This window comes from Salvelinus alpinus, chromosome 6 (assembly GCF_045679555.1).
Source record: "Salvelinus alpinus chromosome 6, SLU_Salpinus.1, whole genome shotgun sequence".
In the NCBI taxonomy this organism is placed as follows: Eukaryota; Metazoa; Chordata; class Actinopteri; order Salmoniformes; family Salmonidae; genus Salvelinus; species Salvelinus alpinus.
The window spans coordinates 61,942,718-62,219,828 of NC_092091.1; the positions used below are offsets into that span (position 1 = coordinate 61,942,718).

General features: G+C 42.5%; 15 protein-coding genes and 3 long non-coding RNA genes across 28 annotated transcripts; 6 read left to right on the top strand and 12 right to left on the bottom strand.

The window, feature by feature from the left end:
• Window positions 1-363: 363 nt before the first annotated feature.
• Window positions 364-13,125, bottom strand: LOC139577643 (uncharacterized). The gene is made up of 7 exons (XM_071404786.1): window positions 12,265-13,125; window positions 5,363-5,493; window positions 5,010-5,186; window positions 3,040-3,192; window positions 2,689-2,800; window positions 2,409-2,536; window positions 364-1,982 (listed from the first exon to the last, which is right to left on the bottom strand). Exons 1-7 carry the CDS (start codon window positions 12,545-12,547, stop codon window positions 1,110-1,112), a joined length of 1,857 nt encoding a protein of 618 aa, XP_071260887.1. The 5' UTR covers window positions 12,548-13,125; the 3' UTR covers window positions 364-1,109.
• Window positions 13,126-27,112: 13,987 nt separating this feature from the next.
• Window positions 27,113-29,886, bottom strand: LOC139577651 (uncharacterized). The gene is made up of 3 exons (XM_071404800.1): window positions 29,380-29,886; window positions 28,879-29,009; window positions 27,113-28,675 (listed from the first exon to the last, which is right to left on the bottom strand). The coding sequence occupies exons 1-3, from the start codon at window positions 29,660-29,662 to the stop codon at window positions 27,428-27,430; spliced, it is 1,662 nt and encodes a 553-aa protein (XP_071260901.1). The 5' UTR covers window positions 29,663-29,886; the 3' UTR covers window positions 27,113-27,427.
• A 7,098-nt stretch (window positions 29,887-36,984) lies between these two features.
• LOC139577652 (zinc finger protein 263-like) lies at window positions 36,985-60,351 on the bottom strand. 2 transcript variants are annotated; one of them, XM_071404802.1, is made up of 6 exons: window positions 59,854-60,351; window positions 59,350-59,480; window positions 49,028-49,192; window positions 47,812-47,923; window positions 47,465-47,583; window positions 36,985-38,044 (listed from the first exon to the last, which is right to left on the bottom strand). In XM_071404802.1, the coding sequence occupies exons 1-6, from the start codon at window positions 60,116-60,118 to the stop codon at window positions 37,271-37,273; spliced, it is 1,566 nt and encodes a 521-aa protein (XP_071260903.1). In that variant the 5' UTR covers window positions 60,119-60,351; the 3' UTR covers window positions 36,985-37,270. The 2 variants fall into 2 exon arrangements, with proteins under 2 accessions (XP_071260903.1, XP_071260902.1); XM_071404801.1 differs by lacking the exon at window positions 36,985-38,044 and having other exon boundaries at window positions 46,363-47,583; window positions 59,854-60,342.
• Window positions 60,352-73,142: 12,791 nt separating this feature from the next.
• Window positions 73,143-79,586, bottom strand: LOC139577647 (uncharacterized). Of its 2 annotated transcripts, none has more exons than XM_071404792.1 (3): window positions 79,124-79,586; window positions 78,636-78,766; window positions 73,143-78,454 (listed from the first exon to the last, which is right to left on the bottom strand). In XM_071404792.1, exons 1-3 carry the CDS (start codon window positions 79,368-79,370, stop codon window positions 77,126-77,128), a joined length of 1,707 nt encoding a protein of 568 aa, XP_071260893.1. In that variant the 5' UTR covers window positions 79,371-79,586; the 3' UTR covers window positions 73,143-77,125. The 2 variants fall into 2 exon arrangements, with proteins under 2 accessions (XP_071260893.1, XP_071260892.1); XM_071404791.1 differs by having other exon boundaries at window positions 79,112-79,586.
• Window positions 79,587-93,052: 13,466 nt separating this feature from the next.
• Window positions 93,053-104,789, bottom strand: LOC139577646 (uncharacterized). The gene is made up of 6 exons (XM_071404790.1): window positions 104,504-104,789; window positions 103,966-104,096; window positions 103,606-103,770; window positions 95,283-95,396; window positions 94,832-94,943; window positions 93,053-94,589 (listed from the first exon to the last, which is right to left on the bottom strand). Exons 1-6 carry the CDS (start codon window positions 104,787-104,789, stop codon window positions 93,628-93,630), a joined length of 1,770 nt encoding a protein of 589 aa, XP_071260891.1. The 3' UTR covers window positions 93,053-93,627.
• LOC139577662 (uncharacterized) lies at window positions 104,522-107,951 on the top strand. The gene is made up of 2 exons (XR_011675354.1): window positions 104,522-104,872; window positions 107,748-107,951. It is a non-coding gene; the product is annotated as an uncharacterized lncRNA (long non-coding RNA).
• A 1,474-nt stretch (window positions 107,952-109,425) lies between these two features.
• Window positions 109,426-110,137, bottom strand: LOC139577659 (gastrula zinc finger protein XlCGF49.1-like). Its single transcript, XM_071404815.1, has one exon. It carries the CDS (start codon window positions 110,048-110,050, stop codon window positions 109,562-109,564), a length of 489 nt encoding a protein of 162 aa, XP_071260916.1. The 5' UTR covers window positions 110,051-110,137; the 3' UTR covers window positions 109,426-109,561.
• An 8,399-nt stretch (window positions 110,138-118,536) lies between these two features.
• On the bottom strand, window positions 118,537-132,222 carry LOC139577642 (uncharacterized). 2 transcript variants are annotated; one of them, XM_071404785.1, is made up of 8 exons: window positions 131,903-132,222; window positions 130,244-130,362; window positions 127,801-127,931; window positions 127,450-127,623; window positions 126,018-126,176; window positions 125,522-125,633; window positions 125,186-125,310; window positions 118,537-119,675 (listed from the first exon to the last, which is right to left on the bottom strand). In XM_071404785.1, exons 3-8 carry the CDS (start codon window positions 127,807-127,809, stop codon window positions 118,776-118,778), a joined length of 1,479 nt encoding a protein of 492 aa, XP_071260886.1. In that variant the 5' UTR covers window positions 127,810-127,931; window positions 130,244-130,362; window positions 131,903-132,222; the 3' UTR covers window positions 118,537-118,775. The 2 variants fall into 2 exon arrangements, with proteins under 2 accessions (XP_071260886.1, XP_071260884.1); XM_071404783.1 differs by lacking the exons at window positions 130,244-130,362; window positions 131,903-132,222 and adding an exon at window positions 128,303-129,021.
• On the top strand, window positions 119,675-122,800 carry LOC139577660 (uncharacterized). The gene is made up of 2 exons (XR_011675352.1): window positions 119,675-121,783; window positions 122,291-122,800. It is a non-coding gene; the product is annotated as an uncharacterized lncRNA (long non-coding RNA).
• A 6,882-nt stretch (window positions 132,223-139,104) lies between the features above and the next one.
• Window positions 139,105-158,134, bottom strand: LOC139577657 (uncharacterized). 2 transcript variants are annotated; one of them, XM_071404812.1, is made up of 4 exons: window positions 157,664-158,134; window positions 154,244-154,374; window positions 153,731-153,874; window positions 139,105-146,675 (listed from the first exon to the last, which is right to left on the bottom strand). In XM_071404812.1, exons 1-4 carry the CDS (start codon window positions 157,914-157,916, stop codon window positions 146,619-146,621), a joined length of 585 nt encoding a protein of 194 aa, XP_071260913.1. In that variant the 5' UTR covers window positions 157,917-158,134; the 3' UTR covers window positions 139,105-146,618. The 2 variants fall into 2 exon arrangements, with proteins under 2 accessions (XP_071260913.1, XP_071260912.1); XM_071404811.1 differs by lacking the exon at window positions 139,105-146,675 and having other exon boundaries at window positions 151,552-153,874.
• Window positions 158,135-159,950: 1,816 nt separating this feature from the next.
• Window positions 159,951-168,004, bottom strand: LOC139579739 (oocyte zinc finger protein XlCOF20-like). The gene is made up of 4 exons (XM_071408561.1): window positions 167,999-168,004; window positions 166,986-166,997; window positions 166,435-166,546; window positions 159,951-161,108 (listed from the first exon to the last, which is right to left on the bottom strand). The coding sequence occupies exons 1-4, from the start codon at window positions 168,002-168,004 to the stop codon at window positions 160,843-160,845; spliced, it is 396 nt and encodes a 131-aa protein (XP_071264662.1). The 3' UTR covers window positions 159,951-160,842.
• Window positions 167,390-170,591, bottom strand: LOC139577650 (uncharacterized). The gene is made up of 3 exons (XM_071404799.1): window positions 170,108-170,591; window positions 169,577-169,707; window positions 167,390-169,394 (listed from the first exon to the last, which is right to left on the bottom strand). Exons 1-3 carry the CDS (start codon window positions 170,364-170,366, stop codon window positions 168,123-168,125), a joined length of 1,662 nt encoding a protein of 553 aa, XP_071260900.1. The 5' UTR covers window positions 170,367-170,591; the 3' UTR covers window positions 167,390-168,122.
• Window positions 170,592-173,527: 2,936 nt separating this feature from the next.
• Window positions 173,528-195,107, bottom strand: LOC139577644 (uncharacterized). The gene is made up of 6 exons (XM_071404787.1): window positions 194,523-195,107; window positions 192,222-192,352; window positions 191,867-192,025; window positions 185,762-185,926; window positions 176,815-176,926; window positions 173,528-176,603 (listed from the first exon to the last, which is right to left on the bottom strand). The coding sequence occupies exons 1-6, from the start codon at window positions 194,803-194,805 to the stop codon at window positions 175,642-175,644; spliced, it is 1,812 nt and encodes a 603-aa protein (XP_071260888.1). The 5' UTR covers window positions 194,806-195,107; the 3' UTR covers window positions 173,528-175,641.
• LOC139577663 (uncharacterized) lies at window positions 176,511-177,999 on the top strand. The gene is made up of 2 exons (XR_011675355.1): window positions 176,511-176,615; window positions 176,834-177,999. It is a non-coding gene; the product is annotated as an uncharacterized lncRNA (long non-coding RNA).
• An 18,318-nt stretch (window positions 195,108-213,425) lies between the features above and the next one.
• On the bottom strand, window positions 213,426-237,721 carry LOC139577645 (uncharacterized). Of its 2 annotated transcripts, XM_071404788.1 has the most exons (7): window positions 237,433-237,721; window positions 236,897-237,027; window positions 236,587-236,751; window positions 234,363-234,527; window positions 217,483-217,594; window positions 216,614-216,735; window positions 213,426-215,089 (listed from the first exon to the last, which is right to left on the bottom strand). In XM_071404788.1, exons 1-7 carry the CDS (start codon window positions 237,719-237,721, stop codon window positions 214,274-214,276), a joined length of 1,800 nt encoding a protein of 599 aa, XP_071260889.1. In that variant the 3' UTR covers window positions 213,426-214,273. The 2 variants fall into 2 exon arrangements, with proteins under 2 accessions (XP_071260889.1, XP_071260890.1); XM_071404789.1 differs by lacking the exon at window positions 213,426-215,089 and having other exon boundaries at window positions 215,340-216,735.
• Window positions 237,664-250,143, top strand: LOC139577654 (uncharacterized). 3 transcript variants are annotated; one of them, XM_071404803.1, is made up of 6 exons: window positions 237,664-237,801; window positions 241,427-241,529; window positions 243,320-243,661; window positions 243,792-245,259; window positions 245,892-246,022; window positions 246,193-250,143. In XM_071404803.1, exons 4-6 carry the CDS (start codon window positions 244,971-244,973, stop codon window positions 247,375-247,377), a joined length of 1,605 nt encoding a protein of 534 aa, XP_071260904.1. In that variant the 5' UTR covers window positions 237,664-237,801; window positions 241,427-241,529; window positions 243,320-243,661; window positions 243,792-244,970; the 3' UTR covers window positions 247,378-250,143. The 3 variants fall into 3 exon arrangements, with proteins under 3 accessions (XP_071260904.1, XP_071260905.1, XP_071260906.1); XM_071404804.1 differs by having other exon boundaries at window positions 243,320-243,447; XM_071404805.1 differs by lacking the exon at window positions 243,320-243,661.
• A 771-nt stretch (window positions 250,144-250,914) lies between these two features.
• Window positions 250,915-252,784, top strand: LOC139579740 (uncharacterized). Its single transcript, XM_071408562.1, is given in 4 exon segments — window positions 250,915-250,950; window positions 251,112-251,199; window positions 251,461-251,831; window positions 251,833-252,784. Coding segments are annotated over 4 exon segments (1,086 nt in total). The 3' UTR covers window positions 252,424-252,784.
• A 2,466-nt stretch (window positions 252,785-255,250) lies between these two features.
• On the top strand, window positions 255,251-265,409 carry LOC139577648 (uncharacterized). 4 transcript variants are annotated; one of them, XM_071404795.1, is made up of 3 exons: window positions 255,251-256,167; window positions 257,177-257,307; window positions 263,824-265,409. In XM_071404795.1, the coding sequence occupies exons 1-3, from the start codon at window positions 256,128-256,130 to the stop codon at window positions 265,117-265,119; spliced, it is 1,467 nt and encodes a 488-aa protein (XP_071260896.1). In that variant the 5' UTR covers window positions 255,251-256,127; the 3' UTR covers window positions 265,120-265,409. The 4 variants fall into 4 exon arrangements, with proteins under 4 accessions (XP_071260896.1, XP_071260895.1, XP_071260897.1 ...); XM_071404794.1 differs by having other exon boundaries at window positions 255,251-256,063; XM_071404796.1 differs by having other exon boundaries at window positions 256,019-256,152.
• Window positions 265,410-277,111: the final 11,702 nt, after the last annotated feature.

The window sequence follows — 277,111 nt, forward strand, 5'->3', positions numbered from 1 at the left end:
TCCAAGACCCTTATGTGGTTAACAAATCTAAAGTCACACATGCACACAGGGGAACGGGGCGACAGGCACTGCAGCCTCGGTCTTCTGCAAAATGTACCTTTTGCCATTCCTCTGTATCGGTCGAGGATCTTGACAGTACTGGGACGACTGGCGGGGCCGCGCTATCGTGCCACCTTCAGTTCCAGTAGCTGTAGTTTCCTCCGCAATGCCCTGTTTTCTTTCTGGCTTTGAGTTACAGTGCCTTCGGAAAGTATTTTTCCACATTTTGTTACATTACAGCCTTATTCTAAAATGTGTTAAATAGTTTTTTTTCCTTCATCAATCCACACACACAATACCCCATAATAACAAAGCAAAAACAGGTTTTTAGAAATTATTGCTAATTTATTAAAAATATAAAACTGAAATATCACATTTACACAAGTATTCAGAGCCTTTACTCAGTACTTTGTTAAAGCACCTTTGGAAGCGATTACAGCCTTGAGTCTTCTTGGGTATAACACTACAAGCTTGGCACACCTGTATTTGGGGAGTTTCTCCCATTCATCTCTGCAGATCCTCTCAAGCTCTGTCAGGTTGCACAGCTATTTTCAGGTCTCCAGAAATGTTTGATCGGGTTCAAGTCCGGGCTCTGGCTGGGCCACTCAAGAACATTCAGACTTGTCCCAAAGCCACTCCTGCGTTGTCTTGGCTGTGTGCTTAGGGTCATTGTCCTGTTGGAAGATGAACCTTCACCCCACTCTGAGGTCCTGAGTGCTCTGGAGCAGGTTTTCATCAAGGATCTCTCTGTACTTTGCTCTGTTCATCTTTGCCTCGATCCTGACTAGTCTCCCAGTCCCTGCCAGGTGTCCTCCAGACGTGACGCTTGGCATTCAGGCCAGAGTTCAATCTTGGTTTCATCAGACCAGAGAATATTAAACTATACTTGTTCTAGCCTAGGTTTACTATCTCTCTAAAAACAGGTATTAACGCAAGCCTGTTTCAAATTAAAAGTTAAAGGGGTTAATGAGGGGTATGTGGTTAATTACCCTCTTATCCCTAGACACTTCACAAGATAACTATAATATGTCAGATAAAGACATCCCCTGTGTACATCTTAAGCCACACTGCTACGATTTCTCCCCATTGTGGACACTCCTATGTCTGATAAGGCTACTCAGGAAGGAGAAGCTCTTGTGACATAATTTGCACTTGAAGCTGTCTTTGGTGTGAACAGTCTGGTGCTGCTTCACATACCTTGCCTCAGCAAAGCGCTTCCCACACGTGGGGCAGGCATATGGCTTGTCGGCGTCCGTCCTAATGCTCGGCCTCCCACATTGTAACCCAATGACACCAGAGGAGGTAGAAGCAAGAGTTTTTGAGCTCCCTCCTTGACCTCTAGTCATTGTTTGGGTGTTGTTGGGATTGTGTGCTGTGTTATAGGCTAGGTACCTCTTATGGTGAACGCCCATCCTGACCCTGTCTGTATTGGTGGGGTAACCTTGAGGTAGCTGAGGAAGGCTAGACCCAGGTCCAGACCTTCTATGAACCCAGTCACCAGGCATTGGACGAGGCCCTGAAGGAGAAGACCGACTTGCTGATAGACTACCACCAGGTGGGGCTCCCGTCACTCTCTGTGAAGGCTGAAGCCCAGGGTGACCTGATCTGTTCATCATGGATACTGTGGTGTTTGTATCATAGGAACAGGAGGGTCTATCTCTATCAGCCCCAGACTGCAGACTGGATCCCTGACTGGAGCCTCTGTCTCTCTGATGACCACTAGGACTGAGGTTGTTCAGTCCTCCTGTCCACTGGTTGTGTTTTGTGTGGTGGTGGAGTCTCTGTCCCTCACGGTTGGGTCCTAGTTCCGACTCGGGAAGGAAGAGTGATGGCTCCAGATCCAGGGTTTTGATCCGGGGCCAGGGTTTGTGACCACCCACCTCAGAGGTCCAGTCTCTCCCGTCAGCAACACCAGATATCAGCAGGTCCTCATGGACTGCAGACTGTAAACACAAATTTAACAGAAAAGCATACAAGTTTATATAAGAAACTGCTGTACACACAGAAACATGATATTATAAAATGTTAACCACAGTCAAGTACCTAACAATATGGAGCCATTGGAGTTTATTATGAAACAATGTCCATGTGTGTTGAATCAAGAATGAAATATGTTTTGGTTCAACTGAGATAAGGGAAACTCAGTCTCTGCAATAATACAAAAATAACCAAGTCAGTCTGCACAGCTACACATTCTCTCCCCCCCGCATACGGACATCTCCCTGTTCCTGCAGACCAAATCTACACATCACCCTGCTGTCATAGAGACTAGGTTCGGTTGTTGTTTTGTGTTCGACTGTATTTTTCTGGTTGTGATTAACAGTGTTGTTCCCCAGCCCAGAGTTGAGAACGCTGTCCCATCCACTGACCTCCACTATGTCGCCTCTGGTCCTGGCCTGCTCAGTAATGTTGTCCCCTGGGCCCTTGGCTGCACCCGTCTGGGTCTGGAAATCCAAGATGGCCACCCAGTCTCTTCTGTTAGCCTCCAGCCAACCACCTGCAGAAGGAGGTATAGATATAGACTTTACAAACGTGGCAGAGAAAACACTACATATGGATTTTTGGGGGGTCAATTACCTGGTCAAGTTAAGATGTGTGTTTTTGTATGCAAATATAAGTTGCTCTATGCTGTAATTATTTCCCCCTTACCTTGCTCCCCCATCTTTAGTCCACTCAGCAGGTCAATGCTCTCTGGTTCATCTTCTATTGTCTCCTCTTTGACCAGCAGCAGATCAGGCTTCCAATCCTCCATGTCTACTGACTGTAAGAGATACAGAGTGAGAGGATGTTGGATCAAGAAATCTTATATGAGCACGCTGCTATGAAGCATCTTCTGATTGGGCAATGAGGGATTGCTATGAATAATATGCAAACATGTTAGTTTTTGATTACTTTACACACTTTCATGGTTTGATAAGACAACAGCACTTCGACTCTGAGAGGCTTTGTGGATACGAGCTGACCTAATACCATTCAGACAGTAGTTCACAGTGGGCTCACCTCAGTGAAACTGTGTGTGGTCCTGTGCTGCTCAGCTGGTTCCTCTGTGGGTTCAGGAGGAGGTGTAGTCTGGTTGTCCTCCATGACTATGGTCCCCTCAGGGTTACCCAGACCCTCCTCCTTCACCAGCAGCACCTCTGGACTCTCCTCCTCCTAGAAGAGACAGGTGGTACAGATTACAGACATACACTCCCTCAGGTACGTACACACACAGATAAACACACTTTCAACATGGAGTGTTTACCCATCCCCACTACGTTTGAGTCCTATACTGTAGTTACAGAATGACTTCATTGTTGTTAAACCCATCATGGTGGACATAAATATGATGTTGGTAAATATGAGTCAGATAAGTCAAAAGTCATCATCAGACAAACTTGACTAACCTATTCTGAATTGTACAGTAAGTGTAACTCTTTTGTTCGTGTGTAAGTATATTCATATTTAAGTGTATATTGATTATAAAGCGCTGGTGGGTGTATGCAGAATAGGGTGAGATCAGATGTGATGTATACTAAAGGGAGTCTCAATGAAAGTCTTAGAATAAAAAGTCCCATTTTGTGTTTATTAAACAAACAAGTTTTAAGTACACCATATGAAAACCACATGTACACATCTCAACAACAAAATTGATAACTTGCATACATTTTCTCATTAAAAATGTATTGGAAAAACATTTTGTAGTTTAATAGAAGTAATGAAATAGACATTTGTGAACATCATATAGCCTACACAGTACAAACACAATATGTAACATACTTTTTAGGCCTATATATGCCTTTATATATATCACACAATGTCTGGATGCAATATTCTACCCAGGAATGTTCAACACTGAAATATGTTACTCTTGTTATTCCAAATGTATCTGTGGATCTTTTCTGCTGACAATCGTGAGAATGTACATTTGTCTTTAATGCAGGGTTTGATGTAAACGTCAGAAGCTATTGAGTGGAATGTTTTTTCTGCTGGTGTATCCTGAGGTAGCTCCTCTCTGAAAACCTCTTCCCGCAGTGCGTACAGGCAAACGGCCTCTCTCGCGTATGGACCATATGGTGCCTCTTCAGCTGGTCCTGGCGGGAGAACCGCTTCTCACACTGGGGGCAGCTGTAGGGTTTTTCCCCTGAGTGGACCCTCTGGTGCCTTTTCAGGTCACCAGCCTGGGCGAAGCACACATGACACTGGGTACAGCTGTAGGGTTTCTCTCCAGTGTGGACCCTCTTGTGGATCTCCACCTTCTGCGGGCAGCTGAAGCCTTTGTTACAGAACATGCAGAGGAACCGTTTCTCTTTACTATTGCCTGATGTGGCTCCCCCTCCCTGAGCCTGGACTTTAGCACTGTCGTTTGTGTTCAATACCTGATCGAAAAGGATGTGGCTGTGTGAATCGGAAAGTGCCGTTGACGTGGACACTGGGTCGTGATACTTGAACGTGTGTACAAGGGAGTGGGTGGCGACATTTGGATTCGTCTCTAAGCTTTCCCTGTAATCTAAGAAATCTCTGCCCTGCGAGTGCCTGTCTCCTAGGTGACCTTTCCATGTGGAAGGACTGTCGCCCTCCAATTTCACAGTCACCTCATCTACGACTGAACCCTCACCTTTCTTATCTAGGCACCCTTCAGAGTATACACTACTACTGTACCGGTTCCATTCCCCTCTAGACAGATCAGTCTGTGTCTCTAAACCCAAGGATATGTTGCCAGGGTCCATCTCTGTAGTGTAAGAACAAGACAGATCATCACCACCAGTGTCTAACGTGTCACCATCTCCACGGGAATGACCCATCCTCTGTCTCTGGTGAAATACCGGTAGGTACTCTGAGCCAGGAGCAGGAGGACAGCCCAGTCTCCACAGCCCCAGTCTCTCTGGGTCTGATCTGTGGTCAGATCCTGTGTGTAAAAGCCTGTGTGTTACAGTTAAAGTCTCGGTGTCTGTCTCTGACTTGAGGACGGCGTTCGGCGTTCCACTGACCTCCGTGATGCTGCGTATGGTCCTGGCCTGGGGCACGGCGGTGAGGTCCTCCGTGGCTATAGGGGGCGCCACTCCAGCCGCTGCCTCAGTCTGGATGTCTCTGCTGTGCCGTGGGTCCTTCTCTCCTTTAGTCCTCTCCTGCTTGACCCCAGGACCTGCAGCCTCTGCATCCGGAGACTGACAAGAAGAGAGGAGGTTATTATCAGTACATGAGTTGAATTGGATAACAATGTGGTACTGAAGTATCAAAGTCCCCTATGGCAAATAAATGAATAGCTGAGGGCAGCCTTTCTGAAATTAAAATGGGCCACATTTGATGAACTGTAATGTTGATGTAATACTATTACACAAACCTCTATCACGATAACATGCTGGGTTGAGGTTCCACTCCCTTCATCAACAGTGATTGGTTGGTCATCTCGCCATGTGTTGTGTCCCGCTGGCTTCACAAAGTTCCTGTGGCCTCCAGTGAGATGTCCTTCACCTGAGAGGGTGATTGGGGGAAAAGAGGTGGTTAGGTTAGGTACTGTCAATGCTCAATGCTATATTGTGCACATGACAATGTCTACAAGTGGCAAGGATGTCCCTTCTTATAACTTCTTGATATACTATTTATTGATTGATTGTGTTCCATGCATCACATAATTTTTTATTGAGTATGACAATAGTAAATTCATTAACTCAATAATCTGGTTAGAATATGATTTTGTGTCTTTGTGTTAGAATAATGTATTCTTAATTGACCTGCCTAGTAAATATTTTTTTTTGCAAGATAGCTAAGTAATCAAGGGAACTATTACATCAGGCCCGGCCCCAGGCATAAGTGACATAAGCAGTTGCTTAGGCGGCCATCCACTAGTGCCGCCCCCCCAAAAAAAGTATAGAGTGCCGTGAGAAAGTATTGACACCCCTTGACTTTTCCCACATTAATTTGTGTTACAGCCTGAATTTAAAATTGACTAAATGTGGATCACTGGCCTACAAACAATACCCCATAATGTCAAAGTGGAATTATGTTTTTGTTTTTTTAAATAAAGAATACAAATTAAATAAAAAGTAATAGGTGTTCAAGCATAAATCAGTTCAGGAGTAAACATTTTCTTAACAAATCACAATACATTGCATGAACTCACTCTGTGTGCAATAATAGTGTTTAACATGATTTTTGAATGACTACCTCATCTCTGTACCCCACACATACAGATAATTGTAAAGTCTCAGTCGAGCAGTGAATTTAAAACACAGATTCAACCACAAAGACCAAGGAGGTTTTCCAATACCAATATACAAAAAATGACATTGAATATCCCTTTGAGCACGGCGAAGTTATTAATTACACTTTGAATGGTGTATCAATACACCCAGTCACTACAAAGAGACAGGTGTCCTTCCTAACTCAGTTGCCAGAGAGGAAGGAAACCGCTTATGCATTTCACCATGATTCCAACTGTGACTTTAAAACAGTTACAGAGTTTAATGGCTGTGATAGGAGAAAACTGAGGATGGATCAACAACATTGTAGTTACTCCACAATACTAATATAAATGACAAGAGTGAAAAGAAGGAAGCTTGTACAGAAACAAAAACAAACTCTAAAACATGTTTTCATTTTGTCATTATGTGGTAGTGTGTAGATTGGTGAGAAACAATTATAATTAAATCTATTTTGAATTCATGCTGTAACACAACAAAATGTGGAATAAGCCAAGGGGTAGGAATACATTCTGAAGGCACTCACCGGCCAGGTTATGAGGTATACCACAAAATGTGACAACGGAAAGGCAGGCTTCATCAGCGCCGCACACACCACTTTAAAATCTGGAGTAGAGGTCGACCGATTAATCGGAATGGCCGATTTCAAGTTTTCATAACAATCGGAAATGTTTTTTTGTTTTTTTTACACCTTTATTTAACTAGGCAAGTCAGTTAAGAACACGTTCTTATTTTCAATGACGGCCTAGGAACGGTGGCTTAACTGCCTTGTTCAGGGGACAGATTTTTACCTTGTCAGCTCGGGGATTCAATCTTGCAACCTTACAGTTAACTAGTCCAACACTCTAACCACCTGCCTCTCATTGCACTCCACGAGGAGCCTGCCTGTTACGCGAATGCAGTAAGAAGCCAAGGTAAGTTGCTAGCTAGCATTAAACTTATCTTATAAAAAACAATCAATCAATCATAATCACTAGTTAACTACACATGGTTGATGATATTACTAGTTTATCTAGCGTGTCCTGCGTTGCATATAATCGATGCGGTGCGCATTCGCGGAAAAAGGACTGCCGTTGCTCCAACGTGTACCTAACCATAAACATCAATGCCTTTCTTAAAATCAATACACAGAAGTATATATTTTTAAACCTGCATATTTAGCTAAAAGAAATCCAGGTTAGCAGGCATTAACCAGGTGAAATTGTGTCACTTCTCTTGCGTTCATTGCACGCAGAGTCAGGGTATATGCGATAATAATAAACGTTTAGTTTTTTCCGAAATGATAGTTTCCGTATTCGACCATATTAATGACCAAAGGCTCGTATTTCTGTGTGTTATAATTAAGTCTATGATTTGATAGAGCAGTCTGACTGAGCGATGGTAGGCAGCAGCAGGCTCGTAAGCATTCATTCAAACAGCACTTTCGTGCGTTTTGCCAGCAGCTCTTCACTGTGTTTCAAGCATTGCGCTGTTTATGACTTCAAGCCTATCAACTCCTGAGATTAGGCTGGTGTAACCGATGTGAAATGGCTAGCTAGTTAGCGGGGTGCACGCTAATAGCGTTTCAAACGTCACTCGCTCTGAGACTTGGAGTAGTTGTTCCCCTTGCTCTGCATGGGTAACGCTGCTTCGAGGGTGGCTGTTGTCGATGTGTTCCTGGTTCGAACCCAGGTAGGAGCGAGGAGATGGACGGAAGCTATACTGTTACACTGGCAATACTAAAGTGCCTATAAGAACATCCAATAGTCAAAGGTATATGGAATACAAATGGTAGAGAGAGAAATAGTTCTATAAATACTATAATAACTACAACCTAAAACCTCTTACCTTGGAATATTGAAGTCTCATGTTAAAAGGAACCACCAGCTTTCATATGCTCTCATGTTCTGAGCAAGGAACTTAAACCTTTTTTACATGGCACATGTTGCACTTTTACTTTCTTCTCCAACACTTTGTTTTTGCATTATTTAAACCAAATTGAACATGTTTCATTATTTATTTGAGGCTAAATTGTTTATTGATGTATTATATTAAGTTAAAATAAGTGTTAATTCAGTATTGTTGTAATTGTCATTATTACAAATAAAAATCGTCCGATTAATCGGTATCGGCTTTTTTTGGTCCTCCAATAATCGGCATCGGCGTTGAAAAGTCATAAATCGGTCGACCTCTAATCTGGAGGCAGTGCGCATTTTGAAAACATTTTCTATGTACCCCATGGCAAAATGTGTAAAATTGCAAGATATTAACTCTAAAATATTCTCGGGCCTTAACTTTTGCATAGGGCCTCCAAAAGGCTATGGCCAGCCCGACCTGCCGGAAAACGTGTGGCGAGACAGCATTTGCCCCAGTACTTTTGAACACCTTCCAAGCAGCAGCAGCAACAAATGCGTTTACCAGACATATTCATTAGTTAATGTCATGGAAAAATGTTTTTTAACTGAAAAGAAAGCAGACGTTTCTTATTGGACAAGCTTACATAGTACCTCCCCCAATTTCAGCCTATTTTCCTCCGTTTGTCTAGTGATGTGGTAGCCCGCATACTTGCTGTGACAGGTGGATTCACTTGTCAGTCACAGTGGTCTCCTAGCTACAGCCTACAGGGCATCATCAACCACGCCTCTCAACAACTAGTTTGGTTGCACCAGCACCTCGTCAAAGACAGTACAGTATGAAAATAGGCAGAAACTGTTTCTCCAATAGAAATCCCTGATCACGCTTGTAGGCGATGTCATTGCAACGTTGGCTAGCTTTACTCATACACAGAAACATGTCATCGGTTCTAACGGTGGTCTCGCGCCGTCAAATCAAAGACACTACTGTTAGGATTTATGTTTAAGCATAATAGCCTGTTAGCATATTGGTTGAAGAGGAATATTGTTTTGTTACACACATACACAAACTATACAGAGGGGTGTGGGTGTGTAGGTGTAAGGACTGACCAACACAGGCCATAAAAGTTGTGGACAGTCTGGAGAGGGGAGGGGTGCATCTCTCTAGACCAACCAGGAGGTTAGAATACTGGACAATACCATATTAGGAACTGTTTTAGTGTAGAATCGACAGACCCAATCTACCCAGCAACCAGATGTGAACAAAGGAACGCGCCAAGGGGCTTGGACAAAGGGCCGGCAAAGGGGGGCAAAGTCTAAACCAAGCCCAGTCTCTACTGTGATAGGCTAACAGACGCGTTGAAACTACGTCATCACGGTATAAGAACAGCTGTTTACGTACTTCTTGCCAGTTCTCTGTTCATCCTGCGCGGTGATACAGCGAACCCGTATATACGAAAATTGCATTTGCCATTCATTGTTTGCGGTAATTAAACATAATTAAAGAAAGTTAGTAGACCTTGCTTTTTATTTATCCTGACACCGGATGTGTTACACGCAGCGTTCACACTACTTTGATCTAAAGTTGTTTTTGTTCTCTAATCGACTTCTCAAACCCCGGCCTGGTCTGTTTGGTCTGCTTCGCAAGGGTTACCGGAAGTCTCGCAATGTTGCGTCTCGGTTTAGAAACTGTGACCTCGTTGTTTGGCTGTCCTTGCTATCATGGATCATTGGAACGGCCCTACCCCAATTGAAGTTGAAAGTTAAAATGGTTAGGACTTAAGGGTAGGGATGTCCCAATGATTTCGGATAGCACTAACCATTGTTTGACTCGCAATTTGCCTCGGTCTTCGCTCACGTCCTGTGGGACCAGACTTTGTGGCTGTGTTATCTAGTGTACACAGTATTCTCCTGCCTGCCTCAAGAGAGAGCGAACACACATTTTCATGGAAAACAGAGTATGTGGTAATAAAAGCCGTTATAAAAGCAGTTTAGTCGTTGTCCAAAACTAGGTAGAACGATCCAATCTATAGCTATAGTAGACTAGCTAGATAACATTAGCTAGATATGTTTATGCAGCCAGCAGCTAACGTTAATATTGATTTTTAGAAGTGGGGGGGACGCACTTTTTTTTTATCCAGTCAGATACACTCCAAATCAAATTGCGCCGAATACAACAGGTGTAGACCTTACAGTGAAATGTTTACTTCCAAGCCCTTAACCAACAATAAAAATAACTGTTAAGTAAAACTATATACGTGGGGGTGTTTTTTAATCTAAAAAAATAAATAGTTAAATAACAGTAGCGAGGCTATATACGGGGTACCGGTACAGAGTCAATGTGCGGGGGCACAGGTTAGTCGAGGTAACAGGTTAGTCGAGGTAACGTGTACATGTAGGTAGAGTTAAAGTGACTATGCATAGTCAATAAACAGAGAGTAGCAGCAGCATAACAGAGGGGAGGAGGAGGAGGGGGGGGGGTGACAACAATGCAAATAGTCTGGGTAGCCATTTGATTAGCTGTTCAGGAGTCTTATGGCTTGGGGGTAGAAGCTGTTAAGAAGCCTTTTGGACCTAGACTTGGCGCTCCAGTACCGCATGGTATAGTGGTCCTGGATGGCAGGAAGCTTGGCCCCAGTGATGTACTGGGCCGTACGTACTACCCTCTGTAGTGCCTTGCGGTCGGAGGCTGAGCAGTTGCCATACCAGGCAGTGATGCAACCAGTCAGGATGCTCTCGATGGTGCAGCTGTAGAACTTTTTGAGGATCTGAGGACCCATGCCAAATCTTTTCAGTCTCCTGAGGGGGAATAGGCTTTGTTCCAGAAGCATCCTACTCGACCGCTTGGAGGCGTCCGCATGGTCCTAAAGCACACCGTTGCCTTGTTTTGTATCACATTCCAATGATAAAACTGGGGGGGGCAAAAATGCAATTTCAGAATGTGGAGGGGACATATCCCCCCATCCCCTGTGAAAGTTGCGCCCCTGATTTAGACTCACTGAATACATGTGTTTGGCACAGGTAAAGAAGATGAAACAATCTACTGCTGCTACCCAAGGCTTAGGGATACTCACGTTCCTGAAAGGGTTAGTCAGCCAGTTTATTAGTCCAGAAAACTTTGTTGGCATATTGTTTTATTTATTATTATGTTTCTGGAGCAAGTTTCCCTGTCTTAAAAGTAAAATACAAATTCCACCACAGAGCAGTCTACACAGACAATATGAACACATTTGTCCAACCATAACAGATGGATAGCTAATGCAGATAGAGAGAATTTATGGATTCTAGCACCACCATAACTTTCTTAAATACAGAGACAGGCAGCCATCAGGGCATCAGTCTTTTTCGACTAGCTAGTCACGTGCATCGTGACCAAGGGTTGAACCCGAAGTAATTTAGAACCATTATTTTTTTTGTTCTGTTCCGACCAGCAAAATAAATTCCTGAACTGGTTCAAACCTAAGAAAAGTACCCGATTATATAGTTCCTTTCTGTTCCTTTTTAAACCTATGAAATATAATTTTGTTATTTTCCGGTTTTCTGTTCTGTTCCCTGAACCGGTTCCAACTTACTGATATGAACTGGTAATGCAGGTTTGGTTAGAATAGAGTGCAATAGAATGAGTAATAGTCAATAAAATATACTTAATGAAAAGGGGGGTATTATTTTCAATGAAACTTTAGGAAATAGTTGATTTAATGATTGAATATATGGATTTTACAGGCAATCAATTCCTACAGTGAGCGCCAGGAAACCAACTTCTGGTGGGATGGATGGAGACCAAGATAACACAGAGTTACTGGTTTTATGACTTACAAAAATTGTTACAAAGTCTGTGTATAGTGTTAAATGAAACCATGCCTTACATAAAGATAACATAATGAATAATTTCTGAAGAGCACTGTAATCAGACGAAGAAATAGGTTTTAAAACATTAAATTAAGACTTTCAAACCTGTCCTGAGTGTTTCCAATTCACATGACCTGACAAAATTCAAGCCCTATAGTCATAACATAGATGAAATGGGAAGCTATCTATAACAATCTTTTGTCATAGCCTACGAAGAGGACACAGAGTTTTACCTGACCAGGAAAAACTCTAAAACAACCAAAGCGTATATTGCATACTATCCAAAACTGACCAAGTCACAATTCTGTTTAACATCTGAACACATGCGCAGAGGGGAACGGGACAACTTATGCAAAATGTACCTTTTGCCATTCCTCTGTATCGGTCGAGGATCTTGACACTACTGGGACGACTGGCAAGGACCCGCTCTCTAATGGTCCTCTCTGCGCGCTCCCGTGACACCTTCAGTTCCAGTAGGTGTAGTTTCCTCCGCAATCCCCTGTTTTCTTTCTGGCTTTGAGACATTTCCAAACGAAACACTGCATAGTCGTCGTCTACGAGTTTACATATCTCTGCCACGGCTGCATTCGCTAGCACCTCCATGACGGAGGCTATTTGAGTGTGAAAACCCATACAGTTATCCATTAGCGGCTACCTAGCTAGCATTACCTAGCTAAATAACATCTATCAACCAAGTCCTGTCTCCAACGCGAGTTAAAGACTACCTGGGGTAAGTATGTAATGCTGTGCAGTTAACTTAGTAATATGTTGAGTTCCAAGATGTTAATAAACGTCTAAATAACAATACAACCGCTAACGTGGAAATGGTTATTGGTCACTGTTTACTTCCGTTTACTACTACTTCTTCTTCGATGACGTTTAAGGGCAGTTGGCATCCAATAAATGTTGCATTACTGCCACCTACTAGATAACTCCCTTATACTTTGCTTGAAAAAATGGTTTAATAATAATAATACAACAAATACACTACACTCACAAAAAAAACTCCACTATTTAAATCTATTTAGTCCTATGTCAGGCCAACAGCCTGAAAGGATGGGACACCACCACTCAACACACCCTGTAACTCTTCTGATGTCAAGTCTCGCACACCCAAATACCTCTCTGCAGCTGCCACCACAACCTCAATTTTCTGCAACTTACGTTCCACCCCTGCAGTACAGTTGATAACCATTGCTATAAATGCCAAAAATCCAATCTTATTGAAACACATCACTTATTGGTTTATTCCTCTGTACTGGTACAGATCTACTACTCACACCACTCCTCTCAGGATCCCTCCCCCTTGACCCATCTTCCTCTACTTTCTTCACTGCCTCAGCATATGTGACTCCCCACTTGGATTCGGTCTTATGTAGCAAAATTTGAACTTCAGTTTTTTACATTGGATAAAAGTAGCGACTCAGAGCTACAAAATGGTATATCATACACAGCATTTTTGAGTAACAATGGGAAAGTTGATACACTTGTAAACTCACCTTTGAGAAAACAGACTTTGAATGTTTTGGTACCAACTAGAGCTCTCCTTTGTCTACACCCATGCAGCATACACCCATTCAGCACCCTCTTAAGCCAGCCCCACCCATCTCTTTAAGAATTCACATGAGGTCATGTGCTAAAGACTGAAAGTGGTAGTAGCCTACAATAAGGAAACATTCCAGGTAAACAGAAAGTGTCCAGATCAACATATTTTATAAATATTAGATGAGGCTTAACCAGACACACTTGTTTAACAGTCTGATGGCCTTGAGATAGAAGCTGTTTTTCAGTCTCTCGGTCCCAGCTTTGATGCACCTGTACTGACCTCGCCTTCTGTATGATAGCGGGGTGAACAGGCAGTGACTCGGGTGGTGTAGGTGTCCTGGAGGGCAGGTAGTTTGCCCCCGGTGATGCGTTGTGCAGACCGCACTACCCATTTGTATTTAGTGAGTCTGCCAGATCAGAGGCAGTATGGATGGCCAGGGATATTCACTTGATAAGTGTTTGAATTGGACAATTTTCCTGTCAAAATGTAACAAGTACTTTTGGGTGTCAAGGAAAATGGAGTAAAAGTACATCCTTTTTTATTTATTTTTACAAATGTAGTGAAGTAACGTTGCCAAACATAAATAGTAAAGTCATGTACAGATACCATAAACTACTTAAGTAGTACTTTAAAGTATTTTTACATCACTGCCCAAATGCCTTCACACCAGCACATTAGCATACGTTATATACAGTCACACATGCACTTAACTTATGTATGGAATACTATGTGATAAGGCCATGCAACCTGAGTTGAAACCTGAGTGAGGTGCACATGTACAGTACATAAACAGATGCATGCGCCATATATTTATGTGGTGGACACTTGATACGGTCACATGATATTGTTGTGGTAGGTCACAAAATCATGTTACGACCACACATATCAATATTCATTTTATATATATCAATATTTTGCTAAGTGGTGATGGTCTCTACAGAAGGTGTAAACGGTACAGCCAAATGGTTACTTGCATAGCAGCAATATCAGAAATAGATAAATGTCAATATAAATAAAATACACAGTATGTACAAGAACAATATCAGTGATAGACGAGGTAGTTATATGCATACAAATCAGGGGTAAAGTGGCTCAGCAGCAGGATAAAAAAGATCAGATCTACTACTTACACTCCTTCTTGACCCATGTTCCTCTACTTTCTTCACTGCCTCAGCATATGCCAAATTCTGCACTACTCTAACCCTGGAAACCGCAACCTGCCTCTCTCGCACGGGACATTTCTGATCCCCAGCCCCATGGGCACCCCTACAATTGACACATACCACTACTTTCCCAATGCTACACATTCCTTTGTCTCATGCCCTTCTGCACACCTTGGACCCTCCCGCCTACACACTGCTGCCACATGCCCATGAGCTTGACACCTGTAATAACGGAATGTATTCGGCACAAAAGCTTGTACAGGATAACTTATATATCCTAACATCACTTTGTTGGGCAAAGACTCAACATCAACTCAAAAGAATAGACAATGACTTCTATTTAACCACTCTCGCCACCCTGTCTGCGTCGCACTTGTAAAGCAGCTGCTTCGTCTTGATATTCTTCTTTATCAAAAGCTACCGCGACGCTTTTCCATAAAAAAAAAACCGCGCCCCTCTTTGTCCCGGATTCACTCAGACGCTGTGCCCCCCCTCCTCCCCTCATGCGCGCTCGCTTTGACCCACATTCAAGTCTACTTCCGTTTACACTGAAAATAAATTATCTTATTTGTTGGCGTCAAAGCTCAAGGGGTGTGGTTAAATAAAAAAGGCAGGCGCGCTGTTCTTTGAATTACGGTACTGCTATACGGTGTGTTCGTAAATTCACTCTAGCTATCTACTCCGATTTTAGAGCACTTTCGTCTGAGTGTACCAGAACGCAGAATAACTGATGAATTTACTAACTAATTTACAAACCAATGAGGATTCGGAACTTAAAAGCCAATTATCTCATTATCATCTTTTTGCAGATAGAACCTTATAGTCCCAAGCTCTTACACATCAAATCTGTATATTTCAAGCTAAGAGCAAACTTGTTTAGACACAACAGTGTGTTGGCAAGAATAGTGCCGAAAAGTATATTATTTTATTCCATCTACTCAGTAAGGTAAATATTAGTGTCCTTGTTCTAGCCTAGGCTTACTGTCTCTAAAACAAGTATTTACACAAGCCTGTTTCAAATAAGTTAACAGAGGGTTAATAAGGAGTATGTGGTTAATTAGCCTCATAAACAGAAGTTAAAGGCCCATTGGCATCAAAAACATGACTTTCTGCGTTTTATATATATTTCCACACTGAGGTTGGAATAATACTGTGTAATTGTGAAAATTATGTTAATGCCCTTTTAGTGTAAGAGCTGTTTGAAAATACCGCCTGAAATCTCTGCCTGTTTTGGTGGGATGGAGTTTTGGCCTTCCATGGTGACATCACCATGCTGTAAATGAATTAATATATTGTTTAATAGAGGCGTTACTACAGACCCCCGTTCATTCCTGGGCTAGCTAAGCAAGCAACATTTATCTTGTTCATCAGTGATTAGGTTTTTGGAAAGAGCTTGACATCGGCAAGTCCTCATCCTGGTAAAGTTGTCAGTTGGACTACTGTCATCACCACTATAGATGGCACGCAACTCAAACAATATCTGGTTATAGCCATCTAGTTTAACACCTGAAAGTTTGTTTGTTAACCAGCCATATTGACGTGATGTTATTAGCTAGCTCTCCAATTTAATGTGGCCCATCAATCAATGTAGCCTATATCATGTCTGTCAGCAGCAATCGTGATTAAACACTCCTATAAACAATGTTGAAAAGGGGATCATGTTAGCTAACTTCCCTAGGTAGGCCTACATTGCTTGGGTCTACTTATATGTTTAGCCAACTGTACAAAGTTTTACATGGAATAATCAGAAATGTGTAGGTCTGACTATTCTCTTCAAGAGGTAATGATATTATGACCAAATAGTTAACATTTATTTAACAATCCCTTGAAAACGGCACAGTTGTAAATGGTTTTAGCAGAGCGGTGTCTCTCCTTGCCCCCCAGCAGGCAAATTGAAAGCTCTATACTTTTTTTCATTGAAAACGACCTAGAAACCAAGAAAGAGTTCCAAACCTCTGCCGATAACAGCTCATTTTCAGTTTTCCTCTACCCACTTAGACCACTGACAGTTCTAGCAAAATTCTTGAGAAATTGTTCTTTGTTTTTAAATTAAAACTGTCAAAAAGAAGCAATCACAGTAAGGTACCTAATTGTTACCCAGAAATTATTTGATATTTAGATAAAAATGGCAGCATTGGACCTTTAAAAGAATGTGACAAGTAATTTTGGAATATCAAGTAGAGGTGCAAATGCATTCATTTTTTATATTTTACCCCAGTTCTCACAAGACCTGAAGCCTTCATGCCATTTACTGCAAACAGCTTGAGGTCAAGGACTGTTTGTAAAGATCTCAAACCACAAATTAAAGATTTAGATAACTGAGTTCACAAGCTTTTCTTTTTTAAATAACAAACGGTTAAGAGGGACTTGACTTGAGCATGTTTTGGTCGTTGTTCCAGGTAGCCTAGCGGTTAAGAGCGTTGGACCAGTAACCTAAAAGAATCCCCAAGCAGACTAGGAGAAAAAATCTGTCGATGTGCCCTTGAGCAAGGCACTTGACCCTAATTTCTCCTGTAAGTCGCTCTTCCTAAGAGCGTCTGCTGAATCAGTGGTTCCTAAACTGTGGGGCTCAGTCTGTCTGGCTTTCAACATACTTTTGAAAGTTGTAATAGTAGAATGCACAAGGTGAAATCTCTAAATTGTTTAGTGCATCATCAGTATTCCTCTTGTCATGTTAGTCACTGCATACCTTAGACAGCTATTTAGAACTTGTCAGAAATGTCCAGATCAAGTAAGCCATGTCAGCTAACAATTTTTAGCCCATAGATTTTGTAGTAATGTTCGAGTCAATCAAATATCACAAATACATACATATTAGACATGGCAAAATATATAGAATTGCAAGAAACTTAGCTTTAAAGAGGCAAAATGTTCTCTCCGCCAACAAGAGGGGTGTGAACAGTCTGTCATGAACAGTGCTTGTACCCATAGAAATAGATGTGGTAGGTGCGGGATGTTCCCCAATGCTGGGTGGTGGGTGTGGGGGGGGCGGAGTGAAAAAGTTTGGGAACCCCTGTGCTAAATGACTTAAATATAAAAATGTAATGAACAAAGTGACATGGTGATGTAATTCAGTATAAATACAGCCAACTTTGAGTGTGTGAGTTGTGTGGCTGAGTGAGTCAATTGTTGAGTGGCAATGTTTGCAACAATTGGCATAGTTTGCCTTGGAAAAGCGCTTCCCACACGTGGGGCAGGTGTACGTCATAACGATCAGCCTCCCACATTGTGACCCAATGACACTCGAGGAGGTAGAAGCAGGAACCACCATCCTAGTCTTTGAGCTCCCTCCTCAAGCCATTGTTTGGGTGTTGTTGGGATTGTGTTATGTTATGGGCTAGGTTCTCCTTATATGTTCTCATGGTGAATGCCAATTCTGACCCTGTCTGTATTTGTGGGGTAACCTCTCGTGGACAGATTCATGTCTAAACGGCGAGAATCTGTCAATACTTGTGTAGAATGATGTGATTACGAGCAGCAGTAGTTCCTGGTTTGTGGTATTCATTGAATAAAAAATAAATCAACATTGGAAATTTGAGAAAATCGATGCTGCTGTAACCATAAGGGTTTGAAACCTAGAAGAAGACAGAGACGGGAGTGGCGAGAAGAATGTCATGTTGTCCTGCAAAGCATGGTAAGCGTCAAGATAGCTAAAATACAGACAATTGCTAGCTAGCTGTGTTTTACAGCTGTCAGTTTTACACGTAGCTAGATGGATAATGAACTAAACTGCAATTATCGTAAACCATTATTATCTAGCTACCTACGGTAGCTACCGTTGCAAGAAAAAGTATGTGAACCCTTTGGAATTACCTGGATATCTGCATAAATTGGTCAAAAAAATTTCTGATCTTCCTTTAAGTCACAACAATAAACAGTGTGCTTAAACTAATAACACACAAAATATTGTATTTTTCTTGACTATATTGAATACATAATTTAAACATTCACAGTGTAGGTTGGAAAAAGTATGTGAACCCCTAGGGTAATGACTTCTCCAAAAGATAACTGGAGTCAGGAGTCAGCTAACATGGAGTCTAATCAATGAGATGAGATTGGAGATGTTGGTTAGAGCTGCCCTGCAATATAAAACTCACAAAATGTGAGTTTGCTATTCACATGAAGCTTTGCCTGATGTGAACCATGCTTTGAACAAAAGAGATCTCAGAAGACCTAAGATAAAGAATTGTTGACTTGCATAAAGCTGGAAAGGGTTACAAAAGTATCTCTAAAATCCTTGATGTTCATCAGTCCACAGTAAGACAAAATGTCTATAAATGGAGAAGGTTCAGCACTGTTGCTACTTTCCCTAGGAGTGGCTTTCCTGCAAAGATGACTGCAAGAGCACATCGCATAATGCTCAATGAGGTTAAGAAGAATCCAAGAGTGTCAGCTAAAAGACTTACAGAAATCCCTGGAACATCCTAACATCTCTGTTGACGAGTCTGCAATACGTAAAACACTAAACAAGAATGGTGTTTATGGGAGGACACCACGGAAGAAGCCACTGCTGTCCAAAAAAAACATTGCTGCACATCTGAAGTTCGCAAAAGAGCACCTGGATGTTCCACAATGCTACTGGCAAAATATTCTGTGGACAGATTAAACTACATTTGAGTTGTTTGGAAGGAACACACAACACTATGTGTTGAGAAAAAAAGGCACAGCACACCAACATCAAAACCTCATCCCAACTAAAGTATGATGGAGGGAGCATCATGGTCTGGGCTGCTTTGCTGCCTCAGGGCCTGGACAGCTTGCTATCATCAACGGAAAAATTTATTCCCATGTTTATCAATACATTTTGTAGGAGAATGTTAGGCTATCTGTCCACCAATTGAAGCTCAACAGAAGTTGGGTGATGCAACAGGACAACGACCCAAAACACAGTAGTAAATCAATAACAGAATGGCTTCAACAGAAGAAAATACGCCTTCTGAAGTGGCCCAGTCAGAGTCCTGACCTCAACCCGATTGAGATGCGGTGGCATGACCTCGAACAGTTCACACCAGACATCCCAAGAATATTGCTGAACTGAAACAGTTTTGTAAAGAGGAATGGTCCAAAATTCCTCCTGACCGTTGTGCAGGTCTGATCCGCAACTACAGAAAACGTTTGGTTGAGGTTATTGCTGCCAAAGGAGGGTCAACCAGTTATTAAATCCAAGGGTTCACATACTTTTCCCACCCTGCACTGTGAATGTTTACATGGTGTGTTCAATAAAGACATGAAAACGTATAATCGTTTGTATGTTGTTAGACTAAGCAGACTGTTTGTCTATTGTTGTGACTTAGATAAAGATCAGATCAAATTATGACCAATTTATGCAGAAATCCAGGTTCTGTGAGAAGCCTTGGACCAGATGACGGCAGGCCTTGACTGCTGTGTCAACTCTGAGATGGCCAGGTTCAAATTATGGGCAAAGCACCTAAGCCACAGATCTGGGAACTCTTCAAAAGCCTTGATCATGTTTGTTGCATTGTCTGTGGTTATGCAGACCAGGTCTTTCTTGTTGATCCCCCAATCTTCCAGTCTATTCTCAAAAAACTCCCTGATGTTGTGAGCTGAGTGATCTTCTGGGAAGAACTGTGTTTCCAGGCAGTTTGATTCCAGTTGCCAGTCTGGAGTGAGGTAATGGATAGTGAAGCTGATGTAGGGTTGAGAGCACCCCCGCTTTCACTGGTCCAGAGGTCAGTAGTTGCAGCAAACCATGTGCCTTGAGCCAAACTTTTTCCAACATCAGCTTGAAACCTGGTTGTACAGGCTTATGTTTTCAGTTTTGGAAAATAATGTTTGTGATGGCACTCCGTAGGTAGGCACGGCAACCTTCATCGGCCTCAGAAAGCCAGGCCTCGCAACAATTTGAAATGGCATCATGTCCTTTGCAATGTAATATGAAAGGGCAGCAGTGAGGTTTTGAGCATTTTGATGTGGGTGCATCAGCAGCCTGCCTTATAAATGCTTGCTCGAGTGTGTGTCACAACTGGAGATGAGGGACCAGTAGCATCACTGGGTTTGCCTGCTGCACGCCCACTCTGTAAACTAGGGAATAGCAAATTTATTATTATTACTAGGGATGCACGATATAGTCGGTGAACATATCGGAATCGGACGATATTAGCTAAAAATGCCAACATCAGTATCAGCCCGATGTATAGTTTAACGCTGATGTGAAAAACCGATGTCAAAGCTGACGTGCACACCTATATAACATACACTACTGTTCAAAAGTTTGGGGTCACTTAGAAATGTCCTTGTTTTTGGAAGGAAAGCACATTTCTTTGTCCATTAAAATAACAAAATTGATCAGAAATACAATGTAGACATTGTTAATGTTGTAAATGACTATTGTAGCTGGAAACTGCTAATTTTTAATGGAATATCTACATAGGCGAACAGAGGCCCATTATCAGCAACCATCACTCCTGTGTTCCAATGGCACGTTGTGTTAGCTAATCCAAGTTTATCATTTTAAAAGGCTGATTGATCATTAGAAAACCCTTTTGCAATTACGTTAGCACAGCTGAAAACTGTTTTGATTAAAGAAGCAATAAAATTGGCCATCTTTAGACTAGTTGAGTATCTGGAGCATCAGCATTTGTGGGTTCGATTACAGGCTCAAAATGGCCAGAAACAAAGAACATTCTTCTGAAACTCGTCAGTCTATTCTTGTTCTGGGAAATTATGGCTATTCCATGCAAGAAATTGCCAAGAAACAATGCTGTGTACTACTCCCTTCACAGAACAGCGCAAACTGGCTCTAACCAGAATAGAAAGAGGAGAAGGAGGCCCTGGTGCACAACTGAGCAAGAGGACAAGCACATTAGACTGTCTGAAACGGATTTTGTTTTGACATTTTTTTGCTTCCATGAGCTAGCTAGAGGCGCGCGGGACAACTTTACCAGCATAATAGCATACGTATCGATGAATCGTTCTGACATATGAAATACGAGTGATAGTGTAATCAATGTGTAATAACTACGTAAAAATGAATTAAAGCGTTAAATTATTTTGTGACATGCAGTCATGTTCAGGTCCTGATTGGTCAACAAGCTTATTTGACGTGTATCTTTTTTGACATGCCAAGACCCCAACGGCGTTCCATAGAAATCCTGGTTGAGAATGAAACGACTGAACAAATGAACAACGAAACAGCACAGCAAGGTAGTGAAAGAAATAGGTTTTGATTATGTTTTACTGTTAATGGGGACATACGTAAATACCAACAAAATAACTCTTTGGTCAGTGTGATGTGTGTGTAACCTTTAACTGGGCAAGTCAGTTAAGAACAAATTATTATTTACAATGATGGCCTACCCCGGACGACGCTGGGCCAATTGTGCGGCGCCCTATGGGACTCCCAATCACGGCCGGATGTGATACAGCCTGGATTCAAACCAGGGACTGTAGTGACACCTCTTGCACTAAGATGCAGTGCCTTAGAACGCTGCGTCCATATGTGTGTAACTATTTAACTGTAATAGAATGCTTAAAAGGCCGCAAATGTTTTTTATATCGGTTATCGATATCGTTTTTTTGGCAAGGAAAATATCAATATCGCTGCATCACTAGTTGTTACATTATAATTATTATTCACTCACACAGTCTATCATCTTCTGTGTTGCATGAGTATATGCAATGACCCCCATGCACAATTTACATAAATACAAATGAGTCTTAAGAAGACAGTGACAGTAATTGCAATGAGCCCAACAATTGACAAATACAGGAGCCTTGTATAGGAGTCTATAGTCTTTCTCTTGTTGGAACACTTTCACAACCAAGTCGACGACTGCCGGATTTTAACTTCACAAAATATGTTGGTTGGGTAACTAAACTACATAACGTGTTATCGTGTGCAATGGGCGAATAGTCTGCAGACACACGAAGTGTTTTTAAAAGAGTAGGTAACACTGAAAGCTTCAGTTTACATTATTGACAAGCTATTAGCAAGTTAGACAGACAAACCATGACATTTTCCCCCATTCTGAAGTCACCACATCCATGCATTGAGCTAAAAGTTAACTTAGCTTGCATTTGCTATAAATTAGCACGAAGAAGGTGGTCACGAAGATGACTCAAGAGATTTGAAGTGTTGATTTGAAGTTTTTTTGTTTTTGCATGTGCTGCAGATAGGGTGACCATCTTCGATTAAGTTTCCCTCAGCACTCTTGTTAAACCCAAAATACGACCACACTTCAGATTTGGTCCTCTTAGAAGGCTGAAAAATCTCTTGAGCGCTGTCACTGACTCCCACCATGTTTTCACACAAAACAAAACCCACGTTGCTGCGCCTGCGTCAGACTGTTGATAACTTTGGTTGATGCTGGACAGTATTTACCGTGAGTTTTTCAAACCACGGTAATCAAACATGGTTTTAATGATGATTATAATTTGAAACAGTAATACTAACCGTTGGGAATTTTACCATGGTTTATCGTGAAACGGGTAACCGTTTCATCCCTACAAGGTAGCATATTAATGAGATCAGACGTGGTGCTATAATATATACTGTTAAGTTCTAAATCAGGCATGGGAAATTCCACTCCTCGTGGGCCTGATTGGTGTCACACTTTTCCCCCATCCCTAGCAAACAAAAGTGTGACACCAATCAGGCCCCCGAGGACTGGAGTTGCCCAGGCCTGTTCTAAATGAACCGAGTAAAAACTCACAGATGATTATTGAAGCTCAAACCAAGTTTATTCACCCAATGGGTCAGACAGCTGAACAGACAAAGACATGTTCCCACCAGAACAAATATATATACCCCAATTAAGTCTCCTCCTTCCCTCTAGACGTAACATTATTGCTAGGCAGGAAGTTAAGTGATGTGGGTAATAAACGGTTCCTTCTCCCTTAATGTGACCTGACCTGTCCCGGCCCCCATTCATCACTAAACCACATCTCTCCCCCCTTATCAGTGCCCGCAACCATGTGATTGCCTTTCCCTTACTCAGTAACATTCCAAGCCCTGGCTCATATTCATCCTTAATTGACTCCACCATATACAGTGGGGAGAACAAGTATTTGATACACTGCCGATTTTGCAGGTTTTCCTACTTACAAAGCATGTAGAGGTCTGTCATTTTTATCATAGGTACACTTCAACTGTGAGAGACGGAATCTAAAACAAAAATCCAGAAAATCACATTGTATGATTTTTAAGTAATTCATTTGCATTTTATTGCATGACATAAGTATTTGATCACCTACCAACCAGTAAGAATTCCGGCTCTCACAGACCTGTTAGTTTTTCTTTAAGAAGCCCTCCTGTTCTCCACTCATTACCTGTATTAACTGCACCTGTTTGAACTCGTTACCTGTATAAAAGACACCTGTCCACACACTCAATCAAACAGACTCCAACCTCTCCACAATGGCCAAGACCAGAGAGCTGTGTAAGGACATCAGGGATAAAATTGTAGACCTGCACAAGGCTGGGATGGGCTACAGGACAATAGGCAAGCAGCTTGGTGAGAAGGCAACAACTGTTGGCGCAATTATTAGAAAATAGAAGAAAATAGAAGAAGTTCAAGATGATGGTCAATCACCCTCGGTCTGGGGCTCCATGCAAGATCTCACCTCGTGGGGCATCAATGATCATGAGGAAGGTGAGGGATCAGCCCAGAACTACACGGCAGGACCTGGTCAATGACCTGAAGAGAGCTGGGATCACAGTCTCAAAGAAAACCATTAGTAACACACTACGCCGTCATGGATTAAAATCCTGCAGCGCACACAAGGTCCCCCTGCTCAAGCAGGCACATGTCCAGGCCTGTCTGAAGTTTGCCAATGACCATCTGGATGATCCAGAGGAGGAATGGGAGAAGGTCATGTGGTCTGATGATTCAAAAATAGAGCTTTTTGGTCTAAACTCCACTCGCCGTGTTTGGAGGAAGAAGAAGGATGAGTACAACCCCAAGAACACCATCCCAACCGTGAAGCATGGAGGTGGAAACATCATTCTTTGGGGATGCTTTTCTGCAAAGGGGACAGGACGACTGCACCGTATTGAGGGGAGGATGGATGGGGCCATGTATTGCGAGATCTTAGCCAACAACCTCCTTCCCTCAGTAAGAGCATTGATGATGGGTCGTGGCTGGGTCTTCCAGCATGACAACGACCCGAAACACACAGTCAGGGCAACTAAGGAGTGGCTCCGTAAGAAGTATCTCAAGGTCCTGGAGTGGCCTAGCCAGTCTCCAGACCTGAACCCAATAGAAAATCTTTGGAGGGAGCTGAAAGTCCGTATTGCCCAGCGACAGCCCCGAAACCTGAAGGATCTGGAGAAGGTCTGTATGGAGGAGTGGGCCAAAATCCCTGCTGCAGTGTGTGCAAACCTGGTCAAGAACTACAGGAAACGTATGATCTCTGTAATTGCAAACAAAGGATTCTGTACCAAATATTAAGTTCTGCTTTTCTGATGTATCAAATACTTATGTCATGCAATAAAATGCTAATTAATTACTTAAAAATCATACAATGTGATTTTTGGGATTTTTGTTTTAGATTCCGTCTCTCACAGTTGAAGTGTACCTATGATAAAAATTACAGACCTCTACATGCTTTGTAAGTAGGAAAATCGGCAAAATCGGCAGTGTATCAAATACTTGTTCTCCCCACTGTACATTCCTCCTACAGATAACCATTAACTTCTCCATTCCATAGGATACCTGATGATTAACAATATTTCAAGTTTAGAAGTCAGAAGCCATCAATACCGAACAAAAATATAAAAACGAATCATGCAGCAATTTCAAAGATGTTACTCAGTTACAGTTCATATAAGGAAATCAGTCAATTGAAATAAATTCATTAGACCCTAATCTATGGATTTCACATGACTGTGAATACAGATATGCATCTGTTGGTCACAGATACCTTAAAAAAAGGTAGGGGAGTGTGTCAGAACCAGTCAGTATCTGGTGTGACCACCATTTGCCTCATGCAGCACAACAATACATCTTCTTCGCATAGAGTTGATCAGGCTGTTGATTGTGGCCTGTGGAATGTTGTCCTACTCCTCGTCAATGGCTGTGCGAAGTTGCTGGATATTGACGGGAACTGGAACACTCTGTTGTACACGTCGATGCAGAGCATCCCAAACATGATCAATGGGTGACATGTAGTGAGTATGCAGGCCATGGAAGAACTGAGACATTTTCAGCTTCCAGGCATTGTGTCCAGATCCTTGCGATGAATGTCACGACAATGGGCCTCAGGATCTCGTCACGGTATCTCTGTGCATTCAAATTGCTCATCGATAAAATGCAATTGTATTCGTTGTCTGTTGCTTATGCCTGCCTATACCACAACCCCACCATGGGGGACTCTGTTCACAACGTTGACATCAGCAAACGGCTCACCCACACTAAGCCATACACGCTTGTCTGTCATCTGCCCGTTTGAAACTAGGATTCATCCATGAAGACCACACTTCTCCAGCGTGCCAGTGGCCATTGAAGGTGAGCATTTGCACACTGAAGTTAGTTACTATGCCGAACTGCAGTCAGGTCAAGACCCTGGTGAGGATGACAAGCACGCAGATGCGCTTCCCTGAGATGGTTTCTGACAGTTGGTGTAAAATAAATTCTTCAGTTGTGTAAACCCACAGTTTCATCAGATGGTGCTCTTCCTCCTGGGGAAGGCCTGCCCGCTCCATCACGGTTGAACACTACACGGTGTCCCTCTCCCACAGTGCAAAGAGCCTTGGCGTGACCCTGGACAACACTATGTCATTCTCTGCAAACATCAAAGCAGTGACTCGCTCCTGCAGGTTCATGCTCTACAACATCCGTAAAGTACGACCCTTCGGCGCAGGTCCTAGGAACTTGTCATCTCCCGTCTAGACTACTTCAACTCACTGTTGGCTGGGCTCCCTGCTTGTGCTAACAAACCCCTGCAACTTATCCAGAACGCTGCAACCCGCCTGGTGTTCAACCCTTCCAAGGTCTCCCATGTCGCACCGCTACTCTGCACACTCAGCTGGCTCCCAGTCGAAGCTCACATCCACTACAAGACCATGGTGCTTGCCTTCAGAGCAGCAAGGGGTGCTGACCCTCTCTCCCTTCATGCTATGCTCAAACCATACACCCCTACCCAAGCACTCAGTGCTACCACCACTGGTATCTTGGCCCTCCCACCCTTCCCACTCAGCCCAGACCAAGCTGTTCCCTGTCCTTGCACCGCAATGGTGGAACCAGCTTCCTTCCCCCTGAGTCCCTGCCCATTTTCTGAAAAAATCTGAAGCCTGACCTTTTCAAAGAGTATCTTAAATGAATCTCACGCTGCCTCCTACCCACCAATACAACAGGCAACAAAAAAAGCACCGACTCTGCTGATAACTATTTTGTGGGAAAATGTACTTGCTACGACTGTGTTATGTGGTTGTCTCACCCAGCTTTCTTAATGCAGTAATTGTAAGACGGTCTGGATAAGAGCGCCTGCTAAATGACAAAAATGTCAATGTAAAATCTCAACTAAAAATCTGCATCAACAGCATTCATTTTCTCATAAAAAATGTATTGGGGAAAATAATGTAGTTCAATGGAAGCATGGAAAGAGGCATTTGTGAACATCATATAGCTTAAACAGAACAAACATTATGTAAGAGCCATTTTAGGCTTATATATGCCTTATATCAAACAATGTCTGTATGCAATATTCTACCCAGGAATATTCAACACAGATCTGTTACTCTCATTATTCCAAATGCATCTGGGGATCTTTAATGCAGACAATGAAAATTAATCTGTCTTTTATGCAGGGTTTGATCGAAAAGTCAGAAGCTATCGAGTGGAATGGGTACTTTCTATGTTATAAAGTGGAATGGTTTTTCTGCTGGTGTATCCGGAGGTAGCTCCTCTCTGAGAACCTCTTCCCGCAGTGCGTACAGGCAAACGGCCTCTCTCCCATGTGGACCGTCAGGTGCATCTTCAGCTGGTTCTGGTGGGTGAAGCTCTTCTCACACTGAGGGCAGCTGTAGGATTTGTCCCCTGTGTGGACCCTTTGGTGCCTTTTCAGGCTGAAAGAGTGGGAGAAACACATATGACACTGGGTACAGCTGAAGGGTTTCTCTCCTGTGTGGACCCTCTGGTGCCTCTTCAGGCTGCCAGCCTCAGCGAAGCGCATGTGACACTGGGTACAGCTGAATGGTTTCACCCCTGTGTGGACCCTCTGGTGGATCTCCACCTTCTGGGGGCAACTGAAGCCTTTGTTACAGAACATGCAGAGGAACCGCTTCTCTTTACTATTGCCTGATGTGGCTCCCTGTCCCTGAGCCTGGGCTCTAGCCCTGTCGTTTGAGTTCAATACCTGATCGAAAAGGACCCGGCTGTGTGAATCGGAAGGCCCCATTGACGTGGACACTGGGTTGCGATCCCTGAAAGCATGTGGAGGGGAGTGGGTCGTGACATTTTGATTTGTCTCTAAGTTCTCCGTGTAATCTAAGAAATCTCTGCCTTGTGAGTGTCCTAAGTGAGTCTCATCTGCACTCCATGTCAGAGGAGCGTTGCCCTCCACTTTCACCTCATCTACCACTATAACCTCCCCTTTCTTATCTAGGCACCCTTCAGAGTATACACTACTACTGTACCGATTCCAGTCTCCTCTAGATAGATCAGTCTGTGTCTCTAAACCCAAGGGCATGTTGCCAGGGTCCATCTCTGTAGCGTAAGAACAAGATGAATCACCACCAGTGTCTAATGTGTCACCATCATCATCTCCATGGGAATTAACCGTCCTCTCGCTCTGGTGAAATACCGGTAAATACTCTGAGCCAGGAGCAGGAGGACACCCCAGTCGCTCAAGCCCCACTGGGTCTGATCTGTGGTCAGATCCTGTGTGTAAGAGCCTGTGAGGTACAGTTAAAGTCTCTGTGTCTGTCTCTGACTTGAGGACGGCGTTCGGCGTTCCACTGACCTCCGTGATGCTGCTTCGGATCCTGGGCGGCGCTGGAGCGATGGTAGGGTCTCCAGTCTGGATGTCTCTGCTGTGCCGTTGGTCCTCCTCTCCTTCAGACGTCTCCTGCTTGACCCCAGGACCTGCAGCGTCTGCATCTGCAGACTGACACAAGAAGAGAGGAGGTTATTACCGGTACATGAGTTGAATTGGATAACAATGTCATAGGGAAGTCTCACAAGCTCCCCTATGGCAGACAAATTAGTCCATGTAAGCAAGTGAATAGCTGAGGCGAGCCCTTCTGAAATAAATGCTGCACATTTGATTTACAAACAATCTCCTTTTTAATGCAACACAATTACACTAACCTCTATCATGATAACGTGCCTGGTTGAGGTTCCACTCCCCTCATCTATAGCTATGGGTTGGTCATCTCTCCATGTATTGTGTCCCGCTGGCTTCACAAAGCGCCTATGGCCTCCAGTGAGATGTCCTTCACCTGAGAGTGATTGGGGGAAAAGAGGTGGTTAGGTTAGGTACTGTTACTGCTCAACAGTATATATTGTACACTATTGACACTGTATAGAATTGGAAAGGATGTTAGGTAACACTTCGTATAACTTCTTTATATACTATTTGTTTTCAATAAGTAAATAGAAAATGCAGTAAATCAAAAATCTGGTTAGAATATGAAAGTGTCTTTGTGCTAGATCGATAGTTAGGTAGGTAGATAGTAATAAGGGCAATTAATGTATAGTGTCCAAAAACTGACCAAGAAAATAAAAAACTGACAAATTCTGGTTAACCATATGTGTGTAACAAATCTAGTGACACATGCACAAAGTGGAACGGCCTTCTGCTAATTGTACCTCTTGCCATTCCTCTGTGTCCGTCGAGAATATTGACACTACTGGGAGGACTGGTGAGGACGCGCTCTCGCCTTGTCCTCTCTGCGCGCTCCCGTGCCACCTTCAGTTCCAGTAGCTGAAGTTTCCTCCGTAATGCCCTGTTTTCTTTCTGGCTTTGAGAAATTTCCAAACGAAACACTACATAGTCGTCGTCTACGAGTTTACAGATCTCTGCCACGGCGGCATTCGCTAGCACCTCCATAATGGAGGCTATTTGAGTGTGAAAAACCACACAGTTAGCCATTGTTAGCTAACGTTAACTGCTATATAGCTTAGTTACCTAGATAACATCTATCAACCAAGTCCTGTCTCCAACACGAATTAATGACTACCCGGAGCATGTATGTGATGCTGTCCAGTTAAATTAGTAATTTTGAGTTCTGTGGTGTTAATATCTAAATAAAAACGCTATCGTGGAAATTGTTCTTGGTCATGTTCACTTCCATTTATTTCTTCTTTACATTTCTATTGGCGAATCGCAACCAACTGAAAGGTGCATAGACCGCCACCTACTGTAGTGGAGTGTGAGGACGGTCACGGTCTCCCTACTACTATTCTATAACTAACCTTGAATTTCTAATAAAATAAAATAAATTCCCTACAAACCTCACTGCCTCCCTCCAAAAAAATACCACCCAATCCCCATCTCAGATATACCTCTCTAACCCTATCAAATAAACTCTCCCTTTCTACATAATTTCAAATAATAATACATGTTAAACCGTTCTCTACCATACACCCATTCCAGTACCATGTTTCCCTATTAATTTCAAAGAAGGATTCAATCCCGTATGCCCCAATCTCATTCTGCACAACATAACTTCCTCCCTTATGTTCCAATTACAAGACACTATCTTCTTGTCTCAGACCAACTCTCGTTATCGCTCTCTGAACAATCTTCTTGACCCTAACCAGTCAGGCTTCTAGACAGATCACTCAACCGAGACTGCTCTCCTCTGTGTCACGGAGGCTCTCCTCACTGCTCTCCTCTGTTCTCATCCTACTATATCTATCCTCTGCGTTCGACACTGTGAACCATCAGATCCTCCTCTCCACCCTCTAAGGGCTGGGCGTCTCAGTCTCTGTATACTCTTGGAATGCATCCTACCTGGCAGGCCACTCTTGCCAGGTGACGTGGAGAGGATCTGTGTCTGCACCATATACTCTCATTACTGATGTACCCCACTGCTCGGTTCTAGGCCCTCTTTATACACCAAATCACTCGTCTCCGTCATATTCTCACATGGTCTCTCCTATCATTGCTATGCGGATAACACTAAACTACTTTTCTCCTTCCCCCCCTTCTGACACCCAGGTGGCAGCACGCATCTCTGCTTGCCTAGCAGAAATCTCCGCTTGGATGTTGGCCCACCTCAAGCTCAACAAGACAGAGCTGTTCTTCCTCCCGGGGAAGGCCTGCCCTCTTCAAGTTCTCTCCATCATGGTTGACAACTCCACATTGTCTCCTTCCCAGAGTGCAAAGAACCCTTTCGTTCTCTGCAAACATTAAAAGCAGTGACTCGCTCCTGCAGGTTCATGCTCTGCAACATCTGTAGAGTATGACCCTACCTCACACAGGAAGCGGCGCAGGTCCTAATCCAGGCACCTCCTGTCTGGACTACTGCAACTCGCCGTTGGCTTGGCTCCACGCTTGTGACTTCAAATCACTGCAATTTAGCCAGAACGCAGCAACTCGCTCCTCAGCACACTCCACTGGCTTCCAGTCGAAGCTCGCATCCACTACAAGACCGTGGTACTTGACTATGGAGCAGGAAGATGAACTGCCATTCCCTACCTTTAAGCTATGCTCAAACCCTACACCCCAACCTATGGGGAAATTAATGTGTTATTTTTTTTGTAGGGGTTTTGGATAAACGCCAAACCGAGGGGTCGTTCCATTTGATTTCAATCACTCTTTGACCGCACATTTGATTTGATTGAAATGACTCCCACCCTGTATTCAAGAGCATGCTGTGTCTCAATCGATGGCAGGCACAAACACCTCAGATTATGTAAAATAGGGTCTAAACAACAACATATGCAAAACAAATGATAATAATCTGAGTTTGCCAAGCCAGTTGAAGCTTTTAAATTATAATATAATTTAAAAGTGATATTAACCCGGACTTTATCAAATATGGTTTTACATACAGTACCAGTCAAAAGTTTGGACACACCTACCCATTCAAGGGTTTTTCTTTATTTTTTACTATTTTCTACATTGTAGAATAATAGTGAAGACATCAAAACTATGAAATAACACAATCATGTAGTAACCAAAAAAGTGTTAAACAAACATTTTAGATTCTTCAAAATAGCCACCCTTTGCCTTGATGACAGCTTTGCACACTCTTGGCATTCTCTCAACCAGCTTCACCTGGAATGCTTTTCCAACAGTCTTGAAGGAGTTCCCACATATGCTGAGCACTTGTTGGCTGCTTTTCCTTCACTCTGCGGTCCAACTCATCCCAAACCATCTCAATTGGGTTGAGGTCAGGTCATCTGATGCAACACTCCATTACTCTCCTTCTTGGTCAAATAGCCCTTACACAGCCTGGAGGTGTGTTGGGTCATTGTCCTATTGAAAAACAAATGATAGTCCCACTAAGCGCAAACCAGATTGGATAGCGTATTGCTGCAGAATTCTGTGGTAGCCATGCTGGTTAAGTGTGCCTTGAATTCTAAATAAATCAGACCAAAGGACAGATTTCCACAGGTCTAATGTCCATTGCTCATGTTTCTTGGCCCAAGCAAGTCTCTTCTTCTTATTGGTCTTTTACCAAATAGGGATATCTTCTGTATACCACCCCTACCTTGTCACAACACAACTGATTTGCTCAAACGCATTAAGAAGGAAAGAAATTCCACAAATTAACTTTTAACAAGTCACACCTGTTAATTGAAATGCGTTCCAGGTGACTACATCATGTGGCTACTTTAAAGAATCTCAAATACATTTTGATTTATTGAACACTTTTTTGGTTACTACATGATTCCATATGTGTTATTTCATAGTTGTGTTGTCTTCACTATTATTCTGTAGAAAATAGTAAAAATAAAGAAAAACCCTGGAATGAGTAGGTTTGTCCAAACTTTTGACTGGTACTGTATAGAGAAGTCAGGCAGGGTGAGTGTAGACCGCTGTGTGTCCTATGCAATGAGCTGTTAGCTCATGAGAGCATGAAACCCTCCGAAATGAAAAGGCATCTGGATACCAAGCATCCAAGCCATAAAGACAAGACAGCTGACTTTTAAAAAAGACAATGTCAATATCTGGAGGCCTCACAAGATTCATTAAAGAACGTATGAATGGTACAAGAAAAGGCACTTTGCACATCATAGCAATGCGCTGGGCCACAAGGTAAGTGCAAAAAAGCCCACACCAGCAAAGAGGATCTCATACACCCAGCTGCGAATGATATGTGCACTGAAATCTTGGGAGAGTCAGCCACCAACAAACTTAAAACCATACCCCTATCCAATGACACCGTGAGGAGGAGAATCCAGGACATGTCAGACATCAGAGCGCATCAGTGCAAATGGCCATTACGCACTGCAGCTTGATGAATCCACAGATGTGGCTAACCATGCAATTCTAATGGTCTATGTCAGACACGTCTGGGATAATAACTTTGAGGAACAGTTCCTTTTTAGTGCTGATTTGCCCATCACCACCACAGAGGCTGTCTTTAACACAATGGATATGTACCTGGGCTCTGTGGGACTGGCCTGGGATGGGTGCGTCAGTGTGACCACTGATGGGGAAGCTGCCATGAAGGGAAAGCACTCCGGAGAAGTAAAGCGGATACTGGAGAGAGCACTGAGTGTGACGTGGAACCACTGTTTCCTACACAGGGAGGCATTGGCAGCGAAGGACATGGTGCATGAGCTCCACGCCACTCTCCAGGATGTGATCAAGTGTGTCAATTATATCAAAAAGAGTTCCACAAAAAGCTGGTGTTTCCAGGCCTTCTGTAGGGATATGAGGAGCGAGCACCAGCAGGTGCTTTATCATGCAGAGGTCCGCTGGCTTTCCAAGGGTAAAGTGTTGGGTCACTTTTATGAGCTTCAAGCAGAGATTGCTGTTAAACTGTTAAACATCTTGTTAAGCTGCAGGGAAAATTGAGACTACTTCCCGGAGGAGAACAGGAGACAAAACGACTGGGTACAGGACTCTTTTCGAGTGGAGATGTGAAGAGTCAAGCTGCCAAGCAACAAAGAGGATCAGCTGGTGGAGCTGTCATTTGACCGCGGACTGAGCATGCGCTTCCCGGAAATGACACTGCCATAGTTCTGGTGCAGCGTAGTCGGAGAGCATCCTGCTCTCGCTTGTCATGCAATCAGAAGCATGCTACCGTCCAGCAGTACCTATCTGTGTGAAAGTGTCTTCTCTGCTATGGCCGTGCTGAAAACTAAAAGTAGAAACAAACTGGAAGGCTAGCATGACTTCTGAATTGCCCTGTCAACCATCATCTCAGAGTTCGATAAACGTATAAAACTGAAAAAACACCCCCAGTTTTCCCACTGATAGGCCACACACAATAAATAAACAGGTTTAATGAGTTATTGTTCAGTAGGTTAATTAATTCTGACATTTTATTGAACTGGTTATAAACATACACATTTAAAAACATTTTTCAAGGTTGTGAAACTATTCACATGGTAATTGGTGATTATGAAATCCTAATGATTGTTGTTTTCTCTATTTTAAAAGCTGGTATGTGTTACTATTCATTAACATTATTGGACTGGTTTTAATGTCATGTTCTGAGTCTGATAATGTATTACACCCCACTCCTATTACACACCACTCCTGATGGGAGAGGTGGGGCTCAAAACAGCTCTGCCTCACCTGCCATGAACGACGGGTCACCACTGTGTAGTTACCCTTTTTTAACATCATTTTTAACATTATACAAAGCTGCAAAAATTGTTTGAGGGGACAAAGTTAAATCTCCTTAATTTTGTCAGAGTCAAATACTTTCTATAGAACAAACTTCACGTCAGGATAGGCAACCGAAATAAATATATGTGTGTTATATTAAACATAGAGGGAGTAAAATGTAGGCAAGCAATAAACATTTCAGAACAACTACTTGTCGAATAAGACATGGGAGAGATGACGAATTATGGCAAAGAGATTTATTTATGAACTAATACACTTGAAACAAATAGCCAAACCGAAAACTGCAGACATTACTAGTGCCTCCCCCGCGATCAAACCTCCATAATTTTTTTTTTTTTTAAATGCAGTCTAACGTGATCACTGACAGCTGCCTTGACGAACACAAATAAAAAATATTTTTGCTACCTAGATCAGTGAACTGTAGGCTAAACTGACAACGGAGTGAAGAGCAGAAATCTCAAATAGCAAGCAAGTCGCATCAATGAAGAATTGAGTGTGGGTAGGGGGGGTTCTGTCAGGGGGGGATTTTCGGCACAACACCTGGACGCTAATCTAAATAACATTAAAAACACTAACTAGAAAATTGTTCTTGGTCATGTTTATTTCTGTTTACAATGAAAATAAAGGATCTTATTGGTTGAAGTCATAGCTCAAAGGGTGTGTAGCTGTTCTTTTGAAATATGTGCTGCTTATTGCATTACACATAAAATCTCCTAAAATCAGTATCTTTCAAGCTGAGAACAGACTTGTTAATTGTCTGATTTAATTAGGCTGTACTACACCATGCAATTGGTATATACAGCCTGAAACTAATGTAACATTGTGCAAATATTCCTTACAAGCAAGAATATTGAATACAATTACATTTGAACTTACTCTACACCGGTGATCTGTGCGGTTTGACCTTCAATTGCTCGAAATTCGAGACAAATTATCCAAAGGAAATGATTGTTTACCCGAATTTTTAGAGCACCATTACTGCCGTTTTAAATGATGATCACCTGGCACGTGCACAAAACCATGTAAACGCCTGCAAACTTCAGTTTCATGAAAACGTCGCGTGTGCACATACTTCCGTCTTGTGCACGGGCAAAATAATCTTGATTGCCACACACAAAGATCAGTGTTTTGAAGTCGGGTTAATAACACTGTCCTGTTGATATTTTGTCTAAAATGTATACCAACAGAAGGACGAACACCACAGATAATCGGCAGAGTAAATTCAAATTAAGTTTATTAAATATTCTGACTTGCAAAGGGACGGTTTGTCATTATTGAATGTAACGTAAACTCGTACATCGCCTTGGTCCGTACAAATGCCCTTATTTTAGCGCCCCAAAAACGTAATACTTCCAGATCAACTGTAATGTCAATACCATTGTAAAGCACAATTTCTCCCCTTTCCAACAGAATCAATTACATGACCTAAACGCAGCCCGTTTCTGCATAATTCAAGCAGGCAATGAGCCCGTCTGGTCTTTTTAAAAATGGCAGGTGGGGAAGCAAAACTAATGCGTGATAGTGAGAAGGAGAGATGTTGTGTGGGAAAATTACTTTTTTTCCACTCGATCTGTCCAACTTATCACCTTTAAAATGTAAATAAAACACTATAAAGAGTTTATATAATGTGTCATTACATACCTATTTGAAGGTTTGTGTTGAATTGAATTTGAATCAGGTTTTTAGGGCGGTGCTAAAGTGATCTTAGAAGTAAACAGCGGCTTTGAGAATGATGATCGCATGCTATGATGACGCAAAAAATGACTAGGTATCCCCCTTACCCCTGTCACTGTCCATTTCTTGTTTTTAAACGATGAGAGAAGTGCTACACCTGGTGGAGAGATATTGGAAGACAGAAATAGTTGCTTTATGCGTGCTGTACGTTACGACATGACACGTCACGATGTAACGGAGGGTCCGTTTTTTCAACTTTTCTCCAATACTATAGAGCCATTACCATGTCGATCAACGCTTGAATAGAAACCTAGTTCACACCCCCAATTTTGAAGTCAACACAGTCGCTACAGTCCCATTAGTTTTCTTTGTGGCCTCGTTTGAATGTTGCGGTTGCGCACATTTGTACGGAATGTGGTGAGTTTACGTTATATGTGCGTGGCGTTTACATAATTTGAAAGCCTCGCCACGTCTTGTGACTAACTTGTTTACAAAGGGAAAGGGGGATACCTACTCAGTTGTACAACTGAATGCCTTTAACTGAAATGTGTCTGAATCAGAGAGGTGCTGGGGCCTGCCTTAATCGACATCCACGTCTTCGGTGCTCAGGGAACAGTGGGTTAACTGCCTTGCTCAGTGGCAACTGGCTCAACGCTCTAAAGAACAGTGTGTTCGTAAGAATTGAGCAGAAGAGAAAATAATGATAATCAGCTTCTTGATATGCCACACTGGACAGGTGGATAGATTATCTTGGCAAAGTAGAAATGCTCACTAACAGGGATGTAAACAAATTTGTGGACAACATGTTAGAGAAATAAGATTTTTGTGCATATGGAACATCTTTTTCAGCTCATGAAATATGGGACCAACACTTTACATGTTGCATTCATATTTTTGTTCAGTGTACATTACACAAAATCTCCTATTATTGCTATCTTTCGAACTGAGTGCAGACTCTTTTAGAAAGAACAGTGTGTTAGCAAGAATAGAGAAGAGAAAATAATTACTTTATTCCATCTACATCACCTCAGTAAGGTAAATATTCAACTATCATTGTTGTATCATGATATTCAACTATCATTGTAACCTAGCCTAGGTTAACTGTCTCTCTAAAAACAGATTTACTCAAGCCTGTTTCAAATGACAAGTTAACAAAGGGTTAATGAGGGGTATGTGGTTACTCTCTTACCCAAAGACACTTCACATGATAACTATAATATGTCAGATAAAGAAAAGTTCTCATATCCCCTGTGTACATCTCAAGCCACACTGCTACAATTTCTCCCCATTGTGGACACTCCTATGTCTGATAAGGTTACTCAGGAAGGAGAAGCTCTTGTAACATAGTTTGCACTTGAAGGGCCTCTCCTTGGTGTGAACGGTCTGGTGCTTCTTCACATAGCTCGCCTCAGCGAAGCGCTTCCCACACGTGGGGCAGGCGTACGGCTTGTCGGCGTCCGACCTAATCCGTCCCATCCTGACCCTGTCTGTATTCATGGGGTAACCATGAGGTAGCTGAGGAAGGCTGGACCCAGGCTTGCTATGAACCCAGTCACCAGGCATTAGACAAGATCCTGAAGGAGAAGACAGACTTGCTGATAGACTACCACCAGGGGCATCTCCCACCACTCTCTGTGAAGGCTGAAGCCCAAGGTGACCTGCTCTGTTCATCATGGATACTGTGGTGTTTGTATCATAGGAACAGGAGGGTCTATCTCTATCAGCCCCAGGCCCTGCTTCATCTCTGCACTGAGACTGTGAAGAGAAGGGTCTGGGCTGCAGACTGGATCCCTGACCAGAGCCTCTGTCTCTCTGATGACCACCAGGACTGTTGTTCAGTCCACCTGTCCACTGGTTGTGTTCGGTGTGGTGGTGGTGGAGTCTCGGGCCTTGGTGGTTGGGTCCTAGTCCTGACTCGGGAAGGAAGAGCAACGGCTCCTCATCCAGGGTTCTGATCCGGGGCCAGGGTTTGTGACCAGGTGCTTCAGAGGTCCAGTCTCTCCCGTCAGCAACACTGGACATCAGCAGGTCCTCATGGACCGCAGACTGTAAACACAAATTGTACAGAAGAGCATATAAAAGGTTTATATAAGAAACTCTTGCTGTAAACACAGAAACATGTAAAAAGTATATAACATGCCCCCTCATGCCTTATTGCTATTATCAACTGGTTACAATGTAATTAGAACAGTAAAAATAAGTGATTTGTCATCCTCGTGGTATACTGTCTGATATAACATGGTGTTCAGCCAATCAGCATTCAGGGCTCGAACCACCCAGTTTTATAATAAAATGTAAACCACAGTCAAGCCCATCTCTAACACTGTGATTCAAGTATCAATATGGAGCCACTGGAGTTTATTATTAAAGAAAATCAGCAGACCACGTGTAACCACGCCAGCCCAGGACCTACACATCTGGCTTCTTCAGCTGTGGGATCATCTGAGACCAGCCACCCGGACAGCTGATGAAACTGTGGGTTGGCACAACCAAAGAATTTCTGCACAAACTGTCAGAAACCGTCTGAGGGAAGCTCATCTGCATGCTCGTCGTCCACACCAGGGTCTCAACCTGACTTCAGTGGGCAAATGCTCACCTTCGATGGCCACTGGCATGCTAGAGAAGTATGCTCTTCACGAATTAATCGCTGTTTCATCTGTACTGGGCAGATGGCACACCAGATAGTGACTGGTTTTCTGATCCACGCCCCTACTTTTTTTAAGGTATCTGTGACCAACAGATGCATATCTGTATTCCTAGCAGTGTTGTAGTACCCGAGACCAGTCTCGAGACCACATTGAGTGGTTTTCTTGTCTCGGTGTCGGATACATTTGTACTCAGTCTTGACTCTGTCTCAGACAGTGAAGCCTTGTAATTTCCAGAGACCAGCAGAGTACAAAATTCATAATTATCAGCTTCCATTCAGTAAGTGCATAAAACAGGTTTGTTTCTGTATGATATGTTAGATTAAAGACAGACACAAATGTCAAGTTCAATAGCCATGTTCAAGCATTGTACAAGTCCCTACATACGGGGTCCGAGGAACAGCCCAGCTAGTCGATTACCTATCAACTAGACTCCGTAACATTATTGTTTCAATAGAAAGTGCAAACATAACAGCACACCATTAAATTCTTAACAGTCAAGTCATAACAAATGAAAATGCATTACATTTCTTTTTTACTTCAGTTGTCCTCTTCCTGTTTAAAAAAAATATATATATAACAGAGGACGAGTTAACACAGTCCCTTGCCTGTTCGGTGGCTTACACAGCCGACCAACCCGGAAGTAAGTATGGGCTCTGACAGGGGTAGAGTTAGGGCCACAAGCTGGAGAGCTTGGTGGAGTAGATGCCTCACCCTCAGTTGGCTCATGTCTCAATTCTGCTCCCCTTTCCCTTCGGCCTGGACTATGATCCAGTTCATCTAGGTGAGTGTATGGTGTGTTCTGGTTTGTTGTCTGCTTTCCTACATGCAGATCGACCCGATTACGACGATGGAGGGACCCACCGACATCCACCAGGTAAGAACGTGGTGCAACTCTCTGTAGACATGTGCCCAGCCTCAAGTCATATATGGTCTCCCGGCAGCGGTTTCATCCTTATTGTTTCCCCCACCTCCAGCTCTGGTAGGTCTCGAGCAGTCCGGTCGTAGAAGCAGTTAGCGAGCTGCTTTCTGTGTTGCAGTTTGTCTGTGATGCCAACCATAACACAGGGCTCAAGTAGCTTGTTAGCTACAGGGATGGTAGTCTTCAGACAACTGGACAGAAGGCGTTGCGCTGGGCTGCTGTCCATGTTTTCAGTGTGTGTGTTCCTCCACTTTAAGATGGCTTTCCAGTGTTCATTGCTGTCACGCAAGGCCTTGCGTAACAGGTTTTTTGCAATCTTGACAGCTGACCCTGCCTTGCCATTGGGTGCCTAGGAGCGGTCACGTGTGGTCAGACTCCCATTGAGGTGAAACGCTTGAACTGTGCAGTGAATTGTGGGCCATTGTCCGTGATGACTTTGTCAGGCTGGCCTTGCAGCGCTTTATGGCCGTCTCTGCAGACAAGTCAGGGAGCAGTTACATTTCCCAAAAGTCAGAGTAGTGATCAACGATGATAGTCCATTTGTCTGTGGCTGAATAAATCCATGCTGACGATTTACCAGGCCCTTGAGGGCAGTTCGTGCGACATCATGGTTTCCTTTTGCTGTTCATGAGCATACTCGTTGCATGTGGTACAGCTGCTGAGTCTTTAATTTCTACTTTCATGTTTGGCCAGTATAATGTTTTGCGTGCCTGGCGGTAGCATGCGTCAACTCCAACATAACTGGAGTGTATGCGGGTAAGCATCTCTGGATGTAGCGATTTGGGGATAATGGCCTTCTGACCTCCAAACAAGATGCCATTTTGCACACTGATCTCAATTCGAAATGCGTCTCCTCTTTCAGGTACGGCCAACCTGTGAGAACCATGGACTTCAGTGACTGTAGGTGTTCGTCCTTGTCAGTGTGTTGCCTGATCTGAGCTAGGCGGTGATCTGTGACGTTTAAGTAGTCTGCCTGATTGATCTGTTGAACATCAATGCCTGTACATTGTGCTGTTGCCCTGCTCAGGGTGTTACTGATGTACATCTCTGGTCCTGGCTTGTAGACAACCTTCAGGCTGTAGTTTTGCAGAGTCAGGAGCATGCTTTGAAGCCTATTAGGCGCGTTGAGAGGTTTACTGAATATGGCAATGAGTGGTTTGTGGTCAGTTTCAGAGGTGACCAGCTCTTGACCATATAAGTAGTGATGGAAGCGCTGGCAGGAGAAGACGATGCTGAGGCACACTCTCAATTTGTGCATAGTTTTGTTTGTGGAGTGAGCACTCTCGAGGCAAACGCAACAGGATGGCCTGCATAAGGCAGCATCCAAGTCCACTTTGGCTGGAGTCACTCTGGATTGTGACATGCTTCGTAACGTCGTAGTAGTGCAACACTGACATGGATGAAGACAGAAATTATCTCCTGCCCTGCAGCCTTGTTTTTGGGTAGCCAGTGCCATGGTGTGTCTTTGTCCAGCAGCCGGTGCAGATGCTCACAGACTGCTGATAGGTGTGACATGAACTTTGCAAAACCGATGAGACGCTGCACTCCTTTTGCATCAGACGGGTTTGGCATGTCGAGGATCGCTCTGACTTTGTCTGGATCCGGCTTCAGGGCTTTGGCCAACAGAATGTGGCCATGGAAGTGGACGTCTTTCTCCTTGAACTGCAGCTTCTTAAGGCCAAGGCGCAGCTTAACTGATCGGCAGCGCTCCATCAGTGCCAGGAACTAAACATTGTGATCGCATTCTGCTTCTTCGTCTGTGTCACCACAGTCTACAACCAGGACATCATCAGCGATGGGTTCAATGCCCTTGAGCACAGCCAGTAACTCGTGCTGCTTGCGTTGATATACCTCAGGCGCCATGGAGACACCAAACGGGAGCTTGAGCCAGCGTTTCTGACCCTAGGGGGTCCAGAAGGTAGTCATGAAGCTGCCATCTTCGTCCAGCTTGCATTGCAGGAATGCATCTTGGGTGTCCACAAAGGTGAACATTCCGGCCTTGGGAGGCTTGTAGAGGCCATCCTCCAGTGTCGGCATGATGTAGTGGGAGCGTTTCAGTGCTTGGTTCAGATGCTTTGGGTCGATGCAGACCCTCAGCTTCTCTGGCTTTTTCACTATGACCATATTGCTGATCCAGTCAGTTGGTTCAGTCACAGATGTCATTTGGCCATCGACCTCATACTTGTCCAGCTGTGCCTTCACATCCAGTTTCATTGCAATGGGCACATTGCGAGGAGCACACTGGACTAGAGTGACGCTCTCATCCAATTCAAAGTGTACTTCCCCAGGTACTGATTCAACGAGCCCGTTGAATACATTGTCATATCTGCTGAGTAGTTGAGGGGTCCTTGCTGGACAAGCTCCGTGATGTGCAGGTCATTTGGTACGGTGAACTGCATCCATCCCGGGCGTTCGCATGTAGAGCGTGAGAGGAGAGGATGTTGACTGGTTTTCACGATCTCAAACTCCAGCTATGGGTCTCAAAGATGCCCACAGAGCTCATTAGCTCTCCTGAGTACAGCTTTAGTCTAATATCGCTGGGCAAGAGATGTGTGTCAGATGCCAGGTTGATTTTTGTCTTTGTAGCTCATTACGTTGCACGTAGCACCGGAATCCAGTTGACATTGTTGCAGCTTGTTGTGTAATCGTAGTGCCACAAACCATTTCTTCCCTCTTGAGTGTACAGCCCCAATGGATTCATGCATGTCAATGTCACTTTCACTGTTCTGAACACTGAGTGACAACACAGTGAATCTTGCCCTCACTCACTCTTCTTTTGCTTTTGAGACACACTTTTGCAAAGCGATTATTAGTTCCACAAGCTCTGCATGGTTTTCCATAGGCAGGGCAGTGCTCTTTGTCTCTTGCGTGTGCATTTCCACAGTATTTGCATGCTATGGGCTGTCTGTGTTCACGGTTTGTGGTGAATTACTCGGCCTCGATTGGTTTTGTCTGAATGTTTGCCTGGCAACAGCGTGAACAGTATCAACGTCGGTGCGTTGGGTTTCGATTTCCATTGCTCTCATTCTCATGTCAGTGACTTCGGCAGTGCGGCACATTTCAATGGCAGTTACTAATGTTAAGCCTCTCTCTCTTAGTAGACGCCGGCGCATGTCCTCATTTGCAATTCCCAGTACTATTTTTGTCACAAATCAGTTAATCTTTCAATCCCCGTATTCACAAGTAGCGGCTCTTTCTCTCAAATGGTTTACAAAGTTGTTTACTGACTCACCCTCTTCCTGTTTGCAGCTTCCGAAAACGAACTGCTCCTAAATGACGTCCCTGGCGGGTTTGAAGTAATTATCCAATGCATCCAGTATGGCCTTTTCCATCACCCTGTTGTTGTGCTGTGTGGGGGAGATTGTGCAGGTAGATGTGCCTGGAATCGCTGCCCATTAAACTCCTCAGAGTTGCCGCTTGGACCTCGTTGGGTTTTTCATGTAGACCGGTCGCCAGCGAATAGTCCTCGAATTCATCCCTGAAGTTGTCCCAATTAGTATTCCAGTCCCCTGTGAGAACCATGGGTTTTGGTGGCAGAATGTTCACTGCCATAGCGATGGAATAGATCTCTTTGCCTTCAGCCACCGAGGTAGGTAGTGATGCTAACTAGCCAGCTAACAGCGAGTTGATCGGTGGTGTGACGAACATTAGCAGTAGGAAATGGCGTGTGTTCGCATATGGAACGTAACTGCGCCTATACTGTACTTAGCTACAAAAATAACAAACGTGTGGTTTTTCGAGACACTTCTGATATCATACAGAAACATGGTATGTTAGATTAAAGAATAAAGACAGACACAAATGTCAAGTTCAATAGCCATGTTCAAGCATTGTACAAGTCCCTACATACGGGGTCCGGGGAACAGCCAAGCTAGTCGATTACCTATCAACTAGACGCTGTAACACGCTTTGCAAGGCCAAATATATACCCTCCTTTCTTGAAACATTAATACCTGCAGTCTTTATATCTATTATAGACATGTTTGTGCAGTGGCGAACCTAGTGGACCTAGGCCTTTAGTGGCGAACCTATTGGACCTTCAGTGTGTGACAGGTTTGTGATGCTGAAATGATAGCAATGGTAATACCAGCGCACTCATGTAGGAGTGCACTTTTGGGCATTTCGTATACTCTCTTCTTAATCCCCACTGATGCCTATTAAAGTAATGTAGTGGAAGTATACGACTTATCAGTTATGTAGTACAATAGAGAGATCATGCACAAAGTAGCCTACACAATCGCAAAGCATGTGAAATATATTCACAAGCGCGCCGCACAGCCTAGTTTCAGCAGGCAGCAAGAGCGTATATCTCTCAACTGGTTTTGGCATGGAGCAGATCGCATAAGAATAACATCGGTAGCCTGTAGGGTAGGTAGGAAAGACGTTTCAACTTATGATCTACAAGTTAATGGGTATGCAAACCAGGTATTCAAAAAAGTATTGGTTAGTAGGCTATTTCTGATGCACAATTCAGTCATGCCCACCCAATCAGATTGAGCAAAAAAAGAATACATTATTACTATTATTAAAAATACTCCTCACCTCATACTTTTTTGCGATTTTTCCCAGACCTCAAAATGGTCTCAGGATGTGGTTTAAGCATTGTTGTGGACTAAGAACATACATTTTTTGTTGTTTTTCTGTTTAAAAAAAACTGTGATTGAGAGTGCAAATCTGAAAAATATATAGGAATACTAATTAAAAACCATAGGAAAACATAGGGTGCCTTGCCTCCGCTGGGCAGGCCGTTTGGGAAAATTTGAGTATACCCACTTCTCCAAGCATCACTACTTAGGGCCGATGGAAAGACAGCAGTCACACACAGCATGATGTTAAAGATAAGCAGTCCATTCACACTGACATAATAAGCCAGTAGTTCCCAATCATAAGAGTACAAAAAAATAACCATTAGGCAAAGCATTTCCTCATCGAAATGTACAACTACTACTTCCCATTGCAAATAACATTTCACATTTAACACAAAGTAACCGATAAACTAAAGTTTAAATGCAACAATGTTTCACACACAAGTTATTTCCTAAGAAAAGCAAGTGAGCTCCAATAAAAAACAGTTCCACTCACCAGATGATGATCATTTGAAACTTAACTTCTTGTTGAAAGTTATTCTTGAAAAGTGAGAAGCTAACAAATTAGCAACATCTTCAATAACAATGCTGCAGCCACTGCAAACTAGACTACAACAAAAGATAGCTGGCTAGACCGTGAGAACTACTGCTCCCTATTCCGCAGTGACCTGCTGGCCTTTGAGAAGGCAGACGTTTTCCATACGTTTTTTTGTAAAAACAGTCCCACCCATTACAATTCAAAATGTGATTGGTTGATTCCACTGTCACGCAAAAATGTAGTTGAATGGCAGATCCTTTCTGTCTAGCTTCTGGTGGCCTAGCCAATGGCTTATTTAGCTAGCTAGATTTATCTCCCCAGAGACCACCAAAGAAAAATCCTGATTGGATCTTTTTTTCTCTTCAGTGTTAACCGTTTCCTTTCCAACAAAAATTTAATAGATTATATCAATATCATTGAAAAGAATGTAATTAGAATTATTATTATCATTATAAATATGTTCTAAATACTCGGGGGCTCCCGAGAGGCGCAGCAGTCTAAGGCACTGCAGCTCAGTGCTTGAGGCGTCACTACAGACACCCTGGTTCAATTCCAGGCTGTATCACAACCGGCCGTGATTGGGAGTCCTATAGGGCGGTGCACAATTGGCCCAGTGTCATCCGGGTTTGGCCATAATTGTAAATAAGACATACGTTCTTGGGGGCCTCCCGGGTGGCGCAGTGGTCTAGGGCACTGCATCGCAGTGCTAGCTGCGCCACCAGAGTCTCTGGGTTCGCGCCCAGGCTCTGTCGCAGCCGGCTGCGACCGGGAGGTCCGTGGGGCGACGCACAATTGGGCTAGCGTCGTCCGGGTTAGGGAGGGTTTGGCCGGTAGGGATATCCTTGTCTCATCGCGCTCCAGCGACTCCTGTGGCGGACCGGGCGCAGTGCGCGCTAACCAAGGGGGCCAGGTGCACGGTGTTTCCTCCGACACATTGGTGCGGCTGGCTTCCGGGTTGGAGGCGCGCTGTGTTAAGAAGCAGTGCGGCTTGGTTGGGTTGTGCTTCGGAGGACGCGTGGCTTTCGACCTTCGTCTCTCCCGAGCCCGTACGGGAGTTGTAGCGATGAGACAAGATAGTAATTACTAGCGATTGGATACCACGAAAATTGGGGAGAAAAGGGGATAAAATTTATTTAAAAATAAAATAAAAAAAGAGATACGTTCTTAAATGACTTGCCTAGTTAAATAAAGGTTCAATTTTAAAAATCCTTAGGCGTAGAAGGTCCTCATTGTTTGGGTTAGTAATAATTTGTAGAGTGGCTCTATTTTCCCTCAGCATGCATTTTTTTCACCTTTTCTGAATGTCTAAAGAATCCACATGTTCTTCTGAAATATGAACACAGAAATACTGGACATTTTGAACTCTTACAATGGTGGAGATTTGACAAAATTACAATCATGGTGTTGAATTGGACTCCAAATTTTCTGGTCTTGATTCGGACTCGATTTTCTACGGTCTTTCTCCGGTCTCGCTTTAGGTGGTCTAGAACACAACACTGATTCCTAGTCATGTGAAATCCTCAGATTAGGGACTAACACATTTATTTATATTAACTGATTTCCTTATATAAACTTTAATTCAGTAAAATCTTGTTGCGTTTATTTTTATTCAGTGTAGAATAACTTCTGTAAATCTGGTAACCTCACTTTGATAAAATAAATGTTGGAAAAGGTTCAACATTACACATTACTACTTTATTTAATGTAAACATGAATTAAGGCACTATCATTTCCTTATTATAAAACACCAGCATCAACCTGAAAGGGACAAAGTTTGTCACTCTTCATCAGTGAAGCATTTGTACAGACACCATCACCATATCATGTACTCTGCCTCATCATACTCATTCTTTCCTCAGTTCACCTCATCCAGTTCCCTACTACATCCTAAACCAACAGAATGAACTACAAACTAACTAGTACTACATTACATGTCACTATACTCTATACATGGGCTGTGTGCATTTTCTGCTGGTGTATCCTGAGAGAGCTCCTCTCTGAGAACCTCTTCCCGCAGTGCGTACAGGCGAACGGCCTTTCTCCCGTGTGGACCTTCAGGTGCCTCTTCAGCTGGGGCTGGCGGGAGAAGCTCTTCTCACACTGGGGGCAGCTGTAGGGTTTCTCCCCTGTGTGGACTCTCTGGTGCCTCTTCAGGTGGCCAGCCTGGGCAAAGCGCATGTGACACTGGCTACAACTGAACGGTTTCTCTCCCGTGTGCATCCTCTGGTGGATCTCCACGTGTTTGGGGAAACTGAAGGCTTTCCCACAGAATGAACACGGGAAGCGCTTCTCTTTGCCACCGGATCTACTAATAGCGTTACTACTACTTGTCAATGGGCTTGTGTAGCTATTTAGTGTTGAGACACTGGTATTGTCTGAGGTCTGGTTTAACATTAGGAGAGTGTGAGGAGGATGAAGGCCAGGGAGTGTCTGTGTTGTCACAGGGTCCATGTTCCAGTTGATAGATCCTATATAAGGCAGGCTGAAGGCAGCACCTGTTAGAGGGTTAAGCTGAGGCACCATCAGTCTCTGTGAATCACAACTATAGGAGCAGGACGGAGCATCGCTAGCCGAGTCTGTGTCTGTTCTCTTTCGCTGCATACGGACACCTCCCCGTCCCCGCAGACCAAATCTACACCTCGCCCTGGTCTCAGCCAGTCTGTTGTCATGGAGACTAAATTCAGTTGGTGTTTTGTGTTCGACTGTCTGTTTCTGGTTGTAGTTAACAGTGTTGTTCCCCAGCCCAGAGTTGAGGACGCTGTCCCATCCACTGACCTCGCCTCTGGTCCTGGCCTGCTCAGTGATGTCATCCCCTCGGCCCTTGGCTGCACCAGTCTGGGTTTGGGAATCGAAGATGGCCGCACGGTCTCCTCTTTTAGCCTCCATCCAATCACCTGCAGGAAGAGGTTCGAAAAGAGACTTTACAAATATGGAAGAGAACGCTACATATGGATTTGTTTGTTGTCAATTACCTGGTCAAGTTCATACATGATGTGTTTTTGTATGTAAACATAAGTTGTATTGATTTCATTTTTTGAATTAAGAAAAATAATAGCCAGGCGCATCACTATTCCCATTGAAGATCTATTACTGTATGTAGGCTATATGTATTTCTCCCTTACCTTGCTCCCCCATCTTTAGTCCACTCAGCAGATCAATGCTCTCTGGTCCGTCTTCTATTGTCTCCTCTTTGACTAGCAGCAGATCAGGCTTCCCATCCTCCATGTCTATTGACTGTAAGAGATACAGTGTGAGAGGATGTTGGATCAAGAAATCTAGGTAACACTTTACTTGACACCTAGCATCATAACACGGTCATAACCGTGTCATGTTATAACAGCTGACATGACAAGTTATGGTCATAACACTGTCATAGCACATACTTAGACCTCTTGTGACATATTGCATTATTTTATGGCTGGTTATGGCACCTAAATAAGAGTATCAAAACACACAAATCCTACCTAGAACATTTTCTGAAATTGACCAAATTAAATTATTATTGTAATTGCGCACACATTGATGTCAGACATGCACCTTCCCCAATGTGCTGTTGCTGATGACTGGGATGAATACAGGAGCAGATTTTAGGAGCAGGACAAGACACCCTCTTTTTGACTGATGACTGACATAAGGGCATGTACGTGATAGGCCTATCTGGCTTATTTGATGGTCATAAAGCTTCTTGTCATTGTATTTTCTTAGTCCAAGTAAAGTGACACACGATGGTCATAATGCCTCATGACAGTGTCAGTGTATTTTCTACAAGTTTCTTAAAACAAAAACATGACAAAGGATGTACGAAAACGTTCAAAAAGAAACTTGGCAAACCTGGCAAAAAACACAGTTGAATAAATGTGGGGTTTTACATTTATGTGCCATACAATCATGTAATATGTCAGGTGTAAATATGTGTCATGACAGTGTTATGGCCATATGACAAGTTATGTCAGCTGTTATGACATATTACATAGATATGACCATGTCATAACATTACGATGCTAGGTGTCAAGTAAAGTGTAACCAAAACATTATATATTTGCATCCTGCTATTGAGTATCTTCTGATTTCGCAATGAGGGATTGCTATGCAAACATGTTAGTTGATTGGTTTACTTGACACTCTTTAATGGTTTGATAATAGACAAAATGAATCAATACCTGAGACCGTATCTACAGAGTATCTCAGAGTAGAAGTGCTGATTGACTTGTCGACATAATGAATAAAACTATGATCTAAAAGGCAAAACTGATCCTAGATCAGCACTCCTACTCTGAGAGGCTTTGTGGATACAGGCCCTGAACTAATACCATTCAGACAGTAGTTTAGTGGGCTCACCTCAATGAGACTGTGTGTGGTCCTGTGCTGCTCAGCTGGTTCCTCTGTGGATTCAGGAGGAGGTGTAGTCTGGTTGTCCTCCATGACCATGGTCCCCTCAGGGTTCCCCAGACCCTCCTCATACCCCTCCTCCTTCACCAGCAGCACCTCTGGACCCTCCTCCTCCTGGAAGAGACAGGTGATACAGATTACACTCCCTCAGGTACATACACACAGATAATAAACATGGAGTGTTTACCCATCCCCACTACGTTTGAGTCCTATATGGTAGTTACAGAATTACTTTGTTGTTAAATACATCATGGTGGACATAAATGATGTGGGTAAAGATAAGTTAGCTGTGATAAGTAAATCAACCAAATTGGACAACTGTTTTGACTTGTACAGTAGGTGTTTGCTAGTGTGTAGGTATATTTAGTAAGTCTATAATGGATATAAAGCGCTGTCAGGTGTATGCAGAATAGGGTGAGATCAGATATGATGTATACTAAAGATGTGGACACCAAGGAACTTGAAGCTCTCAACCTGCTCCACTACAGTCCCGTCGATGAGAATTGGGGCATGCTCGGCCCTCTTTTTCCTGTAGTCCACGATCATCTCCTTTGTCTTGATCACGTTGAGGGAGAGGTTGTTGTCTCTGACCTCCTCCCTGTAGGCTGTCTCATCATTGTCGGTGATCAGACCTACCACTGTTGTCGTCAGCAAACTTAATGATGGTGTTGGAGTCGTGCTTGACCATGCAGTCATGGGTGAACAGGGAGTACAGCACGCACCCCTGAGGGTCCCCCGTGTTGAGGATCAGTGTGGCAAATATGTTGTTACCTACCCTTACCACCTGGGGGCGGCCCGTCTGGAAGTCCAGGATCCAGTTGCAGAGGGAGGTGTTTAGTCCCAGAGTCCTTAGCTTAGTGATGAGCTTTGAGGGCTCTATGGTGTTGAATGCTAAGCTGTAGTCAATGAATAGCATTCTCACGTATGTGTTCCTATTGTCCAGGTGGGAAAGGGCAGTGTGGAGTGTATTAGAGATTGCCTCATCTGTGGATCTGTTGGTGCGGTATGCAAATTGGAGTGGGTCTAGGGTTTCTGGGATAATGGTGTTGATGTGAGCCATGACCAGCCTTTCAAAGCACTTCATGGCTACAGACGTGAGTGCTATGGGTCGGTAGTCATTTAGGCAGGTTACCTTGGTGTTCTTGGGCACAGGGACTATGGTGATCTGCTTGAAACATGTTGGTATTACAGAATCTGTCAGGGACAGGTTGAAAATGTCAGTGAAGACTTGCCAGTTGGTCAGCGCATCCTCGGAGTACATGTCTTGGTAATCCGTCTGGCTCTGCGGCCTTGTGAATGTTGACCTGTTTAAAGGTCTTATTCATATTGGCTTCGGAGTGTGTGATCACACAGTCGTCTGGAACAGCTGGTGCTCTCATGCTTGCCTCCAAGCGTGCAAAGAAGTAATTTAGCTCGTCTGGTAGGCTCGTGTCACTGGACGGCTCGTGGCTGTGCTTCCATTTGTTGTCCGTAAGAGTTTGCAAGCTCTGACGAGCGTCGGAGCCGGTATAGTAGGATTCAATCTTAGTCCTTCCTGTATTGACGCTTTGCCTGTTTGATGGTTCGTCGGAGGACATAGCAGAATTTCTTATAAGTGTCTGGGTTAGAGTCCCAATCCTTGAAAGCAGCAGATCTACTACTTAGCTCAGAGGATGTTGCCTGTAATCCATGGCTTCTGGTTGGGGTATGTACGTACGGTCACTGTGGGGACGAAGTCAGATGTACTTATTGATGAAGCCAGTGACTGATGTGGTGTACTCCTCAATGCCGGAAGAATCCCTGAACATATTCAAGTCTGAGCTAGGAAAACAGTCCTGTAGCTTAAGCATCTGCATCGTCTGACCACTTCCATATTGAGCGAGTCACTGGTTCTTCCTTCTTTTGTTTTTGCTTGCAAACAGCAATCAGGAGGATAGAATTATGGTCAGATTTGTCAAGTGGAGGGTGAGGGAGAGCTTTGTACACGTCTCTGTGTGTGGAGTATAGGTGGTCTAGAGTTTTTATTTTTTACATTTCTTTCTCTGGTTGCACATGTAACACGCTCTTAGAAATTAGGTAAAACAGATTTAAGGTTCCCTGCATTAAAGTCCCCGGCCACAAGGACTGCCGCCTCTGGATGAGCATTTTCTTGTTTGCTTATGGCCATATACAACTTGTTGAGTGTGGTCTTAGTGCCAGCATCGGTTTGTGGCGGTAAATAGACAGCTACGAAAAATATAGATAGACTCTCTTGGTAAATAGTGCTTATCATGATACTCTACCTCAGGCGAGCAAAACCTCAAGACTTCCTTAATATTATATTTTGTGCACCAGCAATTATTGACAAATAGACAGACACCCCGTGTCTTTACCGGAGGCAGCTTTTCTATCTTGCCAATGCCCGGAAAACCCAGTCGTTCAACCATGACTCGGTGAAACATAAGATATATTACAGTTATTGTCCCTTGGGTAGAATAGTCTTGATCGGAGCTCATCTAGTTAATTATCCAATGATTGCACGTTGGCTAATAGGACTGATGGTAGGCGGGGGATTACTCACTCGCTGTCAGATTCTTACAAGGAACCCTGACCTACGTCCCCTATATCTCCATCTCTTCTTCATGCGAATGATGGGGATTTGGGCCATGTTCGGTGTCTGAAGTAAGTCCTTTGCATCTGGCATGTTAAAGAAAAAATATTTGTCCAGTACCAGGTGAGTAATCGCTGTTATGATATCCAGAAGCTCCTTTTGGTCATAAGAGACGGTGGCAGAAACATTATGTACAAAATAACTTGCAAAAAACACACACAATAGCACAATTGGTTAGGAGCCTGTAAAACTGCTGCCACCTCCTCTGGCACCATGTGTGCTGAGGTTTTTTGATATTTTAAATCCATTTTAGAATAAGGCTGTAACGAAACAAAATGTGGAAAAAGTCAAGGTGTCTGAATATTTTCCCAAGGCACTGTGTATGCCTTATCACACAATGTCTGGATGCAATATTCTACCCAGGAATATTCAACACTGTAATACATCTGAAATACATCTGTGGACAACAATGAAAATGTATCTTTGTCTTTAATGCAGGATTTGATCTAAACAATCTACTTTTTATGTTGTAGAGTGGAATAGCTCCTCTCTGAGAACCTCTTCCCGCAGTGTGTCCAGGCGAACATCCTCTCTCCCGTGGGGACCTTCTGGTGCATCTTGAGCTGGTGCATGTGGGGAAGAACCTCTTCTCACACTGGGGGCAGACAAACGATTTTACAGCTGTGCGAACCATCTGGTGGATTACCACCTTCTGGGGGAAGCTGAAGCCTTTGTTACAGAACATGCAGAGGAACCGTTCCACTTTATTATTGCCTGTTGTGGCTCTCCCTCCCGAGACTGGGCTTTAGCTCTGTTGTTTGAGTTCAATACCTGATCGAAAAGGACGTTCCCGGTTGAATCAGAAGGCCCCATCGACATGGACACTGGGTCGTAATGCCTGAGTGAGTAAGTGGGTCGCAACTTCTGGATTTGTCTAAGCTTTCACTGTAATCGAAGAAATCTCTGCCCTTGATTTGTGGTGCAACAGTAAAAAATATTATAACAAATGCGCTTTCTCCCACGTTGGATAGCGGTTGCTGTCTGCGGTTCTGAAACATCCATGCGCTGTTGAATTGGCTCCTTTTCCTAGACCATGTTGCTGCAGTTCTAGTCAGAAGTTTACATACACTTAGGTTGGAGTCATTAAAACTTGTTTTTCAACCACTCCACAAATTTCATGTTAACAAATTATAGTTTTGGCACGTCGGTGAGGACATCTACTTTGTGCATGACACAAGTAATTTTTCCAACAATTGTTTACAGCAGATTATTTCACTTATAATTCACTATCACAATTCCAGTGGATCAGAAGTTTACATACACTAAGTGGACTGTGCCTTTAAACAGCTTAGAAAATTCCAGAAAATGATGTCATGGCTTTAGAAGCTTCTGATAGGCTAATTGACATCGTTTGAGTCAATTGGAGGTGTAACTGTGAATGTAATTCAAGGCCTACCTTCAAACTCAGTGCCTCTTTGCTTGACATCATGGGAAAATCAAAAGAAATCAGCCAAGACCTCAGAAAAAAAAATTGTAGTCTGGTTCATCCATGGGAGCAATTTCCAAACGCCTGAAGGTACCACGTTCATCTGTACAAACAATAGTACGTAAGTATAAACACCATGGGACCACGTAGCCGTCATACCGCTCAGGAAGGAGACACGTTCCGTCTCCTAGAGATGAACGTACTTTGGAGCGAAAAGTGCAACTCAATCCCAGAACAGCAAAGGACCTTGTGAAAAGGCTGGTGGAAACAGGTACAAAATTATCTATATCCACAGTAAAATGAGTCCAATATCAACATAACCTGAAAGGCTGCTCAGCAAGGAAGAAGCCACTGCTCTAAAACCGCCATAAAGAAGCCAGACTACGGTTTGCAACTGCACATAGGGACAAAGAATATACTTTTTGGAGAAATGTCCTCTGGTATGATGTAACAAAAATAGAACTGTTTGGCCATAATGACCATCGTTATGTTTGGAGGAAAAAGGGGAACACCATCCCAATCGTGAAGCACGGGGGTGGCAGCATCATGTTGTGGGGGTGCTTTGCTGCAGGAGGGACGGGTGCACTTCACAAAATAGATGGCATCATGAGGGAGGAAAATTATGTGGATATATTAAAGCAACATCTCAAGACATCAGTCAGGAAGTTAAAGCTTGGTCGCAAATGGGTCTTCCAAATGGACAATGAACCCAAGCATACTTCCAAAGTTGTGGCAAAATGGCTTAAGGACAACAAAGTCAAGGTATTGGAGTGGCCTTCACAAAGCCCTGACCTCAATCCCATAGAACATTTGTGGGCAGGACTGAAAAAGCATGTGTGAGCAAGGAGGCCTACAAACCTGACTCAGTTACACCAGCTCTGTCATGAGGAATGGGCCAGAATGCACCCAATTTATTGTGGGAAGCTTGTGGAAGGGTACCTGAAACGTTTGACCAAAGTTAAACAATTTAAAGGCAATGCTACCAAATACTAATTGAGTGTATGTAAACTTCTGACACACTGGGAATGTGATGAAAGAAATAAAAGCTGAAATAAATCATTCTCTGTGCTATTATTCTGACATTTCACATTCTTAAAATAAAGTGGTGATCCTAACTGACCTAAGACAGGGAATTTTTACTCGGATTAAATGTCAGGAATTGTGAAAAACTGAGTTTAAATGTATTTGGCTGAGGTGTATGTAAACTTCCGACTTCAACTGTATGTGCATAATAGCTCAATTAACCAGCATATTGGTGTTGAGAACAATGCAGTGGAGGCAGCAGCAGAGATAGGAGATGAGAAAAAAGCCCTTAACTTAATCGTCTAAGAAATGTGAGGAGAGAGGAAACCAACTTAATTAGGTCTATAATCAACAGCCTAACTGTTAAATGTGCCTGGCTTTATGAATCATCCATATACAGTACCAGTCATAAGTTTGGACACACCTACTCATTCAAGAGTTTTTCTTTGTTTTTACTATTTTCTACAATGTAGAATAATAGTGAATGCATCAAAACTATGAAATAACACACATGGAATCACCAAAAAAGTGTTAAACAAATCAAAATATTATTTTGTATTTTATATTCTTCAAAGTAGCTACCCTTCGCCTTGACAGCTTTGCAAATTCTTGGCATTCTCTCAAACAGCTTAACCTGGAATGCTTCCACATATGCTGAGCACTTGTTGGCTGCTTTTCCTTCACTCTGCGGTCCAACTCATCCCAAACCATCTCAATTGGGTTGAGGTCGGATGAGTGTGGAGGCCAGGTCATCTGATGCAGCACTCCATCACTCTCCGTCTTGGTCAAATAGCCCTTACACAGCCTGAAGGTGTGTTGGGTCATTGTCCTGTTGAAAAACAAATGATAGTCCCACTAAGCGCAAACCAGATGGGATGGCGTATTGCTGCAGAATGCTGTGGTATCCATGCTGGTTAAGTGTGCCTTGAATTCTAAATAAATCACAGACAGTGTCACCAGCAAAGCACCCCCACACCATCACACCTCCTCCTCCATGCTTCACGGTGGGAACCACACATGCGGATATCATCCGTTCACCTACTCTGCGTCTCACAAAGAGACGCCGTTTGGAATCAAAAATCTCAAATTTGGACTCCAGACCAAAGGAGAGATTTCCACCGGTCTAATGTCCATTGCTTAATTGAAATGGATTCCAGGTGACTACCTCATGAAGCTGGTTGAGAGACTGCCAATAGTGTGCAAAGATGTCATCAAGGCAAAGGGTGGCTATTTGAAGAATCTCATATGCTGATTTGTTTAACACTTTTTTGGTTACTACATGATTCCATATGTGTTATTTCATAGTTTTGATGTCTTCAGTATTATTGTACAATGTCAAATAATAAAAATAATGAAAAAAACTTGAGTAGGTGTGTCCAAACTTTTGACTGGTACTGTCTTTCTACAGAAATAAGACAGATCCTGCTTCTGTTTCCTGTTTGAGTGTTTGTGTAATAGTCTACTCATTCCGTGAGCACCAAGTCTCACGCAACAATTTTACAAATTTGGCTGTTTTATAATCTTTGCTATGCTGTAATAAAAGCTTCACACTTTTTTGTTTGTTATAACAGCCTCTCTGGTATTATATTTATATATATATTTTTTTACACTGTTCTAAATGGTCAGAAATGGTGTATAATAATAATAATAGCCCTCCTTTTTCCTTGATCTCTTTGTTAGGCGGCCCAATCAAATCAATATCGGTCGGACTCCCGCGGGCACTGCGGGTTATGAGTCAACCCGCACATCACTAGCCTACATTATATTCACTGTGTTTATGCACGTTTTTTGGGTAATAAAATTCTATGTGATCTTTTTACTAGTTTGCATCATATTTGGGATCTAGCTAATGATTAGCTCAATTGGGTAAATGCAGATAATATTTTATTAGGATCCTCATTAGCTGCAGCTACTCTTGCTGCTTGTCTACTACACACATGTAAAATAAAAACAACACAACCAAAAAATCTAGACATTTCTAAAAGGCACTGTATATCTCATTTACATAACTATTCACACCACTGAGTCAATACATGTTAGAATCTCTTTTGGAAGCGTTTACAGCTGTGAGTCTTTCTAGGTAAGTCTCTAACATGCTGACCAGACCGGACACGTCGCGTGCGTGAGCGTCGCAAAATACATTTAGAAATCCATGTTATTCAATTATAGCACCCACACTGCTCGCGCACGTCTACGACGCCAAGGGCTAAAATAGAAGTCTTTCCTATTTCTGACACAGATCGCGCTGCAAGTCCTGCCTCTCCCATCTCCTCATTGGTTTATAGAAGCAGGTACCCACGTGCCATCTCCTCATTGGTTATACCCACGTGGGTGATTGAAAGGCTAACTGTTTTGCCGGTAGTCGTGGTAATACAATGAAAGTTTAGATGCGATCACCATATAAGTTAAACAATGAAAAAGCTTGGAAGGAGGAGAGATGACTAGAAACAATTCGGTTGGCCCTTTTATGTGTGGATTAATTGTCGGAGTAGAGGTCCTTGTGCATTTCAGGTAAAATAACAACTCAATGTTTATATCCCAGGACAAATTAGCTAGCAACAGCAAGCTAGCTAAATAGGACAAATTAACGTTAGCTAGCAAGTGCAAGCTAACTAGCTAAATTGCCATACATGTTTAATGCTTTTCGACCTGTCCCCAAATTAATGTCATTGGATCAGAGTTTGTTTTGATATTTTAACCTGCGTGTCGTGATCGCGTTTGGTGTGGGGGGGGCAAAATAAATGTATGCACGATAGCGCACGCGCGCAGCCGGTTTGGGTTCCGTGTGAGAGCCTTGCACACCTGCAATGTACAATATTTGCACATTATTACTTTTAAAAGCTCTGTCAAGTTGGTTGTTGATCATTGCTAGACAACCATTTAAGTCATACCATAGATTTACAAGCAGATTTAAGTAAAAACTGTAACTCTGCCACTCAGGAACATTCAGTCTTCTTGGTAAGCAACTCCAGTGTAGTTTTGGCCTTGTGTTTAAGGTTATTGTCCTGCTGAAAGGTGAATTCATCTCCCAGTGTCTGGTGGAAAGCAGACTGAACCAGGTTTTCCTCTAGGATTTTGACTGTGCATAGCTCCATTCCTTTTATTTTTATCCTGAAAAACTCCCCAGTCCTTAACGATTATAAGCGTACCTATAACTGAGGATTTGTGGGCCCATACCAAACCTTTTCAACTTCCTGAGGGGAAAGAGGCACCATCACGTCTTCTTCACGACTATGCGCGTGAGTGGACTACTTTAAGTCCTTAGTGATTTGACACCGAGGAACTTGAAGCTCTCGGCCCCGTTGACGTGGATGGGGGCGTGCTCTCCCCCCCCCCCCCCCCCGTAGTCCACGATCAGCTCCTTGGCCTTACTGACGTTGATGGTGAGGTTGTTGTCCTGGCACCACACGTCACTGCCCTCCTCCCTGTAGGCTGTCTCATCGTCGCTGGTGATCAGGCTTATCACCGTCATGTCGCCAGCAAACTTGATGATGGTGTTGGGAGATGTGCGTGGCTACTCAGTCGTGGGTAACAGGGAGTACAGGAGGGGACTAAGCACGCACACCCCTATGGGGCCCCTCTGTTGAGGGTCAGCGTGGCGTAGGTGATGTTGCCTACCCTCACCACCTGAGGTCGGCCTGTCAAGAAGTCTAGGATCCAGTTGCAGAGGGAGGTATTCAGTCCCAGGGTCCTAAGCTTGGTGACGAGCTTGAAGGGGACAATGGTGTTGAACACTGGGCTGTAGTCAATGAACAGCATTCTCACATAGGAGGAACACCTATCTAGGTGGGTGAGGGCAGTGTGGAGTGCAATTTGAGATTGTGTCGTCTATGGATCTGTTGGGGCGGTATGCAAATTGGAGTGGGCCTGGGATAGTGGAGTTGATGTGTGCCATAACCAGCCTTTCAAATCACTTCATGATTTCAGATGTGAGTTCTACATGGTGGTAGTCATTGTGGCATGAAGCTTTAGTGTTCTTGGGAACAGGAATGATTGTAGTCATTGTAATATGTGGGGATTACAGACTGGGACATGGAGAGGTTGAAAATTACAGTGAATATGCCTGCTAGCTGATTTGTGCATACAATGCTGTGCATTGCCTTGAATTAGTTCTGGATTTGGGGACTGAAGAGACCCCTGGTGGCATGTCTGGTGGGGTATGTCCTGTATGTCTGTCAGAGTTATATGTAAGTTCGATTATACAGACAATTTGGAATTTTAAACAATATTTCTCAAAAACATGAATTGATGCAGTCAGTCTCCCCTGTACTTTGAGCCAAAAGAGACTGACATGCATACTGTTGACATTAGCCCTCTGTGTACATTGAAGAGCAACACTTGCTGCTCTGTTCTGGGCCAGCTGCAGCTTTTCTAGGTCCTTCTTTGCAGCACTTCACCATATCACCGGGGCAATACGGTCAAGATTAGATAAAACTAGAGCCTGCAGGACTTGTTTGGTTGACTGTGATGTTAAAAATGCTGAGCATCTCTTTATCACAGACAGACCTCTCCGCACCTTTACAACAATTTAATCAATATGCCTCGACTATGACAATTTACATTCTAAGGCAGGGCTCTCCAACCCTGTTCCTGGACAGCTACCATCCTGTTGGTGTTTGTACAACAGTACTATAGCACACCTGAGTCTAATAATTAGCTGGTTGATAAACTGAATGAGGTTAATTACAATTAGGTTTGGAGCGAAAACCTACAGGAGGGTAGCTCTCCAGGAACAGGGTTGGAAAGCCCTGGTATATAGAAGGTAGCCCTATTTAGTAAAATACCAAGTCCATACGTGGAGAGGCACACAGCAGAGAACCAAAAAACGGAATTAACTACCATCGTTGCTGAGTGGGTGGGGGACAGCAGTGAGGTGAGCGCTGTCTGGTAGCCATGACTGCGGTATACTGAACTGCATTGCCCCCTAGTGGTCATATGCAGGACCATATCTGCATTGTACATTACAAGATTGTTTTCTTGTTTAAATTAGTTTTGAAAAAATGGCTGTCACAAACCTATTACCGGTACATGAGTTGAATTGGATAACAATGTCGTAGGGAAGTCTCCAAACTCCCCTATGGCAGATAAATAAGGATGTACATGTAAGCAAGTGAATAGCTGCGGGGAGCCTTTCTGAAATAAACTGTCCACATTTGATGTACTGTAATTTTGATGTAATATTATTACACTAACCTCTATCATGATAACGTGCTGGGTTGAGGTTCCAGTCCCCTCATCAACAGTGATTGGTTGGTCATCTCTCCATGTATTGTGTCCCGCTGGCTTCACAAAGCTCCTGTGGCCTCCAATGAGATGTCCTTCACCTGAGAGAGTGATTGGGTAGAAGAGGTGGTTGGGTTAACTACTGTCAATGCTCAACGGTATATTGTACACTATTGACACTGTCTAGAATTGGCCAGGATGTAAGGTAACACTTCCTATAACTTCTTGATATACTATGTATTGATCACTGTATTATGTTCCATGCATCACATTATTTTCATTGAGTAAATAATAGGAAATGCATTAAATGAAGAATCTGGTTAGAATATGATATTGTGTGTTTGTGAAAGATAGCTTAGTAATCAAGGGATTTATTGCATACTATCCCGAAACTGACCAAGACCCAATTCTGGTTAACCATATCTGTGGTAAACACATCTGAAGTCGAACATGCGCAGAGGGGAACGGGCCTACCTTTTGCCATTCCCCTGTATCGGTCAAGTATCTTGACATTTCTGGGACGACTGGAGAGAACACGCTCCCGTGACACCTTCAGTTCCTGAAGCTGTAGTTTCCTCCGCAATACCCGGTTTTCTTTCTGGCTTTGAGTTATTTCCAAACGAAACACTGCATAATCGTCGTCTACGAGTTTGCAGATATCTTCCACGGCTGCATTTGCTAGCACCTCTATGATGGAGGCTATTTGAGTGTGAAAAACCATAAATTTAACGTTAGCCATTGTTCGCTAGCTAGCGTTACCTAGATAACATCTATCAACCAAGTCCTGTCTCCAACGTGAATTAAACACTACCTGGGGTTAAGTATGTGAAGTTGTGCAGTTGAATGAGTCATATTTTAAGTTACAGGGTGTTAATAAACGTCTAAATAACAACAATAAAAACGCTATTGTGGAAATTGTTCTAAGTCACTGTTCACTTCCGTTTACACAGAAGAGAAAGGATGTTATTGGTTGGCGTCGTAGCTGAAAGGGTGTGGTTAAATGAAAAGGTATGCGGGCTGTTCTTTGAATTACGGTACTGCCAGGGGCGAAAATCTGATATCAACCTTGGAGGGGACAATTACATTACATTTTCTCAAGAGCAATTCCTGAGGGGGACACCAAAAGTAGTGCTGTAACACACAGCCTATGTTGTAATATGTTAAATGTATATTGAGGAACCATAATTCCTACAACTGAATAATTGATATGTACAGTAGTTAACTGAAGGGTTTTCCCAACTTGTTCAAATGTTTAAATCATTATAATACTACTAATAATAATAGTTATAGCAGTGCTCCTTACCAGTCCAGTATGTATGCAGGTATTCGTACTTACAACCAGCAATATCAAGAAAGGCCAGTAGGTGACAATGGTACTGTACACTGTATGGGTGCAGTTTTCATAAATACAATGAACATGGTGTGATCTCATCTAAAATAATCTCCATTGAGAACCATCACAAAGTTAGTCTCCGTATTGAATTGACCTTTTAATTTGACTTTTTCTGATACATTTATATAGTCATTAAATGTGCCACTGGCCTGAGTCTACTACAATATCTTTACAAGAACAAAAAGCTTAAAATAAGTACAGTTCTAAAAGCAAAATAACTACTTCAATGAAAAACCCAAATAAATCAAACAAAATATCCTTCAGTCAGTGTCTCAACTCTTCAAACAGCAGCTATGGACAAGTATGTCGCACAAAGTATGCAATTTTAAATAAAATAACATGAAATAAATAATTTGTAAGTGTACTGTCATGTACTAAAAACTACTCTCCTCTAGGCTGCTTAGTACCCGCTCATACTGCCCTAGCACAGCTCTAATAGCAGTATTCCGCACAGTCCACCTTGTTGGACATAGGGGTTTCCGGGTGGGCAGATGTGTTTCTTTGGACGTGGCAATTGATTCAAACATGCTCTTAAACTTTCCTGACTGGCCATAGAGGACACCTAACTGATGGACCCAAGAAAGGGAATCCCGGATCAGTGGGGAGGCTGAGCAGCCAGCCTGTGTAATCAGATTTACACAGTGTGCTCCACAATGGACATAGAGGGCTAATGGCTGCTGCCTTCTCACAATTGCCTGTGCACCTGTGTATTTTCCTGCCATGTTTGAGGCACCATAGTAACTCTGCCCACGTAAGCCAGACATGGGCAAATTGAGCCTCAACAACACTTCAGTTGCCACTTTCGCAATGCCCTCGTCTGTTGTCTCCGACACCCTGTATAGCCCAATAAACTCCTCGTGAGGGACAAGGTCATGGTCAACATAATGCAAAAAGACACTCTCCTGTTCAGCACCAGAGACATCTTGAGTACCATCAACAATTAATGAAAATTGTACAATCGGAAGAGACCTAATCTCAGCTGCAATGCCTCGAATGATTGTATTGGCCATGATGTTCAGAATTTCATTCTGTGCTTTGGGGCGTCTTGAAACGTCAACACTCTGTTGGCAAGAGTTTGCGGTTCAAAAATTGTGGGTGTGGCTGATATGGTTTTGTGCCATCACTGAGGTAACTGGACAATGCTGTGCCACTGTCCCCTATACTGGTGCTGCTGGCAACAAGGGTGACACCTGGTCCTGCCGTGGCTGTGACATTGTTCTCTGAAGTCTCTCTCCCTGGCTCTTTCCCTTTCACCACCCTCACTGACTCTCAGTCTGTCTCCTAGAAAAGAAATAAGGTGTTTGCCGTACTCCTAACTACCGGTACCCAAAACTACACAATTAATCACAACAGCAATACCATTGCCATAAACAAATCTTAGTTTAGTCATCAGTTTAAGTTGAGAGCGGGGGTATCCATGGCATTTTCCAATTATGTCCCTATTTTACAAGTAAAAAAAATTGAGAACCTTTCATAATGTTGCCAAACAAAGACTCAACAAACTTACCTGAGACTCCCTGTCCCTGCCTATCTGTCCCCAGCTCTGCTGTCTGTGTGCCATCTGTTGCCTGCTCTGCCTAATGACATCATTGTGAAACATTCCATTAGCATTTCACTTCTTTCTTATGAACATTTTATCAACTCGTCTTTGAGATATTAGGCTACTAGAGTTCTTACTTTGCGTTTTGGTGTACTGAAAAATACTCTGATGTCCGTCTTTTTACCTTTTTCTGCCATTTTTCTACCTGGCTGGCTGGCTGGCCGGTCTAGCTGCACACACACACATTTACACAACATATGCTACCTTTTCTAATTTTAATATAGTTTGTTTCATATTGGCTGGCTTCCAACAATAGCTGAATTTGTAAAGCTAGCGAGCACCAATTCCGTTTCTGTGGTGTTTGCTATAATCTTTTAAAAAAAAAGGTGAAATAAAATAAATTTAAAAAAGTTCACTAGCGACAATTTAGCTTTTGCAACGAGACCATTAAATATATTTAAGACAATGGTATAAGAGAGTGTAGTTCTGTTCAGTTTGGACTTCAGTTTATCGCTAACCTTATCACAGGGACTTCGAAGCACTACAGCTGCATGCTGATCTTGGAATAAACTGACGATAGTAAAGATTCCATCTTTGACGACGCCACATTAATGGAATAGGTACTAGCTAGCTTGCTAGTTAATGTTTGCTTTAGTTTGCGCGCTAGCTCTGCAAATTCAGCTAGTGTGTGAACCCTGCCAACATAAAAACTTTAACATTGCTATGGCGCGATTGACTGGATTAACCTCACGTCAGTTACGTACATGTGCCTTTCGGACAGTAGATACGAACCCTCTATTACCTTGCCAGCTAAAGAACTGGCAGTGGATCAAACCATTGTGAGGCAAAAGGGCGGGGTGGTCGCAATCTTTTGAAACTTAAAAAGGCGCTATTAAGTGTCTATAATCAGCACAACTGCTTTCATTGCGTATTATTAATATTATTGAAATTACATAGTTATGTTTACAGTGATAGATTGGGGGGGACAAATCATATTTTTCCCAGGATGGGGGGGTCGTGTCCCCCCCGTCCCCCCTGGGATTTCCGCCTATGGGTACTGCTAATTACATTACAAATCAAATGTACTATGATCAGTATATTTCAAGCTCATCACAGACTTCTTTAAAAATAACTATTAACAAGAATAGTGTAGAAAGTAATGACTTTATTCCATTTACATCACCTCAGTACAGTAAATATTAAACTATCCTTGTTCTAGCCTAGGTTTACTGCCTCTCTAAAAACAGGTATTTACACAAGCCTGTTTCAAGTAACAAGCTAATGAGGGGTGTGAATTTAATTACCCTCTCACAAAAAAGACACTTCACATGATATCTATAATATGTCAGCCAAAAATTGGTTCCCAGATATCCCCTGCGTGAAACTCAACGTTGAGCTCCCTCCTTGACCTCTCGCCATTGTTTGGGTGTTGTTGAGATTATGTGCGGTGTTATAGGCTAGGTACCACTTGTGGTAAACACCCATGCTGACCCTGTCTGTATTGGTGGGGTAACCATGAGGTAGCTGAAGAAGGCTAGACTCTGGTCCAGACCCAGGCCTTCTATTAACCCATTCACCAGGCATTAGATGAGATCCTGAAGGAGACGACAGACTTGCTGATAGACTACCACCAGGGGGGTCTCCCACCACTCTCTGTGAAGGCTGAATCCCATGGTGACCTGCTCTGTTCATCATGGATACTATGGTGTTTGTATCATAGGAACAGGAGGGTCTATCTCTATCAGCCCCAGGCCATGCTTCATCCCTGCTCTGAGACTGTGAAGAGAAGGGTCTGGGCTGCAGACTGGATCCCTGACTGGAGCCTCTGTCTCTCTGATGACCACCAGGACTGAGGTTGTTCAGTCCACCTGTCCACTGCGTGTGTTCTGTGTGTTGGTGGAGTCTCTGTCCCTCGTGATTGGGTCCTGGTTCCAACTCGGGAAAGAAGCTCAATGGCTCCTGATCCAGGGTTCTGATCCGGGGCCATGTTTTGTGACCATCCGCTTCAGAGGTCCAGTCTCTCCCGCCATCAACACTGGATATCAGCAGGTCCTCATTGACTGCAGACTGTAAAAGTTTATATAAGAAACTCTTTGCTGTACACACAGAAACATTCCATGATATTATAAAATCTTAACCACAATCTAATCTCCTAACACTGATTCAAGTACCTAACAATATGGAGCCATTGGAGTTCATTATAAAAATAAATAAAAAGTATATATTTGTTGATTCAAGAATTAAGTATGATGTTTTGGTTCTACTGAGATGAGAAATTCTTCAAAAATAACCAAGTCAGTCAGCATAAAGTCAATTTTGTATTTAATTTAAACAAAATGGTCATACACTCACATAACGTGAAGTACAGTACTTTTATTGCACAAAACGATACGTGACAAGTAGAATAACTTTTCTCACTATGGTAACACTTGACCTTTTCTGTAAATCTTGTACCCTCGCTTTGATAAAATTAATTGTAGAATACTTTGGAAAAGGTTAAACATTACATTACACACATCTTCACTATTTCATGTCAAGTAAACATGAGGTAGGCGGGTAGCCTAGCGGTTAAGAGTGTTTGGCAACTAAGCGAAAGGTTGTTAGGTAAAAAATATATATATATATTTCGATGTGCCCTTGAGCACCTAACCCTAATTGCTCCAGGGTCACCGTCAATAATGGCTGATCCCTGGCCTTGACTCCAGGCTCAGGGGGAGTTGGGAAATGCACAAAACACATTTCACACTTGTACAGGTTACCTACTTGTACATGCAGTGAAACAGGACAACTATAGAAAATCATGTAATGGCTTTAGAAGCTTCTGATAGGCTAATTGACATAATTTGAGTCAGTTGGAGGTGTACCTGTGGATGTATTCAAGGCCTACCTTCAAACTCAGTGCCTCTTTGCTTGACATCATGGAAAAATCAAAGAAATCAGCAAAGACCTCAGAAAAATAATTATAGACCTCCACAAGTCTGGTTCATCCTTGGGAGCAATATCCAAATGCCTGAAGGTACCACGTTCATCTGTACAAACAATAGTACGCAAGTATAAACACCATGGGACCACGCAGCCGTCATACCGCTCAGGAAGGAGACGCGTTCTGTCTCCTAGAGATGAACGTACTTTGGTGTGAAAAGTGCAACTCAATCCCTGAACAACAGCAAAGGACCTTGTGAAGATGTTGGAGGAAACAGGTACAAAAGTATCTATATCCACAGTAAAACGAGTCCTATATCGACATAACCTGAAAGGCCGCTCAGCAAGGAAGAAGCCACTGCTCCAAAACCAACATAAAAAAGCCAGACTACGGTTTGCAACTGCACATGGGGACAAACATTGTACTTTTTGGAGAAATGTCCTCTGGTCTGATGAAACGAAAATAGAACTGTTTTGCCATAATGACCGTTGTTATGTTTGGAGGAAAAAGGGGAGGCTTGCAAGCCGAAGAACACCATCCTAACCGTGAAGCATGGGGGTGGCAGCATCATGTTGTGGAGGTGCTTTGCTGCAGGAGGGACTGGTGCACTTCACAAAATAGAATGCATCATGAGGTAGGAAAAGTATGTGGATATATTGAAGCAACATCTCAAGGAAGTTAAAGCTTGGTCACAAATGGGTCTTCCAAATGGACAATGACCCCAAGCAAATGGACAATGACCCCAAATGGACAATGACCCCAAGCAATGACCCAAAGTTGTGGCAAAATGGCTTTAGGACAACAAAGTCAAGGTATTGGAGTGGCCATCACAAAGCCCTGACCTCAATCCCATAGAAAATTTGTGGGCAGAACTGAAAAAGCGTGTGCGAGCAAGGAGGCCTACAAACCTGACTCCGTTACACTAGCTCTATCAGGAGGAACTGGCCAAAATTCTTATTGTGGGAAGCTTGTGGAAGGCTTGACCCAAGTTAAACAATTTAAAGGCAATACACTCAATTAGTATTTGGTATTATGTAAACTTCTGACCCACTTGGAATGTGATGAAAGAAATAAAAGCTGAAATAAATCATTCTCTCTTCTATTATTCTGACATTTCACATTCTTAAAATAAAGTGGTGATCCTAACTGACCTTAAACAGGGAATTTTTACTAGGATTAAATGTCAGGAATTGTGAAGACTGAGTTTAAATGTATTTGGCTAAGGTGTATGTAAATGTCCGGCTTCTACTGTATATGCTTGTCATAGGCAAGGACTAGGGAGTTTTTTTTAAAGATAAAAATAAACGGAATAGAGCTTAGCACAGGCAAAATCCTAGAGGAAAACCTGTTTCAGTCTGCTTTCCTACAGACACTGGAAGAAAAATTCACCTTTCAGCAGCAACAATAACCTAATACATAAGGCCAAATATACACTGGAGTTGCTTACCAAGAAGACATTGAATGTTCCTGGGTTCTAACATGTATTGACTCAGGGGTGTGAATACTTATGTAAATTAGATATTTCTGTATAGAATTTTAAATACATTTGCAAAAATTTCAAAAAACATGTTTTCACTTTGTCATTATGGGATATTGTGTGAAAACAAAAAATAGATTTAATCCATTTTGAATCCAGGCTGTAACACAACAAAATGTGGAATAAGTCAAGAGCTATGAATATTTTCTGAAGGCACTATATACAGTGCATTCGGAAAGTGAAAGCCTTATTCTAAAATGAATTAAATAGTTTTTCCCCCTCATCAATCTACACACAATACCCCATCATGACAAAAACAGGTTTTTAGAAATGTTTGCTAATGTATAAAAACAAAAAAAATGAAATATCATGTTTACTCAATACTTTGTTGAAGCACCTTTGGCATCGATTACAGCCTCGAGTCTACATGGGTATGACGCTACAAGCGTGGCACACCTGTATTTGGGAAGTTTCTCCCATTCTTCTCTTCAGATCCTCTCAACGTCTGTCAGGTTGGATGGGGAGCGTTGCTGTACAGCTATTTTCAGGTCTCTCCAGCGAGTTTTGATCGGGTTCAAGTCCAGGCTCTGGCTGGGCCACTCAATGACATTCAGAAACTTGTCCCAAAGCCACTCCTGCGTTGTCTTGGCTTTGTGCTTAGGGTCTTTGTCCTGTTGGAAAGTGAACCTTCGCCCCAGTCTGAGGTCCTGAGCGCTCTGGAGCACATTTTCATCAAGGATCTCTCTGTACTTTTCATCTTTCCCTCGATCCTGACTAGTCTCCCAGTCCCTACTGCTGTAAAACATCCCCACAGCATGGTGCTACCACCACCATGCATCACTGTAGGAATGGTGCCAGGTTTCCTCCAGAAACCCCATCTCCCCCAGGAATAGGAATGGTACAGTAGCAGTGTATATTCAGAATCATATACCTTTTAAGAGGAGGGATGACCTTAATGTATGTCAAATAGAGGCACTATGGGCTCAAGTACATCTGCCTCACCAGGCACCCATATTGGTAGGATGTGTGTATAGACCTCCTAGCTCTAAGGTGTCCTATCTGGATGACTTATGTACTGGGTTTGACCAGGCCACAGATAGCAACAGAGATGTATGAGATATGCCAAGAACTGTGGTTTGAAACAAATGGTTAATGATACTACTAGATCTTCAATTAAGTTGGGTCATCGTTCAGACACATGCATTGATCTGATTTTCTGTAAAATGCCATTGCAATGTTTAAAAGCCAGATCAATGCCAGTGGGCTGGACAGACCATAATATTGTGACCATAACCATGAACACCAAGGTTCCAAAGAAACCCCCTAGGATTGTGGTCAAAATAAATTTTAAAACATTTAATCATGAGCTATTTCTAAATGATTTGGCTGCTGTACCCTGGGACCTGTTTTTTTAGAGGATGATTTAAATCACGCTACAGAATGTTTTATTGATTTGCTCACTGAGGTAATGAACCATCATGCCCCAGTAAGAAAGAGTACAGTTGGTGCCGTCCATCTCCATGGATTGATGATGAACTGGGTGAGGCTTTTTCTCAAAGAAATATGGCAAAAGTCTTAGCAGCCAAATCAGAACTAGAAATTGATGAACAGAATTATAGAACATTAAGTAATTATGCAGTTAAATTGAATCGAAAGAAAAAAAGTTATTCTACAACAATGCTTTTATTGATTGTAAAAATGATTCTAAAAAGGTATGGAACACAGTTAAGGGCTTACTTGGTACATCTATCTCATCATGCCCATCTAGTGTGGAGGTTGACAGGAGAATAATAACAAAAACAGTTGATATTGCCAATCATTTTGCAGATTTTTTTACAAAGACAATTAAATTACTAAGCAACAATGTAAACATACATTCTTCCAAACAAGCTATTGTCCAGTGGATTGATGATCATATTATGAGCAACAAGATCTGCTCTTTTAGTCTGCAAATGGTGTCAGTGGAGGAGGTGTTAAACCTATTGAAGTCATTACCTGATGGTAAATCTACAGGTTATGGCCTTATGGACAATTTTTTGCTTCGCTGTGCTGCTCCCCAGATTGCAGTTCCACTGAGATACATATTTAATTGGTCACTGGAAAAGGGGATGTTTGCAAATGTATGGAAGCATGCGAAACTGTGTCCTATTCCGAAAGACTGCAAAGAACCCATTACTCCTGCCAATAGTCAACCAATTAGTCTACTCCCTTCACTCAGTAAGATATTGGAGGGTATTGTGAGTAGACAAATATGGAAGTACATGGAAAAGCATGATCTGATTACAGCCAATCAGCATGCTTATCACAAAAACATTCCACTACCACTGCATGGTTGACATGACTGACCAGTGGCTCAATGCTGTGGATAATGGCAGGTTTGTGGGTGTACTATTTTTAGATTTCAGTGCAGCATTTGATTTAGTGGATCATGAAATAATTTTGACAAAATTAATGCATTATGGTTTTAAGGAGGTAGCATTGAATTGGGTACAGTCATATCTAACTGACAGGAAACAGTCCACCTCTATCAATGGTTCATTTTCTTCGCCTCATGCTTTAAACTGTGGAATACCGCAGGGCAGCTGCCTTGGGCCACTTCTTTATTTAATATATACCAACGACCTTCCCTATGCCTTAGTTGAAACTCAAGCTACTATATTTGCAGATGATACTACAATTTATGCAGCAAGACAATCGGTTCAACAGGTACAGCAGGCTTTACAAGAAAATTTGGAGAATATCAGGGAGTGGGTCTGCCAAAACAAACTTGTTTTAAACACCAAGAAAACCAAAGTTATGTTGGTCTGTTCAACTAGGAAAAGGCCAAAACAGCATGGGATACAATTAAGTATGGGAGGAGTACAAATTGAAGAAGTGGCAGAAACCAAACTATTGGGAGTGCAGCTAGACAACTGCTTATCATGGTCGTCTCAAATAACTAATCTATGTAAAAAAAAATATTAAAACAGCTTGCATTATCAGAAGGATAGCTAAATATTTACCAGGAAAAATTATTCAGCAAATAACACAAGCATTAATTGAGAGTCAGGTGAACTACTGTTCTGTGGTCTGGGGAAATGCATCATCAAGTGAAGTTAGGAGCCTGCAGAATGCACAGAACAAAGCAGCAAGGATTGTTTTAAGGTGGAGATATGGTTCTTCTGTTGCAGTCATGCGCAGTGTTCTTGGTTGGTCATCAATCGACAAGATAATTGAAAAAAACATGCTTATTTTATTTCATAATATACATAATTTAAAACGGCCAAGTTCTATTCACAACGGTATTCAGTTGGTAAGAGACAGACATTCTGTAAATACTAGGAATAGATTGTCCACCATCTATGCGTTATCCAGACAGAAAAGAGAAATAGGCAAAAGAACATTTCGATTTAGAGCAATAAAGAAATGGAATAAATTAACTGAGCAAACTAGAAACCTTTCAATATATACATTTAAACATTATTTTAAAACGATTTAAATATAATACATAGAAATGTTGTGGGACTATAATAGATGAAGAATCTATATTTTTTAGATTGAGTATTTGTTGGGTCATTATGTTAGTATATTATGTATGTTTGTAATAGTGTGTTATATGTGAAAATGTGTTCGTATTATAAATTGTATTTTAATGTTTAAGGACTATTGGAAGATTAGTCCAAATGGGGACTAAAAGAGATCAAAATAAAATAAAATAAAAATCTCCACAGAGAAACTCTGGAGCTCTTTCAGAGTGACCACCTCCCTGACCAAAGCCCTTCTCCCCCAATTGCTCAGTTTGGCCAGGCAGCCAGCTCTAGGAAGAGTCTTGATGCTTACAAATTTCTTCCATATAAGAATTATGGAGGCCACTGTGTTATTTGGGACCTTCAATGCTGCAGACATTTTGTGGTACCCTTCCCCAGATCTGTGCCTTGACACAATCCTGTCTCGGAGCTCTATGGACAATTCCTTCGACCTCATGGCTTGGTTTTTGCTCTGACATGCACTGTCAACTGTGGGACCTTATATAGACAGATGTGTGCCTTTCCAAATCATGTCCAATCAATTGAATTTACCACAGGTGGACTCTAATCAAGTTGTAGAAACATCTCAAGGATTATAAATGGAAACAGGGTGCTCCTGCGCTCAATTTCGAGTCTCAGAGCAAAGGGTCTGAATACTTATGTAAATTAAATATTTCAGTTTTTTATTTGTAAAAAATTTGATAACATCTCTAAAATGTTTTTGCTTTGTCATTAGGGGGTATTGTGTGTAAATTGATGAGGGGAAGAAAAAAAAATGACATTTTAGAATCAGGCTGTAAAGTAACAAAATATGGGAAAAGTCAAGGGGTCTGAATACTTTCCGAAGTCTAAAGTTTGGACACACCTACTCATTCAAGGGTTTTTCTTTACTTTTACTATGTTCTACATTGTAGAATAATAGTGAAGACATCAAAACTATGAAATAACACCTATGGAATCATGTGGTAAACAAACAATTGTTAAACAAATCAAAATATATTTTATAGAGGGCCTCCCGGGTGGCGCAGTGGTCTAAGGCACTGCATCGCAGTGCTAGCTGTGCCACCAGAGACTCTGGGTTCGAGCCCAGGCTCCATGGGGCGACGCACAATTGGCCTAGCGTCGTCCGGGTTTGGCCGGTAGGGATATCCTTGTCTCATCGCGCACTAGCGACTCCTGTGGCGGGCCGGGCGCAGTGCACGCTGACCAGGTCGCTAGGTGTACGGTGTTTCCTCCGACACATTGGTGCGGCTGGCTTCCGGGTTGGATGCGTGCTGTGCGGCTTGGTTGGGTTGTGTTTCGGAGGACGCATGGCTCTCGACCTTCGTCTCTCCCGAGCCCGTACGGGAGTTATAGCGATGAGACAAGACAGTAACTACTAACAATTGGATACCACGAAATTGGGGAGAAAAAGGGGGTAAAATAAAATAAAAATATATATATAATTCATAAAATATATATTTGAGATTTGAGATTCTTCAAAGTAGCCACCTTGAGGTGGCCTTGATGACAGCTTTGCACACTCTTGGCATTCTCTCAACCAGCTTCACCTGGAATGCTTTTCTAACAGTCTTGAAGGAGTTCCCACATATGCTGAGCACTTGTTGGCTGCTTTTCCTTCACTCACTCACCTACAACTCATCCCAAACCATCTCTATTGGTTTGTTGTCGGGTGATTGTGGAGGCCAGGTCATCTGATGCATCTGATCATCACTCTCCATCTTGGTCAAATAGCCCTTAGATTGTCCTGTTGAAAAACAAATGATAGTCCCACAAAGCGCAAAGCAGATTGGATGGAGTATCGCTGCAGAATGCTGTGGTAGCCATGCTGGTTAAGTGTGCCTTGAATTCTAAATAAATCACAGACAGTGTCACCAGCAAAGCACCATCACACCTCCTCCATGCTTCATGGTGGGAACCACACAGGCGGAGATCATCTGTTCACCTACTCTGTGTCTCACAAAGACATGGCGGTTGGAACCAAAAATCTCAAATTTGGACTCATCAGACAGATTTCCACTGGTCTAATGTCCATTGCTTGTGTTTCTTGGCCCAAGCAAGTCTCTTCTTATTATTGGTGTCCTTTAGTAGTGGTTTCTTAGCCGCAATTCCACCATGAAGGCCTGATTTCATGCAGTCTCCTCTGAACAGTTGATATTGAGATGTGTCTGTTACTTGAACTCTGAAGCATTTATTTGGGCTGCAATTTCTGAGGCTGGTAACTGTCATGAACTTATCCTCTGCAGCAGAGGTAACTCTGCGTCTTCTTTTCCTGTAGTGGTCCTCATGAGAGCCAGTTTCATCATAGCGCTTGATGATTTTTGCGACTGCACTTGAAGAAACTTTCGAAGTTCTTGAAATTTTCCGGTTTGACTGACCTTCATGTCTTGAAGTAATGATGGACTGTCCTTTCTCTTTGCTTATTTGAGCTGTTCTTGCCATAATATGGACTTGGTCTTTTACCAAACGCATTAAGAAGGAAAGAAAGTCCACAAATTAACTTTTAACAAGGCACACCTGTTATTTGAAATGCATTCCAGGTGGCTACCTCATGAAGCTGGTTGAGAGAATGCCAAGAGTGTGCAAAAATGTCATCAAGACTTTGAAGAATCTAAAATATATTTATTTGTTTAACACTTTTTTGGTTACTACATGATTGCATATGTGTTATTTCATAGTTTTGATGTCTTCAATATCATTCTACAATGTAGAAAATAGTAAAAATAAAGAAAAACCCTTGAATGAGTAGGTGTGTCCAAACTTTTGACTGGTACTGTATATATACAGAAAAAACCCTGTCATCAGACAAACACGACTAAACTATAGTTGACGTGTACAGTAGGTGCTTGTTAGTGTGTGTATGCAGAATAGGGTGAGATCAGATGTGATGTGTATTAAAGGGAGTCTCAATGAAAGTCTTGGAATGAAAAGTCCCATTTTGTGTTTATTAAACAAACAAGTTTTAAATACACCATGTGAAAACCACACACGTCTCAACAAAAAAATCTGCATAAACTTGATAAACTGCATTTACTCATTAAAAGTGTCATGGGGAAAAAATTAAGTAGTTGAATGGAAGTAATGAAATAGGCATTTTCTGAACATCATATACAGTGCCTTCAGAAAGTATTCATACCCCTTGACTTATTCCACATTTGTTGTGTTACAGCCTGAATTGAAAATTGATTATGTATTTTTTCTACACACAATAACCCATAAAGACAAAGTGAAAACATGTTTAGATATTTTAACAATTGTATTGAAAATTAAATACAGAAATATCTAATTTACATAAGTATTCACACCCTTTTGCTATGACACTAAACATTTAGCTCAGGTGCATCCAATTTCCTTTGATCATCCTTGAGACGTCACTACAACTTGATTGGAGTCCACATGTGGCCAATTCAATTGTTGGGAATGATTTAGAAAGAAACACACGTGTCTATATCATGTCCCACAGTTGACAGTGCATGTCAGGATAACCGGTTTTATTTGTTTTTCAGGATATATACAGATGCTTCAAAGGAAAATAATCCAGTCAGCGGTAAGGTGGGGGCAGGGGTGTACAGTGCATTTGGAAAGTATTCAGACCCCTTCACTTTTTTTCACATTTTGTTACGTTACAGCCTTATTCTAAAATGTATTAAATTAATTATTTTCTTCATCAATCAACACACAATACTCCATATTGACAAAGCAAACATTTTTGCAAATGAAATATCACATTTACATAAGTATTCAGACCCTTTACTCCATACTTTGTTGAAGCACCTTAGGCTGCGATTACAGCCTTGAGTCTCTCCATATTTTAAAATAAGGCTGTAACGTAACAAATTGTGGAAAAAGCGAAGGGGTCTGAAGGGTCTGAATACTTTCCGATTAACATTGAAATTTGGGATATACAGTGCAGAGTATGTAAGCGGTTAACTGATTGTGTCAGTGTATGCGGCCGAGTTGATGTCCATGATTATAGGTTTGAGATGGGTGGAGGAGTTGCAACCACTCAGTGGGGATCTGCTCTGATTCGGCTGCAGTGTTGAGTAGTCGGATAGAGTAGTCCAGGTGAGATAGGGGAGACTTGTTTGTGGAGATGATGGTGCTGTTATTGGGATTGGAGAGAATTGGAGTGGTGGTAAGCTTTTACTGGGTTCCTGCCTATGTGGATGTGGAGGGTAATGAAAAGGCTGATGTGGTAGCTAAGAGGGTAGTGAGGAGAGAGGGGGTAGATATTCAGGTCCTGCTGAGCCGCAGGGAAGTCAAGTCCTTGATCTGGGCAAAAGGGCTCAATCTTTGGCAAAGGAAGTGGGATGCTAGTAGTAAGGGGAGGCAATTGTATTGCATGCATCGGCCAGTAAAGGAAGAGGTGGGGAGTACGGGATGTAGGACAGAGTTATTTGTGTGGAGTAGACTACGGTTTGGGCGCACAGGTTTGAATGTCACGTTGTGGATGATAGGGAGACATGAAACAGGTCTGTGTGATGAGTGTTTAGTGGAGGAAACGGTGGGGCATGTGTTGATATTTTGTGAACTGTATGACGTAGATAGCGAGAGATTGTGGGAAAGGGTTAGAGAGGCTGGACGGGGTTGGGGTTTGGTTCGTGTAGTGGTGGGTTGAAAGGGGAGAGGAGTGGTGTCTATGGCTCTGTCACTTTCTTAGAGGAAAAGGACTAATGAAGATAATTGAATGGAGGTAGGCCGTGACTGACCTCACACTCCAGTACGGTGGCGGAGTATGCACCTTTAAAAGTTGGATGCAATCCACCAAACCAATTTCAAAGAAGAAGTGCATGTCAGAGCAGAAACTATAGCATGAAGTCCAACGAACTGTCCGTAGAGCTCCGAGTTAGAATTGTAATGAGGCATATATCTGGAGAAGGGTATAACATAATTTCTAGAATGTTGAAAGTTTCCAAGAGCATGATCTCCATCAGTGGGAAATTGAAAGATTACGAAACAATCCAGACTCTGCCTAGAGCTGGCCGTCCGATCAAACTGGCAAGAAGGACCTTGGTCAACGAGGTCCTTGGCTGAGACGGGAGAACCTGCCAGAAGGACAACAATCTCTACAGCACTTAACCAATCTGGGCTTTTTGGGAGAGTGGCCAGACAGAAGCCACTCCTGAGAAAAAGGCACATGACAAACAGCACGCCTGGCGCTACCGGTCTACATGCAAGTTATGATTTTCATATGAACATATCCATGGATAATAACATATTAAAATCATTGTCATGTGGTTAATCTAAATTCTATCGAAATGAAAATGATACAGATCTAAAAGTTCAAATGAATCTAATGCAAGAGCGCCTGTCTCTGCGTAATGGACACATTGTATGATACACCTTGAACCATTGGCAGCTAAAGAACGTATACCAATGCAAGTAACTATTAATGACAACTAGTTAAAAATAGCCTACATAAAGCCAACAAATAAAAACATTGCAGGTAGAAAATATCCTGATTAAAAAATAAATATTCTATAAATCACATTGGCTACGCATAGCAGTTTGTTCATGTTCTTTCAATTCCATTTAACTCTCTACTCCGCCTGTCTGCAAAGAACTTGAAACATTGTATCAACTATCAACTGGGTCCGGCCCGAAGCTCCAGCTTGCAAACTTGCATCAACTATTCTGGGTCCTCAGAGTTTCTCACGCCAGTGAGTTCCGGACAGAGTCAGCTTTTTCGCAAGGGATAAGAAGTAATCAGGTATTTGCCATTTTCACTGGATCAGAGCATTACATTGTTCCCTGTCACGCCTAGGCTCGGTGGTTTTCGAAAGGGAGAGAGCTGGAAAGATTTTAAATACATTCGCTAGGTTTCCATCCAATTGGCGACAGATTTTCATGTGAATATTCTAAAATCTGTATAAAAACAAAATGCACATTTTCCCATCAGAGGGGTGTGTCCAGTTTAACGTACACACAGTAAAAAGCCTTTCTTGTTGCAGATAACAAGCTGTATGTGATGAGGTAGTGCACATAAAAATGACTTTTGCGGTTAAATTCCCATGTGCCGATAAATTGGTTTCCATCTGATTTTCAACTCTACTGTTGACTCTAGCCAACACCACGCAGATACAGTGAGGGCATATAGTCTACGTGATAATATTATTATGGACAAAAGAGCAAGATAATTTTTCTGTTAAACGGCAGCCAAACATCAATCATTATGTCACCAGAATAAGACCCTCAATATTTATTGGAAGGGAGCATCAAGCTCATCACCGTGAACTTTCACCACCCTGTTCATCCTAACTTATTTCATCTGTAGTCTAATAAACTGCATGCTTTCCCGAGTCGTAGTGGGAGGACCACACAACATATCATTGCGTGCCTCCAAGTTTACTTCGATATGATGAATATTATATCAATATTTGCGCATAAAAGCGTTTCCACCGCCATTTCTCGCATTATTAATTTTACCGACACAAAGATCCCACGTTGTTTAGTGTATTTTGATTTGTCGAAATCTGGAAAGTTGACCGACAAACTTGCTGTTTCCATCAGGCCTGTAGTGAATATCTTGATCTGACATGTACTTTACTTATATAAAAGGGTTGGATGGAAATCTGGTTATTGAGGAACTACTGTCATTCTCAATGGATGTAAAAACAGACTTTGTTTAGGCTACTTGCTGTTTGAGGAGAAGAAAAAAATTACTTTGAGAAGCTCCCCAGCTCATTAGTGGTGGTGAGTTAAGACAATCCGAAATACTATCAGACATCCCCAAATAGGCACATTTATACATTTGCGTGCAGGCCAGGTAGCCTAGGCCTACTTCTATGTGTAATCAGGTGAGCGTCCATACTCAACATTGACAGGAGCGCTCCAAACAAAACACAATGAATAAATAGCTATTTATGGAAAACCAATGCAATTTCGAAACAAATGCAAGTTCACTGATTTACTCCATTTTATCAAATTGCTTGGCATGCCTTATGTTACCAATGTCTGGTCTATGTCTATGGTCTATGTGGAATGGTTTTTCTGCTGGTGTATCCTGAGGAGGCTCCATTCTGAGAACCTCTTGCGTACAAAACTGCCTTTCTCCCATGTGGACCTTCAGGTGCATCTTCAGCTGGTGCTGGTGGGAAAACCTCTTCTCACACTGGGGGCAACTGTAGGATTTCTCCCCTGTGTGGACCGTCTGGTGCCTTTTCAGGCTTGATGAGTGGGAGAAGCGCATGTGACACTGGGTACAGCTGAAGGGTTTCACCCCTGTGTGTACCCTCTGGTGCCTCTTCAGGTTGCAAGCCTGGGCGAAGCGCATGTGACACTGGGTACAGCTAAAGGGTTTCACCCCTGTGTGGACCCTCTGGTGGATCTCCACCTTCTGGGGACAGCTGAATCCTTTGCTACAGAACATGCAGAGGAACCGTTTCTCTTTACTACTGCCTGATGTGGCTCCCCCTCCCTGAGTCTGGGCTCTAGTCTGGTCGTTTGAGTTAAATACCTGATGGAAAAGGATGCGGCCGTGTGAATCGGATGGCCCCATCGACGTGGACACTGGCTCACGATCCCTGAGTGCGTGTAAAGGGGAGTGGGTCGTGATATTTGTATTTGTCTCTAAGCTTTCCCTGTAATCTAAAAAATCTCTGCCTTGTGAGTGTCCTTCTCCCAAGTGAGTCTCGTCTACATTCCATGTGGGAGGAGCGTCGCCCTCCACTTTCACTTTATCTACGACTATAACCTCCCCTTTCTTATCTTGGCACCCTTCAGAGTATACACTACTACTGTACCGGTTCCAGTCCCCTCTAGACAGATCAGTCTGTGTCTCTAAACCCAAGGGCATGTTGTCAGGGTCCGTCTCTGTAGTGTAAGAACATGACGGATCATTACCAGTTTCTAACACATCACCAGAGTCCCGATGGGAATGAACCGTCCTCTGGCTTGGGTTACCGTCTAGTAAATATTCTGAGCCGAGAGCAGGACAGCCCAGTGGCCCCAGCTCCAGTCTCTCTGGGTCTGATCTGTGGTCAGATCCTGCCTGTAAGAGCCTTTGTGTTTCTGTGACGGTCTCTGACTTGAGGATGGCGTTGGGCGTTCTACTGGCCTCCTTAATGCTGCATCGGGTCCTGGACTGGAGGGTGGAAGCAGTTGAGAGTTCTTCCGTGGCTACAGGGGGCGCCACTCCAGCCGCTGCTCCAGTCTGGATGTCTGTGCTGTGTTGTGGGTCCTCTCCTTCAGTCCTCTCCTGCTTGACCCCAGGACCTGCAGCCTCTGCATCTGCAGACTGACACAAGGGGACGTTATTACTGGAACATGAGTTGATTGGATAACAATGTTGTAGGGAAGTCTCACAAGCTCCCCTATGGCAGATAATGTTAGGAAGTGAATAGCTGAGAGGAGTCTTTCTGAAATAAACTGGCCACATTTGATGTACTGTAATTTTGTTGTAATAATATTACACTAACCTCTATCACAATAACGTGCTGGGTTGAGGTTCCACTCCCCTCATCAACAGTGATTGGTTGGTCATCTCTCCATGTATTGTGGCCCGCTAGCTTCACAAAGCTCTTGTGGCCTCCAGTGAGATGTCCTTCACCTGAGAGAGTGATTGGAGGAAAGATGTGGTTAGGTTAGGTACTGTCAATGCTCAACAGTATATTGTATACTAGTAACAGTTTTTTGACACTGTCTAGAATTGGCAAGGATATAAGGTAACACTTCTCATAACTTCTTGTTAAACTATTTGTAGATCGACTGATGGTGTTCCATGCATCACATTGTTTTCGATTATTAAATAATAGGAAATGCAGTAAATCAATCATCTGGTTAGAATATGATGCGTCTTTGTGCAAGATAGCTAAGTAATCAGGGTAATAGCATGCTATCCAAAAATGCTGGGTAACACATCTGAACACATGTGCAGAGGGGAACGGAAATGTACCTCTTGCCATACCTCTGTATCGGTCAGGGATCTTGACACTACCGAGACGACTGGCGCAGACGCGCTCCCGTGACACCTTCAGTTCCAGTAGCTGTAATTTCCTTCGCAATGCCCTGTTTTCTTTCTGGCTTTGAGTTATTTCCAACCGAAACACTGCATAGTCGTCGTCTACGAGTTTACAGATCTCTGCCACGGCTGCATTCGCTAGCACCTCCATGATGGAGGCTATTTGAGCGTTAAAAACCATACAGTTAGCCATTGTTCGCTAGCTAGCGTTACCTAGATAACATCTATCAACCAAGTCCTGTCTCCAACGCGAATTAAAGACTACATGGGGTATGTATGTGATGCTGTGCAGTTAAATTAGTCATATTTTGAGTTCCATGCTGTTAAACGTCTAAATAAAAACGCTAACGTGAAAATTGTTCCTTGTCATTGTTTACTTCCGTTTCCACTGAAGAGAAAGGATGTTATTGGTGGCGTCATTGGTCAAAGGGTGTGGCTAAATGGAAAAGGGTATGCGCGCTGTTCTTTGAAGTACGGTACTGCTTTACATTACACATCAAAACTTATATTCATGATCATTATCTTCAAGCGGTCGTCACTAACTTCCACAGACAGAATTATAGCAAAACCCCGCCTAAAAAAAGTATCTTCTTAAAGGAAAGGTTCACCCATTTTGAATGTTATGTTGCTTTTGTGCACCTCAGGGTGATGTTCTAGCGATTCCAAGGGACTTTTCATGTGTATCTGATTTATTGGCGTTCAAGCAGGCAGAAATCCGACCGGTATGACGTAGTGTTAAGTCTCTCGCTGCACTGGAAGTTAATACCAATACGACTTTTAGATCGCGAAAACGTCTATCATACATGTCAGATTTCAATAATGGCCGATGTCATAACTCGAGGAGGATGTCTTCTCTCGAATGAGCCATTGGTCATATTTTGCGATATTCCTACCTCGGGACATTTTGGGACGATTATGTCCCATTTCAAGTAACCACCTGCTGGCTTAAAGAAACGTTCAGTCATATAGAATGGAGGTTTAAAAACTACAGCTGCATATACATATTAGCCAACACAGCATACCTTGCAATATAATCTTCTCTAAAAACAGCTGGGCAAAATATATACAATAGAATAAGATGACCAGAGATTGATTTCTAAACCAGATGAGTCCTCATGTCAGCAGATTGCCCAATATCATGGTGGGCATGCATAATGTTGGATGCATTGGAATATACGGTATGGAGAATGATAGTCTGCAGGGTTACAGAAAAAGCAGTTGGGAAATTAATGTTTGAGCTTCATCTACTAAATGTTCAGTTAATGGGAATATATTTAGGTGGTTTAACGGATTAGCCTAACTTTCCAACTAACCTTTTAAAAGTTGACGGTGCCAAATTCTTGCCAATCTATTATTCTACTACTAACTATGATTGAGTGTGAGGAATGTTTTCCATAATGTCCGTTTCATGCGTATACATTCGAATAAAGAACATTATCACATTTAGTGTTTCACCATTTACATTTACATTTAAGTCATTTAGCAGACGCTCTTATCCAGAGCGACTTACAAATTGGTGCATTCACCTTATGATATCCAGTGGAACAACCACTTTACAATAGGAAAACGCCAACAAAACAAAGGAGATGATCGTGGACTTCAGGAAAGAGCAGAGGGAGCACCCCCTTATCCACATTGACGGGACAGTAGTGAAGAAGGTGGAAAGTTTTAAATTCCTCTGCGTATACATCACATACAAACTGAAATGGTCTACCCACACAGATAGCGTGGTGAAGAAGGCGCAACAGCGCCTCGAAATTTGTCTTGTCACCTAAAACCATCACAAACTTTTACAGATGCACAATCGAGAGCATCATGTCGAGCTGGATCACCGCCTGATACGGCAACTGCACCGCCCTCAACTGCAAGGCTCTCCAGACGCTAGTGCGGTCTGCACAACACATCACTGGGGGCAAACTACCTGCCCTCCAGGACCCCTACAGCACCCGATGTCACAGGAAGGACAAAAGTTCATCAAAGACAACAACCACCCGAGTCACTGCCTGTTCACCCCGCTATCATACAGAAGGCGAGGTCAGTACAGGTGCATCAAAATTGGGACCGAGAGACTGAAAAACAGCTTCTATGTCAAGGCGATTAGACTGTTAAACAGCCATCACTAACATAGAGAGGCTGCTGCCAACATACAGACTCAAATCACTGGTCACTTTAATAAATTGATTTAATAAAGGTATCACTAGTCATTTTAAATAATGCCACATTAAAAATGTTTACATATCCTACATTACTCATCTCATATGTATATACTGTATTTTATACCATCTATTGCATCTTGCCTATGCCGCACGGCCATCGCGCATCCATATATTTATATGTACATATTCTTATTCTATCCCCTTACATTGAGTGTATAAGGTAGTCGTTGTGAATTTGTTAGATTACTTGTTAGATATTACTGCACTGTCGGAACTGGAAGCACAAGCATTTCGCTACACTCACATAAACATCTGCTAACCATGTGTATGTGACCAATAAAATGTCATTTGATTTAACTGCCGTGCTCAGAGGCATATACTGTAGGCCTAAAGGACGAAACAATAAGAAGACAGTGGCAGAATAAATTCAACCACACCTTTTGTTTTATCACAAAACCATATAGCAACCTCTGTCCAGTTAAGTCCACAAAGTATATCACATGTACAGTAACAGACAGTTACATGACCTACAGCATGGTCAAGCAAGTTAATGTTTCTGAAATTTTCAGACCACTAGAAATCAGGAGCTGCCTCCACTATTCCAGCACCATTGAAACTTCAACATCATATAACCAACTCTGCTTAGTCTAATACAGTGACAACTAAAAGATACCAAAAACAATTTAGTCCAAACAACATAGGCTAAATATGATGTGGTTGTCCATGGTTCTGATTTCTCTGTGTGTGTGTGCGTGTGCGTGCGTGCAAGTACAAAAACATGTTGACTCACCCTACTTGTAGAGATACGCCAATGCCATCCTCCTCTCTTTCATGTTGACAAAACAATTTATCACTCTGTCATACAGTACACACTTTTATGTTTTGTTGTCCTAGACTACCTGGCTAAAATGTTTGCTTGCTAGCCTAACTTCCATTCATGGGCAAGGTAAGCTAGTTAACATTAGCCTTCTACATTAGGTACATATTGAACTTCCATCCTCTCAGGCCAGGGACACAACAATGTATTAATAATGGTTGGATCAAAATCACCAATCTGGCCAATCATTGGCCAGTACGGAGAATTAAGTAAAATGCCGCCCAAGGGTAGATTAAAATATTACAGTTGGGAGTGGGTTAAAATGTACAAATTCACAGCGCCGAATGGTCCAAGTAAGATTTGCCAGATTTGATCAAATGTTGATAATTTATTGTTCAGAATAATCTAATTATTTCTAAGTGTACAGTGTTTACCAATTCACTTGAGCCATAATTTGGTAAAGGGAGTTTCCTTCCTTTTCCAAAACAACAATGAGACTGTAAGAGATTAGTTGTTTTGGGGGGTTGGTTAATCTGTTTCGGGTTTCAGACACTCCCAGTATATGGGCACAGGGTGAGACCCAGATGCAGACACGGGAGGCAGATGGTTCGAGTCTCTGATATTTATTATAATCCAAGTGGCAGGCAAAAGAATGTTTGTGGACAGGCAAAAGATCATACGGTCAGAGTCCAGGAAGTACTGAGTGGCAGGCAGGCTCTAGGGCAGGCAGAAGGGTCAGGCAGGCGGGTTCAGAGTCAAGGCAAGGGTCAAAACCAGGAGGACTAGCAAAAACAGAGAAAAGGAAAAAGCAGGAGCACGGAAAACACACTGGTTGACTTGACAAAACAAGACGAACTGGCAACAGACAAACAGGAAACACAGGAATAAGTACCAAGGAACTAATGGGAAAACAGGTGACACCTGGAGATGGGTGGAGAAAATCACAAAGACAGGATGATCAGAAACAGGTCTGGGTCAATTGAAGTCTCCAGAACTTCAGAGAAGATCCTAAAAATTCCACACCAATAACCATACAAGTTAGAGCATAGGGCAAAGCGGTGGAGTAGTGTACGCTGCGCAGCATGACATTTATCACACATAGGGGATATATCAGAAAATATCATATGCAGCTCCGTTTTGGAATAGTATAATACCTTGAATTTTATGAGGCGATGTCTGGAGTTAATGGAGCAGGTGTGGCTATACTCCAAGCTATCTTCCCAGTCTGCCACAGAAATGTAAGTCCCTAGCTCTTCCTCCCATTTTGCCATAATGGCATCTGTAGAAGGTGTGCTGCGTCATATAGACCAAGATATCAGTTTTCCTGAGGTGGGGCATATTTTATGCATCTGTCAAATATGGAAGGTTTATCATTCCCAAATGTCGGAAGATGTTTTCTAACATAGTCTCTAATTTGTAGGTATCTGAAAAAATGAGTTCTGGGAAGATTATAGGCAAAGGTCCCTTCTATATATAGATCCTCTATGGTATTGATCCCTAGATCTCCCCATCGCTCAAATGTGTTATCAAGGTTAGAGGGGGCAAAGGAGGGATTCCTGGCAACAAGAAGCATGAATGGTATTGGTATAAGGTCAAAGTAGACTTTCATTTGCTTCCAGATTCGGACTGTGCTATGTATAATAGGATTGTTACTATAAAGTGACATCTCCAACTTGACGGGCGACAAAATCACAGCACCAATAGAGAAAGGGTGGCAATCCTCACGCTCCATACTAAGCGAACTGGATGACGGAAGTGTCTCATCCAGCCAAAACGTAACAGCACGGAGGTTAATGGCCCAATAGTAAAATATAACATTTGGGAGAGACAATCGTCCTCCCATCTTGGATTTACAGAAGTGTTTTTTTTACCTATCCTGTGTGTTTTAGAATCCCAGATGAATAGATTGATAATTGAGTCCAGTTGTTTATGAAAGGACTGGACTGTTCTGGAATAGGTAAAGCAGTTGTTGGAGGAAGAACTTTTTAATGGCATTAATTCTTCCGAGCAAAGAAATTGGGAGAGTTCTCCAAAATGTTATGTTTGCCTTGAGTTTTTGCATCAGAGAGGGGAGATTCTCTTTAAATAGTGAGGAGTATTGTTTGGTAACTACAATTCCTAGATAGGTAAATTTTTCTAAAGATTTCTAAACTTAAATGGAAGAAGTTCTAACCAAGAGGTGTTTTGCAACCTTATGGGCATTTTGGTAGGCCGTCGTAAATAAGAATTTGTTCTTAACTGACTTGCCTAGTTAAATAAAGGTTAAATATTCGCTCTTGTTCCAATTTATTCTGTATCCCGAGAAGGTACCAAACAAATTAATCAAATCAAGAATAGCTGGAATATTAGATTGGGGTTCTGTTACATAGAGGAGAATGTCATCTGCGTATAGAGAAATCTTATTTAGAGTATCTCTAGTATTATAGCCATGTATTGCTGCATGATATCTGATCGCCTGAGCGAGACGTTCAATGATTAGAGAAAAAAACAGAGGTGACAGCGCACAGCCTTGCATTGTGGATGCTTTCTCCTGTCAGATACATTCAGCCTCTTGCAAATTGAAGGAAACATTGAGAGACACAAAAAAAAACTTGGTCAAAGAAAAAAACCTTGGTTAATTTTTTGGGGAAGCCTGGCTTCCCTTGGCATACATGAATACATGCCACTGTTTGTCAGTATGAATGCAATCAGTGAGTCCTGCCTTGGTGACTATTAGCTTTACAATACTTGTCCTGTCCCGGAATGACATGCTAGTGATAAAGCTATCTGCTCAGGTCTTCTTGTTGGAGCTAGCTAGCTAAATTTCTAAGGTTGCTGTGCTCTAAGTAAAGTTGTATTATTTTGACAACTCTAACAGTGGAAATGCATGTATTCAATGAGTGAGGTCAGGTGGAACCATTCTAGCCAATGAGTGGGTAGATACATGTGTGAACAACAGGCACAACTAAGTTGTTTTCTCAAAGTTGCCGGAATGCCACGTGCATCCACCTATATCATTACATTTGTTACAGCCTACACATTAGGAATCTTCTATTCAATCAAATAAGCCTAGCGTATTCGACACTCCCTCATAGACCTCCATATAAAAAAGGGCTTGTCTCACACGGACAGACTTTATACGGAGTAAATCCTCTGGCTTCCCCTCTTCTTCTCCGTCTTTACCCATTGCAGTTTGTCAGATGGGGATCTCTCGAGCTGTCACCAGCTGTGTTTACTACCTTCAATACGGAGAACGTGATTGGCAGACGTGATCAGGAGAGATGGTAAATGGATAGTACACCAGTTTTGATTGGTTTGCTGTTTAGTACTTGGCAGCATTTGCCTGGCCAGCAAGAGAACATAAAAGTAAGTATTTTGAAAAAATGTGCACGGGTTGACATTGCCAACAAACGGAAATGTGTTCAGAATAAATAAATATACACAATATGTAAAAACCAGCTCCTCCCTCGCCAAGGACCAATGATCTCGAAAATTTAAGCAGATTTAATGCTTTGGCCCACCACCTAGGTTCGAGGGAAGCCAAGGAAACTTAGGTGAATTTTAATTCTAAATGATAAACAAGCAAATAAAAAGTCAACATATCAAAAGGACATGATTTTTCATTAATTAACAGATTTCATCACCTGTTTTTAGTACATAAAGGAACAGGTGCCACCTGATTATGCCAAATAATGTTGGGGGGGTGTTATAAAGGTGTTATAAAAAAAGAGGGACATTACATTTGTTACGAATTAGAACAAAATAAAAACCTAATTCAGATGGGAAATATGGTGTTACACTTTCATAAGTGTTTTGGATATGCCAGCACACCAAACAACATGTCTATATCATGTAAGAATGTGAGTGTATCCAGACACTCAAACGATGGATTTAATAATCCCAAAAACACACAGTTTTACCCCAAGACACTTCACATAACTATAATATTTCAGCTAAAGAATGGTTCCCAGATATCCCCTGTGTACATCTCAAGCCACACTGCTACGATTTCTCCCCATTGTGGACACTGCTATGTCTGATAAGGTTACTCAGGAAGGAGAAGCTCTTGTAACATAAGCTCCGTTTATACCTGGTTCTAACTTGCGTCCTTTGTCCTGATCTTGTCCACATTCTGATTGTGCCCATATTTTTAAGACCGGTGTAGACAATCAAAAGGTGGCAAGTGGCACCATTAACTGATTACATCAATATGTGATAGCTTATAGTTCATACTCCCAATGGCACAAATGAATGAAACTCATGCCTGTTGGTGGCCCTTGATAATATCCCAATGTCATGGGGATCATCTGATTTGCCCAACCAGACAATCTCTCAGCTGAGCCGCCACAACCGTCCATTACTGTCCATGCTTTGTCCATTTGATCTGTGCTGCAGCAACATGTTCGCTCTGCTACTGAACGGCAGCCGGGAACCGGAGCACCAAGTCTAGGTCCAAAAGGCTTCTTAACAACTTCTACCCCCAAGCCATAAGACTCCTAAACAGCTAATCAAATGGCTACCCAGACTATTTGTATTGTCCCCTCCACCCCCTCTTTTACGCTGTTGCTACTCTGCTTATTATCTATGCATAGTCACTTTAACTCTACCTACATGTACATATTACCTCAATTACCTCGACTAACCTGTGCCTCCGCACATTGACACTGTACCGGTACCCCCTGTATATAGCCTCGCTATTGTTATTTTACTGCTGCTGTTTAATTATTTGTTACTTTTATTTTCTATTTTTATTTATCTATTTTTTACTAAACACTTATTTTTCTTAACTGTATTGTTGGTTAAGGGCTTGTAAGTAAGCATTTCACACCTGTTGTATTCGGCGCATGTGACAAATACAATGTGATTTGATGAGAGAAGTTTAGATGTGATCTCTCCATGGTCACTCTACGTGCTCGGTCTCCGGACAACTCATGCAGCACTCCTGAGAGAAAGGCGGCATCTTTGACACAGGTTTCATGCTCAGACTCAGGTCTCGGGTAATAGTTGTCAGCGACAGGGCCGTCTTGGGTGCCATAACTTCAGCCTGTTAGAGGGGATGGGGTTCATTTCACACTGATCTGGTCAAATTCCTTTCATGCATTGAGCTACCGTCCTATCACCATGACCTTGAAGGAAGACAGACCAGAACAACAGTTTAGGAAACTTGTGATTCAGAAATTCAAGACAAATTATTCACTGTATGGCGTATTACATTTTCCAACATTCTTAATACTAATGTCTAAAAGAAATGTCGAGGAAAATAACAGAACAATTTTAAAACCATTTGGCAAGTTGACTTATACTTCCCTTTTATATTTGGCGATCTTTCCGCAGAGTTACAGGATCAAGGAGTTTCTCCCTCTGGGAGAAATCTCAACAATACAGCAGACCCAGTCTGGTGAGTTTGTATTTGGGCTTTTTTATTTCCGGAGCTCTGTTAATGGATTTGGGTACCTTCACACTAAACACAGCAGGCCTCAGGAAGCATTGCAAAGGGAGAGATACAGAATCATTGTTAAACTCATCTGAATACTTGGTACTGGACATTCCAACAGTCCTGAAAGATTAAAAAAATATATATTGTTTTCACTATGCTACATTCTAATCCAGTCAAAAAAAGTACAAATTCTCAATCTTAATCAGTCCTAAAAAATGAATATTCTGTACTACTAGGTCTCCCTCCTTTTTTCCAATCCAGACTTTTAAAAATATTTGTTATTTTTATTTAACTAGGCAAGTCATTTAAGAACAAATTCTTATTTACAATGACAGCCAATGACAGTGGTTAACTGCCTTGTTCAGGGGCAGAAGGACAGATTTTTACCTTGTCAGCTCGGGGATTTGATCGGGGATTTGACCTTTCGGTTACTGGCCCAACGCTCTAACCACTAGGCTACCTGCCGCCCCAAGCTTACTGTATTTTGCTAGGAAGCCTCGATAAAACCATGCGTTCATATAATCATACTGGAAACATCAGATGATACAGGGTCCCATTAAGCGAAATAGGCAGCTACTAAAGTAAACAATCCCAGAGCTCCTTTCACTTGTAATCTTATGGTCTAGACCTGTTGCATTGACATATGGCTTGCTTCTGTACTTTCTGTCCCTGGGCCATCAACTAGTCAAAATATTGTAGCGACCCGGACAGACAGCTGTGTGTTATGTGTTAGGCTATTAGTTGGTTGTGTTGTACTTACCAGTACCCAGTGTTCACGGGGTACGACATGCCAATCAACCTGCTATCTGCCAATCATGGGAATGCCTGGAATGTTCTGATGCCGGGCTTCCTGGTGGTTGGCGGAGTGGCGTGGAGGGGGGTTGGGCAGGGGGATGGAGCATTGGAAGTTAAGACCAGGTTTAGCCATTGTTCTTTCTCTTACATCTGGGCCTCACAAGAGAAGGTCACAGTTGGTTTGTGGGGTATCCCTCATTTATTTGGCGTGGGCTACGGCCAAACAGTAGCCTGTGTGAAGTTAATAAACCGTCAATTCGTAAACTCAATCCTCTGTCTGGACAATTGTTCCTTTATGATCTAGTCCGGTCGTTACAATATGAAACCTGTTGTTAAACAAATCTGCTAGGGCCTACAAAAAAATTGGTGCCGGTTTATAGGCACTTTTTTCCCCCAACAGCCCTGTTACTAAAAACATTTCTTATAATCTAATTACTTCAATTTTGGACAGTGTTCCACGGAATGGAAACATAATTTTTTATATGAAATTACCTTTTTACTGAAATCTCTGATATCATTCAAACTATCAAATTGAGAAAGAATAATTGGAAATCATCATGCCAGATTGACAAAAACGTATCCAATTCAATTACATAAAACAGACATAGTGCTATGTCAGAAAACTTTCACATATCGACATGGCTGCTTTCCCATCTTGTTTTCCCTACCCAAAACTCAAGCCATTCGCCTGGCTGGCCGTTCACGTCCCACCAGTCTTTATACGTTTTGTCACGTGTTTGAGAATGTTTCGAAAACAAGTCAACTTTGTTCCACCGTACCAAAAGAAGAATAGAACATAAAAAATGGGTGAGAAACTTTGATGAACTATAACGACTTTACTTTGTATAAATCAGCATAAATCTTCATAGGCTTAATGCCATAGAAACGTAGGGATGTACAGTTTTTTAAAACATTTTATTTCATTTCACCTTTCTTTAACCAGGTAGGCCAGTTGAGAACAAGTTCTCATTTACATCTGCGACCTGGCCAAGACAAAGCAAAGCAGTGCGACAAAAAACAACAACAGAGTTACATGTGGGATAAAACAAAAGTACAGTCAATAACACAATGGAAAAATCTATATACAGTGTGTGCAAATGGAGTAAGGAGGTAAGGCAAAAAATAGGCCATAGTAGCAAAGTAACTACAATTTAGCAAATTAACACTAGAGTGATAGATGTGCAAGTAGAAATACTGGTGTGCAAAATAGCAAAAAAAGTAAATAAAAACAATATGGGGATGAGGTAGAAGGTTGGATGGGCTATTTACAGATGTGCTGTGTACAGCTGCAGCGATTGGTAAGCTGCTCTGATAGCTGATGCTTAAAGTTAGTGAGGGAGATATAAGTCTCCAACTTCAGCGATTTTTGCAATTCGTTCCAGTCATTGGCAGCAGAGAACTGGAAGGAAAGGCAGCCAAAGGAGGTGTTGGCTTTATGGATGACTAGTAAAATATACCTGCTGGAACTACGGGTGGGTGTTGCTATGGTGACCAGTGAGCTGAGATAAGGCGGAGCTTTACCTAGCAAAGACTTATAGATGACCTGGAGCCAGTGGGTTTGGCGACGAATATGTAGCGAGGTCCCGTGTGGCTCAGTTGGTAGAGCATGGCGCTTGCAACGCCAGGGTTGTGGGTTCATTCCCCACGGGGGGACCAGGATGAATATGTATGAACTTTCCAATTTGTAAGTCGCTCTGGATAAGAGCGTCTGCTAAATGACTTAAATGACTTAAATGTAGCGAGGGCCATCCGACGAGAGCATACAGGTCGCAGTGGTGGGTGGTATATGGGGCTTTGGTGACAAACGGATGGCACTGTGATAGACTGCATCCAGTTTGCTGAGTAGAGTGCTGGAGGCTATTTTGTAAATGACATTGCCGAAGATCGGTAGGATAGTCAGTTTTACGAGGGTATGTTTGGCAGTGTGAGTGAAGGAGGCTTTGTTGCAAAATAGGAAGCCAATTCTAGATTTAATTTTGGATTGGAGATGCTTAATGTGAGTCTGGAAGGAGAGTTTACAGTCTAGCCAGACACCCAAGTATTTGTAGTTGTCCACATATTCTAAGTCAGAACCGTCCAGAGTATTGATGCTAGTCGGGCAGGCGGGTGTGGGCAGCGATCGGTTGAAGAGCATGCATTTAGTTTTACTAGCACTTAAGAGCAGTTGGAGGCCACGGAAGGAGTGTTGTATGGCATTGAAGCTTGTTTGGAGGTTTGTTAACACAGGTTTGTTAACATCTGGCCCCAAAGAAGGGCCAGATGTATACAGAATGGTGTCGTCTGCGTAGAGGTGGATCAAGGAATCACCCGCAGCAAGAGCGACATCGTTGATATATACAGAGAAAAGAGTCGGCTAGAGAATTGAACCCTGTGGTACCCCCATAGAGACTGCCAGAGGTCCAGACAACAAGCCCTCCCATTTGACACACTGAACTCCATCTGAGAAGTAGTTGGTGAACCAGGCGAGGAAGTAATTTGAGAAACCAAGGCTATTGAGTCTGCCGATAAGAATACGGTTGATTGACAGAGTCGAAAGCCTTGGCCAGGTCGATGAAGACGGCTGCACAGTACATTCTTTATCGATGGCGGTTATGATATTGTTTAGTACCTTGAGCATGGCTGAGGTGCACCCGTGACCAGCTCGGAAACCTGATTGCACAGCGGAGAAGGTACGGTGGGATTCGAAATGGTCAGTGATCTGTTTGATAACTTGGCTTTCGAAGACTTTAGAAAGGCAGTGCTGGATGGATATAGGTCTAACAGTTTGTAACAGTACTTTCTCTTTAAATCAATATAATCATATAAATAGATATTAACGTCCTTCCCATGTAAATAATTATAAGGTCTAATACCGGGAACATTGTTATATTCGACATAAATCAGTCTGATGAATGCAAAGAAGTGTTGCGAATTTATATCTTGATAAATCCAACGCATCCAAGGAACATTGTCCATAAATCAAAACCAACATTTTACGGAACTTTAAGAAACGAAATATACATATTAAAGCCACTAAATACAGGCTTTTAAGTCACAACAAGCCCGACTTGAAATATGAAAATACCCTGCGCATTAAACTGTTGACCACAAATGCAAACTGTCAGATCAATCCTAAAAATAATGCATTGAAATAAATGACATGCAATCAAAGGAATGACTTACAATCATCAAAGAAGCATACATGTTTATTTAGTTCTCTCGGGGTGACAGGTTTAGCCGAACATAAATCTAGATTTTGCTGTTTTGAAGCAAGCACGGTCATCCTCAGCATCAACTGCAATCGGCTGGCGTGGGTCTTTCTCCAACAGTCTTGTGGAGCTGTGCTTGGCCTGAAGGTGCTTCTTGATATTTTATGTTGGCACAGTTTTTATGTTTTTTCTCCTTTTATTCTACCAATTCAAAATAATGTGAATACTTCCACGATGTTCCACGGCTGTTGTCTCTGCACCTTGCTAGCTTACCGCCACAACGTTCCTGAAGAAACAGGAAGTGTGTGAACTTGGGAAAAGATTTTCATTTTTTGGAGCCCAAAAAACAAAACAAAGAAAAAAGTAACAATTTGGTTATTTGAAAAAGTAACTAATTAACAGATTACTTCAGTTGAAAAACTACTGCGTTAAGTTACTCTTTACGACAAAAAAAGTAATTTGAGTACTCTACACCCAACACTGCTGTGGAATCACTTTAACATTAGGCTGCAGCACCCAGCTCTCGCAACATGCACTGTTGCCTTCACCATAAATCATATGCACAGTCAATCACACATTGTCAGCACATGCATACCCATTTTATCCTGCTTACATGAAATAATCAGAACAGTGCATCATCATATGCAGTTTCACCAAAAGGTCATTCCCTCCTGTTCATAAAAAGGTTAAAGTGCCATGTCTGTAATTTGGAGTTTCATCCTGCTGAGACAATTTAATCCTTCACCTCAGCCATATCTGTCAGACGGAGCTTCAATGTAATCCTTCACTCTAGCTACCATGATTGTATAGCAATACACAACACCCCAAAAGTTGCGAAAGGAGCTCTCTTGTGACATAAACATACAGACAGTCATGCAGCACTCACAACCCAGGAATATATGAAGGAAACACACTTACCAATGCTTTCCACACCAAACAGTTATCCGATTCACTTCAGTTCTTTGCCAAATTGGTGGGGTCACATACAGAGACAAGTGTGGTCACTACTTTTAACATTAACTTTACAAGTGAGGTGCGACTATATCAAATGAATCTAATTCTAAATTAAAATGATAGAGCACTCACCTCTTTTGTCACGTGTCCTCCGGTGATGAGAAGCCCACCCTGCTTGCAGCGCCAATGTTATGAATTGAAAACTGGTCAGTTTGGAGAAATGCTAGATGTAAAATATAAGGTGAACAACTTCTATATTTTAAAGGTCTAATAGAAAATACAGACATATAGGGAAGACAGACACTTACCTCTAAGAGGTTAGCAGAAAATCTCCTCCCCCTCCAGTGGGGAGGAATGACCTAAATATTCTTGCCTTATCTGTTTGCGGTTTCACCCTTCTGTGCCTGGTGCCAAAGCATTAAATCAAGGCAGAGACCTTGGGGTTGAATAGACTATACATTTGAAACATCTTAAAACGCTTAATAACGACACTTTATGACATCTGCTGATGTAAAAAGGGCTTTATAAAAAAAAATCTTGATTCAAGTATCCAAGAATATGGAGCCATTGGAGTTTATTATTTAAATGTCATGATTCAAGAATTAAGTATAATGTTTTGGTTCCACTGAGATAGGGGCAACTCAGTCCCTGCTATGATACAAACATAACCTAGTCAGTCAGCACAGAGTCAATTTCGTATTTAATTTAAACAAAATGGTCATACACTCACATAAAATCTAGTACAATAACTTTTCTAACTATGGTAACAAACTTTTCTGTAAATCTGGTACCCTCGCATTTATCAAATTCATTTTAGAATACTTTGGAAAAGATTCAACATTACATTACACACATCTTCACTACTTTGTCAGGTAAACATGCATTAAGGCACTATAATTTCCTCATTATAAAAAACACCAACATCAAAGAACAGGACAAAATTGTCACTTCATCAGTGAAGCATTTGTACAGACACCACCACACCAACCATCCCCATATCATCTACTCTGGCTCATCATAATCATTCTTTCCTCAGTTCACCTCACCCAGTTCCATATACATCCAAAACCAACAGAATTAACTACAAACACACTAACTAGTACTACATTATATGTCACTATACTCTATACATGGGCGGTGTGCATTTTCTGCTGGTGTATCCTGAGGTAGCCCCTCTCTGAGAACCTCTTCCCGCACTGCATACAGGCGAACGGCTTCTCTCCAGTGTGGATCTTCAGGTGCCTCTTCAGATGGGGCTGGTGGGAGAACTTCTTCTCACACTGGGGGCAGCTGTAGGGTTTCTCCCCTGTGTGGACCCTCTGGTGCCTCTTCAGGTTGGACGAGTCCGAGAAACTGGCCCGGCACAGGTGGCAGCCGAACGGTTTCTCCCCCGTGTGCATCCTCTGGTGGATCGCCACCTGTTTGGGGAAACTGAAGACTTTCCCACAGAACGAACACGAGAAGCGCTTCTCTTTGGCGCTGACACCTTTACTGATTCCGTCACTACTAATGTCATTTGTCAATGGGCTTGTGTAGCCATTTAGTGTTGAGGCACTGGCATTGTCTGAGGTCTGGTTTAACATTAGGGGAGTGTGAGGAGGACAAAGACCAGGGAGTGTCTGTGTTGTCGCAGGGTCCATGTTCCAGTTGATAGATCCTAAAGAAGGCATGCTGAAGGCAGCACCTGTTGGGGGGTTAACCTGAGGCGTCATCATTCTCTCTGAATCACAACTATAGGAGCAGGATGGAGCATCGCTAACCGAGTCTATGTCTGTTCTCTCCAGCTGCATATGGACACCTCCCCGTCCCCCCGGACCAAATCTATGTCTCATCCTGGTTTCAGCCAATCTGTTGTCATGGAGACTAAGTTTGGTTGTTGTTTTGTGTTCAATTGTCTTTTTCTGGTTGTGGTTAACAGTGTTGTCCCGCAGCCTAGAGTTGAGGACGCTGTCCCATCCACTGTCCTCCACTATGTCGCCTCTGGTCCTGGCCTGGTCAGTGATGTTGTGCACCGGGCCCTTGGCTGCAACCGTCTGGGAATCCAAAATGTCCGCCCAGTCTTCTCTGTCATCCTCCAGCCAACCACCTGCAGGAAGAGGTTACAAACATGACACAGAAAACTCTACATATGGAGTTTTTTTTCTTCTCAATTATCTGGTCAAGTTTATACATTGTGATGTGTTTTTGTATTTAAACATAAGTTTAAATACAAAACATGATTTAAACATGATTTAATTTTATAAATGAAGAAAAAATAATAGCCAGGTGCATCACTATTCCCATTGAAGATCTATTACTGTATGCAGGCTATATGTATTTCTCTCTTACCTTGCTCCCCCATGTTTAGTCCACTTAGCAGGTCAATGCTCTCTGGTCGGTCCTCTATGGTCTCCTCTTTGATGAGCAGCAGATCAGGCTTCCAATCCTCCATGTCTACTGACTGTAAGAGATACAGAGCAGGTTGGGCAATGAGGGATTGCTATGAGTATTATGCAAAAATGTTAGTTGATTTGATACTATGCAAACGTTATTACATTTTGTTACTAGACACTCTATAATGGTTTGATAATGTAAAGGCATTTTCCTACATTTTAATTGTAACCTGGACTATATCTACCTAGCGTCTCAGAGTAGAAGTGCTGATTGAGGATCAGGCCCCCACTTATCTATATATTGTAGTCTTATTCATTATGATCTTAAAGGCTAAACTGATCCTAGATCAGCAGTCCTACTCGGACAGGCTTTGTGGATACGGGCCCTGACCTAATACCATTCAGACCTCAGGTGGAGGTGTAGTCTGATTGTCCTCCATGACCATGGTCCCCTCAGGGTTCCCCAGAACCTCCTCACACCCCTCCTCCTTCACCAGCAGCACCTCTGGACCCTCCTCCTCCTGGAAGAGACAGGTGATACAGATTACACAGACATACCTGAGGGAGTGTACGTACACACACAAAATGATAAAACACACTTTAAACATTAATTGGCCATACTTGCAAACATAAGCAACTATTTACATTTAAACAGTTTCTCCGGCTCAAAATGCGTACCAGCCAATTAAAAACTGATTTATTTGCACGTGACAGAACACTAAATGGTAGTACACGTTAGCCCTATGCTAACATCACAAGGTGGCAGTGATTATATCCAGGAACAAGTTCACTTAAAGTTAAAGTCTACTATCGCTTTAGCAGTGTGTGCTGCCTAGAAGTGATGATGATAATGGTAGCCTACATGACTGCTACTAGACAAATCCATAAGGCTCTTGTTTTTTCTTATGATGTACGATAAACTGACCTTATTTCTATTTGTTCCATAAAAGCACATGGATGTGTGTGAAACAGATAAACAAAAACGTGGGATTTTGTCCTATACACAAAAATGTGAAAATGTTATCTAACAGTAATAGCTAGTAGCCTTGTCAAGGATGCATCAATGCAATATTGGCATACAACATTTTGCTACAGACCAACGGAAGAAAAGCACATTTTGAACTATTGAATTTTACCTATTTTAAGAAATGCCATTGGTTGGGGCAGAGGCATCATGCCCATAGAGCCCCAAGGTGGAGGTGTCATAATACCCATAAAACCTAGCGGTCAAACTGCGAAATGGTTCTAATCGTTTTTCCACCATAGGGGATTTTAGAAACACTTAAAATAAGGGCTGTGTTTTGATAACCATGTAAATGTCTCTCGGACAATATATTCCTCACTATTTACTCTCAGATATTGAAAATGCTAATTAGCATCAAAGTATTATGCAAGATTATGCAAGACTACAAATCCCTGCAAACTTCTGCACGTCATCTCTAGCTGACACCTTTGCTAACGGGTATTATGTCAATTTATATGCACAAGACGGTTCACAATTGTCCATTTAAAGAAATGTAGCCAATTTATTCATTACTAAATGTAGCTAACATTAATCCAGAGAATCTTACCTTTGCCTCGATTTGGTAGTCTCGTCCAGATCATCATGGCATTTGTAGTTATTTATGATAGCTACATTAGCAGCTAATTAGCATTTCATTTTTGGGGGGTAAATACAGGCGAATATAATTGATAAAGTTACCTTGTCCAAGAGAGATTTACACGGTTATCAAAGCGTCACGCCAGGGTAAGCCTACACGAATACATCCCTTATTTTAAGTTTCAAAAATCCCCTTTGGGAAAAATGAATGGTGGAAAAACGATTGGAACCATTTCCTTGTTTGACCTCAAGGTTTTATGGGTATTATGACTCATATTGTGGTCTATAGGGGGCACAGTCAGGAGGATTCAGAAGACTCAAGAGGTAAGCTTAGATATTTGGGCCGGGATGATAACAGTATCGCAATATTGTTTTTCATGGCAAAATTGAAAACACGAAGCAGACAAAACTCTTTGGTCCTTTAAAAACCTGCTGTATGTAAAATAGTGTGTGTTATGAAAAATAAATAAATGTGAGTCTGGATGAAAACACAATGATGTTTGTTTTCAATATTAGGGCTGTTTTCCTCAAAGTTAAATCTGCTTGTTTCCTTGCCACGACAAACGAATATCGCGATACTGATATCGCCCCGGCCTATTAGATATACAGAAAAATAGACATAAATATGATGGAGGTAAAAATAAGTCCGCAATGATAAGTAAACATCAGACAAACCTGACTAAACTATTTTTGATGTGTACAGTAGGTGTTAGTGTGTGGGTATGTGTAGGTATATTTAGTAAGTGTATATTGGTTATAAAGCGCTATCAGTGTAGAATGGGGTGAGATCAGATGTGACGTATACTAAAGAGAGTCTCAATGAAAGTCTTGGAATGAAAAGTCCCATTTTGTGTTTATTAAACAAACAAGTTTTAAATACACCATATGAAAACCACACATACATGTCTCAACTAAAAATCAGCATGAACTTGACAAACTGCATTCATTTTCTCATTAAAGGTGTCATGGGAAAACAATTAAGTAGTTGAATGGAAGTAACGAAACAGGCATTTGTGATCATCATATAGGCTACGCAGTACAAACAATATGAAACAGACTTCAGGCTTATACTGTACACTAAGTATACAAAACATTAAGAACGCCTGCTCTTTCTATGACAGACTGATCAGGTGAATGCTATGATCCCTTACTGATGTCACTTGATCAATCCACTTAAAATGTTTGGTATATTAATGTTTGGTATACTCGTGCTTCCAGAAAGTATTCATAGCCCTTGTTTTACTTTAGTGCCTTATTGTAAACAGGATGCATGTTTTGGAATATTTTTATTCTGTACAGGCTTTCACTCTGTCATTTAGGTTAGTATTGTGGAGTAATTACAATGGTGCTGATCCATCCTCGGTTTTCTCCTTTCACAGCCATTAAACTCTGTTTTAAAGTCACCATTGGAATGGTGAAATCCCTGAGCGGTTTCCTTCCTCTCCGGCAACAGAGTTAGGAAGGACGCCTGTATCTTTGTAGTCACTGGGTGTATTGATACACCATCCAAAGTGTAATTAATAAAGTCACCATGCTCAAAGGGATATTCAATGCCTGCTTTTTCTTTTTACCCATCTACTAATAGGTGCCCTTCTTTGTGAGGCATTCGAAAACCTCCATGGTGTTATATACAGTGGGGAGAACAAGTATTTGATACACTGCCGATTTTGCAGGTTTTTCTACTTACAAAGCATGTAGAGGTCTGTAATTTTTATCATAGGTACACTTCAACTGTGAGAGACGGAATCCAGAAAATTCCACAAAAATCCAGAAAATCATAGTATGATTTTTAAGTAATTAATTTGCATTTTATTGCATGACATAAGTATTTGATCACCTACCAACCAGTAAGAATTCCGGCTCTCACAGACCTGTTAGTTTTTCTTTAAGAAGCCCTCCTGTTCTCCACTCATTACCTGTATTAACTGCACCTGTTTGAACTCGTTACCTGTATAAAAGACACCTGTCCACACACTCAATCAAACAGACTCCAACCTCTCCACAATGGCCAAGACCAGAGAGCTGTGCAAGGACATCAGGGATACAATTGTAGACCTGTACAAGGCTGGGATGGGCTACAGGACAATAGGCAAGCAGCTTGGTGAGAAGGCAACAACTGTTGGCGCAATTATTAGAAAATGGAAGAAGTTCAAGATGATGGTCAATCACCCTCGGTCTGGGGCTCCATGCAAGATCTCACCTCGTGGGGCATCAATGATCATGAGGAAGGAGAGGGGTCAGCCCAGAACTACACGGCAGGACCTGGTCAATGACCTGAAGAGAGCTGGGACCACAGTCTCAAAGAAAACCTTTAGTAACACACTACGCCGTCATGGATTAAAATCCTGCAGCGCACGCAAGGTCCCCCTGCTCAAGCCAGCGCATGTCCAGGCCCGTCTGAAGTTTGCCAATGACCATCTGGATGATCCAGAGGAGGAATGGGAGAAGGTCACGTGGTCTGATGAGACAAAAATAGAGCTTTTTGGTCTAAACTCCACTCGCCGTGTTTGGAGGAAGAAGAAGGATGAGTACAACCCCAAGAACACCATCCCAACCGTGAAGCATGGAGGTGGAAACATCATTCTTTGGGGATGCTTTTCTGCAAAGGGGACAGGACGACTGCACCGTATTGAGGGGAGGATGGATGGGGCCATGTATCGCGAGATCTTGGCCAACAACCTCCTTCCCTCAGTAAGAGCATTGAAGATGGGTCCTGGCTGGGTCTTCCAGCATGACAACGACCCGAAACACACAGCCAGGGCAACTAAGGAGTGGCTCCGTAAGAAGCATCTCAAGGTCCTGGAGTGGCCTAGCCAGTCTCCAGACCTGAACCCAATAGAAAATCTTTGGAGGGAGCTGAAAGTCCGTATTGCCCAGCGACAGCCCCGAAACCTGAAGGATCTGGAGAAGGTCTGTATGGAGGAGTGGGCCAAAATCCCTGCTGCAGTGTGTGCAAACCTGATCAAGAACTACAGGAAGCGTACGATCTCTGTAATTGCAAACAAAGGTTTCTGTACCAAATATTAAGTTCTGCTTTTCTGATGTATCAAATACTTATGTCATGCAATAAAATGCAAATTAATTACTTAAAAATCATACAATGTGATTTTCTGGATTTTTGTTTTAGATTCCATCTCTCACAGTTGAACTGTACCTATGATAAAAATTACAGACCTCTACATGCTTTGTAAGTAGGAAAACCTGCAAAATCGGCAGTGTATCAAATACTTGTTCTCCCCACTGTATATATATATATACATACAATGCATTCGGAAAGTATTCAGACCTTCACTTTTTCCTCATTTTGTTACATTAGACTTATTCTAAAATGGATTACATAGTCTTTTCCTCTCAATCTACACACAATACCCAATAATGACAAAGCAAATGCAGTTTTTTTTTTTTTGCCAATGTATTAAAAATAAAAAGCTGAAATATCACATTTACATAAGTATTCAGACCCTTTACTCAGTACTTTGTTGAAGCACATTTGGCAGCGATTACAGCCTTGAGTCTTCTTGGGTATGAAGCTACAATCTTGGCACACCTGTATTTGGGGAGTTTCTCCCATTCTTCTCTGCAGATCCTCTCAAGCTCTGTCAGGTTGGATGGGGAGTGTCGCTGCGCAGCTATTTTCAGGTCTCTCCAGAGATGTTAGATTGGGTTCAAGTCCGGGCTCTGGCTGGGCCACACAATGACATTCAGAGACTTGTCCCGAAGCCACTCCTGCATTGTCTTGGCTGTGTACTTAGGGTCGTTGTCCTGTTGGAAGATGAACCTTCGCCCCAGTCTGAGGTCCTGAGCACTCTGGAGCAGGTTTTCATCAAGGATCTCTCTGTACTTTGCTCCGTTCATCTTTCCCTCGATCCTGACTAGTCTCCCAGTCCCTGCCGCTGAAAACCATCCCCACAGCATGATGATGCCACCACCATGCATCACCGTAGGGATGGTGCCAGGTTTCCTCCAGACGTGACACTTGGGATAATGGCCAAAGAGTTCAATCTTGGTTTCATTAGACCAGAAAAATCTTGTTTCTCATGGTCTGAGAGTCTTTAGCTGCCTTTTGGCAAACTCCAAGCGGGCTGTCATGTGCCTTTTACTGAGGAGTGGCTTCCGTCTGGTCACTCTACCATAAAGGCCTGATTGGTGGAGTGCTGCAGAGATGTTTGTGGAGATGGGAGAACCTTCCAGAAGGACAGAAGAACTCTGGAGCTCTGTTAGAGTGACCATCGGGTTCTTGGTCACCTCCCTAACGAAGGCCCTTCTCCCCTGATTACTCAGTTTGGCCGGGCGGCCAGCTCTTGGAAGAGTCTTGGTGGTTCCAAACTTCTTCCATTTAAGATTGATCGAAACACTGTGTTCTTGGGGACCTTCAATGCTGCAGAAATGTTTTGGTACCCACCTTGCCCAGATCTGTACCTCGACACAATCCTGTCTCGGATCTCTACGGACAATTCCTTGGACCTCATGGCTTGGTTTTTGCTCTGACATGCACTGCATCTCAAGGAAGATCAATGGAAATGGGATGGACCTGGGCTCAATTTCAAGTCTCATAGCAAAGGGTTGGAATACCAATGTAAATAAGGTATTCGTTTTTTTTTTTTACTTTTTCTTTTTACAACAATTTCTAAAAACCTGTTTTCGCTTTGGGGTCTGAATACTTTCCGAATTTACTGTGTGGGAATGTATATATGTGACCCGTTTCAGGAAACTAGGCGTATGTCGCAAGTCACGACTTCACAGGAGATCCATTAAGGTAATTTTTTTCTAAATACGTTTTTTGGCAGAAATGCCTTCTGGAACATGTGAACTTTCATTTGCCTTAATAACAAACTTGTATGCCATCTGTAAATACAAATAAAATTGTTAAATTACTTTGGTTAAGCCACAGAAAGACAGCAACCTTCCCACTAGCCATGATTGGCTGAGATAATGAGTGGGCTGGACATGCTGAGAGAGGAGTTCGGATTGGTCTGCCATATAGAGGGCTTCTGTCTATTTGAGCTGGTCAGTCTGTGTTGGTAATCCTGTCGAACGCGGCTTTAAAAAAAATGTGTAGTGGAGCTGCATAAGTGTTGCTCTCCACTTTCTGAAGGATCGAGTTTTATACTATATGTTTTCCTTTTTTTATTTAAAACAACAATACAGACAACACAAATGGCCGCTCCCAGAGGGTGCGTTCGCACTCACTGGCCCGAGATGCTGGCAAGGCAAAACATACAGTAATTCCATCCCCATCCCTGATTGCAGGACCTCAAACATTTACACTGTACATTTGTGTATATACTTATTCCAACAACACTTGAATCGGTTCTTTAAATTCACTGCTCATATGAGGGACCTTGCAGATAATTGTACATGTGTGGGGTACAGAGATGAGGTAGTCGTAATTTTTTAAATGTTAAACACTATTATTGCACACAGTGACTCCATGCAACTTATGTGATTTGTTAAGCAGATTTTTACTCCTGAACTTATTAGGCTTGTCATAACAAAGGGGTGGAATACTTATTAACTCAAGAACTTCCAGCTTTTCATTTATTAATTTGTAAAAAATTCTAAAAACATAATTCCACTTTGACATTATGGTGTATTGTGTGTAGGCCAGTGCCACAAAATCTCAATTTAATCCATTTTAAATTCAGGCTGTAACACAACAAAACGTGGAAAAAGTCAAAGGGTGTGAATACTGAATGCACTGTATCCCACAATGTCTGGGCTTTGCACTACAGCGCTCTTAGTTGTTGTAAAAATTGACCCACTCCTGCGGTTTACTTTGTGCATTCGCTGACTCTACCTTTAATGCAGGGTTTAATTTGTAAAACGATAATCTCAATTTAATCAATTTTAAATTCAGGCTGTAACACAACAAAATTTGGAGAAAGTCAAGTAATGTGAATACTTTCTGAAGGCATTGTATATCACACAATGTCTGGATGCAACATTCTACCCAGGAATATCCAACACTGAAATCTGTTACTCTCGTTATTCCAAATGCATCTGTGGATTTTTTCATCTGACAATAAAAATGTATCTGACTTTATTATAAACGTCAGAAGCGAGTGGAATGGTGACTTTCTATGTTATAGAGTCTAATGTTTTTTCTGCTGGTGTATCTTGAGGTATCTCCTCTCTGAGAACCTCTTCCCGCAGTGAGTACAGGCGAACGGCCTCTCTCCTGTGTGGACCCTCTGATGCCTCTTCAGGTCACCAGCCTGAGCGAAGCGCATGTGACACTGGGTACAGCTGAAGGGTTTCACCCCTGTGTGGACCCTCTGGTGCCTCTTCAGGGTGCTAGCCTGGGCGAAGCGCATGTGACACTGGGTACAGCTGTAGGGTTTCACCCCTGTGTGGATCCTCTGATGGATCTCTACCTTCTGGAGGCAGCTGAAGCCTTTGTTACAGAACATGCAGAGGAACCGTTTCTCTTTACTATTGCCTGATGTTGCTCTCCCTCCCTGAGTCTGGGCTCTAGCCCTGTCGTTTGAGTTCAATACCTGATCGAAAACGACACAGCCGTGTGAATCGGAAGGCCCCATCAACGTGGACACTGGGTCGCGATCCTTGAACGTGTGTAAAGGTGAGTGGGTCGTGACATTTAGATTTGTCTCTAAGCTTTCCCTGTAGTCTAAGAAGTCACTGGTGTTGCCCTGCAAGTGTCCTTTTCCTAAGTGAGTCTCGTCTGCATTCCATGTCAGAGGAGAGTCACCCTCCACTTTCACAGTGACCTCATCTACGACCAGACCCTCCCCTTTCTTATTTCTTTCTATGGACCCTTCAGAATATACACTACTACTGTACCGGTTCCAGTCCCCTCTAGACAGATCAGTCTGTGTCTCTAAACCCAAGGATATGTTGCCAGGGTCCATCTCTGTAGCGTAAGAACAAGACGGATCATCACCGCCAGAGTGTAATGTGTCACCATCACCACGGGAATAAACCATCCACTGGCTCTGGTGAAATACCGGTAAACACTCTGAGCCGGGAGCATGAGGACAGCCCAGTTTCCCCAGCCCCAGTCTCTCTGGGTCTGATCTGTGGTCAGATCCTGTGTGTAAGAGGCTGTGTGTTACAGTTACAGTCTCAGTGTCTGTCTCTGACTTGAGGACGGCGTTCGGCGTTCCACTGACCTCCATGATGCTGCGTTGGGTCCTGGGCTGGGGCGCGGCAGCGAGGTCCTCCGTGGCTTCAGGGGGTGCTCCAGCCACTGCAATCTGGATGTCTCTGCTGTGCTGTGGGTCCTCCTCACCTTCAGACCTCTCCTGCTTGACCCCAGGGCCTGCAACCTCTGTATCCTGACACAAGAAGGAGGTTGTTACTAGTATCCAGTTCAATTGGATAACAATGTCATGGGGAAGTCTCACAAGCTCCCCTATGGCAGATAAATAAGGATGTAAATGTAAGCAAGTGAATAGCTGAGGGGAGTCTTTCTGAAATAAACTGATCACAGTTGATATACTGTAATTTTAATGTAAAACTTTTACACTAACCTCTATCACAATAACGTCTTGGGTTGAGGTTCGACTCTCCTCATCAACAGTGATTGGTTGGTCATCTCTCCATGTATTGTGTCCCGCTGGCTTCACAAAGCTCCTGTGGCCTCCAGTGAGATCTCCTTCACCTGAGAGAGTGATTGGAGGAAAAGTGGTGGTTAGGTTAGCTACTGTAAATGCTCAAAAGCTATTGTACATGATTGACACTGTCTAGAATTGGCAAGAATGTAAGGTAACACTTCTCATAACTTCTTGATATACTATTTATTGATTGATTGATGTATTATGTTCCATGCATCACATTGTTTTTATTGAGTAAATAGGAAATGCAGTACATCAAGAATCTGGTTAAATTATATTGTGTCTTTGCGCAAGATAACTAAGTAATCAGCTGAATTATTGCATACTAACTACCCAAAATGGACCAAGACCCAATTCTGGTTAACCATATATGTGTTTAACACATCTAAAATCACACATGCGCAGAGGCGAACCGGCGACATGCCCCGCATCCTTGGCCTTCTTCAAAATGTACCTCTTGCCATTCCTCTGTATCGGTCGAGGATCTTGACACTTCTGGGACGACTGGCGAGGACGCGCTCTCGCATTGTGCTTTCTGTGCGCTCCCGTGACAATTTCAGTTCAAGTAGCTGTAGTTTCCTCCGCAATGCACTGGTTTCTTTCTGGCTTTGAGTTATTTCCAAACGAAAGACTGCATAGTCGTCGTCTACGAGTTTACAGACCTCTGCCACTGCGGCATTCGCTAGCACCTCCATTATGGAGGCTATTTGAGTGTGAAAAACCATACAGTTAGCAGCCATTGTTAACTAACTTAGCAGCTAGGTAGCTAACCTCTATTGACCATCGAAGTCCTGTCTCCAACGCGGATTAAAGACTACATGGGGTACGTATGTGGTGCTGTGCAGTTAAATTAGCCATAGTTTGAGTTCCAGGGTGTTAATAAACGTCTAAATAAATAAAAAACCGCTAACGTGGAAAGTATTCTTAGCTACTGTTTACTTCCGTTTATACCGACGAGATAGGATGTTGTCGCTCAAAGGGTGTGGCTAAATGAAAAGCGAATGCGCACTGTTCTTTGAAATACGGTACTGCTTATCTCCTATTCAAGATCCGTCTTAAAAGCTTAGATCACTTAGAACCGTGTTAGCAAGATGAGTAGAATAAAATACAATATAATTACTTTTCCATCTACATCACCTCAGTACTATAAATATTCAACTGTCCTTTGATCTAGCCTAGGTTTACTGTCTCTAAAAACAAGCCTGTTTCAAATGACAAGTTATTAAGGGGTATGTGTTCAAATAACCTACAAAACAGAAGGGTCGTTCCATTTGATTTCAATCACTTTTTGACCACAACCCTTTTTGATTTGAATGAAATTTTCCATATTTGCCCATGGTAGAAGTGGTCAGAAAGTTACTTTTTAGAACTTAATGCCAAAATAGACACTCAAGGTTGAACCATTTTGCATACCATGAAAAAAAACATGTTTTTAATAAAAATTGAAATGAACCTTCGACGTCAATTATAAAAAAAATGGGTAAACTGTTTTTTGTGTGCATATGTTGTAATTTAGACAGTTTTACATAATGAGGTGTTTGTTGTGCCCGCCATCGGTTGGGACACAGCAGGCTCTTGAATACAGAGTGGGTGTCATGTTTTGGCTGACTAATGTACTAAAATGTGAATAACATTGACATTTCAACTTTCAAATGGTACCACAAAGATGGTTGAAAGTCCACAAGAGAATGTGTCAACTTTGGGCACTTCCATCTCCTTAATGTTTTAGCCCCAATTGTTTTTGAAAAAGTAACCTTTTTTCAAATGGTTGGGGTCGAGAGAATTTTCAGGTATCAAAATGGGGTCGCGGGCCAAAAGAAGTTTGGGACCCCCCCCCAAAAAACTGACCACAAGACACTTCATCATAACTATAATATTACAGAAAGAATAGTTCCCAGATATCCCCTGTACATCTCAAACCACACTGTTATGATTTCTCCCCATTGTGGACAGTCCTATGTCTGATAAGGTTACTTAGGAAGGAGAAGCCCTCCTTAGTCATTGAGCTTCCTCCTGGACTTCTAGACATTGTTTGGGTGTTGTTGGGATTGTGTGCGGTGTTATAGGCTAGGTACCTCTCATGGTGAATGCCCATCCTGACCCTGTCTGTATTGGTGAGGTAACCCTGAGGTAACTGAGCAAGGCCACATCCAGGCCCAGATCTTCTATGAACCGAGTCACCAGGAATTAGACGTGACGCCGAAGGAGAAGACCGACTTGCTGCTAGACTACCAACAGAGGGGTCTCCCACTGAGGGGTCTCCCTTCACATCTGTGAAGGCTGAAGCCAAGGGTGACCTGCTCTGTTCATCATGGATACTGTGGTGTTAGGAACAGGAGGGTCTATGATACAATCAGCCCCAAGCCCTGCTTCATCCCTGCACTGAGACTGTGAAGAGAAGGGTCTGGGCTGCAGAATGGATACCTGATTGGAGCCTCTGTCTCTCTGATGACCACCAGGACTGAGGTTGTTCAGTCCACCTGTCGTGTTGTGGTGAAGTCTCGGTCCTTCGTGGTTGGGTCCTGATCCTGACTCGGGAAGTAAGAGTGACGGCTCCTGATCCAGGATCTTTATCCGGGTCCAGGGATTGTGACCAGCCACCTCAGAGGTCCACTCTCTCCCACCAGTAACACTGGATGTCAGCAGGTCTTCATGGACTGCAGACTGCAAACAAAGATTGTACAGAAAAGCATAAAGGTTTATATAAGAAACTATTTGCTGTACACACAGAAACATGACATGATATTATAAACTGTTAACCACAGTTAAGCCATCTCTAACACTGATTCATGTACTTAACAATATGGAGCCAGTGAGTTAATTCTTGAATCAAAACATTGAAAAAATATTAAGTACAATGTTTTGATTGGACTGAGCTAAAGGAAACTCAGTCCCTGAGACAATACAAAAATATCCAAGTCAGTCAGCACAGAGTCAATTTTGTATTTAATTTCAACAAAATGTTCATACACTAAGACAACTTGAAGTACAGTACTTTTATTGCACAAAATGATACGTGTCAAGTAGAATAACCTCTCACTATGTTAACACTTAACATTTTCTAGAAATCTGTTACCCTCGACCAGTATCGAAATGGACAAAGTTGCCACTCTTCATCAGTGAAGCATTTTTAGACACCATCACACCAACCATCACCATATCATCTACTCTGCCTCATCATACTCATTCTTTCCTCTGTTCACCTCATCCAGTTCCCTACTACATCTAAAACCAATGGAATTAACTACAAACTAACTAGTACTACATTAAATATCTCTATACATGGGCTGTGTGCATTTCTGCAGATGGATCCTGAGGTAGCTCCTCTTTTGAGGACCTTTTCCCGCAGTGCGTACAGGCGAACAGCCTTTCTTCCGTGTGGTGCCTCTTCAGCTGGTGCTGGTGGGAGAACCTCTTCTCACACTGGGGGCAGCTGTAGCGTTTCTCCCCTCTCTGTATCCTCTGGTGGATCTCCACCTGTTTGGGGAAACGGAAGACTTTAACACAGAACGAACACGGGAAGCGCTGAATCTGTGTCTGTTCTCTCCCGCCGCATACGGACACCTCCCTGTCCCTGCAGACCAAATCTATGCCTCGCTCTGGTCTCAGCCAGTCTGTTGTCATGGAGACAACTAAAATCAGTTTGTGTTTTGTGTTCGGCTGTGTTTCTGGTTGTGGTTAACAATGTTGTTCCCCAGCCCAGAGTTGACGACGCTGTCCCATCCACTGACCTCCACTATGTCGCATCTGGTCCTGGCCTGCTCAGGGATGATATCACCTGGGCCCTTTGGTGCACCACTTTGGGTCTGGGAATCCAAGATGGCCACCCAGTCTCCTCTGTTAGCCTCCAGCCAACCACCTGCAGGAAGAGGTTACAAAATAAACTTCACAAACATGGCAGAGAACTCTACATGTGGAATATTTTTTACTTCGTCAATTACCTGGTCAAGTTCATACATAGGTTATTGATTCCATTTTATGAATTAAGAAAATAATAGCCAGGTGCATCACTATTCCCATTGAAGATCTATTACTGTATGTAGGCTATGTGTTTCTTCCATACCTTGCTCCCCAATCTTTAGTCCACCTAGCCGATAAATATTCTCTGGTCCATCTTCTATTGTCTCCTCATTGACTAGCAGCAGATCAGGCTTCCCTTCCTCCATGTCTACTGACTGTTAGAGATACAGAGTGAGAGGATATTGGACCAAGTAATCTGATATGAGCACCCTGCTATGATTGGGCAATGAGGAATTGCTATGAGTACTGTGCAAATAACATGTAATTTGATTACTTTACACTTTAATGGTGTAATAATTGAAAGGTATGGTCCCAAACTTAAGACAAAAAAAATAAAAATAAAAATCAAGACTTGGGCCTGTATCCAGAGTCGATTGCTGATCTAGGATCAGTTTTGCCTTTTACATCATAATGAATAAGATTATTTGGAAAGATCCTAGATCAGCAATCGACTCTGGCTACAGGCCCAAGTCTTGATTTTTTTTAAACATTTTTTTTTGTCTTAAGTTTGGAACCATACCTTTCAATTATTACACCACTCCTGCTCTGAGAGGCTTTGTGGATACGCACCCTGACCTAACACCATTCAGACAGTAGTTTACAGTGGGCTCACCTCAGTGAGACTGTGGTCCTGTGCTGTTCAGCTGGTTCCTCTGTGGGTTCAGGAGGATGTGTAGTCTAGTTGCCCTCCATGACCATGGTCCCATCAGGGTTCCCCAGACCCTCCTCACACCCCTCCTCCTTCACCAGCAGCACCTCTGGACCCTCCTCCTCCTCCTGGAAGAGACGGATGATACAGATTACATAGACATACACTCCCTCAGGTATGTACACACAGATAAACACACTTGCAACATGGAGTGTTTACCCATCCCCACTATGTTTGAGTTCTATACTGTAGTTACAGAATGACTTCATTGTTGTTAAACCCATCATGGTGGACATAAATATGATGTTGGTAAACATGAGTCAGCTACGATAAGTCACAAGTCATCAGAATAAACTATTTTGACTTGTACAGTAGGTGTTTGTTAGTGTGTAGGTATATTTAGTAAGTCTATAATGATTATACAGTGCTGTCAGGTGTATGCAGAATAGGGTGAGATCTGATGTGATGTATACTAAGTCTCAATGAAAAGTCAATTTTCTGTTTAAAACAAAAGTTAAATGCACCATATGAAAACCACACACATCAACAAAAAAATCTGCATGACCTGCATTTATTAACTCATTAAAAGTGGGAAAAATAGTGTAGTTAAATGGAAGTAATGAAATAGGCATTTGTGAACATCACATAGCCTACACAGTACAAACACTATGTAACAGACTTTCAAGGATTATATCACAATGTCTGGATGCAATATTCTACCCAGGAATATTCAACACTGAAATCTGTTACTCTCGTTATTCCAAATGCATCTGTGGTTCTTTTCTGCTGACAATGAAAATGTATATTTGTCTTTAATGCAGGGTTTGATCTAAACATCAGAAGCTATAGAGCGGAATGGTTTTTCTGCTGGTGTATCCTGAGGTAGCTCCTCTCTGAGAACCTCTTCCCACAGTGTGTGCAGGCGAACGGCCTCTCTCCCGTGTGGACCTTGAGGTGTGTCTTTAGATGGTGCTGGTTGGAGAACTTCTTCTCACACTGAGGGCAGCTGTAGGGTTTCTCACCTGTGTGGACCCTCTGGTGCCTCTTCAGGCTGCCAGACTGGGCGGAGCGCATGTGGCACTGGGTACAGCTGTATGGTTTCTCCCCGGTGTGGACCCTCTGGTGGACCTCCACCGTCTGGTGGCAGCTGAAGCCTTTGTTACAGAACATGCAGAGGAACCGTTTCTCTTTAACATTGCCTGATGTGGCTTCCCCTCCCTGAGCCTGGGCTCTAGCCCTGTCGTTTGAGTTCAATACCTGATCGGAAAGGATTTTGTCGATTGAATCGGAAGGACCCATCGACATGGACACTGGGTCACGATCCCAGAACATGTGTAAAAGAGAGTTGGTTGCGACATTTTGATTTGTTTCTAAGCTTTCCCTGTAATCTAAGAAATCTCTGCCCTGTGAGTGTCCGTCTCCTAGGTGATTATCGGCATTCCATGTTTGAGGAATGTCGCCCTCCACTTTCACAGTCACTTCATCTGTGACCAGACCCTCCCCTTTCTTTTCTTGGCACCCTCAGAGTATACACTACTACAGTACTGGTTCCAGTCCCCTATAGACAGATCAGTCTGTCTCTAAACCCAAGGATATGTTGCCAGGGTCCATCTTTGTAGCGTAAGAACAAGACAGATCATCAACACCAGTGTCTAATGCATCACCATCTCCACGGGAATGAACAGTTCTCTGGTGACCAGTAAATACCGGTAAATACTCTGAGCCGGGAGCAGGAGGACAGCCCAGTGGCCCTACCACCAGTCTCTCTGGGTCTGATCTGTGATCAGATCCTGTGTGTAAGAGCCTGTGTGTTAAAGTCTTGGTGTCGAGCTTTGACTTGAGGACGGCGTTCAGCGTTCCACTGACCTCTGTGATGCTGCAATGGGTCCTGGGCTGCGCTGTGGCAGTGGCAAGGTCCTCCGTGGATACAGGGGGTGCTTCAAGCACTCCAGTTTGGATGTCTCTGCTGTGTTGTGAGTCCTCCTCTCCTTCAGTCCTTTCGTGCTTGACCTTAGGACCTCCAGCCTGACACAACAAGAGAGGAGGTTAGGGCTGTGGCAGTCATGAAATTTTGTCAGCCGGTGATTGTCAAGCAAGTAACTGCCAGTCTCACGGTAATTGACCGTTAATCAACAAACACTTTTAGCATCTCCTGGCTTCCACTGATCCATTTAATATAGCCTACACCACAATAAATTCATAATTTATTTTAGACAGGTCTAAGGAAACATATGAAGAAAGTGTAGTCTATTTCAGAAGAACAGAATAGCATGTCCTTATGTTAGGTTCTGATCTGGCTATGCCATATGGCTGTGGGCTACACTAGTACATTTAGCAGACAAGATTTGCTTAGAATTCTGTGGCATTATTTTATAGTATGAAGAATACAATTGAACAAAGCTGAATAAAATGGAAAGGATATTTTCTCAACTATTTGAGGGAGTGCGCATGTATGCATGTAATGCTTTATTATAAAAGGTGAATTTTGTTAATGGTGAAAATGATCTTCCCCAAACTAGAAACTCACGCGCCACCTATGTATGCCAGTTAGGCTCTACACCGATTGTAAAGAAGATGAATGTGCTTAATATTAAGAAGGTATTTAACCACTAGTTGTGATACAAACCGTATCAACATATAGGTATATGGGCTAGGCTACATGAGGTGTGTGACTAATTTGAAAAAGTTGGGGGAAAAAGGCATACACTTTCTTGCCTTTATTGCACAAGCTGGGCATCATTCACTAGTGATAATACATAATATTACAAGTGAAAGGCTAATATATTGTCACCCATCAAACAATTTTTTTATTTAATCTTCTCTTTTATATACTAAATAATATACAGTGCATTCGGAAATAATTCAGGACCCCTTCACGTTTTCTTCATTATTTTCAGGTCTCTCCAGAGATTGGGTTCAAGTCCGGGCTCTGGCTGGGCCACTTAAAGACATTCAAAAACTTGGCGAGAAGCCACTCCTACGTTAACTTGGTTGTTGCTTAGGGTTATTGTCGAGTTGAAAGGTGAACCTTCACCCTAGTCTGAGGTTCTGAGAGCTCTAGAGCAGGTTTTCGTCAAGGATCTTTCTGCACTTTGCTCCGTTCATCTTTCCCTCGATCCTGACTAGTCTCCCAGTCCCTGCCGCTGAAAAACATCCCCACAGCATGATGCTGCTACCACCATGCTTCACCGTAGAGATGGTATTGGCCAGGTGATGAGCAGTGCCTGGTTTCCTCCAGACGTGATGCTTGGAATTCAGGCCAAAGAGTTCAGTCTTGGTTTCATCAGAACAGAGAATCTTGTTTCTCATGGTCTGAGAGTCCTTTAGGTGCCTTGTGGCAAACTCCAAGCGGGCTGTCATGTGCCTTTTACTGAGGAGGGGCTTCTGTCTGGCGACTCTACCATAAAGGCCTGATTGGTGGAGCACTGCAGAGATGGTTGTCTTTCTGGAATGTTCTCCCATCTCCACAGAGGAACTCTGGAGCTCTGTCAGAGTGACCATTGGGTTCTTGATCACCTCCTTGACGAAGGCCCTTCTCCCCCGATTGCTCAGTTTGGCCAGACGGCCAGCTCTAGGATGAGTCTTGGTGGTTCCAAACTTATTCCATATAAGAATGATTGGAGGCCACTGTGTTCTTGGGGACCTTCAATACTGCAGAACCTTTTGGTACCCTTCCCTAGATCTGTGTTTTGACACAAACCTGTCTCGGAGCTCTAAGTACAATTCCTTCGACCTCATGGCTTGGTTTTTGCTCTGACATGCACTGTCAACTGTGGGACCTTATATAGACAGGCAAGTGCCTTTCCAAATCATGTCCAATCAATTGAATTAAGCTTTTCCTGTGGTTCATTTTCATCAGCCAGGTAGGCTATACTCCGGTTGTAAAAATAAACAATGTGCTTAATATAAAAGGTCAGAAACAAATATAGCCTATAGAAATATGATGGCATCTTAAAAAGAAGAGGTTCCCATCACTCATATCTCACGCAATTATATAGCCTATAGAAATATGTGCAACATGAGCGCTCATGAAGTTTGATTTGATTTTTGATTACATTTGCATTGATGTTAGAGGGACAATATAGTGCTGAGTACCAGACAGTTAGCAAGTTTGGTGTGCTACTAATGACCATCAGCAGCATCAGAGCTGGAAGAAGCCTAGTTACCGTGACTAAACGGTCCTGTGGAATTTGACTACGGTCATGACTGCCGGTGTGATGGTAATTTGGTCACCGTAACAACCCCACAGATTATTACCGGTACATAAATTGTATTGGATAACAATGTCGTAAGGAAGTCTCACAAGCTCCCCTATGGCAGATAAATGAATATGTACATGTAAGCAAGTGAATAGCTGAGGGGAGCCTTTCTGAAAGGAATGGCCACATTTGAGTTGCAAAGTAACTATATTTTTATGTAACACTATTACACGAACCTCTACCATGATAACATGCTGGGTTGAGGTGGAGCTCAAGCAGAGTTTGTTCAGCTCGTTGGGCAGAGAAAAGTCACTTACCCCCGCCACACTCACATGCCTCCTTTCTGACGGTGTGTTTACAGCAGCCATGTTTTGAATACCCTGCCAGGCTGCCATGTAATTCCCCTGCTCAAACTTCTGCTTGTGTGATGGCTTGCTTGACTTCCTTATTAACCCGTTTCTCTGCTCCACTGTACCTGTGAAAAATACCTTTTTTCCCATCATTAAGAATGCCCTTGAGCTCGTGGTCACCCAAGGTGAAAAATGTTAATCTGTTTCGTTGGGATTGTTGAGTCAACACAAAAGCTGGAGTAGGAGCTTTTGTATACAAAAGTAATGTATTTTGACACTATTAGTACTTGCTCATTTAAGATAGATAAATGACTCAAAGAACAGTTCCCAATTTGTGCAGTCAAAACAGCCTCACGGTGCATCAATACTTGGGGCAGTCCATGTTTGAACTGTTCTCACCTCCCTCTCTACTCACTTCACCACTGGAGTGTAGGTGGGTGAGTAGAATGATACTGTGATCTGCTGAGCTGAGGGGGGGGCAGGGGGAGTGACCTATAGGCTCCTGAAAATGGGCCATAGCATAAGTCCAGAATCATGTTGTGGTGAGAAGCACAGGTCACATTTTTTTATATTTTTTAAATTGAACCTTTAACATTTTGATGGTTTACTTTTTGTGCTTTATCCATGGTGCAATGGTAAAAAGTCCCCAAGGACAAAATGGTGAGAATCTGGTGACATGGTATCCAAGTTTTATGCAGGGTGTTTGCTCTGTGGCTTTATCAACATTAGCGCGTGGGTGGATATAAATAATATAGAATCGTTGGGGGAATTCACGTGGCAGATAAAAGGGGCAAAGAGAGATGGTCTCGGCCCTAATACTGTTTTGCATCAGTTCTTATTTATATAAATGCAAACCCCACCGCACCGTTCTTTTACTGTCTCAGCTTGTCTCTATCCAAATGGACTGGTGCGCCAAATCCATCAATGGAAAGATCGTTGTCACTCACTCCACTATCCAACCAAGTCTCTGTGAAAGCAAGAACAAGCGCATTCCTACAGTTGAAGTCGGAAGGTTACATACACCTTTAAACAAAGTTTTTCACAATTCCTGACATTTAATCCTAGTAAAAATGCCCCGTCTTAGGTCAGTTAGGATCAGCACTTTATTTTAAGAATGTTAAATGTCAGAATAATAGTAGAGAGATTTATTTATTTCAGCTTTTATTTATTTCATCACATTCCCTGTGGGTCAGAAGTTTACATACACTCAATTCGTATTTGGTAGCATTGCCTTTAAATGGTTTAACTTGGGTCAAACGTTTTGGGTAGCCTTCCACAAGCTTCCCACAATAAGTTGGGTGAATTTTGGCCCATTCCTCCTGACAGAGCTGGTGTAACTGAGTCAGGTTTGTAGCCTCCTTGCTCGCACACGCTTTTTCAGTCCTTCCCACAAATTTTCTATGGGATTGAGGTCAGGGCTTTGTGATGGCCACTCCAATACATTGACTTTGTTGTCCTTAAGCTATTTTGCCACAACTTTGGAAGTATGCTTGGGGTCATTGTCCATTTGGAAGACCCATTTGTGACCAACTTCCTGACTGATGTCTTGAGATGTTGCTTCAATATATCCACATAATTTTCCTACCTCGTGATGCCATCTATTTTGTGAAGTGCACCAGTCCCTCCTGCAGCAAAGCACCCCCACACCATGATGCTGCCACCCCCGTACTTCACGGTTGGATGGTGTTCTTCGGCTTTCAAGCATCCCCCTTTTTCCTCCAAACATAACGATGGTCATTATGGCCAAACAGTTATATTTTTGTTTCATCAGACATCAGACATTTCTCCAAAAAGTACGATGTTTGTCCCCATGTACAGTTGCAAACCGTAGTCTGGCTTTTTTATGGCGGCCTTTCATGTTATGTTGATATAGGACTCGTTTTACTGTGGATATAGATACTTTTGTACCTGTTTCCTCCAGCATTTTCACAAGATCCGTTGCTGTTGTTCTGGGATTGATTTGCACTTTTCGTACCAAAGTACGTTCATCTCTAGGAAACAGAACACATCTCCTTCCTGAGCTGCGTGGTCCCATGGTGTTTCTACTTACGTACTGTCGTTTGTACAGATGAACGTGGTACCTTCAGGCTTTTGGAAATTGCTCCCAAGGATGAACCAGACTTGTGGTCTACAATTATTTTTCTGAGGTCTTGGCAGATTTCCCCATGATGTCAAGCAGAGGCACTGAGTTATTTATTATTGAACCTTTATTTAACTAGGCAAGTCAGTTAAGAACAGATTCTTATTTTCAATGACGGCCTAGGAACAGTGGGTTAACTGCCTTGTGCAGAACGACAAATTTTTACCTTGTCAGCTCAGGGATTCTATCTTGCAACCTTTCGGTTACTAGTCCAACGCTCTAACCACTAGGCTACCCTGCCGCCCCACCCAGCTTGAAGGTAGGCCTTGAAATACACCTCCAATTGACTCAAATTATGTCAATTAGCCTATCAGAAGCTTCTAAAGCCATTTCCAAGCTGTTTAAAGGCACAGTCAACTTAGTGTATGTGAACCTCTCACCCACTGTAATTGTGATACAGTGAAATAATCTGTCTGTAAACAATTTTGGGGAAAATGACTTGTGTCATGCACAAAGTAGATGTCCTAACCGACTTGCCAAAACTATAGTTTGTTAACAATACATTTGTGGAGTGGTTGAAAAACAAGTTTTAATGACTCCAACCTAAGCGTATGTAAAAAGCGTATGTAAACTTCCGACTTCAACTGTATATTCATGCAGGTAGCTCACATTTGCTTGCAACTCCTCCAGCTTGTGACGGAGTAAGCAAACATTTCCAAGGATTTGTAGCGGGCAGTGGAGAGTACGTTTTGGTAAGTCTCAATTTACATCTCAGTCCTCCTCGTTTCCCCCTTTGTTGTCTCGGTTTCCTCCTGGGAGTAGATCCTTCATGGGAAATCATTGGGGTGCAACAGCTCCACTGGTATATTCCATGATGGATTAACGGGGCCCCCCGTGGCAGTGCGTAGATGCAGTAGGAACTCCATTGACAGTGGGGAGAAGACACCCATGGGATTACGCGGTGTATCGAACTTCAAGGAAAACACAGCGTCGGTGCCCACAGAAAGGGAGAAACAGCAGCAGCAGTTGGTATGAGAAACTTTCAGATTCCTCTTAGCAAGGCAGGAGGAGGGTTGTAAAAACAACACGTGAGTTACAGTGGCAAGAAAAGGTATGTGAACCCTTTGGAAATACCTGGATTTCTGCATAAATTGGTCATACAATTTGATCTGAACTTCATCTAGGTCACAACAATAGACAAACACAGTCTGCTTAAACTAATAACACAAACAATTATATGTTTTCATGTTTTTATTGAACACACCGTGTAAACATTCACAGTGCAGGGTGGAAAAAGTATGTGAACCCTTGCATTTAGTAACTGGTTGAACCTCAACCAAATGTTTTCTGTAGTTGCGGATCAGACCTGCACAACAGTCAGGAGGAATTTTGGACCATTCCTCTTTACAAAACGGTTTCAGTTCAGCAATATTCTTGGGATGTCTGGTGTGAACTGCTCAAGGTCATGCCACAGCATCTCAATCGGGTTGAGGTCAGGACTGACTGGGCCACTCTAGAAGGCATATTTTCTTCTGTTGAAGCCATTCTGTTGATTTACTTCTGTGTTTTGGGTCGTTGTCCTGTTGCATCACCCAACTTCTGTTGCGCTTCAATTGGCGGACAGAGCCTTACATTCTCCTACAAAATGTCATGATAAACTTTAATTCATTTTTCTGTCGATGATAGAAAGCTGTCCAGGCCCTGAGGCAGCAAAGCAGCCCAAAACATGATGCTCCCTCCACCATACTTTACAGTTGGGATGAGATTTTGATGTTGGTGTGCTGTGCCTTTTTTTCCTCTACACAGTGTTGTGTGTTCCTTCCAAACAACTCAACTGTAGTTTCATCTGTCCACAGAATATTTTGCCAGTAGCGCTGTGGAACATCCAGGTGCACTTTTGCAAACTTCAGACGTGCAGCAATGTTTTTTTTGGACAGCAGTGGATTCTTCCGTGGTGTCCTCCCATAAACACCATTCTTGTTTAGTGTTTATCGTATCATAGACTCGTCAGAGACGTTAGCAAGTTCCAGAGATTTCTGTACGTCTTTAGCTGACACTCTAGGATTCTTCTTAACCCCATTGAGCATTCTGCAATGTGCTCTTGCAGTCACCTTTGCATGACAGCCACTCCTAGGGAGAGTAGCAACAGTGCTGAACTTTCTCCATTTATAGACATTTTGTCTTACTGTTGACTGATGAACATCAAGGCTTTTAGAGATACTTTTGTAACCCTTTCCAGCTTTATGCAAGTCAACAATTCTTTATCTTAGGTCTTCTGAGATCTCTTTTGTTCGAGGCTTGGTTCACATCAGGCAATGATTCTTGTGTATAGCAAACTCACATTTTGTGAGTGTTTTTTATAGGGCAAGGCTGCTCTAACGAACATCTCCAATCTCATTGATTGGACTCCAATTAGCTTTTGGAGAAGTCATTAGCCTATGGGCTCACATACTTTTTCCAATCTACACTGTGAATGTTTACATTATGTATTCAATATAGACAAGAAAAATACAATAATTTGTGTGTTAGTCTAAGCACACTATGTTTGTATATTGTTGTGACTTAGATGAAGATCAAATTTAATGACTAATTTATGCAGAAATCCTGGTAATTCCAAAGGGTTCACACACTTTTTCATGCCACTGTAAACTACTAGGTGCCTTTTACTAGTAGTGATTGGATTAAAAACAAACATTTAAATAAACGCGAAGCAAACACACAAACAAACCAGCGCACCAGAGAAGCACCCGAAAGCAGTCCTCTTAGAAACTTTGATGTAACAGTCGCCAGTTTGATGTAAAAGTCCCCAGGATTTTCAGGGAAGTCTCTACCCCACCGGTCGCCGCAGGTACTTCATCCTGGTCAGGCTCACTTCCAAACACCATGTCACTTGTAACAGGAGACAGGATCTCACATTCAGTAGTTGATCTGTATTCTTTAACACCATTACTAGGTATATATTCATTAGACGTTTGAGCCTTGCGCCTTTCTTCCCACTCAGAGAGATCTAGACAAATCAAGACACCCATCTACACTGAAGAGGAAGGATCTTATTGGTTGGCGTAATAGTTCAAAGGGTGTGGTTAAATGAAAAGGGTATGTGCACTGTTCTTTGAAATACGCTACTGGTTATTACATTACACATCAGATCTCATATGATCAGTATCTTTCAAGCTGAGAGCAGACTGGTTTAGAAAGAACAGAATAGAACAACTTTATTCCATCTACATCACCTCAGTAAGGTAAATATTAAACTGTCCTTGTTCTAGCCCAGGTTTACTGTCTCTTAAAAACAAGTTAAACAGAGGGTTAATGAGGGGTATATGGTTAATTACCCTCTTACCCCAAGACACTTCACACGATAACAACAATATGGCAGGTAAAGAATGATTCCCTGACATCCCCTGCGTACATCTGACAACGCACTGCTACGATTTCTCCTCGTTGTGGACACTCCTATGTCTGATAAGCTCTTGTAGTTTAGTTTGCACTTGAAGGGTGTGAACGGTCTGGTGCGTCTTCACATAATTTGCCTCAGCAAAGCGCTTCCCACACGTGGGGCAGGCGTACGGCATGTCTGTGTCCGTCCTAGCGCTCGGCCTCCCATGTTGTGACCCAATGACACCAGAGGAGGTAGAAGCAGGACCCACCCTCAGTTGATTAGTCTTTGAGCTCCCTCCTTGACCTCTAGCCATTGTTTGGGTGTTGTTGGGATTGTGTGTTGTGTTATAGGCTAGGTGAATGCCCATCCTGACCCTGTCTGTATTCATGAGGTAACCATGAGGTAACTGAGGAAGGCTAGACCCAGGTCCAGGCTTTCTAAGAACCCAGTCACCAGGCATTAGATGAGAACCTGAAGGAGAAGACAGATTTGCTGATAGACTACCACCAGGGGGGTCTCCCACCACTCTCTGTGAAGGCTGAAGCCCAGGGTGACCTGCTCTGTTCATCATGGATACTGTGGTGTTTGTATTATAGGAACAGGAGGGTCTGTCTCTATCAGCCCCAGGCCCTGCTCCATCCCTGCACTGAGACTGTGAAGAGAAGGGTCTGGGCTGCAGACTGGATCCCCGACTGGAGCCTCCGTCTCTCTGATGACCACCAGGACTGAGGTTGTTCAGTCCACCTGTCCACTGGTTGTGTTCTGTGTGGTGGTGGTGGAGTCTCTGTCCCCCGTGGTTCGGTCCAGGTTCTGACTGGGGAAGGAAGAGTGACGGCTCCTGATCCATGGTCCTGATCCGGGGCCAAGGTTTGTGACCAGCCGCTTCAGAGGACCAGTCTCTCCCGCCAGTAACACCGGATATCAGCAGGTCTTCATGGACTGCAGACTACAAACAAAGATTGTACAGAAAAGCATAAAGGTTTATATAAGAAACTCTAAAATGTTAACCACAGTCAAGCCCATCTCTAACACTGATTCAAGTACCTAACAATAGTTAGTCAGCACAGAGTCAATTTAGTATTTAATTTAAACAAAATGGCATTACTCACATTTACTGTACGAAACGCGACAGGAACAACTTTCACTATGGTAACACTTTTCTGTAAATCTGGTACCCTCACTTTGATAAAAAGAATTTTAGAATACTTTGGAAAAGTATTCAATATAACATTACACACAGCTTCACTACTTCAGGTCAAGTAAACATGAATTAAGGCACTATCATTATTTCACTATAAAACATCAGCATCAACCTAAAGGGACATGTCCAGCAGCAGCTTGACCGCGGGGATGACATAAACACCCCTTTCCCCACCACAATATAAATCTAAAGTATAAAATGTTTCCATCTGCCATGAATTTGCCTTGATCAGCCCGAGCTCTTATCGCTGTAACACAAACCCTTGCGACATCATCAAAGTCGACATGATGTTGGTCCAGTTGACGACACCCGAAGCTGACTCTCAGCCGATCATGCCTTCACTCAACTGAGTTTGGCCCGAAAGGTGAACAATGGTGGACAGAGGTAAGTTCTATCGTTTGTCAGTAGAGAAACTAACCAACCAACTAGCGACATAATCAACTAATATTAAAATTGTAGATCGTTTTTTGGTCTTCTGTTATGAAAGCAGGCTATTGATTAGGCAAGCTAGGTTAAATGTCAACTAGCTAGAATGCTAACTAGCTAACGTTCGCTAACTAGCTAACATTTAACCAAAGATTGTTATAACTAACCCAAGATGGACCACAGCCTGCCATTTCCAATGGGAGAAAAGTAATCATAGTGGGTAGAACAAGCAAGGAGGTGGGCAGAGCCAAGCATGAGCTTGCGAGATCCTATTGGCACTTCTAGCATGTATTCACAAATATCCGTTAGGGATCGTCTACTCTGTGAAGTACACGTGTGCAATAACTCAACTCGACCTTGTGTAACGGATGTGAAATGGCTAGCTAGTTAGCGGTGGTGCGCGCTAATAGCCTTTCAAACGGTGGCGTCACTCGCTTTGAGACCTTGAAGTAGTGGTTCCCCTTGCTCTGCAAGGGCCGCGGCTTTTGTGGAGCGATGGGTAACGATGCTTCGTGGGTGACTGTTGTTGATGTGTGCAGAGGGTCCCTGGTTCGCGAGGGGACGGACTAAAGTTAAACTGTTACACTTGCACTCCTAAATACCACCATTTTTTAAAACTTTGGCAAAGGATAAAGTCTACAAAACTTAGTCCACTCTGTTCGTAACATATTGTAATTTTGGGAACAGAAACTGTATTGAGATCAAATGTTTTATTGATGAGAAAATTAGCAGAATGACGCCCAAATCCATCTTGCCTTATCTTCTCCCACTGCCGGCCACTGCGCTTCCTCTCATCACCATATTTGGTGGTGAGTAGAAATACCAACCGGACGCTTCAGATGTATACATCTGGTGAAACATCTGTCTCATTGTTCCATATGTGGTTTAACTCTGTGGTTTAGCTTCTTATGGCTGCAGGGGCAGTATTGAGTAGCTTGGATGAAAAGGTTCCCAGAGTAAACTGCCTGCTCCTCAGTCACAGTTGCTAATATATGCATATTCGTATTGGATAGAAAACACTCTGAAGTTTCTAAAACTGTTTGAATGATAACTGAGTATAACAGAACTCATGGCAGGCAAAAACCAGTTGTTCTCAACACACGTTTAACCAGGTGGAGTCAGGCTTCTACTCAGGAGACAGGTCGGTGTTTACCTTTTTTCCAATGTCTAATGGATTGTACAAGGATTGTAAATTGGGACTTCCACTCTATACTAAATCTAATTCCATCTCCTGTATCGTTCTGCCCTCTCAAGATGATGCTGCTGCCCCACGGTAAGAACCTGGAGATCTTCAGAGGGAGATGACGTGGCCACAAACAGTGCCTGGGACTCGTTCCAGTGCTACCGCTGACTAGAGAACAGCCAGGGTGTGGTCAAGACAACTTCATCTTCAGTGTGTCAGCTCTGCTGCACCTGGGAGCTAAAAGGTATGGCACTGCACTCCAAACAGTCATGTATGCTTAAACATACGTGTATGCTAATTTATGTGTTTCTTAAAGCGACAATCAGCAGTTGAAACAATAACAAAGCATACTCCTCACCCCTGTTTCTGTGGAAAAAAAGAGGGTGGATGGGGCTGGAGAAATGTAACCACTCATTCAGACAGAGCTATGGATGCAAGGACAGACCTTTGCTCCTCCTAAAACCCCATTGGAGGAGATGACCCAAGGTTCCTCGCCTCAGACCTGCTCTAATGGGGTTTGAGAAGGATGCGAGTAGAGGAGGTGAGGAGTTGAGCAGAGATTAATTGGGACAGAGGTCATGTCATTCAATGCCAAATTGAAATCATTCAAGATTCTGTAATTGATAGAAAATGATAGTTCCCAATCAGACAATTACTATACATCAAATCTGTTTCTCAGTGCAATGTTTGGTGAATGCATGGCATCATTTTTTCTTCAGTCCTCCTTTGAATGCTGTGTGTACTGATTCAGTTCTAAACGACCATCATCGAGTCCATCATCCATCCTCAACCACTGCAACGATTGGCCGGTCTGCTGAGAGGGTTATTGGCTGCCACCTGCCCTCCATTGAGGTCTCACATGACTCCAGGGCAAGGAAGCATGCAGAAAAGATCATTGCCGACCCCTTCCAACCTCTCTTCCAAGCGGTTCAGGTCAATCACGACCAAACCCCCCGCGGCCCTCACCAACCGGCCATCTGGTCCACCATGATTCTCTCATCCACAGACTATGCACCATTATCCAATAACTGCACATTGCTCTTTGCACATCTCTTACGTGCATAATTTATCATGTAGCTTATAGTTTAGTCTAAAGTTGTTTGTTTAAGGTGTTCATAGTGTACATACTGTATGTGGATTTGTGGAAATTCTGCATCTATATATTTAGTCTGTTTATGTTTATTGTGGCAGCACCATTTCAGAGTCAAGTTCCTGTACATGCAAAAGTATTTGGGGAATAAAGCTGATTCTGACATGTTAACCTGAGTATAGCTGGTTTATCATATTCATGTCAGTTTACATTCTGTTATTTGGGACTCGTCATGTACTGTATGAACTGTAGAAGGTAACAGATTGTCCCCTTTGTGTCTTCATATAATTCAAAATCCCCATGTGCCGTGTGTGTCCTTGGGCTTAGTACCCTAAATATTGGATACTGCCTTAAATTAGGGGACTCGTTTTTTTGCTAGAGCTGACTGCTTTCGTTTTACAGACGAACGTTGCAGGTTAACAATTAGCTAGCTAACTTCAGTGAGTAGATTCCACTCAACTCAAGATATAGTTTAATTGTGAAATAAATTCAAATAGGTAATTTGGTTATCAAGCAGCAGGGTTTCCAAGTCGTTTGGTGCTTGCTGGCAAGCTAGCTAAACAGGCGGCGCTGCAGTGCCTCCGTTTGAAGGCATGCAAACTGAAGGCTCAAGCAATCACAACATGGGTTTCAGGCTGCGTAATAGCCAAGCACAACACTGGACTGGCCCAGGGCAGGAATTTCTGAGTTCGTCCATCACTCCATGCACCCGCCTTTAAGCCCGGCCCCATTAGACTGAAATCCAAACCCAAAAGGTGCCAAGACTTTAGAGAGAGTAATTCGGAAATTGAGAGTGAAAACTTGACCATGAAAAGTTACTATTGCTGGTGGACAATTTGATGCATTCAAATGTATTTTTACATGTTTGAATCACGTTTCTTTGCTTACAGTTCGATATGTATTATTTAAGACATTTTTCTGCGACAATTATGTTCTTCTCGTAGGACTTGAAGTTAGCTGGAGACCCAATAAGCTTGTTGTTGTTGAGTGACAACTTTAGCGATTGAAATACTTAACAAAGAGCTGCAGTTAGTTTCGGAATGGGTAGAAAGGAATAAGTCAGTCCTAAATATTTCCAAAACTAAAAGCATTGCATCTGGGAAAAATCCCTCACTAAACCCTAAACCTCAACTACGCCTCGTAATGAATAATGTGGCAATTGAACATTGAGGTGACTAAACTGCTTGGAGTAACCCTGGATTGTAAACTGTCATGGTCTAAACATATTGATGCAACAGTAGATAAGATGGGGAGAGGTCTCTCCATAATAAAGCGCTGCTCTACCTTCTTAACAACACTATCAACAAGGCAGGTCCTACAGGCCCTAGTTTTGTCGCACCTGTTCAGTAGTGTGGTCAAAGAGGGACTTGGGAAAATTGTAGGTGGCTCAGAACAGGGCAGCACGGCTGGCCCTTAAAAGTACACAGAGAGCTAACAATGACATGCATGTCAATCTCTCATGGCTCAAAGTGGAAGAGAGATTGACTTCCTTATTACTTGTTTTTGTAAGAGGTGTTGACAAGCTGAATGTCCGGAGCTGTCTGTTTAAACTACTAGCACACAGCTCCGGACACCCATGCATACCCCACAAGACATGCCACCAGAGGTCTCTTCACAGTTCCAAAGTCCAAAACAGACTATGGGAGACGCACAGTACTAAATAGAGCCATGACTACATGGAACTCTATTCCACATCAGGTAACTGATGCAAGTAGAAAAATCAGATGTAAAAAGCAGGTAGAAATACACCTCATGGAACAACAGGGACTGTGAAGAGACACACACAAAAGGTACAGACGCATGCATACGCACACATTGTGATATTGTTGTATGGTGTTATTGAACATTTTGTGTTGTGGATATGTGGTGGTGTAGGGATGTTACATGATGTACTGTTTATCTTTAGCTCATTCAGTACAAACATAGTTCAGTTTTATCTGTTGTTTTAGAAGTAATATGGGTGCTTTGGTGTGTTTGGACCCCAGGAAGGGTAGCTGCTGCCAATGGGGATCCCTAATAAATACAAATAAAAATGTCATATTTAACCTAGCTAGCCAGTTATATTTGCGAAGCCGTAGCAAAGTAGTGCACAACAGCCATGGAATACTGCATACATTTTAAAAGACATTACATCATAAATAGTATGAAAATGAGTACATACTACGCAGTTTAAGTACAGTATGTCGGATGCTATTATGAGTATTCGGACATGGCCAGTGTCTGTGTTGTCGCAGGGTCCATGTTCCAGTTGATAGATCCTATAGAAGACAGGCTGAAGGCAGTATCTGTTAGGAGGTTAACCTGAGGCACCATCAGTCTCTCTGAATCACAACTATAGGAGCAGGACGGAGCGTCGCTAGCAGAGTCTGTGTCTGTTCTCTCCTGCCGCAAACCGACACCTCCCAGTCCCCACAGACTAAATCTACGCTTCATCCTTGTCTCGGTCAGTCTGTTGTAATGAAGACTAAGTTTGGTTGTTTTGTGTTCAACTGTTTGTTTCTGGTTAACAGTGCTGTTCCCCAGCCCAGAGTTGAGGACGTTGTTCCATCCACTGACCTCCAATATGTCGCCTCTGGTCCTGGCCTGCTCAGTGATATCGTCCTGCGAGCCCTTAGCTGCACCAGTCAGGGTCAGAGAATCCAAGACAGCCACCCAGTATTTGTTAGCCTCCAGCCAACCACCTGCAGGAAGAGGTTACAAAATAGACTTTACAAACATGGCATGAGTTAAGTTACCTGGTCAAGTTCATACATTCTAATGTGTGTTTTAGTATGTGAACATACATTGTATTGATTTAATTTTTATGAATTAAGAGAAAATAATAGCCAGGTGCATCACTATTCCCATTGAAGATATATTACTGTATGCAGGCTATATGTATTTCTCCCTTACCTTGCTCCCCCATCTTTAGTCCACTCAGCAGGTCAATGCTCTCTGGACCGTCTTCTATCGTCTCCTCTTTGACCAGCAGCAGATCAGGCTTCCCATCCTCCATGTCTATTGACTGTAAGAGATACAGAGTGAGAGGATGTTGGATCAAGAAATCTGATATGAGCACCCTGCTATGGAGCATCTTCTGATTGGGCAATGAGGGACTGCTATGAGTATTATGCAAACATGTTAGTTGATTTGATTACTTGACAATCTTTAATGGTTTGATAATTGAAAGGCATGGTCCCCACACTTAATCAAGACCTGGTCCCGTATCCACAAAGAGTCTCAGAGTAGAAGTGCTGATCGAGGACCAGGTCTCCACCTGTCTAATAGTCTTATTCATTTTGATCTAAAAGGCAAAACTGATTCTAGATCAGCACTCCTACTCTGAGAAGCTTTGTGGATACGGGACCTGACCTAATACCATTCAGACAGTAGTTTACAGAGGGCTCACCTCAGTGAGACTATGTTTGGTCCTGTGCTGCTCAGCTGGTTCCTCTGTGGGTTCAGGTGGTGGTGGTGGTGTAGTCTGGTTTTCCTCCATGACCATGGTCTCCTTAGAGTTCCCCAGACCCTCCTCACACATCAGCAGCACATCTGAACCCTGCTCCTCCTGGAAGAGACAGGTGATACAGATTACACAGACATACACTCCCTCAGGTACGTACACACAGATAAAACACACTTTCAACATGGAGTGTTTACCCATCCCCACTATGTTTGAGTCCTATACTGTAGTTACAGAATTATTTCACTGTTGTTAACCCATCATGGTGGACATAAATATGATGTGGGTAAATATGAGTCAACTATGATAAGACAAAAGTCATCAAAAGACAAACTATTTTGACGTGTACAGTAGGTGTTCGTTAGTGTGTGGGTCTAGAGTCAAATAAATTCTTAGAATGAAAAGTCCTATTTTGTGTTTATTAAACACAAACAAGTGTTAAATGCACCATATGTATAAATCAGCATTCATTTCCTCATTAAAAGTGTTTTGGGAAAATGTGTGAACATTATATAGCCTACACAGCACAAACAATATAAAACAGACTTTTTAGGCTCATATATCACACTATCTGTGGGATCTTATCTGCTGTCAACAATGAAAATGAATCTTTGTCATGCTTGATCTAAACGTCAGAAGCTATTCGTGTGGAATGGTAACTTTATATTTTATAGAGTGGAATGTTTTTTCTGATGGTGTATCCTGAGGTAGCTCCTCTCTGAGAACCTCTTCCTGCAGTGTGTACAAGTGAACGGCCTCTCTCCTGTGTGGACCCACTTGTGCCTCTTCTTGTTTCAAGTTTTAATGTCAACTGCACAAGTACAGTGAAATGCCTTTCTTGCTGGCTCTAAACCCAGCAATGCAGTAATCAATAACAATGTAATACTAAAAATAACACAAGGAAAAAGTAAATAAGCATATTATATACATAGTCAGTTCCAGTACCATACTACAATTTGCAGTGATACTGGAGTGATATGTATAGGGGTGAGGTGACAAGGAATCAGGATATATGATAAACAGAGTAGCAGCAGCATATGATGATTGTATGTAAGTGGGTGTGCGTGTGTAGAGTCAGTATAAAGGTATGTGCATATTATGTGTGTGTGAGGAAATTATGAACTGAGTGTTTGTGTGTGTTGGAGTGTGCGTGAGTGTGTAAGGCCCTGTGAGTGTGCATTGAGACAGGGGAAAAATAAAATACAAGGGTGAACTCAGTCCATGTAGCCATTTTGTTAGCTATTTAGCAGACTTATGCCTTGGGGAATGAAGCTGTTCAGGAGCCTATTGGTGTCAGACTTGATGCACCGGTACCGCTTGCCATGCTGAAGCAGAGAGAACAGTCTATGGCTTGGCGGCTGGAGTACTGGCGACTGACCTCCGTGATGCTGCGTCGGTCCCTTAGCTGCGCTGGGGTGGTGGTGGGGTCCTCCGTGGCTACAGGGGGCGCTCCAGACTCTTCAGTCTGGACGTCTCCGCTGTGCCGTAGGTCCTCCTCTCCTTCAGACCTCTCCTGCTTGACCCCAGGACCTGCAGCCTCTGCATCTGCAGACTGACACAAGAAGATAACAATGTTGTAGGGAAGTCTCACTAGCTCCCCTATGGCTGATGAATGAGGATGTACATTTAAGCAAGTGAATAGATGAGGGGAGCCGCCTTTCTGAGATAACCAGGCCACATCGATTTACAAAGTAACTAAAAAAATTTTACGCAGCACTATTACACTAACCTCTACCATGATAATGTGCTGGGTTGGGGTTCCATTCCCCTCATCAACAGTGATCTGTTGACCATCTCTCCATGTATTGTGTCCCGCCGGCTTCACAAAGGTCCTGTGGCCTCCAGTGAGACGTCCTTCACCTGAGAGTGATTGGGGGAAAAGTGGTGGTTAGGTTAGGTACTGCCAATGCTCAAAGGTATATTGCACACTATTGTCACTGTCCACAATTGGCAAGGATGTAAGGTAACACTTCTCATAACTTATTGATATACTATTTATTGATCAATGTATTATGTTCCATGAATCACATTGTTTTTATTGACAAAATAATAGGAAATGCAGAAAATCTAAAATCTGGTTAGAATATGATAGTGTATTTGCGCAAGATAGCTAAATAAATCAGGGTAATTATTGCATACAATCCAAAAACTGAGCAAGACCTAATTATTGGTAACACATCACATGTAGAGAGGAACGGGGCGACAGGCCGCGCAACCTCAGCAAAATGTACCTCTTGCCATTCCTCTGTATCGGTCGAAGATCTTGAAACTATTGGGACGACTGACAGGGACGCGCTCCCGTGCCACCTTCATTTCCAGTAGTTTCCTCCGCAATCCTCTGTTTTCTTTCTGACTTTGAGTTATTTGCAAACGAAACACTGCATAATCGTCGTCTACGACTTTACATATTTCTGCCACGGCTGCATTCGCTAGAACCTCCATGATGGAGGCTATTTGAGCGTGATAAACCATACAGTTATATATTTTTAGCAAGCTGGCGTTAAAGAGATAACATCTATCAACTAAGTCCTGTCTGCAACGCGAATTAAACACTATGTTGGGTAAGTACGTGATGCTGTGCAGTTAAAGACTCATATTTTGAGTTTCAGGTTGTTAATAAATGTTTAAATAACATAAACGCTAATGTGGTCACAGTTCACTTCCGTTTACGTCTTTTTCTTAGTGTGAGTTTCCGGCAGACTTGACGCTATGTTGCGTATTGCTTGCTGCCATTCACAGGTCGGAGGAGTCATGGGCTAGGAACATAGAGATATATATACGGAACAAAAATATAAACGCAACATCCAGTTCAATTAAGGAAATCAGTCAATTGAAATAAATTCATTTGGCCCTAATCTATGGATTTCACATGACTGGGCAGGGCCTAGGGCAGCCTACTTGGTAGCCAGTCCAACCACAGGGGAGCCAGGCCCAGTCAATCCGAATAAGTTTTTCCCCACTAAAGGGTTTTATTACAGACAGAAATACTCAAAGGTTTCATCAGCTGTGCAAGTGGCTGGTCTCAGACTATTCCACAGGTGAAGAAGCCGGATGTGGAGGTCCGAGGCTGGCGTGGTTACATGTGATCTGCGTTTTTTTTAGTCCGGTGTTGGACATACTGCCAGATTCTTTAAAATTATGGAGGGGGTTATGGTAGAGAAATTAACATTGGATTCTCTGGCAACAGCGCTGGTGGACATTCATGCAGTCATGCCAATTAGCTCCCTCAACTTGAGACATCTGTGGCATTGTTATGTGACAAAACTGCTCATTTTAGATTGGCCTTGACAACAATGACAATTCCAGTTTCTTTACTGCAGGGTTTGATCTAAACGTCAGAAGCTATCGAGTGGAATGTTTTTTTCTGCTGGTGTATCATGAGGTAGCCCCTCTCTGAGAACCTCTTCATGCATTACATACAGGCGAACGGTCTTTCTCCTGTGTGTACCTTCAGGTGCATCTTCAGGTGACCAGCCTGAGTGAAGTGGATTTGACACTGGGTACAGCTGTAGGGTTTCTCGTCTGTGTGGACCCTCTGATGGCTCTTCAGGTTGGATGAGTTGGACAAACTAGCCCGGCACAAGTGCCAGCCAAACGGTTTTTCCCCCGTGTGCATCCTCTGGTGGCTCTCCACCTGTTTGGGGAAACTGAAGGCTTTCCCACAGAACGAACACGGGAAACGCTTCTCTTTGGCGCTGCCACCTTTACTGATTCCATCTCTACTACTGTCATTTGTCAATGGGCTTGTGTAGCCATTTAACGTTTAGGCACTGGCATTATTTGAGGTCTGGTTTAACATTAGGAGAGTGTGAAGAGGATAAAGGCCAGGGAGTGTCTGTTGTCGCAGGGGTCCATGTTCCAGTTGATAGATCCTATAGAAGGCAGGCTGAAGGCAGCAACTGTTAGGGGGTTAACCTGAAGCACCATCAGTCTCTCTGAATCACAACTATAGGAGCAGGACGGACCATCGCTAGCCAAGTTGGTGTCTGTTCTGTCTGGACACCTACCCATCCTTGCAAACAAAATCTACGCGTCGCCCTGGTTTCAGCCAATCTGTTGTCGTCATAGAGACTAAGTTCGGTTGTTGTTTTGTGTTCGACTGTCTGTTTCTGGTTGTGTTTAACAGTGTTGTTCCCCAGCGCAGAGTTGAAGACGCTATCCCATCCACTGACCTCCGCTATGGTCTTGGCCTGCTCAGTGATGTCTTCCCCCGGGCCCTTGGCTGCACCGGTCTGCATCTGGGAATCAAAGATGGCAGCCCAGGCTCCGCTGTTAGCCTCCAGCCAACTACCTGCAAGATTCAAATATAGACATACAGTGTCTTTGGAAAGTATTCAGACCACTTGACTTTTCCCACATTTTATTTTACAGCCTTATTCTAAAATGGATTAAATTGTTTGTTTTCCTCATCAATCTACACACAATACCCCATAATGACAAAGCAAAAACTGTTTAGAAATTCTTGCTAATTTATGAATTTTAAAAATCACATTTACATAAGTATTCAGACCCTTTACTCAGTACTTTGTGGAAGCACCTTTGGCAGCGATTACAGCCTAGAGTCTTCTTGGGTATGACGCTACAAGCTTGGCACACATGTATTTGGGGAGTTTCTCCCATTTCTTCTCTGCAGATCCTCTCAAGCTCTGTCAGGGTGGATGGGGAGCTATTTTCAGGTCTCTCCAGAGATGTTTGATCGGTTTGAAGTCCGGGCTCTTGCTGGGCCACTGAAGGACATTCAGAGACTTGTCCAGAAGCCACTCCTGTGTTGTCTTGGCTGTGTGCTTGGGGTCATTGTCCTGTTGGAAGGTGAACCTTTGCCACAGAGTTCAATCTTGATTTCGGCAGACCAGAGAATCTTGTTTCTCATGGTCACAGTCCTTTAGGTGCCTTTTGGCAAATACCAAGCTGGCTGTCATGTGCCTTTTACTGAGGAGTGGCTTCCGTCTGGCCACTCTACCATAAAGGCCTGATTGGTGGAGTGCTGCAGAGATGGTTGTCCTTCTGGAAGTTTCTCCCATCTCCACAGAGGAGCTCTGTTAGAGTGACCATTGGGTTCTTGGTCACCTCCCTGACCAAGGCCCTTCTCCCCCGATTGCTCAGTTTGGCCGAGCGGCCAGCTCTAGGAAGAGTCTTAGTGGTTCCAAACTTCTTCCATATAAGAATGATGGAGACCACTGTGTTCTTGGGGACCTTCAATGCTGCAGAATTGTTTTGGTATCCTTCCCCAGATCTGTGCCTCGACACAATCCTGTCTCGGAGCGCTACGGACAATTCCTTCGACCTCATGGCTTGGTTTTTGTTTTGACATGCACTTTCAACTGTGGGACCTTATATAGACAGGTGTGTGCCTTTCCAAATCATGTCCAATCAATTGAATTTACCACAGGTGGATTCCAATCAAGTTGTAGAAACATCAAGGGTAATCAATGAAAACAGGATGCACCTGAGCTCAATTTCGAGTCTCGTAGCAATGGGTCTGAAATAATTATGTAAATAATTTATTTGTAATACATTTGCAAACCTGTTTTCTCTTTGTCATTATGAGGTATTGTGTGTAGATTAAGAAATGTTTTATTTAATACATTTTAGAATAAGGCATTTATGTAAAAAAACTTAGAAAAAGAGAAGGGGTCTGAATTCTTTCCAAATGCACTGTATATGGATTTTTTGTTGTCAATTACCTGGTCAAATTCATACATATCATGTGTGTTTTTGTATGTAAACACAAGTTGTATTGATTTGATTAATATTTTTTTTGTTGCCAGATGCATCACTATTCCCATTGAAGATCTATTACTTTATGTAGGCTATATGTATTTCTCCCGTACCTTGCTCCCCCATCTTTAGTCCACTCAGCAGGTCAATGCTCTCTGGTTCATCCTCTGTCTCCTCTTTGACTAGCAGCAGATCAGGCTTCCCATCCTCCATGTCTACTGACTGTAAGAGATACAGAGTGAGAGGATGTTGGATCAAGAAATCTGATATGAGCACCCTGCTATGGAGCATCTTCTGATTGGGCAATGAAGGATTGCTATGAGTACTATGCAAATGTGATTAGTTGATTTGACTACTTTTTTACACTCTTTAATGGTTTGATAATTCAAAGGAATTTAAGACAAAATTAAGACCTGAGCCCGTACCCACAAATAGTCTCAGAGTAGAAGTGCTGATCAAGGATCAGGTCCTTACCTGTCTACAGTCTAGTGGAGGCTTCTCAGAGGAGGAAGGGGAGGACCAACATAAAAATAACATTTTTTTTTAAATTAAAATTATACTTAATATATTCACGTCACCAAATAATTGATAAAAAAACACTGTTTTGCAATGGTCTACAGTAGCATCAACAGCACTCTAAGGTAAGCACCATAGTGTAGCTGGAGGACAGCTATTTTCCGTCCTCCCCTGTGTACATTGACTTCAATACAAAACCTAGGAGGCTCATGGTTCTCACCGCCTTCCATAGACTTACACAGTAATTATGATGACTTCTGGAGAAAGTCCTCCAATCTATCAGAGATCATGTTGTCCATCCAATCAAAGGATCAGAGAATTAATCTAGTAGTCAAATCATACGCTCCAGCTAGCTAGCACTGCAGTGCATAAAATGTGAGTAGTTGAATCAAAAGAGGGAGAAAGACAAAGGTTAATTTCTTCAAACATTGAGAAGCAGCAAAGATACATTTTCAGTTTCACTTACGATACCTAATGCAGCTAATTTAGCATACTCAACAACCTGACTCAGAGAGGAATGATATTTATGTTAGCTAGCTGGCTAAAGCTTTCAGTTGTATTAATTTGTCACCGGGGCCCGCCAGTGTAACTGCTAAACTGCTTGCGGTACACTGTACTGCGTATTTGTACACATGGATTGGTTTGTTGGTTTAATAATGCGTTAGTTGTAGTAGCTATGTTGACTGACATTAGCTAATATGGGGACAACGATGTAGGCTGTGTGTAGTGGTTATGGTATTAAGGTTTGGCTTGGAGAGGTCACAGACAGCTGTTGTGTTGCGCATTGAAGTCCACAATCGAAGGGAAAATGTGAGAGGAGGAGAACACGTAAATGTGATGATGCAGTTTGTATGGCTGCTATGAAAGTGAACTGTGTGTGCGGGGGATCAGGAGCGTATTCATTCCGCCAATTCCTTTGCAAAACATTTTTTATTTTATAAACGTAAGCAAACGGAACGAAACGGGGATGGACCCACCTGAATTTTGTCCAATAAACTTATTTAAATTTGGACTAATGATTAGACTTTAGATCGGCTAGATGTAGGCAAGAGTATGCAAGGTGGTATTGAATGTGTCACTGTCTGTCACCTTGACTCCAATTTGTCTGTCAACCTGTGAACCTAATGTTATAAACTTTAATTTGTAGGCTAGTTTGTAGCAACCTCATGATGGGTATAGGGCAAATTTGAGTATGACGTAGTAGCTTAAACCTGTCGATGTTACATTGAGCTGGGTGAATGGAATATGAATGACAGTCATCCAAAATGCTGTAATAGAAATAAGGCCATGCTCATAATTTTTTTTTATTGCCCTCCCTAATCTTAAATGTCACTGACCTAATACCATACAGACAGAAGTTCCCTTTCAGTCAGTCAACTTTGGTACAACATACTATGGGGAGTCGCACTCTTGACTTCGGTTGAAGGATCTACAATTAAGCATGACAAGGCCAATGAAATGTTGTCATGCCAGTTGTTATACAATTCAGGTGGGATGTCAAATAACATTTCTCAGTAAATGTTTTGGGATAGAATTGAAGAGTATGTCAAACAGGTTAGCTCTTAAAACTAGTAGTTCAGCTCATGTGTATTGATTTTTATTTTTTATATTTTTATTTCACCTTATTTTTGCTATGAGTACTATGCACCTTATTTCACCAGGTAGGCTAGTTGAGAACAAGTTCTCATTTGCAACTGCGACCTGGCCAAGATAAAGCATATCAATTTGACACATACAACAAGACAGAGTTACACATGGAATAAACAAAACATACAGTCAATAATACAGTAGAAAAATAAGTCTATATACAATGTGAGCAAATGAGGTGAGATAAGGGAGGTAAAGGAAAAAAAAGGGCCATGGTGGCGAGGTAAATACAATATAGCAAGTAAAACACTGGAATGGTAGATTTGCAGTGGAAGAATGTGCAAAGTAGAAATAGAAATAATGGGGTGCAAAGGAGTAAAATAAATAAATAAATACAGTAGGGGAAGAGGTAGTTGTTTGGGCTAAATTATAGATAGGCTATGTACAGGTGCAGTAATCTGTGAGCTGCTCTGACAGCTGGTGCTTAAAGCTAGTGAGGGAGATAAGTGTTTCCAGCTTTAGAGATTTTTGCAGTTCGTTCCAGTCATTAGCAGCAGAGAACTGGAAGGAAAGATGACCAAAGGAGGATTTGGCTTTGGGGGTGACCAGTGAGATATACCTGCTGGAGCGCGTGCTACGAGTGGGTGCTGCTATGGTGACCAGTGAGCTGAGATAAGGCGGGGCTTTACCTAGCAGAGACTTGTAGATAACCTGTAGCTAGTGGGTTTGGCGACGAGTATGAAGCGAGGGCCAACCAATGAGAGCGTACAGGTCGCAATGGTGGGTAGTGTATGGGGCTTTGGTGACAAAAAGGATGGCACTGTGATAGACTGCATCCAGTTTGTTGAGTAGAGTGTTGGAGGCTATTTTATAGATGACATTACCGAAGTCGAGGATCGGTAGGATGGTCAGTTTTACGAGGGTATGTTTGGCAGCATGAGTGAAGGATGCTTTGTTGCGATATAGGAAGCCGATTCTAGATTTAATTTTGGATTGGAGATGCTTAATGTGAGTCTGGAAGGAGAGTTTACAGTCTAACCAGACACCTAGGTATTTGTAGTTGTCCACGTATTCTAAGTCAGAGCCGTCCAGAGTAGTGATGCTGGTCGGGCGAGCAGGTGCGGACAGTGATCGGTTGAAAAGCATGCATTTAGTTTTACTTGCGTTTTAAGAGCAGTTGGAGTCCACGGAAGGAGAGTTGTATGGCATTGAAGCTCGTCTGGAGGTTAGTTAACACAGTGTCCAAAGAGGGGACAGAAGTGTACAGAATGGTGTCGTCTGCGTAGAGGTGTATCAGAGAATCACCAACAACATCATTGATGTATACAGAGAAGAGAGTCGGCCCGAGGATTGAACCCTGTGGCACACCCATAGAGACTGCCAGAGGTCCGGACAACAGGCCCTCCGATTTGACACACTGAACTCTATCAGACAAGTAGTTGGTAAACCAGGTGAGGCAATCATTTGAGAAACCAAGGCTGTCGAGTCTGCCAATACAAATGTGGTGATTGACAGAGTCGAAAGCCTTGGCCAGGTCGATGAATACGGCTGCACAGTAATGTCTCTTATCGATGGTGGTTATGTCGTTTAGGTCCTTGAGCGTGGCTGAGGTGCACCCATGACCAGCTCTGAAACCAGATTGCATAGCGGAGAAGGTACGGTGGGATTCGAAATGGTCAGTAATCTGTTTGTTAACTTGGCTTTCGAAGACCTTAGAAAGACAGGGTAGGATAGATATACGTCTGTAGCAGTTTGGGTCTAGAGTGTCACCCCCTTTGAAGAGGGGGATGACCGCGGCAGCTTTCCAATCTTTGGGAATCTCAGACGATACGAAAGAGAGGTTGAACAGGCTAGTAATAGGGGTTGCAACAATTTCGGCAGATAATTTTAGAAAAAGAGGGTCCAGATTTTCTAGCCCGGCTGATTTGTAGGGGTCCAGATTTTGCAGCTCTTTCAGAACATCAGCTATCTGGATTTGGGTGAAGGAGAAATGGTGGGGGCTTTGGCGGGTTGCTGTGGAGGGTGCCGGGCAGTTGACCGGTGTAGGGGTAGCCAGGTGGAAAGCATGGCCAGCCGTAGAGAAATTCTTATTGAAATTCACAATTATAGTTTTGAAACTTCCAATCATTAGTTTTAAATTTCCTCTATGGTCATATGTGAAATCCATTCAGTCCGTTTGAAAACAGTCTCCCAAAATTCATAATAGGAATATCCTGCCATTAGATACCCACAACTGTGATTAACGTGCACTGTCCCTTTAAAATAAAATGAACTAACCTGCAATCCCCTTTACCGACCGGACATGGTTCCACGTAATGGAAACAGATTATAATGTTTAGAATACGTTAACTTCCTGTTCAAATTCACTGGTGTTACCTAAACAATCAAACCAAAAATCAATAACCAGGAACTATCACAAAACTTTTACGATTCAACTATTCAGACCTCTCTTACAGCCAAATATAGCCCAGTGAGCCCCACCAACCAGTCATGCCCACCTAGCAATTTTGTTGCTAGATTTAGCATCTTTTCAGACTACCCTGACAATTTAGCTACTTTTTGAAAATGTATTTGGAACTTTTAGCAACTTTTGAAAAGTGACTCAAAGCTATAATGCACGTATTTTTCGTTTTGAATGACACAAACAATTTTCTCTAAACGTTCAGTTTATATCTTAAACAAACAATAACAACTGTATCTTTCCGGGCAATACCTATAAATAGTTGAATTACAATCATAATGAATTTTAGTCTATCGGTGCATAGGCTGAGCTACGAACCCGAGTCTCCCGCGTTGCAGGCAATAATTTTACCCCTGGACCAACAGCACTATTTAAAAGATGGAGGCGCAAATAACCCTATTATTATAATTCTCTGTAGTCGTAAACTCCGGAACCGAGACAATTCCCAGAAAATAGCCCTATTCTAAAGGTCCTAGCGTTTCCCCAGCGAGGATTCTCATTAATCTCGCTCTCGTTGTCCCTGCCTCTCTCCTTCTCTCCCGATTGTCGCGTCTGACCTTCCCCTTAGTTGAATTACAATGTTGGTGGTTGGGTCCTACTCGGTCACAATGTTTGCAGGGAGCCTTACACTCCCGGGCAAAATGTCCTGTCTCATTGCAATTGAAACATTTTGTATCGTCTGATCCTGTCCATTTTTTTCCTTTCTCTCTTATGTCCCTTCCCCTTAAGGCCTCCTTTATGCTTGTCTAGAATTACCCCGATAGTTACGGTCAGATGCTCTGACTCAACCTGTTTGCTCTTTTTACAGTCTCGGTGGTTATGGCCTACTTTAGTGCAGTGTTTACACGGTGCCTCACAATCTCTAGCAAAATGTCCCGGATCGTTACAGTTAAAGCATCTATCTCCCCCTTTCTTTTGACTGTCTCTATACACTTTTCTGAACTTTTTCCCTTTCTCTACCTCTATTATCCCTCCCTCGGCTCCAGCAGGCTCCACATATGGGAATGGTGGTTGTGCGGGCAGCACCTGCTGCCGTCTCCTCACCACCACTATTTCATCATCAGGATTATCTCTCCACGCCCGTTCGGCCAGAGAGGGATACAATTTAGGCTTATGGGGTGCCTCCTAAGGAGCCGTGGGAATTCTCGTTTTCTGTTCCTGGCAACATACATCTTCTTTCTTTTTTTCTTCCTTTTTCTTTTCTCCCTCTGCTCTCTTCCTCGCCTCGGCTAACCATACCCTCGCTGTGTCTAGCCCCTCTGCTCGTTGTTTCTATATCTTGTCCCCACAAACCCTATTTATTTGTTTAATCATTGATTCCAGTTTTTCTTTATTTAATTGTCCGTCAAATTCATACTTCTTTCTCCACTTTAAACCGAAATAGACATTTATTTTATCCTTCGCTGCATATACCGCTCTACTCGCGTGAAATCCGGAACCTCCTTTGAGGATTTACTACCCATGTTTGATAAATCCTTGTCGTCACTATGGTATCTATCACAATCTATGTGTATGTATTTCTATGATCTATGTATGTGCTCTTTTCCCCGTTATCCTATTCCTATAGTTGCTCTCCTGACTATATGTGTGTCTCTTTATGCTCACAATCTATGTGTATCTCTTTAACCTATGTGTATCTATAGTTCTGTTCTAGGGTATATTTACACATTCTATGTGTATGTGATGTTTGATGTGTGTTTCTCCTTTCTGAAAACTTTATCTATAGAGTTGACTGTCGATCGGACATTAGGTCTCACCGTTTACAACCTATAAGCTATTTTCCAGGGGTCATAAATCCCTAGCCAGCAGCCTATTTTTTGGTTGTTGCTTGTTCTTTTTACGTCAATATCTCGTATCTCACTCCGCTATATTAGGTTTCCCTTCCTTTCTCCATTTTTGGACTTTATTTCAGTATTGAATAGGTTAAGTTATCTTGTTCGCATAGAATCACCTTCCTTTCTCACCAAGCCTAGTTTATATCCACACCTGTTTTAATATATCTATCGCTACTTTTCATAGTCTCAGACTACTTCCCATATACAGGAAGACTATTTAGGTATTAGGACTTTATTTAGGTATGTCTTTTGAATGTGGTCTATGGCTAGTTTATGCCAGTTAACCATAAGTTATCCTATTTGTACAAAACGACCGTCCTATCTAACACTTATTTAATATCCCTACTTAACAAACCTTGCAGGCCGTCACAAAGGTGGCCGGATCTATTAAGTTAGTTTTATTTGTGGTAGTGCACCTTACCTCAGGGCATCGCGGACCTGTCTCCTATCGATTTTGGTTACAACACAAAGTAAACCTAGTGAATCTGTTTAGAATAATCAAGCACCTATTATTGATTAATTCTAAGCATTTTTAGAACATCAAATCCAAGATATCTTAAATCATTCCCCCCAAATTCGTAAATAAAGATTTACTGACCTGTCTTGTAGACTGGGAAAAGCAATGTAGGTTGGATCACGTCACCGTCTCTGCCGACCTTAGGTATATACCGGCCTGTTATGGAACCCCAATGTCAGGGGACAGGTCTTTAATTTACGGGTCAATGACCCGCCCGTGCACGGTATTACGGCACGGTACCTTCGGACGGCAGGGACAGATATTGAGTTCCGGCTTCGAAGGACCAATTGTTAGGAGAATTAAGTTCTCATGTTCTTTAACCAATTAAATTAAATTACTCAGTCTTCTATATCAGGATTTGTAGGATACTGATAGAAATAAAAACAGACAGAGGCCCAGTCTACAATAGTCAAATGTTTATTTACGGGAACGTTCTGCCTATCATTTCCTGTACATTGGTCTATATACCTCACATTTCATCATAAATGTCCCTCCTCTCAGAAACAATGACAATATAGTTCACAAGTCTTCTTCTCACACATTGTCTGCCACCTGTTATACAATCTACTACAAGCCCAAGGTCTCTCCCCTCCCTGGGTGGGGACAGAATGTCCTGTAAGGAACACAGTAGTAGAGCTTGTCTGTCGATAGCTCCTCTTATCTCATACATTGTCTCACAATTGCATCCTGCTTACATACTAAAAAGGAACAAAAAGTCCTTGTCCTAATTCTGACTAAAACTACACACATCAGATTTATAGATGTATGATTCTAATAAATTTCATACAATCATACAATGACAGGGTAGTTTTATGGAATGGTCTGCCTACCCATGTGAGAGACGCAGACTCGGTCTCAACCTTTAAGTCTTTATTGAAGACTCATCTCTTCAGTAGGTCCTATGATTGAGTGTAGTCTGGCCCAGGAGTGTGAGGGTGAACGGAAAGGCTCTGGAGCAACGAACCGCCCTTGCTGTCTATGCCTGGCCGGTTCCCCTCTCTCCACTGGGATTCTCTGCCTCTAACCCTATTACAGGGGCTGAGTCACTGGCTTACTGGTGCTCTTTCATGCCGTCTCTAGGAGGGGTGCGTCACTTGAGTGGGTTGAGTCACTGACGTGATCTTCCTGTCTGGGTTGGCGCCCCCCCTTGGGTTGTGCCGTGGCGGAGATCTTTGTGGGCTATACTCGGCCTTGTCTCAGGATGGTAAGTTGGTGGTTGAAGTTATCCCTCTAGTGGTGTGGGGGCTGTGCCTTGGCAAAGTGGGTGGGGTTATATCCTTCCTGTTTGGCCCTGTCCGGGGGTATCATCGGATGGGGCCACAGTGTCTCCTGACCCCTCCTGTCTCAGCCTCCAGTATTTATGCTGCATTAGTTTACGTTTCGGGGGGCTGGGGTCAGTTTGTTATATCTGGAGTACTTGTCCTGTCTTATCCGGTGTCCTGTGTGAATTTAAGTATGCTCTCTTTAATTCTCTCTTTCTTTCTCTCTCTCGGAGGACCTGAGCCCTAGGACCATGCCTCAGGACAACCTGGCATGATGACTCCTTGCTGTCCCCAGTCCACCTGGCCGTGCTGCTGCTCCAGTTTCAACTGTTCTGCCTGCGGCTATGGAACTCTGACCTGTTCACCGGACGTGCTACCTGTCCCAGACCTGCTGTTTTCAACTCTCTAGAGACCGCAGGAGCGGTAGAGATACTCTTAATGATCGGCTATGAAAAGCCAACTGACATTTACTCCTGAGGTGCTGCACCCTCGACAACCACTGTGATTATTATTATTTGGCCATGCTGGTCATTTATTAACATTTGAACATCTTGGCCATGTTCTGTTATAATCTCCACCCGGCACAGCCAGAAGAGGACTGGCCACCCCTCATAGCCTGGTTCCTCTCTAGGTTTCTTCCTAGGTTTTGGCCTTTCTAGGGAGTTTTTCCTAGCCACCGTGCTTCTACACCTGCATTGCTTGCTGTTTGGGGTTTTAGGCTGGGTTTCTGTACAGCACTTTGAGATATCAGCTGATGTACGAAGGGCTATATAAATAAATTTGATTTGATTTTAGTTATAGTTCTACATTAAATGTATACATAATTTAGTCATTATTCATAAAAATCCCATAACAAGTGGGCAGCTGGGAGGAGGTGCTCTTATTCTCCATGGACTTTAGTTTCCCAGAACTTTTTTGAGTTAGTACTACAGGATGCTGTTTTTCTGTTTGAAAGAGCTAGCCTTAGCTTTCCTAACTGCCTGTGTATATTTGTTCCTAACTTCCCTGAAAAGTTGCATATGACGGGGGCTATTCGATGCTAATGCCACAGGATGTTTTTGTGCTGGTCAAGGGCAGACAGGTCTGGAGTGAACCAAGAACTATATCTATTCCTAGTTCTAAATTTTTTGAATGGGGCATGCTTATTTAAGATGTTGAGGAAGGCACTTTTAAAGAATAGCCAGGCATCATCTACTGACGGGATGAGGTCAATGTCATTCCAGGATACCCCGGCCAGATCGATTAGAATCAAGCTTAGATTGTAGGATGGCCGGGGTGTTAAGCATGTCCCAGTTTAGGTCACCTAGTAGCACGAGCTCAGAAGATACCGGGGGGCAATCAATTCACATATGGTATCGAGGGCACAGCTGGGGGCAGAGGGAGGTCTATAGCAAGCGGCAACAGTGAGAGACTTGTTTCTGGAAAGGTGAATTTTTAGAAGTAGAAGCTCGAATTGTTTGGGTACAGACTTGGATAGTAATACAGAACTCTGCAGGCTATCTTTGCAGTAGATTGCAACACCGCCCCCTTTGGCAGTTCTATCTTGGTGGAAAATGTTAGTTAGCAATGGAGATTTCAGGGTTTTGGTGGTTTTCCTAAGCCAGGATTCAGACACGGCTAAGAGATCCGGGTTGGCAGAGTGTGCTAAAGCAGTGTGTAAAACAAACTTAGGGAGTAGGCTTCTAATGTTAACATGTATGAAACCAATGCTTTTACGGTTACAGAAGTCAACAAATGAGAGCACCTGGGGAGTGGGAGTGGGGCTAGGCACGGCAGGACCTGGATTAACCTCTACATCACTAGAGGAACAGAGGAGAAGTAGTATAAGGGTACGGCTAAATGGGTAAGGGTACGGCTAAAAGCATAGATTCAAGGCATAGTGTACAGACAAAGGTATGGTAGGAAGAGAGTGCATTGGAGGTAAACCTAGGCATTGAGTAATGATGAGAGAGAACTTCTCTAGAGACGTTTAAACCAGGTGATGTCATCGCATATGTAGGAGGTGGAACAACATGGTTGGTTAAGGCATATTGAGCAGGGCTAGAGGCTCTACAGTGAAATAAGACAGTAATCACTAACCAGGACAGTAATGGCCGAGGCCAAGTGAACATATGGGTCCAGTGAGTGGTTGGGTTGACTGGGGACACAGCGATTCAGACAGTTAGCAGGCCGATGCTAACAAGCTAACAGTTAGTAGGTCGGGGCTAAAGCTAGCAATTAGCAGACCGGGGCTGGCAAGCTAGCAGTTAGCAGACCGGGTTAGCAAGCTAGCAGTTAGCAGACCGGGGAAGGCAAGCTAGCAGTTAGCAAACTGGGGCAGGCAAGCTAGCAGTTAGCAGACCAAGGCAGGCAAGCTATGCAGTTAGCAAACTGGGGCAGGCAAGCTAGCAGTTAGCAGACCGGGGCTAGCAAGTTAGCCTTTGGGGGACGTCGCGATGGGGGTAAGTCTGTTTTTGCCTCTTCGTGCGGTGACGTCGATAGACCAGTTGTGGAATTAGTAGGGTTCCAGGTAACTCTAGGTAGCTAGCAGGCCTAGCAGTTTAGCAGAATGGACCTTCAGCGGGCGTCGCGCCTGTTGGAGTCCTCTGGCAGATTATGTCGGTATTCCAGTCGTAGAGGATCGGCGGGGTTCCATGCCCCGTACCGGCAGTAGAAGGGGTCCGGATATTGTCGCCCAGGAGTGGGCTTCGTTGGTAGCACAGGAGCCCTGCCCGGGCTAGCTTCAGGCTAATTGGTGCTTGCTCCGGGATGGAAAAGCTAGCCAGGAGTGGTCACCCGGGATTGCGGTTAGCTAGTTGCGAAGGTCCAGATGAAAATGTTCAGAGTTTGCAGTAGGAATCCAGGGATATGGAGAGAAATACGTCCGTTATGCTCTGGTTTGAGTCACGTTGTTCGAACTGGCGAGAGCTTTCCAAGCTAAAGGTTAGCTGATGACCGCTAGCAATGGTTTGCTAACTGATAGCTGGTAGGTAGTTAGCTGGCTATTTTCAGTTGAGGAATTCCAGATCCGAAGTAAATAGAAATACTTTAGAAAAAAGCAGATCCACGCCACATTGGGCGAGGTGGGTTGCAGGAGAGTATTTAGAAGTTGATGTTTAGGAAAATATTTTAAAAAGATATGCGAAGAAAAAGATGTAAAAATATATATACAAGGGACAGGACAAAGACGAAGACGTCTGACTGCTACTCCATTTTGATCCCTGCTATGTTTCAAAATATACTATTTCAGTACCAGGTGGCATTGCCAATCGTGGTACGTTTGCTTTAGGCAAGCCTTAGCATATAAACTTTTTTTTGGTAACCAAATTCCACAGTGTTCAAGGGTGTCAAGTGTTGTCTCCCGCATGTGAGTTCAATGAAGTGTCCCATCTCCACGTTGACACACAGTTGTCAAGAGGGGTGGAAATGAAAAAATAACCAATCTCTCCCAGTACATAAGGTGGCGTACCGCCCCTTCCGATAGCAGGCTCGCTATCTACTCCGACCTATGGCGCGCATGCGCAGTGTCGCCCTGGATCATGCGAACAGTGATGTCAGGTTACAGGCTACAATTTGTTGTGAGTCCCCCCACACTTCTGCAGCGTCATCACGTTGACTGTTCCCGAGGCCTCAGCGCCCATTTTGAGGGAAGAAATACCCTCTTGTCTCCAGAAGCAGGCAATCCGAGTGGTTCCTACTGCATATTGAAGATTAGGTAGCGGCTGATACAGCCGGAATTTCCTGGTTGGGAAAAGGGATGGGACTTTGCGTCCCATTCTAGATCTACGTGCCCCCAACAAGCACCTCAGAGTCTACAAACTCAGAAAGCTCACATCCATGCAACTGTCCCATATTCAGTCTCTAGGCTTCATAAGAAACCAGGAAAAGAGCTGTCTGACTCCTCAGCGCATTCTGTTTCTGGGTCATTGGCGTATCGTTCTTTTCTATCCTCACAGAAGGTGTCCGGGTCCACATTTCGGCTGGGTCACTCAGTGCGTTTATGCCAGTGCCTACGCCTACTGTGGATGATGGCTTCTGTGATGGAAGTCGTTCCCCTGGGGCTATTGTTGATGCGGCCCTTCCGGTGCTGAATGCTAGCCACTCACCTGGACGCATCTCGCAGCCTAAGCCAGTCGCGTCGGGTGTCCCCGTCAGGCATACAGGCCATGGACCAGTGGTTGGACCCTCTGCTATTGTCAGGGGGCTCCCATGGGCTGAGTTGTATCCTGCAAGGTGATCATGACAGGGGGGATCATGACGGGGTATGGACACTTGTGTGGAGCGCACTGCATATCAATTAACCGGAGCTAATTGCGTTGTATGTGGCACTCAGGTGCTTCACCCTGCTTTTGTCAGGTCGGCTTGGTATTGTTAGAATCGACAATATGTCAGTGGTAGCGTGCATCAACAGATGGTGAGAGAGACTGTCTCTCTCTCTCCTAACCTTGGCTCGTATCCTATTGCTGGGGAGAAATAAGCACATGCTCTCGCTTTGGGCAGCGCATTTCTCGGTTGCCTCTCCGGTGCAGATGTTATTTATATTTTTTTACCCCCTTTTTCGATCTTGTCTTATCGCAGCAACTCCCCAACAGGCTCAGGAGGCGAAGGTTGAGTCATGCGTCCTACGAAACATGACCCGCCAAACCGCGATTCTAACACTCGCCCGCTTAATCCGGAAGTCAGCTGCACCAATGTGTCGGAGGAAACACTGTTCAACTGATGACCGAAGTCAGCCTGCAGGCGCCCGGCACACCACAAGGAGTTCGGTGCAGATATTTTATCCAAGTTGGACCCTCTCTCTTTCAAGAGTGGAGGTTAGACCCCTGGATGGTCTCCCAGGTATGGGGAATTTTCAGCAGAGCCGATGTAGATCTTTACGCATTGTGAGAATGTGCAGTGTCATTGTTGTATTGTTCTTGAAGAGGGACCCAAGACCCCAGTGGCCTCGTACCCTACTTTACGTGTTTCCGCCAGTGTTTCTGATTCAGCCCACGTTGGAGGGTGCGCCGGGAGGGTTGATCATTGATTCTTGTGGCTCCCCGTTGGTCCAGGCAGCCTTGGTTTGCAGAGATCAATCGCCTTTTAAGCGGGGACCTGTTGTCCCAGGCACACAGGCAGGTTTGGCACGGGAGGCCGGATATTAGGTTCCTATTGGCCTGGCCCCTGAGAGGGCCAATCTGATGGCTAGAGGTTTACCTCTGAATGTTATTGCTACCATTCAGTTTGCAAGGGCGCCCTCCACTAAAGGGTTGTATGAGTATAAGTGGCAAGCGTTTGAGCTCTGGTGCTAAGATAATGGACTTGTTCCTTTTCAGTGCTCTGTGAGGGACATCCTTATGTTACTACAGGAGCTTTTTTAGCAGGGGCGGGCATTCTCCACGTTAAAAGTGGACATGGCCGCTATCCCAGCATGTCATGTGGGAATTGACGGAGCCTCACCAGGGACCCACCCCTGGTAGTGGGGTTCCTCTAAGTTGTATGCCGTCTCAGACGGGTCTCTTAACCTATTCCGCCCACATGGGACTTGGCACTGGTTTTGGAGGCACTCTTTGGGCCTCTGGAGTCGGTGGATCTGACAATCCTCTCCTACGAAACATCCCTGTTCCTGGCTTTGGCTAAACGTGTTGGGGACCGTGTTATCCGTACACACTTCCTGTATTCAGTTCGCCCCGGGCGACTCGTTGCATCCAAATACAGCCTTAACCCTGAAAGTCATGGCTATGTCCTACAGGTCCTTAGCTTAAGAGCTATTTCCCTTTTTGCCTCCTCCTTTTGCTTCTAAAAAGAAACAGAGGTTACATGTCCTGTGTCCGGTGCAAGCTTTACGCTTGTACATTGAACGGACCTGGGATATCCGGTTATGTGACCAGCTTTTGGTCTGTTTTGCTAATCCAGGTCACTGGAGGGCGCTGTCTAAGCAGCATCTCTCCCACTGGATTGTGGAGGCTATCTCCCTGGCATATAGCAGCAAGGGTTAAGTGTTACCTACCTGTGTACACACCCACTCCACCAGGGGTCTGGCAGCGTCTTGGGCGTTGTTTTAAAGGGTTGACCTTAGGAGATATTTGTGCCGTGGCGAGTTGGGCATCACCACACACTTTTGTAAGCTTTTATCACTTGGATGTCACTGCTCCCAGTGTGCTTACAGCTGGGACAAGGGAAAGTCACTAGACAGCGTGGCATCTGCGCAATACCCAGACTGACGCATCTGGGTGGTCTGCCATGGGCCATTTCATTTAGTATCCGTTGGGGTCGTCTTGTGGCGTGATTATATTTCCCCATAGTATGTTGTACCGAAGTTGACAGACTGAAAGGGAACGTAACATTATGAATATAACTACTGCTCCCTGAAGGAGGCAAACGAGATACAACACCTGTTTGGCCCTGCGCTGCCCATTCCTGGACTCGTTGTAGAGCATGAATCCTAGCCTCACACTTATCACCTGTGGAAGGCGGGGGTTCCAGTGAGGCATGGAGTTCATTGGCCTTGTCTGGCGTGATTGTAGATCCTTCAACCAAAGTCGCGAGAGTGCGACTCGCCATATGTATGTTGTACATCATATCACCTCCTTCAAAAAACAGTAGTCATAGTCATAACATTAAGTTTACAGTGGGCTCACCTCCGTGAGACTGTGTGTGGTCCTGTGTTGCTCAGCTGGTTCATCTGTGGGTTCAGGAGGAGGTGTAATCTGATTGTCCTCCAGCAGCACCTTTTGGACCCTCCTCCTCCTGGAAGAGAGAGGAGATACAGATTACAGAGACATACACCTCCCTCTGGTACGTACACGCCAATATTAAACACTTTAAACATTGCTTGGCCATACTTGCAACCATATAAATGTGACCAGTTTCTCTGGCTCAAAATGTGTATCAGTCAATTCAGAACGTTGATTTATTTGCAGTTGACAGAGCGCTAAATTGTAGCACACGTTAGACCTATACTAACCTCACCAGGTGGCAGTGACTATAACCTGGAACAAGTTCTGCATCAGCCAATTCAAGTCGTTGACATAGTTGTTGGTTTTCCTACACTTGTTCATGGAAGCATCCTTAACGTACCTCAGTCCAACATCATCAAAGCAACTATCGCGTGTATTTGACTGACTGGTTAAATTGCTCTCTGTGTAAAGTGCCTAGTCCACATAATTGTCATAGACATGGTCATGGCTCTGTCATGAAAATGGCGGTGGAATGTATAGCGGACGTTTTACAGGCTCCTGACCAATTCTGTTATTTTGTGTTTTTTGGCGCTGATCTTAATAAAAAAAAATTACATAATGTTTCCGCCATCAATTTCTATGACTGAAAAAGAGCTTCTGGTTATCAGAACAGTGATCACTAACCTCAATTTGGATGAAGATTTCTACTTCAATGAGTCGGTGGCACAGGAAATACTGCTCACCCCAGACTAGGCCATAATCCACGACACTCGAAAGAGAAAGCGATGTAGAGGCCGACATGCGGCTACCCAGATGAAACTACGGACGCGAGGAAATAATCCACCTCTACCCTCTGTTCTATTGGCTAATGTTCGATCACTGGAGAACAAACTGGATGAGCTTCGTTCGAGACTATCATATCAACAGGACCTGAACAACTGTAATATCCTATGTTTCTCTGAAACTTGGATGAACAAGGACATGGATAATATTCTAGTGGGTTTTTCTATGCATCGGCAGGACAGAACAGCAGTATCGGGAAAGCACAAGGGGGATGGTGTGACTCTTTGTTAACAACAGCTGGTACGCAATCTCTAATATTAAGGAAGTCTCGCCTGAGTTAGAATACCTCATGATAAGCTGTAGACCAGGGCTCTCCAACCCTGTTCCTGGTGAGCTACAGTCCTGTAGGTTTTTTGCTCCAACACTAATCTAGCGCACCTGATTCTAATAATTAGTTGGTTGGTAAGCTCAACCAGGTTAGTTGCAGCTGAGGTTGGAGCGAAAACCTACAGGACGGTCTCTCTCCAGGAACTGTCACGGCCGTTGTCGGAAGGAGACCAAGGTGCAGCGTGGTGAGCGTACATTTTCCTTTATTATATTTAAATGTCGCCAACAAAACAAGAAACAAAGAAATGACCGTGAAGCTTAACAGGGCTATAGTGCCACTAACAAAGATAACTTCCCAACAATGACAAAAGGGAAAAAGGCTGCCTAAGTATGATTCCCAATCAGAGACAACGATAGACAGCTGTCCCTGATTGAGAACCATACCCGGCCAACACATAGAAATACAAAAACATAGAAATCAGAACATAGAATGCCCACCCCAAATCACACCCTGACCAAACCAAATAGAGACATAAAAAGGCTCTCTAAGGTCAGGGCGTGACAGGAACAGGGTTGAAGACATGCTGTAGACCAGGGCTGCCCAACCCTCTTCCTGGAGATCTAATGTCCTGTAGGTTTTCAGTCCAACCCTAATTTAGCACATCTGATTCAGCTAGTTAAGGTCTTGTTGAGCAGCTAATAAGTAGAATCAGGTGTGGACTGAAAACCCACAGGATGGTAGATCTCCAGGAAGAGGGTTGGCAGCCCTGCTGTAGACCATACTAAACTGAACAAAAATATAAACACAACATGTAGTGTTGGTCCAATGTTTCATGAGCTGAAATAAAAGATCAAATCAAATGTATTTATATAACCCTTCTTACATCAGCTGATATCTCAAAGTGCTGTACAGAAACCCAGCCTAAAACCCCAAACAGCAAGCAATGCAGGTGTAGAAGCACAAGATCCCAGAAATGTTCCATTAAAAAAAAGCTTATTTCTCTCAAATGTTTTATTTACATCCCTGTTAGTGAGCATTTCTTCTATACCAAGATAACCCATCCATCTGACAGGTGTGGCATATCAAGACCTTGTGCTGGGGGCAATAAAAGGCCACTCTAAAATGTGTAGTTTTGTCACACAACACAATGTCACAGATGTCTCAAATTTTGAAGGAGCGTGCAATTGGCTTGCTGACTACAGGAATTTCCACCAGAGCTGTTGCCAGAGAATTTAATGTTAATTTCTCTACCCACGTGTATGGCGTTGTGTGTGTGCGCGAGCGGTTTGCTGATGTCAACGTTGTGAACAGAGTGCCCCATAGTGGAGTTGGGTTATGGTATGGGGAGGCGTAAGGACAACAAACACAATTGCATTTTATGGATGGTAATTTGAATGCACAGAGATAGAGTGACGAGATCCTGAGGCCCAGTGTGAGGCACATTTTTTTAAAGGTATCTGTGACCAACAGATGCATATCTGTATTCCCAGTCATGTGAAAATTAATAGATTAGGGCCTAATGAATTTATTTAAATTGACAAAGAACTGTATGAACTGTAACACAGTAAAATGTTTGAAATTGTTGCATGTTGCATTTATATGTTTGTCCAGTAGATTTACCTTATCCATTATTTTCATAGCCATTTATGTACCATCTGTCGTGGAAATTGCAAGATTATGTTATAATGCTTGTATTGCATTATATTGGTTGTTTTATTCGACAGAATAGAGTATTCTGTTAACTATTGTGTGTGTGTTCTACTGAAGAGGGCCTCTATGAGATAGCACTGACAGAGGAGATTTACGATGTCTTTGGGTGATAAAACCTAAAGAGCATTCCAGATAACATGAGGTAATGTTTTTGTGCTCACCATGGTACGGTAGAGTCGGTTCCAGTTTGGAGTAGGAGGACCAGACACTGGTCTATACAATGAAAACTGTTGACACAGCAGTTGCTGTCTGCTATGTATTATAGATACCTTTCATACAAATCTTAACCTTGTGACCATTCTACGAATCTGTGGTTCGTCATGTAGGTTGAGAGGGTTGTATCTTGGCTATAAAAGATCTTTGTACTTTTGTGTTGTCACTTGCAATGGTTCATTAGAAATGGTGCATCATTGAAAGTCATTGCTAATGCAAAGCTCTTATTATTAAAGATGTAGTTTAAGTATAACTCTGACTGGTGTGTGAAGTTTGTTTCTCCTCATTTGGTAATACAGAAATTAACCACCACACATCACAAACAGATGCTGATGTATAGAGCCATAAGCAAACAAGAAAAGGCTCACCCAGACACCGTCCAATCAACAGTAGAGCTATAACCTACATTAATTCCCATCAGATAGTGTCCTGCTTATGCTATAACCTATTAAATCATATGGGACTTTGCATGGTACACTTCAATTTATGATGAACCCCATTAACTACCTAGGTCCTATTCCATATGTAGCCTCGGCTTCCAGGCCGGTGAGGTTAAAGACTAGTGGAGCTTAGCTGGTTAGGACACATTAGTGTAGGCTATATTCCTATGAAGGCCTATAACGTTTTATAGGCTATACATTATTATAGTCATCCACTTCGTCACATGCGTTTTGAATTGAGCATGAAGAACCAACGGTGAACAGTTTTTCCCCCCCTAACAAAAAATGTTGATGCGGGGGGCTCATGGTGAAAGTGCACTATTGATTTAGAGTCAATCGCTTTAGCAGTGTGTGCTGCCTAGAAGTGATGATGATAATGGTAGCCTACATGACTGCTACTAGACAAATCCATAAGGCTATTGTTTTTTTTTAATGATGTACTATAAATACACATGTTGTAAGGACCTTATTTCAAATTTTCCATAAAAGCACATGGATGTGTGTGAAACTGAAACAAAAACGTGGGATTTTGGCATATGTGAAAACGTGAAAATGTCTAACGTTAGTAGTAGCTAGTAGCCTAGTCAAGGATTAATCAATACAATATTGGCACAGAACATTTTGTTACAGACCAGCGGAACAAAAGCAAACCTTGAATTTGTAGGTTTATAATATCCCTTAACATGGTTGACCTATTTTAAGAAATAATATTGGTTGGGGGATTTAAAGTATAAGATCTTTATAGATCTTATGAAGAATTTGTTACAGGATATAATCACTGCCACCTGGTGAGATAAGCATAGGGCTAACGTGTGCCATGTTATCTGATGGGACCAGGGCTGCATTCACAACGTTTTTACATTCTGGAACGTACAGTTGAACGGAAACGATGCTGTACTGAACGACCAGTTAAAAAACGGGGTTGGGTTGTGGAACGCCGTCAGCATGGCCACTGCCCTTTAAATAAGTCACTCATTGCTTCAAGCCACACCCACCAAACAGTCTGTTAAATAACGTACAATAACGTTTTTGGGAAACGTGTCTTCAGTACAAACCGTTCAAGAGAAATGAATGCACCTCAGCTACAATTCAGCGTTCTGTCACGTGCAAGTAAATCAACGGTTTTAATTGGCTGATACGCATTTTGAGCCAGAGAAACTTAAAGGTTGCTTATGTTCGCAAGTATGCGTGTTTACCCATCCCCACTGTATTTGAGTCCTATACTGTTGTTACAGAACGACTTCATTGTTGTTAAACCCATCATGGCGGACATAAATATGTGGGTAAAAGTCAAAAGTAAGACAAACCTAACTAAACTATGTTAACGTGTACAGTAGGTGTTTGTTAGTGTGTGGTAATGTGTCGGTATATGTAGTTGGTGTATATTGGTTATAAAGCGCTGTCGGGTTTACACAGAATAGGGTGAGATCAGATGTGATGTATACGAAAGAGAATCTTAACAAAAGTCAAACTTAAAAAGTCCCATTTTGTGTTTATTAAACAAACAAGTTTTAAATACACCATTATGAAAACCACACACACGTTCTCAACTACAGAGCTGCATGAACCTGATGAATTGCATTCATTTTCACATTAAAATAATATTAGGGGAAAAAATTAAGTAGTTCAATGGAAGTAATGAAAGATGCATTAGGCTTATACATGTCTTATACAGTGAGTGTACAAAACATTAGGTACGCCTGTTCTCTGCTACCGCACAGCAAGCGGTAGCAGAGCACCAAGTCTAGGTCCAAAAGGCTTCTTAACAGTTTCTACCTCCAAGCCATAAGACTCCTGAACAGCTAATCAAATGGCTACCCAGACTATTTGCACCCACTCTTTTACACTGTTGCTACTCTCTGTTTATATATCTATGCATAGTCACTTTACCTCTACCTACATGTACATATTACTTCGACTAACCTGTGCCCCCCGCACTGGTTAGTAACAGCCTCGCTACTGTTATTTTACTATTGCTCTTTAATTATTATTTGTTATTTAAAAATGTTTACTTAACCAACAATGCAGTTAAGAAAAATAAGTGTTAAGGGCTTGTAAGTAAGCATTTCACCTGTTGTATTTGGCGCATGTGACAAACACAATTTGATTTGACTTTCCTAATATTGAGTTGCACCACCTTTTACCCTCACGACAGCCTCAATTCTTTGGGGCATGGACTCTACAAGGTGTCGAAAGCATTCCACAAGGATGCTGGCCCATGCTGACTCGAAGGCTTCCCACAGTTTGTGTCAAGTTGGCTGGATGTCATTTGCATCCAGCATTCAAAGGCACTTCAATATTTTGTGTTGCCCATTCACCCTATGAATGGCACACATACACAATCCGTGTCTCAATTGTCTCAAGGCTTAACAATCCTTCTTTAACCCGTCTCCTCCCCGTCATCTACAATAATTGAAGTGGATTTAACAGGTGACATCAATAAGGGACCATAGCTTTCACCTGGTCAGTCCATGTCATGTGTTCCTAATGTTTTGTACACTCAGTGTATATTCCAATGTCTGGGCCTTGCACTTCCAACGCTCTTAGTTGTTGCGGAAATTGAAAGTCTACCTTTAATGCGGCTTTGATCTAAAAGTCAGAAGCTATCAAATGGAATAGTTACTTTCTATGTTATAGAGTGGAATGGGTTTTTTCCTGATGTATTCTGAGGTAGCTCCTCTCTGAGAATCTCTTCCCGCAGTGCGTACAGGCGAACGGCCTCTCTCCCGTGTGGACCTTCAGGTGCATCTTCAGTTTGTCCTGGCGGGAGAACCTCTTCTCACACTGGGGGCAGCTGTAAGGTTTCTCCCCTGTGTGGACCCTCTGGTGCCGCTTCAGGGTGCCAGCCTCAGTGAAGCGCATGTGGCACTGGGTGCAGCTGAATGGTTTCTCTCCTGTGTGGACCCTCTGGTGGATCTCCACCTTCTGGGGGCAGCTGAAGCCTTTGTTACAGAACATGCAGAGGAACCGTTTCTCTTTACTATTGCCTGATGTTGCTCCCCCTCCCCATGCCTGGGTTTTATGCCTGTTTGAGTTCAATACCTGATCGAAAAGGATGTGGCCGTGTGAATCAATAGACCCCATCGACGTGGACACAGGGTTACGCTCTCTGAGCGTGTGTAAAGGGGAGTAGGTTGCAACATTTGGATTTGTCTCTAAGCTTTCCCTGTAGTCTAAGAAATCTCTGCCCTGCGAGTGTCCTTCTCTTAGGTGATCTGCATTCCATGTGGGAGGAAGGTCACCCTCCAATTTCACAGTCACTTCATCTATGACCAGCCCCTCCCCTTTCTTATCCAAGTACCCTTCAGAGTATACACTACTACTGTACTGGTTCCAGTCCCCTATAGACAGATCTGTCTGTGTCTCTAAACCCAAGGGCATGTTGAGGTCCTCTGGGTCCTCTGTAGTGTAAGAACAAGCAGGATCATCACCACCAGTATCTAACGTGTCTCCATCCCCACGGGAATGAACAGGCCTCTGGCTCTGGTGAAATACCGGTAAATAGTCTGAGCCGGGAGCAGGAGGACAGCCCAGTCTCCCCAGACCTGGGTCTGATATCTGGTCAGGTCCTGTATGTAAGAGACTGTGAGTTACAGTTAAAGTCTTGTTGTCTGTCTTTGACTTGAGGACAGCGTTCAGCGTTCCACTGACCTCCGTGGTGCTGCGTCGGGTCCTGGGCTGCGCTGCGGCGGTGGTAGGGTCCTCGACTTCAGTCTGGCTGTCTCTCCTGTGCCGTGGGTCCTCCTCTCCTTCAGACCTCTCTAGCTTCACCCCGGGACCTGCAGCCTCTGCAGACTGACAAGAAGAGAGAAGGTTATTACCGGTACATAAGTAGAATTGGATAACAATGTCTTAGGGAAGTCTCACAAGCTCCCCTATGGCAGATGTACATGTGAATGGCTTAAGGGTGCCTTTCCAAAATGAATTGGCCACATTTGATTTACAAAGTAACTGTAATGCAACACTAAACGAAGCCAGGGCTCTCCAACCTTGTCCTTGGAGAGATACCCTTGTGTAGGTTCACGCCAACCACAGTTCTAAGTAACCTGATTCAGCTTATCGACCAGCTAATTATTAGAATCCGGTGCGCTAGATTAGGGTTAGAGTGAGAACCTAACAGGACTGCAGCCACCCAGGAACAAGGTTGGAGAGCCCTGCACTGACCTCTATCACGATAACATGCTGGGTTGAGGATCCACTCCCCTCATCAACTGTAATTGGTTGGTCATCTCTCCATGTATTGTGTCCTGCTGGCTTCACAATGCTCCTGTGACCTCCAGTGAGATGTCCTTCACCTGAGAGCATGATTGGGGAAAAAGAGGTGGTTAGGTTAACTACTGTGGTATAGACCTCTTTCTGTGTTTGCAAACAATACCACACAAGGGCGATTAGTGCAATTTGATTACTGAACACGTGGGAGTTTTCAGAATACAAACATAAAAATATTTACATATTTCATGATTGTATTTCACACTACTTTTGGATCATAATTGGATTTTAAGTCTTGTATGAATGTCCTGTTTAAAGGCCCAGTGAAGTCAAAAACAATATTTCTTTGTTTTATATATACAGTACAAGTCAAAGGTTTGGACACATTTACTCATTCAAGGGTTTTTATTTTTACTATTTAATAGTGAAGTCTATGAAATAACACATATAGAATCATGTAGTGACCAAAAAAAGGGTTCAACAAATCCAAATATATTTTTTATTTGTGATTCTTCAAAGTACCCACCCTTTGCCTTGATAGCTTTGCACACTCTTGGTATTCTCTCAACCAGCTTCATGAGGTAGTCACCTGGAATGCATTTCAATTAAGTTGTGCCGTTAAAAGTTAATTTCTGGAATTTCTTTCCTTCTTAATGTGTTTGAGCCAATCAGTTGTGTTGTGACAAGGTAGGAGTGGTATCCAGAAGATAGCCCTATTTTTAAAAGACCAAGTCCATATTATGGCAAGAACAGCTCAAATAAGCAAAGAGAAACAATAGTCCATCATTACTTTAAGACATGAAGGTCAGTCAATCCGGAAAATTAAGAACTTTGAACGTTTCTTCAAGTGCAGTCGCAAAAATCCTCAAGTGCTATGATGAAACTGGCTCTCATGAGGACTGCCACAGGAAATGAAGACGCAGAGTCACCTCAGAGGATAAGTCCCGCAGAGGATAAGTTCATTAGTTACCAGCCTCAGAAATTGCAGCCGAAAGGAATTCTTCACAGCGTTCAACAGACACATCTCCACATCAACTGTTCAGAGGAGACTGTGTGAATCAGGCATTCATGGTCGAATTGCTGCAAAGAAACCACTACTAAAGGACACCAATAATAAGAAGAGACTTGCTTGGGCCAATGAACACAAGCAATGGACATTAGACCAGTGGAAATCTGTCCTTTGATCTGACGATTCCAAATTTGAGATTTTTGGTTCCAACCGCCATGTCTTTGTGAGACGCAGAGTAGGAGAATGGGTGATCTCCGCATGTGTAGTTCCCACCGTGAAGCATGGAGGTGGTGGTGTGATGGTGCTTTGCTGGTGACACGGTGTGTGATTTATTTAGAATAAGGCACACTTAACCAGCATGGCTACCACAGCATTCTGCAGCAATACACCATCCCCTCTGGTTTGCGCTTAGTGGGACTATCATTTTGTTTTTCAACAGGACCATGACCCAAAACACACCTCCAGGCTGTGTAAAGGCTATTTGACCAAGAAGGAGAGTGATGGAGTGCTGCATCAGATGACCTGGCCTCCACAATCCCCCAACCTCAACCTAATTGAGATGGTTTGCGATGTACCGCAGAGTGAAGGAAAAGCAGCCAACAAGTGCTCAGCATATGTGGGAACTCCAAGACTGTTTGAAAATAATTCTTAATGAAGTTGGTGGAGAGAATGCCAAGAGGGTTCAAAGCTGTTTTTTGGTTACTACATGATTCCATGTGTTATTTCATAGTTTGTCTTCACTATTATTCCACAATGTAGAAAATATTCCAAATAAAGAAAAACCCTTGAATGAGTAGATGTCCAAACTTTTGACTGGTACTGTATATCCACACTGAGGTTAGAATGGTCCTGTAAAATTGTGAAAATTATGATAATCCCTTTTAGTTTAAGAGCTATTTGAAAAGACCACCTGAAATGTTCAGCCTGTTTTGGTGGGATAGAGTTTTGGCCTGCCTGGTAACATTAGTTAAAGTAAAGATTAACCCATTTTGAATGTTATATTGTTTTTGTGCATCTCTGAGCGATGTTCTATCCATTCCCTGCTTCTTTTCATGTGTATCTGAGCTATTGCCATTCAAGCAGGCAGCAATTCGGCCAGTAGGATTTAGCATTGCGATAAAGCCGCTGTCACTCCACTGGAAGTTAATAGGACTACGACTTTTAGATTGCGAAATCTTATCATGCATGTCAGATTTCAATACTGTCAGATGTAAACGCGGGAGGTTGTCTTCTCTCAAATTGTTTATTTAACAGAGGGTCTACCAAATGTATCCTATTTGTCTGCCTCTTCAGTCCTGGGTGCATTGCATGGTGCCGTTGTTTGTCAGACTCCACTCTGTGTCACATCGATCTGCAGGTTTAATAAAGTGAGATTGTGGACTCCTAAATTGATAGTGCAGTTTGTTTAGGAGATTTTACAGCTTACTAACTACTTCACATGATATTGACTTTGGTATTATTGTGTGTAGCTACACTTACTAGCTACCTAGCTAGCCAGCCATAGAGAGAGCATTGCATTTTGTGTTTTGTAGTTCACTTGAGCTGTAACAGATTTCCACAAGGATTTTCACATGTTGCTACCAATCTTATTATAATGGAAAAATGAAACCTTGTTCACAAATATTGTTCTCACATATTCAATTATAGGAATGAGTGGTTTTGGGTGGATCTTTCCTTTCGACCAATCAGAAGTTGAGTTCCAAACCGCTTTGCCAATAGCTCATTTTCACTTTCTCTCCCCACTCGGACAGTCCTGGCAAAATCCTTGCTTGAGAAATTGCTCTTTGCTAAGAATCTATTTTTACCATTTTAATTTAAAACAACCACAGTAAGGTACTTAATTGTTACCCAGAAATTATTTGATATTAAGATAACGGCTGCATTGGACCTTTTTAATATAATGGTTGTCTCATCACAAATCAACTGCATTACACTTTTTCAAAACACTTCAAACAGTAAAATGGCTCTTTGGCTAACTTTACTACAGCAGATGTCAATGAGCGTTAGCATTCTAGTTAACAAGTGATGCATCCAAAATAGATATGTTACAAAGATCCCTACCAAATATATTATTAATGTCTGGTCAAACTATAATCTAAACATTGTAAGCATTCCCAAAATATATGGTTTTGGTTACAACTATGAACGTGTATTCGTGGAAGCGGCGCTAACTGCTTTAATTCTTCATCCAAAAGTCTCGCGCATCTGGTTAGAATACGATAGTGTCTTTGCGCAAGATAGGTAGCTAAGTAATCATGGTAATTTTTCGATACTATCCAAAAACTGACCAAGACCCAATTATTGGTAAGCCATTTGAACACATGGGAAACGGGGCGACAGCAGCCTCGGCCTTCTGCAAAATGTACCTCTTGCCAGTCCTCTGTATCGCTCGAGGATCTTGACACTACTGGGACGACGTTCCCGTGCCACCTTCAGTTCCAGTAGCTGTAGTTTCCTCCGCAATCCCCTGTTTTCTTTCTGGCTTTGAGTTATTTCCAAACGAAACACTGCATAGTCGTCGTCTACGAGTTTACAGATCTCTGCCACGGCTGTATTCGATAGAACCTCCATGATGGAGGCTATTTGAGTGTGAAAAACCATATCGTTACAGTTAGCCATTCTTAGCAGCTAGCTAAATACCATTACCTAGATGACCTATATCAACAAGTACTTTCTCCAACACGAATTAAACACTACTTGGGGGTAAATATGTGATGCTGGGAAGTTAAATAAGTCATATTTTGAGTTCCCCGGTGTTAACAAACGCCTAAATAACTAAAACGTTAAGTGAATACATTATTATTGGTCACTGTTCAGTTCCGTTTAAGGATCGTATTGGTTTGGCGTCATAGTTAAAGGGTGTGGTTAAATGAAAAACTAATGCGCGCTGTTCTTTGAATTACGGTACTGCTTATTACACATCACATTTCCTATGATCAGTATCTTTCAAACGCAGAGCAGACTTGTTTATAAAGAACAGTGTGTTAGCAAGAATATAGTAGAATACAATGAATTACTTGATTCAATCTACATCACATCAATCAGTAAGGTAAATATTCAGCTGGGCCGTATTCATTTGTATTTTATTATATTCATTACGCCGATTCTGTTGCAAAACGTTTCTTAAATGGAAGCAAATGGAACGAAACGGAGGGACCTACATGGACTGTAAAAAGAATGGGGACATACCTGCATTTGTCCATTAGAAACTCTCGTTTTACTTGCACAACTGTTTTGGACTAATGATTACAACCCTGTCCTTGTTCTAGCCTAGGTTTACTGTCTCTAAAAACGGTGACATGGTGACGTACATCAGTATAAAAACAGCCAACAGTGTGTGGCTGAGTAAGTCAATTGCTTAGTGGCAATGTTTGCTCCTGCCATGGGGGATTCATAGCAATAATACACACAACAAATATGGGAGATATACAGTACATGGGACATTTTGAATTTCAAAACACTTGGACCATAGTAATAACTAGCTTTGCTTGGATTGTATAAAAAACACACGAGACATGTAAGCTAAGCCTTTTAAGGTATGTCCCACGTATGTGAGACATTTCCAAGCACTTGCATACCACTGTCTGACATCATTGAAGCACGCAACGTCACACTTATTGAGACTGAATCAAAGTCTGCCGCCAGGAGGGGAAAGGGGAAAACCTGAAGGAGGGGGAGTAGAAGGAGAGGAGGAATGATTGATAGCAGTGATTCTATTTCATTATTAAATGGAGATCTCTCAACAATTATTCTCATTCGCATTGCTAGTAGTTCGTGACAAATATCAAAACTAAGCAGGGCTTGGTTAAAACCCAGGATGGGAGACCAATCTGTAGAATCTGTAGCTGTAGATAAATAAACTGTCCAGTAGGAAATGCTACCCATCCTTAACCATGAAAACTCATACCTGAACATGTATATACAAATATTGTATTTTTCTTATAGTAATTGTCATTGTTTTTATGTCAACATATAAAAAAACATGTGAAACTATAAGAAAAGCATTTATTTTGTAGAGGTTACATTATCAGAGCATACAGTGCCTTCAGAAAGTATTTATACTCCTTGACTTATTCCACATTTTGTTGTGTTGCACCCTGAATTCAAAATGTATTCAATCTTTTTTTTCCTCGCCCATCTACACACAATAACCCATAATAGCAAAGTGAAAACATGTTTTTAGAATTGTTTCAAATGTATTGAAAATAAAATACAGATACTTGTTAAGCACATGTTTACTCCTGAACTTATTTAGCTTGCCATAACAAAAAGGGTTGAATACTTATTGACTTAAGACATTTATTATTTTAATTTAAGAAAATGTGTAAACATAGTTCCACTTTGACATTGTGGTATATTGTGTGTAGGCTAGTGACAAAAAAATCTAAATGTAATCCATTTTAAATTCAGGCTGTAACACAATAAAATGTGGAAAAGGTCAAGGGTTGTGTATACTTTCTGAAAGCACTGTAAGAAACTCTTTACTGTACACACAGAAACATGATATTATACAATTTTAAATCACAGGCAAGCCAAACTCTAACACTGTGATTCAAGTACCTAACGATATGGAGAAAATTGAGTTTATTAAAATGGCCATGTGTTTATTCTATAAGGGCACGATGCAGACACGGGAGGCACATGGTTTGATTCTCTGATATTTATTATAATCTAAGGTGTAGGCATGATAATGGTCGTGGACAGGCAAAAGATCAAAACCAAGTCAGAGTCCAGGAGGTACAGAGCGGCAGACAGGCTCGAGGTCAGGGCAGGCAGAATGGTCAGGTAGGTGGGTTCAGAGTCAAGGCAGGCAAGGGTCAAAACCGGGAGAACTAGCAAAAACAGAGTGAAGGAAAAAGCAGGAGAACAGGTGAAAAAACCACACTGGTTGACTTGACAAACAAGACGACCTGGCAACAGACAAGCAGGGAACAGACAAGCAGGGAACACAGGAATAAGTACCAAGGGACTAATGGGAAAACAGGTGACACCTGGAGGTGGGTGTAGACAATCACAAAGACAGGTGAAAGAGATCAGGGTGTGACAGATTCAAGAATTAAGTATCATGTTCTGGTTTGACTGAGAAGGGTTCCTCAGTTCCTGCAATTATACAAAAATAACCAAGTCAGTCAGCACAGAGTCAATTTTGTATTTAATTTCAACAAAATGGTTGCTCGGTTGAGGGACCTTACAAATTGAGGGACCTCAAGTAGAATATCTTCTCTCACTGGTAACACTTTACATTTTCTGTAAATTCAACATTATGTTACACACAGCTTCACTACTTTATCCCAAGTAAACATGAATTAAGGAACTATCATCTCATTATAAAACACCAACATCAAACAACAGGACAAGGTTGTCACTTTTACAGGACAAGGTTGTCAATTTTCATCAGTGAAGCATTTTTACAGACACCATCTCACCAACCATCACCATATCATTGACTCTGCCTCATCACACTCATTCTTTCCTCAGTTCACCTCATCCAGTTCTCTATACATCCAAAAGAATTAAACAAAAAAAACTAGTACTACATATTACACTATTCATGGGCTGTGTGCATTTTCTGCTGGTGTATCACGAGGTTGCTCCTCTCTGAGAACCTCTTCCCGCAATGCATACAGGTGAACAGCCTTTCTCCTGTGTGGACCTTCAGGTGCATTTGCAGCTGTTTCTGGTGGGAGAATCTCTTCTCACACTCTGGGCAGTTGTATGGTTTCTCCTCTGTGTGGACCCTCTGGTGCCTCTTAAGGTGGTGCTGGAGGGAGAACCTCTTCTCACACTGGGGACAGGTGTAGGATTTCTCCCCTGTGTGCAACAATAACATTGTTGTCATCAATCGCTCACCAGGTGCCCTTTGAGTTCCTCAATGAATTTGACACCTTGATAAACTCATTTTCTGACGATGGCTCACCACTCTTTGTACTGGGTGACGTCAACCTCCCGACGTCTGCCTTCGATTAATTTCTTTCCCCTCCCTTTGACATCACCATTTCCCAGTCCCCTCCCACTCACAAGGCAGGCAATACACTTGACCTCATATTTACTAGAGGCTGTTCACCTACAAATCTCACGGCAACCCCCTTCCAGGTCTCTGACTACTTTGTTTCCTTTTCTATCTCCCTCTGCTCCAACCCTAGTCACTTAGCCCCTACCCAGATGGTCATGCGCTGTCGCAATATTCTCTCTCTCCCACAACTCTCTCCTCTTCTATCATCTCTCCCTTCTGCTAAATCCTTCTCCCTCCTGTCTCTTGATTCTGCCTCTTTGACCCTTACTATCCTCCCTTTCCGCATCCTATGACTCGCATAGGATCCTCCTGGAAGACTCGGTCCTCTCCTTCTGCTCCGTGGCTGAGTGACTCATTGCGTGCTTAGAGAACAGGTCTGTGGGTAGCTGAGCGAAAATAGAGGAAAACTAAACTTCCGGAGGACGTATCATCCTTTCATTCCCTCTTACTCTGTATCCGCTGCAAAAGCCACTTTATCACTCAAAATTTCAAGCTTCTGCCTCTAACCCTAGGAAACTCTTTTCCACCGTCTCCTCCCTCAATTGTCCACCCTCTCCCTTGCTTTGTCAACCACTTTGAAATGAAGGTTGATGACATCCGCTCCTCATTCACTCAGTCTATTGAGTCCACTGGTCCCACTCACACAGAACTACCCTACTCCTTGACCTCTTTCTCCCCTCTCTCTCCAGATGAAATTCTGCGACTAGTGAGGTCCGGCCGCCCGACAACCGGCCCGCTCGACTCCCTTCTCCAGACCATCTCTGAAGACCTCCCATTCCTCACTTCCCTCATCCCTGACCACTGGCTGTGTCCCCTCTTCACTTCAAAATGGCCAGAGTCGTCACATCCTCAAGAAACTGACACTCGACCCCTTAGACGTCAAACTACAGACTGCTATTCCTTATTTTTTCCCCAAAACACTAGTGTGCTGTCTCTGACGAACTCTCTCGCTATCCCTCTCAGAACGATGGGTCACTCAACCGAGACTGCCCTTCTCTATGTCACGGAGGCTCTCTGCACTGCCAAAGCTGACTCTCTCTCCTCTGTTCTCATCGTCCTTGATCTATGCACTGTCTTGGACACCGTCTGGACTACTGCAACTCTCTGTTGGCGGGGCTCGCCGCTTGTGCCATCAAATCCTTATCAAGAACGCTGCAGCAGGCCTAGTGTTCAACCTTCACAAATTCTCCCATGTCCCACCACTCCTTTGCATACTCCACTGGCTTCCAGTCCAAGATAGCATCCACTACAAGACCATGGTACTTGCCTATGGAGCAGCAAGGTGAACTGCCCCTCCCTACCTTCAGGCTATGCTCAAACCCTACACCTCAACCCGAGTACTCTGTTCTGCCACCTCTGGTCTCTTGGTCCTCCCACCCTTACGGGAGGGCAGCAACCGATCAGCCCAGTCCAAGCTCTTCTTTGTCCTGAAACCCAAATGGTGGCACCAGTACAGGGCTTAAAATGTAGTTTTTGGACCACCGGCCACAGTGGCAGGTAGTTTTTTTTTTTTTACCAGGCACTCTGATTTTTTACAATTTCTTACATTTTATTTCTTTTTTTAATTTCACCTTTATTTAACCAGGTAGGCTAGTTGAGAACAAGTTCTCATTTGCAACTGCGACCTGGCCAAGATAAAGCAAAGCAGTTCGACACATACAACAACAGAGTTACACATGGAATAAACAAGCATACAATCAATAATACAGTAGAAAAGTCTATATACAGCATGTGCAAATGAGGTAGGATAAGGGAGGTAAGACAATAAATAGGCCATGGTGTCGAAGTAATTACAATATAGCAATTAAACACTGGAATGGTAGAATGTGCAGTAGATTAATGTGCAAGAAGAGATACTGGGGTGCAAAGGAGCAAAATAAATAAATGCAGTATGGGGATGAGGTAGATTGGATGGGCTATTTACAGATGGGCTATGTACAGGTGCAGTGATCTGTGAGCTGCTCTGACAGCTGGTGCTTAAAGCTAGTGAGGGAGGTAAGAGTCTCCAGCTTTAGTGATTTTTGCAGTTCGTTCCAGTCATTGGCAGCAGAGAACTGGCAGGAAAGGCGGCCAAAGGAAGAATTAGCTTTGGGGATGACCAGTGAGATATACCTGCTGGAGCACGTGCTACGAGTGGGTGCTGCTATGGTGACCAGTGAGCTGAGATAAGGCGGGGCTTTACCTAGCAGAGACTTGTAGATAACCTGGAGCCATTGGGTTTGGCTGACGAGTATGTAGCGAGGGCCAGCCAACAAGAGCGTACAGGTCACAGTGGTGGGTAATATATAGGGCTTTGGTTACAAAACGAATGGCACTGTGATGGACTGCATCCATTTTGTTGAGTAGAGTGTTTTGGAGGCTATTTTGTAAATGACATCGCCGAAGTCGAGGATCGGTAGGATGGTCAGTTTTACGAGGGTATGTTTGGCAGCATGAGTGAAGGACGCTTTGTTGCGAAATAGGAAGCCAATTCTAGATTTAATTTTGGATTGGAGATGTTTAATGTGAGTCTGGAAGGAGAGTTTACAGTCTAACCAGACACGTAGGTATTTGTATTGTCCACATATTCTAAGTCAGAACCGTCCAGAGTAGTGATGCTGGACAGGCGGGCAGGTGCGGGCAGCGATCGGTTGAAGAGCATGCATTTAGTTTTACTTACATTTAAGAGCAGTTGGAGGCCACGGAAGGAGTGTTGTATGGCATTGAAGCTCGTCTGGAGGTTAGTTAACAGTGTCCAAAGAAGGGCCAGAGGTATACAGAATGGTGTCGTCTGCGTAGAGGTGGATCAAAGAATCACCAGCAGCAAGAGCGACATCATTGATGTATACAGAGAAGAGAGTCTGCCACAGGTCCGGACAACAGGCACTCCGATTTGACACACTGAACTCTATCAGAGAAGTAGTTGGTGAACCAGGCGAGGCAATCATTTGAGAAACAAAGTCAGTTGAGTGTGCCAATAAGAATGTTGTGATTGACAGAGTCGAAAGCCTTAGCCAGGTCGATGAAATACGGCTGCACAGTAATGTCTCTTATCGATGGCGGTTATGATATCGTTTAGGACCTTGAGCGTGGCTGAGGTGCACCCATGACCAGCTCTGAAACCAGATTGCATAGCAGAGAAGGTACGGTGAGATTTGAAATGGTCGGTAATCTGTTTGTTAACTTGGCTTTCGAAGACATTAGAAAGGCATGGTAGAATAGATATACGTCTGTAGCAGTTTGGGTCTAGAGTGTTTCCCCCTTTGAAGAGGGGGATGACCACGGCAGCTTTCCAATCTGTGGGAATCTTAGACGATACGAAAGAGAGGTTGAACATCCTAGTAATAGGGGTTGCAACAATTTCGGCAGATCATTTTAGAAAGAGAGGGTCCAGATTGTCTAGCCCGGCTGATTTGTAGAGGTCCAGATTTTGCCGCTCTTTCAGAACATCAGCTATCTGGATTTGGGTGAAGGAGAAGTGGGGAGGATTGGGCGAGTTGCTGTGGGGGGTGGAAGGCTGTTGATCGGGGCAGGGGTAGCCAGGTGGAAAGCATGGCCAGCCGTAGAAAAATGCTAATTGAAATTCTCAATTATAGTGGATTTATCTGTGATGACAGTGTTTCCTAACCTCAGTGCAGTGGGCAGCTGGGAGGAGGTGCTCTTATTCTCCATGGACTCTACAGTGTCCCAGAACCTTTTTGAGTTTGTGCTACAGGATACAAATACATCAACAACAATAAAATGGATGACCATGCTTTGTGATGTTTCAAAACAAGAAATGTATTAGTATGAAGTAATGTGGTATTTTGCTCAACTTCATACAACATTTTGTGACCTGAGTCTTTTAACCAAAATATCAGAGACAAAATGTTCAGCTGCCGCTTTAAGGGGGGAGGTTACCGTGGTATTGGGGCCACTCGAGTTGTGCCAGGTATGTCTGTGTGCGTGTGAGATTTGGGATCTGACTAGGGTGTCTCTTCACTATCAATTGAAGTAGCAGAATCAAAGTAATGTTGAAAAACAACCTAGCTTGTGAACAAAACAATGTAAATAGCCAAGAAACACGAGGACAAAGTCTCACTTTGTAGACCTTTGAGTAAATTAGACACTTTTATGACTGTGTGCGGCGCCTCTAAAAATGAATCTCTCAGCACTTCAGTCAGTGCACACAGCTCCCCAGGCAGGCAGTGTTTCTGCGCGAGGTGGGATATAGGATTCCTATTTCTTTGTGCGATTAGCAGCTATGAAACAAAACAGATCTGCTCATACTTGACGTTTGACTATTTTTATTTGTAAATGTAATTTTTTTAATTTATCCGTTATTTTACCAGGTAAGTTGACTGAGAACACGTTCTCATTTGCAGCAACGACCTGGGGAATAGTTACAGGGGAGAGGAGGGGGATGAATGAGCCAATTGTAAACTGGGGATTATTAGGTGACCGTGATGGTTGAGGGCCAGATTGGGAATTTAGCCAGGACACCGGGGTTAACACCCCTACTCTTACGATAAGTGCCATGGGATCTTTAATGACCTCAGAGAGTCCGGACACCCGTTTAACGTCCCATCCGAAAGACGGCACCCTACACAGAGCAGTGTCCCCAATCACTGCCCTGGGGCATTGGGATCTTTGTTTAGACCTGAGGAAGGAGTGCCTCCTACTGGCCCTCCAACACCACTTCCAGCAGCATCTGGTCTCCCATCCAGGGACTGACCAGGACCAACCCTGCTTAGCTTCAGAAGCAAGCCAGCAGTGGTATGCAGGGTGGTATGCTGCTGGCAATGCTGGCACTGTAGAGCCCTGGAAATTGACCACCCGCCAACGTGGCTGGTGAAATAGAAATTCTTACCCGCCAATGCCTAAATCTACCGGTGTAGCAGGTGTTAATTTTATGCCCTGAACCAGCTTCCTCCTGAAGCTAGGCCAGCAGAGTCCTTGCCCATCTTCCCGAAAACATCTGAAACCCTACCTCTTCAAAGAGTATCTTAAATAACCCCACCGCATCCCCCCTCCACTATGTCGCCTCTGGTCCTGGCCTGCTTGCTGATGTGCTTTGGGCCCTTGGCTGCACCGGTCTGGGAATCCAAGATGGCATCCCATTGAAGCTCTATTACTCTATGTAGGTTATATGTATTTCTCCCTTACCTTGCTCCCCCATCTTTAGTCCACTCAGCAGATCAATGCTCTCTGGACCGTCTTCTATTGTCTCCTCTTTGACTAGCAGTAGATCAGGCTTCCCATCCTCCATGTCTACTGACTGTAAGAGATACAGAGTGAGAGGATGTTGGATCAAGAAATCTGATATGAGCACCCTGCTATGGAGCATTTTCTGTTTGGGCAATGAGGGATTGCTATGAGTATTATTCAAACATGGTAGTTGATTTGGAAAAGTGATAGATGATTTGATTACTTGACACTCTTTAATGGTTTGATAATTCAAAAGCATGGTCCCATATCCGCAAAGAGTCTCAGAGTAGAAGTGCTGATCAAGGATCAGGTCCCCACCTGTCTACATAGTCTTATTCATAATTATCTAAAAGGCAAATCTGATCCTAGGTCAGCATTTCTACTCTGAGTTGCTTTGTGGATATTGGACCTGATTTAATACCATGCAGACAATTGTTTACAGTGGCTCACCTCAGTGTGACTGTGTGTTTCCTCTGTGGGTTCAGGAGGAGGTGTAGTCTAGACCTCACACTCTCCTCCTCCTGGAAGAGAGAGGTGATACAGATTACACAGACATACACTCTCTCAGGTACGTACACACAGATAATAAACACACTTTCAACATGGAGTGTTTACCCATCCCCACTACGTTTGAGTCCTATACTGTAGTTACAGAATGACTTCATTGTTGTAAAACCCAGCATGGTGGACATAAATATGTTGTGGGTAAAAATAAGTTGGCTATGATAAATCAAAAGTCATCAGACAAACCTGAAAACTATTTTGACGTATACAGTAGGTGTTTGTTAGTGTGCGGGTAAGTCTGCCTATAGTAAGTAAGTCTATACTGGTTATAAAGCGCTGTCGGGTGTATGCAGAATAGGGTGAGATGGGATGTGATGTATACCAAAGAGGGTCTCAATGAGTCTTAGAATGAAAAGTCTACTTTTGTGTTTATTAAACATGAACAAGTGTTAAGGTGGCAATCCAGTCTCCTTTTCACCTCATTTAACAGCAGATTTACTAAAAAGGCACATCTCAATAGGTGGTCCAGGACATAGCACAAGTGGGTGGGCCTTTCCTCTTTTATTCACTAGGCCGATAGCATCACAACTTCCTATCAAACCAACTCATTGAATGCCCTACTCCTTGAAGTTTGCAGTTGTGTTCCAAAAAACTTTTGCTCAACATTTTCTATTGTATTTATACTTGGGATATCACCTTACAACAGAAAAAGATCAATCACGGGAGGAAGTCGTTAAATACACCATATGAAAACCACACATACACGTCTCAACTAAACCTCTGCATGAACTTAATAAACTGCATTCGTTTTCTCATTAAAAGTGTCTTGGGGGAAAAAATAGTAGTTGAATGGAAGTAATGAAACAGGCATTTGTGAACATCATATCCTACACAGTACAAACACTATGTAACATTCTTTTTTGTAGGGTTATACAGTATTTCATACAGTATTATACAATGTATCACACAATGTCTGGATGCAATATTCTACTCAGGTTTAAACACTGAAATTTGTTACTCTCATTATTCCAAATGCATCTGTGGGTCTTTTCAGTTGACAACAATGACAATTAATCTTTGTCTTTAATGAAGGGTAGGATCTAAACATCAGAAGCTATCGATTGGAATGGTAACTTTATATTTTATAGAGTGGAATGTTTTTTCTGCTGGTGTATCCTGAGGTAGCTCCTCTCTGAAAACCTCTTCCCGCAATGTGTACAGGCAAATGGCTTTTCTCCCGTGTGGACCTTCAGGTGCATCTTCAGGTGACCAGCCTGGGCGAAGCGCATGGGACACTGGGTACAGCTGTAGGGTTTTTCCCCTGTGTGGACCCTCTGGTGCCTCTTCAGGTCACCAGCCTGGGCGAAGCACATGGGACACTGGGTACAGCTGAAGGGTTTCACTCCTGTGTGGACCCTCTGGTGCCTCTTCAGGTTGCCAGCCTGGGCGAAGCGCATGGGACATTGGGTGCAACTGAAGGGTTTCACCCCTGTGTGGACCCTCTGGTGGATCTCCACCTTCTGGGGACAGCTGAAGCCTTTGTTACAGAATCTGCAGAGGAACCGTTTCTCTTTACTACCGCCTAATGTTTCTCCCCCTTCCTGAACCTGGGTTCTAGCCCTGTCGTTTGATTTCAATACCTGATCGAAAAGGACGCGGCCGTGTGAATCGGAATGCCCCATCGACGTGGACACTGGTTCGTGATCCCTTAGTGCCTGTAAAGGGGAGTGGGTCGCAACATTTTGATTGGTCTCTAAGCTTCCCCTGTAATCTAAGAAATCTCTGCCCTGTGAGTGTCCGTCTCCTAGGTGACTATCTGCATTCCATGTGGGAAGAACGTCGCCCTCCACTTTCACAGTCACTTCCTCTACAACCAGACCCTCCCCTTTCTCATCTAGGCACCCTTCAGAGTATACACTACTACTGTACCGGTTCCAATCCCCTGTAGACAGATCAGTGTGTGTCTCTAAACCCAATCGCATGTTGCCAGGGTCCATCTCCGTAGCGTAAGAACAAGACGGATCATTGCCAGTCTCTGACGCGTCACCTGAGTCTGGATGGGAATTAACAGCCCTCATGCTTGGGTTACCGTAAAGTAAATACTCTGAACCGGGAGCAGGAGGACAGCCCAGTGGCCCCAGCCCCAGTCGCTCTGGGTCTGATCTGTGGTCAGATCCTGTGTGTAAAAGCCTTTGCGTTACAGTTAAAGTCTCTGTGTCTGTCTCTGACTTGTGTCTGTCTCTGACCTCCGTGACGCTGCGTTGGGTCCTGGGCTGCACTGTGGCGGGGTCCTCCCTGGCTACAGGGTGCACTTCAGCCGTTCCAGTCTGGATGACTCTGCTGTGACGTGGGTCCTCCTCTCCTTCAGACCTCTCCTGCTTGACCCCAGGACCTGCAGCCTCTGCATCTGCAGACTGACACAAGAAGAGATGAGGCTATTACCTAAATTGGATAACAATGTCGTAGGGAAGTCAAACAAGCTCCCCTATGGTAGATGTGCATGTACGCAAGTCAATAGCTGAAGAAAGCCTTGCTGAAATTAACGGGCTATTGATTTACAAATTAGGATTTTTTTATGCAACACTATTAGACTAACCTCTATCAAGATAACATGCTGGGTTGAGGATCCACTCCCTTCATCAACAGTGATTGGTTGGTCATCTCCCCATGTATTGTGTCCCCCTGGCTTCACAAAGCTCCTGTGGCCTCCAGTGAAATGTCCTTCACCTGAGAGAGTGATTGGGGGAAAGATGGGGTTAAGTTCGGTAAGGTCAATGCTCAACGCTATATTGTACCCTATTGACACTGTCTAGAATTGGCAGCTATTTTAAGGTAACACTTCTCATAACTTCTTGATATACTAATTATTTATTGATGTATTATGTTCCATGTATCACATTGTCTTCATTGAGTAAATAATAGGAAATGCAGCACATCAAGAATCTGATTAGAATATGATAGTGTCTTTGCGCAAGATAGCTAAGTAATCAGGGGCATTATTGCATACTATCCAACAACTGACCAAGACCCAATTCTGGGTAACACATCTGAACACGTGCAGAACGAGGAGACAGGCACTGAGCTATATATGAACAGCGACAGGCCGCGTAGGCTCGGCAGAATATACCTCTAGCCATTGCTCTGTACCGGTCGAGAATCTTGACACTTTTGGGACGACTGGTTAGGACGCGCTCCCGTGCCATCTTCAGTTCAAATATCTGTAGTTTCCTCCGCAATGCCCTGTTTTCTTTCTGGTGCTGAGTTATTTCCAAACGAAACAGTGCATAGTCGTCGTCTACGAGTTTACAGATCTCTGCCACGGCTGCATTCGCTAGCACCTCCACGATGGAGGCTATTTGAGTGTGGAAAACCATTCCGTCAGCCATTGTTAGCAGCTAGCATTAACTAGATATCACCAAGTCCTGTCTCCAACGTGTATTAAAGACTACATAGGGTAAGTATGTGCTTCTGTGCTGTTAAATGAATCATTTTAAGTGCCATGGTGTTAATAAACGTCTAAATAGCAACAATAAACACGCTAACGTGTAAATTGTTATTCGTAATTTACTTCCGTTTACACAGAAGATAAATGATGTTATTGGTAGGCGTCATAGAAGGGTGTGGCTAAATAAAGGGTATGCGCGATGTTCTTGAATTACGGTACTGCTTATTACATTACACGTCAAACCGAATCATGATCAGGATCTTTCAAGCAGTTGTCACTAGTATCCACAGCCAAAGTCATAATTATGTCTAACCCTGCCTATTTCTACAATGTATCTTATTAACATTTGATTTTAAAACGAACCATAAATTAAGACCAAAAAGCTCATATTTGTTTACATTCAATTTTACGATATAGCCAATTTTGACAGTGGCCGTGGAATCTAGTGGAAACCCTTTCATAGGTTCGAAGGAAAATGAGGCCACGTTTTGATCTAAAGGATAAACAAGTACATAAAAAGTAAACATACCAAAAGGACATGATTTCTCATTAACAGATTTGATCACCTAATTATAGTACATAAAGGAACAGGTACCACCTGATTATGCAAAATAATGTTGGGAGGGACATTATATTTGTTGACTAGAACAAAGGTAAAAACCAAATTCAAAGGGGGAATATACAGTGTATTTGGAAAGTATTCACTTTTCCCACATTTTGTTACTTTAGCCTTATTCTAAAATGTATTAAATTCATTATTTTCCTCAATCAACACACAATACCCCATAATGACAAAGCGAAAACAGGTTTTTAGACATTTTTTCAAATTTATTACAAATAAAAACAAATACCTTATTTACCTTATTTATTTACAAGTATTCAGCCCCTTTGCTATGAGGCTCGAAATTGAGCTCCGGTGCATCCGATTTCCATTGATCATCCTTGATGTTTCTACAACTTGATTGGACTCCACCTGTGGTAAATTCAATTGATTGGACATGATTTGGAAAGGCACACACCTGTCTATGTAAGGTCCCACAGTTGACAGTGCATGTCAGAGCAAAAACCAAGCCATGAGGTCGAAGGAATTACTCCTCAGTAAAAGGCACATGACAGCCCGCTTGGAGTTTGCCAAAAGGCACCTAAAAGACTGACTATGAGAAACAAGATTATCTGGTCTGATAAAACCAAGATTGAACTCTTTGGCCTGAATGCCAAGCGTCACGTCTGGAGGAAACCTGGCACCATCCCTACAGTTTTTCAGCGGCAGGGACTGGGAGACTAGTCACGGTCGAGGGAAAGATGAACAGAGCAAAGTACAGAAAGATTCTTGATGAAAACCTGCTCCAGAGCGCTCAGAACCCCAGACTGGGGTGAAGGTTCACCTTCCAACAGGACAATGACCCTAAGCACACAGCCAAGACAACGCAGGAGTGGCTTCGGGACAAGTCTCTGCATGTCCTTGAGTGGCCCAGCCAGAGCCCGGAATTAAACCAGATCATACATCTCTGTAGAGATCTTAAAATAGCTGTGCAATGACGCCCACCATCCAACCTGACAGCGCTTGAGAGGATCTGCAGAGAAGAATGGGAGAAACTCCCCAAAATCAGGTGTGCCAAGCTTGTAGCGTCTTACCCAAAAAGACTCGAGGCTGTAATCACTGCCAAAGGTGGTTCAATAAAGTACTGAGTATAGGGTCTGAATACTTTCCCGAATGCACTGTTTTCATATAGTGTTAGACTTCAAGGATAGTGTTTCGGCTATGCCAGCACACCAAACAACAAATCTGTATTATGTAAGAATGTTAGCCTACCCAGATGCTCAACTGAGGCACTTAGTAATAAAAACTCTTAGCCCAGGACACTTCACATGATAACTATAATATTTCAGCTAAAGAATTGCTACGATTTCTCCCCATTGTGGGCACACCTATGTCTGATGAGGTAACTCAGGAAGAAGAAGCTCTTGGAACATAGTTTGCATTTGAAGGGCCTCTCCTTGGTGTGAACAGTCTGGTGCTGCTTCACATACCTTGCCTCAACAAAGCTCTTCCCACATGTGGGGCAGGAATACGGCTTGTCAGCATCTGTCCTATTGCTTGGCCTCTTAAGTTTTGACCCTATGAAACCAGAGGAGGTAGAAGCAGGAGCCACCACCATCAGGTGGTTAGTCTTTGAGCTCCCTCTAGCCATTGTTTGGGTGTTGGGATTGTGTGCTGTGTTATAGGCTAGGAACCTCTTGTGGTGACCACCCATCCTGACCCTGTCTGTATTGGTGAGGTAACCATGAGGTAGCTGAGGAAGGCTAGACCCAGGTCCAAGCCCAGACCTTCTATGAACCCATTCACCAGGCATTAGACGAGACTCTGAAGGAAAATAAAGACTTCCTGATAGACTACCATCAGGGGGGTCTCCCACCACTCTCTGTGAAGGCTGAAGCCTAAGGTGACCTGCTCTGTTCATCATGGATACTGTGGTGTTTGTATCATAGGAACAGGAGGGTCTATCTCTATCAGCCCCAGGCCCTGTATCATCCCTGCACTGAGACTGTGAAGAGAAGGGTCTGGGCTGCGGACTGGATCCCTGACTGGAGCCTCCGTCTCTCTGATGACCACCAGGACTGTTGTTCAGTCCACCTGTCCACTGGTTGTGTTCTGTGTAGTGGTGGAATCTCTGTTCCTCGTGGGTCGGTCCTGGTTCCGACTCGGGAAGGAAGATCGATGGCTCCTGATCCAGGGTGCTGGGTCTGGGTTTGTGACCAGCCGTTTCAGAGGTCCACTCTCTCCTGCCAGCAACACCAGATATCAGCGGGTCCTCATGGACTACAGACTAAACACAAATTGTACAAAAGAGCATATAAAAAGGTTCATATAAGAAACTCTGCTGTAGACACAGAAACATGACATATAATAAAATGTTAAACCACAGTCAAGCCTCTCTCTAACACTGAGACTCAAGTACCTAACAATATGGAGCCATTGGAGTTAATTATTTAAAACATTTACATATGTGTTAATTCGAGAATTAAGTATAATGTTTTGGTTCGACTGAAATAAAGGAAACTCAGTCCCTGCAATAATACAAAAATAACCAAGTCAGTCAGCACAGTCAATTTTGTATTTTATTTCAACAAAATGGTAATACGCTCACAATGTAAAGTACAGTACTTTTTATTGCACAAAACAATGAGTAGGGCTGTGGTGGTCATGACATTTTGTCAGCTGGTTGTCATGCAAAAGCCTGCTGGTCTCATGGTAATTGACCAGTAATGAACATAAACACGTTGAGTAACTCCAGCCCTCCATGCATACAAGCTGCTGATGAACTTCGGAACATCTACATTTAAAAATACAGAATAAATCAATTGAATATACGCCATCACAACAAAGCCACGATTTATTTTAGGCCAGTCTAAAGAAACATGATGTGAAGAAAATGTATTTCAGAAGAATAGAATGAGTTGCCCTACTGTATACTGTCAAAAATAAATATCATTTTATGGCTATGCGCCATGCTGTAGGCTTGTTCATTTAGCATATGATATGCATATGACTTACAAGATATGCTTATAAGTCCCATGCCATTATTTTATATTATATGATTTTATAGTAAGAAGATTATAATTTAACTTAAAATAGAAATTATATTTTTCCCATTCCGGTGGAGTGCGCATATGAAGTGTCTATGTTGAGCATAAAAGTCATCATTTGAAACAGGTCCTATATGCCAGATTTTCTGTAATTTGGCAACTTTAGTTGTGAATGATACAAACCTTACAATGCCTTAGAAATCAAAAGGTATGGGCTGCATGATGCGACGATAGGCTATTGACGATTTTGAGAAAGTCACAAAAAAAAGCTTGTGCTCTGTTCCTTGCCTCAGGCTGCACATGCTGTTCTCTCCAGCTCTCATCAAGTGATTATTATTTCACCAGACTATTCTCAATTTAATCTTAACTAATATGTAAAATGAGTTTCGATTTAGAAGGGCCCATTATCACATTTGCAGAAACAGGGACAAGAGAAGAAAATGCATATCATCCGTATCGAATAGCGAATGGAGATCACTTTCCCGCAGCTTGGTCCCATTTCGGGGAAACTACTTCATGTGATAGATATTCTGCCCAAACTCTGCATGCCATGGGCACTACAATCCTGTTCCTACAGCTACCCAGTGCTTAATTTGGAAAACCAAGTGAAATATGTCAGGGAACATCGATAGTAACATATTTTCACAACGAAACTGTCTGCTGTATTTCATTAAACTGTTGACAGCCCCCTCTCCCCTCTCTGTGCGCTGAAGAATGGCATGAAGGAAAGCGGGGAGGAGATGGAAAGGCATGGTGGTGAGATATTCTGTAGCTAAAGGTAACATATCAGCCTATTAATTATGAAAAATATAAAACTATTACTAGGCTATACAAAATCAAATAAAAATTCACTATAATGTAGACTGAATTTGTTTTATTTAGGCTAGGCCAATTTTGTACCAAAGATATCTTATCAGTTTTTTATGAAAAATGTTTCCACTCAGATTCAACCTGTTGTTGAACTAATTTATTCAAATTGATCAATCAATCACAGTGAGGTGAGTTTTAAAAGCACATACTGTTTTGATGATAAGTGTTTAATGTGATTTTCGATTACATTTGCATTGATGTCAGAGTGGCTAGAAGGGCAATAGAGCCCTGAGTACCAGGCCATTAGCGACCTGATGATCGTTACCGAGTTGGGTACTACGAACATATGTCCAGAGTGCTTAAAAGGAGATTACCATGACTGGTCACATAGAATTTTATTGCGGTCATGACGCATGAATGCTGGATTACCGCAACAGTCCTAGTGACATGGAGAATAACTTTTATCACTATGGTAACAGTTGACCTTTTCTGTAAATCTGGTACCCTTCTCTTTGATAAAATGAATTTGAGAATACTTTGGAAAAGGTTCAACATTACAGTACACACAGCTTCATTACTTTATGCCAAGTAAACATTAATTAAGGCACTATCATTTCCTCATTATCAAACACCATGATAAGGTTGTCACTCTTCATCAGTGAAACATTTTTACAGACACTATCACACCAACCATCACAATATCATCTACTCTGCCTTATCATACTCATTCTTCCCTCATGTCACCTCATCCAGCTCCCCACTACATCAAAAAACCAACATAATTAACTACAAACTAACTAATACTACATTATATGTCACTATACATGGCCCGTGTGCATTTTCTGCTGGTGTAACCTGAGGTAGCTCCTCTCTGAGAACCTCTTCTCGCAGTGCATACAGGCGAACGGCCTCTCTCCCGTGTGGACCTTCAGGTGCCTCTTCAGGCTGGACGTGTGGGAGAAACTGACCCGGCACAGGTGGCAGCCAAACGGTTTCTCCCCTGTGTGGACCCTCTGGTGCCTCTTCAGGCTGGATGAGTGGGAGAAACTTACCCGGCACAGGTTGCAGCTGAATGGTTTCTCCCCTGTGTGCATCCTCTGGTGGATCTCCACCTGTTGGGGGAAACTGAACGCTTTCCCACAGAACGAACATGGGAATCGCTTCTCTTTGGCGCCACCACCTTTACTGATTCCATCTCTACTACTGTCATTTGTCAATGGGCTTGTGTAGCCATTTAGTGTTGAGGCACTGGCATTGTCTGAGGTCTGGTTTAACATTAGGGGAGTGTGAGGAGGATGAAGGCCAGGGAGTGTCTGTGTTGTTGCAGGGTCCATGTTCCAGTTGATAGATCCTATAGCAGGCAGGCTGAAGGCAGCACCTGTTAGGTGGTTAACCTGAGGCGCCATCAGTCTCTCTGAATCACAACTATAGGAGCAGGACGGAGCATCGCTAGCAGAGTCTGTGTCTGTTCTCTCCTGCCGCATACAGACACCACCTCGTCCTCGCAGACCAAATCTACGCCTCGCCCTGGTCCCAGCCAGTCTGTTGTCATGGAAATTAAGTTTGGCTGTTGTTTTGTGTTCGACAGTCTGTTTTGGGTTGTGGTTAACAGTGTTGTTCCCCAGCTCGACATTAGGGACTCTGTCCCATCCACTGATCTCCACTATGTCGCCTCTGGCCCTGGACAGCTCGGTGATGTCGTCCCCTCGACCCTTGGCTGCTCCGGTCTGGGAATCCAAGATGGCCGCCCAGTCTCCTCTTTTAACCTCCAGCCAACCACCTGAAGGAAGAGGTTACAAAATATACTTTTTTTAAAACATGGCAGAGAAAACTCTACATATGGAATTGTTTTCGTCAATTACCTGGTCAAATTCATGCATTGTGTTTTTTGTTGTATTGATTTAATTTTCTGAAAAAATAATAGCCAGGCACATCACTATTCCCATTGAAGATATATTACTGTATGTAGGCTATATGTATTTCTTTCTTACCTTGCTCCCCCATCTTTAGTCCACTTAACAGGTCAATGCTCTCTGGTACGTCTTCTATGGTCTCCTCTTTGACCAGCAGCAGATCAGGCTTCCCATCCTCCATGTCTACTGGCTGTAAGAGATACAGAGTGAGAGGATGTTGGATCAAGAAATCTGATACGAGCACCCTGCTATGAAGCATCTTCTGGTTGGGCAATGAGAGTTTGCTATGAGCACTATACAAACATGTTAGGTGATTTGATACTATGCAAACATGTTAGTTGAGTTTAATACTTGATACTCTTTAATGGTTTAATAAATGAAAACATGGTCCCACACTTAAGACAAAATGAATCAAGACCAGGGCCCGCATCCACAAAGTGTCTCAGAGTAAAAGTTCTCCTACTCTTATGGGTAAAAATAAAAGCTATGCTTGAAGAATCTTTAGTCATAAGAGTCCTACCTAGTCCACAGATATTTAGGAGAACTCATGAGCTGTTCTAACTAGTTGAGTTACCAGCAAGTGTCTAGATAATAGAAAAGGGCAGCGAGTCAGTGGTTCCTGCACCATATGCAATTACTTTGGAGTTGTTGAAAGAATGTGTTGATATTTCTATATGATCAATCCAGAAATAATCTAGACCTACCTGCAACAGTATCTCTTGCGCTTTTGACAATGATTTCACCTGATAAGCCGAAATTGTTTTAACCACTAGGCTAACAAATAATCCCAATTTTCTTTTGATTATTTCAATAACCTACATTGTTATTTCATCTTCATCTTGATAGACATTCAGTCTACCTTTAAAAAATATACTTAAATTGGGTATGCCTTTAGGTTTGGAGATTGAAAGCATCTAGATGATGTTGCACAAAACGTTTGAAAGGTCTATAATTTTCACATGATAAGGCCTACGTTAACTTTGATTATGTTTGATGGAAATGATAGACTATTCAAACGTTTCATGCAACATTATCGGCAAGTGAGTTGATGCCTACTGTGCCAAAGCGATTTAGAGTTGTTAAACGGTAGTGACGAGTGTGTGTTGATATAACGGTAATAGCCTATTAATATAATTCCGCTTTTAACAACCATCAGAATTGGTTAAAAAAAGTTATGCATGCCAAAATATTAGGCAAGAATTAAGTTTAGGCAAAGTAATTGTATTAGGTGAAAATTATATTAAACATTTTACCATTACAACATTTGATGGTTGTCTGAAGCATTCTATAGTCCAAAACTGGCAATGCCTTATCGCGATGTGTTATTCCCCATAATTCTAATTCTTATGACCGAAAAGAGCTTCTGGATATCAGAACAGCGATCACTAACCTCGATTTGGATGAATATTTCTACTTCAACGAGTCAGAGGAGCCGAACATACTGCTCACCCCGGACCAGGCACTAATCCCGGAGACTCGGAAAATAAATAAATTGTGCAAGAGTGGCCAACATGCGGGCACCCTGACAGACTACGTCAGCGAGTACATAAACCACCTCTACCCTCCGTTCTATTGGCGAACGTACAATCACTGGAAAACAAACTGGGCGAGCTCCGTTCGAGACTATCCTATCAACAGCACCTAAAGAACTGTAATAACCCATGGTTCTCCGAGTCTTGGCTGAAGAAGAACATGGATAATATACATCTGGCTGGTTTTTCCATGCATTAGTAGGACAGAACGGCAGCATCCGGTAACCTCAAGGGGGAGGTGTATTTCTCTTTGTTAACAACAGCTGGTGCGATCTCTAAAATTAAGGTCTCGAGGTTCTGCTTGCCTAAATTAGAATATCTCATGATAAGCTGTAGACCATACTATTTACCAAGAGAGTTTATCTATATTTTTTGTAGCTGTCTATTTACCACCACAAACAGATGGGACTAAGACCGCACTCAACGAGCTGTATAGAGCCATAAGCAAACAAGAAAATTCACAAAATTCACAAGGCCGCAGGGCCAGATGGATTACCAGACGCGTACTCAGAGCATCCGCTGACAAACTGGCAAGTGTCTATACTGACATTTTCAACCTCTCCCTGACCCAGTCAGTAATACCTACATGTTTAAAGCACCATAGTCCCTGTGCCCAAGAACGCCTAGGTAACCAGTCTAAATGACTATCGCCTCGTAACACTCGCATATGTAGCAATGAAATGCTTTGAAACCATCACTCCAGACACCCTGGACTAACTCCAATTCGCATTCCGACCCAACAGATCCACAGATGACGCAATCTCTATTTCACTCCACACTGCCCTCTCCCACCTGGACAAGAGGTGAGAATGCTGTTCATTGACTACAGCTCAGCGTTCAACCCCATAGTGCCCTCAAAACTCATCACTAAGCTTAGTCCCCTCCTGTACTCCCTGTTCACCCGCGACTGCATGGATGTGCACACCATTAAGTTTGCTGACGACACGACGGTGGTAGGCCTGATCACTGACGACGATGAGACAGCCTATAGGGAGAAGGTCAGAGAAGTGGCAGTGTGGTGCCAGGACAACAACCTCTCCCTCAACGTCAGCAAGGCAAAGGAGCTGATCATGGACTACAGGAAACGGAGGGCTGAACACGGCCCCATTTACATCGACCGAACTGTAGTGGAGTGGATCGAGTGCTACAAGTTCCTCAGTGTCCACATCACTAAGGACCTATCATGGTCCACACACACACCAACACAGTCATGAAGAGGGACGACAATGCCTCTTCCCCCTCAGGAGGCTGAAAAGATTTGGCATGGGCCCTCAGATCCTCAAAGTCCTACAGCTGCACCCATGACAGCATCTTGACTGGCTTTATCACCGCTTGGTATGGCAACTGCTTGACATCCAACCGCAAAGCGCTATAGAGTGTAGTGCATACGGCCCAGTACCTCACTGGGGCCGAGCTCGCTGCCATCCAGGACCTTGATACCAGGCGGTGTCAGAGGAAGACCCTAAACATTGTCAAAGACCCCAGCTACTCAAGTCATAGACTGTTCTCTCTGCTACTGCAGGGCAAGCGGTACCGATGCACCAAATTCCACATGACCATTTAGTTACAGTAATTCGGCTTCTCCAAGCTCTGATGCTGCTGATCGTCATTAGTAGCCTACTAAACTTGCTAACTGCCTGGTACTCAGCACTATATTGTCCCTTTAATCACTCTGACATCAATGCAAATGTAATCGAAAATCTAATCAAACACTTCATGAGAACCCATGAGCTCATGTTGCACAACATTTCAATAAGCTATGCAATTCTGTGAGAAAACAGAGTGATGGCCTCTTAAAAAGAGGAGGATCCCATCAGCTTTCTATAGGCTAGGCCTACTATATTTATTTCTTAACTTTACTAATATTAGGCACATTGCTAATATTTACAACAGGAGTATAGCTTATGTGGCTGGCATGAAAATAAACCACGGGGAAAAACGTCCTCCATTCGCTATTTAAGTGCATAGATGACATGTATTTTTTCCGCTGCCCCTGTTTTGATAGGTGCATGATAATGGTCCATTCTAAATCAAAACAAATTTCACACATATTTTATTTTGTATATGTAAATACAATAGACTGATGAGTGACAATATTAGCCTATCACTTGTGAATGATATACAGTTGAAGTCGGAAGTTTACATACACTTAGGTTGGAGTCATTAGAACTCATTTTTCAACCACTCCACAAATTTCTTGTTAACAAACTAGAGTTTTGGCAAGTCGGTTAGGACATCTACTTTGTGCATGACACAAGTCATTTCCCCAACAATTGTTTACAGACAGATTATTTCACTTATAATTCACTGTATCACAAGTCCAGTGGGTCTGAAGTTTACATACACTATGTTGACTGTGCCTTTAGCTTCTTATGGCAGGGGGCAGTATTGAGTAGCTTGGATGAATAAGGTGCCCAGAGTAAACTGCCTGCTACTCAGCCCCAGAAGCTAAGATATGCATATTATTAGTAGATTTGATTAGAAAACACTGAAGTTTCAAACTGTTTGAATGATGTCTGTGAGTACAATAGAACTCATATGGCAGGCAAAAACCTGAGAAAAAAATCCAACCAGGAAGTGGGAAATCTGAGGTTTGTAGGTTTGCCTATCCAATATACAGTGTCTATGGGGTCATATTGCACTTCCTAAGGCTTCCACTAGATGTCAACAGTCTTTAGAACCTTGTTTGATGCTTCTACTGTGAAGGATGAGGGAATAAGAGCTGATTGAGTCAGGGCTCTGGCAGAGTGCCACGAGCTCACTCAGGCGCGCCCCCGTGAGAGTTAGCTGCGTTCCATCGCATTTCTACAGACAAAGGAATTCTCCGGTTGAAACATTATTGAAGATTTATGTTAAAATCATCCTAAAGATTGATTCTATACATCGTTTGACATGTTTCTATGAACTGTAATGGAATTTTTTTACTTTTCGTCTGGCCTGCGCGTCATCAATTTGGATTTTGGAACTAAACGTGCGAACAAAAAGGAGGTATTTGGACAAATTATGGATGTTATCTAACAAAACAAACATTTATTGTGGAGCTGGGATTCCTGGGAGTGCATTCTGATGAAGATCATCAAAGGTAAGTGAATATTTATAATGCTATTTCTGACTTCTGTTGACTCCACAACATGGCGGGTACCTGTATGGCTTGTTTTGGTCTCTGAGCGCTGTACTCAGATTATTGCATGGTGTAGTTTTTCCGTAAAGTTTTTTTGAAATCTGACACAGCGGTTGCATTAAGGAGAAGTTTATCTAAAGTTCCATGTAAAACACTTGTATCTTTTATCAATGTTTATTATGAGTATTTCTGGGATTTCTGTGGCTATCTGCAAAATCACCGGATGTTTTGGAATCAAAACATTACTGCACGTAACACGCCAATGTAAACTGAGATTTTTGGATATAAATATGCACATTATCGAACAAAACATAGATGTATTGTGTAACATGATGTCCGGTGAGTGTCATCTGATGAAGATCATCAAAGGTTAGTGATTCATTTTATCTATATTTCTGCTTTTTGTGACTCCTCTCTTTGGCTGGAAAAATGTCTGTGTGTTTTTTTGACTTGGCTCTGAACTAACATAATCATATGTTGTGCTTTCACTGTAAAGCCTTTTTGAAATCGGACACAATGGGTAGATTAACAAGAAGTTTATCTTTCATTTGCTGTATTGGACTTGTTAATGTGTGAAAGTTTCCTCCGTGTTTCCTCCGACACATTGGTGTGGCTGGCTTCCGGGTTAAGTGGGCATTGTGTCAAGAAGCAGTGTGGCTTGGTTGGGTTGTGTTTCGGAGGACGCACGGCTGTCGAACTTTGCCTCTCCCGAGTCTGTACAGGAGTTGCAGCGATGAGACAAGACTAACTACCACGAAAATGGGGTAAAAAAAAGAATAATAACAAAATATAAAAATAAAAAGCATTACATGCATAATCGCATTTGTGATCACTTTTGATAATGGTGTTTTCCGCTAATGTAACATTTGCGCTTATAGCCTACTGCCGTGTGCGCATTGCTGCGCTTATAATTTGAAGAAATAGCATAATAGTTTATCAACATTTTAAGATAAACGTTCTGATGTGTTGTATCAGCCACAATGCTTAAAGTTTTTTGATGCTAGTGGTTGTATTAATTTGTGATCTATCGCATCCCACAACTGTCCCAGACTATGTTTGGAATATTTATTTCTTGCAGAGAATATAATAGACCAACTTTTGTACTATGGGCGATAGTAGATTGACATAGGCTAGAGCTTTTGCTGTACGTTAGGCCTACTCATCTTGTTAGCTGACGAAAAGTAAATGTGAACAGTTCTTCCAATATCTTCAATATGCACTTCGGAATTGGATATGGACGTGCGAAGTTGCGTCCTCGATGTGTCTGTCTTCACTTGTAGCCTGTGAGAAAGACCAGATCAGGTGATGGAGAGCCGTGTGAGTGATTCAGAGCAGGCAGCACTCAGGGAGAAGGGCTGCAAAAGGCATGGATTTTTGTTAGGGCGCATTATGGCCACACAAAGGGGATGCCCCCGGGAAATTCGAGGCATTACAAGTTGCTTCTCAAATTGTGAATAAGAGACTGACGAAGTGTGTACAGCCTGCGCAAAAAAACAAAGCAGAGCACATGCCTTTCAAGCAACTTTTTTCATATCATCGTTAGAGTCGTATCATGCAGCCTTACGATGAAAATCAAAACATACAGCCCAACGTTTGTAGAACAACTAAAGATACATTAATAACTCTAAATTAAGCATATAGGAGTACCTATTTATTTGTTAACAGCTCAACACAGAATAGCCGCATGTGCGCACTCCCTCAAATCGTTTGGAGAAAATATCCTTTCTATTTTATTCAGCTTTGTTCAATTGTATTCTTGTTACTATAAAATAATGCCATGGAATTCTAAGCAAATATTGCCTGCTAAATGAACTAGTGTAGCCCACAGCCATTTGGCATATCCAGATCAGGACCTAACATAAGGACATGCTATTCTGTTCTTCTGAAATACACTACATTTTCTTCATATCATGCTTCTTTTGACCTGTCTAAAATAAATAATGGATTGGTTGTGAAGGTGTAGGCTATATTACATGGATTTATTAGACTTTTTAAAATGTAGATGTTCCAAAGGTCTGCATCAGTGCCTTGTGTGGAAGCCAGGAGATGCTAAATGTGTTTATCAAATCAAATTGTATTTGTCACATGCGGCGAATACAACAGGTGTAGACCTCACAGTGAAATGCTTACTTACAAGCCCTTAACCAACGATGCCGTTTTAAGAAAATACCTAAAAAAATAAAAGTTTTAAAAAGTATGAGATAAGAAAAACAAATAATTAAAGAGCAGCAGTAAATAACAATAGTGGGGCTATATACAGGGGGTACCAGTACAGAGTCAATGTGTCAATGTGCGGGGGCACCGGTGTCGAGGTAATTGAGATAATTATGTACATGCAGGTAGGGTTGTTGAAGTGGCTATGCATAGATAATAACAGGAATAGGTTTTGTCGTGCCCTCTTCACGACTGTCTTGGTGTGCTTGGACCATGTTAGTTTGTTCGGTGATGTGGACGCCAAGGAACTTGAAGCTCTCAACCTGCTCCACTACAGCCCCGTCTATGAGAATGGGAATGTGCTCTGTCCTCTTTTTCCTATAGTCCACAATCAACTCCTTTGTCTTGATCACGTTGAGGGACAGGTTGTTGTCCTTGCACCACATGGTCAGGTCTCTGACCTCCCTATAGGCTGTCTCATCATTGTCTGTGATCAGGCCTACCACTGTTGTCATCAGCAAACTTAATGATGGTGTTGGAGTTGTGCCTGGCCGTGCAGTCATGAGTGAACAGGGAGTACAGGAGGGGACTGAGCACGCACCCCTGAGGGGCCCCCGTGTTGAGGATAAGCGTGGCGGATGGGTTGTTACCTACCCTTACCACCTGGGTGCGGCCCGTCAGGAAGTCTAGGATCCAGTTGCAGAGGACGGTGTTTAGTCCCAGAGTCCTTAGCTTAGTGATGAGTTTTGAGGGCACTATGGTGTTTGAACACTGAGCTGTAGTCAATGAATAGCATTCTCACATAGGTGTTCCTTTTGTCAAGGTGGGAAAGGGCAGTGTGGATTGCATTATCTGTGGATCTGTTGGTGCGGTATGCAATTGGAGTGGGTCTACGGTTTCTGGGATAATGGTGTTGAGCCATGACCAGCCTTTCAAAGCATTTCATGGCTACAGACGTGAGTGCTACGGGTCGGTAGTCATTTAGGCAGGTTACCTTAGTGTTCTTGTCCACAGGGACTATGGTGGTCTGCTTGAAACATGTTGGTATTACAGACTCAGACAGGGAGAGGTTGAAAATGTCAGTGAAGACACTTGCCAGTTAATCAACGCATGCTCGGAGTACACGTCCTGGTAATCCGTCTGGCCCAGCGGCCTTGTGAATGTTGACCTGTTTAAAGGTCTTACTCACATCGGCTGCGGAGAGCGTGATCACACAGTCATCTGGAACAGTTCATGCTCTCATGCATGTTTCAGTGTTACTTGCCTCGAAGCGAGCATAGAAGTTATTTAGCTCGTCTGGTAAGCTCGTGTCACTGGGCAGCTCTCGGCTGTGCTTCCCTTTGTAGTCTGTGATAGTTTGCAAGCCCTGCCACATCCGACGAGCGTTTATGTTAATTAATGGTCAATCACCGTGAGACCGACAGTTATTTGCTTGACAATCACCGGCTGACAAAATTTTGTGACCGCCACAGCCCTAGTTTGGAACCAACAGGACCCTGAACAGCTTCTATCCATAAAGCCATAAGACTGTTAAATAGTGAGTTAAATAGTTAACCAAATAGCTACCTGGACTATCTTTATTGACCTTTTTGCACTAACTTTTCTGACTCATCACATACGCTGCTGTTTATTATCTGTCCTGTTGACTAGTCACTTCATTCCTAGTTATTTGTACATATCTACCTCAATTATCCTAGTACTGGTACCCCATGTATCATTACTCATTCTGTATTTATTATTATTCTGTTATTACTTTTCTATTATTTCTCTATTTTCTTTCTCACTGCATTGTTGGGAAGGGCCTATAACAATGTCAATGAGCGTCACCACTATCTTTCCATTATGGTACCTCAAACTGTCATGATTACCAGCTGAGAAACTTTTAAGAGTTGATTTTACTCCTGGCTCAGAGTTGGTCTTACCAGTGTTTAAACATCATCCTAAAAACTATTCTGAGCTTAGAGGTTTTTTGTTGTCTTAAAACAGGTTTTAACCAAATTCCTATGCCCTTTTCTGAGACGCTTTGTGGCTACGGCCCCAGGGTAGTCTCAGAGTAGAAGTGCTGATCGAGGATCAGGTCCCCATCTGTCTATATTGTCTTATTCATTATGATCTAAAAGGAAAAACTGATCCTAGTTCAGCACTCCTACTCTGAGAGGCTTTGTGGATACGAGCTCTGACCTAATACCATTCAGACAGTAGTTTACAGTTGGCTCACCTCAGTGAGACTGTGTGTGGTCCTGTGCTGCTCAGCTGGTTCTTCTGTGGTTTCAGGAGGAGGTGTAGTCTGGTTGTCCTCCATGACCATGTTCCCCTCAGGGTTCCCCAGACCCTCCTCACACCCCTCCTTCTTCACCAGCAGCACCTCTGGACCCTCCTCCTCCTAGAAGAGAGGTGATACAGATTACACAGACATACACTCCCTCAGGTACGTATACACACACAGACACTTTCAACATGGAGTGTTTACCCATCCTCACTACATGTACTGTAGTTACAGAATGACTTCATTGTTAAACCCATTATGGTGGACATAAATATGACGTTGTTGGTAAAAAAGTCAGCTATGATAAGTCATTATCAGACAAACCAGACTAAACTATTTTGACGTGTACAGTAGGTGTTTGTTAGTGTGTGGGTATGTGTAGGTATATTTAGTAAGCATATATTGGTTAAAAAGCACTGTCGGGTATATGCAGAATAGGGTGTGATGTATACTAAAGAGAGTCTCAATGAATGTCTTAGAATGAAAAGTTTTAAATACACAATATATAAACCACACCAACGTCTCAACTAAAAATCTGCATGAACTTGATGAAACTGCATTCATTTACACATAAAAAATAAAGTAGTTGAATAGAAGTAATGATAAAGGCATTTGTGAGTATCATATAGCCTAAACTTCTTGAAGAACAATCTGGCCTTAATGGTCATGTACTCTCTCCACCCGGCACAGCCAGAAGAGGATTGGCCACCCCTCAGTCTTCTCTACGTTTCTTCCTAGGTTCCTGCCTTTCTAGGGAGTTTTTCCTAGACACCGTGCTTCTACATCTGCATTGTTTACTGTTTGGGGCTTTAGGCTGGGTTTCTGTATAGCACTTTGTGACAACTGCTGATGTAAAAAGGGCTTTATAAATACATTTGATTTTTATTTGATGTAACAGACTTTTTAGTGTTAATAGATTTTTATTTATTTTTATTTAACTAGGCAAGTCATTTAAGAACAAATTCTTATTTACAATAATGGTCTAACCCGGACAACGCTGGGCCAATTGTGCGCCGCCTTATGGGACTCCCAATCACGGCCGGTTGTGATACAGCCTGGAATCGAACTGTCTGTTGTGACGCCTCTAGCACTGAGATGCAGTGCCATAGACCGCTGTGCCTTAGACCGCTGGCTTATATATCACAAAATGTCTGGACGCAATATTTTACTCAGGAATATTCAACACTGAAATCTGTTACTCTCATTATTCCAAATGCATCTGTGGATCTTTTCTGTTGACAACAATAGATATTAACATTTGTCCTTTAATGATTGGAATGATTACAAATCACGTTACATATTGCTTAACATGTCAGTTACATATTGCAATATAATTTTGGGACAATATTATATCAATATCTGACTCCAATTACTGATTTAAAAAAATAAATTAAAAAATAATATAATTTTTTATTATTATTATACATTTTTTGCTACTGTAGGTAGCTTCAGCTGGCGCTAGTCGGCTGTACCTGCGCAAAAACTCCCAATATTTTTCATCCTATAGCTTGTTCTCCATCTTCTTTTTAAATAGTGAGCCAACATGTTTTCAGCACTTATTTCCCTGATTCATCAGAACTCAATTTCTCATGCTCTCTCCTATCTCTGACGCAGACATATAGTGAGCAATACGTTTGGAACATCAAATCGCAATATCGAATCGGAATACATATTGAATTGTGAGAAGTGTGATAAATATTTTATCGGCACCTAAGTATTGTGATAATATCTTATGAGGTCCCTGGCAATTCCCAGCCCTACTTTCTATGTTATATAGTGGAATGTTTTCTGCTGGTGTATCCTGAGGTAGCTCGTCTCCCAGAACCTCTTCCCACAATGCGTACATGTGATGGGCTTTAGCAAACTACAGTATCTTCTGTCGAGGGAGGAGCTGGTTTTCAGAGTGTATATTTATTACTTTTAACACATTTCTGTTACTTTTCTATTAGCTCTCTATTTTCTCTCTCTGCATTGTTGGGAAGGGCTGTAAGTAAGCATTTCACCGTTGGTCCACACCTGTTGTTTACAAACCATGTGACAAATAACATTCGATTTGATTCAGCAATATTGGTGACCAGGGTGGGATCATTTCGATACGCTTTGGCTAGTCAAACATTGGCTAGCTTTCAATAAATTGGCTGGACACAAATGCTCCTAAAGAAGGTGTAATAATGAAGCATGTGTTGATGACAGTTCTACTGTCTCCAGAGGCCCAGGCTTTTGGCATAGATGGTAAAAGATCTCTGGACAAACATTGTATGTCTGTGATTGATAGGTTACACTATATTTAGATACTGAGACACCTTTGCTATTTGTCTCCATAATCAATAAATGGTGGAACACTATTTGTGACGGTGTTCTTTGTTCGGGTGTACAGTGCATTCGGAAAGTATTCAGACCTCTGGACTTTTTCTATATTTTCTTACATTACAGCCTTATTCTAAAATTGATAAAATTATTTTTCCCCCTCATCAATCTACACACAACGCTCCATAATGACAAAGCAAAAATAGGTTTTTGGAAATGTTTACACATGTATCTTTTTTTTAAATAAAAATAAATAAAATAGATATCACATTTACATAAGTAGTACTTTGTTGAAGCGCCTTTGGCAGTGATTACATCCTCGAGTCTTCTTGGGTATGACGGTACAAGCTTGGCGCACCTGTATTTGGGAAGTTTCTCCCATTCTTTTCTCCAGATCCTCTCAAGTTCTGTCAGGTTGGATGGGGAGTGTCGCTGCACAGCTATTTTCAGGTCTCTCCAGAGATGTTCGATCGGGTTGGCTGTGTGCTTAGGGTCGTTGTCCTGTTGGAAGGTGAACCTTCGCCCCAGTCTGAGGTCCTGAGCGCTTGGAGCAGGTTTTCAAAAAGGATCTTTCAGTACTTTGCTCCGTTCATCTTTCCCTCGACCCTGACTAGTCTCCCAGTCCCTGCCGCTGAAAAACATCCCCACAGCATGATGCTGCCACCACCATGCTTCACCGTAGGGATGGTGCCAGGTTTCCTCCAGATGTGACGCTTGGTATTCAGGCCAAAGCGTTCAATCTTGGTTTCATCAGGCCAGAGAATCTTGTTTCTTGGTCTGAGAGTCTTTAGGTGCCTTTTGGCAAACTCCAAGCGGGCTGTCATGTGCCTTTTACTGAGGAGTGGCTTCCGTCTGGCCACTCTACCATAAAAGCCTGATTGGTGGAGTGCTGCAGAGATGGTTGTCCTTCTGGAAATTTCTGGTTTTTGCTCTGACATGCACTAACAACTGTGGGACCTTATATAGATGTGTGTGCCTTTCCAAATCATGTCCAATCAATTGAATTTAACACAGGTGGACACCAATCAAGTTGTAGAAATAGCTCAAAGATGATCAATTGAAACAAGATGCACCTGATCTCAATTTCGAGTCTCATAGCAAAGGATCTGGATACTTATGTAAATAAGGTATTTCAGCTTTAAAAAAAAATGTATTAGCAAAAATGTTAAAAAAAAACTGTTTTCGCTTTTTCATTAATCGGGTATTGTGTGTAGATTGATGAAGAAAAACATTAATTTAATATATTTTTAAATAAGGCTAACGTAACAAAATGTGGGAAAACTCAAGGGGTCTGAATACTTTCCGAAGGCACTGTATATGCACGAAACATACATTATGGAAAATTTGTCTCACATTCAATCATAGTTAGTAGAATAATGAATGGATTGGCAAGATTTTGTCACTGTCCACTTTTAGAAGGTTAGTAGGAAAGTTAATCATTTAAACCACCTAAATATACTCACATTCACTGAAACTTATAAAAAACTAAAACATATTTCCCAACTGCTTTTTCTATAATCCTAAAAGCTCTTTATCATTCTCCATACCAATGTATCAAACATTATGCATGACCACCGTGAGATTGGGCAGCTGCAATTTGAGAACTCATCTGGTTTAGAAATCAAACTCTGGTTATCTTATTGCAAAGCACATTGTACAACTGTTTTTAGAGGAGATGTAATGAAAGGTATGCTATATGTATTGGTTAATATGCATATGCAGCCGTCATTTTTAGACCTCCATTCTAGCATTCATGACACACACATTTTTCTATCTACATGCTTTTATTTGGGTTTCTATGCAAATTATACTATTGTTTATTTAAGCTTGCAGCTAGTTACTTGAAATGAGACAAAACATTATTTAAAAAATTTGATTCACTGACAAAGCTAATGAAACACAAATTGACATTTACAGTAGCAGACTAGGCTAATCAAACTAACATTTGCTAGCTTTCAATAAATTGGCTAAACGGTAATTGAAGTTACCTCTTCATACGATCAAAACAATTGGTGTTGCATGCTGCATAATTGAAGTGCACTCAAACAGATATTTATCTTATTTCAGTCTTTGGAAGTTAGCTATATCTGTTCCTCTACATCATACAGCAGTTTGCGTTTTCACAAGAGGCAGTGTTTGCGTCGTAGATAGATGCAGGCCATTGGCTGCCTTCATCACAACGGGTATGTGATTAGTTCAAAGTTTAGCAGTTTCTAAAATTTGCCCAACAAAATTATGGAATATACTTATGAGAATTTAAAGTACCAACAAATGTAATAGTCATCATAATGTTTTACTGTTGTTAGGTTCTAATTCTCAGAGTAAACCACTCAACGAACATTATGAAAGCTTAACCAAGTTTATTCTTCCCAGAGGATCAATACAGCTGCATTAGACAAAAACATTTTCACACAAGCACTGATATTTAACTGTTCCTCATAGGCTGAGTCTCCTCCGACCCATCTGTACAAACATTGTTCTATACTGCTAGGCAGGACACCAGTGATACGGGCCATAAACTTTAATTTTTCCCTTTAAGGTGACCTGACCTGACCTCACACCCCCTTCATTACTAATCCATGGCTCTCCTCCCTTATCAATGCCTGCCACATGTATTCGCTTCCCTGCACTCAACACATTCCAAGCTTAATTGCACACACTATATACCTTCCTCCTATAACCATTAACTTCTGGTGTCGACCCTCTAAACCTCAGCACTCCATCAGTGACATGAATAAGTATATTTTCATATTCTCAGAACCCAACACTGTCATATACAAAAATCAGCTCCTCCCTAGACGGGGATCAATAAACTTCACATTTTTCGGCCCTCCACCTAGTCTATCTCATGTGAACCTTCAGGTGCCTCTTCAGATGGTGCTGGTGGGAGAACCTCTTCTCACACTGGAGGCAGCTGTAGGGTTTCTCCCCTGTGTGGACTCTTTGGTGCCTCTTCAGGTCACAAGCCTGGGCGAAGCATTTGTGACACTGGGTACAACTGAAGGGTTTCTCCCCCGTGTGGACCCTCTGGTGGATCTCCACCTTCTGGGGGCAGCTGAAGCCTTTGTTACAGAACATGCAGAGGTACCGTTTCTCTTTACTATTGCCTGATGTGGCTCCCCCTCCCTGAGCTCTAGCCTTGTCGTTTGAGTTCGATACCTGATCGAAAAGGATGTGGCCGTGAGAATCGAAAGGCCCAATCAACGTGGACACTGTGTCACGATCCCTGAGCGAATGTAAAGGGGAGTGGGTTGCGACATTTGGATTTGTCTCTGAGCTTTTCCTGTAATCTAAGAAACCTCTGCCCTGTGAGAGTCCGTATCCTAGGTGATTATCTGCATTCCATGTGGAAGGAACCTCACACTCCACTTTCACTTCATCTATGACCAAACCCTCCCCTTTCTTATCTAGGCACCCTTCAGAGTATACACTACTATTGTACCGGTTCCAGTCCCCTCTAGATAGATCAATCTCTAAACCCAAGGTCATATTGCCAGGGTCCATCTCTGTAGTGTAAGAACAAGACGGATCATCGAACGTGTCACCTGAGTCCCGATGGGACTGAACCACCTTCACGCTCGGGTCACCATGAAGTAAATACTCTGAGCCAGGAGCAGGATCAAATCCTGTGTGACAGACCAGTCTCCCTTGGTCTGATCTGTGGTCAGATCCTGTGTCTAGCCTTTGTGTTTCAGTTAAAGTCTCTGTGTCTGTCTCTGTCTTGAGAACGGCGTTCAGCGTTCCACTGACCTCCGTGATCCTGCGTCGGGTCCTGGGTTGCGCTGGGGCAGTGATAGGGTCCTCCGTGGGTACAGGGGACCCTCTAGCCTGGATGTCTCTGCTGTGACGTGTGTCCTCCTCTCCTTCAGACCTCTCCTGCTTGACCCCAGGACCTGCAGCCTCTGCAGACTGACAAAAGAAGAGAGGAGGTTATTACTGGTACTACAGTTGAATTGTATAACAATGTCGTAGGGAAGTCTTACAAGCTCCCATATGGCAGATGTACATGTAAGCAAGTAAATAGCTGAGGGGCGCTTTTCTGAAATAAACGGGCCAAATTTAGTTTACAATTTAATTGTAGACGTTTACGTAATACTACACTCACCTCTATCACGATAACATGCTGGGTTGAGGTTCCACTCAGCTCATCAACAGTGATTGGTGGGTCATCTCGCCATGTATTGTGTCCCGCTGGCTTTACAAAGCTCCTGTGACCTCCAGTGAGGTGTCCTTCACCTGAGAAAGTGAATGGGGGGGAAAGGTTGTTATGTCAGCTTCTGTCAATGCTCAACGCTATATTGAACACTATTGACAGTTTTGACACTGTCTAGAATTGGTAAGGATGTAAGGTAACACTTAGCATAACTGCTTGATATACTTTTTATTGATCAATGTATTATGTTCCATACAACACATTGCCTTCATTGATTAAATAATAGTAAATGCAGTAAATTAATCTGGTTAGGATTTGATATTGTTTCTTTGTTCAAGACAGTAATCTGGGGAATTATTGCATACTATCCAAAAACTGACCAAGACCCAATTCCAGGGTACGGGGCGACAGGCACTGAGTTATATACAGTTGAAGTCGGAAGTTTACATACACTTAGGTTCAACCACTCCACAAATTTCTTGTTAACAAACTATATTTTTGTTAAGTCGGTTAGGACATCTACTTTGTGCATGACAAGTATTTTTTCCAACAATTGTTTACAGACAGATTATTTCACTGTATCACAATTCCAGTGGGTCAGAAGTTTACAAACACTAAGTTGACTGTGCCTTTAAACAGCTTTGAAAATTCCAGAAAATTCTGTCATGGCGGTAGAGGCTTCTGATATGGACATAATTTGAGTCAATTGGAGGTGTACCTGTGGATGTATTCAAGGCCTACCTTCAAACTCAGTGACTCTTCGTTTGACATCATGGGAAAATCAAAAGAAATCAGCCAAGATCTCAGAAAAAAATTGTAGACCTCCACAAGTCTGGTTCATCCTTGGGAGCAGTTCCCAAACGCCTGAAGGTACCACGTTCATCTGTACAAACAATAGTACGCAAGTATAAACACCATGGGACCGCGCAGCCGTCATACCGCTCAGGAAGGAGACGCGTTCTGTCTCCTAGAGATAAACGTTCTTTGGTGCGAAAGGTGCAAATCAATCCCAGAACAACAGCAAAGGACCTTGTGAAGATGCTGGAGGAAACAGCTACAAAAGTATCTATATCCACAGTAAAACGAGTCCTATATCGACATAACCTGAAAGGCCGCTCAGCAAGGAAGAAGCCACTGCTCCAAAACTGCCATAAAAACGCCAGACTACGGTTTGCAACTGCACATGGGGACAAAGATCGTACTTTTTGGAGAAATGTCCTCTGGTCTGATGAAACAAAAATAGAACTGTTTGGCTATAATGACCATTGTTATCTTTGGAGGAAAAATTGGGAGACTTGCAAGCCGAAGAACACCTTTCCAACTGTGAAGCACGGGGGTGGCAGCATCATGTTGTGGGGGTGCTTTGCTGCAGGAGGGACTGGTGCACTTCACAAAATAGATGGCATCATGAGGGAGGGAAATTATCTGAATATATATATATAAGACATCAGTCAGGAAGTTAAAGCTTGGTCGCAAATGGGTCTTCCAAATGGACAATGACCCCAAGCATACTTCCAAAGTTGTGGCAAAATGGCTTAAGGACAACAAAGTCAAGGTTTTGGAGTGGCCATCACAAAGCCCTGACCTCAATCCCATAGAACATTTGTGGGCAGAACTGAAAAAGTGTGTGCGAGCAAGGAGGCCTACAAACCTGACTCAGTTACACCAGCTCTGTCAGGAGGAATGGGGCAAAATTCACCAAACTTATTGTGGGAAGCTTGTCGAAGGTTCCCTGAAACATTTGACCCAAGTTAAACAATTTAAAGGCAATGCTACCAAATACTAATAGACTGTATGTAAACTTCTGACCCACTGGGAATGTGATGAAAGAAATAAAAGCTGGAATAAATCATTCTCTACTATTATTATGACATTTCACATTCTTAAAATAAAGTGGTGATCCTAACTGACCTAAGACAGGGAATTGCTACTAGGATTAAATGTCAGAAATTGTAAAAAACGTAGTTAAAATGTATTTGGCTACGGTGTATGTAAAATTCCGACTTCAACTGTATGAATGGCGACAGGAACTGAGTTATATGAATAACGACAGGCACTGAATAATATATGAATGGCGACAGGCACCGAGCAATATATGAATGGAGACAGGCACCGAGCAATATATGAATGGCGACAGGCACCGAGCAATATATGAATGGCGACAGGCACTGAGAAATATTAGAATGGCGAAAGGCACTGAGAAATATATGAATGGCGACAGGCCGCGCAGCCTCTGCCTTCTGCGAAATGTACCTCTTGCCATTCCTCTGTATCGGTCGAGGATCTTGACACTACTGGGACGACTGGCGAGAACGCGCTCTCGCGTTGTCCTTTCTGCGCGCTCCCGTGACACCTTCATTTCCAGAAGCTGTAGTTTCCTACGCAATGCCCTGTTTTCTTTCTGGTTATGAGTTATTTCCAAACGAAACACTGCATAGTCGTCGTCTACGAGCTTACAGATATCTGCTACGGCTGCATTCGCTAGCACCTCCATGATGGAGGCTATTTGAGTGTGAAAAACCATACAGTCAGCCATTGTTAGCAGCTAACTAGCGTTACCTAAAAAAATTTATATCAACCAAGTCCTGCCTCCAACGCGAATTAAAGACTACATGGGGTAAGTATGTTATGCTGTGCAGTTAAATGAGTCATATTTTGAGTTCCATGTTGTCAATAAACGTCTTAATAGGAACAATAAAAACGCTAATGTGGAAATTCTTCTTGGTCACTGTTCACTTCCGTTTACACTGAAGAGAAAGGATGTTATTGGGTGGCGTCATAGCTCAAAGGGTGTGGCTAAATGAGAAGGATATGGGCGCTGTTCTTTGAATTACGGTACTGCTTATTATGTTACACATCAAATCTTCTTCTTCTTTAAGGTTTTATAGCAAACTACACCTATTGTGGTGTATTGCCTCCACCTACTGTACGGGGTATTGAAACAAAATATTCCATTGCGGGAAGGGGGTAAACCGAGATTATACAAAAAATACATCAAGATACCACTCCGCTCCTTCAGTCACAGTTCAAATCCCATCCCTTAACAGGCTCAGGTGCCTGTGAGGATGGAGCATTAAATCGACAGGATTCCTTGTAATGCCTCTGCTGTAAAATCCCTACATTCCTACATTTAAAAAAAAACCATGTTGAAGCAGTGAAGAGAGTGGCTGGGTACAGGGTGAGGGATCCTGAGAGGATTTCTGTGAGTAGGTAGAAACTAAGAGAGTGATGGAAATAATATGTGCTTCAGTAAGGTAGGTTTCTTGGCATTCATAGCTATGGTTGTCAATTGTACTGCATCAATTGATCTAAAGTCGCAGAAAATAGAGGTTATGGCGGCAGAGAAATATTTGGGATTGCGAGGTTTTACTGCAGAACAGTTGTAGGGGGTGTTGAGTGGTAGTGTTCTCTCCTCCCAGACCGTTAGATGTAGCTAGCAGGAGCAGATAGCTAAAACGCCTTTCCTGGCATGATGTGCTAGCAATACAGCTATCAGTTTATTCTAGGTAATAGTTTAAGAAGACAAAAATCTATAGGACAAGTACTGTAAATCTAATACAGTCATCAAGGCAGGACCCACTAATTTCATTCATACTGACAAATAAGAAATGCCACATTATCCCTGTCAATAATAGGATGATTGCAGAGCAGCCTGCCTCAGTCTGTCAGGATATTCATTTTCTATCACAAACTACATTGCTTTGCTGCGATTTATTTGATTCATTCTTGTCTCACATGATCTATTCAGCTCTCCTGTGTCCTGCTCCAAGAGATCAACCAAGTGTGATTCACCTGTAGTTTAAAGTACTTAAGAAATATTTTCAAGTATTTTTACTTAAGTAGTTTGAGGGTATCTGTACTTTACTATTTATATTTTTGACAACTTTTGCTTTTCTACATTCCTAAAGAAAATTATGTACTTTTTACTCCATACATTTTCCTTGACACCCAAAAGGTACTCTTTACATTTAGAATGCTTGGCAGGACAGGAAAATTATAAAATTCACACTTATCAAGAGAACATCCCTGGTCATCCCTACTGCCTCTGATCTGATGACTCACTAAACGCATGCTTCGTTTGTAAATAATGTCTGAGTGTTGGAGTGTTCCCCTGGCTTTCCGTAAATTAAAATAAGCAAGGAAATAATGCCGTCTGGTTTGCTTAATATAAGGAATTTGAAATGATTTATACTTTTACTTTTGATAATTAAGTAATATTTTAGCAATTACATTTACTTTTGATACTTAAGTATATTTCAAACCAAATACTTTTACTCAAGTAGTACTTCACTGGGTGACTTTCACCTCTACTCTAGTACTTTTCTATTAAGGTATCTTTACTTTTACTCAAGTATGATAATTGTGTACTTTTTCCACCACTGCTATTCACTGACTGCTAGCTAATGAAACACAAATTGGCATTTACAGTAGCTGGCTTGACTAGTCAGTCAGACATTGGCTAGCTTTCAATAAATTGGCTAAATTGTCTATGGAGTCTTCATACGATCAAAACAATTCGTATTGCATGCTACATATTTCAAGTGCACTCAAACAGATATTTATCTTATTTCAGTCTTTGGGAGCTAGCTATATCTGTTCCTCTTCCGACAGCAGCTCGCGTCTGACAGGTGACATTTGTTTTATATTACTATTTTAACATGGAATGTGGACAATTCTATGGCTTTTGCTAAAGATGGTAGAGTTCGTCTCTGGACCACACAAGCTTTAGATTGCATTCTGCTAAGGTCCTTGCCTCTCTCTACATCGGCCAGCTACATTGGTGACCAGGGTGGGATCCTTTCAATATACCTATAGGGCGTGGACACATGCGCCTAGAGAGAAGGGGTAATACTGAAGAATGCGGCGATAACAGTTCTACAGTCTCCATCAGAGGCCCAGGCTTTTGGTATAGATGGTAAAGCTCTCATGTCTGGACTGCAACATTGTAAGATTGTGCCCTCCACAGCACTTGATATACATTGATTGGTAGGTTACACTATATTTACATACTCCAAATACTGCCTGAAGTACCTTTGCTATTTGTCTCCGTACTCAATAAATCACATTTATTTATAAAGCCCTTTTTACATCAGCAGATGTCACAAAGTGCGTATACAAAAACCCAGCCTAAAAGTCCACAAACAGCAAGCAATGCAGATGTAGAAGCACGGTGGCTAAGAAAACTCCCTGGAATGGTAGGAACCTAGGAAGAAACCTAGAGAGGAACCAGGCTCTGAGGGGTGGCCAGTCCTCTTCTGGGTGTGCCGGGTGAAAATAAGAGTACATGGCCATTAAGGCCAGATTGTTATTCAAGATAAATAAAAATAAATGGTGAAACACTGTATTTTGTTCAAATTTATACGCATTATACATGATGAAAAGCATGTCATCGTCAACTTTTAGAAGGTTAGTAGGAAAGTTAATCATGTAAACTACCTAAGTATACTCACATTCACTGAACATTGTGTTTAAAACTCAAACATTAATTTCCCAACTGCTTTTTGTATAATCCTACAGGCTCTTTATCATTCGCCATACCTTATATTCCAATGCATCCAACATTATGCATGTCCACCATGATATTGGGTACCTGCTATTTGAGAACTCATCTGGTATAGAAATCAAACTCTGGTTTTCTTATTGAAGAGCACATTGTACAACTGTTTCTAGAGAAATTGTATTGCAAGGTATGCTATATGTTTAAGGATATGCCATATGTATGGGCGAATATGCATATTCTGCTGTCGTTTTTAAACCTCCATTCTAAAGTACATGACACACATATCTTTCTATCTACATTTATTTGGGTTTCTATGCAAATTATATGATTGAATGTGTAAGAAATTGTAATGGATACTGGTAACTTGTTTTACAACTTCTCAACACAAGCTATACTTGGCACAACATGCACCCATCCCCCACTATACCCCCACACTTTGTACCCTTATAAATAACCACAGACCCACACACACTCCCCTCCCCCATAAATAGGCCCCTGTGAAAACAAACGCACATGCATTCTGCTCAAGGATGAGACTTTAAGACAAAGAACTGTGTGAAGAGCCAATGGAACGTCGACATCAGGCCCGGACAGGACTACCCACGACCCAGATCGACCAATCGGAAGGCCAGACTACAAGATCAACCTACTTTGCTTGTTGCCTATATAACCAGTACAAACTGTTTAGAGCGCTCTCTTTTCCGACGATTCCATACGAGTCAGACAGAAGGGGCCGTGCTGCACGATTTGCCAGATATCTTCATATTGAATAAACTGTCTTACTAAATACTGTTCCACCCTGTCCAGCGTATTGACTTGGTCTCATTTCTCTAGTAACGAATCATCAACAAATGTTTCTTTAAGCCTGCAGCTAGTTACTTGAAATGAGACATATAATCATGCCAAAACAAATTTAAACATGTCATTCACTAACCGAGAGATCACTAGCTAATGAAACACACATTTTACAGTAGCTGGCTGGGCTAGTCAAACATTGGCTAGCTTTCAATACATTGGCTAAATGGTCAACGAAGTTAACTCTTCGTACGATCAAAACAGTTCGTGTGGCATGCTGCATATTTCAAGTGCACTTAAATATCTGTTTATCATATTTCAGTCTTTGGGAGTTAGCTATATCTGTTGCTCGCGTTTTCACAAGAGGCAGTGTTTACGTCGTAGATAAGAAGCAGGCCATTAGCTGCTTTCATAAAGAGTGGTATGTACGAGTTATGATTGATTCCAAGTTTGGCAAATTAGTCTGAGCAGACAGTGTCGAAATATACTTTTCATGAGAAAATTTGTCAAAATTGAAAGTACCAACGAATTGTATAGTCATCATAAAAATGTTTTAATGACAACTACAAAACAAATACGCTCCTATTTTTGGCTTCGGCCCACCACATATAAACCATGCTTGAAACTCGTGTTGTAAAACTGCATTTGTAAAACGATGCCAGACACACAATTCAATGAATACATAAACAAATGTGGTAGTAATGGGAAACTGGAATCCCCCTATTATTTTTTTTAACAAATGCCAAAACTGCTTTCAAAAGTTTTTTCCCGTGATTGCATTAAGAATTGTTGTGCATTGACTGTCAAGACATGTTTCACTCTCCTAACTTGAATGCGTTTTGAGAGGAATATTTGTATCTGCATAGACCACACAACAACAAGCCGAGTAGGTAAATAGGTCAACTATTCTACTATGGGTTTGTCTGATTTTGTTTTAATAACATTACACAGCAAAATAGTAGCACTGGAAAGTTGCATCCTGAGTGATAAAGTAGAGGCTTTGAATTACTTTGCCAGCAGCTACACACCACAGTCTGAGTTAAGCGCTGCTGTGGTGCCCTTTTATAGACCATTTCATTCCATTCATCTGAACATCGGAGTGTCATCAACAATTATGCATGTTTGTTCAGTGCACAGAGCTTAAAGAGAAAATAACATATTTGAGACAAGCCCGGTGCCACGAGGGGGCAAAAGGGGGCAATGCCCCCTTAGTTGAAATATTGTTCCCCCTCAGTTTTGTATCCCTATTCTGTCCCACAATCTGTCCCCTCCATTATGCCAAACCGATTTGTTGTGAATGCTTCATTCATGCTACTCCCTTGCACGCATCATATATACGTCATTCACATTTAACTTTGATTGGCCTTCACAGTAGAAGGGCGGGGTCAATTTGACCGTTTTAGGTTTACTTTCATGGATGGAACTTAGCTAAAGCTAACAGTTAGTTTGGTAACTGATAGCATGATGGATATTAGAAAGTGGCTTCGCCAGGGCACAACGGCAGCATCGAATCAAAGCGGCGGGGAGGGGGAGAAGCCTGCCGCTGAGCCAACACTAATCAGAGGCCAAGGCCGTCGAGCCCAGCAGCAAAGGCACCTGCGCAACGTTCTTCCAGCCTGGTGACATAGGAAGGAACCAACCCGAGGAGGGGCCTGCAGCCTCCAAGACCGAACCTAGCAGCAGCACCGCTAGGATATTACAAGCACCGACGCCTCCATCAGTGCCTGACAACCTTGGTGATGAGGAGCCAGTGCAGGTTTGTATGGGGAAATACCCAACCTGCCTGTTCTGTGGGAGAAAACCAGCATTTTGTAGCATGTGGTTCAAAGGCAGAGAGTGGCTGGAATATTCCTGCAAGGAAATACAAGCACACGGACACTCCCGCTCCAAGCAAACGGCAAAGAGTAGTGAGTAGTAATCTGAAAGAATATGTGGTCAAAACAACAATGGACAAGCAAGAAGAGGGTAATGAGAGGGACTGCAAAATACTGTTTTTCAGCACTCTGGATGCTGTACTGGGAGAAATGTCAGCAATATTTAACTAACGAAACAGCCAACTTGAGGCCCTGTGTGCTTTGCACCCAGAGAATGAAACCTTTATGGATGTCAAAAAGGTGAAATGACTGCTGGACTTTGTGGAAGCTGAGTTTACTGTTGCATGGCAGTTGCATGGCAGTTACAGACTGAAATCGCCCTATCTGGAGAAGGAAAATGGACTACATTTTGGATAGATACTCCCGGCCTCCAACAGCAATGCCTGTGCTGATGGCATTGAATCTGGGATGTTCATTTGGAGCATCCACGGCAATGTGCGAGAACTCTTTTTCAACATTGAAAAACGTTCTGTGAGCACAGACGGAGCATGTTGCACAGCAGGAAAGCGTAGCTTTCAACTTGCTTTTGAGAGGGATCTTACAAGCAAATTCCGTGGGGAGTGGAATGAGAGACTGCTGAGGATGTTCAACACAGCATCAAGGTGGCTGCAACTCTTTTGAATCTAGGTAAGAACAGGCAGCCTGGCTGGGCTTTTATTATTTTGTTGTTTGCTAGTTTTTGGAAATGCGTGGCAAATGTCAGAAATAGGCGTAGATGTGATTGTCTTTATTGGCGTTGCTGCCAAGTCTACTGCTTGATTTCTGTGATTGGATTGGAAATGTTTAGTTTATAATATAATCTGATTGTTTTTAATGTGTTATATGTTAGAAGAGGTGCTTTGCATTACATTGATGAGGGTGGGCAGACCTTGACCAATGGTTGAGTAACGATGTAGCTCTAGTGTTGCCATAAACAACTTGTTGCTATGGAATACTAATTTCTCTTATCATACGCAGCGTAGTACAGCACTCTTGTGGGAAGACAACTTGGTAGCTGCGACTTGGTAGCTGCATTGTACCGATAAGTCGTGGTAGTGCATTGTACATTATTGTTTGCTTTCCGCGATTGGAAATGCATTGTATTGGCATGGGGAAGTGTTATTACTGTAATTGGCAACTGTTTTGCATTGCATTGATTGGTATTGTGCATGTAGCTGTGTAGCGTTGTCATAACTGCATTTTCTCGACCAAGTTATGAATTGTCCATGTTTGTAAAGCGGTGCAGTAGTCTGTATTTCTGCGGCAAGACAGCAGTGCGTGGCTGCAAATACATTGTGTGTAATTGTACTATCGATTATTATCCATCCTGTGTTATCAGCAAGTGAAAATAGTTGTGCCCCCTTGCCGAGTTAATCCTGCCGCTGGGCCTGATTTGAGAATATATTTCGTAGAACAGACATGCTTGTCTGTATTAGGCTATGTCATCTCCAAACCAGAATCCATATGACGGAAATCTGTCTCATTGACAGAGAACGTTAACCCCTGTAGGCGACTGTCTGCATTCCATGTGGGACGAGCGTCGCCCTCCACTTGTAGTCACCTCATCTACCACTATAACCTCCCTTTTATTATTTAGGCACCCTTCAGAGTATACACTACTACTGTACCGGTTCCAGTCCCCTCTAGAATGATCAGTCTGTGTTTCTAAACTCAAGGGCATGTTTCCAGGGTCCATCTCTGTAGCGTAAGAACAAGACGGATCATCAACGTCAGTGTCTAACGCGTCACAATCACCATCTCCACAGGAATGAACTGTCTTCTGGCTCTGGTGAAATACTGGTAAATACTCTGAGCCGGGAGCAGGAGGCCAGCCCAGTCTCTCTGGGTCTAATCTGTGGTCAGATCCTGTGTGTTACAGTTAATTACTGACCTCCGTGATGCTGCGGGTCCTGGGGCGGTGGTGGGGTCCTCCTTGACAACAGGGCTCACTCCAGCAACTCCAGTCTGGGTGTCTCTGCTTTGCCGCAGGCGAGCAAACTCCTTCAGACTTTTCCTGCTTGACCCCAGGACCTGCAGCCTCTACATCTGCGGACTGACACAAGAAGATGGGAGGTTATTACTGGTACATGAGTTGAATTGAATAACAATGTCGTAGGGAAGTCTCACAACCTCCCTTATCGCAAGCAAGTGAATAGCTAAGGGGAGTATAACTGAAATAAACGGGACACATTTGATTTACAAAGTAACACATTTTTTATGCAACACTATTACACTAACCTCTATCACGATAACATGTTGGGTTAAGGTTCCAGTCATCAGCAGTGATTGGTTGGTCATCTCGCCATGTATTCTGTCCTGCTGATTTCACAAAGCTCTTGTGGCCTCCGGTGAGATGTCCTTCACCTGAAAAAATGATTGGGGATAAAGAGGTGGTTAGGCTAGCTACTTTCAATGCAAAACGGTATTGTACACTATTGACACTGTCTAGAATTGGTTTGGCTTCTTGATTTGTCACTATATTACACCTACAGTGTCGAATAAAAATGTAGTGGTTGAAGTGTTTCCATTAGCCATTTAAGCAAATTGCACATTAATAAATTAGCAACAGCTGTATACCCTCCCACCAATCTGTTTCATGCGTTATGTATAGCCCTCGAAAACCAGCATGTATAGAATGCAAGAATTTACTAATATTTGCCATATTATAATAATTATCATGTGCCAATGTATCGCCACCGTCCATACCAAGACTTGAACTCCTGTAGATCTGAAAAAATTGGATTGTGAAACTTGCAGCCAACCAGAAAAGCAAAGCGAAGCTATTCAGGCATTCTTGAAAGTCAGGACAATCTTTGTCCTACATAGAAACATTTTCTAGTTGAATTTTTTTTTTTAAATAAGGATTTTACAAGCAGTAGGCATTTATAATTAAATGTGGAGTGGAGCTTTATAGTTACGCGGTGATGTCACGTGCTCCCGTGTTCCTTCAAAATCATTTGGCAATCATAATTTATTTGAAAAATCCAGTTTCCATCATAACTTGGGACAATAAAGAAAGTTAGACTAAAGAAAAATCCACCCCTGTCGAACGGATAAAAATTGTATTTAGAAAGTTTGTCCTATATCTGCCATTTCATTACGCCTGTCGCAATATTTTTTCTGTTGACATTGTTTTTGTTGAATAAACCTGGGCCAGTTGAAATCTGCATTCTGATCCCTTTATGAACTGACAATCACCGGGCGAATGCCCACTGTATGAAATACCCATGAACAACAGTAGCCAATAGGATTACAGGGGACGTGCCAACACACGCACACAAACAGGGTGAGCACAGGGATGCAATGACTGTACAATCGCTACACAATGTTATTGTGTCTTTGCGCAAGATAGCTATCGAATCAGGGGAATTATTCCATACTATCCAAAAACTGACCAAGATCCAATTCTGGCCTGGTTAACACATCTGAACACGTGCAGAGGAGAATGGGTGACAGGCACTGAGATATATTGACTGCGACAGGCAGCGCAGCCTCTGCCTTCTGCAAAATGTACCTCTTGCCATTCCTCTGTATAGGTCGAGGCAGGGGCGCCGCCAGGGATTTTGGGCCCCATGAAAATACACTGCTCAAAAAAAATAAAGGGAACACCAAAATAACACATCCTAGATCTGAATGAATGAAATATTCTTATTAAATACTTTTAGGTACACTGCCGATTTTGCAGGTTTTCCTACTTAGAAAGCATGTAGAGGTCTGTAATTTGTATCATAGGTACACTTCAACTGTAAGTAATTAATTAGCATTTTATTGCATGACATAAGTATTTGATCACCTACCAACCAGTAAGAATTCCGGCTCTCACAGACCTGTTAGTTTTTCTTTAAGAAGCCCTCCTGTTCTCCACTCATTACCTGTATTAACTGCACCTGTTTGAACTCGTTACCTCGTTACCAGGACCTGGTCAATGACCTGAAGAGAGCTGGGACCACAGTCTCAAAGAAAACCATTAGTAACACACTATGCCGTCATGGATTAAAATCCTGCAGAGCACCCAAGGTCCCCCTGCTCAAGCCAGCGCATATCCAGGCCCGTCTGAAGTTTGCCAATGACCATCTGGATGATCCAGAGGAGGAATGGGAGAAGGTCATGTGGTCTGATGAGACAAAAATAGAGCTTTTTGGTCTAAACTGGAGTTCATTTTGGAGGTCATTTTGCAGGGCTCTGGCAGTGCTCCTTGCACAAAGGCGGAGGTAGCGGTCCTGCTGCTGGGTTGTTGCCCTCCTACGGCCTCCTCCACGTCTCCTGAGGTACTGGCCTGTCTCCTGGTAGCGCCTCCATGCTCTGGACACTACGCTGACAGACACAGCAAACCTTCTTGCCACAGCTCGCATTGATGTGCCATCCTGGATGAGCTGCACTACCTGAGCCACTTGTGTCGGTTGTAGACTCCGTCTCATGCTACCACTAGAGTGAAAGCACCGCCATCATTCAAAAGTGACCAAAACATCAGCCAGGAAGCATAGGAACTGAGAAGTGGTCTGCGGTCACCACCTGCAGAACCACTCCTTTATTGGGGGTGTCTTGCTAATTGCCTATAATTTCCACCTTTTGTCTATTCCATTTGCACAACAGCATGTGAAATTTATTGTCAATCAGTGTTGCTTCCTAAGTGGACAGTTTGATTTCACAGAAGTGTGATTGACTTGGAGTTACATTGTGTTGTTTAAGTGTTCCCTTTATTTTTTTGAGCAGTGTATATCCTATAATATAATACCATTTGTAATAACATCAACCAAAATTTCAGTTACATGCACCATGGAAAAAATATGCAGAATATGGACCCAAATTACCTGCAGTTGCGTATTACCACCACCAGATGTCAGGGAACGACCATATTTCAGTCTGCTTCAAAGCCATGGAGACATACCTTGGCCATTTTTATTTATTTTTTATTTCACCTTTATTTAACCAGGTAGGCCAGTTGAGAACAAGTTCTCATTAACAACTGCGACCTGGCCAAGATGAAGTAAAGCAGTGGGACAAAAACAACACAGAGTTACACATAATCAAACATACAGTCAATAACACAAAAGAAAAATAGAAAAAAATAGAATAAAATAGAAAATCTATGTACAGTGTGTGCAAATGACCTGAAGCCCTGAAGGTATTATTTAAACATTGGCTGTCACTTATACAGACTGAGTCACTCAATGCTTCAAAGTATCCAGCATCCAATACAGACTATAGGTCCTGGTCCTATAGGTCCTGGTCAGTCCCTGGATGGGAGACTGGAAGTGGTGTTGGAGGGCCAGTAGGAGGCACACTTTCCTCTGGTCTAAACAAAGATCCCAATGCCCCAGGGCAGTGATTGGGGACACTGCTCTGTGTAGGGTGCCGTCTTTCGGATGGGACGTTAAACGGGTGTCCTGACTCTCTGAGGTCATTAAAGATCCCATGGCACTTATCGTAAGAGTAGGGGTGTTAACCCCGGTGTCCTGGCTAAATTCCCAATCTGGCCCTCAACCATCACGGTCACCTAATAATCCCCAGTTTACAATTGGCTCATTCATCCCCCTCCTCTCCCCTCTAACTATTCCCCAGGTCGTTGCTGCAAATGAGAACGTGTTCTCAGTCAACTTACCTGGTTAAAATAAAATAACACAAATAGGCTGTTTTTGTTTCATATAATGATCATTGTGGAAAAAGAATTAGTGTTTGAATTCTTATCATTGAAAAGGATTTAATAATTTTCTTTTTTCATACAGAGGCTCTCTGGATGTTTGCTTTTTGACAAAAACAAAAGAAACCGTTAGTTTTATTATTGCATTGTAAATCAAATATATTAATGATGATGGGTCATTTTTTTCAATATTAAATTATTAACCTAATGTTCTAATAATTTTTAGGGCTCCTGTCAGTCACAGGCCCTTAGAATCGTCCTAACTTTTCCCCCCATACGGCGCCGTATGGGTCGATCTGCGCGCTCTCGTGCCATCTTCAGTTCCAGTAGCTGTAGTTCAAATCAAATCAAAACAAATTTTATTTGTCACATACACATGGTTAGCAGATGTTAATGCGAGTGTAGCGAAATGCTTGTGCTTCTAGTTCCGACAATGCAGTAATAACCAACAAGTAATCTAACCTAACAATTCCACAACTACTACCTTATACACACACGTGTAAAGGGATAAAGAATATGTACATAAAGATATATGAATGAGTGATGGTACAGAACGGCATAGGCAAGATGCAGTAGATGGTATAGAGTACAGTATATACATATGAAATGAGTAATGTAGGGTATGTAAACATAAAGTGGCATAGTTTAAAGTGGCTAGTGATACATGTATTACATAAAGATGACAAGATGCAGTAGATGATATAGAGTACAGTATATACATATACATATGAGATGAGTAATGTAGGGTATGTAAACATTATATTAAGTGGCATTGTTTAAAGTGGCTAGTGGTACATTTTTACATAATTTCCATCAATTCCCATTATTAAAGTGGCTGGAGTTGAGTCAGTATGTTGGCAGCGGCCACTAAATGTTAGTGGTGGCTGTTTAACAGTCTGATGGCCTTGAGATAGAAGCTGTTTTTCAGTCTCTCGGTCCCTGCTTTGATGCACCTGTACTGACCTCGCCTTCTGGATGATAGCGGGGTGAACAGGCAGTGGCTCGGGTGGTTGTTGTCCTTGATGATCTTTATGGCCTTCCTGTGACATCGGGTGGTGTAGGTGTCCTGGAGGGCAGGTAGTTTGCCCCCGGTGATGCGTTGTGCAGACCTCACTACCCTCTGGAGAGCCTTACGGTTGTGGGCGGAGCAGTTGCCGTACCAGGCGGTGATACAGCCCGACAGGATGCTCTCGATTGTGCATCTGTAGAAGTTTGTGAGTGCTTTTGGTGACAAGCCGAATTTCTTCAGCCTCCTGAGGTTGAAGAGGCGCTGCTGCGCCTTCTTCACAACGCTGTCTGTGTGGGTGGACCAATTCAGTTTGTCCGTGATGTGTACACCGAGGAACATAAAACTTTCCACCTTCTCCACTACTGTCCCGTCGATGTGGATAGGGGGGTGCTCCCTCTGCTGTTTCCTGAAGTCCACAATCATCTCCTTTGTTTTGTTGACGTTGAGTGTGAGGTTATTTTCCTGACACCACACTCCGAGGGCCCTCACCTCCTCCCTGTAGGCCGTCTCGTCGTTGTTGGTAATCAAGCCTACCACTGTAGTGTCGTCCGCAAACTTGATGATTGAGTTGGAGGCGTGCATGGCCACGCAGTCGTGGGTGAACAGGGAGTACAGGAGAGGGCTCAGAACGCACCCTTGTGGGGCCCCAGTGTTGAGGATCAGCGGGGTGGAGATGTTGTTACCTACCCTCACCACCTGGGGGCGGCCCGTCAGGAAGTCCAGGACCCAGTTGCACAGGGCGGGGTCGAGACCCAGGGTCTCGAGCTTGATGACGAGTTTGGAGGGTACTATGGTGTTAAATGCTGAGCTGTAGTCGATGAACAGCATTCTCACATAGGTATTCCTCTTGTCCAGATGGGTTAGGGCAGTGTGCAGTGTGATTGCGATTGCGTCGTCTGTGGACCTATTGGGGCGAAAAGCAAATTGGAGTGGGTCTAGGGTGTCAGGTAGGGTGGAGGTGATATGGTCCTTGACTAGTCTCTCAAAGCACTTCATGATGACGGAAGTGAGTGCTACGGGGCGGTAGTCGTTTAGCTCAGTTACCTTAGCTTTCTTGGGAACAGGAACAATGGTGGCCCTCTTGAAGCATGTGGGAACAGCAGACTGGGATAAGGATTGATTGAATATGTCCTTAAACACACCAGCCAGCTGGTCTGCGCATGCTCTGAGGACGCGGCTGGGAATGCCGTCTGGGCCTGCAGCCTTGCGAGGGTTAACACGTTTAAATGTTTTACTCACCTCGGCTGCAGTGAAGGAGAGCCCGCAGGTTTTGGTAGCGGGCCGTGTCAGTTTCCCCTGCAATCCCGTTTTCTTTCTGGCTTTGAGACATTTCCAAACAAAACACAGCATAGTTGTCATCTACGAGTTTACAGATGTCTGCCACGGCTGCATTTGCTAGCACCTCCATAATGGAGGCTATTTGAGTGTAAAAAAAACACACAGTTAGCGATTGTTAGCAACTAGCGTAAACTATATAACATCTATCAACTAAGTCCCATGGTCACAGGAAGTCAAGTCGACAGCAAAAAAACAACTTCATACAAAATAGACAACAAAAAAACATCCCACTCCTTCATTCACATCCCTTTGACAGGATTTCTTACAATGCTTCGGCTGTCAACTCAAAAAAGCATTCTGCTGCACTCTGATTTCTTCGTTTGTGCTGTGCAGTTTATGACCACTATATTCACATGTAATATAGTGCATTCAGAAAGTATTCAGACCCCTTGACTTTTTCCACATTTTGTTACCTTACAGCCTAATTCTAAAATTGATTAAATCGTTTCCCCCCCAAATCAATCGACACACAATACCCCATAATGACAAAGCAAAAACAGGTTTAGACATTTTTGCAAATTTATAAAATATGTAACTGAAATACCAAATTTACTCAAGTAAACTCAACAAAAAAAGAAACGTCCCTTTTTCAGGACCCTGTCTTTCAAAGATAATTCGTAAAAATCCAAATAACTTCACATATCTTCATTGTAAAGGGTTTAACCTTTCACGAGCCTCTACCCTGGGTCCGGGATCACCCCCCACCCCCCCCACACACTGATTAGCATAGCTAGCATAGCTTCACAAGTAGATAGTAGCATCTAAATATCATTAAATCACAAGTCCAAGACACCAGATGAAAGATACAGATCTTGTGAATAAAGCCACCATTTCAGATTTTTAAAATGTTTTACAGGGAAGACACAATATGTAAATCTATTAGCTAAACACGTTAGCAAAATACACAATTTCTTTGTCCACCATTTTTTCTCTCCACCAGTAGCTATCACCAATTCGGCTAAACTAAGATATTGATAGCCAATAACCAATAAAAAACCTCATCAGATGACAGTCTGATAACATATTTATGGTATAGGATAGGTTTTGTTAGAAAAAAGTGCATATTTCAGGTAGAAATCACAGTTTACAATTGCACCGACCATCACAACTCGACTAGAATTACTATAGAGAGCAACGTGTATGACCAATTTACTCATCATAAAACATTTCATAAGAATAGACAAAGCATAGCAATGGAAAGACCCAGATCTTGTGATTTCAGACAATATTTCAGATTTTCTAAGCGTTTTACAGCGAAAACACAATAAATCGATAAGTTAGCATACCACATGTGCAAACGTTACCAGAGCATCGATTCAAGCCAAAGAGAGCTATAACGTAATCATCGCCAAAATATATTAATTTTTTCACTAACCTTCTCAGAATTCTTCCGATGACACTCCTGTAACATCATTTTACAACATACATATAGAGTTTGTTCGAAAATGTGCATATTTAGCCATACAAAACCGTGGTTATACAATGAAAATACTAGCAAATCAAGGCTCAAAATGTCGGACGTCATCTTTCAGAGTGATCTAGTTTAATCGAAAGCTAATCATATACTTGACTAAAAAATACAGGGTTGACAGGAATCGAAAGACAAATTAGTTCTTAATGCAACCGCTGATTTACATTTCTAAAATTATCCTTACTGTGCAATACAGGGTTCGCCAAGTGAAGCGATAACAAACAAAATGGCGGATTATGCGTTTAAAATATTTCGACAGAACAACGATTTATCATATTAAATATTTCTTACTATGAGGTGATTTTCCATCAGATTCTTGGGCAATGTATCCTTTCTTGGGTCTAATCTTCTTTTGGTGTCCTCTGTCCTTCGAAATGTCCACTAACATCGACCGAGACCCCGAAACGTACCCAAAGCTTCAAAGTGCACGACAAAGAAATTCCTCAAAATCGCACTAAACGGATATAAATTGCTATAAAACGGTTCAAATTAACTACATTATGATGTTTTTAACAACTATAACGAGTAAAAACATGACCGGAGAAATTTTACTGGCTAAACAACCATTTGGAAGGAGGCAAGCCTGATGTCCATCTTGCGTAAGACGCGCGAAGGGAAAGGACGGTACTTCCACGTTTTCTTGTTTTATAGTGGCTCTGATTGCGCAATCGAATCCATTCAAAACGTCATGACGTACTGACACCCAGAGGAAGACGTAGGCAGTGTCGGTTTCTCCATAGCATTTACAGGCACCTTAAAACCGACCCCAGATCAGGGGTCAAAATTTCTGAAATCTGACTCCCTGTCAGGAAAAGTGCTGTAGAAGTAGTTCTGTACCACTCAGAGACAAAATTCCAACGGCTATAGAAACTAGAAAGTGTTTTCTATCCAATAATAACAATAATATGCATATTGTACGATCAAGAATTGAGCACGAGGCAGTTTAATTTGGAGACCAAAAAATGCTAATGCGGAACAGCACCCCCTATAGTTGCAAGAAGTTTTAAACACTGTTTCCCATGCTTGTTCAATGAACCATAATTAATGAACATGCACCTGTGGAATGGTCGTTGAGACACTAACAGCTTACAGACAGTAGACAATTAAGGTCACAGTTATGAAAATGTAGGACACTAAAGAGGCCTTTTTACTGACTCTGAAAAACACCAGAAGAAAGAAGCCCAGGGTCCCCTGCTCATCTGCGTGAACGTGCCTTGGGCATGCTGCAAGGAGGCATGTTCGGTACATCCGAACATCACACCTGTGGGACAGGTACAGGATGGCAACAACAACTGCCAGAGTTACACCAGGAACGCACATCAGTGCTCAGACTGTCCGCATTAGGCTGAGAGAGGCTGGACGGAGGACTTGTAGGCCTGTTGTAAGGCAGGTCCTCACCAGACAACAACGTTGCCTATGGGCACAAACCCACCGTCGCTGGACCAGACAGGACTGGCAAAAAGTGCTCTTCACTGATGAGTCGCAGTTTTGTCTCAACAGGGGTGATGGTCGGATTCGCATTTATCGTTGAAGGAATGAGCGTTACACCGAGGCCTGTACTCTGGAGCGGGATCGATTTGGAGGTGGAGGGTCCGTCATGGTCTGGGGCGGTGTGTCACAGCATCATCGGACTGAGCTTGTTGTCATTGCAGGCAATCTCAACGCTGTGCGTTACAGGGAAGACATCCTCCTCCCTCATGTGGTACCCTTCCTGCAGGCTCATCTTGACATGACCCTCCAGCATGACAATGCCATCAGCCATACTGCTCGTTCTGTGCGTGATTTCCTGCAAGACAGGAATGTCAGTGTTCTGCCATGGCCAGCGAAGAGCCCGGATCTCAATCCCATTGAGCACGTCTGGGACCTGTTGGATCGGAGGGTGAGGGCTAGGGCCATTCCCCCCAGAAATGTACGGGAATTTGCAGGTGCCTTGGTGGAAGAGTGAGGTAACATCTCACAGCAAGAACTGGCAAATATGGTGTAGTCCATGAGGAGAAGATGCACTGCAATACTTAATGCAGCTGGTGGCCACACCAGATACTGACTGTTACTTTTGATGTTGACCCCCCCTTTGTTCAGGGACATGTTATTCCATTTCTGTTAGTCACATGTCTGTGGAACTTGTTCAGTTTCTGTCTCAGTTGTTGAGTCTTATTTTCATGCAAATATTTACACATGTTAAGTTTGCGGAAAATAAACCCAGTTGACAGTGAGGACGTTTCTTTTTTTGCTGAGTTTATTCAGACCCTTTACACAGTACTTTGTTGAAGCACCTTTGGCAGCAACTACAGCCTCGAGTCTTCTAGGGTATGACGCTACAAGCTTGGCACACCTGTATTTAGGGAGTTTCTCCTATTCCTCTCTGCAGATCCTCTCAAGCTCTGTCAGGTTGGATGGAGAGCGTTGCTGCACAGCTATTTTCAGATCTCTCCAGAGATGTTAGATTGGGTTCAAGTCCGGGCTATGGCTGGGACATTCAGAGACTTGTCCCGAAGCCACTCCTACGTTGTCTTGGCTGCGTGCTTAGAGTTGTTGTCCTGTTGGAAGGTGAAATTTTGCCCCAGTCTGAGGTCCTGAGCGCTCTGGAGCAGATTTTCAATTACCAATTCCGCTTCAACTCCACTTTCTCCTTCCACTCTTCTCACTGCTTCCAGATAGAAGGGGCCGCAATGGAGAGGCTCAAGTTCCTTGGCGTGCACATCACTGAGGAGCTGAAATGGTCCCTCCACACTGACAGCGTGGTGAAGTAGTGCCTCCTCAACCTCAGGAGGCTGAAGAAATTTGACTTGGCCCCTTAGACCCTTTCGAAATTCTACAGATGCACCATCGAGAGCATTCTGTCAGGCTGTATCTCCACTTAGGATTTTGCCTGTGCTTAGCTCCATTCCATTTATTTTTTATCCTGAAACCCCCCCCCCCCCCCAGTCCATAACGATTACAAGCATACCCATAACATGATGCAGCCACCACTATGCTTGAAAATATGGAGAGTGGTACTTAGTAGAAAATGTGTTGTATTGGATTTGCCCCAAACAAGACTTTGTATTCAGGACAAAAAGTTAATTGCTTTGTCACATTTTTTGCAGTATTACATTAGTGCATTGTTGCAAACAGGAAGCATGTTTAGGAATATTTCACTAGGTGCCAAGCTTCCTGACATCCAGGATCTCTATACCGGGCGGTGTCAGAGGAAGGCCCTAAAAATTGTCAGCGCCATGTCTAGGTCCAAAAGGCTCCCTAACATCTTCTACCCGCAAGCTGAACAGTTAATCAAATTGCTACCCGGACTATTTGCATTGACCCCCTTTTTTTACGCTGCTGCTACTTGCTGTGTATTATCTATGCATGGTCACTTCACCCCTACCTACATGTGTATATTACCTCAATTACCTTGACTAACCCGTACCCCTGCACATTGACTCAGTACCGGTACCCCCTGTATATATGGCTTTGTTATTTTATTGTTACTTTTTTTTACTTCCGTTTATTTACCCCCTGCATATAGCCTCGTTATTGTTATCTTTAGAAAGAACAGTATGTTAGAAAGAATAGAGTAGAAAATCATGGAATTACTTTATTCCATCAACATCACATCAGGAAAGGTAAATATTAAACTATACTTGTTCTAGCCTATTTTTTACTCTCTCTCTTAAAACAGGTATTTACACAAGCCTGTTTCAAATGACAATTTAACAAAGAGTTAAAATGATGTACACTCCAGTTTGTAGAGAACAGTCAGTCTGTAATATCAAATACAGGGTTTCATTCGTTCATGTTTAATATTTCACCCGTCATCACAAGACCTGGAGCCTTCAGGCCATTTACTGCAAACAGCTTGAGGCCAAGGACTGTTTGTAAAGATCCCATACCATTGATGATAGATAAGCTTGTGAACTCTGGGGTTTTTCTTAACAGAAACAGTTAAGTGGGACCTGACTTGAGAATGTTTTGACGTACATCAGTATAAATATAGCCAACAGTGTCTGAGTAAGTCAATTATTGAGTGGCAATGTTTGCTACAGCTATAACAGATATGAGAGATGAAAAATATCTGATTAAGGAGAACTCCTACCTACTACCCAGTGCCATGGGAGGGCAATAGGGGAAAGGGACACAGTAATGGGTTGTTTTTGGACCTCTTCCCCAATGAAAGCATGACCTCAGGGTCATCTCACCTGACTTGTTATAAAAAAAAGTGTATTTTATGAATAGAACATAAGAAAAAACACATTCAGAGGGGAAATATAGTCTTACTCTTCAATAACATGACAGTGTTTTGGCTATGCCAGCACACCAAACAAGTCTGTATCATGTGAGAATGTGAGCATATCCAGATGCTCAACTGAGGGATCAAAATAAAAAACGAGTTCCCAGACATCCCTCGTATACATATCAAGCTATGACTTCTCCCTGTTGTGGACATTCCTATGTCTGATAAGGCTACTTAGGAAGGAGAAGCTCTTGTAACATAGTTTGCACTTGAAGCTGTCCTTGGTGTGAACGGTCTGGTGCTGCTTCACATATTTCGCCTTAGCGAATCGCTTCCCACACGTAGGGCAGGCGTATGGCTTGTCGGCGTCGGTCCCAATGCTCGGGCTCCCACGTTTTGACCCAATGTCACCAGAGAGCCCTCCATGAGATGGAGCCATTGTTAGGGTGTTGTTGGGATTGTGTGCTGTGTTATAGGCTAGGTACCTGTTGTGGTGACTGCCCATACTGCCCCTGTCTGTATTCGTGGGGTAACAATGAAGCAGCTGCGGAAGGCTAGACCCAGGCCCAGGGGGATCTCCCACCACTCTCTGTGAAGGTTGAAGCCCAGGCTGACCTGCTCTGTTCATCATGGATACTGTGGTGTTTGTATCATAGGAACAGGAGGGTCTATCTCTATCTGTCCCAGGCCCTGCTCCATCCCTGCACTGAGACTGTGAAGAGAAGGGTCTGGGCTGCAGACTGGATCCCTGACTGGAGCCTCTGTCTCTCTGATGACCACCAGGATTGAGGTTGTTCAGTCCCCCTGTCCACTGGTTGTGTTTTGTGTGGTGGTGGAGTCTCTGTCCCTCGTGGTTCGGTCCTAGTTGCGACTCAGGAAGGAAGAGCGACGGCTCCTGATCCAGTGTTCTGATCCGGGGCCAGGGTTTGTGAACAGCCGCCTCAAGGGTCCGGTCTCTCCCGCCAGGAACACCAGTTATCAGCAGGTCCTCATGGACTGCAGACTGTAAACACATTGTACAGAAGATAATATACAGGTTTATAGAAGTAATTATTTGCTGTACAAACAGAAACATGACATGATATTATCAAATGTTAGCCACAGTCAAGCCCATCTCTAACACTGTGATTCAAGTACCCAAAAATATGGAGCCATTGGAGTTTATTATAAATAATATCCATATGTGTTGGTTCGACTGTGACAAGGGAAACTCAGTCCCTGAAATGATATAAAAATAACCAAGTCAGTCAGCACAGAGTCAATGTTGTATTTAATTTCAACAAGATGGTCATACACTCACATAACGTGAAGTACAGTACTTTTATTACACAAAATGATACGTGACAAGTAGAATAACTTCTCACTATGGTAACTAGAATACTTTGGAAAAGGTTCAACATTACATTATACACATCTTCACTACTTTATGTCAAGTAAACATTAATTAAGGCACTCATTATGAAACACCAGATCAAACAACAGGACAAGGTTGTCACTCATCAGTGAAGCATTTTTAGACACCATCACCATATCATCTACTCTGCCTCATCATACTCATGATCTCCTCAGTTAACCTCATCCAGTTCCACACTACATATAAAAACAATATAATTAACTACATTACATGTCACTATACTCTATACAAATTAACTACTAACAAACTAACTAGCACTACATTACATGTCACCACTATACTCTATACATGGGCCATGTGCATTTTCTGCTGGTGTATCCTGAGGTAGCTCCTCTCTAAGAACCTCTTCCCGCAGTGCGTACAGGCAAATGGCCTCTCTCCCGTGTGGACCTTCAGGTGCACCTTCAGCTGGTGCTGGCGGGAGAACCTCTTCTCACACTGGGGGCAGCTATAGGGTTTCTCCCCTGTATGGACTCTCTGGTGCCTATTCAGGCTGGACGATTGAGAAAAACTGGCCCGGCACAGGTGGCAGCCGAACGGTTTCTCCCCCGTGTGCATCCTCTGGTGGATTTCCACCTGTTTGGGGAAACTGAAGGCTTTCCTACAGAACGAACACTGGAAGCGCTTCTCTTTGGCGCTGACACCTTTACTGATTCTGTCTCTACTACTGTCATTTGTCAATGGGCTTGTGTAGCCATTTATTGTTGAGGCACCGGCATTGTCTGAGGTCTGGTTTAACATTAGAGGAGTGTGAGGAAGATGAAGGCCAGGGAGTGTCTGTGTTGTCGCAGGGTCCATGTTCCAGTTGATAGATCCTATAGAAGGCAGGCTGACGGCAGCATCTGTTAGGGGGTTAACCTGAGGCACCATCAGTCTCTCTGAATCACAACTATAGGAGCAGGACGGAGCATTGCTAGCCGAGTCTGTGTCTGTTCTCATATGGACACCTCCCTGTCCCTGCAGACCAAATCTACACCTCGTCCTGGTTTCATCCAGTCTGTTGTCATGGAGACTAAGTTTGGATGTTGTTTTGTGTTCGACTCTCTGTTTCTGGTTGTGGTTAACAGTGTTGTTCCCCAGCCCAGAGTTGAGGACGCTGTCCCATCCACTGACCTCCACTATCTCGCCTCTGGTCCTGGCCTGCTCAGTGATGTTGTCCCCTGGGCCCATGGCTGCAGCAGTCTGGGTATCCAAGATAGCCACCCAGTCTCCTCTGTTATCCTCCAGCCAATCACCTGCAGGAAAAGGTTACAAAATAGACTTTACAAACATGCAGAGAACTCTACATATGGAGTTTAAGTCAATTAAATCATCAAGTTTATACATTATGTGCTTCTACACCTGCATTGCTTGCTGTTTGGGGTTTTAGTCTGGGTTTCTGTACAGCACTTTGATATATCAGCTGATGTAAGAAGGGCTATATAAATACATTTGATTTGAGTTATAAACATACACTGAGTATGCAAACATTAAGAAAACCTGCTCTTTTCATGACATTGACTGACCAGGTGAAAACTATGATCCCTTATTGATGTCACTTGTTAAATCCACTTCAATCATTGTAAATGAAGGGGAGGAGACAGGTTAAATAAGAGGTGAATTCAGACGGTGAATGGGCAAGACAAAAATGTAAGTGCCTTTTCAACGGTTTGTCAAAAACTGCAACGCTGCTGGGTTTTTTCACCCTCAACAGTTTCCCGTATGTATCAACAATGGTCCACCAACCAAAGGACATCCAGCCAACTTGACACAACTGTGGAAAGCATTGGAGTCAACATGGGACAGCATCCCTGTGGAACGATTTCGACACTTTGTGGAGTCCATACCCTGATGAATTGAGGCAGTTCTGAGGGTAAAAGTGTGGGGGGGTGCAACTCAATATTAGGAAGGTGTTCCTAATGTTTGGTATACTCAGTTTTATTGATTTCATTTTATGTAGATGCATCACCATTCCCATTGAAGTATATCTATGTCTCCCTTACCTTGCTCCCCCATCTTTAGTCCACTCAGCAGGTCAATGCTCTCTGGTCCATCTTCTATCGTCTCCTCTTTGACCAGCAGCAGATCAGGCTTCCCATCCTCCATGTCTACTGACTGTAAGAGATACAGAGTGAGAGGATGTTGGATCAAGAACCCTGCTATGGAGCATCTTCTGAGGGCAATGAGGGATTGCTATGAGTACTATGCAAACATGTTAGGTGATTTGCTTACTTGACACTCTTTAAAAGGATAGTTAGGGATTTTGGGAATGAAGCCCTTATCTACTTCCCTAGAGTCAGATGAACTGGTGTATACCATTATTATGTCTCTGCGTCTAGTATGCAGGCAGTTTGAGGTAATTTGCAGAGCCAATGCTAACTAGTTCAGGGCAAAGAATGGAGGTCTTTGGGTACACCTAGCATGCTAGGTGTACCCAAATACTTCCAGTGTTTAAGCTGAGCTAGTTAGCACTGGCTTGCAAAATTACCTCTAACTTCCTACATACAGAGATGTAAAAATGGTTTCCACGACTTCATCGGTCTCTGGGGAAGTAGATAAAGAGCTTAATTGCCAAAATCCCAAACAAACCCTTTTAATGGTTTGATAATTCAAAGTCATGGTCCCAGACTTAAAGGTCCAATGCAGCTGTTTTTATCTCAATATAAAAGTATTTCTGGGTAACAATTAAGTACCTTACTGTGATTGTTTTCAATTAAATAGCTTCTTAGCAAAGAGCAATTTCTCAAGCAATAATTTAGCTAGGACTGTCTGGGAGTGGTCTGAGTGGGTAGGGGAAAACTGAAAACTAGCTGTTATTGGTAGAGAGGTTTGGAACTCTGTTTCTTATTGGTCTATTAAAGGGATAGTAGGTATTTGGGAATTTCTTAACCAGAGTCAGACGAACTCATTGATGTGTCTCTGCGTGGAATTTGAAGGAAGCATATCGTTAGTTTAGAGCAATTGCTGGTAATCTATGGGTATCTGCTAGCCAGCTCCTCTCAAAAGCAGGGAAATAGACCTAACTTCTCCATAGCTGGGTGGTTGGTAATTTGTCTTACATAGTAATCAATATTTATACATTTGTTAAAATTACTGATAATCGTAAGAAACTAGATTCTTTCAACTTCCTGATTTACGGACTACTTTGGGTTCTGCCTGCTCTCTCTTCCTTTGAGACTTGACGTGGTTTTGTAAACAAAACTCCTGGGAGGCAGCCAGCTGTTGCGTACTCTAGTAGCTAAAGTAGCTAGCTTGCTAATTGGCAAATCATCATAATATTTGATAAATCATGTCGGACTTGGAGGTAGAAGACAATTTTTATTCAGAGACTTGTTTATTTGAGCCTGAATTTACTGAGGAAGAACATGCACAGTTGGATGCTTAGTGAGCACAGAGGGAGGCTGAATCAGCGGAGCCAGTAGACCAGGGGTTCTGAAACTTTTTGACTCGGGGGCCCGCATTCCAGCTTTGGGGAACATCCGCCGTACGCGTCACGTCTATTTCTATAGGCACAAGCACTGTTCATGACAAACTGTTCACACCACTCTTGTTGGTGGAGAGAATTGTGTAGAATTAATACAAAATTAGCTTTAAAACTGCAACATTTTCTTTGCACCCCATGACAAAATGTGTAGAATTGCAGGAAATAAGCTTGAAACCTAAATCTCTATACTTTCTTTTCTTTGCATATCATATGAATTCATCCCCAAAAATAAATAAACAATAATGTTGCATATATGGGAGGGCTGCAACAAAATTTCAAAAACAAATAAATAGGTAATTGATAGTATGAATAATGATACATTTGCAGTCACAGAGAAAGAAATGCCAGCAGTTCAGTTTCTCATTGTTTACATGATTTGTATGAATTATATTTTATTGATTGGTATAATGATTTGGTATCAATACACGTTTGGTGTTAATTACAAATGACATTTCCCTGTTTTTGTTCACTCTAAGACAGTAGCTTCAAAGCCCAGCATCATCTGATTTACATCTCCAATATTTGCTGTCAGTTGTCATTTTTGCCTTGTTCATTTTAGTTCAGTTGATTTATATTATGCTAAACTATGTGTTTTAGAATGTCTTTGCGTTCTAAAACAGTGTCGACACCTTTTTCCATTACATTTATTGTATTTTATAATCTTCACCCCATTTTTCCCTTAAAGGAAGGTGTAGTCCCCTTGTTTTTTTCATTTAAGAATTATTTTTACACCCTGGATGCCAGGTGGTTTTTGGAATGGACATCTTTTATGAAACTTTACAATTCATTCAAATTATGTTTAAATGTAATTGTTTATCTGTCGGCTTGACTGCCTGTGCTCAGCATATGTGGGAACTCCTTCAAGACTGTTGGAAAAGCATTACTCATGAAGCTGGTTGAGAGAATGCTAAGAGCGTGCAAAGCTGTCACCAAGGAGAAGGGTTGCTACTTTGAAGGTAACTCTGGGTCTTCCTTTCCTGTGGCGGTCCTCATGACAGCCAGTTTCATCATAGCGCTTGGTGGTTTTTACAACTGCACTTGAAGAAACTTTCAAAGTTCTTGACTGACCTTCATGTCTTAAAACTTCTTAAGGCTAGGGGTTCCGCTAGCGGAACTCCTCGACAACATTTGCTGAAATGGCAGAGCGCGAAATTCAAAAATATATATTTTTAAATATTTAACTTAAATACATTCACAAGTGCAATACACCAAATTAAAGCTTAACTTCTTGTTAATCTAGCCATTGTGTCCGATTTTCAAAAAGGCTGTACAGCGAAAGCACACCATTCGATTATGTTAGGTCAGCGCCTAGTCACAGAAAAACATACAGCCTTTTTCCAGCCAAAGAGAGCAGTCACAAAAAGCAGAAATATAGATAAAATGGCACTCATAGGACTTCATGTTACACAATACATGTATGTTTTGTTTGATAAAGTTCATATTTATATCCAAAAATCTCAGTTTACAATGGCGCGTTATGTTCAGTAATGTTGTGCCTCGAAAACATCCGGCGAATTTGCAGAGAACCACATCAATTTACAGAAATACTCATCATAAACTTTGATAAAAGATACAAGTGTTATGCATAGAATTAAAGATATACTTCTCCTTAATGCAACCGCTGTGTCAGATTTCAAAAAAGCTTTACGGAAAAAGCACACCATGCAATAATCTGAGTACAGCACTAAACCACAAAAACAAGCCATACAGATACCCGCCATGTTGTGGAGTCAGTAAAAGTCAGAAATAGCGTTATAAATATTCACTTACCTTTGATGATCTTCATCAGAATGCACTCCCAGGAATCCTAGTTCCACAATAAATGTTTGTTTTGTTCGATAAAGTTCATTTTTATGTCCAAATACCGCCTTTTTGTTAGCGCGTTTAGTTCACCAATCGAAATTCACAAGGCAAGTCCAGATAAAGTCAAAAAAGTTATATTACAGTTCGTAGAAACATGTCAAACGATGTATAGAATCAATCTTTAGGATGTTTTTATCATAAATCTTCAATAATGTTTCAACCGGACAATTCCTTTGTCTTTAGAAATGAAAAGGAATGCAGCTCGCGCTCATGGCATTCTGCCAGACCCCTTAGTCAAAGAGCTCTTATTCGCTCCCCCTTCATAGTAGACGCCTGAAACAAGGTTCTAAAGACTGTTGACATCTAGTGGAGGCCTTAGGAAGTGCAATATGACCCCATAGACACTGTATATTCAAAAGGCAATGACTTGAAAAACTACAAACCTCAGATTTCCCACTTCCGGGTTGGATTTTTCTCAGGTTTTCACCTGCCATGTGAAATCTGTTATACACAGACATAATTCAAACAGTATTAGAAACTTCAGAGTTGTCTATCCAAATATACTAATAATATGCATATATTAGCTTCTGGGCCTGAGTAGCAGGCAGTTTACTCTGGGCACGCTTTTCATCCAAACGTGAAAATGCTTCCCCTGTTCCCAAACAGGTTAAAGTAATGATGGACTGTCATTTCTCTTTTCTTATTTGTGCTGTTCTTGCCATAATATGGACTTGGTCTTTTACCAAAATCTTCTGTATACCACCCCAACCGTGTCACAAACGCATTAAGGAAAGAAATTCCACAAATTAACTTTTAACAAGGCACACCTGTTCAATGAAATGCATTCAAGGTGATTACCTCATGAGGCCGGTTGAGAGAATGCCAAGAGTGGGCAAAGCTGTCTTCAAGGCAAAGGGTGGCTACTTTCAAGAATCTCAAATATATTTTGATTTGTTTAACACTTTTTTTGGTTACTACATGATTCCATATGTGTTATTTCATAGTTTTGATGTCTTCACTATTATTCTACAATGTAGAAAATAGTTTTTTAAAAATAAGAAAAACCCTGGAATGAGTAGGTGTGTCAACTTTTGACTGATCATTTAATTGATCTTCTTAAAGAAGGATTGTGGTAGATTGAGAGGCAGCATGCTTAGTTTAAAATTGATTGTTGGAGCCACTGTAATTTGTATTATTTCAATTCTTGCTCAGAACATCAAAAAGAGGGAGGACCATCTCAAAGTCTGCTTCCAAGTTCTTTTCAAGCATGAACTTATTATTTGATGATAGGAAAATACCAAGATAATTCAGACCTTATGGTGCCCAAACTAAATTGAAATCTGAAATTTGGTCTTCAGTGCATCGATTATTTATTGTAGTACCTCTGATTTTTTCCAAAATTTTCTGAAGCCAGCAATCTCTGTATATTCATTGACCAAATTGAGATGCCCCGTAATTGATGTTTCAGGATTCCTAACAAACAACATGTCATCTGTGTACATTGCCAGTTGATGCTCATGCTTTCCCACCACAATACCTTCAATATCACTCTGTCGTCTTATGGCTTCTACTAATATTTCTAACGCTAAAACAAAAAGCAATGGAGACATTGGACATCCCTGCCTTCTGCCCCTCTCCAACATAAAGGAGATAAACAATTTGTTATAATTGCTGCTCTAGGGCTATTGTATATAGTGCAGACCCATCTTATAAACAAAGGACCAAACCCAAATCTTTCCATCTCCTGGCTTCCACACATAGCCTACAAGCCACTGATGCAGACCTTAGGAACATCTACATTTTAAAACGTTTAATAACACCATTTAATATAGCCTGCACCATCACAATAAATCCATTGTTTATTTTAGACAGGTCTAAAGAAACATGATATAAAGAAAATGTAGTCTATTTCAGAAGAACAGAATAGCATCTGAGTTGTCCTGATCTGGCTGTGCCAAATGGCTGTGGGCTACACTAGTTCATTTAGCAGACAAGACTTGCTTAGAATGCTGTGGCATTATTTTATAGTATGAAGAATACAATTGAACAACGCAGAATAAAGGATATTTTCGATTTGAGGGAGTGCACACATGCGGCTATTCTGTGTTGAGCGGTTAACAAAGAAATAGGTATTCATATATGCTTAATTTAGAGTTATTAATGTATATTTAGTTGTTCTACAAATGTTGGGCTATATGTTTAGATTGTTTTATTCATTGTAAGGCTGCATGATGCGACTAATGATAATTTGAAAAAAGTTGCTTGAAAGGCATGAGCTCTGCTTAGTTTTTTACGCAGGCTGTACACACTACATCAGTCACTCATTCACAATTTGACAAGCACTTGATAATGCCTAGAATTTCACGGTGGCACTCCCTTTGTGTGGCCGTAATGCACCTAAAAAAAATCCATGCCTTTTGCGGCCAGTGGTTGTTGTGCGCTTCTCCCTGAGTGCGGCGCGCTCCATCACGTGATTGGGTCTTTCTTACAGGCTACAAGTTAAGACCGACACATCAGGGATGCAACTGCGTGCGTGCTTATCCAATTCCGAGATGCATATTAAAGATATGTGACCGACCGGCTCAAATAGGTCTTATGTAGAACATTTTGAAATTGTGTTTTTTACATTTGAAAAAAGTAGAGACTCAGAGCTACAAAAGTTGAGGAAGAATGGGAACTTAATTTTGCTTTGAAAGTTGATCAACTTTGTGGTAGCATAATTACAAGATTATGTTATGTTTATGCACCATATGGTTGTTTTATGAAATAGAGTAAGGTTCTTAGGACTCTCTCTCTCCCTTTGAGTTAACTGAGAGGAGTCTTTTGAAGCTTGGGCTGGCAACTGATTAAGTGATGGCTAGGCCCCTGTTGAGAATAAGGTCTTCCTTAAGAGGGCCACAGCTGAGGTAACTAGCAGGACTGAGTTGAGTTGATAAGAGTGGACTTCCGTGAGGTATCCTTGTTAATTAGCCAGTTGCAGGCAACCAAAAGTCCAGATCCGTCATACTGAGTTGATCACAGGTTAATGTGGAGTGAAGGACTAGAGCGTGGGTAATCTTGAGAGAGAACTCGGCTTGGTGAAGCTCGTTGAATGAGGGACTGTAGTGCAGGTGACGCCTTGTGAGGGCATCTGGCTTGCTGAAGTTCAAATTATAAACTGTATGTAATTGATTAAATGTTTTGTTGATGAGGTAAACAGGTATGCCCTGGGTTACTATTGTTTTGTGTTATTGTAAGTGTTTTGTTATTCCTGATACTTAGGAAATACGAGGTAAGGTTTGATTTTTTGGGACCGTGTTACATAATTAGATAGGAGACATAGGTACTCTGTAGGTAGTTTTGCACATTTGGATAGACATAAAATAATCTATACCATAGTAATCGCAGTAGGCGGCATCCCAGTGTGGATGCAATACCTCGTTGTGGGACCACTAATTAGGCAATATTTTGATAATGGTATGGTTTCCCTGTTTATATAGACAAGGTTTTGAAATCTAAAAACAGCGCTAACTGTTTTCCTCTTGTCTGTCTCATTTCCCCTGTGTGTACTGTGTTTGTGAATGTGATATGATAGTGTGTGAGGGTAGAAATAAATGTTAATCTTAAATTTGAATAATAAGAAATAGTATAATAAGCTGATATTACATTTTGGATAATAAGTTTTGATATGTAGCGTTATCTTGGGGTTCCGTTCAACACTGCCCATCATAGAATATCAAGGGGTGGTATTAAGTGCTAGATGTTATTCTATAATAACCGTGGAGCATTATTCCCATAGGGCAGCGCCCGGGAAAGTAACATTTTTGGGTTCCGCTGGGAGTGTATGTATGAGTCGTTGGAAACAGAGTGATTAATTAATGTGAGTACCTACGATTTCCTACGTTATATATTGATTCTGTGAAGATATGAAGAAGAAAAATGAATGAGAAATAACCATGTGTGTATAATCGATTACTTAAGATTTGATCAATTAATACTGGGAATATAATGATGTAACTTAAACAACCCATACGTAGATGTACGTAGGTTCAGAGTGGTCTCTTTATGGATCATTTGTTAGAGATATGGTTAAAACATTATATGATTGTCTAAACGCTTACGGGATTTTCCCGTCAGGTAATACATTTCAGGTAATACACCGCCATCGATGAAAGACAATACTGTGTAGCCGTCTTCATCGACCTGGCCAAGGCTTTCGACTCTGTCAATCACTGTATTCTTATCGGCAGACTCAATAGCCTTGGCTTCGCAAATGTCTGCCTCGCCTGGTTCACCAACTACTTCTCAGATAGAGTTCAGTGTGTCAAATCGGAGGGCCTGTTGTCCGGACCTCTGGCAGTCTCTATGCTCTTCAACCGATTGCTGCCCGCACCCGCCCGCCCAAATAGCATCACTACTCTGGACGGTTCTGACCTAGAATATGTGGACAACTGCAAATACCTAGGTGTCTGGTTAGACTGTAAACTCTCCATCCAGACTCACATTAAGTATCTCCAATCCAAAATTAAATCTAGAATCGGCTTCCTATTTCGCAACAAAGCCTCCTTCACTCATGCCGCCAAACATACCCTCGTAAAACTGACTATCCTACCGATCCTTGACTTCGGCGATGTCATTTACACAATAGCCCCCAACACTCTACTCAGAAAACTGGATGCAGTCTATGACAGTGCCATCCGTTTTATCACCAAAGCCCCATATACTACCCACCACTGCGACCTGTATGCTCTCGTTGGCTGGCCCTCACTACATATCCGTCGCCAAACCCACTGGCTCCAGGTCATCTATAAGTCTTTGCTAGGTAAAGCCCCGCCTTATCTCAGCTCACTGGTCACCATAGCAACACTCACCCGGAGCACGCGCTCCAGCAGGTACATTGCACTGGTCATCCCCAAAGCCAACACTTCCTTTGGCCGCCTTTCCTTTCAGTTCTCTGCTGCCAATGACTCTAACGAATTGCAAAATTCTCTGAAGCTGGAGTCTTATATCTCCCTCTCTAACTTTAAACATCAGCTGTCTGAGCAGCTTACCGATCACTGTACATAGCCAATCTGTAAATAGCACACCTGACTACCTCATCCCCATATTATTACTTACCCTCTTGCACCCCAGTATCTCTACTTGCACATCATCATCTGCACATCTATCACTCCAGTATTAATGCTAAATTGTAATTATTTTCGCCTCTAGGGTCTATTTATTGCCTACCTCCCTACTCTTCTACATTTGCACACACTGTACATAGATTTTTATTTTATTTTTTATTTTGTGTTATTGACTGTACGTTTGTTTGTGTAACTCTGTTGTTGTTTTTGTCGCACTGCTTTGCTTTATCTTGGCCAGGTCGCATTTGTAAATGAGAACTTGTTCTCAACTGGCCTACCTGGTTAAATAAAGGTGAAATAAATAAAAAAAGAGAAAAGGCCTGAAAATGTGTTTTTCGCAGTAAGAGATGAGATGCTATATTTATTGAATAAATTATTTTCCCAAGCTATAGAGGCACTATTAGAAGCGCACAAGCATTCTACCAATTCGGCACGAATATCAAAAAATCTAATCATGGATCGAATTTGGCAGCATTTCCCTGCTGACAGGAAATCTAATAGAGAATTCAGGGATGCAATTATGACTTGGCACAATGATATAAAAGAAGAATCATTAGCTCAATACACCAGTGTATTGATATTAGCGTTATATCAGCGTAATCGCTCTAACCGTACTATTTGTGAAGTCATTTGAGTATGTAGTATGCTTATTGGTCTTAAGATATAAATTATTTGTTTTAACTAAGTATGAAATTTGTTGCTTGCGCTATCTTTATGAACTGCATAGTATATCATTGCATCGAGCTAGTATATTAACTATATGCTATTCAACTGCCCAGCGTTTGTTGACTTGACTATTCACGTCATTCTTAGCTTAGCTAAATGGTATATGGTACCTTGCAAAAGTACTCATCACCCTTGGCGTTTTTCCTATTTTGTTGCATTACAACCTGTAATTTAAATGGATTTTTATTTGGATTTCATGTAATGGACATACTCAAAATAGTCAAAAGTGAAATGAAAAAAATAAAATCTTAAAAATAAAAACCAGAAAAGTGGTGTGTGCATATGTATTCACCCCCTTTGCTATGAAGCCCCTAAATAAGATCTGGTGCAACCAATTACCTTTAGAAGTCACATAATTAGTTAGATTGCACACAGGTGGACTAAGTGTCACATGATCTCAGTATATATACACCTGTTCTGAAAGCCCCCAGAGTCTGCAACACCACTAAGCAAGGGGCACCACCAAGCAAGCGGCACCATGAAGACCAAGGAGCTCTCCAAACAGATCAGGGACAAAGTTGTGGAGAAGTACAGATCAGGGTTGGGTTATAAAAAATATCCCAAACTTTGAACATCCCACGGAGCACCATTAAATCCATTATTAAAAAATGGAAAGAATATGGTACTATAACAAACCTGCCAAGAGAGGGCCACCCACCAAAAATCACGGACCAGGCAAGGAGGGCATTAATCAGAGAGGCAACAAAGAGACCAAAGATAACCCCGAAGGAGCTGCAAAGCTCCACAGCGAAGATTTAAGCCATACATTCCACAGAGCTGGGCTTTACGGAAGAGTGGCCAGAAAAAAAGCCATTGCTTAAAGAAAGAAATAAGCAAACACTTTTGGTGTTCGCCAAAAGGCATGTGGGAGACTCCCCAAACATATGGAAGAAGGTACTCTGGTCAGATGAGACTAAAATGTAGCTTTTTGGCAATCAAGGAAAACACTGTGTCAGGCGCAAACCCAACACTTCTCATCACCTCGAGAACACCATCCCCACAGCAGCATGACCCAAAGCATACTGCTAAAGCAACACTCGAGTGGTTTAAGGGGAAACATTTAAATGTCTTGGAATGGCCTAGTCAAAGCCCAGACCTCAGTCAAATTGAGAATCTGTGGTATGACTTAAAGATTGCTGTACACCAGCAGAACCCCTCCAACTTGAAGGAGCTGGAGCAGTTTTGCCTTGAAGAATGGGCAAATATCCCAGTGGCTAGATGTGCCAAGCTTATAGAGACATACCCCAAGAGACTTGCAGCTGTAATTACTACAAAAGGTTGCTCTACAAAGTATTGACTTTGGCGGGGTGAATAGTTAGGCACGCTCAAGTTTTTCAGTTTTTTTGTCTTATTTCTTGTTTGCTTTACAAAAAAATATATTTTGCATCTTCAAAGTGGTAGGCATGTTGTGTAAATCAAATGATACAAACCCCCCAAAAAGATATTATAATTCCAGGTTGTAAGGAAATAAAAAAGTAAAAATGCCAAGGGGGGTGAATACTTTCGCAAGCCACTTTAGTCGTTGTGCGTTCTCAATGGACATTGTTAAATGGGGTACTTGGTAAATTCGCTTTGTCTATTGCCTGTTGAATATGGCCGGTGTCAGTAAACATTAGGGAAAATAACGTAATATTATTATTACTATTGGAGAGAAAACACTCTGACGTTTCTAAAACTGTTTGAATGATGTCTGTGAGTATAACAGAACTCATATGGCAGGCAAAAACCTGAGAAAAAAATCCAACCAGGAAGTGGGAAATCTGAGGTTTGTAGGTTTTCAACTCATCGCCTATCGAATACACAGTGGGATATGGGTCGGTTTGCACTTCCTACGGCTTCCACTAGATGTCAACAGTCTGTAGAACCTTGTGTGATGCTTCTACTGTGAAGTGGGGCCGAAGGAGACGGGAATGAGTAAGGTCTATCATGAGCTGACCATGCTCTGACCATGCGCGTTCACATGAGAGCGAGCTCTGTTCCATCGCACTTCTGAAGACAACGGAATTCTCCGGTTGGAACATTATTGAAGATTTATGTTAAAAACATCCTAAAGATTGATTCAATACATCGTTTGACATGTTTCTACTGACTGTTACGGAACTTTTTGACATTTCGTCTGCTTTTAGTGAACGCGCTTCCTGGCCTTGGAATTGTTACCAAACACGCTAACAAAAATAGCTATTTGGACATAAATGATGGACATTACCGAACAAAACGAACATTTCTTGTGGAAGTGGGAGTCCTGGGAGTGCATTCCGACGAAGATCAGCAAAGGTAAGTGAAGATTTATAATGCTATTTATGAGTTTTGTTGACTGCACAATTTGGCGGGTATCTGTATGGCTTCCTTTTGTGGCTGAACGCTGTTCTCAGATTATTGAATATTGTGCTTTTGCAGTACAGCTTTTTTGAAATCTGACACAGCGGTTGGATTAAGAACAAGTGTATCTTTAATTCTATGTAAAACATGTATCTTTCATCAAAGTTTATGATGAGTATTTCTGTTATTTAATGTGGCTCTCTGCAATTTCTCCAGATATTTTGGAGGCATTTCTGAACGTGGCGCCAATGTAAACTGAGGTTTTTGAATATAAATATGAACTTTATCGAACAAAACATATATGTATTGTGTAACATGAAGTCCTATGAGTGTCATCTGATGAAGATCATCAAAGGTTAGTGATTAATTTTATCACTTTCTGCTATTTGTGACTCCTGTCTTTGGCTGGAAAAATGGCTGTGTTTTTCTGTGATTTTGCGGTGACCTAACATAATCGTTTGTGGTGCTTTCGCTGTAAAGCCTTTTTGAAATCGGACACTGTGGTGGGATTAACAAGAAGTGTATCTTTAAAATGGTGTGAAATACTTGTATGCTTGAGGAATTTTAATTATGAGATTTCTGTTGTTTGAATTTGGCGCCCTGCACTTTCACTGGCTGTTGTCATATAGATTCCGTTAACGGGATTGCAGCCATAAGAAGTTTTAACATAAACAATCTAAGGCGAATCAGCTATTACGTATGCCGTTGGACATTGGTCTAGTAACAATACCAGGATAATTTTACATGGTTATGGAAAAGAGAGACCAGTCATATAATATGATATGGAAGGGAATTGTTAGACTCGGTGGCGAGATACATGTTGCCATGTCTAAGGGTAGCGCATGCTAAATTAAGCGCACATAAACTTTGGGGTACATTAAAACAAACGATTCATGATTTGAGGGAGTACAGTGGGATTATTATAATCATGTTTTGTTTGTAGTTAAAACCTTTGGGGTTGCTGATTATGATATTAGTATAGTAATTGACACTTTCTCTTCCAGGAGAATGGGGGTAGTCATTTTCTCTCGCTTTGAAATGTTTCCTGAGGCTATGGCCTTGGGAAAGCGGGTAGTGAAATTCGGCAGTTTTATAGGTATCCGGATTCGGCGGTAAAGAGGAGCTACCAAATTAAATAAGGCCTGGCCATTTTTGTTGACTATCTTACCAGTATCATGGTTGGACGCGACTCCTGTCGGATGCCATGGTTGCCCTTAGTTTGAAGATGTAATCCGGAGACAGGTGTTTACTCTATCTCCTTAGATATCATACTCAAATTCCACTGATTTCAAAACTCGGTCTCCAGAAAGTAGAGAGCATACACATAACTTTAGCTAGCGAGCCAGCTAACGCTAGCTAGTTAACAGTACACTTTAACTTGACATTAGGTTTATGCATTTTTACTACGGGATCCATAAAAAAAAAAAAGGCAGCGTTAGACAGGATAACCTAGACATACTGACCAGCTCAAATAGACAGAAGCGCGCTATATGGCAGACCAATCGAAACTAATCTCTCTGCATGTCCAGCCCCCTCATTATTTTAGCAACCTTCCCACTAGCCATGATTTGCTGTCTTTTTCTCTGGCTAAACCAACTAGGTTTGTAATTTAACCATTTTATTTTTTATTTACAGACAGCATACAAGTTTGTTATTAAGGCACATGAAAGTTCACATGTTAGAGAATGCATTTCTGCCTAAAAACGCATTTTGATTTAAAAAAAAGTCTACATTCAAACGGCTCTCCTGTGAGGTAGTGACAAATGACATACGCCTAGTTTCTGAAACGGGTCACATATTAGAAGACCTGTCCATTTAATTTTCGTCAGCCAACAATATGAGTAGGCCTACCGAACAGCAAAAGCACTATTCAATCTACTAGTACAAAGGTCGACCTATTCTATTCTGTGCGAGAAATACATATTCCAAACAGTCTGGGACAGTTGTGGGATGCGATAGATCTCAAATTAATACAACTACTAGCATCCCAAAAACTTTTTTATGCAATGTGACTGACGCAACAGATCAGAATGTTTAGCTTAAAATATTGATAAACTATTAGGCTATTTCTTCACATTATAAGCGCTGCAATACGCACATGGTAGTAGGCTATAAGCGCAAATGTTCCATTAGCGGAAAACACCATTATCAAAAGTGATCGCAAACGCAATTATGCATGTGATGCTTTTATTATAAAGTGCATTTTTATGGTGAAAATTATCTAACCCAAACTTGAAACTTACGCACTGCTTATGTATGCCAGTTAGGCTCTACACCCCTTGTAAAGCGGATTAATGTGCTAAATTCTAAGAAGTTATTTGGCCACTTTAGTTGTGATACAAACCTTATTGAAACATATAGGCCTATGGGCTAGGCTACATGAGGTGTGTGACTGATTTGAAAAAGTTGCAAAAAAATGCATTGTTTCTTATGCTGGGCATCATTCACAAGTGATAGGCTTATATTGTCACCCATCAGACTATTCTTGATTTAATCTTGCCTTTACATATTATTTAGTATGTGTGTGAAATTTGTTTTTATTTAGAATGGACCATTATTATGCACCTGTATTGAAATAGGGTCAGCGGGAAATAATACATGTCATCTATACACTTAAATACCGAAAGGAGGACACTTTCCCCCGTGGTTTATTTTCATGCCAGCCAGGTAGGCTATACTCCTGTTGTAAATATATGCAATGTGCTTAATATTAGGAAAGTTGAGAAATATATATAGTAGGCCTAGCCTATAGAAAGCTGATCCTCCTATTGTTAGTAGAGGCCATCACTCTATTTTCTCACACAATTGCATGGCCTTTTGAAATGTTGCACAACATGAGCTCATGGGAGCTCAAGAAGTGTTTGATTAGATTTTCAAATAGATTTTCATTGATTTCAGTGTGATTAGAGGGACAATAGAGTGCTGAGTACCAGGCAGTTAGCAAGTTTGGTAGGCTAATAATGACCATCAGCAGTATCAGAGCTTGGAGAAGACTAATTACCGCGACTAAACGGTCACGTGGAATTTGACTGCCTTCATGACTCGTGACCGCCGGTGTGGCGGTAATACGGTCACCGCAACAGCCCTAGGTTTACCTCTATTTCTACAACCAACTTTACCTGACTGTGATCAGATAAAAATGTTATCTATTGTCACTGATTGTAAATTGGACCAAAAAAACTAGTCTAGTCTGGAGTAGACCTTGGGGACTGGAGAGTAAAATTTATACTCTGTCTACTGGATGTAGTATTCGCCAGATGTCTACAAGCCCATTGTTATTGATCATATATAATAGTAATATTCTAGATTTTGTAGCTGGAAAGGCCTTCTTACTTGATCTGTACTCCACATTCAATGTTTGATTAAAATCCCCTCCTATAATACATGGTATTTCTGGGAAATTGTATAGTCGACACTGAATATCAGAAAAAAAGCAAAGTCATATCCTCATTATTTAACCTTTATTTAACTAGGCAAGTCAGTTAAGTCCCTATGGGACTCCCAATCACAGCCGGTTGTGATACAGCCCAGGATCGAACCAAGGTCTGTAGTGACGCCTCTAGCACTGAGATGCAATGTCTTTGACTGCTGTTCCACTCAGCAGCCCATAAATATTCCCAATAAGCACTTCTGCATTGCCCAATATAACATGTTTGAAAATAAACCGACCGTTGAGCTCAACATACTGAGACTTTAACTTGTGCTTAATAGTATTCTTGAACAGCACTGCCACTCCCCTTGCTTTGGGTGATTATAATAATATTTTGGAGATAAATACACAACGCAGAGGATGAGAGGACGAAAGTACTAATGGTCAATAGGAAATTGTCAATGGAAATAGTTGGTTTTCAGTTAAACAGCTGTTTAGAATCTGTGGAATGTCAGTCCTGAACTCAGAGCTACGTGTGCCACGTTTTCATTGGTCTGTACATTGAGTCTGGAGCAGGATACTTGTTATTTGGCCATTGGCCCAGTTGTACTGCAAGGTCATCTGATTGGTCAACCCTGATTGGTCAAAGCTGTTTAAAAAGTCCACCTGAAATTTCAGCCTGTTTTGGTGGGATGGAGTTTTGGCCTGCCTGGTGAAATCACCAGTTGGTAAATTGGTTAAATGGATACTTTGGTATCTTTGGTGATTTCATAATTACCCAGTCAGACAAACTCATGGATACCATTTTTATGTCTCTGCATGCAGTTTAAAGGAAGTTGAAGGTAGCATATACTGTAATTAGCTTAGTGCAATTGCTAAGTCTATGGGTATCTACTAGCCCGCTCCTCTCAAAGGCAGGGAAATAGACATTGTAACTATTCCAAAGCTAGGTGGTTCACACTTTGTGCTCTTATTTTAACATTAGTTGTTTGAAAAACATTTATTTTTGTAACTATTTTCTCCGAACTACGCATTTCATTAATCCGCTGTGACGGTGGGTGCAAGGATAGGCTGTGCGCAAGTGTCAACACAGCTAAGACAGCGGGACAGCGAAGGTTTTGAATGAGTTTGCTAGATATCGAGTAAACAAAGTATGAGAAGAGTACATCAACAATAAACCCCACAGTCAAAAACGTATTTAGACCAGGATGAGAGAGAACGATGTAATGTGTTGAAATGTGGTGTGTTTTGATGTTGGTTGAGTGTGATGTGTTGTAAAGAAATAATTATAAAAAAAAAAGATTTTTTTTTCTCAGAGTATTAGTGCTGATCGAGGATCAGGGCCCAGATTCACAAAACCTTCTTAAGAAGAAATGTGTTCTTAACTGCCATTTTTTCCTTAACTATAGAAAGTTAAGCAAAGTTGCTATTCCTCAAAAAGGTTATTGGAAATGTTCTTGCGCTATTTCCAATGTTTCTCCTTCAGCAAAAAGTTAAGAAGAAATTAGATTCTTGAAAATGAAGTTATTGGAAATGTTCTTAATTCCAAGATAGCTAAACCCTTGTCTTAAACTCAGGGCGGTGAGAGAAAAAGCTCATGAAAGCAATTGAACATGTTTAATACACTCACAAATGTCATCTGAAAGTTCAGCATTGATTATTTTAAACCTAAGAACATGTTTTAGAACAGTCATCTCAGTACGAAATATGCTAACATGATTGTCATTGCTAGTTAAATAGCTAGATAAAACGGTTGCCTAGCAACAAATATCTTAAGAAGAAGATATTTGAGAAGCTCGTAAGAAAATCATTCAATCTTAAGACATTGTTGAGGAATTGCACTTACTATCTTATGAACTAAGAACAAGAAGGATCCCCCAAAAATTCTTAAGATAGTAAGTAAGTTTTTGCGTAAGATGTGTTTTGTGAATCTGGGCCCAGGTCCCCACCTGTCTATATATTCATTATGATCTAAAAGGCAAAACTGATCTTAGATCAGCACTCCTACTCTAAAATGCTTTGTGGATACGGGCCCTGACCAAACACCATTCAGACAGTAGTTCACAGTGCACTCACCTCAGTGAGACTGTGTGTGGTTCTATGCTGCTCAGCTGGTTCCTCTGTGGGTTCAGGAGGAGGTGTAATCTCGTTGTCCTCCATGACCATGTTCTCCTCAGGGTTCCCCAGACCCTCCTCATACCCCTCCTCCTTCACCAGCAGCACCTCTGGACCCTCCTCATCCTGGAAGAGACAGGTGATACAGATTACACAGACATACTCCCTCAGTTACGTACACACAGATAATAAACACACTTTCAACATGGAGTGTTTACCCATCCCCACTACGTTTGAGTACTATACTGTAGTTACATAATTACTTCATTGTTGTTAAACCCATCATGGTGGACATAAATATGTTGATAAGCTATGATAAGTCAAAAGTCAACATCAGACAAACCTGACTAAAATCTTTTCACGTGTACAGTAGGTGTTTGTTAGGTATTGGTCGTCCCTAATTAACAGTCACACAATAGAAATTGGCTATAACATAAACATTAATGAAAACAAAAATGTGCTTTTTGATTTTAATTTAAGATTAGACATAAGGTATAGCAGTGTAGTTAAGTTTAAGTTTATAATCTAATTTTAAGAAGATACATTTTAGAAATAGGCAGGGTTTAGCCATAATCATGACTTTATTAACTAGTGACTAACTTGGCTATGAAGCGCTGTAATGTGTATGCAGAATAGGGTGAGATAAGATGTGATGTATACTTAAGGGAGTCTCAATGAAAGTCTTAGAATGAAAAGTCCCATTTTGTGTTTATTAAACATAAACAAGTTTTAAATACACCATATGAAAACCTCACATACACACTCAACAAAAAATCTGCATGAACTAGATAAACTGCATACATTTTCTCATTACAAGTGTCTTAGGAAAAACATTAAGTAGTTGAATGAAAGTAAGGAACTAGGCATTTGTGAACATTATATAGGCACCACAAAACAAACACAATATGTAACTGACTTTTCCAGCTTAAATATGCCATATATAACACACAATGTCTGGATGCAATATTCTACCCAGAAATATTCAACACTGAAATCTATTACTATCATTATCTGTTTGCTGACAACAACGAAAATGAATCTTTGCCTTTAATGCAGGGTTTGAGCTAAATGTCAGACGCTATAGAGTGGAATGGTTTTTCTGCTGGTGTATCCTGAGGTAGCTCCTCTCTGAGAACCTCTTCCTGCAGTGCGTACAGGCAAATGGCCTCTCTTCCATGTGAACCTTCAGGTGCATCTTCAGCTGGTGCTGGCGGGAAAACTTCTTCTCACAGTGGAGGCAACTGAAGGGTTTTTCCCCTGTGTGGACCCTCTGGTGCCTCTTCAGGTCACCAGCCTGAGCAAAGCGCATTTGACACTGGGTACAGCTGAAGGGTTTCACCCCTGTGTGGACCCTCTGGTGCCTCTTCAGGTTGCCAGCCTCAGCAAAGCACATATGACACTGGGTACAGCTGAAGGGTTTCTCTCCTGTGTGGACCCTCTGGTGGATCTCCACCTTCTGGGGGCAGCTGAAGCCTTTGTTACAGAACATGCAGAGGAACCGTTTCTCTTTACTATTGCCCGATGTGGCTCCCCCTCCCTGAGCCTGGGCTATAGCCCTGTCGTTTGAGTTCAGTACCTGATTGAAAAGAACGCTGCCATGTGAATCGGAAAGTGCCTTCGACGTGAATACGGCATCGTGATCCCTGAACGCGTGTAAAGGGGAGTGGGTCGTGACATTTAGATTTGTATCTAAGCTTCCCCTGTAATCAAAGAAATCTCTGTCCTGTGAGTGTCCGTCTCCTAGGTGACTATCTGCATTCCATGTGGGAGGAGCGTCGCCCTCCACTTTCACAGTCACGTCATCTACCACTATAACCTCTCCTTTCTTATCTAGGCACCCTTCAGAGTATACACTACCACTGTACCGGTTCCAGTCCCCTCTAGACAGATCAGTCTGTCTCTCTAAACCCATGGGCATGTTGCCAGGGTTCATCTCTGTAGCGTAAGAACAAGACGGATCATCACACCCAGTGTCTAACGCGTCACAATCACCATCTCCACGGGAATTAACCGTCCCCTGGCTCTGGTGAAATACCGGTAAGTATTCTGAGCCGGGAGCAGGACGACTGCCCAGTCTCTCTGGGTCTGATTTGTGGTCAGATCCTGTGAGTAAGAGCCTTTGTGTTACAGTTAAAGTCTCTGTGTCTGTCTCAGACTTGAGGATGGCGTTCAGCGTTCCACTGACCTCCGTGATCCTGTGTCGGGTCCTGGCCTGGGGCGCAGCAGCGAGGTCCTCGGTGGCTACAGAAGGCGCCACTCCAGCCGCTGCTCCAGTCTGGTGCCGTGGGTCCTTCTCTCGTTCAGTCCTCTCCAGCTTGACCCCAGGACCTGCTGCATTTTCATCTGCAGACTGACACAAGAAAACCGGTACATGAGTAGAATTGGATAACAATGTTGTAGGGATATGAGCAAGTGAATAGCTCAGGTGAGCCTTTCTGAAATAAACTGGCCACATTTGATGAACTGTAATTTTGATGTAATACTATTACACAAACCTCTATCACAATAAAGTGCTGGGTTGAGGTTCCACTCCCCTCATCAACAGTGATTGGTTGGTCATCTCTCCACGCATTGTGTCCCGCAGGCTTCACAAAGCTCCTGTGGCCTCCAGTGAGATGTCCTTCACCTGAGTGATTGGGGAAAAGGTTGGTTAGGTACTGTCAATGCTGAACGCTATATTGTACACTATTGAGTTTTGACACTGTCTACAATTGGCAAGGATGTAAGGTAACACTTCTTATAATTTCTTGATTTACTATGTATTGATAGATGTATTATGTTCCATGCATCATATTGTTTTCTATTAGTAAATAGGAAATGCCAGTAAATCAATAATCTGGTTGGAATATGATATTGTGTTTTTCTGCAAGTTAGCTAAGTAACCAGGGGAATTATTGCATACTATCCCAAAACTGACCAAGACCCAATTCTGATTAACCATATGTGGTATGCACATCTAACGTCACACATGCGCAGATGTGATCGGGGCGACAGGCCCCGCAGCATCGGCCTTCTACAAAATGTAGCCAACCTCTTGCCATTCCTTTGTATCGGTCGAGGATCTTGACACTACTGGGACCACTGGCGAGGACGCGTTCTCGCGTCGTTCTCTCTGCGCGCTCCCGTGCCACCTTCATTTCAAGTAGCTGTAGTTTTCTCCGCAATGCCCTGCTTTCATTCTGGCTTTGAGTTATTTCCAAACGAAACACTGCATAGTCGTCGTCTACGAGTTTACATATATCTGCCACGGCTGCATTCGCTAGCACCTCCATGATGGAGGCTATTTGAGTGTGAAAAACCATAGGCCTACAGTTAGCCATTGTTAGCAGCTAGCTAGCGTTACCTTAATAACATCTATCAACCAAGGCCTGTCTCCAACGCGAATTTAACACTGCCTGGGGTAAGTGTGTGTGGCTGTGCAGTTACATAAGTAATATTTTGCGTTTCAAGGTGATAATAAGTCTATATAACAACAATAAAAACGCTGCCGTGGATATTGTTCTTGGTTACTTTTCACTTCCGTTTACAGTTCTTCTTCAGTGGTTTTTAAATGGCGGTTGGCAACCAACTTTAGTGATGCATTACTGCCACAAATTGAACTGGAGTGTGGACCAGAGACGGCGAGGGTCAAAAGCCTCGTTCACATCCCTACCCAATTAAACCATTATACCTAAGGAAATGGAATACATTATTAAATACAATATCACCTTATGGTTTTCTGAATGTGGAAGAGTAAGTACGGATCGTTCAATCAATATCCGAACTTCTTGACCAGAACCCTGGCACCTTGGGTAAACCACTAGGAGCAGAGCCCCACGATATAGAACTGTCAAACGTTCACTCCGTGAGATGGATAATGAGAGCAAAATGTTAATTGTGTTTGTGAGAAGAGACTTTCATGCATGGGCAGAGTGTATTTGTGAGAGTGCAGAAATCTCTGCATGCACTCGGACTAATTTATTGCATTCGACAATGATTTTCAACTTGTTCAATATCAATGTTTCAAGCTCTCAAGTTTAATTTCCAGCACCACCCTGCCTATGCACGATCAAAGTAGATTATGCGCTCGCACAACTGGTTTTCTTAGATACAAATCTGCTCGCGCTATGATTTATATTCTTGCTCGCGTGCTCCATCTCGATTTGGCACTCATCTGACGCCATAGACAATCAGGATACAGAACCAATTAACACAGAAGAGGTGCAATTGACATTGTAGCTATAGTATTGCCTGTAATGGTTCAAATGAAAGGGATTTGCATACAACTTGTTATTTTTATTTTAAAAAGAAAGGTGTTCATTTTTTGTTGTTGTATTTTACCCCCTTTTTCTATCTTGTCTCATCGCTGCAACTCCCCAACGGGCTCGGGAGGCAAAGGTCGAGTCATGCGTCCCCCGAAACATGACCCGCCAAACCACGCTTCTTAACACCCGCCCGTTTAACCCGGAAGCCAGCCGCACCAATGTGTCGGAGGAAACACCGCTCACCTGACAACCGAAGTCAACCTGCAGGCGCCCGGCCCGCCACAAGGAGTCGCCAACCCGGATGACGCCCTCCCTACCTTGTAGTGACACCTCTAGCACTGCAATGCAGTGTCTTACATGCTGACCACACCGCTCGCGTCCATGTTGATTTTGGCCACCCACATCAGACGCTATCAGGACACGCAGGTTGAAATATCAAAACGAACTCTGAACCAACTGTATTCATTTGGGGGCAGGTCGAAAACCATTAAACATTTATAGCAATTTAGCTTGCTGTTGCTAGCTAATTTGTCCTGGGATATAAACATTGGGTTGTTAATTTGCCTGAAATGCACAAGGTCCTCTACTCTGACAATGAATCCACAGATAAAAGGGAAAACAGAGTTTGTTTCTAGTAATCTCTCCTCCATCTTCTTTGGACTTTATATGGCAGTTGGCAACCAACTTTTTAAGGTGCAGTACCAACACCAACAGGACTGGAGTGTGGACCTCAGTTCACCTTTCAAATCACCCACGTGGATATAAGCTCCTAAAAACCAATGAGGATATGGGAGAGGCTACGCAGACGTGCGCAAGCAGTGTGGGTGCAATGATTGAATAACATGTATGTGTAAATTTATTTTCCAACGCTTGCGCAATTATACATGCGGACCACACTGCCCGCGTCATGTGCGCGAGCATGCAAAATAAACATTTTATAGATTGTCAATCATCAAATCATTGGAATGAGAAAAACAGTAATTGTAGTGGGTCATGTGACCAATCCTGAGTCGAAATTGGCCTTGGTCAGTGAGACAGTAACTTCCACATCTTTTACAACCTTAACGACTAAGCTGTAGCCTACAATATTGTGGATAGGTTATATAACATGCCACCGATCACCACAAGCTTCAGTGCCTACGAGTTTAGACAGCTCTAGGAAGAGTCTTGGTGGTTCCAAACTTCTCCCATTTAAGAATGATGGGAACTGTATATAGGTGTGTGCCTTTCCAAATCATGTCCAATCAATTGAATTTACCACAGGTGGACTCCAATCATGTTGTAGAAATATCTCAAGGATGATCAATGGAAACAGGATGCACCTGAGCTCAATTTCGAGGCTCATAGCAAAGAGTCTGAATACTTATGTAAATAAGGTTAATTATTATATATTTTTTTCTCCTCAATTTTGTGATTACGAACTTGTCTCATTACTGCAACTCTCAACAGGCTCGGGAGAGGGCAAGGTCGAGTCACGCGTCCTCCGAAACATGACTTTGGTCGACAGTTGAACAGTGTTTCCTCCGACGACACATGGTGCAGCTGGCTTCTGGGTTAAGCAAACAGGTGTTAAGAAGCGCGGTTAGGCGGGTCATGTTTCGGAGGACTCATGACTCGACCTTGACTTCTCCAGAGCCCGTTGGGAGTTGCAGTCACAATGTGTTAATCTGATTAGGCTACTTCAAAAGTCCCCTGTAGGCTACCTGCCCATGTTCATCCACTCCACTCTAATATAACTCCAAACTGCACAATGGCCATTCGATTAATGGAAAGAGACATCTGTTGCAAAACACCAAAAAGTTTAATGACGTTCAAAGATTGTCAAACCAAGCCTTCGATACGGAGTAGGGATGGATGTATTTTTTGTTTGTCGAGATTGACGTACTCTACTTGATTGTGGCGCAAACCATGATGAGAAGCGCTAAAAGTCGGTAATCGGTATTCAATTGTGCGTTGCTGATTGGTTGTGTGTGGTGCATTTGTACAGAAACCTGTTGGTGCAAAATTAATTGGATATTTTTGATATCATCATGAATATAGCATCAAAATGTTGAAAATCTGACTTCCCCCTAGCTAATCATTATCTGCAGCCGGCTCTGATCATAGTGTAATGAGACAGACAGGGAGAGTGTGTTTGTCGGTTGTGGTCAGCGAGTTAGCCCTGCGTGGCATCGACTGTGCCACAAAACCATTCTGAAGTGGTAAAGTCGATATCCAAGTTTACAAACACAGGGTTGCATCAGTTATTGTTATTCATGGTGTTAATAACCATTTTAGAGTTAATTTTATGAGGGAGGAGGGTGTTTATTTTAACTGTCCCTAAACAATTCATTGTAAATTCATTAAACATATAATTTAGACCCCGTGTTTATTTGAAACAGGCCTTTTATTTGCTGAAATGTGTGCTGTTGTCCTGTTATTAAAAGGGACAGGCGGTGAAATTTGAGACTCTGCGTTTAATTGAAGGTCAATATTCACAAAGCCTCTGAGTAGGAGTGCAGACCTAGGAACAGTTTTGCCTATTAGATTATAATGAATACTTTTACACTGAGAATCTTTGTGTAAATCGGCCAAGGTCTTGATTAATTTCGTCTTAAGTGTGGGACCATTACTTTTTGAATTATAAAACCATTAATAAAGAGTGTCAAGTAATCAAATCAACCAATATGTTTGCATAGCACTCACAGCAATCCCTCGTTGCCCATCCAGAAGATGCTCCATAGCAGGGTGCTCATATCAGATTTCTTGATCCAACATCCTCTCACTCTGTATCTCTTACAGTCAATAGAGATGGAGAATGGGAAGCCTGATCTGCTGCTAGTCAAAGAGGAGACAATAGAGGATGGACCAGCGAGCATTGATCTGCTGAAGATGGGAGTGCACGGTAAGGGAGAAATACATATAGCCTACATACAGTAGATCTTGTCGTGGAAATTCATACTAAGAGAGACTGTCATTTCTTCAAACAATCATCTTTATTCAATATCGATTAATTATTGCAATAATGAAGCTGTCGACCCCACACTCTAAAATGTGTTGCCGAGGCTTAACCTTTACAGACAATGCCGTTTTTTATATAACTGACACTAAGAATGCTTAGTCATGGCTGGTTCCACCCCTCCCATGCCGATCATGCCGATCGGCGGCATGGGAGGGGTGGAAAGCCTTTGGTGCTGTTTCCCAGATGCAAGAATGATTAGACACAATAAGGGTTTTGTTCTATTCCTCTAGGCTCTCTCTCTCTGTTACACCCACCACTCTTATCTATGGAATGCCAGCTGTAGGTTTTTAGGCTCCTCTCAGTTCACACAGACACAGATGAGAAAGTACTCATCAAAGCTGTTCGATGCATAAACAGAATTATAACATAATCTTGTTATTTTTCTCTCACAATCTTCAATGGTAAAGTGATGCGCCTGGTTATTATTTTGTCTTTCATCATTCATAAAGTTAAATCAATGCAACGTATGTTACAAAAACACATTATAATGTATGAACTTGACTTACCATCTTTGTGACCTATTGTGGCCTAGAAGTTGTAAACGGTACAGTGAAATGGTTACTTGCATAGTGGAGTGTGTTGTTTAGACAGGTAGCTAGCTAGCTAACATTAAGCTATAACTAGCAATGCAAATGGATTTCTGAGAGTCAAATAATATTACTACACAGATAATACACGTAACGTTAGCTAGCGAGCCAGCCAGCTAATCTTAGCTAGCCAACAGTACACTTTAACTTGCATTGAAAACAACTTTCTGGAAAAATGTTTAACACATATGAAAATGTAGCTAGACTCTTACCCGTATACATGGATGACTGCTTCTCCCTCTCTGTCATGGATGCCATGGTTGGCCTTAGTTTGAAATGTAATCCAGAGACAGTTGTTTTATACAACCTCCTTCGGGGTCCTCTTTTCGACTCCCTTCGCAATTGCAATCATACTCTGCTTCCACCAGACATTCCACTGATTTCAAAACTTGGTCAACTTCTTCCATGACAACAACACTGTTGATCGCCGTTTCTTCCACATCACTGTCATCGGAAGACTACAATGTCTGGTTAAATGAAAATGTTTTTACCTAAGTCAGGGATTTCCTCATTGTCTGATTCATTTTAAGAGTCCTAGAGTCAGCATGGCACGATCGTCCTCCAGAAAGTAGACCTTCACAACTCTTTCTCTCTGATCGTTGTCGATAGCGCATGTTAAAATTAAGGGCAGCAATGTTTAGAGCGGTAGCGACACTTTTGCAGTTCTTCATGACATATTTCACAAATCTGTGGTAGAAATTATTATCTACACATACTGAGAAGCTCATGTTATAGACGGAAGCAGGCTACATGGCAGACCAATCCGAGCTCATCTCTCTGCATGTCCAACCCATCCATTATCTTAGCCAGTCATGGCTAGCAGGAAGGTTCTTGTCTCTTTTTGTGGCTAAACCAATTAGGCTCGCAATTTAACAATTGTATTCATATTTACAGATGGCATACAAGTTTGTTATAACAAATAAAGGCATATGAAAGTTTACATGTTCCAGAAGGCATTTCTGCACAAAAACGCATTATGATAAAAAAACATTTTGTTACGTTCAAATGCCTCTCCTGTGAAGTAGTGACATGCGACAAACGCCTAGCTTCCCGAAACGGGTCACATTTTCTATCCTCTTTCTGTAGGTGGTTGGCTGGAGGCTAACAGAGGAGACTGCGTGTCCATCTTGGATTCCAAGACCCAGATGGGTGCAGCCAAGGGCCTAGGGGACGACATCACAGATCAGGCCAGGACCAGAGGAGACATAGTGGAGGTCAATGGATAGGACGGCATCTTCAAATCTGGGCTGGGGACAACACTTTTCACCACAACCAGAAACTGACAGTTTAACACAAAACAACAACCAAACTTTGTCTCCATGACAACATACTGGCTGAGACTAGGGCGAGGCGTAGATTTTGTCTACTTCATTCTTGAATCAACGCATATGGACTTTTGTTTTTACTCCAATGGCTCCATATTGTTAGGTACTTGAATTCCAGTTTTAGAGATTGGCTTGACTGTGGTTAACATTTTATAATTATCATGTTTCTGTGTGAACAGAAAATTGTTTCTTATATAAACCTTTATGCATTTCTGTACAATTTGTGTTTACAGTCTGCAGTCCATGAAGACCTGCTGGTATTCGGTGTTGCTGGTGGGAGAGACTGGACCTCTGAGGTGGCTGGTCACAAACCCTGTCGCCGGATCAGGACACTGGATCAGGAGCCATCTCTCTTCCTTCCCGAGTCGGAACTGGCACCGACCCACTAGAGACAGACTCGATCACCACCAGCGGACAGGGGGACTGAACAACCTCAGTCCTGGTGGTCATCAGAGAGACAGAGGCTCCAGTCATGGATCCAGTCTGCAGCCCAGACCCTTGTCTTCACAGTCTCAGAGCAGGGATGAAGCAGGGCCTAATAGAGGGAGACCCTCCTGTTCCTATGATACAAACACCACAGTATCCATGATGAACAGAACAGGTCACCCTGGGCTTCAGCCTTCACAGAGAGTGGTGGGAGACTCCCCTGGTGGTAGTCTATCAGGAAGTATTTTCTCCTTCAGGGTCTCATCTAATGCCTCGTGACTGGGTTCATAGAAGGTCTGGGCCTGGACCTGGGTCTAGCCTTCCTCAATTAGAATACCTCATGGTTACCCCACCAATACAGTGCATTTGCAAAGTATTCATACCCCTTCCCATTTTCCACATTTTGTTACGTTACAGCCTTATTCTAAAATGGATACAATTTAAAATAGTGTGTTTACCGAACATATGATTAATTGTACTGATATGCTGATTGTGAAGAAGATTTGATGGTGTTTATTGAACATATGATTAATTGTACTACATAAACAAACAAAAAGTCAAAGAAACTGGAGCTGAAAGGTTTTTGTGTTTCCAGTAATTCATTGCCGAAACATTGCAAAGAATACTGTCCGAATATGCTCTTCTCAGGCCCCAGACTCTAAATAAAGGAGTACATTGAGTTTTGCCTTGTTTATTTGTATTTTGTTAATTATTTGGGCGGATATACAGCCAAAACAGTAGGTGGCGGCATGCACCTATAGCATTCGTTTTCGGACCTCTATAATATCAAAGAAGAAGACCCCGTACAGTAGGTGGCTGCAATACACCAATAGGTGTAATCGGCCATAAAACTTTAAAGAAGAAGAACAGAAGTGAACAGTGACCAGAAAAATGCGTTGTAATTTAGACATTTAACATAATTACCCCAGGCAGTGTTTCATTTGGGCTTTGTTTATAGGTGCTATCTGGCTGCTGGTTAGCTAAAAATGGCTAACGTTAACTGTATGGTTTTTCACACTCAGATAGCCTCCATCATGGAGGTTCTAGCGAATGCAGCCGTGGCAGAGATCTGTAAAGTCGTAGACGACGACTATGCAGTGTTTCGTTTGGAAATAACTCAAAGCCAGAAAGAAAACAGGGGATTGCGGAGGAAGCTACAGCTATTGGAACTGAAGGTGGCACGTGAGCGCGCAGAGAGAATAGTGCGAGAGCGCGCCCTCGCCAGTCGTCCCAGTAGTGTCAAGATCCTCGACAGATACAGAGGAATGGCAAAAGGTACATTTAGCAGAAGGCGGAGGCAGCGGGGGCTGTCGCCGTTCATATATAGCCTAGCCCAACCGGCCTTTTACATCGTTTGGCATCTTACGTCCATCTTAAATGTATTCGGCCAGCAATACACTTGTCTCCCATGGACCGGCTGGTACATAAAACATCTTCCATTCAGGCTGCAAAGGCTTCAGTTTCCTTCTTAACTTGAGTTAATGGCTCCTCTGTGGGGAAAACACGAACGAAATGTGCGTACTGTACTAATGCAAATATTCCACCACCACTTTCGGATGTTGCACATCACGTGAGTCTGTCTACCCCTGGCAACATCAGGAAGTAGCATTAGCCACCCTAGAAGACAGTACGCATTTTTTATTTGTGTCCTTTGATCGCGGTGGAGGCACTAGTAATGTCTCCAGTTTTCAGTTTGGCTATTTGTTTCAAGTGTATTAGTCCAAAATAAATCTCTTTGCCAAAATTCGTCATCTCTCCCATGTCTTATTCGACTAGTAGTTGTTCTGAAATGTGTATTGCTTGCCTACATTTTACTCCCTCTATGTTTAATATAACACACATGCATTAATTATTAATTTTGGTTGCCTATTCTGATGTGAAGTTTGTTTCCCCAATCACTTTCTCAGGTGAAGGACATCTCACTGGAGGCCACAGGAGCTTTGTGAAGCCAGCAGGACACAATACATGGAGAGATGACCAACCAATCACTGTTGATGAGGGGAGTGGAACCTCAACCCAGCACGTTATCGTTATAGAGGTTAGTGTAATAGTATTACATCAAAATTACAGTACATCAAATGTGGCAAGTTTATTTCAGAAAGGCTCCCCTCAGCTGATCACTTGCTTACATGTACATCAAGCTCCCTACAACATTGTTATACAATTCAACTCATTTACCGGTAATAACCTCCACTTTTCTTGTGTCAGTCTGCAGATACAGGTCCTGGGGTTAAGCAGGAGAGGTCTGAAGGAGAGCAGGACCCACGGCAAAGCAGAGACATTCAGACTGGATTGGCTGGAGTGCCCCCTGTAGCCATGCAGGACCCCACCACCGCCCCAGTGCAGCCCAGAACCCGACGCAGCATCACGGAGGTCAGTGGACCGCTGAACACCGTCCTCAAGACAGAGACAGATACCAATACTTTAACTGTAACACACAGGCTGTTACACACAGGATCTGACCACAGATCAGACCCAGAGAGACTGGAGCAACTGGGCTGTCCTCCTGCTTCTGGCTCAGAGTATTTACCGATATTTCGCCAGAGGACGGTTCATTCCTTTGGGGATGGTGATGCGTTAGACACTGGCGGTAATGATCCGTCTTGTTCTTACGCTACAGAGATGGACCCTGGCATCATGCCCTTGGTTTTAGAGACACAGACTGATCTGTCAAGAGGGGACTGGAACCGGCACAGTAGTAGTGTATACTCTGAAGGGTGCCTAGATAAGAAAGGGGAGGGTCTGGTCGTAGATGAAGTGACTGTGAAAGTGGAGGGCGACGTTCCTCCCACATGGAATGCAGCTAGTCACCTAGGAGACGGACACTCACAGGGCAGAGATTTCTTAGATTACAGGGAAAGCTTAGAGACAAATCCAGATGTCATTACCCACTCCCCTTTACACATGCTCGGGGATCGCGACCCAGTGTCCACGTCGATGGGGCCTTCCGATTCACATGACAGCATCCTTTTCGATCAGGTATTGAACTCAAACGACAGGACTAGAGCCCAGGCTCAGGGAGGGGGAGCCACATCAGGCAACAGTAAAGAGAAACGGTTCCTCTGCATGTTCTGTAACAAAGGATTCAGCTGCCTCCAGAAGGTGGAGATCCACCAGAGGGTCCACACAGGGGAGAAACCCTTTAGTTGTACTCAGTGTCATATGCGCTTCACCCAGGCTGGCCACCTGAAGAGACACCAGATGGTCCACACAGGGGAAAAACCCTACAGCTGTACCCAGTGTCACATGCGTTTCGCCCAGGCTGGTGACCTGAAGAGGCACCAGAGGGGTCACACAGGGGAGAAACCCTACAGCTGCCCCCTTTGTGAGAATAGGTTCTCAGAGAGGACCTACCTCAGGATTCACCAGCAGAAAAAACATTCCACTCAATAGAAAATAACCATTCCACTTGATAGCTTCTGACTTGAGATCAAACCCTTCACTAAAGACAAGGATTCATTTTTATTTTTGTCAGCAGAAAAGACCCACAGATGCATTTGGAATAACGAGATTAACAGATTTCAGTGTTGAATTTTCCGACATTGTGTGATATATAAAGGCATATACAGTTGAAGTCGGAAGTTTACATACACTTAGGTTGGAGTCATTATAACTTGTTTTTCAACCACTCCACAAATTTCATGTTAACAAACTATAGTTTTGGCAAGTCGGTTAGGAGATCTACTTTGTGCATGACAAGTAATTTTTCCAACAATTGTTTACAGACAGATTATTTCACTTATAATTCACTGTATCACAATTCAAGTGGGTCAGAACACTAAGTTGACTGTGCCTTTAAACAGCTTGGAAAATTCCCGAAAATTATGTCATGGCTATAGAAGCTTCTGATATGCTAATTGACATCATCTGAGTCAATTGGAGGTATATTTCTAGGCCTACCTTCAAACTCAGTGCCTCTTTGCTTGACATCATGGGAAAATCAAAAGATATCAGCCAAGACCTCCACAAGTTGTAGACCTCCACAAGTCTGGTTCATCCTTGGGAGGAATTTCCAAATGCCTGAAGGTACCACGTTCATCTGTACAAACAATAGTACGCAAGTATAAACACCATAGGACCACGCAGCCGTCATACCGCTCAGGGAGGAGACGTGTTCTGTCTCCTAGAGATGAACGTACTTTTGTGCAAAATGTGCAAATAAATCCCAGAACAACAGCAAAGGACCTTGTGAAGATGCTGGAGGAAACAGGTATAAAAGTATCTATATCCACAGTAAAACGAGTCCAAATCGACATAACCTGAAAGGCCGCTCAGCAAGGAAGAAGCCACTGCTCCAAAGCCGCAATAAAAAATCCAGACTACGGTTTGCAACTGCACATGGGGACAAAGATCGTACTTTTTGAAGAAATGTCCTCTGGTCTGATGAAACAAAAATAGAACTGTTTGGCCATAATGACCATCGTTATGTTTGGAGGAAAAAGGGGGAGGCTTGCAAGCTGAAGAACACGATTCCAAAGCATGGGGGTGGCAGCATTATGTTGTGGGGGTGCTTTGCTGCAGGAGGGACTGGTGCACTTCACAAAATAGATGGCATCGTGAGGTAGGAAAATTATGTAGATATATTGAAGCAACATTTCAAGACATCAGTCAAGAAGTTAAAGCTTTGTTCCAAATGGAGAATGACCCCAAGCATACTTCTAAAGTTGTGGCAAAATGGCTTAAGGACAACAAAGTCAAGGTTTTGGAGTGGCCATCACAAAGCCCTGACCTCAATCCTATAGACAATTTGTGGGCAGAACTGAAAAAGCGTGTACGAGCAAGGAGGCCTACAAACCTGACTCAGTTACACCAGCTCTGTCAGGAAGAATGGGCCAAAATTCACCCAACTTATTGTGGGAAGCTTGTGGAAGGCTACCCGAAACGTTTGACCCAAGTTAAACAATTTAAAGGCATTGCTACCAAATACTAATAGACTGTATGTAAACTACTGACCCACTGGGAATGTGATGAAAGAAATAAAAGCTGAAATAAATCCTTCTCTCTACTATTATTCTGACATTTAACATTCTTAAAATAAAGTGGTGATCCTAACGGACCTAAGACAGGGAATTTTTACTAGGATTAAATGTCAGGAATTGTGAAAAACTGAGTTTAAATGTAATTGGCTAAGGTGTATGTAAACTTCTGATTTCAACTGTATAAGCCTAAAAGTCTGTTACATATTGTGTTTGTACTGTGTAGGCCAGGGCTGGGCAATTGGCGGCAATTGCTTTAAAAATGCAACATTTTCTCTACGTCCAATCGCAAAATGTGTATAATTGCAGGAAATTTTGCAAGTACATTCAATTTTCACGTGGTCCATCGCAAAATGTCATAAACAAACCTCACAAGTATCAGACACCGCAAGCTCCCAGCTACTATCTAATCAACGTTGTATTGACATTATCCCACCCTTGGTTAGTCACTGGATGAAAAAGCCCAATTTAACACACTATCTGCCAATACATTTTCAGCAATATTGCCTCTGTCTGTCTGTGTGGTGCAGACATTTGTCTATCACTATGTGTGTAGTCAGTTGATGTGATAACTGTCTTTTGAGTTTCCCCAAAACCTTTTCAATTAAATATGAACTGTTTATCTATTATTTGTTATCTGCTAACTTTGCCATGAAATGAGCAGCAGCAGTACAGAACCATCGCTAGATGCATAAAGGGCCAGATGCGCAATTATAGGGGAATATTTTTTGGGTATTCTGCCAGGCAGACCAAAAATACAATTTTTTGGGAAAAAATCTGATTTTACAGGGCCCCCCTAGTTGTTTATTAACCATGAATTTACCAGGTGTATTGACAGAAAACACGTCTTTCTCTTATACAGTAAGGACCCAGGGAAGAGTTGCAGGGGAGAGAAGAACGTTCCTATTTGAAAGCTAGGAAAAAGAGTAGCTTGCGACATGTTTAATTTTTTTCAGTAGCTCTCATGCTAGAAAAGGTTGGAGACCCCTGCTGTATGCTATATGATGTTCTCAAATGCATGTTTCATTACTTCCATTCAACTACTTAATTTTTTCCCCCAATGACACTTTTAATGACAAAATGAATTAAAAGTGTCGTTGCAGATTTTTTGTTGAAAGATGTATGTGTGGTTTTCATATGGATTATTTAAAACTTGTTTCTGTTTAATAAAGACAACATGGGACTTTCATTCTAAGACTTTCATTGAGACTCTCTTTAGTATACATCACATCTGATCTCACACTATTCTGCAAACACACAACAGCGCTTTATAACCAATATACATTTACTAAATATACCTACGCATACCAAACACACTAACAAACACCTACTGTACACGTCAAAATAGTTTAGTCAGGTTTGTCTTTTGACTTATCATAGCTGACTTGTTTTTACCCACATCATATTTATGTCCACCATGATGAGTTTAACAAGAAGTAAGTAATTCTGTAACTACAGTATAGGACTCAAACGTAGTGGGGATGGGTAAACACTCCATGTTGAAAGTGTGTTTATTATCTGTGTGTACATACCTGAGGGAGTGTATGTCTGTGTAATCTGTATCACCTCTCTTCCAGGAGGAGGAGGGTCCAGAGGCGCTGCTGGTGAAGGAGGAGGGGTGTGAGGAGGGTCTGGAGAACCCTGAGGGGACCATGGTCATGGAGGACAACCAGACTACACCTCCTCCTGAACCCACAGAGGAACCAGCTGAGCAGCACAGGACCACACACAGTCTCACTGAGGTGAGCCCACTGTGAACTACTGTCAGAATGATATTAGGTCAGGGCCCGTATCCACAAAGCCTCTCAGAGTAGGAGTGCTGATCTAGGATCAGTTTTTCCTTTTAGATCATAATGAATAAGACTATATAGACAGCTGGGGACGATCAGCACTTTAACTCTGAGACTCTTTGTAAATACGGGCCCAGGTCTTGATACATTTTAGGTGTGGGACCATGCCCTTGAATGATCAAACCCTTAAAGAGTGTCAAGTAATCAAATCAACTAACACGTTTGCATAGTATCAAATAAATTGACCTGTTTGCATAGTACTCATAGAAATCCCTCATTACCCAATCAGAAGGTGCTTCATAGCAGGGTGCTCATATCAGATTTCTTGATCCAACATCCTCTCACTCTGTATCTCTTACAGTCAGTAGACATGGAGGATGGGAAGCCTGATCTGCTGCTGGTCAAAGAGGAGATAATAGAAGATGGACCAGAGAGCATTGATCTGCTGAGTGGACTAAAGATGGGGAGCAAGGTAAGGGATAAATACATATAGCCTACATACAGTAATAACCTTCAATGGGAATAGTGATGCACCTGGCTATTATTATTTATTTATTTTCTTCATTCATAAAATTAAATCAATACAACTTATGTTTAAATACAAAACACACACATTATAATGTATGAACTTGACCAGGTAAAAAAAAAAAATCCATATGTAGAGTTCTCTGCCATGTTTGTAAAGTCTATTTTGTAACCTCTTCCTGCAGGTAGTTGGCTGGAGGCTAACAGAGGAGACTGGGGAGCCATCTTGGATACCCAGACGGGTGCAGCCAAGGGCCCAGGCGACAACGTCATTGAGCATGGCAGGAACAAAGGCGACATAGTGGAGGTCAGTGGAAGGGACAGCGTCCTTAATTCTGGGCTGGGGAACAACACTGTTAACCGCGACCAGAAACAGACAGTCGAACACAAACCAACAACCGAACTTAGTCTCCATGACAACAGACTTGCTGAGACCAGGGCAAGGCCTAGATTTGGTCTGCGAGGACAGGGAGGTGTCGGTGTGAGTTGGGAGAGAACAGACAGAGACTCAGCTACTGATGCTCCATCCTGCTCCTATAGTTTTGATTCAGAGATACTGATTGATGACTCCTCAGGATAACCCCCTAACAGATGCTGCCTTCAGCCTGCCTTCTATAGGATCTATCAACTGGAACATGGACCCTGCGACAACACAGACACTTCCTGGCCTTCGTCCTCCTCACACTCTCCTAATGTTTAACCAGAACTCAGACAATGCCAATGCCTCAACACTAAATGGCTACACAAGCCCATTGACAAATGACAGTAGTAGTAACGCTATCAGCAGATCTGGTGGCAAAGAGAAGCATTTCTCGTGTTCGTTCTGCGGGAAAGCCTTCAGTTTCCCCAAACAGGTGGAGATCCACCAGAGGATGCACACAGGGGAGAGACCTTTCATCTGTACCCAGTGTGATATGCGCTTCGCTCAGGCTGGTCACCTGAAGAGACACCAGAGGGTCCACACATTGGAGAAACCCTACAGCTGTCCCCAGTGTGAGCAGAGGTTCTCCCACCAGCACCAACTGAAGAGGCATCTAAAGGTCCACACGGGCGAGAGGCCGTTCCCCTGTATGTACTGCGGGGAGAGCTTTTCAGAGAGGAGCTACCTCAGGATACACCAGCAGAAAATGCACACGGCCCATGTATAGAGGATAGTGACATGTAATGTAGTACTAGTTAGTTTGTAGTTCATTCTGTTGAGATTGGATTTATAGTATGATGAGGCGGAGTAGATGATATGGTGATGTATGGTGATGGTTGGTGTGATTGTGTCTGTAAAAATGCTTCACTGATGAAGAGTGACAAACTTTGTCCCTTTAGGTTGATGCCGGTGTTTTATAAGGAGGAAATGATTTTCAAAATGAGGGTACCAGATTTACAGAAAAAGTAAAAAGAGAAGTTATTCTGCTTGTCATGTATCGTTTTGTGCAATAAAAGTACTGTACGACCATTTTGTTGAAGTTAAATACAAAACTGACTGTGCTGACTGATTTGGTTATTTTTGTTTTGTTGCACGGACTGAGTTTCCCATTTCATTCGAACCAAAACATTATACTTAATTATTGAGTCAACACATGGAAATTTGTTATAATACATTTGTATCAGCGTTAGAGATGGGCTTGACTGTGGAGAACATTTTATAGTGTCATGTTTCTGTGTGTACAGCAGATTTTCTTATATAAACCTTAATGCTTTTCTGTTCAATTGTGTGTTTACAGTCTGCAGTCCATGAGGACCTTCTGATATCCAGTGTTGCTGGCGGAAGAGACTGGACCTCTGAGGTGGCCTGTCACAAACCCTGGACCCGGATCAGAACCCTGGATCAGGAGTTGTCGCTCTTCCTTCCCGAGTCACAACCAGGACCCAACCGCGAGGGACAGAGACTCCACCATACAGAAGACAACCAGTGGACAGGTGGTCTGAACAACCTCAGTCCTGGTGGTCATCAGAGAGACAGAGGCTCCAGTCAAGGATCCAGTCTGCAGCCCAGACCCTTCTCTTCACAGTCTCAGAGCAGGGATGAAGCAGGGCTTAATAGAGATAGACCCTCCTGTTCCTATGATACAAACACCACAGTATCCATGATGGAACAGAGCAGGTCACCCTGGGCTTCAGTCTTCACAGACAGTGGTGGGTGTTCTAACAGGAAGTATGTCTTCTGCAGAGTCTCGTCGAATGCCTTGTACCTGGGTTCATAGAAAGCCTGGGCTTGGACCTGGGTCTAGACTTCCTCACCTACCTCATGGTTACCCCATCAATACAGACAGGTTAAGGATGGGCGTTCACCACAAGAGGTACCTAGCCTATAACACAACACACAATCCCAACAACACCCAAACAATGTCTAGAGATCAAGGAGGGATCTCAAAGACTAACCACCTGAGTGCAGTGGCTCCTGCTTCTACCTCTGGTGTCATTGGGTCACAACGTGGGAGGCCGTGCCTTAAGACGGAAGCAGACAAGCCATACGCCTGCTCCACGTGTGCGAAGCGCTTTATTGAGGCAAACTATGTGAAGAAGCACCAGACCGTTCACAGTAAGGAGAGGCCCTTCAAGTGCAAAGTATGTTACAAGAGCTTCTCCTTCCTGAGTAGCCTTATCAGACATAGGAGTGTCCACAATGGGGAGAAATCGTAGCAGTGTGGCTTGAGATTTACACAGAGGACATCTGGGAACCTTTCTGTAGCTGACGTACAATGCATTCGGAAAGTATTTAGACCCCTTGACTTTTTCCACATTTTGTTACGTTACAGCCTTATTCTAAAATGGATTCAATAAATGTTCCCCCTTATCATTCTACACACAATACCCCATAATGGCAAAGCGAAAACAGTTGTAAAAATGTTTTTGCAAATGTATTAAAAATAAAAAACAGTGCAATTTACATAAGTATTCAGACCCTTTACGATGAGACTCAAAATTTAGCTCAGGTGCATCCTGTTTCCATTTATCATGCTTGAGATGTTTCTGCAACTTGATTGGAGTCCACCTGTGGTAAATTTAATTGATTAGACATGATTTGGAAAGTCACACACCTGAAAGATCCCACAGTTGACAGTGCATGTCAGAGCAAAAACCAAGCCATGAGGTCGAAGGAATTGTCCGTAGAGCTCCGAGACAGGATTGTGTCGAGGCACAGATCTTGGGAAGGGCACCAAAACATTTCTGCAGCATTGAAGGTCTCCAAGAACACAGTGGCCTTCATCATTCTTAAATGGGAGAAGTTTGGAACCACCAAGACTCATCCTAGAGCTGGGCGCCCGGCCAAACTGAACAATCTGGGGAGAAGGGCGTTGGTCAGGCAGGTGATCAAGAACCCGATGGTCACTCTGACAGATCTCCAGAGTTTCTCTGTGGAGATGGGAGAACCTTCCAGAAGGACAACCATCCCTGCAGCACTCCATCAATCAGGCCTTTATGGTAGAGTGGCCAGACGGAAGCCACTCCTCAGTAAAAGGCACATGACAGCCCGCTTGGAGTTTGCCAAAAGGCACCTAAAGGACTCTCAGACCATGAGAAGCATGGTCAGGACCTCAGACTGGAGCAAAGGTTCACCTTCCAACAGGACAACAAACTTAAGCACACAGCCAAGACAACGCAGGAGTGGCTTCGGGACAAGTCTCTGCATGTCCTTGAGTGGCCCAGCCAGAGCCCGGACTTGAACCCGATCAAACATCTCTGGAGAGACCTGAAAATAGCTGTGGAGTGAAGCTCCCCATCCAACCTGACAGAGCTTGAGGATGTGCAGAGAAGATTGGGAGACTCCCCAAATACAGATGTGCCAAGCTTGTAGCGTCATACCCAAGACTTGAGGCTGTAATTGATGCCCAAGGTGCTTCAACACAGTACTGAGTAAAGGGTCTAAATACCTATAACAAAAAAAAAAATGAAATATCACATTTATATAAATGTGCTAACATTCCTAAACCTGTTTTTGCTTTGTCATTTTGGGGTATTTTGTATTTTTGGATTTGAACAATTTTAGAATACGGCTGTAATGTACCAAAATGTGGAAAAAGTAATGGGTTCTGAATCATTTCCAAATGCACTGTAGTTATGTTTAGTGTCTTGGGGTAAGAGGGTAAATAACCACATACCCCTCATTAATCCTATAATTTATCATTTGAAACAGGCTTGTGTAAATACCTGTTTTTAGAGAGACAGTAAACATTGGATAGAACAAGGACTATTGAATATTTATCTTGCTGAGGTGGTGTAGATGGAATAAATGTATTCATGATCAATTTCTCCTACCGTCTTGAAAGATACAGATCATAAGAGATTTGATGTGTAACGTAATAAGATGTACCGTAATTCACAGAACAGCGCGCATGCCCTTTCCTTTAACCACACCCTTTAAGCTATGACGCCAAACAAACGGAAGTGACCAATAAAAATTTCCACGTTAAGGTTTTTATTGTTATTCAGACATTTATTAACACACTGGAACATTGTTAATTTAACTGCACAGCATCACACACTTAACGTTACACCAGTTTGTGTTCAATTCGCGTTAGCTAACAATGGAAAACTGTGACGGCGTGGTTTTTCACACTCAGATAGCCTCCATTATGGAGGTGCTAGCGAATGCAGCCGTTGCTGAGATCTGTAAACTCGTAGACGACGACTATGCAGTGTTTCGTTTGGAAATGTCTCAAAGCCAGAAAGAAAACAGGGCAATGCGAAGGAAACTACAGCTTCTGGAACTGAAGGTGTCACGGGAGCGCGTCCTCTCGAGTCGTCCCAATAGTGTCAAGATCCTCGACGGATACAGAGGAATGGCAAGAGGTACATTTAGCTGAATGTGGAGGCTGCGCGGCCTGTCGCCCGGTTCCCCTCTGCTCGTGTTCAGATGTGTTACCCAGATTTGGAACTTGGTCAGTTTTTGGATAGTATGTCATACTTCTCTGATATCCATATTGTGCAATGTTTGTATTTTACGAGGAAGGTCAATTAAGAAAAGTATTCTTGCACCGACAGAATTGCTTTGTCCGAATACCTATATTTTCGTTCTAAATAGGCCTTTTATGTATGCTAAAATAGTTTTATAGTATGTGAATTTTCGAAAATTGAGTAAGCTTTGAGTGCCAGTATGTTATACTCATGTCGGCTTTTCATCTAGTATAAATCAATGTTGACTTTCGAGTAAGACTCACGTGTGTTTGACAACAGCTGATATGGATGAGTTACTAAATTAACGATTGGCGGGAAACATCGCAATTAGATGACGCGTTCTCTGTATTATGCCGGATTCAAAACAATTCAGAACAAGTACATCTCCGACTTCCAATTTCTCTGCATTCAAAACAACTGGGAACTCGGGGGAAAAAACTCGCTCTGACTGGAAATTGCATGTCGGAAATTCGGGCGTTTTTCTTTTTTCGTCATTATTTGACCTCGGTTATTTCCGAATTCTCAGTTGTCTTGAAAGCACAATGAGCCTCACTGTCATACGTCAGATGGCGTCACCCATCCGCGATGCTCGTCCCTCGACGGAGTGTAGGCAGAATCGACACACTATCTAATGTAGAAAAATGGATTAGCCTAGTATGTTGGTATTTGTTGCTTACTGTATTCTTTTTTACTAACCAGTAAGTTCTAAGTAGTATGTTATACGATTAGTACACCGTATGCAGTTTAAGTAAGTAGTAGGCAAGCTGGATTTCAGACAGACAGTATCATATTCTAACCAGCTTCTAACCAATTTCCTATTGTCATACTCAATTTAAAAAAATGTGGTGCATGGAAAAGTATCAATCAATAAATTAGGATATCAAGAAATTATGAGAACTGTTACCTTGCATCCTTGCCAATTGTAGACAGTGTCAATAGTGTACAATATTGCACTGAGCATTGACAGTATCTAACTTAACCACCCCTTTCCTCCATTCACACTCCTAGGTGAAGAACATTTCACTGGAGGCCACAGGAGCTTTGTGAAGCCAGCGGGACTCAACCCGTGGAGAGATGACCAACCCATAGCTATAAATGAGGAGACTGGAACCTCAACCCAGCATGTTATCGTGATAGAGGTTCGTGTCATAGTGTAACATAAAACATTACAGTACATCAAATGTGCCCTGTCTTTCAGAAAGGCTTGACTCAGCTATTAAAGGCCCACCTCAGAAGAAGTCTTTGCACCTATTTCGAGTAATTCCTGTCCTAGAGAGGAAGTTCTCGTTTTAGGTTCCACCTCAGACTGACACAGGAAAGTTATGTGAGCACCATTTCAGTTAACGGGCATACTATTAGGTGAAAATAATTATTTCAGAAAGACTACCTGTCAACAGTTGAATCTCAGCTAAACCGAGCCTATACGAGCTGTTGAGGGTTGCCGTTTGTCTGATTCTTGTCTGTTGATAATTCCAGTGAAACCATATAGGATTCCAGATGTCATTAATATTTGGATATGCACACAGACATGATCAAATAGCTATATTCTTTGTTCTCTCTATCATTTCAGCTAGCTAGCTATATATCAATGCATTATCTAAATCGCAGCTGCAAATCCACCATAGAAATAGAGAGAATAGAAGATCTGGTAATATGGATAGCCTAATGTATGGTTTGGAGCGTGTATTCGTTTTGTTTGGCCCGGTCCCCAGGGTGGGTAGAGATTTCTATTTAGAATCAGTGGAATGGTTGCAAATGAGCAAATCCTGCTCACCTGCAGCACCGGGCCTTGCAAAACATATTTTTTTAAACGTTAGTGGTCAAAACCATTCATGGGGTAGCGGGTTCTAAAATGCATTAAGAACACCTGCTCTTTCCATGACAAAGACTGACCAGGTGAAAGCCACGATACCTTATTAACAAGTGACCTCAATAAGGGATCAGAAAGGTATTGGGAAGTTAAGAAAATCATCAGGTGATCATTTTGTATGATCTTCTGTGTAGAAAAGAACATCATCATTGATGATGTTCTTTCTCCACCAGTCTGATTTAGTGACTGGTCTAGTCCACTCTGTTCTAATGAGACTTGTGGGCATTTATAGAGGGAGAGACACATGTATTCCTGAGTCTTATCTTTCAGTGATGGGGGCATAATATTTTGTAGCTTAAACCGTACAAAGGATAGAGCCACATTTTATTTGTAGGAAGGAAACAGAAACCGCTCAGTTTATTACAACCGCGGCTACCGGAGGTTACTGACGTAACCCGGGTTCAATGAACCAAGCGTATTTTATTTCATTGTTTCTCTTGCGACCCCATTTTTAATTCACGACCCTTAGTTTGGGACACGTTGGCATAGTCAGTGCAATATAGGGTCACTGCAGATAATTAAATAATTAACTATTTAGCAGTGGCTATTTAATTCATTTCTCTGGACTAAAACCCTAACAAACTGTTGTTGCAGGATCTGAAAAACCATCAGTCAATAGGAAATATCATTATACTGTTGGGTAAGCTATTTATTGTTAGGGAATTATTGGTAGAAATGTTACAAATAGGGAGGTTCAAGACCTTTGTAAGACATCATAGTAAAATGGAGGGATATATTGCAAAAGGAAATGGCAAAATGCATTATACTGGGAAAGATGGGTTAATCTGTGGATATCGAAGGGTTGGAGTTAAACTCAGAATGGCTGTTGGATTGGCCGCTGTGAGTGATAATCTAGCACTTGAAGAAAGAGGAAATTAGGATTATATGTATAATTATTTAATTACAGGTACTGTAGATGGGAACGAAGTAGCTGTAAGTAGAAGTATTGTTGTCCTTAGTTTACTCAAATAAGGGTAGGGGGGGTGTATATAAAAAAATAAACATATGGTTTCCATGTATTTGATGCCATTCCATTCGCTCCGTTCCAGCCATTATTATGAGCCGTCCTTCCCTCAGCAGCCTCCTGTGACAAAAACAAAGATATTTATGGATTTATCAAATTAGGATCTTACCAGGAAGCCAATAAATTAAACGGAGCATGAGTTGTAGTTTGGGTAAGCCAATCCCTGTCAATCAATCAATTAAATGTATTTATAAAGCCGTTCTTACATCAGCTGATGTCACAAAGTGCTGTACAGAAACACAGCCTAAAACCCCAAACAGCAAGCAATGCAGGTGTAGAAGCACGGTGGCTAGGAAAAACTCCCTAGAAAGGCCGGAACCTAGGAAGAAACAGAGAGAGGAACCAGGCTATGAGGGGTGGCCAGTCCTCTTCTGTCTGTGCAGGGTGGAGATTATAACAGAACATGGCAAAGATGTTAAAATGTTCATAGATGACCAGCAGGCTCTAATAATAATAATAATAATAATAATAGTAATCACAGTGGTTGCAGAGGGTGCAACAGGTCAGCACCTCAGGAGTAAATGTCAGTTGACTTCTCATAGCCGATCATTGAGAGTATCTCTACCACTCCTGCTGTCTCTAGAGAGTTGAAAACAGCAAGTCTGGGACAGGTAGCACGTCCGGTGAACAGGTCAGGGTTCCATAGCCACAGGCAGAACAGTTGAAACTGGAGCAGCATCACGACCAGGTGGACTGGGGACAGCAAGGAGTCATCAGGCCAGGTAGTCATCAGGCCAGGCATGGTCCTAGGGCTCAGGTCTTCCTCCGAGAGAGAAAAAGAGAGCATACTTAAATTCGCACAGGACACCGGATAAGACAGGAGAAATACTCCAGATATAACAGACTGACCTTAGCCCCCTGACACATAAACTATTGCAGCATAAATACTGGCGGCTGAGGTAGGAGGGGTCGGGAGGCAATGTAGCCCCGTCCTACGATACCCCCGCACAGGGCCAAACAAGCAGGATATAACCCCGCCCCCACACCACTGGAAGGATATCTTCAACCACCAACTTACCATCCTGAGACAAGGCCGAGCATAGCCCACGAAGATCTCCCCTGCGGCATAAACCCAAGGGGGGGGCGCCAACAATGTCCATGTAGTACAGAGGCACAGCCAACAGCACCTGGACAGACCCACTTATTGTTGTCTGTTAGAACGGCTACAATTTCTGGCTCCTCATGTCGGCATCGATTTGGACATGAGGCTGTAACCAACATGCATATCACCTACACTTTAACATGAAAAATAAATGTGAATAGTATTCCAATGTTGGCCTCTGATCGGAGTCATTGTTTGATATTGTGTTTTTTGTGTGTTTATTTTTACTTATCCATTCGGACAACGCATCTACATTTTTCTTGTCGGACTTCTTTTTTTTACTTGTCCCGGACAAAAGGACAAGTGTTAATGTCGAGCCCTGCAGATTCATGACTGTCATGCTTGCACCATTACTACAAAGAGAACTGCTTGTTACAGCAAATATTTTTCATTGTGCTCCTACATTTTTCATCTTATGCTCACATGTGCTCCTTGTAAAAAAGGTCAGTGTAGAGCTCTGCAGAGGGGCCCTGGTTTTGAGGGTCAACGTGGCGGAGGTGTTGTTGCCTACCCTCACCACTTGGGGCTGGCCTGGCAGGAAGTCCAGGATCCAGTTGCAGAGGTAAGGTGTTCAGTCGCAGGGTCACACAGTCATCCGGAATAACAGGGGCTTTCACGCAAGACTCAGTGTTGTATTCCTCGAAGCTAGCATAAAAGGCATTTTGCTCATTTGGGAGTGCTGCATCACACTGGGCATCTCACGGCTGGGATTCCCTTTGTAATCCGTTATCGTCTGCAAGCCCTGCCACATACGACAAGCGTTGGAGCTGGTGTAATAGGATTCGATAAAAAAAAATCGTATTCTTTTTTTTTTTTCAAACTTAAAGGGCCGATTCACAATATACAGTGCTTTCAGAAAATATTCAGACCATTTCACTTTTTCCACATTTTGTTACGTTACATCCTTATTCTATAATTGATTAAATTGTTATTTTCCCCCTCATCAATCTACACATAATACCCCATAAAGACAAAGCAAAAACGGGTTTTCTTACATTTATGCATATATATATTTTTTACTGAAATGTCTCATTTACATAGGTATTCAGACCCTTTACTTAATACTTTGTTGAAGCAGCAATTACAGCCTTGAGTCTTCTTGGGTATGATGCTACAGGCATGGCACATCTGTATTTGGGGAGTTTCTCCCATTCCTCTCTGCACATCCTTACAAGCTCTCAGGTTGGATGGGTAGCGTCTCTGCACAGCTGTTTTCAGGTCTCTCTAGAGATGTTAGATCTGGTTTAAGTCTGGGCTCTGGCTGGGCCACTCAAGGACATTCAGAAACTTGTTCCAAAGCAACCCCTTTGCGTCTTCGCTGTGTGCTTAGGGTTGTTGTCCTGTTGGAAGGTGAGCCTCTGCCCCAGTCTGAGGGCCTGAGCGCTCTAGAGCAGGTTTTCATCAAGGATCTCTGTACTTTGCTCCGTTCATCTTTCCCTCAATCCTGACTAGTCTCCCAGTCCCTGCCGAGGAAAAACATCCCCACAGCATGATGTTGCCACCACCATGCTTCACCGTAGGGATGGTGGCAGGTTTCCTCCAGACGTGATGCTTTGCATTCAGGCCAAAGAGTTCAATCTTGGTTTCATCAGACCAGAAAATCTTGCTTCTCATGGTTCGAGAGTCTTTAAGTGCCTTTTGGCAAACTCCAAGTGGACTGTTATGTGCCTTTTACTGAGGAGTGGCTTCCATCTGGCCACTTTACCATAAAGGTCTGATTGGTGGAGTGCTGCAGGTTCTCCCATCTCCACAGAGGAGCTCTGTCAGACTAACCATTGGGTTCTTGGTCACCTGCCTGACCAAGGCCCTTTTCCCTCGATAGCTCAGTTTGGCTGTGCGGCCAGCTCTAGGAAGCGTCTTGGTAGTTCCAAACTTCTTCCATTTAAGAATGATGGAGGCCACTGTGTTCTTGGGGACATTCAATGCTGCAGATAGCAGATCTGTGCCTCAACACAATCCTGTCTCGGAGCTCTACGCACTATTCCTTCGACCTCATGGTTTGGTGTTTGCTCTGACATGCACTGTCAACTGTAGGACCTTATATAGACACGCGTTTGCCTTCCCAAATCATGTCCTATCAATTGAATTTACCACAGGTGGAATCCAATCAAGTTGTAGAAACATCTCAAGGATGATCAATGGAAACAGGATGCACCTGAGCTCAATTTCGAGTCTCATAGCGAAGGGTCTGAATACTTATATTAATAAGGTATTTTAAATGTTTTTTAAATATAAATTACCAAAAATGTATAACCTGTTTTCACTTTATAATTATGGGGTATTGTGTGTAGATTTAATTCGTTTTTCATTTTATTTAATCAATTTTAGAATAAGGCTAGTGGTCAGAATACTTTCCGAATGCACTATCTCATTTTTAAAAAGGTTTTCTCTAAATAAGCTATGTTGTACAATTTAATGGTCAAATACGCTGGATTTTAAGCAGTCAGAAATAATCTAATGAATTCAGGGCTTGTGAAATTATACCTAGGCTGAATATAAGCCTTCCACAACCATAAGACCCACAAATAATATATTGTTTTATCAAAATAGTATTTTTTTTGCAGTAATCACTGATCTGGCTTTCAAGAGTGTCTATAAAATTTCGCTTATGTTACCAATTTAAACAGAATCATGCATAATGCACATTCAAGAATGACTACTTCTTGTGGCAGGCATTATAGAAAATTGACAGGTCTCATACACTGATTTTTCAACTCGCTCACATTTTTCTGTCCACATCTGAGTGCTGCTGCACTCTGAGTGTTTTTACCAATCAGATTCACTGAAATCAAGGTGTGCTCTCCACATTCCCCTAGTATTTATTTATTTAGACACCATAAAAAACTCTTACATAAATGTGGCAGCATATACACCTAAACACTGGCTATCTGATATGCTGTATTGCTTGGAGATGACACAGTTTTTCAGTCTGATCAACTGTAGGCTACTAAAAACCGCAGCTGCATAGTCTAGCCTACTATGCTCCCTGTCGCTCTGGCCAGGGTAAACAAAGCGGTAACATTGTGTATCTATAGCCCATTTGTTAGTGAGAAAATGTGAATGGGATCAGATTTGGTTTATATTCAAACTTGGGCTGACTAGGCTACCTAGTCTTTTTCAATTCAATTATTAACTGGACTTAATCAAACACAATAGCTGACAGTTGCATAGGGCAGGACTACGCGATTCAAACCTGCATAAAGCATGCACAGCCCTGTGAGTTTTATTGTCCAACCATGTTTATCCTCTTTTTTTTAAACCATGTATTTTATTAGGATCCCCATTTAGCTGTTGCAGAAGCTACTCTTCCTGGGGTCCACACAAAACATGAAACATGAAACCTGATTAGAAAAACTTTAGTCCCATCATATATTAGCCTATATTAAACCCTTTTTACTACAGATTAATCACCCCAGGCTGTATAAGGTCCTGGTTAGGTTACCAGATCAAGAAATACTACGGGCCCCAGAATTATTTTCCCGGCACAACTCGCTGCTCAGTGCTATTGGATGAATCCTAGAACATATGCCACATACATTAGGATATACATGTAAGCAAATTGGGATATGTATCTGCCATAGGGGAGCTTGTGAGACTTCCCTATGACATTTATCGAATTCAACTCCTTTACCGATAATAATCATCTCCTCTCTTGTCAGCCTGCGGATGCAGAGGCTGTAGGTCCTGGAGCATTGTCTTTGGTCAAGCAGGAGAGGACTGAAGGAGAGGAAGACCCACAACACAGCAGAGACATCCAGGCTGGCGCAGCGGCTGGAGTGGCGCCCCCTGTAGCCGTGGTGGACCTTGCCACCACGCCCCAGCCCAGGACCCGACCCAGCATCACGGATGTCAGTGGAACACTGAACGCCGTCCTGAAGTCAGAGACAGACACCGAGACACACAGGATCTTACACACAGGATCTGACCACGGATCAGACCCAGAGAGACTGTTGCTGGGGAGACTGGGCTGTTCTCCTGCTCCTGACTCAAAATATTTACTTTATGAAAACTCGAGCCCAAGGACAGTTCATTCCCATCAAGACTCAAGTGATGTATTAGAGACTGGTAATGATCTGTCTCGTTCTTATACGACAGAGATGGACCCTGGCATCATGCCCTTGGTATTAGAGACACAGACTGATCTGTCTAGAGGGGACTGGAACCCATACAGTAGTAGCGTATACTCTGAAGGGTGCCTAGATAAGAAAGGGGATGTTATAGGGATAGATGAGGTGAAAGTGGAAGGCGACACACCTCTGACATGTAATGCAGACGAGACTCCTATATGGAAAGGATACTTGCAGGGCAACACCAGTAACTTCTTAGACTGCAGGGATGGGTTAGAGACCAGTCTAAATGTCGCGACCCACTCCCCTTCACACGCGTTCAGGGATCGCGTCCCAGTGTCCACGTCGATGGTACCTTCCGATTCACATGGCCGCGTCTTTTTCGATCAGGTATTTAACTCCAACGAAAGGGCTGGAGACAAGGTTCGAGGAGGGGGAGCAGCATCAGGCAATAGTAAAGAGAAGCGGTTCCTTTGCATGTTCTGTAACAAAGGCTTCAGCTGCCTCCAGAAGGTGGAGATCCACCAGAGGGTCCACACAGGGGATAATCCCTTCAGCTGCACCCAGTGTGAGAAGAGGTTCTCCCGCCAAGACCACCTGAAGAGGCACCAGAGGGTCCACACAGGGGAGAAACCCTTCAGCTGCCCCCAGTGTGAGAAGAGGTTCTCCCAGGCTGGTGACCTGAAGAGGCATCAGAGGGTCCACACAGGGGAGAAACCTTTCAGCTGTACCCAGTGTCACATGCGCTTTGCCCTGGCTGGCAACCTGAAGATGCACCTGAAGGTCCACGAGGGAGAGAGGCCGTTCACCTGTATGCACTGTGGGAAGAGGTTCTCAGAGAGGAGCTACCTAAGGACACACCAGCAGAAAAAACATGCCGCTGTATAACATAGAAAGTAACCATTCTGCTCGATAGCTTCTAACTTTTAGAATAAAGTCAAAGATTAATTTTTAATGTCAGCTGAAAAAATCCACAGATGCATTCGGAATAATGAGAGTAACATATTTCAGTGTTGGATATTCCTGGGTAGAATATTGCATCCAAACATTGTGTGATATACAATGCCTTCAGAAAGTATTCACAGTACTTGACTTTCTCCAAATGTTGTTGTTACAGCCTGAATTTAAAATTGATTGTCTTTTTACAAATTTTATAATAAATGATAAGCTGAAAAGTATTCAACCCCTTTGTTATGGCAAGCCAAAATAAGTTCAGGAGTAAAAATGTGCTTAACAAGTTGCATGGACTCACTCTGTGTGCAATAATAGTGTTTAACATGAAATTTGAATGACTACCTCATCTCTGTACCCCACACATACATTTATCTGTAAGGTCCCTCAGTCGAGCAGGGAATTTCAAACACCGATTCAACCGCAAAGACCAGGGAGGTTTTCCAATGCCTCGCAAAGAAGGGCACCTATTGGTAGATGGGTAAAACTTAAAAGCAGACATTGAATATCCCTTTGAGCATCGTGATGTAATTAATTACACTTTGGATGGTGTATCATTACACCCAGTCACTACAAAGATACAGATGTTCTTCCTAACTCAGTTGCCGGAGAGGAAGGAAACTGTTCAGGGATTTCACCATGAGACCAATGTTTACATATTTTTTTTATTATAATTTTTTACCTTTGACCCTTTTTCGTGGTATCCAATTATCTCATAACTGCAACTCCCGTACGGACTCGGGAGAGGCGAAGGTCGAGAGCCGTGCGTCATCCAAAACACAACCAACCAAGCCGCGCTGCTTCTTGATACAATGCCCAATTAACCCGGAAGCCAGCCGCACCAATGTGTCGGAGGAAACGGCGTGCACCTGGTGACCGTGTCAGGGTGCACTGCGCCCGGCCCGCCACAGAAGTCGCTAGTGCACGATGGGACAAGGACATCCTTGTCCCAGGCAAACCCTCCCCTAACCCGGACGATGCTGGGCCAATTGTGCACCGCCCCATGGGTCTACCGGTTACGACCGGCTGTGACAGAGCCTGGACTTGAACCCAGAATCTCTAGTGGCACAGCCTTAGACCACTGCGCCGCTCAGGAGGCCAAATTGTGACTTTAAAACAGAGTTTAATGGCTGTGATAGAACTGAGGATGGATCAACAACATTGTAGTTACTCCACAATAATAACCTAATTGACAGAGTGAAAAGGAAGCCTGTACAAAATACAAATATTAAAAAACATGCATCCTGTTTGCAATAAGGCACTGAAGTAAACCTGCAAAAATTGTAGCAAAGAAAATAACTTTGCCCCAAACATAACACTTTGTAATCAAGACAAACACATCACTGAGTACAACTCTTTATATTTTCAAACATAGTGGTGGCTGCATCATGTTAGGTGTATGCATGTCATTGGCAAAGGCTAGGGAGTTTTTTTTAGGATAAAAAGAAACAGAATAGAGAATCACAGGCGAAATCCTACAGGAAAATCGGGTTCAGTCTGCTTTCCAACAGACATGGCGACATTCACCTTTCAGCAGGACAATGACCTAAAACAAAAGGCCAAATATATATACTGGAGATGCTTACCAAGATGACATTGGATGTTCCTGAGTGGCAGTTTTGAGTTACAGTTTTGAGTTACAGTTCCTGAGTTACAGTTTTGACTTAAATCTACTAGAAAATCTAAGGCATGACCTGGAAATGGTTGTCTAGCAATGATCAACAACCAATTTGACAGAGCTTGAATAATTGATTTAAAGAATAATGAGCAAATTTGCACAATACAGGTGTGGAAAGCTCTTAAAGACTTACTGATAAGAGAATTAAGTTCTCATGTTCTTTAACCAATTAAATTAAATTACTCAGTCTGCTATATCAGGATTTGTAGGATACTGATAGAAATAAAAACAGACAGAGGCCCAGTCTACAATAGTCAAATGTTTATTTACTGAACGTTCTGCCAATCATTACATGTACATTGGTTTATATACCTCTCATTTCGTCATAAATATCCCTCTAATACAATGATAATATAGTTTACAAGTCCATCTCATATATTGTCTGCCACCTGTTGTAGAATCTACTACAAGCCCAAGGTTTCTCCCCTCCCTGGTTGGGGAGACTTCCTTCCCTATTATCAGTTCCACAGTGGTCACAAGATGTCTGACACAGTTCCTTGCCTGCTAACAGTCCCTCTTCCTTATGGACAAACATGATTCATCAGACAGGATATAATTCTGTTAGTTATAATTCTATGTTAAATGTATACATCATTTAGTCATTATTCATAAAATTCCCATAACACTTACCCAGAAAGACTCACAGCTGTAATCGCTGCCAAAGGTGCTTCTACAAAGTATTGACTCGGGTGTGAATACTTATGTCAATTTCTGTATTTTATTTTCAATAAATTTGCTAAAATGTCTAAACATGTTTTCACTTTTATTATGGGTTATTGTTTGTAGATGGGTGAGGGGAATTATTCATTTTTTAATCTGTTTTGAACTCTGACTGTAACACAACAAAATGTGGAATAAGTCAAGGGGTATGAATACTTTCTGAAGGCACTGTATAACGCATATATAAGCCTAAAAAGTCTGTTAGATATTGTGTTTGTACTGTGTAGGCTATATCTTCACAAGTGCCAGTTTAATTACTTCCATTCAACTATTGACATTTTTCCCAAGACACTTTTATTGATAGAATGAATGCAGTTTATGAAGTTCATGCAGATATTTTGTTGAGACATTACATTTGAGTAATTTAGCAGGAACTCCTATCCAGAGTAACTTACAATTAGTTAATTCATCTTAAAATGGCTGGATTAGAACCACATTGCAGTAGTAGCAAATACAGTTTCCCTCAAAGTAGTTCTCAGCAAAGTCGGTCCTAGTAGCCAAAGTAAAAAAATATTGGTGGGGGGGTTAATTTAAGATATTATTTTGAAGAGGCAGGGTTGCAGATGTTTTTGGAAGTTGAGCAGGGACTCTGCTGTACTAGTTTCAGGGGGAAACTGGTTCCACCATTGGGGTGCCAGGACAGAAGAGCTTTGATTGGGTTAAACGGGAGCTGAATGGGCTAAAACACCTACATAGAAAAAAACATTAGCTGACATGGGCTAGTTGATCTGGACATTTCTGACAAGTTATAAATCTCTCTATGGTATGCAATGACTAACATGACGAGAGGAACTTATGATGCACTACCCAATTTCGAAATTGCACCTTAGTGAGTTCTACTATTACAACTTTCAAGAGTAGAGACCACCATTTGCCTCATGCAGCGTGACATATCGGTTTTGGGGCCGGTTGAATGTACTGCCAAATTCTCTAAAACAACGTTGGAGGTGGCTTATGGTAGAGAAATTAACATTAAATTATCTGGCAATGACTCTGGTAGATATTCCTGCAGTCAGCATGCCAATTGCACAATCCCTCAACTTGAGACATTGTGTTGTGTGACAAAACTTCACATTTTAGAGTGGCCTTTTGTCCCCAGCACAAGGTGCACCTGTGTAATGACCATGCTGTTTAATCAGCTTCTTGAGATGCCATACCTGTCCAGTGGATGGATTATCTTGGCGAAGGAGAAATGCTCACTATCAGGGATCTAAATGAATTTGTGGCCAACATTTTTGAGAAATTACCTTTGTGCGTCTGGACAATTTCTGGGATATTTTATTTCAGCTCATGAAACATGGGGCTAACACTTTACATGTTGCATTTATATATTTTGTTCAGTGTATGCGTATTTGGTGTATTTAAAATGTATTTATGTTTAATAAATGTAACTTGACTTGAAATTAACTTGACTTAACTTGCTCTTAGAATGCACGACTTGGACTTGACTCGACCTGTTCTACTTTGTGACTTGAGACTTCCTTGTGACTCGAATAATAGTGACTTGGTCCCACCTCTGGTGTATACTCTGAAGGGTGCCTAAATAAGAAAGAGGAGGGTCTGGTCCAGGGTTTCCGTTTGGCGCCGGACAACGTGACCAGCAAGATTTTAATTTACCCGACATTCATATGCATTGGGTGCGTAACGCATTAGGGCGTCCACCCATGGACCTCAAAATCACATTGACATTATTTTAATGAATCTTACATACTAACCAATCCGGACGCGCATGTTGATGTTGTACCCACACACCAGACACGATCAGGACACGCAGGTTGAAATATCATTACAAACTCTGAACTAATTATATTAATTTGGGGACAGGTCGAAAAGCATTAAACATTTATGGCAATTTAGCTAGCTAGCTTGCTGTTGCTAGCTAATTTGTCCTGGGATATAAACATTGGGTTGTTATTTTACCTGAAATGCACAAGGTCCTCTACTCTGACAATTAATCCACAGATAAAAGGGTAAACAGAGTTTGTTTCAAGTCATCTCTCCTCCTTCAGGCTTCTTCTTCTTTGGACTTTATATGGAGGTTGGTGTAATATTCATATGTGTAAACATACTGAATTATAATTGGATGCATGTTACCGCCATATCATACTGTGCTATGATTGGTTAAGACCACCCAAATGGTTAGGTCATGGTCAGTTTGATCCTGGTTGGCGATACGTGAACATGCCAGTTATAGCTAGCTAATAAAGAGCTACGTTAAGAAATATCCGGTAGTACTGCATTTTATTATTTTGTACAAAGCGTGCAAAACAAGACAGTTGGCAACCAACTTTACTGCATTACTACAACCAACTAGAGTGTGGACGTCAGTTCATCTTTCAATCACCCACGTGGGTATATGCTCCTAAACACCAATGAGGAGATGGGAGAGGCCAGACTTGCAGCTAGTTGAGCGTCACAAATAGAACCTATTTCTATTTTAGCGCCTGGTAACGCAGACACTCACGAGCAGTGTGGGTTCAATGATTGAATAACATGTATGTGTAAATGTATTTTGCAGCTCACACGACACAAGCGTGTGGTCAACACGTTAGCCTGTAAAGTTGTAATAAAGTAGAATGATGTTCTTATACCAACATGACAGGTTTATTTGAAAGCAAAACATTGCCCGTTGCGTCTTCATCCCTGCTAAAAATCATAAGTGAATATCATTTTTTTTAAAGAAATTTTTTTAGAAGAACAAGTCGCATACACAGTAATAAAACTGCAAAATAGAATATTTGTATAATATAATTTGCAAATAATCTTGACTTATAGCTATTTGTATGAATATTTAATTAATAAATAACAAAACAGTTCTACTGGATGTTTGTTTTATTTTCATTTTTAACTATGGTCATGACTCGTGTCGTGTGATATGTGGCTTATTGATAACAACTCTGTTTCCTACTATAGGTAGTTGTGTGCCTAGTGATTGCAACATTGTAACTCTCCGATGGGTATAGTTGGCAACGATGTTTCCTTTCGAAGTGCTACTGAAAAAGCTAAACTGAAATGCACCAATTGCGCATGATACACATTACTCTACTGTAGTCTCAATCCATTACGAATCTTTATACTATACATGACACAGGGAAGGCATATGTTGATCTTGCTTAGGGCGGAAGCAGAACTGCTAGGATCGAACCTGACGAACACAATTTGCTCCTAGACTAATTGTACGTGCGTTTGCGGCGGATCTTGGCCTGATGAAAGTGAGCCGCAGCTGTTGGGAAGTCAAAACTATCCAACTCCTTGGAGCAGCTTGATCGATGACTGCATCCCCACAGTGACCGTACGTACAGTGTACATTTGGAAAGTATTCAGACCTCTTCCCTTTTTCTACATGTTGTTACGTTACAGCCTTATTCTAAAATTGATCATTTTTAAAAAGCAATCTCAATCCACACACAATTCCCCATAATGACTAAGCGAAAACAGGTTTAGAAATGTTTGCTAATTTATTACAAATAAAAAACGGATACCGTATTTACATAAGTACTCAGTTCCTGACAATATCCAGCAACTTCGCACAGCCATTGAAGAGGAGTGGGACAACATTCCACAGGCCACAATCAACAGCCTGATCAATTCTATGCAAAGGAGATGTCTCGCTGCATGATGCAAATGGTGGTCACAGCAGATACTGGTTCTCATCCACACGCCCCTACTTTTTTTAAAGGTATCTGTGACCAACAGATGCATATCTGTATTCCCAGTCATGTATATGGTGCCTTCGTAAAGTATTCAGACCCCTTTTTCCACATTTTGTTACATTACAGCTTTATTCTAAAATTGATTAAATTAAAAATTAAAAAGATACCTTATTTACATAAGTATTCAGACCCTTTGCTATGACACTCGAAATTGAGCTCCTGTTTCCATTGATCATCCTTGAGAAGTTTCTACAACTTGATTGGAGTCCACCTGTGGTAAATTCAGTTGATTGGACATGATTTGGAAAGGCACACATCTGTTTATATAAGGTCCCACAGTTGACAGTGCATGTCAGAGCAAAAACCAAGCCATGAGGTTGAAGGAATTGTCCGTTGAGCTCCGAGACAGAATTGTGACGTTACAGATCTGGGGAAGGGTACCAAAATGTCTGCAGCATTGAATGTCCCCAAGAACACAGTGGCCTCCATCATTCTTAAATGGAAGAATTTTGGAACCACCAAGACACTTCCTAGAGCTGGGTGCCCGGCCAGAGCAATCGGGGGAGAAGGGCCTTGGTCATGGAGGGGACCAAGAACCCGATGGTCACTCTGACAGAGTGACCATCCAGAGTTCCACTTTGGAGATGGGAGTACCTTCCAGAGTTCCACTTTGGAGATGGGAGTACCTTCCAGAAGGGCAACCATCTCTGCAGCACTTTACCAATCAGGCCTTTATGGTAGAGTGGTCAGACGGAAGCCACTCCTCAGTAAAAGGCACATGATAGCCTGCTTGGAATTTGCCAAAAGGCACCTAAAGGACTCTGGCCTGATGAAACCAAGATTGAACTCTTTGGCCTGAATGCCAAGCGTCACCTCTGGAGGAAATCTGGCACCATCCCTACGGTGAAGCATGTTGGGGGCAGCATCATGTTGTGGGCATGTTTTTTAGCGGCAGGGCATGGGAGATTAGTCAGGATCGAGGCAAAGATGAACAGAGCAAAGTGCAGAGCGATCCTTGATGAAAACCTGCTTCAGAGCACTCAGGACCTCAGACTGGGGGTGACAGTTCACCTTCCAACAGGACAAGGACTCTAAGCACACAGCCAAGACAACACTGGAGTGGCTTCGGGACAAGTCTCTGAATGTCCTTGAGTGTCCCAGCCAGAGCCCGGATTTGAACCCAATCTAACATCTCTGGAAAGACCCGAAAATAGCTGTGCAGCAACGCTGCCCATCCAACCGGACAAAGCTTGAGACAATCTGCAGAGAAGAATGGGAGAAAATCGCCAAATACAGGTGTGCCAAGCTTGTAGTGTCATACCCAAGACGAGTCGATGCTGTAATCGCTACCAAAGGTGCTTTAAACAAAGTACTGAGTAAAGGGTTATGAATACTTATGTAAATGTGATATAAAAACCCGTTTTTGCTTTCTCATTATGGGGTATTGTGTGAAAAATATCTGTAATCATTTTTAGAATAAGGCTGTAACGTAAGTTTATTTAGTAAATATTTTCTAAACTTTTATTTTTCTTAACAGCATTGTTGGTTAAGCGTTTCACTGTAAGGTCTACACCTTTTGTATTCGACACTTGACAAATACAATTTAATTGGATTTGAGGCAGGCACCCTGACGAGGCACCAAAGGGTCTACATGGCGCATTTCTACAGCTGCCCCCAGTTTGAGAAGTGGTTCTCCCGCCAGTACCAGCTGAAGATGCACCTGAAGGTCCACACAGGAGAGAGACTACTCACCTGTACGCATGCGGGAAGAGGTTCTCAGAGAGGAGATACATTTGGATACATCAGCAGAAAAAGCACACAGACCATGCACACTTGAGTGTACAAAACATTGGGAACACCTGTTCGTTCAATGATACTGACCAGGTGCAAGCTATTATCCCTTATTGATGGGCTTGTTAAATCCACTTCAATCACTGTAGATGATGGGGAGGAGACAGGTTAAATAAGGATTTTTAAGCCTTGAGACTATAGAGCCCCAAAGTGGAGGTGTCATAATACCCATAAAACCTAGCGGTCAAACAGGGAAATGGTTGCAATTGTTTTTCCACCATTTTTCCCGTAGGGGATTTTAGAAACACTTAAATGAAGGGCTTCCAGTGTAGGCTTACCCTGGCATGATAACCATGTACATTTCTTTCAGACAAGGTTACTTTTATCAAAATAATCGGCTCTATTTGCGCTGATTCTAAAATTCTAATTAGCATCAAAGTAGACATCATGCAAAACTACAAATCCCTGCAAGCTCCTGCACATAATCTCTAGCTGATACCATTGCTAACAGGTATTGTGTCAGTTTAAAACTTGCAACAGACAGTTCACAGAATTGTCCATTTAAAGAACATTTAGCTAACATTGGATAGTTAATCCAGAGATTCTTGCCTTTGCAAAATGCATCATACATGGATGATTTCTGTATTTTGAAAGTTACAAAACTAGATAATTTTGATTGCTGACAAGCAAAATATTTTGGGACTATGTCAACAATGGACTAATAAAACTAATACCAAAAGATAATTTTTGGGTGGTTTAACTTTAAGGATAAAGGGATACTTCAGGGTTTTAGCTATGAAGCGCTTTATCTACTTCCTCAGCATCAGAGCAACTTGTGGATACCATTTCTATGTCTCTGTTCAGTATGAAGGAAGATAGAGGTTGTTTTGCGAGCCAATGCAAATTAGCTTTAGCGCAATGACTGGAGGTCTATGGGTATCTGTATCCGCTAGCATGCTAGTAGATACCCATAGGCTTCCAGTCGTTGCGCTGACGCTAATCTTTAGTGAATATTTATCATACTTTGATCAGATTGTCTATTAACTATGGGTGCGTTGTATATGGTTCAGTGGCTATTACATTGCTGTTGAACTTTGATGCAAGCGAGGGCACACAGTATGTATGATGGTTCCTTTTAAAACTACACCAGTTGAGGCTTTACAAGTAGATTATTGAGAAATACCACTATCCCTTAGACAAGTTAACCTCTACAGGATCGGTGGGTCCTGTAGAGGTTGAGCTAATGTAGGCTAATGTGATTAGCATGAGGTTGTAAGTAACAAGAACATTTCTCAGGACATAGACATATCTGATATTGGCAGAAAGATTAACAAGAATTTAAGCTAACTGCACTGTCCTATTTACAGTAGCTATTACAGTAAAATAATATCATGCTATTGTTTGAGGAGAGTGCACAGTCATGAACTTAAATGTATTAATAAACCAATTAGGCACATTTGGGCAGTCTTGAAACAAAATGTTGAATACATGCAATGGTTCATTGGATCAGTCTAAAGCTTTGCATACACTGCTGACATCTAGTGGCCAAAATCTAAATTACTCCTGGGCTGGAATAATACATGACGGCTTTTCTCTTGCATTTCAAAGATGATGGTACAAACAAAAAACTTTTTTTTTTTTTACCAGATGTGTTATATTCTCCTACATTAATTTAAAGTTTCCACAAACTTCAAAGTGTTTCCTTTCAAATGGTATCAAGAATATGCAAATCCTTGCTTCAGGTCCTGAGCTACATGCAGTTAGATTTGGGTATCTCATTTTAGGTGAAAATCCTTAAGAGCCTGTAGATACTACGCTGGCAGTATTGGAAGACTGCTGGGAATATGAACAATATCAAAAGAGGGAGCCCCAGCGATTCAGAATGGGGTTGATGAATATAGACACGGGGACCTTTGTTATATGGCCATCTGTGGCAATAGGACATGTGCCACCGTGGCTTTATACAAGACCATATGTTGATCTTAGCCTGATTGAAGAAAATAAAGTAATTTATCTGTATGTTCAACGGAAATGGTTGTGATTGTTGGATTGCAATGGATAGAGGAGGTGCAACCAAGAAGAGTAGTAATATGTTTGGACTCTGCATCAGTTTTGTGTAGTTTAAGATCTGGAAAATCAGAACGAGAGGATTCATTTGTAGAAGTATTGACGCTGTTGTTCAGTTTTGTTGGATTCCTACTCATACAGGAGTTAATTAAAATTATATAGTAGATATAATAGCAAAGAAAGCAGTGAAAAATAATATTGTGGATATACAGGTGCAGTTAATTAGAGGAGAAATGTAAATATTGATTAGGGAAAATGGGTTACATTGCTGGCAGAGGCAATGGGATGAAAAGTAGTAAGGGGAGACATTTTTACAAAGAAATCTGTACGGGACGGGCCTCCCGAGTGGCGCAGTGGTCTAAGGCACTGCATTGCTAGCTGGACCACTAGAGATCCTGGTTCGAGTCCAGGCTCTGTCGCAGCCGGCCGCGACCGGGAGACCCATGGGGCGGCGCACAATTGGCCCAGCGTCGTCCGGGTTAGGTAAAGGGTTGGCCGGCAGGGATGTTCTAGTCCTATCGCGAACTAGCGACTCCTGTGGCGGGCCAGGTCCGACACATTGGTGCGGCTGGCTTCCAGGTTAAGCGAGCATTGTGTCAAGAAGCAGTGAGGCTTGGCTGGGTTGTGTTTCGGAGGACGCACGGCTCTCGACCTTCGCCTCTCCCGAGTCCGTACTGGAGTTGCAGCGATGAGACAAGACTGTAACTACCAATTGGATACCATGAAATTGAGAAGAAAAGGGGTCAAAGTTTATTTTTTACAAAAAATTAATCCAGATCTGTGTTCGAATATCCATACTAAAATACTCTATACTACATACTTAATGACTATATACTACATACTGTATGATATTTGTTAATTTTAGTATACTGTAAACTATCGTATCGTTTCAGTTGAGCTTACTAGAGCTTTGCCTGTCTACCGGAAGTTGATGCTGTTGCTATGCAACCTCTTGCTAGCTTGTTAGCATAACAAATTACTAACTAAACATTTTATGATTTCGAGTTGTGTTTGTAAATTCAATCTGGAGTGCCAGAGTGCGGTCAGGGCGTTCGTAAATCCAGAGTGTTGTCAAATCATAAATTCGGAGCATGATCTGGCCGAGGAGTAGTGTTGATCCGAGCGTTCAACAGTAGTCAAGCACCCAAGTTAACTAGCTAATGTTGGCTAGCTACTTCCAGACACAAATGAGACAGAGAACACCTCACTCTGACCATTTTACTCGCCCTAGCAGAGCTAGTTAGGCTGTTTTCATTGTTTTTTCTGCCGACGTCATCAGTTATTCTGCTCGAAATCGGAGTAGATAGCCAGAATGAACAATGTCGATTGAAACGAATATAACGTAAACTCACCCCATTCCGTACAAATGTGCGCAAACGCAACAATCAAACAAGGCTACAAAGAAAACTAATGGGACTGTAGCAACTGTGTTGACTTCAAAATCGGGGGTGTGAACTAGGTTTCTATTCAAGCGTTTATCGACATGGTAATGGCTCTATAGTATTGGAGAAAAGTTGAAAAAACGGACCCTACGTTACATCGTGACGTGTCATGTCGTAACGTACAGCACAAATAAAGCAACTATTTCTGTCTTACAATCTCTCTCCACCAGGTGTAGCACTTCTCTCATCGTTTGAAAACAAGAAATGGACAGTGACGGGGGTAAGGGGGGATACCTAGTAATTTTTTGCGTCATCATTGCATGCGATCATCATTCTCAAAGCCGCTGTTTACTTCTAAGATCACTTTAGCACCGCCCTAAAAACCAGATTCAAATTCGACACAAACCTTCAAATAGGTATGTAATGACACATTATATAAACTCTTTATAGTGTTTTATTTACATTTTAGAGGCGATAAGTTAGACAGATCGAGTGAAAAAAAGCAATTTCCCCACACAACATCTCTCCTTCTCACTATCACGCATTAGTTTCGCTTCCCCACCCGCCATTTTTAAAAAGACCCGATGGGGCTCATTGCCTGCTTGAATTATGCAGAAACGGGCAGTGTTTAGGTCATG

Bases quoted from the DNA above. Each gene is read 5' to 3' on its own strand.
- LOC139577643 (XM_071404786.1), bottom strand. From the start codon at position 12,547: ATGGATAACTGTATGGGTTTTCACACTCAAATAGCCTCCGTCATGGAG. The intron at 3,193-5,009 runs GTCAGTGGAACG...TGTCTCTTCTAG, and splicing joins CCATACGCAGCATCACGGAG to GAGGAGGAGAGTCCAGAGGT. The intron at 2,801-3,039 runs GTGAGCCCACTG...TATCTCTTACAG, and splicing joins CCACACACAGTTTCACTGAG to TCAGTAGACATGGAGGATTG.
- LOC139577651 (XM_071404800.1), bottom strand. From the start codon at position 29,662: ATGGCTAACTGTGTGGTTTTTCACACTCAAATAGCCTCCATTATGGAG. The intron at 29,010-29,379 runs GTACAATTAGCA...AATCACTCTCAG, and splicing joins ACACAGAGGAATGGCAAGAG to GTGAAGGACATCTCACTGGA. The intron at 28,676-28,878 runs GTTAGTGTAATT...TTCTTGTGTCAG, and splicing joins GGCACGTTATCATGATAGAG to TCTGCAGATGCAGACGCTGC.
- LOC139577652 (XM_071404801.1), bottom strand. From the start codon at position 60,118: ATGGCTAACGTTAAATTTATGGTTTTTCACACTCAAATAGCCTCCATC. The intron at 47,924-49,027 runs GTGAGCCCACTA...TATCTCTTACAG, and splicing joins CCACACACAGTCTCATTGAG to TCAATAGACATGGAGGATGG. The intron at 47,584-47,811 runs GTAAGGGAGAAA...CTCTTCCTGCAG, and splicing joins ACTAAAGATGGGGGAGCAAG to GTGATTGGATGGAGGCTAAA.
- LOC139577647 (XM_071404791.1), bottom strand. From the start codon at position 79,370: ATGGCTAACTGTATGGTTTTTAACGCTCAAATAGCCTCCATCATGGAG. The intron at 78,767-79,111 runs GTACATTTCCGT...TCACTCTCTCAG, and splicing joins ATACAGAGGTATGGCAAGAG to GTGAAGGACATCTCACTGGA. The intron at 78,455-78,635 runs GTTAGTGTAATA...CCCTTGTGTCAG, and splicing joins AGCACGTTATTGTGATAGAG to TCTGCAGATGCAGAGGCTGC.
- LOC139577646 (XM_071404790.1), bottom strand. From the start codon at position 104,789: ATGGCTGCTAACTGTATGGTTTTTCACACTCAAATAGCCTCCATAATG. The intron at 103,771-103,965 runs GTTAGTGTAAAA...TTCTTGTGTCAG, and splicing joins AAGACGTTATTGTGATAGAG to GATACAGAGGTTGCAGGCCC. The intron at 95,397-103,605 runs GTCAGTGGAACG...TGTCTCTTCCAG, and splicing joins CCCAACGCAGCATCATGGAG to GAGGAGGAGGGTCCAGAGGT.
- LOC139577659 (XM_071404815.1), bottom strand. From the start codon at position 110,050: ATGTTCTGGGATCGTGACCCAGTGTCCATGTCGATGGGTCCTTCCGAT.
- LOC139577642 (XM_071404783.1), bottom strand. From the start codon at position 128,543: ATGGTTTATCACGCTCAAATAGCCTCCATCATGGAGGTTCTAGCGAAT. The intron at 127,932-128,302 runs GTACATTTTGCT...AATCACTCTCAG, and splicing joins ATACAGAGGAATGGCAAGAG to GTGAAGGACGTCTCACTGGA. The intron at 126,177-127,449 runs GTCAGTCGCCAG...TGTCTCTTCCAG, and splicing joins ACCGACGCAGCATCACGGAG to GAGGAGCAGGGTTCAGATGT.
- LOC139577657 (XM_071404811.1), bottom strand. From the start codon at position 157,916: ATGGCTAACTGTAACGATATGGTTTTTCACACTCAAATAGCCTCCATC. The intron at 154,375-157,663 runs GTACATTTTGCA...TCATGCTCTCAG, and splicing joins ATACAGAGGACTGGCAAGAG to GTGAAGGACATCTCACTGGA. The intron at 153,875-154,243 runs GTCAGTGCAGGG...TCTTCTTGTCAG, and splicing joins AGCATGTTATCGTGATAGAG to TCTGCAGAGGCTGCAGGTCC.
- LOC139579739 (XM_071408561.1), bottom strand. The intron at 161,109-166,434 runs GTAAGGGAGAAA...TGTTGCACACAG, and splicing joins ACTAAAGATGGGGGAGCAAG to GGGAGAAATCCTACACCTGT.
- LOC139577650 (XM_071404799.1), bottom strand. From the start codon at position 170,366: ATGGCTGACGGAATGGTTTTCCACACTCAAATAGCCTCCATCGTGGAG. The intron at 169,708-170,107 runs GTATATTCTGCC...TCACTCTCTCAG, and splicing joins GTACAGAGCAATGGCTAGAG to GTGAAGGACATTTCACTGGA. The intron at 169,395-169,576 runs GTTAGTCTAATA...TTCTTGTGTCAG, and splicing joins AGCATGTTATCTTGATAGAG to TCTGCAGATGCAGAGGCTGC.
- LOC139577644 (XM_071404787.1), bottom strand. From the start codon at position 194,805: ATGGCTGACTGTATGGTTTTTCACACTCAAATAGCCTCCATCATGGAG. The intron at 185,927-191,866 runs GTCAGTGGAACG...CCTCTCTTCTAG, and splicing joins CCCGACGCAGGATCACGGAG to GAGGAGGAGGGTCCAGAGGT. The intron at 176,927-185,761 runs GTGAGCCAACTG...TATCTCTTACAG, and splicing joins CCACACACAGTCTCACTGAG to CCAGTAGACATGGAGGATGG.
- LOC139577645 (XM_071404789.1), bottom strand. From the start codon at position 237,721: ATGGCTAACTGTAGGCCTATGGTTTTTCACACTCAAATAGCCTCCATC. The intron at 237,028-237,432 runs GTTGGCTACATT...CCAATCACTCAG, and splicing joins ATACAAAGGAATGGCAAGAG to GTGAAGGACATCTCACTGGA. The intron at 236,752-236,896 runs GTTTGTGTAATA...TTCTTGTGTCAG, and splicing joins AGCACTTTATTGTGATAGAG to TCTGCAGATGAAAATGCAGC.
- LOC139577654 (XM_071404803.1), top strand. From the start codon at position 244,971: ATGGCTAACGTTAACTGTATGGTTTTTCACACTCAGATAGCCTCCATC. The intron at 245,260-245,891 runs GTACATTTAGCA...TCACTTTCTCAG, and splicing joins ATACAGAGGAATGGCAAAAG to GTGAAGGACATCTCACTGGA. The intron at 246,023-246,192 runs GTTAGTGTAATA...TTCTTGTGTCAG, and splicing joins AGCACGTTATCGTTATAGAG to TCTGCAGATACAGGTCCTGG.
- LOC139577648 (XM_071404794.1), top strand. From the start codon at position 255,799: ATGGAAAACTGTGACGGCGTGGTTTTTCACACTCAGATAGCCTCCATT. The intron at 256,064-257,176 runs GTACATTTAGCT...TCACACTCCTAG, and splicing joins ATACAGAGGAATGGCAAGAG to GTGAAGAACATTTCACTGGA. The intron at 257,308-263,823 runs GTTCGTGTCATA...CTCTCTTGTCAG, and splicing joins AGCATGTTATCGTGATAGAG to CCTGCGGATGCAGAGGCTGT.